Source organism: Dendropsophus ebraccatus, chromosome 7, assembly GCF_027789765.1.
Source record: "Dendropsophus ebraccatus isolate aDenEbr1 chromosome 7, aDenEbr1.pat, whole genome shotgun sequence".
Lineage (NCBI taxonomy): Eukaryota > Metazoa > Chordata > Amphibia > Anura > Hylidae > Dendropsophus > Dendropsophus ebraccatus.
The window spans coordinates 90,713,343-90,985,150 of NC_091460.1; the positions used below are offsets into that span (position 1 = coordinate 90,713,343).

Sequence of the window (271,808 nt, forward strand, 5' to 3'; positions counted from 1 at the left end):
TTAATCTAATTTTATCCACTTTAAGAAAATTTACTATGTGCCTGAGCTAATTACTTTCTTCCTGGCGACTAATTCATCGTCAGTGACCTGTCTAGTATCTTCCAGCTCTAGTACTAATCTATTGGTGTGTTCAGCTGTGTAGTAACTTGGTCCTGTTTGCTGTTGTGATGCAGTTACTATGTGTATATGTGCGTGAGTGTATGTATATAATATATATATATATATATATATATATATATATATATATATATATACTGCTTATATTCTCATTGAATACTTTTTTTTGTTCAAAGTTGAATGTGCTGACAACAAAATCCTGGATTTGGAGTAACACACAAAAATAAAGTGGAAAAACACACTACAGGCTGGTCCAACTTTGATGTAATGTCCTTAAAACAAGTCAAGGAACCCAGGGCCAACCGCACCAGCATATGGTCTCACATGGGGTCTGAGAATCTCATCTCGGTACCTAATGGCAGTCAGTCTACCGCTGGTGAGCAGATGGAGGGCTGTGCAGCCCTCCAAAGAAAGGCCACCCCACCCCATTACTGAAGGATGTTGCAGGCAGCAGATCGCTCTCCACGTCTTTCACATGTGCTCAGTGTGAACCTGCCTTCTTCTGTGACAGCACAGGACGCCAGTGGCGAATTTGCCAATCCTGGTGTTTTCTGGCAAATGCCAATTGTCCTGCATGGTGTTGGGCTTTGAGCACAACCCCCATCTGTGGATGTCGGACCCTCATACCATCCACATGGAGTTGATTTCTCACCGTTTGTGCAGACACATGCACATTTGTGGCCTGCTGGAGGTCATTTTGCAGGGCTCTGGCAGTGCTCCTCCTGTTCCTCCTTAACAAAGGTGGAGGTAGCGGTCCTGCTGCTGGGTTGTTTCCCTCTTACGGCCTTCTCCACATCTCCTGGTGTACTGGCCTATCTCCTGGTAGCGCCTCAAGCCTTTGGACACTACACTAACAGACACAGCAAACCTTCTTGCCACAGCTCGCATTGATGTGCCATCCTGGAGGAGCTGCACTACCTGTGCCACTTGTGTGGGTTGTAGACACCACTTCATGCTACCTCTAGGCATGAGAGCAATCACAAAATTCAAAAGTGACCAAAAAAACTGCCAGAAAGTATGAGAACGGAAAAAAAATGGTCTGTGGCCACCACCTGCAGGACCATTCATTTATACCAGGGCGTGTCTTGCTTATTTGCCCAATATTTCTACCTGTTGTCTGTTCCATTTGCACAGTAGGAGAAATTGATTCACAATCAGTGTTGCTTCAACTGGGCAGATTGAGTTTGCAGAAGTGTGATTGACTTGGGGTTACAGTGTGTTGTTCCATAAATTTTTTTGAGTAGTATATATATATATATATATATATATATATATATATATATATGTCTTCAGTCTAACAGTGCTCTCTGCTGACACTTTTGTCCATGTCAGGAACTGTCCAGAGCAGTCGCAAATCCCCAAAGAAAACCTCCCCTGCTTTGTACAGTTCTGGACAGAGGTGGCAGCCGAGAACACTGTGTCAGACTGGAAAGAATACACCACTTCCTGCAGGATATACATCAGCTAATAAGTACTGGAAGACTGGGGATTTTCAAATAAATTACAAATCTGTATAACTTTCTGCCTAGCTGTGCAGCAAAGGATGGAGTCAGCAGATGAGCTGTTGTCTCAATTGCGGATGGCTGCAGAGGTCAGGGGCTCTCAGTGGCTGCTGAAGCAGATGTCAGGTCTGCTACAGGGGCGAGGAAACCTGCTGTTGATGCCCCCCCCCCAGTGTACCCCGGCCACAAAGTACTAGGCCTGCGGCACGCTTAAGCCCTTAAGAGACCCCATGGCCAGATGCCAGATTGGGAGCCCCTCTAGGGACCCTCCAGGCGCGACCGAGAGGGGATCCACTGCCACTCACAAGTCACTGCCTGAAGAGAATGACGCACACTAGAGTGGCCTGCTCAGGGGGGGAGGTTTCACTTCCTGTCTCTCCAGTGCAGACAGCAGTGGTGTCTGGACCTGGTTCTGCTAGGTTCTGCCAGGGTTTCAGAGTGGGTTTCCTGGGTTCTCATGGGGTTGAAGGATTTAGTTAGTAATTTGGAGTCCTCATGGGGGTTGTCTTGTCCAGTGGAGGTGTCGCGAGGGAGTAGGGGTGGAGTAGCTTGGGTGCCGCAGGGGACTGACAGGGGTCCTGTGGTTTCAGGGGGTTTGGTGGGAGGTGAATGGGGGTACAGATGGGGCTGTTGAAGTGGCTTAAGGGGTGGCTGTGCAGTCTTCCTCAGTGTCGGTCTAAATGCAGGTGGAGCCAGCTGGGGGGCCGTGTAGTTACTCGGTTTGATGATGCTGCTAAAGCTTAGGTGTATGTGTGTTTCGAGGGCCCCTTGGGGGCACATTTAAAGCAGAAGGTGAGGGATCAGATTTGGAGGGGGGAATATGTTCAAATCTTCTCATTGCTGCCACTGAAAAATGTAATCAGTGCAAAAGTAGATGAGAAAACTGAGAAAGAGGATCAGAGGCATTATAAATTAATTCCACACCATTTTCCAATTGGCTTCAGGCATTCGCCATTCTAGCCACAGTAATTGGGGAGACAATTGCCGGACAATTTTTTGGCCCTTTTCGTCTATTTAGATGCAATTGGGGAGGCATACGAAGTTTATGGTGGCCAGGCATGGCTGAGATACGAAAAACAATTTTGTCAAAGGAAAGAGGTGCGTCCTAGCATACACTGGGACCATAAGGATATTGGTCTTTGGTTGCGGGTGATGGCACCTGTGTGGGTGGGTATGGAGCAGTGGTTTCATTTGAATGCCTGTGGTAAGTCACAGCCGAGGCATGCAGCGGCAATTCAGCAGGGGCTGTGCTTTATGTTCAATGTTGGATCGTGCCAGTTGTGAGTTTAAGTGTGAATGCTCGGTGTGTGGGGGAGAGTCCCACTGGGCTTTTAGATGTTTTAAAGGGGGTAAGGTTAGAGAAAGGGGAGATTCAGCTGCAAAAGGGGGTGACGTCGGTTCAGCTGGACATTATGGGGCCATTTCTAAATATGGAAATAGGTACTTCGCACTGAGTTGCAATTAAAGTAATTTTTATTTGCATATTTGGTAAAGTAGATATGAAATAACGTTTCCGTCTATACGACCTTCATCAGACTTATCATGAAATGGCTATAAACGGTGAGGAGTCCTGGTAGAATAGCTTGTGAAACAGCTTCAGTACTGATACCAGGACTAATCAGTCTGTGCTTATACCAAGACTTCCACTCCCAGCACTGAAGCTGTTTCACAAGCTATTCTACCAGGACTGCTCATCGTTTATAGCCAATTCATGATGAGTCTGATGAAGGTCATATAGACCGAAACGTTATTACCAACTATGCAAATAAAAATTACTTTAATTGCAACTCAGTGCGGAGTACCTATTTCCATGTTTATCTGGGCTTGACCCTTCTCCGGCACCACTGCTACTAGTACGTGTATCCATGACACAGAGGGGTTTGGCGGCATCCAGGACGGGCAGTGAACTGTGAATGGGTATGTTCTGCACTTTGCTTTATGTATTACAGCACTTAGTCACCTTACCATAGATCAGTGATTTTCAACCTTTTTTGAGCCGCGGCACACTTTTTATACTTAAAAAATCCCAGGGCACACCACCAACCAAAATGGCACAAAATGACACTAAAACTACATATTATACATATAGTTAATAATATAGATTCTAAATGTATTTATACTCACTCAGTGTGAAACCTGGGCCTGTTTTCTTCTCCTTCCTGTGCTTCTCTCCACCATACTTCTCCCCCCTACTTCTCTCCTGTGCTTTTCTCCACCATACTTCTCCCCCCTACTTCTCTCCTGTGCTTCTCTCCACCATACTTCTCCCCCCTACTTCTCTCCTGTGCTTCTCTCCACCATACTTCTCCCCCTACTTCTCTCCTGTGCTTCTCTCCACCAAACTTCTCCCCCTGTGCTTCTCTCCTGTGCTTCTCTCTACCATACTTCCCCCCCCTTCTTCTCTCCTGTGCTTCTCTCCACCATACTTCTCCCCCCTGCTTCTCTCCTGTGCTTCTCTCCCCTGTGCTTCTCTCCTGTGCTTCTCTCCACCATACTTCTCTCCCCCTTCTTCTCTCCACCAAACTTCTCTCCCCCCTGCTTCTCTCCGCTGTTTCTCTCCCCAATCCCCATGTTTCTCTCCCCCCTGCTCCTCTCCCCTGTTTCTCCCCCATCCCCAGGTTTCTCACCCCCATTGTTTTCTCCTGTTTCACAGGGGCACCATAGTTTGGGGAACTTTCCCCGCGGCACACCCGACCATGTGTCGCGGCACACTAGTGTGCCACGGCACACTGGTTGAAAATCACTGCCATAGATGGTTTATTTAGGTCACTATCTGGGCTTTAGAGCCATATACCTTGTTACATATGCCATTAGTGCATGGTTTTGACTATCTCTTAGTAGTTTACAGCGTGGTGCAGCCTTTATCATTAGGTTACCCTGACCTGCCCGTACCTGTGGTGCTGTTTTCCATGTGTGGTTTTCTGAACTTTTTTACTGCTACTCTGTTGTTAGATTTTTAATCAATAAAGTTTTGGATTCTAATATTTAGTTTATGTTGACTCCAGTAAATTATTACACGTAAGGTCTTTTATCTTTCATAGGATTAATACTAAATAGATATCATGATAGAGAAGTGGTGCATTTGTTGGACCCGGGGGTTTGGGGATGGTTTTGTGATACAGAGTGTTGGGACAGCTGGAGAATTTGCGGTCTGCTTATTTGCATCCGGACATTGTCTTAGAGAAATTGGAGAAGGAAGTAGCTTTGGGCAGGAATGCGGGCCTTTTTTGTCCCCTTCATTACCTGGTTAGCGGGTGTCACCGCTAGGGGTGGCCAAAAGAAAGAGCCAAATAAATTTTGTCTCATCATTTATGCTTTTCACACAGCTGCACTACATAGCCCCACCAATCACTCGGAGACGTAGTGGCACCTATAAAGGGAGGTTAGTTTCTGGTGGGTGTTTTAGTTTCAGTCACTAGAGAGAGCAACACGCAGACACAGTTACTGTTGCAGCTTGGGCCAGGACCCTTGTCATTGATTTTTGCAGAAATCAATAGTACAGGCTATTTTAAGAAACTTTGTCATTGGGTTTATTAGCCGAAAAAAATGCACTTTTTATCATGAAAAAGCAGTTTGAAGCTCTCCCCCTGTCTTCATGGTTCTCTTGTGGAGAGCGGAGGGTTGAGGGAGGCACTAAAGCAGGTGTAACGCCCGGAGTAGTGGATCCACTGGACCGGCACCAGCGATGGCACAAACCTCACCAGGGAGCGGAGTCTAAGGGGCCGCTGGTTTTCACCAGAGCCCGCCGCAAGGCGGGAAGGACTTGCTGCGGCAGGCGACCCCCAGGTCGCTACCCCTGGCTTGGTTGCTGGTGACGGCAGGCGAGGCGTGACAGGAGCAGGTACTGACAGTGGCGTGTAAGCGTACCGCAGGTGACAGGCTAAACACAGGAACAGCAGAAAGACGGGAAGCAGGAACCAGGGACTAGGAGTAGGGACTGGGTAGCGGACAGGAATCAGGAACAAGGACTAGGGACCAGGTAGCGGACAGGTATCAGGAACAACAGGGAGCTGGGCCAAACGCTATGGGAAGCATGTAGAGGCTCCAACACAGGGGACAGGGCATGCTGGGATTTATAGGGAGTGATTGGGTGCAACTACCAATTAGGGGCGGACTGGCCCTTTAAATCTGAGACAGCCGGCGCGCGCGCGCCCTAGGAGGCGGGGACGCGCGCGCCGGCTGGCACAGACGGAAGGAGGAGCGGGACGAGGTGAGGCGCCCCCCGGGGCTGAACAGACAGCAGCGCCGGGTCCCTGCACCAGGACCCCGGCGGCTGCCTGAGCTGGATGGCGGTTGCGGCGGCGTCCCGGAGCACGGGCCGCCGCCGCGGCCATGACAGCAGGACAACAAAGAGTTACTTTACAGCTACATCAGCGGGCTATCTCCTCTGACGTCAGCCATGACCTCTCTGACCTCTGAATACCGCTTTCACACAGGTCTCTCTGCTCTCTGCTGGCAACTAATCTCCCTCCTCCCCCCTCCCCTCTCCATAGGTTCCACAGGGGATGACTGATGTAAAAGTGTCGAGATTTTGTGATAATGAGCAGTGAATGAGAGAGGGGTGGAGGGAGGGAGGAAGGGGTGGGCAGGAGGAAGGGGTGGGGACCTGGGGAAAGTCTTTTTGAATGCAGATAATGGCATATTTTCCAGGGAAATACATAGTGCTTGACAAGAGCAGCCCTTTAACAGTGACTTCCTTTTAAGAAAAACTTTAACCCGTCCCTTTAGGAGCGACATGGGCCCATCCCTTTAGGGGTGACATGGGCCCCGTCCATTTAAGAGCTACTTGGGTCCATTTTAAGAGCGACTTGGGTCCCTTTAAGAGCGACTTGAGAGCTTTTGGACCTTGGTCCTTATCTACGGTCCTTCCAGCTAGGTTGATGTCATACTCATTACTGGCCTGATTGGACTCTACTTAGCTTCAGTACATTGCCTGGTCAACGGAGACTTAATAGCTGACCTCAACGGAAGAGCCTGTCTTCATCTTTCGTCGTTATGTCTCCACTGGACTGTCTAACCATATGGTCTCATTCGCGACCCTCCAAACTCCATTCTTTTTTCCTGACACCAACCTGCTATTTGCTTCTGCTTGCTTGCTCGTTATTGTATGTTGTCTATGTTCACTTTATCTGTGACAACTGTGTGATAACTGTTAAATAACTAGAAAAATTTCAAAAGAGCGACTTGAGTCCCTTTTAAGAGCCACTTTGGTCCCGTCCCTTTAAGAGCGACTTGGGTCCCATCCCTTTAAGAGCAACATGGGTCCTGCCCCTTTAAGAGCTACTTGGGTCCCTTCCCATTAAGAGTTACTTAGGACCCTTTAAGAGCTACTTGGGTCCCTCTAAGAGCGCGTTGGGTCCCTTTAGGAGCGACTTGGGTCCCGTCACATTAAGAGCGAAATGGGTCCCGTCCCTTTAAGAACGACTTGGGTCCCGTCCCTTTAAGAGCGACTTGGGTCCCTCTAAGAGTGACTTAGGCCCCTTTAAGAGCGACTTGGGTCCCTTTAAGAGCAACAGGGGTCCCTTTAACCCCTTGCTTCTTTAGCCTGTTTTGGCCTTAATGCCCGGGGCCTATTTTTCAAATCTGAGCTGTCTCTTATTATGTAGTGATAACTCTGCGGTGCTTTTAACTATCGTGGTTATTCTGACATTGTTTTTTTGTTATGTTTGTGGTATACTTTGATTGATACACTCAGTAGTTTTTTGGAAAAATCACATTTGCGCAAAATTAGAAAAATTTACATTTCTTTATATTCAAAACTCTCTTTTCCTAAGAAAGATAGTCATGCCACATGAACTAATTATTACTGCAACATCTACAACATGTCTACTTTATGCTGACGTCATTTGGTGAACCACAAAAATAGTCCAACAGCACCTTGGAGATTCTCCGATAATGCCCAGCAGTAGAATAAAGGATGCACGCAGGTATGCTCACAATCCTAGGTATGAGCACAACGAACTCCAAAAGAAAAGGTTTCCCACAGCATCCAGGATGAAAATAGTGTGTTTATTCACACATCATGGTACACAAAAAAATGCAACATTTCGGCCTGCTGGCCTTTGTCAAGCAAGTCATTTGGTGAACGTCCTTTTACTTATTATGATGTTAGAGGGCTTCGAAATTTTGCAGCGATTTTTCAAATTTAATGGAAATTTCAGCTCTGATTTTATTAGGGGCCAGTTCAGTTCTGAAGTGGATTTGTGGGGCCTGTATGTTAGTTGTCCCATAAATCCCTCCACTGAAAAAACTGCACCCCTTAACCCCTTAAGGAAGGAGCCACTTTTTGTTTTTGCGTTTTAGTTTTTTCCTCCTTGTGTTTAAAAGGCCATAGCACTTGCATTTTTCCACCTAGAGACCCACATGAGTCCTTATTTTTTGCGTCACTAATTGTACTTTGCAATGACAGGCTGAATTTTTGCATAAAGTACACTGCAAAACCAGGAAAAAATTCAATGTGTGGTGAAATTGAACAAAAAAAACGCATTTCTTTTATTTGGGGGGTATTTGTTATTACGCCATTCGCCCTGGGGTAAAAATGACTTTTTATGCATGTTCCTCAAGTCGTTACGATTAAAACGATATATAACATGTACAGTGGGGAAAAAAAGTATTTAGTCAGTCACCAATAGCACAAGTTCCACCACTTAAATTGACACCATATGTAGACCTCAACTATGGGAGACAAAATGAGAAAAGAAATCCAGAAAATCACATTGTCTTATTTTGTAAGAATTTATTTGCAAATTATGGTGGAAAATAAGTATTTGGTCAGTAACAAAATTTCATCTCAATACTTTGTTATATATCCTTTGTTGGCAATGACAGAGGTCAAAAGTTTTCTGTAAGTTCTCACAAGGTTGGCACACACTGTTGTTGGTGTGTTAGTCCCTTCCTCCATGCAGATCTCCTCTAGAGCAATGATGTTTTGGGGCTGTCGCTTGGCAACACAGACTTTCAACTCCCTCCAAAGTTTTTGTATAGGGTTGAGATCTGGAGACTGGCTAGGCCACTCCAGGACCTTGAAATGCTTCTTACGAAGCCACTCCTTCGTTGCCCTGGCGGTGTGCTTTGGATCATTGTCATGTTGAAAGACCCAGCCATGTTTCATCTTCAATGTCCTTGCTAATGGAAGGAGGTTTGCACTCAAAATCTCACGATACATGGCCCCATTCATTCTTTCATGTACCCGGATCAGTCGTCCTGGCCCCTTTGCATAGAAACAGCCCCAAAGCATGATGTTTCCACCCCCATGCTTTACAGTAGGTATGGTGTTTGATGGATGCAACTCAGTATTCTTTTTCCTCCAAACATGACAAGTTGTGTTTCTACCAAACAGTTCCACTTTGGTTTCATCAGACCATAGGACATTCTCCCAATACTCTTCTGGATCATCCAAATGCTCTCTAGCAAACTTCAGACGGGCCTGGACATGCAGGGCCGCCATCAGGGCAGTATTGGCGGTACAGCTGTCAGGGGCCCGAGGCAAAACTGGAATCAGGGGGGCCCGGCCATCCAGCCTCCCTGCATAGAGACTCCTGCCAGCTGTACCGCACACTGCAGCTCCCTGTCAGCCTGCTCACTGTCTCTATACAGTAATTGTACTATAAAGAGACAGGAAAGAAGGGTGACAGGGAGGTGTAGACACAAGCAGGGCCCCCTCCCCACTCCCCCGGGCCCCTCCCCCACTCACTATTTTCTCTACTAGCTTCCTGCTCTCTATGATGCCGGGACAGAAGAGGGGGAGGGGCCCGGAGCGGCTGTGAGGAGAAGAGCTGAAGCTGAGACCCACGCGGACCCCTGTAGCTTCCCTGCTGAGTAAGTATAGTGTGTGTGTGTGTGTGTGTGTGTGTGTGTGTGTGTGTATGTGTATGTGTATGTCAGTAGTATGGATCATGGATGTAAATATGTATTGTGCATAAGTGCATAAATCTGTGTTAAGTGTGACTGTAGTGTATACAGCATGTGTTGGGTGTGTATGATGGGTGTATGATATACATGTGTATGTGTGTGTATGATGGATGGATGATATACATGTGTATGTGTTGTGTGTGTATGATGGATGGATGATATACATGTGTATGTGTGTGTATGATGGATGAATGATATACATGTGTATGTGTGTGTATGATGGATGGATGATATACATGTGCATGTGTGTGTATGATGTATGTATGATATACATGTGTATGTGTGTGTATGATGGATGGATGATATACATGTGTATGTGTGTGTATGATGGATGGATGATATACATGTGTATGTGTGTGTATGATGGATGGATGATATACATGTGCATGTGTGTGTATGATGGATGGATGATATACATGTGCATGTGTGTGTATGATGTATGTATGATATACATGTGTATGTGTGTGTATGATGGATGGATGATATACATGTGTATGTGTGTGTATGATGGATGGATGATATACATGTGTATGTGTGTGTATGATGGATGGATGATATACATGTGTATGTGTGTTGTGTGTGGATGATGGATGGATGATATACATGTGTATGTGTGTTGTATGTGGATGATGGATGGATGGATGATATACATGTGTATACACAAGCAGGAGCAAAGTGCAAAGAATGCATATTCAAGCAAATTCAGCAAAAACATGTATAGCTTTATTATACATACAGAAAACTCACTATAAGTCTGATACTTGGTTCCATAACATACAAAAGAACCCAATGACCAAAGTCCGCATCCAGGATCCTTTTACAGTGTGCATGCCGCTATCACAAGTGACAGCGGCATCTAACCGCACCTGAGCAGCTTCATATGTAGCAAGGGTCTGCTGCATATGAAGCACCCACCACTGCTGATGACTGTGGCCCACGATCATTTAACCATTGCGGTCCCGTCCCCTATCATCTCCCTCTTGGATCTGCCGCTGCAGCCAGCGATCGCTCGCACCCCAGGTCCACTCCCATCCTCCCCTGGAACCGTCACAGTAGCCAGCTGTCCCTCGCACCCCCAGGAGGTATGCTTAGAGTTTTTGTGCACAAGGAGGTATGCTTTATTAAGTATTGAATTGGTATCAAGTAAGGATGGTCCGAACCTGCCAAGGTTCGAGATCATACAAACCTGAACTCGGCTTCTGATTCCCGCTGTCTGGCTGCTCCGTGTAGAGGGCGGATACAGCAGGAGGAGCACCTGGAAAACTGGGATACAGCCTATAGCTATGGCTGTATCCCAGTTTTCCAGGGGGTCCTCCGGCTGTATCCACCCGCTGCACGGAGCAGCCAGACAGCGGGAATCAGAAGCTGATAGTTCAGGTTTGTACGATCCCGAACCTCGGCAGGTTCGGACCATCCCTAGTATCAAGCATCGAAATATAAAAGATGGTGTCGGTATGAAACGCAAAATTCTGGTGATATCCCTACCTGCTACATATAATTGTGCCATGAATGGTTTATTCACTATATGTTATGTTCTCCTATGCACCATATTCTGGTCTAATATATCATTATTATTGCCCTTGGACATGCTCTGAGTCTGATACATGCATATACAGTTTAAAGAGCAACATCTTTTTTGGGGGCATTGACCAATTCCCCGATATTGGGGGAATATACGGATGACACGTTTAGAAGCATTGGGGGAGATTTATCAAACATGGTGTAAAAGTGAAACTGGCTCAGTTGCCCCTAGCAACCAATCAGATTCCACCTTTCATTTTCCAAAGAGTCTGTGAGGAATGAAAGGTGGAATCTGATTGGTTGCTAGGGGCAGCTGAGCCAGTCTCACTTTACACCATGTTTGATAAATCTCCCCCATGGTGCTTGTACACTGACCGCACACATGTTTGTAGAATCATTGTAAATTATTATTGCGGTACTGTGTAAATAATGGACTCAATTTAGTTTATGACTTAGTGAGACGATACGTGTGGAGTCTCATCCACTCATGGCAATGTAACTCCATTTACTTGTCCTGCAGATGCATGAGTCACATGGTAACTGGCAGTCTCTGATATCTGGTCAGTGTAGGGACCTTTATCATTGTTTGTGACAGTGTCAGGTGGGTCTGTGGTACTGTGCCCACCCTGCTCTTCAACTATGGCTAGACCAGTGGTCCAGGAGCTGGGCGGGTGTGAACAGTGTCATAGATCCGCCTCATTCCTAGTCACCTAGAAAATGCAATGCAGGTAACTGGAAACTGGCAGCTCTAATATGTGCATATCCGTACTTATATAATAGGGCTTGTGCATGGAAATTGGCTGGTGTGAGACATATCCGAAAAAAAACAATCCTCCAGTGGCATCTGCCTCTGCACACCGCTCCGGAGACGTCAGTCAAAGATACGTCTCAGATTCTTTTGTTAATGGGGGGCCCAGACACTTCAGCTGTATGGGGCCCTGAAATTCCTGATGGCTGCCCTGTGGACATGTACTGGCTTAAGCAGTGGGACATGTCTGGCACTGCAGGGTCTGAGTCCCTGGCGGCATAGTGTGTTACTGATGGTAGGCTTTGTTACATTGGTCCCAGCTCTCTGCAGTTCATTCACTAGGTCCCCCCGTGTGGTTCTGGGATTTTTGTTCCCCGTTCTTGTGATCATTTTGACCACACGGGGTGAGATTTTGCGTGGAGCCCCAGATCGAGGGAGATTATCAGTGTATGTCTTCCATTTTCTAATTATTGCTCCCACCGTTGATTTCATCACTCCAAGCTGGTTGCCTGCTGCAGATTCAGTCTTCCCAGCCTGGTGCAGGGCTAAAATTTTGTTTCTGGTGTCCTTTGACAGCTCTTTGGTCTTCACCATAGTGGAGTTTGGAGTCTGACTGTTTGAGGGTGTGCACAGGTGTCTTTTTATACTGATAACAAGTTTAAACAGGTGCCATTACTACAGGTAATGAGTGGAGGAAAGAGGAGACTCTTAAAGAAGAAGTTACAGGTCTGTGAGAGCCAGAAATCTTGATTGTTTGTAGGTGACCAAATACTTATTTTCCACCATAATTTGCAAATAAATTCTTACAAAATCAGACAATGTTATTTTCGGGATTTGTTTTCTCATTTTGTCTCTCATAGTTGAGGTCTACCTATGATGTAAATTACAGATGCCTCTCATCTTTTTTAGTGGGAGAACTATTGTTGACTGACTGAATTAATACTTTTTTCCCCACTATAACTTTTATTGTATCTGATGGCCTGTAAAAAATTCAAACCATTGTTAACAAATATATCTTCCTTAAAATCCCAGGCTTATAGCGCTTTTATACCTTGGTCTATGGGTCTGTGTGAGGTGTCATTTTTTGCGCCATGATGTGTTCTTTCTATCGGTACCTTGATTCTAGTATAAGTGCATTGATCTCTCATTGAGATCTTTGCTGTATAGTTATACAGCAAAGATCAATGAGATCGGCACTCGGATGCTTTCGGCTGCTGGAGCCGAAAGCATCCGAGTGCCGAGCCGGGGGCAGCGCCATTTTGGCCGAGATCCTGGACAACGTCCCAGAGGAGCGATCTCCGCCACTAGACACCAGGGAAGTGCTGCGTCCAGTAATCGGATGCAGCTGTCATCTTTGACAGCTGCATCTGAATACTGTATTAGCGGGCACGTCGATCGCGGCTACAAGCGGCACCCGGGACCGCGGCAGTTCAGAGCCGGGTCGCCGCGTGGCCCCGCTCTGAACACCGCTCGGGGACATATGACGTATGGGTACGTCATATGTCCCTAAGAGGTTAAAGTATTCAAAGTAATATTTCATAAGTTTATTAACCCTTTAGGTGTTTCGCAAAAATTTAAGCAAGTTGGAGGAGAAATTAAAAATTTTCATTATTTTGGCAGATATTCTATTTTAATTATTATTTTTTTCTTACACAGCAAATACTAACTGAGAAATACCACTCACTATTTATTCTCCTTATTCCAATGTTTCTAGAAATCCCCCATATGTGGCCGCAGTGCGTCACCTGACTCCCACAGACCACAGATATGACCTGGCGAATTTTTGGGGCCTTTTTTCTTTCAAATTTTTTTTTTAGCCATTATACCATGTCACAGAGGCCTTGGGATGCCAAAATATTTGTGTAAGACAAGTTGACGTTTCCATCGGTACCATTCGGGGGGACATGTGACACCCTAATAATTTTTTATAACATTTTTTATGAGGTGGTATGAATAAAAAACACAATTTAGCAGCAGTTTTTGACCATTTTTTTGTACGCCGTTTACTATACGTTATATATGAAATGTTATCTTTATTTAACAGGTATTGTAAGACCAGCAATATTTAAATTTTTTTGTCAATGAAGTTATGTGAGGGCTTTTTTTTGTGCGGCATAAGATGACGTTTTAGTGGTACACCTTTTCGGTACATGTGATGTTTTGATAGCTTTTATCTATATTTTTTAGGGGGTGGGATTAACAAATTTTTTTAATTTTGATTAGTTTTTAATAGTTTTTTGCGGCGTTAATTGGGCTGTCAGAATCTGACAGCTCATTCATTGCCTCAGTGCAGGGGCCTGATCGGTCTCATCCATAGCAGCCCAGACTCAGGAAGCAGCATCTGGGTTGCTATGGTAACCCCCCCGGAGCCGAGCGAACACTCGCGTGGCTCTGGGGGAGGGTGAAGGAGGGGTCGGAGGGAGCGGATCTCCCTCCGGCTGCTCCATAGACACAGCGGTCGGCCTGACCGCGGTGTCTATGGGGTTAACTGCCTGGGGGGAGCACGGCTCCCCTCCGGGCAGAGGTAGCGGGAGGAGGCTGTGTGACACAGCCTCCTCCCGCTGCCCGATCGCAGTTAGGGACAGAGGGGGGAGGCAGGTATAGCATGACATTCCCTGAACGTCATGTTGTGGCAAGGGGTTAAGAGGGACTTGGGTCCCTTTAAGAACGACTTGGGTCCCTTTAAGAGCGACTTGGGTCCTTTTAAGAGCGACTTGGGTCCCGTACCTTTAAGAGTGACTTGAATCCTGTCACTTTAAATGCGACTTGGGTCCCTGTAAGAGCGACTTGGGTCCCTTTAACCCCTTAGCGACCCATGACGTATCTGATACGTCATGGTGCCGCTCGGGGTGTTCAGAGCGGGGTCCCGCCGGGACCGCGCTCTGAACGGCGCTGATCCCGGCTGACACGTGCAGCCGGGCAGTGCCTCTATTAGCCGGCGCGGGTCCCGTTGCCGCGCCGGCTAATTAAGCCTCTAAGTGCAGCTGTCAAACCTGACAGCTGCACTTAGAGGCACTGCGCCGCACGTCCCTGGTGTCTAGTGGGACGGATCTCCCCCCTGCGATGCGATCGCGGGGGGGAGATCCGTTCTTCTGCCCGTGCCGGGCCTCAGCGTCGGAATGACGCTGATCCAGGCTCGGCAATAGATTGCTATGGCCTGCAGCAGGCCATAGTAATCTATGACCGATCTAATCGATCTTTGCTGTGTATATACACAGCATTGATCTCTATGAGAGATCAGTGCTGTCTATATACAAGTCCCCCAGGGGGGCTTCTAGTTACAGTAAAAAAAAAAGTAAAAAAGTGTTTTTATTAATAAAAAATCCCCTCCCCTAATAAAAGTCCAAATCACCCCCCTTTTCCCATTTTATAAATATAAATTAATAAATAAATAAATAAACATATTTAGTATCGCCGCGCGCGTTATCGCCCGAACTATTAATTAATCACATTCCTGATCTCGCACGGTAAACGGCGTCAGCGCAAAAAAATTCCAAAGTGCAAAATTGCGCATTTTTGGTCGCATCAAATCCAGAAAAAATGTAATAAAAAACGATCAAAAAGTCGTATATGCGCAATCAAGGTATCGATAGAAAGAACACATCATGGCGCAAAAACTGACACCTCACACAGCCCCATAGACCAAAGGATAAAAGCGCTATAAGCCTGGGAATGGAGCGATTTTAAGGAACGTATATTTGTTAACAATGGTTTGAATTTTTTACAGGCCATCCGATACAATATAAGTTATACATGTTATATATCATAGTAATCGTAACGACTTGAGGAACATGCATAACAAGTCAGTTTTACCATAGGACGGACGGCATAAATGCAAAACTCCCCGAAATCAAAACAAATTCGTTTTTTTTTCAATTTGACAGCGCAAATGATTTTTTTCCGGTTTCGCAGCATATGTTATGGAAAAATAATGCCTGTCATTGCAAAGTACAATTGGTTTCGCAAAAAATAAGCGCTCATATACGTCTCTAGGTGAAAAAATGCAAGCGCTATGGACTTTTAAACTTAAAATGGAATAAGCAAAAGCGCAAAAACGAAAATAGGCTTTGACCTTAAGGGGTTAAAAGCGACTTGGATCCCTCTAAGAGTGACTTGGGTCCCGTCCCTTTAAGAGTGACTTGGGTTCCTTTAAGATTTACTTGGGTCCCTTTAAGAGCGACTTGGGTCCCGTCCCTTTAGGAGCAACATAGGTCCTGTCCCTTTAAGAGCGACTTGGGTCCCTTTAAGAGCGTCTTGGGTCCCTTTAAGAGCGAATTGGGTGTGTTTAATAGCGACTTGTGTCCCTTTAATAGCAACATGGGTCCCATCCCTTTAAGAGCGACTTGGGTCCTGTCCCTTTAAAAGCGACTTGGGTCCCGTCCCTTTAAGAGCGACTTGGGTCCCGTCCCTTTAAGAGCGACTTGGGTCCCGTCCCTTTAAGAGCGACTTGGGTCCCGTCAACAGCGTCTTGGGTCCCGTCACTTTAGGAGTGACTTGGGTCCCGTCACTTTAAGAGCAACTTGGGTCCCGTCACTTTAAGAGCGACTTGGGTCCTGTCCCTTTAAGAGCGACTTGGGTCCCGTAAAGAGCGTCTTGGGTCCTGTCACTTTAAGAACGACTTGGGTCCTGTCACTATAAGAGCGATACAGATCCATACATGCTGCCCCTGCTGTTTCCTGTCCATTTCCATGGTGTTCCGTGGTGTCAGGCTAAGTATTTGGGTTGTTTATATGCTACCTCTTTTTTAATGGTTCCCTTTGTTCTTACTGCCATGCTGTGTCAGGCTAAATTTTGGGTTGGTTCATATGCTACCTCTGTTTTAATGGTTCCCTCTGTCCTCACTGCCATACTGAGTCAGGCTAAATTTTGGGGTGGTTAATATGCTACCTCTGTTTTAATGGTTCACTGTGTGATCACTGCCATGCTGTTGCCCAGAATTTGGCGTAATGGTGTGATTAGGCAACCTCAGAGGCATCCATGCATGCTGTCCCTGCTGTTTCTTGTCCATTTCTGTGGTGTTTCCATCATTTTCTGAGGTTGACAGGTTTTCACACAACCTTCCCTGTGCTGAGCTTGGGTCCCCTGAAAAAATGCTAGAGTTTCACATTGACTTCAATGGGGTTCGTTACGCGAAACGAGCACCTGAGTATCAGGAAATATTTGTCTCGAGTAACGAGCACCCGAGCATTTAAGTACTGGCTCATCACTAGTATTAAGACCAACAAAACTACTAGTAATGCCCTAGTCTTGTAAACTAAATGAGTATATAGAAATAAATAAATAAATAAATAAATAAAAACTATTGTGTATTCTTTGCCTATAGGTTTTGTGGTGCTTTATTGCATTTTGCCTGTGTAAACAGTCCCAGGTCTTATGTGTATAATGTGCTTTAGGTGAACTCTACTTAAAATAATGTTGACAGTGATTAAATGACAGAAACAAGAGCTGGTCAGTGAGGTGTAACCTGCCAGCACATTGCTATTCAATACATGCATAGAACCTTAGTAGAAACACAATAGTATTCTGCTTTACGTTATCACTCATTTAAATTCCTAGGAATGACCAGAAGACTCTGAGGTAACTTATTTGAAGTTCTGTTGCCCGTAGGCCTAAAACATTCATCTGTGTTCAGCCCATGAAACATGGTCTGTGTCCTTCCACATCTGTCACTTGAGTCAGGTATTAGGCTACATTCACATGTTCTGTAGTTTTGTGGATCCACAATTACAGACAAATTTCGGGCCCATTGATTCCAGTTGAGCTGTTCACACTGTCCATATATTTATAGAACTGTAATCTGCAAAAATTACTGTTAACTGAGTAATTATTTCAAACCATTGCAACTTATTCAACTATCACCTTAAAGGCACTGTAGTGACACAGCTGTGCGGTGAACATTTAAACACTGTCCCTGCTCCCGGTGAAAGAGTCCACTGCGCGGCTTCCCCCTCCATAGCTTCTATAAAATACGGTACACGGGGATAAGCCCTATCTTATGGGACATGGCTATGTTCTCCCTTTTTTTCCGTATTGCAAAAAAATTCACAGACCTTGCACAAAATGCATCTTTAGGCGCAAAGGCCCTGATAAATATTGCACATTTTTTTGTGTGGATGAGTAATTTGGCTAAAACTTGGCTAAAAACTATGCCAGAGTAGGAGTGGAGAACTGCTGTGTAATTTGTTCCGCAAGAACTATAGAATTGTACATGATAAATCTGGTTAAAAAGCTAGCTAACATGAAACCATACCATGAAAAAAGGCACAGCTGGTATAAACTGCTCAAAAATAGCACATTGATAAATGTTGGTAAAATTTCATGCTGTGCACAAAAACACCAAATTAGCCAAAATAATAGTGCAAAGAGAATAATAAATAAGCCCCAATACTTAATTGGATTGTAATGTCAGAGGTACTAGATATTGTTGTGCTGTCAGTAACCCTGAAATATTACATTTTTGTCTGATTGATTAACAAACACATTTGTTCTTTTTATTCTGCTTTATGTTACAACAAATTCCAGTTCCTTGGAATGACCAGAAAACTCCTAGGTAAGCACTTTGAAGTTCTGTTGCTCTTAGGCCTAAAACACACATGCGTGTTCAGCCCATGAAACGCGGCCCGTGTGCTGCCACAGCTGTGTCACGTCAGTCAGGTATTAGTCCAACCATTGAGGAACTCCATGCATCATAACTCATTATAATGCTACAGTTCCTGTTTACAGGTAAGAGTTCAGTCCGTGACACACCGGCCATGCTTCACAGACTAATCACACATGTGAGTATTAGGACTCGTGGAAAAGTTCCATCTGGCTGTCATGTGTTTAGCCAAAGGAATTGGTATATGTGCCTGCATGTGTAAAAGCAATCTCTGAGAATCCATCTAGATCAGTCATATCAAACTCTGGCCCGCATTGCCATTATTTTTGTCCCGCTGAGCTTTTTTATTGCTATATTAAATCTGGCCCGCCTGACGCTGCAGCAGATTATAATATGGGTGGTCCAGACAGCCGCTCAAACTGGCTACTATATAAGAGACTATTTAGAGGGCTGGCTACTATATGAGAGACTATTTGGAGCGCTGGCTACTATATAAGACACTTTCGGGAGGGCTGGCTACTATGTAAGACACTATTGGGAGGGCTGGCTACTATATAAGACACTATTGGAGAGGGCTGGCTTCTACATAAGAGACTATTTGGAGGGCTGGCTACTTTCTAAGACTATTTGAAAGAGTTGGCTATTATATAAAACTATGGGGGAGGGGTGGTATTGTATAAGAGACTATTTTAGGCAATGGCTACTATATAAGACACTATTGGGAGGGCTGGCTACTATGTGGGTCTCTAATAGTAGGCCTGGCTAGTATGTGGGGCACAATCGGGGGGGGGGGGGGGGCTACTACATAGGGCACAATTATGGGATTACTTCATGCTTGAGGGATATAATAGGTAACTACCATGTGGTGACATTTACTTTAGGATAGGCAGTGCCAGGAACGCTGCATGCACGCTTCATTAAATATTAAGGTTGGCCTGTGACTTTCTCCAATTTTTTAATTTTGGCCCACTGTGTATTTAAGTTTGACACCCTTGATCTAAATAATAAAAGTACTTTTATTTTATCAAACAAATCACAAAAATACAAGATTGTCCTCAGTTTTTGACTTGAATTAATCTGTTCATGTATCTACATAAGGTGCACACTGTGCATAATCTATCTACACAAGCTGCACACTATGCATAATCTATCTAAACAAGATACACACTACACATAATCTATCTACACAAGCTACACACCTGCATACTTTACACATATTGCACACTGTGCATAATCTATCTACACAAGCTGCAGACTGTGCATAATCTATCTACACACTATGCATAATCTATCTACACAAGCTGTACACTATGCATATGCATCTACATACGCTGCAGACTGTGCATAATCTATCTACACAAGTTGCAAACTATGCATAATCTATCTACACAAGCTGCACACTATGCATAATATACACAAGCTGCACACTATGCATACTGTATCTACACAAGATACACACTATACATAATCTATCTTCACAAGCTGCACACTATACATACTGCATCTATACACGCTACACACTATAGTCTATCTAGACAACCTGCACACTATGCATACTGTATCTACACAAGGTACACACTATACATACTCTATCTACACAAGCTGCACAGTATGCATACTGTATCTACACAAGCTACACACTATGCATAATCTATCTAACATTTTGAACTCTCTTTAATTTGAAATAGAAATATGTATATTACCTTTACTTATGTGCTTTATGGTGGTTGGACAACTGAGCCAGACCATGTGTTCTTGGGTATTACCAGTATGCAGTGGTTAATACCTTAAAAAAGGAGTCCAATGAAGAGCAACGGCTGAATGAGCAACATGATAATGGCCCCCATAACTCAATACAGTCTTTTCTGTTGGGCAGAGTAGACGAGTGCCAAGGGGCCCTTGACTCATAGGGGGCCCCTCTGCACTCTGAACTGACTGTAAAACACTTACAAAGGAGCAATAGGCCGAGTTCACAGCTTCTCCCAGGGGCCTATAATGCTGTTAAGACGGCCCTGAATGCAGTTTGGAGTGGAGGCTAGCCTGCTGCTTCATTCCTGGAACACAAGAATGCTCTACTGTAGAGAAGGCAAAACAGTGAAAACAGTAGGATACCCTGTGCAATGATCTATTGGCAAAACATCAGTCTTGACTGCATGTGTGGGATACTTTGACATGCACCTTGAAACACTGATTCAGACCAAGTACACTGTTATGGCGATTATAATAAATTATAAAACAACTGATGTTAAAAAGCCTTCTAGTATCAGCACACAGTGCTCTCTGCTGCCACTTTTGTCTATGTCAGGACCTGTCCCGAAACGTTGCACCCTCAATACCATTTCTGCAGTGTCATCTGTTTTTCAGCTCAGAATCACAGCTTTGCTGCATTCATTCATACATTTCATTACTGTATTTGATCAGACACCATCTGTAATTTTAGATTTTTAACAGCATCCTCAGTCTAATCTGCTTTCAATCCCATGACGCATCAGCGAGGCAATACATAGGAAGCTAGAGCCAATAGCATTCTTCCCTGCTCGTAGGACAGTATAATCAGTGGTGTAGCTTTAGGGGTCGCAACTGTCGCCATGTCGACCAGGCCCCTAGCTATGGGGGGCCCTCTGGGCTCCCTGCCACTTCCTGCCTCTCCGCAGTTCTCCCGAATTAGCTGTGATAATGGCAGCCAATTCCGGAGAACTGCACTAGCCAGCAGGATGCCTACACTGCATTATGGGGTCCTGCTCCCTCCACATCATATGTTTCCTGCTCTCCTCTGCTGTTGGTGTCAGTCCAGTACCAGGAGGCAGGAGGAGGAGGGAGGCATGTTGCTGCTGACAACCTCCTGGAGTGTCCTCATAATAAGTAAGTGTGTGTGTGTCTGTCTGTGGATGTAAATATGCAGTGTGGAAGTGTATGGCTACATTCACACATTCAGTGTTCCGGACAGAACAGTAAAGGATGTATGGATGCAGGGCCGGCCTTTGGGGTGTGCGACCTGTGCGATTGCACAGGGCGCCTCACTCCCGGCCAGCAGGGGGGCGCTTCAGCAGAGAGATGCACATCTAACTTAGAATCAGAAGTGAGATGTGCTTTCGGTCTGTCTGCTGGAGCGTCTGGCCTCCTCCTCCCATAGTAGTTCATTTGGGGCGCTCCAGCAGATAGACAGAAAGCACATCTAACTTCTATTTCTAAGTTAGATGTGTAGCTGTCTGCCAGAGCGCCCCCCTCCTGCCTCCTGCAGTGGTATAATCCTCCTTTTCACTCTCCGTGCTTGCTGCAAGGCATCTTTGCTGCTGATTGGTGGAACAGTACAATCTCCCCTGCTGTTCCACCAATCAGCTTAGCTGCTCTGTGAAGGGAGACAGGAGGCCACAGCAGAGAGAGAGAGAGGAAGCGCCCCTCCCCCGGCTGACCCGTCCTGACAGAACAGCAGCCGCAGACAGTGTTAGTAATATCCCTGCTTTACCTCCATCTCTGCTCATGCCGTGATCCTGTCAGGTAGCTGGGAGTGGGCTGTGACAGGGACAGCAAAGCTCTACACTGAGGTGGGGGCAGCAGTCCTGTCACAGCCGGGGGAGGGGTGACTCCATTCTCCTGCTGTGTCTCCTTATCTGTAACTTTTGATTTATCAGGGCAGGACAGGTTTAACCCTTACACTGCAGCTAATGACACAGAAATATATGGTGAAAAGCAGTGAAAGAGTTAAACCTTACTTGCTGTAATAAATTAAAGTCACAGCTAAGGAGGCAGGAAAAGCCATAGGTGTGTACACTATGGGGGTCCCTAATACACAGCATACCTGTGAGTGCAGCCAGTGCCGTACATCATCACCATCATCAGCCCACCCAAAAAGACAGATCCCATTCACTTTCATTGCCAGAATGTAGTCAGCCAGTGACTGGTCAGGCCACTTCCCATTGATATACACAAATGTAACGACTGAATAGTGGGATACGCTGCACTATTGTGTCCTGTTACATGTGCGTATACCAGCAGGACGCGATCTGACCATAGTCACCTGCTGAGGTGACCTGAACATGGCCCAATTATGATGGGATGCTGATAGATAGCTATGATGCACTGCATACATGCTGTATATATCATATATATATATATATATATATATATATATATATATATATATATATATATATATATATTCACAATTTTATTTATTTCCAGGTCACGTAGAACCCCAGATAGAAACACAGACTTCTCAATAAAGTATTATAAAATAGCCCTTACATGTTACATAGCATTTATAAGGAAAACTACCCATTTGTTTTCAGTGTTTTTCCCCCTTTTGTGGCCAGCAGGTGGTGTTAGGCTAGGTTCACACTGCGTTTTTGCAATCCGTTTTTGATTTAAAAAAATGGATGCATTTGTGTGCATCTGTTTTGATCCGTTTTTCCATTGACTTCCATTGAAAAAAAAAAAAAACAGATCAAACCGGATCCGTTTTTTTTAATGGACACAAAAGTTGCATCCGTCAAAAAAAAGGATCAGTTTTGATCCGTTTTACTTTACAATGAAAGTCAATGAAAAAACGGTTTACAACGGATGCACACAAATGCATTCGTTTTTTTCATGTTTTTTGCAAAAAAAACTGATGAAAAAATTGGATTACAAAAATGCAGTGTGAACCCAGCCTTAGGCTCTTACCACATTGGTGTCCAAACATAGATGAAACCGCGCTGCCATTTCCTCTCCAATAGCCGTGCAATATTGTGGGGATTATTGGCAATATGGCACGGCTCTTCTTGCACTAGGGACCATGTTTCCCTTGCTCAGGAGGATATCTGTAAGTGTGACTTTACACAGACAGATTTAACTAACAGATTATTGAAGCCAAAGTCAGAAACAGACTATAAACAGAGAACAGGTCATGAAGGAAAGACTGAGATTTCTCCTCATCTCAAATCCATTCCTGGCTTTGTTTTTAAAGTTTGTAGTCGTGTGGGGGATGGGGGGTACTTGTTTGTATGGCTGGGGGGGAGGGGTAGTCTGGTAGTTGTGTGAATGGCTGGGGGGGGGGGGGTAGTTTTGTGCATGGGGGGGGTGTCGGGTAGTTATGTGAATGGCCGGGGGGGGATAGTTGTGTGTATGGCTGGGGGGGGTAGTTGTGTGTATGACTGGGGGGGTACTCGGGTAGTTGTGTAAATGGCTGGGGGGGTAGTTTTGTGCATGGGGGAGGGTAGTTGTGTGAATGGCTGGGGGGTAGTTGTGTGTATGGCGGAGGAGGGGGTTGGGCGATGGGTGTTGCATGTTGTCTGCAGGGGTGGGAGGCTGAAGGAGCTTTATGTTACCTTAAGGGGGGGGGGGGGGGGGGCGCCAAAAAAAGGTTTCGCACAGGGCGATATTTACCCTAAGGCCGGCCCTGTATGGATGCATGTATAGTATAGGTGTATATGATGTATATATATGAGTATGCATGTACAATATGTGTGTATATGATGCATGTACAGTATGTGTGTCTATGATGCATACATATGTGTATGCATGTCAGGGCTCCAGACTAAAAAATTTACCTGGGAGCCATTGGCTCCTAACCTGAAAAATTTAGGCGCCAAATAGAATATTTGGTCGCCAACATTTTAAACCATGTAAAATTAATGTTATGTTAAATGGGACTTACTGTGTGCAGAGGCCACGGCAGCCTCCTCCTCCTTTAGATCCTTTCTTTTCTTAGTTTGAAAACGTTCAACATGGAAACTTGCAACTTGACAACCATATACAGTCTGACTCAGTACTTCAGCTTCACTTGGCTAGCTTTTTAATGAGGCTTACTCTTCTGAACTTGAACTTAAAGGGAACCTGTCACCCCCTGTTCCGGGGTGACAGGCTCCCAACCCCCCGTTAGAGCCCCCTATACTCACCTCATCGCGCCGGGTCCCGCTTCTGAAGATGGCCGGGTCACGGAGATCTCAGCCGCTGCAGCCCGGCGTGCGCTGAGAGATGAGTCCAACGCTCATAGAGAATGAGGGGAGAGTCCAGCGCTCCGTCATTCTCTATGAGCGTTGGACTCATCTCTCAGTGTGTGCGCCGGGCTGCAGCGGCTGAGATCTTCGTGACCCGACCATCTTCAGAAGCGGGACCCGGCGCGATGAGGTGAGTATAGGGGGTTCTCACCGGGGGTAACAGGTTCCCTTTAAAAGCTTGCAACAGTCTATACATACTGAGCTAGACTTATGACTGCAGCCATAGTGACCCCCCACAAGATGTGTATATAGATAGATATATCTCTCACCTAGTGACTAATGCAAGTGACCCCCTACAATACAGACACCTGAGGGGCCCTGATAATAATAATTGTGCATATATCTATCTCCCAGTGTCTGCAGCCAGTTTGCCCTACACTTATAGATGGCCCCCTCCTTTTATAGATGCCCCCTCCTCCCCCCATTATAGATGCCCCCTCCTCCCCCCATTATAGATGCCCCCTCCTCCCCCCCATTATAGATGCCCCCTCCTCCCCCCCATTATAGATGCCCCCCCCATTATAGATGCCCCCCCCCATTATAGATGCCCCCTCTTCTCCCCCCCTTATAGATACCCCCTCCCCTTATAGATGGCCCCCTCTCCCCCCATTATAGATGCCCCGACTTCTCTTCCCCCCATTATACATGCCCCCCCCTTTCCTCTATGCTAAGCAGTATTTAAAAAAAATAAACACACAAACTCACCTGACAACCCGCTCCCCCGGCGATCCTCTTCTTCTTCAGGCGTTGTCCCCGGCTGATGCGCGGCTGCCGGGGGTGTCCTGTCCTATCCCCGGCAGCGCGGCGTGTCAGTGAGCTCCCTGTACGCCGGGGCTGTGACTTCTGACACAGGAAGCGTCTCTGACGTGCGCTTCCTGTGCCGGAAGTCAGGGCCCCAGGCAGCTCACTGATGCGCCGCGCTGCCGGGGATAGGATGGGACACCCCCGGCAGCCGCGCATCAGCCGCGCATCAGCCGGGGATACTTAAAGAGACAGCGCGCCGCCGCCGGGGCCAGTCGCAAATGGCGCCCAGATTAATAAATCTGGGCGCCATTTGCAAAATGTCAGTCGCATTGGCAACCATTTTGGTCGCCATCTGGAGCCCTGCATGTACAGTATGGGTGTATGATACATATATATATATATATATATATATATATATATATATATGTGTTTATGCATATACAGTATATGTGTAGGTGATATATGTGCAGTATGTACATGTGTAGTCTATATAACAGTGTGAACAGGATCCTATGTTGCACCTGGGTGTTGGGTGTGTTTCACTATAGCCGCTCCACAGCTGTCACAATCACGTATAAGTCCATAAAGAAACACATAAAATACTTATTTTCAAACGTTGAAATTTTCATTATTAGCAAATTCTAGCACATACTAATATACATTAGTAAATAACATCCATGTATATCACCCAGTGCATACGGCGTGGCTTCAGAAAACTTCTATTTCTCCAAGTTCGGTCTTTGACATCTCAGGCGCTGTTCAGATAGGAGAGATGAAAGGTTCCATGATACATGTGGAACTTTTCAAGCCTTGACAAAGAGAGTGTTTTTTTTTTACTGGAGACATTGCACATGTATCATGGAACCTTTCATCTCGCCTCTGTGAACAACCCCTGAGTTGTCAAAGACCAAACTTGGAGGAATAGATGTTCTCTGAAGCCGCATCATATGCCCTGGGTGATAGAATTTGCTAATAATAAAGATTTGAGCATTTGAAAAGAAGTACTGTATGTATACTGTATGGGTAAGGACGTTCTGTCCGAAACGCGTCGGTTATTTTTCTTGTGAACATTGAACATTTTTTTTAAGAATATTTTTTAACATGTTCTAAAGACTTTGGACTTTGTTACGGGAATCGGCCCACTTGCCTTTTCTCTGTGCTTAAATATAGGACCCAGTGCACATTGTCCGATTGGTGAGCTTCCCACAATTCATGTTTTACAGCTGCTCTTGCTATATATTTGTATGCATGTTCAGTATGTGTGTAGGTGATATGTATATGGCATATGCATGTACAGTATGTGTGTATATCGTGTATGCCTGCACAGTATATGTGTATAAGATGTATGTATATGGAGAATGTATGTACAATATGTGTGTAAATGTGAGCCCAAAAGAAGAGCAGGAACCTGGACAGGTTATCCCTAGAACTACAATTTCCATCATGCCCTGCTGACAGTTCATGATATGAGCTGTAGTTTTGCCGCATATGGCTCTCCAGGTTGCAGCACTACAATCTCCATCATGTCCTACTGGCAGCGCATGATGGGAGTTGTAGTTTTGCAGTCAGTGTCTCTCCAGGTTGCGGTACTACAACCTCCATCATGTCCTACTGGCAGCTCAAGATCAGCCTTTAGTTACGCCCCTGAGTATAATTATACTTTATATACAGTCAGGGAGGCTAAATGCCCAGTAGCTGTGATGAAAGTTTCTGCCCCCTTCTCATGTGGAGAGCTTGTGTGGCGCAGTCCATGCAGCTTGTATGTAGGATAGCTACAGGCGACAGCAATGTTCAGAGGTGTAAGCTAGGCAAATAATGCATATATGTAATGTTAACATAAGTAAAGCAATTTTCTATGAATGAGATAAGCAAAGTGAATCTGGCGAATTCTGATTCTGTGAAGTGAATTAAGCACAATTTGCGCCAAAATTCACTAAACATGGCATCCATAATCACCTGCAAGCACCTGCAATCCCCACTGTGAGGTCAGCACCTCACCCTCTATATAGGGTTAGCTACTTCCTGGAGGCAGGCAGTCGGCTGTGTGTGTAGTGGAGAGCAGGATGGCAGCAGGCTATTAGTGCACAGCAGGGAGAGAAAAAGAGAGAGATAGGGTTGGCGAAGAGAGGATTAGAGGGTATATTGTGGGTGGCTGTGCATTATACCAAGTCACTGGGTGCTGGCTGGGCATTATACCAAGTCACTGGCTGCTGGCTGGGGATTTTACCAAGTCACTGGCTGCTGGCTGGGGATTTTACCAAGTAGCTGGCTGTCTATTATACCAAGCAGGTTTGCATTATACAAAGAAGTTGGGTGTGGATTATGCCAATTCTTGGGGTTTGCTTTATACCAAGTCACTCGGTGCTGGATGTGCATTATACCAAGTAGCTGGGTAAACGTGATACAAATTCTCTGGGTGTGTATTATACCTAGAGTCACTGGGTGCTGACTGTACATGATACCAAGTTGCTGGCTGTGCATTATACCAATTGTCTGGGTGTGCAAATTACAAAGTCTCTGGGTGCTGGCTGTGCATTATACCAAGCAACCGGGTGTGCATTATACCAAGTCACTGGGTGCTGGCTGTGTATTATACCAAGTCGCTAGGTGTGCATTATACCAAGTCGCTGGGTGTGCATTATACCAAGTTGCTGGGTAAACGTTATACAAATTCTCTGGGTGTGTATTATACCTAGAGTCACTGGGTGCTGACTGTACATGATACCAAGTTGCTGGCTGTGCATTATACCAATTGTCTGGGTGTGCAAATTACAAAGTCTCTGGGTGCTGGCTGTGCATTATACCAAGCAACCGGGTGTGCATTATACCAAGTCACTGGGTGCTGGCTGTGTATTATACCAAGTCGCTGGGTGTGCATTATACCAAGTCGCTGGGTGTGCATTATACCAAGTTGCTGGGTTCTGGTTGTGCATTATACCAAGTCATTGGGTGTTGTGAAAACATTTTCTATTATCAATAAGTGTGTGCTTTGAAAATATTTCCTATTCTTAATCAGTGGATGGTTTGAAAAAAAAATCCTACCAGTCAGTGGGTGTTGTGAAAACAGTTGCCCTTATCAGTCACTGGGTGCTGTGAATTCAGTGTCCATTCAAACCAATTTCTGGGTGCTGTGGTTGAAGATAACCCAGTGTTCCTGCTCAGTGGAGTTCCTGCTCCACCCAAGCCTTTTAGAATTGCCACGATCACAAAACTGTGTTTCATTTTATTCCCATGTGAGTGGTAAAACCCTGCAACATCCAATGTTGAGCAAACTCACCAGCCCCAGAAACTTGACTGGTTGGTCAGCTGAGTGGTTCCTTAACGCCATTAAAGATCATGGCACATTAGTTGAACTGTTACCAGACTGAAGCTTACGCTGGGTCACTCTATGCCTACAGCCTAATTAGGGAAGCTGAGTGAGCCCATGGATGTGCCACCTGCCTGATGTGCCTGGCAGTCTTCTCCTTCCTATGGACTTGAGCTGAGCACTCAATTATATAAGTCTGTCCTCATATCACAAGTAACCATATCTTTTTCTTCCCATATGAGTGGCAAATCCATGAAAATAAAGAGTGAGGACACTGAGAACTCTTCAGATGATTGCTGGCCACGGGACTACTGACTGCCATGGAGCTGGAAATTTGAAGGATTCTTTCGACAGTACCAGCCTGGCTAGTATTGACCTGACCACTGGGTCTTACTGGGAGCTGCAACCTTCATCCATGCCGTGTTTCACCACTTCCACCCCCTTGACTGCTACCTCTCACACTGCCACTGGCCAAACCTTGAAAAGGGCCACACTACTATAGAGGCTTTGACATCCTTGCAGAGGACAATTTATTGCACTCTAAATTAGATTCATAAAAAGCCAAATTAAATAAATAGAAATAGAAATTAAATTGACACTTATACTAGTGCCACGTAAACTAACTAAAGGGTGCCACACAAGGGGAGGTTAAAGGGTACTTGAAGGGGGATTGGAACGTGTTAAATAGTTAAATAGGAAGTTAATATGTTTTAAGCCACTGATCCACCAATGTCCACTGCTGTCCTGGGCGAAAATTAAATTATTGACTTTTATTTAAAATTTAAAATTTTCCAATTTTTGACAATGTGACAACAACAGCTGTTAAACAAAACTTTACTCTGTAATAGTCCCACTATTGAAGCTACTATAGTTTGGCTGTTTTATCAAGATTTTATTGCATTTGATTTGTGAACATCCAATATTCGTCAACTTTGCAAAACGAATATTCGACTGCTTTGCTTATCTGTAATAGTTACCAAATAACACCAGTATATAAGAACCAAATATTATGACCATACTTTTATGGAGCAAGTCCCGTATTCTGAGACTGACAATACCTACAGAAAACATGGCTTATGGCTGTATCCATGTTTTCCAGGCAGCCCCAGGGCTGCATCCATCTTCTCCAGCCACTGGGAGTCAAATGCTGAGCGTTCAGGTTCATGTAAACCTGAACTCACTGTAAGTTCACTCACCTGTAGGTAATATTGGTGCCGGTTTGCCAATCACACCTCAGTCACTAATTGACTGGGTTGGCCTGTAATGTCACCTCCGCAGGACCTGGAAGCAGGTGAACAGGAGGATGGAAGTGTAAGCCCCACCCCATGCCCCACACTGGATTAACTAAGAGGCACATACGTTACAGGCTGATCCAACTTCAGTGGAAATGCCTCAAGACAAGGAAATAAGGCTCATTAGTGTGCGTAGTCTCCATGTACCTGCCTACAACGCCTGGGCATTCTCCTGATGAGGAGGCCAAAGATGTTCTCCTGAGGGATCTCCTCCTAGACCTAGATTAAAGGGGTTATCCAGCGCTACAAAAACATGGCCACTTTTTCCCCTCTCTTGTCTTCAGATTGGGTGGGGTTTAGAACTTAGTTCCATTGAAGTAAACGGAGCTTAATTGCAAACCACACCTGAACTGTAGACAAGAGAGGGGGAAATGTGGCCATGTTTTTGTAGCGCTGGATAACCCCTTTAAAGCTTTAGTCACCTCCTGGCCAGCTTGTAGTGGATGGAAGAAAACATAACATCCCAGATGTGCTTGACTAGAGGTCTGGGGGTGGACAGGTCAGTTAAAAGTATCTATACCTTCATCATGCAGAAACTGCTGACACACTTGAGCCATATGAGGCCTAGCATTGTCATGCATCAGACGAAGCGCCGGGCCCATTGCACCTGCATATGGTCTCGCAATGGGTCTGAGAATTTCATACCAGTACCTAATGGCAGTTAGAATACCTCTGTCTAGCACTAGCCTCTACTTCCCTACTGCCAAACCACTCATGGTGGAGGATGTTGCTGGCGATGTTGCAGGCAGCAGAATATTCTCCATGGCATCTCCAGACTCACATGTCACATGTGCTGTGTGAACCTGCTCTCATCCATGAGGAGAACAGGCTACCAATGCCTACCTTGGTGTTCTCTGGCAGATGCCAATTGCCCTGCACACTGTTGGGCTGTAAGGTCAAACACCCTCATGGAGTTTGTTTCTGACAGTTAGATATAAGTGGCTACTGGAGGGCATTTTGCAGGGCTCTGGCACTGCTCCTCCTGTGGAGGGGGTAGCGTTCCTGCTGCTGGGTTGTTGCCCTCCATGTCTCCTGGTGTACTGGCCTGTCTCCTGGTATCTGCTCCATGCTCTAGACCATGGGTCTCAAAACTGCGGCCCTCCAGCTGTTGCGAAACTACAACTCCTGTCATGCCTGGACAGCTAAAGCTTTGGATTTGGCTGTCCAGGCATGATGGGAAATGTAGTTTTGCAACAGCTGGAGGGCCGCAATTTGGAGACCCATGCTCTAGACACTACGGCCCCCTCTACTTCTCCTGGTGTACTGGCCTGTCTCCTGGTATCTGCTCCATGCTTAGGACACTATGACCTACTCCATGTATTCTGGTGTACTGGCCTGTCTCCTAGTATCTGCTCCATGCTATGGACACCATGGCCCCCTCTACTTCTCCTGGTGTCCTGGCCTTTCTCCTCGTATCTGCTTCATGCTCTGGACACTGTGCCAGGGCCGTAGCTGGGGGGGGGGGGGCAGGGGGGGCAGCTGCCCCGGGCGCAGAGACCAGGGGTGGCACCACCACAGGGAGCAGAGAGAGGATGACAGTGGATGAGGCAGCCTGGAAGCCTCCTGCCCTCTGTCATTGTGAGGAGGCAGGGGACGATTTTTACTTCATCAAAAGAGGTATTTTCCATACTGTACTGTCTCCTGGCTGCTGTTTAGCTATAATTTCTCAGTAAATCTCAGTGAAGAGATGGTGAAGGACCTTGACATGTGACTATGATGTCACCGCAGGTCCTGTATGTACACTGCACTATGGAGGAGGAGGAAGAAAGGAGATACAGGTGTGTGGGAAGGGAAGGGCAATCAGGGGTGCACAGTCTGGGGAGGAGGACAAGGGGGTACAGGGTGACACTTGTCTGGGATGGGGGGGGAGACACACAAGAGAGTTGGGTCCAGTGTCTACTTAGGGGCCCCTTCATAACTGCCCTATCCAAATATATATATCACATTTATATAAACCTTACCTACTATCTGCAGGGGTAGGGAAGCTTAGCTCTCCAGCTGTTCAAAAACTACAACTCCCATCATGTCTGGACAGCCAAAGTTTTTGCAACAGCTTGAGAGCCAAGGTTCCCTACGCCAATCTATAAAGCACCTGTATCGTCATTTTTCTAACTTATTTCTATTTTGAATTTGGTGACAGAATACCTTACTGGAGGTATTACTGCTGTTGTCTCCCCTGCTGAGTGGAGTTGATGGAACCTCGGGAAATCCTGGGTTCTATAGAACTCGAACATTCACGAACCTGCCGCATTAGATTGCTGATGCCTTCCCGCTCCGTGGGGAAGGAGGAGACATCCCGGGTACCAACTGGAATTCCTATTACCTAGGCTGAATCCCGGAATTCCAGTTAGTACCCGGGCAGTCTCCTCTTTCCCCACGGACCGGGAAGGCATCAGCAATCTAATGCGGCAGGTTTGTGAATGTTCGAGTTCAATTGAACCTAGGATTTCCCGAAGTTTGATCAACTCTACTGCTGTGCATTTGGAGACAGCACCACAGAATCACATTACACTGGGTGTCACACTGGAGATAGATTAGGAAGCTTTGCCTCCTAATTCACAGGTACAGACAGCATGGAGCGGAGACAACGGCACCTCCTCAGGTACAGACAGCAGGGAGCGGAGACAACGGCGCCTCCTCAGGTACAGACAGCAGGGAGCGGAGACAACGGCCCCTCCTAAAGTAAAGACAGCAGGGAGCGGAGGCAACGGCGCCTCCGTTAAGGTACTTAGGGACCAAATTTTAAATGGAAACATTCCAGGTACACAGTAAGTATGACATTATGTATCCCATATTGTGAACACCACACTAGTGATGCTAGTAGAGATGACTGAATCGCTCATCTAAACAATCGCTCATCTACACTTCATAAAGGCTACAAACACACTTGGTGTATCCGCAGCGAGAATCGCTGCGTATCCCGGCCCTATACTTTCAATGGCAGACAAACACGCAGCAGGGATGTACATCCCTGCTGTGAGTTTGTCCACAGCCCACCCCTTTAACCCGCCGGATGCCGGAGACTATACATTACCGGGTCCCCACTCCTGCTTGCTTCGGCTGTTCCTGGCATGTCCAGCTCGGCCAATCAGTGCACTGCGGCGGGGCAGCGCACTGATTGGCCGAGCTGGACATGCCAGGAACAGCCGAAGCAAGCAGGAGTGGGGATGCGAGTTTGTCTGACATTGAGTAAACAGGGATGGGATCAGCAGCGAGTTTTGCTGTGTATTAGCAGTGAGAAACTCACTGCGGATATGCCAAGTGTGTTTGTACCCTTAAAAAAAAAAAAAATAATAAAATATATATATATATATATATATATATATATATATATATACATACATGGCCCCCCCCCTGTGCTTACTGCACATATGGGGGGGGGGGGGTTCAAATTGAATCCTTGCCCCGGGTGCAGGAGAGCCTAGCTACACCTCTGCACTGTGCTGAAATGCGCAGCTAACCTTGCCACATTTCACATTGATACAGTGCCATATTGGATGAAATGCAATACCTGAGCACCTAATGTGGGTTGTAGACATTGCCTCATGCTATGTTTATCAATGAGAGTAATGACAACATGCAAAAGTGACCAAAACAGCAGATCAAATGAATGAGAACAAAGAAATGGTGTGTGGTCACCACCTGCAAAACCACTAAGGCTGGTTTCTTACAGCCTTGGGCTATGTTCACACTGCGTATGAATCCGTCAGTAGATCGTACGCCACCGTACATGTGCGGCTGAAACTACGGGCATGGGAAAAAACGACATGCGCCGGATGCGTACGCACCGCGAACATACGCCCGTAGTACAGTTATGCTTCCCTAGCTTGTTTCGAAGCGATCTGAAACAGGTCATTTACTTGGAAATCTTCGCCCAGCCCCGTAAACCACACAGAACCTTTTGGATCGAAAAATCAAGTTGAATCCGGCCATAAGCTCATACGTAGTGTGCACTGTGTGGCCGTATATCGTATACTTTCAAGCGAACGCATCAACCTCAAAACTATGTGCGAATATTCGCGGTTCGCACTACGGCCGGATACATACGTAGTGTGAACATAGCCTTAAACTGTCACAAAAAGCCACCATTGTGTTTTAAAAACACCCATGGCCAAACGTTAGCTGTAAGACAATGGCATTTTATGAACTGCCTTACATACTTGGTACTTTTTTGTCTGTGGTGTTTTTCTTTCCTTTCTGGTGTATTTTGGCTTTGTGGCAGTTTTTTTGAAAACACAGCGTGGTGAAGGTTTAGAGTTTTCTGCAAACTGTGGCGTTTCTTTCCCATAGAGTTCAATGGAATTTCTTCAGTTCGTCTCAATAACTCCATAGCTTATGTGTATGGCATTTTTTCATGGCCCTGTTTGCTTCTTTTGCCTGGCAACTATGTCATGTCATTCCTAAGGCAGTTCAACCATCTTGCTGATTTAAAGGGAATCTGTCTGCGGTATCCTACCACAGGTGTTGCTATTGGTTACACCCCTCGTAAAAGCCTGTACTCATTGTTATTCAGTAGTGTTAAGTTTCGCCACTAGATGTCACTGTATTAGGTATGTGTACTCAGATGCTGCATGGCTGAAGTATGTAAAGGGTTATTATTTATTTGGGTGTCACATGGATCTGTGGACCTATGGAAATCTTTTCTTCTTCTATCCTATCATCTCATCTTCTACTGCACTCTTCACCCACCTTAGATACGCTGAGGAAGGATTTACAAGGGTGACAGGAAGTGTAGGTCAGTCTTAGTCAGATCCCTGTATGGGTAGGAAGCAAGACAAGACACAGCTCACAGTTTCTTCTCAGTCTATTCTACACGACACTCTGGAGTGTTAAACTCCTAACAGGAGAGGACAAGTCAGAGACAACCCCAACCCACGCCATGGACTAGGAGAGTCACAGTGCCGGACAGTATCCAAAAACAGCAGTAAGCTAGGAACTGATTCAGATAAAGCAAAGTTGCCAAGGCCTATGAACTCTATCTCGCAACACAGTTGTCAGCAGGAAATCCTCAGCATTCAGCTCATCCCAGGTAACAAGGTCTGGGGCCTTGTGTCACAGTATTAAGATGGTTCAGCCGACACTGGTTGGCATTAGATGGTGCGAAGACCCAAGGGTCAAAACACAGGCACAAGGTATTCTCTTCTTCTAGTATTCTTCTACCTCATCTTCCAACATCCCGGCAGAGCACAGTAATACTTGGGTTGGGACTCTCAGGACATTCTCCCCTCTGCTACTCTGCTTCTCTGTATCTCCTGACACGGTACTCAGTCAGCACGACTGTACTCTTCACTGTATTCCTATGACAGATCTGGTTGTTGTATTATCAAGTGACTTATCAATTACTTTATCAAGGGAACTATCAAGTGTACCGTACCCCGTCAAAGCAAAGCTGTATAACTTGTTTTAACTTTCTCAAGTAAAAAACTGATTATTTATGATAAACAGACTCTGTGACTCTTCTCCTCACACTGACACAGTGTACACTACAGCCTTGGGACATTTCCCCTTCTTTGTCGGTGGCAGTACCGATAGTCCGGGAGGGTCACTACACCACTCCGGCCAACCGTGATAATATCCCAAGGGACCCCGTTGCGACCAGACAGGACACTGACCACAGGGGAACAAGGTACAACCAGCCTTCTAAACTAAAAGCAGCCACCACACCTGTGTGCCCAACCGACACTGGCGTCACATAACATCTCAAGGCCCGGCTGTATCTCGGCCAAACACTACCGAAGTGGCGTCACACTTCACCACCTAGCAAGTGACCAACTGATCCTCCGACATAGCACCTCAGGGGCTCACCACATGTCAGCTCCCGGGCCCTACCTAAGGTGCTGACAGTGTGCTGTAGCTGGCAGTCCCCCAGTGAGCATGGTGACTTTTGTTAATCTCACGTCTCTTTTGGTAATCTCACACTCTGGCACACCTCTCCACTCCTTCCTCCTCCCTCTTCTTCATGAATTATCAATGCTTCCCGGCCTCCTGCTCGCTCGCTGTCAGCCAGTGTCTCTGATTGCAGGTCTAGGGGTAACTCACCTGTCTAGGGACCTGCCAGCAATTTGGTCTCTATTTCATGTCCATTAGGGGATTTGAACCAGAGGTCTTTGTTTTTTTTTCTCATTATTGTATCATTAAGGCTATGTTCACATACTTTATTTTTACTCAGTATTTTTGTCAGTATTTTGCAACCAAAACCACGAGTGGATTGAAAACACAGAAAGGTTATGTTCAAACACTGTTCAAATTGAATGGATGGCAGCCACTTAATGGCAAATAATTACTGTTATTCTAAAACAACAGACGATATTTGCCATTAAATAATGGCCATCCACTCAATTTTAACAGTGTTTCTATAGCCTTTCTATGTTTTCAATTTACTCCTGGTTTTGGTTGCAAAATACTGAGCAAAAATACAGTGTGTGTGAACATAGCCTTAAAGGTGTTCTCCAGTGCTACAAAAACATGCCCACTTTCTTTCAGAGACAACACGACTCTTGTCTTCAGTTCAGGTGCGGTTTGCAATTAAGCTCCATTCACTTCAATGAAACTGAGCAGCAAAACCCCGCCCAAGCTGGAGACAAGAGTGGGGCTGTCTCTGCAAGAAAGTGGCCATATTTTTGTAGTGCTGGATAACCCCTTTAAAAATGATACAATAGTGAGAATAAAAATAAAATAAAGACCACTACATTTCCATCAGGGGATTTGAACCAGAGACCAAACTGCTGGCAGGTCTCTAGACAGGTGAGTTAACCCTAGGCCACAGCTCCAACACAACTGGGCTAAGAAATTCAACTATATCTGAGTTATTCATAAACTGCCTACAGAGGACTGATCTGTAATCAGAGACACTGGCTGACAGCTGAGCGAGCAGGAGGCCGGGCAGCATTGATTATTCATGAAGAAGAGGGAGGAGGAAGGAGTGGAGAGGTGTGCCAGAGTGTGGCACAAACAACTTCTCTTCAGTTCAGACGTGGGATTGTACATAATCCACTGCATGGAAAATTACCAAAAGTCACCATGCTTACTAGGGGACTGCCAGCTACAGCACACTGTCACCACCTTAGGTAGGGCCCGGGAACTGACAGATTCCCTTTAACCCTTAGGCGACCCCATCTCCATGTGTTTAGAGTGGGGCCGCGCGGCGGCCGCGCTCTGAACTGCCACGGTCCCAGGTGCCGCTTGTAGCCCAGGACCGCGGCTATTAGCGGCCACGGTCCGATCACCGTGCCCGCTAATAAAGTAATCGGATGCAGCTGTCAAAGTTGACAGCTGCATCCGATTACTTGAATGCAGCCATGCCTGGTGTCTAGTGGGGTGGATCGATTCTCTGGGACGTTGTCCTGGAGGAGCAATCCATACATTTTACTGCGTCCGGGGTCAGCTGATCCCGGCTCGGCACTCGATTGCTTCCGGCTCCAGCAGCCGGAAGCAATCAATGTGCCTATCTCATCGATCTATTCTGCATATCTATGCAGCATAGATCTCAATGAGAGATCAGTGTACTTATATGAGAAGTCCCCCATGGGGGCTTCTAGTATAAGTGTAAAAAAAAAAAAAAAAAAAGTGTTATTATCAATAAAAAGCCCCCTCCCCTAATAAAAGTCAGAATCACCCCCCTTTTCCCATGTTATAAATAAAAATAAATAAATAAACATGTTTGATATCGCCACGTGCGTAATCGCCCATACTATTAATTTATCAAAGTGCAAAATTGCGCATTTTTGGTCGCATCAAATCGAGAAAAAATTTAATAAAAAGCGATCAAAAAGTCGCATATGCGCAAGCAAAGTAAAAATAGAAAGAACACATCATGGCGCAAAAAATGACACCTCACACAGCCCCATAGACCAAAGGATAAAAGTACTATAAGCCTGGTAATAGAGCGATTTTAAGGAACATATATTTGTTAACAATGGTTTGAATTTTGTACAGGCCATCAGATACAATGAAAGTTATACATGTTACATATCGTTGTAATAGTAACAACTTGAGGAACATATATAACAAGTCAGTTTTACACCAGGGCGAACGGCGTAAAAGCGAAAAAAAACCAAATAAAAGAAATGTGTTTTTTTTTCTCAATTTCACCACACATTGAATTTTTTTCTGGTTTTGCTGTGTACTTTATGAACAAATTCAGCCTGTCATTGCAAAGTACAATTAGTGGCGCAAAAAATAAGGGCTCATGTGGGTTTCCAGGTGAAAAAAATTCAAGTGCTATGGCCTTTTAAGCACAAGAAGTTAAAAAAGGAAACGCAACAATTGAAATTGGCCCGGTCCTCTAAGGGTTAAAGATATATGTAAGAGTGAGCGAAGTTCCCCTGGGGACTCAAGCTCCCTTTCAGTGCTGGTGCTGTTAGTCCACCATGCCTGCTAGAGTTGTAGTAGATGTGCCAGTATGTAAGTGTGCCTTATTTTATATTTCTAAGTAAGTAAACTCATAGGTAAGTCTTTGTTGGAATAGTTGGAAAAGCCCCACAGTAGATGTGAAATAAAACAAGTTTGCAATTTAGATAAATTATTTTTGTTTTGTTATCATGCTTTAAAACAAAGCTATACTTACCAGAAATCCATGAAGTCTGGCCTGTACAGAGTATCACGGCTCAATGTGTCCTTCAATTAAATAAATGCCTTCTGAGTGCACAGATGACATGGGAAACACAGGACTTCCTGTGTTTAGACTTTAAAAAGAGTCTAAACACAGGAAGTGCTGTGTTTTACATGATAACTAAAAGAAAAAGGCAAAAATGTAAATTGCAAACTTGACAGGTAATATTTGGCAGTTTTTCTGGCTTTTTTTTTTTTTTTTTTAAGACCAGAAAAATGCCACATAAAAGCTGTTTGTGAAGCCTCCCTTATAGGAGTGTCTTGCTTATTGCCATCATTTCGACCTGTTCAGTTTGCACAACAGCAGGAGAAATGAATTCACAATCAGTTACTTTTTAAATGGACGGGATGATTTTACACAAGTGTCAGTGACTGGCTATGTTCACTTGAGATGAGCGGACCGTCGGACTTTTGGTCTGACGGCATCAGCGCTTTCTCATCATGCCTTTGATCCCGGACGCATACTTGCGCTCCCGCGAATATGCGGCCGGGATATTCCAGGGAATTCAACAGGGATTCCCTGGAATATCCTGGCCGCATATTCTCGTTAGCGCAAGTATGCGGCCGGGATCAAAGGCATGATGAGAAAGCGAACTGCTTTCAAAAGTCTGAGCAGTTCGCTCATCTCTAATGTTCACATTTTTTTAGTTCTGTTTAAAATAACGTCTGTCATTTTGAGTCTAAAATAACGAACATCATTTAGCTGTCTGGCCTCCCCTGTTGGTACATTATTTGGGTGCGGCTTAATTGAAAAGTCCATTGAATTTAACAGTAAAAACGGAGAAAGAACGGTGACAAAAGAAAAACTGTGTAAACAACTAATAAAAAAGTCCACTGTTTGCAAAAGATGTCCAAAAATAATTATTAAGATCATTATTTTGACGTCCGAGGTGATAACGTCAGTTATTCAATACAGTGTGTGCATTGGACATCCGTATTCCCATTGACTTCAATGCATTTATAGCAGTCAGTTAAATCACAGCAATAACAGACGTTTTTTAAAATTGCTAAATCTGCGTTTTTTTGCCGTTGTGTGAACATAGCCACTTTTTTTTTTTTTTTTTGGAGCAGTGTATTTCCCCTGCCCTCACCAGAATTATATTGTAATGAGTTGTAATGCATTCAGGGGAAGAACAGCTTCTAAATGGAGCACATTCTAACACATTCTTAATAAAATGATATAAACGTCTGATATAAATGCCCACATCATACAGTCTTAGGAGCTGATATTTTGTTTAATATTGAGTAATCGACTTGATATCCTCCAGGCAATAGTGTCTTCCCAGGATTTCCTGAGATGGGTTCAAAGAAAAACAAGAAGCAGTGTGAAATGAAAGAGGTAACAACTCTGTGCCCTGCAGGTTGAAAAGGGCAAGTCCCATCAGGTGGGTGAGAACAAGGCCTGACCTATCTGAGAACTGGCACACAAATACCAAGAGAAACTGGTCTACTGCCAACGCCTTCACCCCAAGCTTTAACCATTGTGGCAGAAGTTAACTCCTAAGCAAGGCATACATCTACTGTATTGCCTCAATCAGTTTATCTTTACATTATTACTATAAATAATTGATGTAATATTTGTAAATATCAATATATACAGGGTGAGCACGAAATGTATGGTGTATAGATTACAGCAATGTCCTATCTTTTAATATACTATGGGGAAGATTGTGGAAGTAGCAGATAAACCATTCTTATAACTCCTGCCATTGGTGATTGTGACAGTTCTGATATCAATGCAATTATTATGATACTTTATACCTGGTTGCTATAATGAAAACACTAATAAAGCACATGATTAGCAGATTAATGATCATCTTTCTTTTACTGAGCAAAGTAATTCTGTTAGGAGAGGATTTCCGCTGTAACATCTAGTGGATCAGCTAAGGTATCAATAAGCAATAGCTTTAGGCATGGATTCCTCTTACATCTGCTGGTGACATCGATGCTCCAGAAGTGCAATTAGCCATAATGACTCAATTCTGCAATCCATTAGGCATGTCAATGTCAATATCATTCTCTGATCCGGCAAAGACTGTCTTGATAAACTTCAGCTATTTATGGCCAGATTTCATGTGCGGCAGTGCTCAGTGTGTTACAGTGGTTCAGGGGTTAAATGTCATATTTTCTGTAACCTGATATTGGCCAGCAGGAGGAGTTAGTGAGAAAAGAAAGATTAAAGTTGAAAAAAAAAAAAAAAGTCAGAACCTTACACATCTACACACTTCTATAGACACACTCACCCTCCCACCTTAAGCCCTTCCTTCAAAAGAAACTCATTTTCTCCTTCAAGCAATGTTCTGGGTGGCTGAGAGAAGAAGGAAGATTAAACATTAGACTACTGCTAAAAATAATTAATCCTACAGCGCAAGAATCCCACAATCCTAAGGAAGAGTTTCCTTAGCTCGATTCCAATAAAGCAAAATTACACTGAAAAGGAAATCTATCAGGACTCATCAGAAGAACGTTGCCTTTATATTAGTGACTGTGCCAAATCTATGGGAGATTTCCAGAGCCTCCATTCTAATTCACAGGACTCAGGCTAATTCACAGGCTGAAGTGGAAGAAGTGTTGACTAATGTGTGAGACGCATGACATGCCTTAATGTGTGAGACGCATGCCGTGCCTTCAGAGAGACGTATGTTAATCAGCCGCACTTATATAATGGAGCAGCTATAACTTCTGACAGACTGGAGAGATATATTATAACAACCCCATTCACTGGATTTTACAAGGAATTACCAGAAGATTTAACACAGGTTTTTTTTTTTCTTTTGTGTGGTTTTTTTTTTTCTCTCTTTTTCCCCCCGCTGTATACCATAATTTTAAAAAAGCTATTTAGAGGACTTGAAATCTTCTAGCGTGTACCCAGCATGGGACATGATGACCACTCAAGGCTGTCATGATGTTGGGCAGTTCCTTCCAGATGTTACAGCCTCTCTAGCAGTGTCCAAGTAACCTTTGCAATATCCTATTGACTGCTCAAATGGAAGACACAGACATATACAAGGGAAACCAATCTTTATGGCTTTGTGCTTATAACTGTGGATCTGATATAATTACTGGAGACCCCGATACTCACTAGCTGTCTGGATGGTCCAGGCTAAAGGTAAGGTGAATTGAGGGAACCTATAAATGTTCTCAAAAGTTTTAACAGTGCCTCTTATAGCAGCCTTATAATTGAAAATGCATGTAAATGTAATGTGTACACTGCCTTATAGTGGTCCAAATAGAAGAAAAAGATACTATAAAGTGAAAGACTTTAGAAATTCTGGAAAAAAAAAATTATGTTAATTTACATCCTTTCGAGGTTAATTGTCAAACTTGGTACCAGGGTTATGATGAATGTGTCAGAGCATCTGCAGCATGAGGTATAGGATCCTGCTGAACATTGCTCTCATCTGAATGTAGGTTTGGCATATTTGGTTGTCAGTTACAATTTGTGATCTATTAGTTTCTTTTTTTTAAACTTGTGATTGTGTCCCACTGAGTGTTGTAATGTGATCCCCTCAGTATAACAGTATCACCGTGCCATCTAACAGTATCACCGCACTGTTTTATGCCTTTTATATTACAGCGTCAGACAATAATCCTGATTTTTAATGCAGCATTTACAGATCAAACTGGTCAGACCCAGAATGTAACTACAAGAATATCCATTAAAAATTCATCAATAAACTTGAACTCCCAAATGATATTGTAATTTATGCTGGATTTTTTTAAATCTCTATACAGCATAACATTCTATAGAGATTTATAAATTGATTTCCCATAGGCATAAACAGAGAATATTCGTTAAAAAATATAAATTTTGACAAAAATTTAGGTTAGTTGCTTTTAAGATGGTTTTGTTTTCAATAAATTAAAAAAGCAATGCAGCTATAGGCTATGTTCACACAATATCTAACTGTTTTTATTGGATGTCCATCATTTAATGGCAAGTAACAGCTATTATTTCAAAACAATGGTCATTGAATAGATTGGGCGTGAACATAGCCATAGGTTACAACCACATGACGTCTTTTTTTTGGCTGTTTGACTTACCTTTTTTTTTTGGCAGCCATCATCTCATGGCCAAATAACGCCCGTTGTTTTAACCTAATGGCTGTTGTTTGACCGAAAAATGGCGGCTACCGGAAAAAAACAGCTGTCAAAAGGCCAAGGTGTGGTTGTGCCCATAAAGGATCGCAGTAAAGGGGATTATTAAACTTAGTTCTATCATCCCCTGTATACGCCATGCAGTGGAAATGAAAGAGTTAAAGACAGAAAAGAATCTGCATAGACAGTAGATGCTCTGCTCATGGCTCACACATGCTAGGGTATGTAGGATATAACACACTAGAAATTATTTATGGAATGCAAAAATCAGGTAAAATAAATTGCCTTAAAATATCTTCGAATGTAAAGATCGAGAAATAAATAAAAAGATTATATATATATATATATATATATATATATATATATATATATATATATATATCCCTATTAGAGATATAAATAAACTACTGACAGGGAGGAACCTTCTCTAATATCAAAATAGAAAGTCAGTATTAACAGCGCAAAAATGACAATGTCTAGTGAGTTCACACACGTGAGGCACTGGGCTACATTTACTTGTCATGCTTCCGATAAGGGCCAAGCCCCAAGATCAGTGAGTGGTGTGATTGTGATAGTGTGCAGCCTGTGCATTACATTAGATAGGAGGCCAGCACACATCCATTCTGATAACCTGGAGTATGGAGGAGGGCACATGCAATGGAAAATCAGCGCACGCTTTCTCTAGATAATCTGCGGTCATACTGTCACAGCTCATTAGATAGGACGCCATGTGCTGCTTCTGCAGGATATACTGCATTGGTAGAGAATTAATGCAACCTCTTAGGCTGGGTTCACGTGTTATATTCTGGTCAGTATTTTTACCACAGCCAAGACTGGAACCAACTTGCACAGTTTTTGTGTTATGGACACATCCCTGGTTCTTCTTACACATGTCTGGAAACTGCATTAGAAAGCACTGGATGTTTCCTGCCCTGATCTATAGTCCCTCTTCATGTAAAAGTAAAAATAAGCGGCACCTGTTTTGGTGATCTGCTGGAGGCTCCATCTGGATGAAGAGTGTGTAAAAGTCATTGAGTAGATGACAAATTTACCAGGAAACATGTCTGTTTTTCAGGCCCTAATCTTTAACCTTAATCCACATAAGTAATTTAGAGAAGGCATCCATGTGTGTAGCATCCTAATCTGTCACTAAGGAAGATGGTAATGGTGACAGAGCGTCCTCCTGGACTGTGACTGACACTGATCACAGCCATGTGACATGTCATGACATATATGTGCAATTATTAACTATTAATAATAAGGATACGATAACATATCCAACATTGAGTCATTATCCCCGCCGGCCTCTTACACAGCACACAGGGCATATGTCATGCCACACTGGCTATATATACATATCAAGGACTGGACCTGCAATAGACTGAACTGATTGTAAACGTTTGATGTCTATGAACCTGGATGATTTAAAGTACAAAGTTATAACAGTCTATACAACAGTCTATAAGGCTATGTTCACGGCTGCTGTTTTAACTGAAAATTGCATCAAAGTCTATGGACAATGGGCGAAAATAAATGACATGATCATTATTACATATATACATACAGGTAGGAAGGGCACCACCCAATAATTAGTATTCAAGGAAAAGGTGCTGCAGTAGTAATGATATAACCATGAAAAAAGAAAAGAAATAGCACTATGGAAGCAGCACTCCATGTAGTGATAGAAAAAATACTTTATTATAACACAAAAATAGATAAAAACAATTAAAAACAAACACAAAGCACCACTATAATAAGGTGTGCTTATATCTCTCCCCCATCGGCTGATACCAGGGGGATAAATACAAATACAGTACGAGTCAGTACGACAATACATATATCCAGTAGAATATGACAATATACAAATAAACTGGTGTCCATTGGTGTGGATCAATGTAATATGTTGATTACTGCAATGATTTGATGCAGTCACATTTCATTTTTAATTGCTGATGGGGCATTCTGTCATAATATATTCTGTGTGTGTTCACACATTCAGGTTTTTAAAGGAGAAGTCCTGTCAGACCCATTTTTTAACTGCTGGGAAGAGGGAGGATAAAAGAAATAACATGTCCAGCCTGGTGGCGACATACCGCTGCTCCTGTCCTCGGGTTTTGACGTGTGAGGTCCGCTTGGCCAGTCAGCGGCCGAGGCGGGACCCCACTAAGGCCGCTGACTGGCTGAGCGGACATCTTACGCCATGACCCGGGTCCCTGCTCAGACCAGGAAGAGGACGGGGTCCGGAGCGGCGGCATGTGGCCACCAGTGCTGGAGCTGGGGCGGTAAAAGCACTTTTTTCTTTTATCCTCCCCTTTTATCCCAGCACTTGTGGAAAAAAATGGGTCTGACTGGACTTCTCCTTTCAGTGCGACTACAAAGCCAGGAATGCATTTTAAAAAAGGAGATGTCTCAGCCCTTCCTTTACACATTTCCCCATCTATGATCCACTCCTGGCTTTGTATGAGTTAATGTGTGAACGTTCCTTCAGATGAAGTTGAGGCAATGAAGTGTGCTTACTTTCCAAATTTGCATGTTAATTCTCAACGTAAGAAGACCATTTCTCTACATGACATAGTGATATACAGAACATTTCCAGAAATAGAGAAAACATGTGCTGGCTTCAGAATTGTTTGACTTTATTTCCTATTCGGGGCATTAATCAGGGATTTAGTGCAGCCCAGAGAAGTATAAGATAATTGGATGAGAATTTCAGTAATTATTTTTCTGCTGACCACCCAGAGCGCACAACTCATCGGCTCACGCTACAGTCAGACAACGTTTATATAATGTTTTGTGATTGTCTCTTTCTTAGAACTTAAAAGTCTGGAGATCAGCCAGACCGGGGAATGTCGCTATATGCATCAGTTGTACAGAAATAGTAACACAGAAACTTACAGGTGGTGAACATGGTCAACCCAGAGTTGGGCTCGCTACATGTCTGGTTTAGGTTAAAAGCTTTTGAGTGCACCAATCCTATGAATACATCCATTCTTGCCTCACGCAGCTGTAGATGTCTACTTTGCATCATACATGCAAAAATCTGTGGTTTTATCCATATTTCAGATGTATGCCTCAGCAGGAGTGCTCAGGGCATTTACAGGTACCTAGGGTGTAAATAGCAAACTGAGCAATCCACTAAGTCCAACCATATTGCCATATGCATCGCCATGTTTGATATGTAAGTGTGTAGAATATTAGGACGAATGGCGGTGCTATGACCATGCTTCAAGGTATACCTGCAAAGATATTATATTATTAGTGTGACAGGACAGAGGACGCCATAAAATGGGGCTGTAAAAGACCATTACCATATTTTCTGGCCCCTCTGACATCAGAAGTAGTGTGGTTGGTAAAGGGGCTTACAACTCTTCTTAAGACGAGACAAGATCTATGGAAAGCTTTGGGGGTGGTGGTGGTGGGGTTATTCTTTTGCAGATCCCAAGCTGGATGGATTGGCCTGTTTCTGCTTCCCCAGGCAAACTGGACTCAAACGTCTCATAACATACTAGGTTCATTTTTCTTTTTTAAACTGTTATGTCATTTTATCTGTATATGTATGTGTAGTTTTATTGTATTTTTCTTTGATAATCTTATTTTTTGTTTTCTTTAATTATATTAAAAATTCACTTTATTAAAAGCCCTCTAGTGTTCTAACATACCCATGACATTAGAAGAAGCATTACCTGTAGAGACGTATTAACATATGAATATGATTTGGAGGACATGACAAGTGTGACCCTGCAAGCTTCCATCCAGAATCTGAAGGCCCTATTACATAGAGCGATAATCTGTCCAATCAGGCTTATTTGGCAGATTATCCCTCCATGTAATAAAGACCACAATCAGCTGAAGAAGTGATCATCTCTTGATCGTTGTCTTTCAACATATTGAAAAATCATTGTCCGCTGACCACACATCACTACGTGTAATAATGATACATCGCCCTGTGTAATAGTGCTACTGCTGCTTCTGTACTATAGAGATACTGGCGAGCCGAATCCCACCTTTTCTGTGTGCAATGTATGGAAGACTTATGGAAGGGTAGCTCAGGAAAAACTGAAAATCAGAAAGCTTTTAGAGAAAGCCAAACGTGTGTTATGCAATGTCCAGCAATACAGCTGCTCATCATGTATACATCAAAACTGATCCGGAAAAATGACCTGAAATAGCAGTTAGGGTCCGTTTACACAGAGAGATTTATCTGACAGATCTTTGATGCCAAAGCCAGGAACCGACTATAAACAGGGAACAGGTCATTAAGGAAAGACTGAGATTTCTCCTCTTTTCAAATCCACTCCTGGCTATGACTTCAAAAATCTGATAAATCTCTCTGTGTAAACGCACCATAATGCTTTAAATTCACTGAGAGGGGAAGTGACGGCACAGCTGAATGGTTGGATACAGAAGAAGAAAAAAGAACAGGCGGTTCTGAAGTGTAAAGAGGAAACTACAAGCAGCTGGGGACGTTAAGGTTTTTAGGTTATTGCACTCTCAGACAACTACAATTTTTTTGCATGAAACCAGATTTTTGTGTCTTTCTGGTTCTGGTTTTATGAAAATATGTGCATTTAGACATACTGTATGGGACATGTATAAACTGGATATATGTTGTACTTTTATATTTAGGGGAAATGGCGCATATAACTTTCTGCTTGACTCACACTTTTAGCCATAGTGTGCACTGACATTGTTTTCTGTGGCCGCTATTCAATGAATAGTGGCCGCAGAAAACTGACATGTCAGTTGTTTGCGGCGCCGCAAGAGATCCCGGCCGGAGCGTATACTATGTGTATACACTCCGGCCGGGATTCCTAGACAGCAATGGACGTATACTTCCGTTTAAATCTCGTCCATTGTACAACTGCCGTGGTTTTACAAAAATATACTGTGTGTGAACATAGCCTCATAATGTACAAGGTGTCTACTTTTAGAAAATATATGGGTGTGAGGTGTTAGTGTGATTCTCTTATGTTGTAATGTAAGAAGTATGAAAATTTCTGGCAGCAAAAGGGTTAAACCATTTAACTTTACACAATTAGAAGCCATTTTAATTTCCATTGTTTTAAATGACATGTTTCATACTTCAGTTGAGAGATTTAGGTAACACTTCTTCACACATCTTCACTTGTCTAAAAAATTTCAATATACTGATATGTTCTCAATAATGCAATCTCAAGCAGGATTAATGAAACCCCTTTGTGCATTTGGATGTTCTTGTGTACCAGGGATAAGGGGATTAAATAGATATCAGTGCACCCATGGGTCTTGCTGCTATGGCTGACAGCGTTAGGTAATTACTGGAACAGGAAACACCAGATTCTGGCTAACTACCAGGGGGATTACCTACAGGGAGATAGCTTCATGGGGGTCCTTACTAATGGTGGTTTTACACGGAACGATGTATCGTTCGAATTTGCACGATAACGGTCGAATTCGAACGATAATCGTACATGTAAACGCAGCGAACGATCAAGCGACGAGCGAGAAATCGTTCATTTTGATCTTTTTTAACAAGTTCTCAAATAGTCGTTGATCGTTCGCAAAAAAATCGCAGATCGTTCCGTGTAAACATTCTTTCAACGATTTCACCTATGTGTGAGATCGCATAACGATTTTTCCGTACGATGTATCGTTCCATCTAAACGCTGATCGTTATAAAAAAAAACATTGTTCATTCAAAATCGTTAATCGCGCGATTGGGCAAATTATCGCTCCGTGTAAAACCACCATTAGGCACAGAGGGGCCTAACTACTATATGGGACACAGAGGGGGCCTAGATGCACAGACAGGGTCTATCTTTTATGTAAAAGCACAACAGGGACTTAACGACTATATGAGGGCACAGATAGGGCCTTTCAACTATGTGAGGGCATAGCCCTATTCAAGAGGCACAAACTGGACACTGTTACTGTGCGAAGAAATACAGATGGGAAGTTTGTATAGAGGTGAGGATGGGGATGGAGTGAAAACCCCCAAATCTTTGTCCAGCAAATGCTGTGGAGAAAGGAGATTGACAGGAGAAGTTAAAAATTTGTTTTGCAGGGTTCACAAATTTTGATTTGATAATATTCCCAAATCGAATGCAAACGAATCTCATTAAAACTGCCAAACTATAGTAGCTGCAGTCGTGGGACTGCGCATACAGAGTAGCGCATTTTTCAACAGATGTTGTTGTTACAGTGTCTAAAATCAGAAAATGACAATTAAAAAAATGTTACTCAGCCAGTCAGTCATTAAATTTCCTCCATGGGCAGCAGTGGACCTTGGGGGATCAGCGGCAGAAAATAATAATAAAACATTTCACACCTTCCAATCCCCCTTCAAGTACCCTTTCCCCTCCCCTTGTGGGGCAACCTTTGTCTCCCCAGTAAGTTTAAGTCCATCAATTTAAGTGTATGTAAATTGCACAGAAAAAGCTAATCTGGAGCGGAACTGTTCTCCCAGTACACATCTCAGAAGTCAGCAATCACAACTTACACTTGGTGAGTGGTGAAAATGTTCAACACTCACTAGATGTATACGCCCAAAACAGTTTTCACATGCAGATCCCCTGCAATCCTCCTGGACAAGCTCAAGGTCCCCCGGTATTGGTGATACAGTGGTACCTTGGTTTCAAAGTAACTTGGTTTTGGTTTAAAGGGGTTGTCCGGCGATAAAAAATTATTCACAGAATAACACACATTACAAAGTTATACAACTTTGTAATGTATGTTATGTCTGTGAATGGCCCCCTTCCCCGTGTTTCCCCCCACCCACGCTAGACCCGGAAGTGTGGTGCATTATACTCACCGCATCTCGTGTCGTCCACGGTCTCCGATCGTCAGCAATGACGTCTTCTTCGGGAGGCCGGCGGATCTTCCCGAGTGCCGGCCACTCTCTGCAGCGTCATCCGAAGCTCAGCCGCGATTGGCTGAGCATAACTGTGCTCAGCCAATCGCGGCTGAGCGGCTGATGACGCGGCCACGTCATCAGCAGCTCAGCCGCGATTGGCTGAGCACAGTTATGCTCAGCCAATCGCGGCTGAGCTTCGGATGACGCTGCAGAGGGCGGCTGGCACTCGGGAAGATCCGCTGGGCTCCCGAAGAAGACGTCACTGCTGAGGATCGGAGACCGTGGTCGGCACGTGACAGGTAATGTATAGCGCACCACACTTCCGGGTACACGGGTGGGGGTGGTGGGACACGGGGAAGGGGGCCATTCACAGACATAACATACATTACAAAGTTGTATAACTTTGTAATGTGTGTTATTCTGTGAATAATTTTTTATCGCCGGACAACCCCTTTAAGAGCTCACAGTTTTTCAAAGTTATGACTTGGTTTAAGAGCATTGCTTTGGTTTAAGAGCTCCCTGTACTGGGTGGAAGCGAGTGGGGGAGGGGCAGGGCCTGCATAGCGGGGTCTACAGCACTGTATTCTGACCCAGGAAGTCTCCTTCACCTTCCAAATCATAGCAGATACACTTCAGGCTGGGGCTTGCATCAGGGGACAGGACTGTGGAGGTAATTTCTGCATAGCTGTAACCCCTCTCTCCCCGGACAGAGAGTGCTGCATGTATGTGCCCACATCTGCCCTGCTCATTTCTTCATGCTCCCTGCAGTCTCTGTCAGCCCTTGTGTTTCCCATCCTCTCCATTACTGTACAGTAACTTATAATATCACATATTCTGCTGTTTCTGAATGTTTGTTTCATTTTTTTTACATGTTATTCAGAATAATAAATCATTATTTTTGGGGTGTGGAACCAATTGTCTGTATTTCTATGATTTCTTATGGGAAAATTTGCTTTGATTTAGGAGTGGATTTGGATTACAAGCACAGTCCCGAACGAACTATGCTCGTAATCCAAGGCACCACTGTATTTGCATAAAAAAAAGAAGAAAATGGAGAGTAGGTAGATACTAGTGTCATACATAACAATCATTGACCTAAACTTCTCTGATATATGAGTTTACTTACTGTTCAGAGGGGAGTAGTGGCCAGGATTTTTGGTAGTTTCAAAACTGGGATAGAAAGGTAAGTAATGTGTTATGCTCTACAGAAGTTTCATTTTTTTAACCTCTACCTGGAGTTCCGCTTTAAATATTAGGAATGAGTCTGTCTAACACAGTACCTAATTCCTGCAAAACTTTGGGATGGATGGCTTCTGTGCCCGGGGATTTTAATGTTTTTAAGGCACTGCCTCACTTCTTGTTGTGTTAGGCAGGTGAGATTTATGGGAGAACTTACATGACCCCTAGTAATGTAACCTAGGATTCTTCTCTGTGAATACAGTAGAGAATGTATTTAGTGGATTGGCCTTTTCCTCACCCCCTCCACCATTACACCCAGATTATTTTTGAGGGGACCAACATTTTCAGTTTTAAAGAGAACCAATCATCGATCATTTTTTTCCCCTAATTAGATGTATTTACTTATTTTATTAATATTTGTAAATATAATTGATTACTTTTTTGGCTGTGTTTTTAAAATATTTACTTTTTACTTTCCTATCTCTATTTTGAAAAGAGCCGGCGCGAGACAGGAAGCTCCCGTCATGCAAAGCGGCAAGGCCGGGCACCGCCATCTTGATGACGTCACTTGCGTTCCACCGCTGGAACGCAAAAGACTAAATCAAGATGGCGGCGCCGGCCTTGCTGTAGCGGTCCAGAGGATCAGGTAAAGTATAAGATACAGACTGCAAAGGCAGTCTGTATCTTCATTTTGTCTATTTATTAAGATACAGACTGCCTTTGCAGTCTGTATCTTATACTTTACCTGATCCTCTTGTTCGGTGCAGGAAGGCCGCGCGCCGCCATCTTGAATACTTCACTTGCGTTCCAGCGGTGGAACGCAAGTAGCGTAATCAAGATGGCGGCGCCGGCCTTGCTGTAGCGGACCAGAGGATCAGGTAAAGTATAAGATACAGACTGTAAAGGCAGTCTGTATCTTTCCGAAGTCTATTTATGAAGATACAGACTGCATTTGCAGTCTGTATCTTATACTTTACCTGCTCCTTTGTTCCGGTGCAGTAATGCCGGCCGCCGCCATCTTGATGACGTCACTCTGGAACGCACCGCTGGAACGCACGTGACGTCATCAAGATGGCGGCGGCCGGCATTACTGCACCGGAACAAAGGAGCAGGTAAAGTATAAGATACAGACTGCAAATGTAGTCTGTATCTTCATAAATAGACTTCATAAAGATACAGACTGCATTTGCAATCTGTATCTTATACTTTACCTGCTCCTTTGTTCCGGTGCATTAATGCCGGCCCCCGCCATCTTGATGACGTCACGTGCGTTCCAGCAGTGCGTTCCAGCGTGACGTCATCAAGATGGCGGCGCCCAGCATTACTGCACAGAGGAAGAGAAATTAGGTAAAGAATAAGATACAGACTGCAAAGGCAGTCTGTATCTTCATAGATAGACTTAGGGAGAGAGAATCTTTGATAATAGGGATAGTAAATTTTAGGTGATGCATAGAAGTGGTGCCTGGGTTTGAACCCAAACCCTGACAACTTTGTAGTTCCAGATATTACAGATGGCAGAATGTTTTTTTTCCTGCCACGGCAGCACTGATTGGCTGAGTGGGACCGGAGCCGGGAGCTTCACATGCAGCCGCCTTGCAGAGCAGGCAAGTATGCTCTCGGCGGTGGGCCGCGGGCAGCGGGGGGTTAACTTACATAATCACAGCGGGATGTCAATCTCGCTGCGAGTATGTAGTCTCATAGGGATGAATGGCACTGGATCCGCAGCGTGTAGTTGTACCACTTGTACCTTTGGATAGCTGCTTTTATTTCAAGATCTGTCCTGTTGTCCGTTCGGCAGGTGATGCAGTTATTGTCCTTAAAAACAACTTTTAAACTTGCAGCCCTGTGGCGTGGCCTAGAGTGTCTGTGCATTAGACTGGCACAACCTCTCTGTCCTTCCTCCCTGCTCTCTTCATCATTAGGAATGTTCTAGGCAGATTTTCTACTATTCATCACCTGTGTGAGCATGACACATGGGCTGGATCGTTAAGGCACCTGTGCAGTGTTCAGACAGGTGAGGAATAGGGGAATACCTGTCTGGAGCATTCCTAATGATGAAGAGGGCAGGGAGGAGGGACAGAGAGGTTGCGTCAGCCTAATGCACAAACACTCTAGGCCATGCCAGTTTGACACAGGGCTGCAATAACTGCATCACCTGCTGAACGGACCGCAGGACTAAAATCAAGATCATGGATTAAAAGCCACTATCCGAAGGTACAAGCTGTTTGGGGAGGGCAGATTGTGGGTACAGAGTCGCTTTAAGAACGCCCACTCACTGACGATAGCAACTGTTTTCACAGCACCCACTAAGTTATTAAGGCGGACGCTTTCTTCACAGATCCCACTGAATAGGTATAACACATTATGGGGGAGATTTATGAAAGGGTATAAATATACACCTGGTGTAAACTGCCCACAGCAACCAATCACAGCTCCTCTTATATTTTACCAGATCTGAAAGCTGAACTGTGATTGGTTGCTATGGGCACCAGGGGGGACATGTATCAAAAGGCGAAAATGCCGCATTTGACACTGAAACCTACGCCAGCTCTGAGCTGACATAAGTTTTACAATTTTCAGAGGGAGAGGCTCCGTGAGATCGGGATTTATGTAGAGGCAATGGCCTCTACATAAATCCCCTTAGTTCCAGAGCTGCGAGAACATTTGTAAGCCCGGCGTAAAAAATGCCAGACTTCATAAATGTCCCCCCAGGTTTATATTTACACCCATTCATAAATCTCCCCCTATAAGTTTACAGCACCCACTAAGTTCTTAAGCTCCACCTTTATCCATTTATACACATTCATAATAGGATGGACAGTAGAAAAAACATGCTTTCCATTAGCCTGGGGGCTACACTGTGACCCGATTTTAATCAAGCCACAGCTGTACTCCACAGCAATAAATTGAGTTGTATGTGATCCTGTGGACAGATTTTACTCAATAGTTAAAATCAATCTCTAGCACCACCAAAAGTTACAGTGTCGCTTAAACAATAGATGACTATAGCCTATTCATTCCTTTTGAACATGGTGCTATTAGATTGTATTTATTTTTACAAAGGGAAAGATGGTTATTTGGCATCTACCCAATAGAAATACATTTCATTAGTTAAGGTTCTACCAGGGCGAACAGAGTGTTTTCCATCTGCTCCATTTCTTTATACAACATATTTAGTATTTACATAGCCCTTGCCGCTTTGGTATGAAAAATTAGTGTATCATGCTGATGTTCTCAGCTCTCCAGACCACAGTGTATTTTCCTCCTCAGATGTTATTATGACAAAAGTCAGTGTAGAAGTGCTGAAGTTTATACCGCCTATTCTTCTCTTGTTTATAGAGTAACATTATATCAGTAGCAGCTTGTGTTCGCAGCGGTTTACAGAAGTGGTTGTACTGATTGTGGTTGAATGAAGGTTGCACGCTGTACATGTGGAGAACAATTTATTTGGCATTGAGAAAAGTGAAATAGGGTTTGCTAATGGCTTAGATAGAAGTAGAAATGAGCAAACTTTTCAAAAATTCTGTTCGGCAGGTTTGCAAAGTTTTGGCGTGAAATTTGGATTCGCCCAAACCAAACCTTAAACAAACCACTAAAACAAGTATTTAGCTGCTTTGGTGCGGTTCAACTGTTTGCTCATCTCTACTTACCAGTCCTCAAACTGCTACCCCACCCACACTAGTGTCCTCTTTTATGTCTCCGTTATCCCCCACAGCCGAAATCCCGCTCAGCTAATCGCTGACTGAGCGGCAGCACCACAGCCAGTGATTGGCTGAGCGGACTGGAAGCGTCTGGAGATTCAAAAAACACAGCAGAGGACATGGAGGAGGGGGTGTCAGCCAGGTGTGCATACCTGTTTTTTGTTTTTCAGATGTGTGGCCGCCATGTTTAACCAACTTTGAACCAAGTTTGCAAAAATTTTCTTCATACACAAAGCAAATTTTTGCAAACTTCCTTTCAATTTCAGCTTGGCTGAATTCGCTTTGCTAATCCCTAGGTAGAAGTTTTCAGTGAAAGTAATTCCTGAATACAATATAAGAAGACCGTTCAATTAACAAACTATACAGAAAGGACATGATATCAGCTGATGGGGGTACAATGCTGAGAAGATAACTCAGGACTGCGGGAATGGGAATTCATTGCCAACTGCTATTTATAGAAACTATTCACCCGACTGCAGAGCCGCCAAGGTTTGATGCTTAAAAAGGTTTTGTAATAACAATGGAACAAAATAATTACAGGGCAACATAAAAATCCTGCAGGATATCCTTTACTTGGAAACCTAGTACCTTATACGATACAGATTGACAGAAGAGCCGGGACATATTTTTGTAACTAATAATTGATGAGGTTAATACATTAAACCTTAAAGGGAAACAATTAGCAAGTTAGAACAGTCCAGGCTGCTGATATGTCCCTAGAGTGCACAGGGTGCTGAGGAAGAAGCATGTAACCTGCTGATATGTTCATATAGAGCACATCTGGCTGAGGATGAAGTATCTTACTTGCCGACATGTCCCTATAGTGAACAGGGTGCTGAGGATGAAGCATCTTACTTGCTGATATGTCTCTATAGTGCACAGTTACTGAGGAAAAAGTATGAAACCCGCTAATTTGTTCCTATAGTGCACAGCGGGCTGAGGATAAAGCATGTAACCTGCTGATATGTCCCTTTAGAGCACAGGGTGCTGAGGATGAAGCAACTTACTTGCCAATATGTCCCTATAGTACACAGGGTGCTAAGGATGAAGCATGTAAACTGCTGATATGTCTCTATAGAGCATGGGGAGCTGAGGATGATGGTAAGATGCAGCTATCTGCTGATATGTCCCTATAGTGTACGGAGCACTGAGGATGACGGTAAGAGGCATCTAAACTGTTCATATGTCCCCATATTGCACAGTGCACTGAAAATGAACAGAAGTTTCTTACCGGGATCCTTGGCGATGTTTTTAGTAATGTTGCAGTTTAATTTATATACTAGTGAGGGTGCTTGTTGTACTGGGGGCGGGACTACTGCCCTCGGTGCACGGATCTGCCACAACCACATCTCCACTTCTAATAAATATTTATCCAGCTCTTTGCAGTGACGCCGGAGTGATGTCACTGCACAGCACTGCCTGAATATTCATTATAAGTGGTGGTGCGGCTGGGGTAGATCGGTGCACCGAGGGCAGTAGTCCCGCCCCCAGTGCACAAAGCCCCCTCACTAGTATCTGAATTGTATTGATAACTGCAAAGTTACCGAAACCAGGTAAGAAACTTGCCTTTACCTCAGGGCCCATTACACTGTATATGGCTTAGCATAAGAATTATAGATCAGAGATAGCAGTTAAAATAGTTCAAGGATATATCTATATATTCAATCATGCAATGAACAGATTGAGGGTATGTTAAAGGGGTAGTGCAGCGATAAAAAATTATTCACAGAATAACACACATTACAAAGTTATACAACTTTGTAATGTATGTTATGTCAGTGAACGGCCCCCTTCCCCGTGTCCCACCACCCCCACCCATGTACCCGGAAGTGTAGTGCATTATACATACCTGATCCGTGCTGACACGCGTCCGCCATCTTGTGCCAAACGTCATCTTCGGCCGGCCGGCCCGAACACCTCCGATCTTCCCGAGTGCCGGCTGCCTTCCGCCGCGTCATCAGCTGCTCAGCCGCGATTGGCTGAGCAGTGGGCATATGACCTACAGGGGTTGCATGCAAATAATATTGCTACCCTGACCCAAAAATAATAATAACAAATGATAATGAATCAATTCCCCAGGCACAGCGTGCAGCAAACTCAAGCACCTAATAACACCAATATCGTGCAGTGAAAAAAACGCACCAAAAATGAGTCAGAAAAATATATTCAAATCATAATAATTACAAACCCAAAGGTACATAAAGCATGTAAATCCATATGTCAAATAATCAAGAAAAGAGAAAACAAACTGCACAGAAAAAATCTATATCAATCATATCACCCGATCATAAAGTGAATAGCGGTGCCTGGGTATGGAAAAGGTCATGGAGCGAACACCCTTGGAAGAAAAACTCCACGCGTATAGTCACCTTCCGGTGACTTCGTAATGATGTAACATCCGGTGACTTCATAATGATGTAACATAAAAGGGTGGGGCAATCAAAGGTTTGCTATGGGGCCCAGCCATTTCTAGTTACACCCCTGCTTACCTGCTTTACAGCAAGACTCATAGAGATAGTCGACAAAGGAGAGACTCTGTCACCTTGAGATGAATTTGAAACATTACTGAGTCTTGCTTTGTGAAGCTTCCATAGGGAGGAGCTATTGTCTCCTCTATCTACTGGTGTCACCTGACGCTACAATGCTGTACAGATCACTTTACTGCAGCCTCCTCTTATCACCACAGACATGAAAACTCTTAGTTTTACACCTAGGAGATTTATCAAAGGGTGTAAAATTTAGACTGGTGCAAACTGCCCACAGCAACCAATCACAGCTCAGCTTTCCTTTCAGCACTGCCTAAAGCTGAGCTGTGATTGGTTACTGTGGGTAGTTTGCACCAGTCTAAATTTTACAACCTTTGATAAATCTCCCCCCTAGTGTTGATAATGAAAATGGAAAATTAAACAAAATATCATATAAGATTCTAAAATCTCGGGAAATGATGGAATGGCCGAGCCCTTTCAGGGAAATGATGGAATGGATTTTTATAATTTCCCCTGCAACATACCTCCTGCTCCCCGCTTGCTGTGTGATCCTGCTGATTCTGCCCCCTGCTCCCGGCTCTGCTCCCCTGTCCATCTCCAGTCCCATGTGCTGTGTCATGCTGTCTCCTTCTCCTGGCTCTGCTCCCCTGTCCGCCTCCGGTCCCGTGTGCTGTGCGATGATGCCTCCTGCTCCCGGCTCTGCTCCCCTGTCCATCTCCAGTCCCGTGTGCTGTGTCATGCGGTCTCCTTCTCCTGGCTCTGCTCCCCTGTCCGCCTCCGGTCCCGTGTGCTGTGCGATGATGCCTCCTGCTCCCAGCTCTGCTCCCCTTTCCGCCTCCTGTCCCGTGTGCTGTGCGATGATGCCTCCTGCTCCCCTTTCTGCCTCCGGTCCCGTGTGCTGTGCGATGATGCCTCCTGCTCCCAGCTCTGCTCCCCTTTCCGCCTCCTGTCCCGTGTGCTGTGCGATGATGCCTCCTGCTCCCCTTTCTGCCTCCGGTCCCGTGTGCTGTGTGATGATGCCTCCTGCTCCCTGCTCTTCTCCCCTGTCCGCCTCCATTCCCGTGTGCTGTGTAATGATGACTCCTGCTCCCTAAAAATTACCAGCTTAGCTTCCTGTGTCAGCTACCTGTTTCCTTTGTTGATTAGTATTGAATAAATAATTTTTATTTCAATGACTATTGTCATGTTACTTAATAAATATAGAGCTAGGTGACTCCTGACTCGTTTATTCCATGATTTCCCTGAAAGAGGTTAGTGATTTGATGAAGTCATTAACTTTCTTCAGGGAAATGCTATCATTTCACTGCAATATATATATATATATATATATATATATATATATATATATATATATATATATAAACATGCTGCAGGAGCTGGTGGGTGGATTTGTGCACTGACAGCTATACCCCCCTCCCCCCAGTAAGATCATTAATGGCACACTGGACCCTCTAAGTAAAGGGATTCCTGCACCCTCGGTCAATATGAATCCATCTATTGGATCTGTCTAACCTGTTGCTACTAGATTACACATGACGGTAATGATGGTAAGGTGCTAGATTAAGGAAAACATGTATCAGGATCAGCTGGTATGACACTTAAAGGGTTAATAAGGCATCATACAATCCTGGCTTTCCCTGGCATACTGTGTCTGTTGATTTAAAAGATGTTCAAGCCAGTTCACACAATAAATGAGCGGCACATGTTTGTATTGCTGAGAGACCAGGGCATCATCGGACAGATGGCTCAGCTTAGCCGGGAAAAGCCGTCAAATCCAAACCACATTGACAGAGTGGCTGAGAGGGGGCTGAGAGTACACAAGCTCCTCTGCTGCCCTCCAGATGGCTGCACAGGGCAGGATGTGAGGTGGCAGGAGGCAAAGGCCAATCACACACAATGCTAAAAAAAATACCTCAATACAAAGTGAGTCTGAAGGGTGCTCCAGAGATCCCTCTCCTACAAAGGGCAGAGGATATGGGAAGATATAGGGAGAGTTGTGTTCTGACTATATATATATATATATATATATATATATATATATATATATATATATATATATATATCACAGATTGAGGGTATGTTTACAAACTTTGGAATTTCGTTGCATTAACAAAATGAAGGACTGTTGGACAGCAATGAAATGATAAATTCCTGCAAAGGAATTATACATTCACATTGCATTTCATTGCATTACTGTGTGTGTGAACACAGCCTCAAGGATTTTAAAGGCCGTTTTTACTAATACAGTGATAAAGACAAACAAACATATTCAGGCTATGTTCACACAATTGTATTTCTGTCAGTCTTTTTTTTTTTTAAGCCAAAATCAGGAGTGAAACTGACAGGGCAAAGTTCAAATGGAAAGATCTGCCCTGTTGTGTTTTCAACCCACTCCTGGTTTTGGTTGAATAAAGACTGATCAAAAAACTGATTAAAGTACTATGTGTGAACATAGCCATACAATGATAATGACAAATATATTCAGGCTATGTTCACGCATCGATTAATAAAACAAACTGCCTTAAAGGTCATTATTTGATAACGATGACCATAAATCATGATAATTTTTCACGGCCATTATTATCAAAAAACAGACGTGTTCACGGTGTGAACATAGACTTAACATGTTGTGTGTTTTGACTTTATTCCCCTTTTCGGTCTATAGCCAAGGAAGCCATTGACTTATAATCTCTACAGAAAGGCGCTCGCTTGAGTCATTTCAGAATGATAGGTTTACAACGCACATGGGGGACAGTTACCGAGGGCTTTGCACCTATTTTTGTGTCCATTTTTTAGTTTAAGTGGTATTCATGAACCAGTATTTGATGTGCCAATAATTATTAGATGCAATTTTTTAATAATCTGTCAGTTCTATGTATTCACCTAAATATTCACATAATTCAGGATTTGCACCTTATTTATCATGTGTGCAAAGATTAAAAATTTGCATCTACTGGCGCAGGCTACATCTGGTCCTTCCCAGGTGAAGACATTTCACTTGTCTGTTAAACAAAAAATGCAGTGCACAATTTTTGATAATTTCAAAATCGCAGCTAGGAGACTCAACGATAAATCATCTCTGCGTGCTCCCCGTCATTCTCTAGTCCTCATCATCCTGCTCTCACCAATATATTATGCTGCATCATACCTCCTTTATTTTGAGCCTTTTTTTTCTTTGCATAGCGACAACATTACACCTGGACTAACATGGTGGGAACTTCCTGGTATAGTGGCTATGATGTCATACACCGTGCTTTACCCTCATCTAGGATAATCATTCCACTCCACAGGAATTTGGTTGGTTTGCATTTTAGGAGCAAGGTGACTTGTTGTCCTTTTATTTTGGAATATAATTTTATTGAATGCTTTGTTACATAATATGGAGACTTAACGGGGCATGGACCTTATGTGCTATGGGTGATGATCTGCTAACAGGGTGTATGTCATCTATAGTATGTAGAGACCTGAATCAGGCATGTACAGACATGCATTTTGAGAACAAAAAGTCACTAAAAAAAGTCTCCTTTACAAACAGATGTTGTTTTTGGCTAGAGTTTTCAACCCTTTGAGGACTGGACTGATTATGGTATTCGAGGACTGAGGTCTTACATTTGTCGTCTCATGTGGTAATAACTTCAGGATGGTTTTAATCATCCAAGTGATTCGCAACATGTTATACCTTATGTTAGTGGTTAATTTAGCTTGATATGTTTTTGTTTTTTTTCTGATAAATGGAAAATTTTTCTAAATGAGAAATACTCAGCTTGCAAGAAAGCCCTAACAAATACATTAGTTATACTATATTTCTATATTATGCTGAAATCATATGATAAATGAGAAGGCTTATAACTTTAGCTGGAGTTTTCAGAATTTTCAAAAAAGAGTTATTTTAGGGATCAATTCAGTTCTGAAGTGGATTCAGGGTACAAACACACACAGCGTATATGCAGCAGATACGCAGCAGATACGCAGCAGATTTGATGCTGTGTTCAGTTATTTAGATCTAATCTGCTGCGAAACTGCTGCGTATCGCAGCAGTAAATACGCAGCGTATACGATGTGTGTGTTTGTACCCTCAAGGTGCAACTCAAAATGTATTCCCCTGATTCTCAAATAATAACATATGTTGATCCCATACAGTGGCTTGTAAAAGAATCCACCCCCTTGGCTTTATATATATTTTGTTACATTACAACCTATGTTTAAATGCTTTTTTTTGCATTATGTGTGACGCATCTGCACAAACTTGGTTAAGTAAAAAGAGAAGAATATATTAAAAAAACAAAAAGAAACATTCCCCCTCCCTTTTTCCCTTCACATTTCACTTCTCTTCTTCACCTTTTTCCCTCTCTCTTACTTCCTGTCTCCTTTCTCCCTCCTCTTTTTTCCCCCGTTTCTGTCTCAGAGAATAATTGTGACACACAGACTTTTTTCTGATTGCCATATTGGTAGTTAAAAATGAATACTCTGATAAGGTGCTCCTTCACACTTTAGTTGTCTGTACATTTTGCACTGTATATTTATTCTTTACTGTATGCTCAGGTGGTTGGTTATTTTTTCTCTTATATAAAAACATAGATTATACATAAAAAAGAAATGTTTGGAAAAAAAAAAAAGATAATTGTCCTGTGCATATGTATTCACCCGCTTTAGTATAAAGATCCTAAAAGTCACATGCTTAGTGGCATTAAGTCCACCTGTGTGCAATTTAAATGTCCCACACGATCTGTCAGTATATACTATATCCCTTTTCTGAAAGACCCCAGAGACTGCAACAACATTAAAGAAGACGGTTCAGGGAAGAAAAAGAGTGCTGCACCTCACACCTATGGCTGATACTAGTGCCCCTAGGCTAAATAAAAAACACATCAGAATTTTGTGTATGAATTGATCAAGCCATACTGCCCCATGTACCTCGTGCCGGTATCTGATACACATGGGTCCCTACACTAAGTCCACACCGTGCCAGTCAGTGGCCACCGACCCCGCAGGCACGCACAGTCAGGGAACGGGGGCCATGGGACGGCCCTGCGACCCCCATGTCACAGGACCAGACCCAAAAACACCACACCAGAACCCGGCCAGCACCGCCGGCGGAGAAGGTCGCCCCCAAACAGCACAAGTCTGGATGAGGTGTTGCACTCACCATAGCTGCGGCAAACAGTATGGGAAAAAAACAGGAGGTATTAAAACCATGTGCACTCAGGTGTCTCCTGCTAATTGCGGTCATGTGGGTCTCACCAGGAGGAGTGCAATACACGGAGAAAAGAGAGAAACAAAATGCGGTTCAGGGAAGAAAAAGAGTGCTGCACCTCACACCTATGGCTGATACTAGTGCCCCTAGGCTAAATAAAAAACACATCAGAATTTTGTGTATGAATTGATCAAGCCATACTGCCCCATGTACCTCGTGCCGGTATCTGATACACATGGGTCCCTACACTAAGTCCACACCGTGCCAGTCAGTGGCCACCGACCCCGCAGGCACGCACAGTCAGGGAACGGGGGCCATGGGACGGCCCTGCGACCCCCATGTCACAGGAACCAGACCCAAAAACACCACACCAGAACCCGGCCAGCACCGCCGGCGGAGACGGTCGCCCCCAAACAGCACAAGTCTGGATGAGGTGTTGCACTCACCATAGCTGCGGCAAACAGAATGGGGAAAAAACAGGAGGGATTAAAACCATGTGCACTCAGGTGTCTCCTGCTAATTGCGGTCATGTGGGTCTCACCAGGAGGAGTGCAATACACGGAGAAAAGAGAGAAACAAAATGCGGTTCAGGGAAGAAAAAGAGTGCTGCACCTCACACCTATGGCTGATACTAGTGCCCCTAGGCTAAATAAAAAACACATCAGAATTTTGTGTATGAATTGATCAAGCCATACTGCCCCATGTACCTCGTGCCGGTATCTGATACACATGGGTCCCTACACTAAGTCCACACCGTGCCAGTCAGTGGCCACCGACCCCGCAGGCACGCTCAGTCAGGGAATGGGGGCCATGGGACGGCCCTGCGACCCCCATGTCACAGGACCAGACCCAAAAACACCACACCAGAACCCGGCCAGCACCGCCGGCGGAGAAGGTCGCCCCCAAACAGCACCAGTGGACCAGAGGACCTGCGCGGTGGTACACGGGGCAATATGGCTTGATCAATTCATATACAGACACTCTGGTGTTGATTTTTAATATAGGCCTAGCGGCATTAGTATCAGCCATAGATGGGATGTGCAGCCGTTCCATTCTCTCCAGTTCGTGTTTTGCAGTTCTCCCTCTCTGAACAGCTAGCACTCCTTTATAAGACCCACATGACCAAAATTAGCAGGATATGCCTGTGCTCACATGTCTGGACCCTATGTCTTCCCCATTCTGTGAGAGCAGCAATGGTAAGTGTAACACCATATCCATACTTGTGTCGTTTGGGGGCAGCCTTCCCCGCCGGTGGTGCTGGCCAGGTTTTGGTGGGGCTTTTTGGGTCTGGTCCTGTGACATTGGGGTTGCAGGGCCATTCCATGGCCTCCCTTCCCTGCACGTGCACGCTTTGCGGGGTTGGCGGTCGCTGACCGACACGGTGTGGAGTTAGCGTAGGGACCCGTGTGGACCAGAGGACCTGCGCGGTGGTACACGGGGCAATATGGCTTGATCAATTCATATACAGACACTCTGGTGTTGATTTTTAATATAGGCCTAGCGGCATTAGTATCAGCCATAGATGGGATGTGCAGCCGTTTCATTCTCTCCAGTTCGAACATTAAAAAAGAGGCACCACTAACCAAACACCATAGAGCCCAAGGAGATCTCCAAAAAGTCAGAGACAAAATTGTTCAGAAGCACAAGGGTTGGTTTATAAAAAAAAAAAAAACTCTCTCATGATCCCCCGGAGCACTATTCCATCCATTATCATCCAATGGAAACAACAACCCTGCCTAGAGAAGGTGCACACTAAAACTCTCAGACCGGCCAAGATTGGCATTAATCAGAGAGGCAGCACATAGACCATAGGTAACCCTGAAGGAGCTGCAGAGTTCCCAGGCAGAGACTGGAGGATCTGTCCATACTACCACAATAGCTGTACACTCCATATAGCACAGACCGGAGGATCTCCATATACCACCACAATACCTGTACACTCCATAGAGCAGAGACTGCATGATCTGGCCATATCACCAAAATTACTGTACACTCCATAGAACAGAGACTGGAGGATCTGTATATATCACTCACCACAATAACTGTACACTCCCTAGAGCAGTGACTGGAGGATCTGTCCATACCACCACAATAACATATACTCCATAGACTGGAAGATCTGTCCATACAACAACAACACCCGAACACTCCATAGAGACTGAAGGATCTGTCCATACCACCACAATAACTGTACACTCCATAGACTGGAGGATCTGTCCATGCTACCACAATAACCTTTACACTCTATAGAGCAGAGACTGGATGATCTGTCCATACCACCACAATAACTGTATACTCCATAGTGGTGAGCCTGGAGGATCTGTCCATACCACCACAATAACTGTACACTCCATAGACTGGAGGATCTGTCCATACCACCACAATAACTGTACACTCTATAGAGCAGAGACTGGAGGATCTGTCCATACCACCACAATAACCATACACTCCATAAAGTAGAGAATGGAGGATCTGTCTATACCACCAGAATAACTGTATACTCCATAGTGGTGAGCCTGGAAGATTTGTCCATACAACCACAATTTCTCTCTCTTCTACCATCATATCCAGAGTTTAGAGACTGGGCTGAAATCTCCCACTAGTAATTCCCAGTCCCTGTCCTAGATTGTGGGGTTTGGGGCCTTCTTTATATTATTGTGTTTCTCAGGCACCATATAGAGTTTCATTGGACTTGAGGAGCCAAACATAAAAAACCCCTAGAGGAATTTATCTAGGCTTGTAAAACTTCTGTTATTGCTTCACAGAAGGATAGAAACACAAAAACAAAAAACAACACAGCAAACTAGGCCCATGGTCGTTTCAACTCACATGGATGCTTTGTCTTGGAAAACATTTCTGCTGCACTTAAAGCACCCAAGAGTGCACTGGCCTCCATAATTATTAAATTAAAGAAGTTTGAAACAACTAGTACCTCTAAAGCTGACTGGCCCACCAAACTAAGCAATCTAAGGAGAAGGGCCTTGGTTGAGTCCAAAAACCCAACAGCCAATCTGGCCGGGCTCTAAAAATCCTGTGTGCAGATAGGAGGAACGACAAGAAGATCATCCTTTACTACAGTACTGCATCACTGCTGCAAAAAAAGATAGCACTGTGGCCAAAAAGATAAGATCATGCAGCACTGCAGCACTGTGGCCAAAAATATAAAAAGACCATTCAGCACTGCGGCCAAAAATATAAAATGGCCATCAAGCACAACAGCATAGTGGCCAAAAAGATAAGGAGGTCATCCAGCACTGCAGCACTGTGACCAAATATAAGAAGACCATCCAGCACTGCATCATTGCAGCCAAAAAGGAGATTCTGCTGCCAGGCAAGATTGCACTTTTTTATTTAATGACTAGAACAAAGAATAACAAAATGTGCAGAAAGTGAAAGAGTCTGAAGACTTTCTGAATGAACTAAAAGCCTCTCTTGAAAATGTACCAGAGATCCCTTTATGGAAATGCAGTTTTTGGGTTTGTATGGTGGACAAACTTAGGGCTCATTTACATGCTCTGTTGTCTACAGACCTTATGGAATGTGAAGCTGCACAGTGGACATGTAGACCTCCCGGTTTCATGTATCAGTACAGTCCCGCAAAGATTTATACACTTTTGGCTCTTCCAGCATTATATTGATACATAATACCAGGAGGGCTGTGAGTCCTATGCGCAACCCTCTCGCTCCTAGGGTCTGTGGATTATGGAGTGAGTGAATGACTGCTAAATGCTAAAATCGTCACTGGATTCTGCTAAAAAAAAAAAGTTTCACCCTGTTTTCTTACAACCAAAGCTTTTTACCTTTTTCCATCAATCCTAGAGATGAGCGAATTTTTTAAAAGTTCGGTCCGACCGGACTTTCGGATTTTTTCGGAAAGTTTGGTTCCACTGAAGTTTGGATTTCTTTGGATTTCATAGTTTAAAGCATCTATATGATACGGGGGTAGTGTATTTGGTTGAATTTAGGGCTCTACATGTCAGTAATATTGTTATCTTTTCGATATCTCAAAGTCATTTTTTTTTTTTTTAGACTTCAATATTCATCCATACAGGGTCTATGCAGAAAATTCACCATTACAGGGTCTATGCAGGAAAAAGGTCACAAATGCAGTGAAGGAGCAGCAGTAGTCATTGGAGGCCAGTGGAGGTCCAGCAATAGTCATTTGATACCAGTACATGAGCAGCAGTAGTCAACATGGAGGCCAGGCAGGAGCAGCAGTAGCCAACATGGAGGACAGGCAGGAGCAGCAGTAGCCAACATGGAGGCCAGGCAGGAGCAGCAGTAGCCAACATGGAGGCCAGGCAGGAGCAGCAGTAGCAAACATGGAGGCCAGGCAGTAGCAACAGTAGCCAACATGAAGGGCAGGCAGGATCAGCAGTAGCCAACATGGAGGGCAGGCAGGAGCAGCAGTAGCCAACATGGAGGCCAGGCAGGAGCAACAGTAGCCAACATGGAGGGCAGGCAAGAGCAACAGTAGTCAACATGGAGGGCAGGCAGGATCAGCAGTAGCCAACATGGAGGCAAGGCAGGAGCAACAGTAGTCATTTGGAGGGCAGGCAGGATCAGCAGTAGCCTACATGGAGGCCAGGCAGGAGCAGCAGTAGCCAAAATGGAGGCCAGGCAGGAGCAGCAGTAGCCAACATGGAGGCCAGGCAGGAGCAGCAGTAGGCAACATGGAGGCCAGGCAGGAGCAACAGTAGCCAACATGGAGGGCAGGCAGGAGCAACAGTAGTCAACATGGAGGGCAGGCAGGATCAGCAGTAGCCAACAAGGAGGCCAGGCAGGAGCAACAGTAGTCAACATGGAGGGCAGGCAGGATCAGCAGTAGCCAACATGGAGGCCAGGCAGGAGCAGCAGTAGCCAACATGGAGGCCAAGCAGGAGCAGCAGTAGCCAACATGGAGGCAAGGCAGGAGCAGCAATAGTCAACATGGATGCCAGTTAAGTCCCAGCAGTAGTGAACATGGAGGCCAATTAAGGCCCAGCAGTAGCCAACAAGGAGGCAAGGGTAGGCACACTAGTAGTCAACCTAGATGCCAGTTAAGGCCCAGAAGTAGCCAACATGGAGGCAAGGGCAGGCACACCAGTAGTCAACATGGAGGCCAGTTAAGGCCCAGCAGTAGCAAACAAGGAGGCAAGGGCAGGCACACCAGTAGTCAACCTAGATGCCAGTTAAGGCCCAGCAGTAGCCAACAAGGAGGCAAAGGCAGGCACACCAGTAGTCAACCTAGATGCCAGTTAAGGCCCAGCAGTAGTCAACATGAAGCCAAGGGCAAGCACAGCAGTAGTCAACATAGAGGCAAGGGCAGGAACAGCAGTAGCCAACATGGAGGCCAGTACAGGAGCAGCAGTAGTCAACCTGGATGCCAGTTAAGGCCCAGAAGTAGCTAACATGGAGGCAAGGGCAGGCACACCAGTAGTCAACATGGAGGCCAATTAAGGCCCAGCAGTAGCCAACAAGGGGGCAAGGGCAGATACACCAGTAGTCAACCTAGATGCCAGTTAAGGCCCAGCAGTAGCCAACATGGAGGCAATGGCATGCACACCAGTAGTCAACCCAGATGCCAGTTAAGGCCCAGCAGTAGCCAACATGGAGGCAAGGGCAGGCACACCAGTAGTCAACCTGGATGCCAGTTAAGGCCCAGCAGTAGCCAACATGAAGGCAAGGGCAGGCACAGCAGTAGTCAACAAAGAGGCAAGGGCAGGAACAGCAGTAGCCAACATGGACACCAGTACAGGAGCAGCAGTAGTCAACATGGAGGCAAGGGCAGACACAGCAGTAGTCAACATGGATGCCAGTTAAGGCCCAGAAGTAGCCAATTTGGAGGCCAGTGAAGGCACAGCAGTAGTCAACATGGATGCCAGGTAAGGCACTGCAGCAGCCAACATGGAGGCAAGGGCAGGTACAGCAGTAGTCAAGATGGAGGCCAGTGAAGGCCCAGCAGTAGCCAATATGGAGGCCAGTAAAGGCCCAGCAGTAGCCAATATGGAGGCCAGTGAAGACCCAGAAGTAGCCAATATGGAGGCCAGTGAAGGCCCAGTAGTAACCAAGATGGAGGCCAGGGCAGTAGTAGCAGCAGAAGCAGAATAATGAGGTCCATTGACAGGCGAGAGGTAGCAGGGCAGCAGGAATGGTGGAATAACCAGTAAGGTTTAGTTCACATATAGGCCATGACTAGGGTAGTTGCCAAGGCCCCCCCTTTTTTTTTACCACTCTGACCCCCTCCCTTCCCAATAACCACAGACACCGTTCTGGAATTAAATGGCCACAGCAGCCGTTTATTACACCAAGTATAAACATCTCAAAACTGTAACATATTTATTTTGACGGGGCGGTCCTCGGAGCCCCAAAAATCCCCTCAGGCGGCTTATTTAAACTTGACCCCAACAGCACGCAGGATTTGCCTCTGGCCGACGGGCCACATAACCCAGAGGCACCAACTAAGCACCTGTGTGCGTATAACTGTACCCCTTTTAATGGTGGCTAACTACAGCCGCCCAGCCCAATAATTGTATTTCCTTTTTCCCGGGAGTCCGGAACCACTCCGAGGTCCCCTCCCACCACGACCAAGTCCACACCAACCCCGAGGACCCCCACCGCCACACAGCTGCCATGACGACTGCCACAACCAAACCCACCACCGCTGCTGCACCACCCAAACCCCAGAACTCCAAACCAAAAAAAAAAACGCAACAAAAGGGAGGGTGGGTGGGCGATCTCTGCCTGCTAAACCACAATGGGTGACCCCCCCCCCCTTAAGGCTAACTTTTATACCCCGGCCCCTTCAGCTACTCCCCCCTCTACCTTCTGACCAACCACCTCTTCTGTTTACTACTCCACGCTCACTTGTTCTCCTCCCCCCCTTGTACACGTGCTCCCCACCTGCTCACCCTGAGCCTGTTGCCCTCTATCTGACCTGCTACTGGCCTGTCAATCCCTGTCATGAGGGACTCCCTTTATGCTGCCCATTAGTCCGTCCCCACTTAATAGATGCAGAAAAAGTCCTACATCTTGGTGACAACAGGACCAAATCCTACTCTGTGGTATCAGGAGCAGGTGTCACAAAGCCTTATCTATCCATGTGGCGTTCATTTTGATGAAAGTCAGACGTTCCACACTATCACAGGACAATCTGGCTCGGATGACACACTTGCTCGGATGACACACTGCTGGCCGGACAGGAGAGTTCAGCGAGTTGTGGCCAGACATCTAATTTTCCCACCCAGTAGTCCAGGGGTTCCGGCACGTTAGGTGGCAACGTAGAGGTCCAAAAACACCTGGACTTGCTGTTTGAGGTGTGCCGCCATGTCCTGCTGCTGTGCAGGTGCTCCTGTTACTAGAGATGAGTCGGATATCTGGTTCGTATGAATCAGAAATCTCGGCGGCTGACTCCCGCTGTCTGTTCCCTGCGTGCAGCGGGTGGATACATCGTAAGGAACGCCTGGAAAACTGGGATACAGCCATTGGCATTAGCTGTATCCCAGTTTTCCAGGCGTTCCTTACGATGTATCCACCCGCTACATGGAGGGAACAGACAGCGGGAGTCAGCCACCGAGATTTCTTATTCATACGAACCAGAAATCCAGCTGGTTCGCTCATCTCTACCTGTTACCCCGGCCTGTGGCTGCATGAAAGCGTGCATCATGGACATCAGGCTCAGACTGGTGCCGCTGCTCATGCCATCCAAGTTGCTAAAGGAGGATGTGGAGAAGGCAGCGCTGCTGGTGTGGCCCTGGTGGGAATGGCGTGAATGAGAGCGCTGTGTTCCAAAGGCTGCCACTAACTGTGCACCCAGCTCCTCTCTATAATAATTCATTTTTTCCTCCCGTTGGGAAGGGTGAATGAATTCACACAGCTTGTTGCGATACCGTGGGTCCAGTAGTGTGGCCAGCCAGAACTCGTCCCGTTGACGAATTCCTTTGCAAGCGTGGGTCAGCCCGAAAGCATATCAACATGCGCTTAGCCATTACCCCCAGGGAGTGGGAAGGAGTCCCCGCCTCCGTCTCCACAGCATACTGCTAATGGGTACTGCCTCCATCCTCCTCATCCTCCTCATAGCCCTGCATATCCTCCTCTGACCCCCCTCTGGTCTGGCAGGAAGGCTCATCTCCTTCTCCTCCACCTGTCTTCCCTAAGGGTTCCTGTGCGTTCAGGTCCTCCTCCTCCTCAACTTCCTCTCCCTCCTCTTCCGCGAAGCCTTCCTTTAAACAGCAGAGCCTGGAGCACCTGCTGCGGGATTGCTGGGTGCATATGTCTGTCTCCGGTATAGGGACTCCATGATTCCAGGCTGCCTACTGCTAGCAACACAGGGGCCACCAGCCGAAGAAGTGAGTGAAGCCACACTCCCTTCCACAGAGGAGGTCTGACTCTGTGAAAGGCCCCCCTGACTGCTGCTGTTGCTGCTGTTGACCACGGGTCTGCCTGGGCCTGCTGTGACCCACTATCACCCCGTTTCTCCCAGGAAGAAAGGTGGTGGCGCTTCATATGGGCAGCCATGGCGCTGGTGCCAGGATGGCAACTCTTGCCTCTTTTAATGCGCCTGGCACACAGGCGACAGATGACCACATAGGTATCCTCCGGGCACTTTTTAAAAAACTGCCACACAGGCGAGGTGTAGAGTCTAGTACCGACAGGCTGCGAGGATGGGCGGGTGCTGCCGATACTAGGACCTGCAGTGGAGGAGGTTTCCCCAGTGGTCATCTGCTTGTTCCGGCTACGCTTCCGACTTGTTAGTTGACTACTGCTGCCTGTCTGCTTTTTAGTTGTGGCGGGCCTGCTGGTGGACGGATTCCCGGTTGACAAATCCGTCTAAAAAGCCAAATCCTGCCGTGGATCCCATGTAACATCCGATGTAGCATCATCCTGTTCCAGAATGATGCTATTATCCTCATCAGGCTCCTGCCCAGCGCTCTCTCGTCTACTGCCTACTGCTCTCCTGCCAGGCCTAACATGGGCCTGCTCTGATATAGCCTCCGACACAGATATGCCCTGCACTTGATTGTCCCCCCGTCTCTTCCCCCACATGCTCATCATCATCAAAGAGCAGTTGGCTGCTTATAGACTCCAACAGTTCCCTTGCAGGCGGCGGGTCAAAAGTTAGCGGGAGGTTGCTGAGGATGTCAGATGGAGGACGTGGGGGAATTGTTGCGTGCCCGTGCCTACTCAGGGTCCTGTCCGAGGTACCCACAGATACCTGGATGGCTGTCTCACTACTCATCCTTGTGGATGTCGAAGTGTGAGCCAGCCACTCCAGGACTGTGGAATTAGACGTGTGGACACGACCCTGGTGTGACAAAGGAAGCTCAGGCCTGCCACTGGACCCTCTTCCTGCGCTACTTCCTCTTGTGCCCCTTGAGCCAGACTCTCTGCCCTGCCCTCTGCCTGAAACGCTTTGTGAGGTTTCCTGCTGCCGCTATGCCATGAGTTTATATTCAAATTCTGATTGCTACACTTGGTAGATGAGAACAGTATTTTCTGTAATATATAGGACATATATATATATATATATATATCTTGTAATATATAGTACAAGTATAGAAATTGTCTATATATATATATATATATATATATATATATATATATATATATATATCTATATTCTAGAAGTGTCACTGGGAAAGTGTTCGAGGGGAGGTACATCTCACCCAGGCTACTGCATATGGTGAGGTGGTAAATCCGGGAGAGATCTGTTACTCAGCAGTATTATGCTGCTGAGTTGTTCTTTACATTTTCCGGGCCGGATTTACTGGAATGGTGGGTAGGTTGGTAGTGGGACCTGCCATTCCCTTCCCCCCGATCCAGTTCGGTTGTTGCAGTCAGGTGTGCCCTGATGAGCCTGCAACAAGTTAAAAGCTCCACAGAGCTACAGGGGATTGCTCTCAGCCAGGAGTGAACAGCCTGCATGCTGTGTTTCCTGGGAGCAAAAGAATACTGCCACTGTTGGGGCTGATTTATACCGTGCAATACTGCTGGTCGAAGTGTCAGATAGGTAACCTGTTGGTTAGTAAGCGCCCAGACGGGCAAGACCTTTTTGTTTTGTTTTTAAAAGCATGCTGTTGCTGTATTTCTGTTTACTGGACTGTTTATGCTGCAAATAAACGCCAAGCTGTTATTTTACAAGTCCAAGTCTGCTGTGAACTGTGTCCAAACACACCATCCCCCGGGAAGATCCCTACAATTGGTGCTGCGGAGCGGGCAAAACGGTTGCTAGGGGCAATGGTGTGCATCAACTTGGCTACAGCTGCTTATGTCCTGGGTGAAGGCTTCTGCTTCACTCCAAAAACAGACAAGCAACATGGAGGAGATGATGAAGCAGCTAATGCAAGTGAGTCTGCAACAGCAGCAGGCTCTGACAGACGCTAACCTGCGCCATGAACAGGCATTGGCCGCACACCAGCAGGCTAATAGGCAACAACAACAGGCTCAGGCAGATGCTAATCTGCGCCATGAACAAGCGATGGCTCAACAACAGAGACTTATTGAGCACCTGATAGCAAAGCAAGAGGCGTCTGCAGGTGCTAATCCCCAGCTGGTGGTGGCAGCAGCCGCGCCAGAGACTTTGTCTGTGAGAAGAGCTGTGCAGCATGCGCTGCAAAAGATGACTGCTGATGACGATGTTGAGGCCTACTTAACTGTCTTTGAGCGTGTGGCTGAGCGAGAAAAGTTACCCTCCACTGAGTGGGCAGAAGTCATTGCTCCCTATTTAACAGGCGAACCTCAAAAGGCCTACTATGACCTCAGTGAGCAAGAGGTCAAGGACTATCCTCAGCTAAGAGCAGAGATACTCGCCCGACTAGGAGTTACTGCTGCTGTCCGTGCCCGGAGGGTCCGCAACTGGAGGTACAGTCCCAGATGTACGACCTGATCCATTTGGCAAGAAAGTGGTTGGAGCCAGACACTTCTACTCCTGCCCAGATCCTAGAGAGGGTCGTGATGGAACGCTACCTACGAGCATTCCCTGCTGATCTGCAACGCTGGGTGGGACAAGGTGACCCTAGGAGTGCGGACGAACTTGTCAACCTTGTCGAGAGGTTCCAGGCGACCGAGGACTACCTCCGTGATGTTCCTGCAGCACCGTCACCTCCCCGGAGTGCCAGATCTGTGCCATCAGCTGGTAAGAGACTTCCATCTATTGGGGGAGTGTGGAGGGGTGCTGATAGAGGGAAGAGCGCTCAGGAGGTGTCTCAGGGGCAAAAGACTGGTGATGGTCCCCGGTGGCTAAGTGGCCCTAAAAAGGACTCCCTGCCAAGGAGACCAGGCCCTATCCAGTGCTGGAGATGCCATGAGACGGGACATGTGTCTGCCCATTGCCCTCTTACCCATGAGCCCATGGAGTGTGACGCTAGCCGGCGTCAGTCGCTATTTGCGGAGCCGTCTTTTGTTGCAGTCACTGGACTAGAGACTGAACCGCAAGTCTGCAACATTACGGTCAATGACTTCCCTGTTAAGGCGTTGCTGGACTTAGGAAGCCTTGTCACCTTGGTGCATGCCAGCTTGGTGACTGGGGACTTTGTGCCAAAAAGACATATGAGTGTGGTGTGCATACATGGTGATACAAAGGTTTACCCTATAGTACTGGCTAATGTCGGGACTGAACTAGGCGCTGTACAATATGAAGTGGGTGTGGTTAAAAACCTCATGCATAATGTGATATTGGAGCGTGATTTTCCATTGTTCTGGGCTCTATGTGGAAAACAACAATCCCCTGAAAAGAGTGAGGATACCTCTAAGTCTATTGAGTTACCCACTGTAAATGATAAAAATGTACAGGATGAAAATGATGCTTTTCCTTTGCAGGTCCTGGCTGGTGAGGAAGAGGCTCCTCCTACTGAGCAGAATGTTCCAGACTTAGAGGTGTCTAGGGATAATTTTGGTACTGCACAATTACAGGACCCCACTCTCAAAAATGCGAGAGAGCAGGTCACTGTTATGAATAGGGTACCTCAGGAACCAGAAGCTGAGAAAAAGTTTCCACATTTTTCTATGACTAATGATCTCTACTATAGAGTCACTAAGATTAATGACGAGGTGGTGGAACAGCTTCTGGTGCCTAAGTCGTACCGGCGTCAGGTACTCGACATGGCCCATAATCATGTCCTTGGGGGCCACTTGGGGACGGATAAAACGCAGGAGAGAGTCCTCCAGAGATTTTATTGGCCTGCGATTTATGCTGACATAAAAAAATACTGTGAGTCGTGCCCCACATGTCAGCTTAGCGCCCCAGTGTCGCATTTCCGCAGTCCTTTGGTTTCGCTCCCCATCATAGAGGTACCTTTTGACCGCATTGCAATGGACTTGGTGGGTCCCATTGTAAAGTCGGCAAGGGGACACCAGTACACTTTGGTGGTCTTAGACTATGCAACCTGCTATCCTGAGGCTGTCCCCTTAAGAAACACTGCATCTAAAACAATTGCCCGTGAGTTGTTTTATATGTTTTCCAGGGTGGGGATCCCCAAAGAAATCTTGACCGACCAAGGTACCCCGTTTATGTCAAAGGTGATGAAGGAGCTATGCAAACTGTTTAAAATCTCACACCTACGTACCTCTGTATATCATCCCCAGACAGATGGATTAGTGGAGAGGTTTAGTAAAACCCTGAAACATATGTTAAAGAAAGTGGTGGAAAAAGATGGTCGGGATTGGGATCACTTACTACCTTACCTGATGTTTGCTATTAGGGAAGTGCCCCAAGCCTCCACAGGGTTCTCTCCCTTCGAGTTGGTCTATGGTCGTCACCCTAGGGGTTTATTGGATATAGCGAAAGAGACATGGGAAAGTGAGTCCACCCCATATAAGAGTGTTATTGAGCATGTAGCACAAATGCAGGACCGTATAGCCACTGTAATGCCCCTAGTAAGGGAACACCTCCAGAGGGCACAAGAGGGCCAAAGCAGAATTTACAATCGTTCTGCAATTAGGACATTTAGCCCAGGTGACCGGGTCCCCATACTTGTTCCCACGGTAGAAAGCAAATTTTTAGCAAAGTGGCAGGGTCCCTATGAAATTGTAGAGAAGGTCAGTGAGGTGAACTACAAGGTACACCAACCAGGTAGAAGGAAGCCTTTTCAAGTTTATCACATAAACTTGATCAAACCCTGGAAAGACAGGGAATCCTTGGTGGCGACAAACTCTGTTAATATTTTGTCACAACCAATCCCTCCGGTCAAGATTGGTGATACTCTATCAGTGTCACAGAAGCAGGAGACTAAAGAGTTTTTGCAGAAAAATAAAGACAAGTTTTCTGACATCACATTGAAACTGAGCCTAGAAGCAGAGTAAACCTTAAGCCCTATAGGATACCAGAAGCACGGAGGGAGGCGGTGTCAGCCGAGGTAAAACGTATGCTTGACCTAGGAGTCATTGAGTTGTCCCAGAGCGTGTGGTCCAGCCCGATTGTGTTAATCCCAAAGCCCAATGGAACTTGGAGGTTTTGTAATGATTTTAGAAAGTTAAATGAGATCTCCAAGTTCGATGCCTACCCCATGCCCAGGGTAGATGAGTTGATTGAAAGAATGGGTAATGCCAGGTACATAACCACCCTCGATCTCACAAAAGGCTACTGGCAGATCCCCCTCACTCCTGAGGCTAAAGAGAAGACTGCATTCTCCACCCCTGATGGGCTCTTCCAATATGTAGTGATGCCATTCGGGTTACATGGAGCCCCTGCCACTTTTCAGAGGTTGATGGACTTGATTCTGCGACCACATCGTGATTACTCTGCTGCCTACCTCGATGATGTGGTCATCTTTAGCCCTGATTGGGAAAGTCACCTCTGTAAGGTCCAAGCAGTGTTAGATGCCATAAGCGATGCAGGGTTAACCATCACTGCAAAGAAGTGTGCATTAGCCTTAGAGGAGGCCAAATACTTGGGCTACATTTTTGGGAGGGGGTTAATCAAACCACAGCTAAAGAAAATCGAGGCAATACAAAATTGGCCTAAACCCCTCACAAAGAAACAGGTCAGAGCTTTCCTGGGTATTACGGGCTATTACCGTAGGTTTGTGCCAAACGTTGCCACAGTTGCAGCCCCGCTAACTGACCTGACAAAGGGAGGTAAGTCAGCAATGGTGACATGGACTCCAGAGGCCGAGAAGGCTTTTCAAAGCCTTAAATCTGCATTGTGTCAACAACCTGTGCTAGTTACCCCTAACTTTAGGCAAGAATTTCTGGTCCAGACAGATGCCTCCAACACAGGGTTAGGTGCCGTCCTCTCACAGGTCGTGAATGGCGAGGAGCACCCAGTGATGTACTTAAGCAGGAAGCTATCGCCGGCCGAGAAAAACTATCCCATAGTTGAGCGTGAATATCTGGCAGTGAAGTGGGCCCTAGAGGCCCTGAGGTACTACTTGCTAGGCAGAAAATTCAAGTTAGTGACCGACCATGCCCCCCTAACATGGATGAAGCTTAACAAGGAGAAAAATGCGAGGGTGACTAGATGGTTTCTGTCCCTCCAAAACTTTAATTTTACGGTGGAACACAGGCCAGGAAAGTTACAGGCAAATGCTGATGCCCTATCAAGGGTACACTGTCTGTGGGGACAAAATGCTCAGCCCTCCGGTCTGAAAAAGAGGGGGGGGATATGTAGTGTCAGTGTCACTGGGAAAGTGTTCGAGGGGAAGTACATCTCACCCAGGCTACTGCATATGGTGAGGTGGTAAATCCGGGAGAGATCTGTTACTCAGCAGTATTATGCTGCTGAGTTGTTCTTTACATTTTCCGGGCCGGATTTACTGGAATGGTGGGTAGGTTGGTAGTGGGACCTGCCATTCCCTTCCCCCCGATCCAGTTCGGTTGTTGCAGTCAGGTGTGCCCTGATGAGCCTGCAACAAGTTAAAAGCTCCACAGAGCTACAGGGGATTGCTCTCAGCCAGAAGTGAACAGCCTGCATGCTGTGTTTCCTGGGAGCAAAAGAATACTGCCACTGTTGGGGCTGATTTATACCGTGCGATACTGCTGGTCGAAGTGTCAGATAGGTAACCTGTTGGTTAGTAAGCGCCCAGACGGGCAAGACCTTTTTGTTTTGTTTTTAAAAGCATGCTGTTGCTGTATTTCTGTTTACTGGACTGTTTATGCTGCAAATAAACGCCAAGCTATTATTTTCAAAGCCACGTCTGCTGTGAACTGTGTCAAACCACACCATCCCCCGGGAAGATCCCTACAATAGATATATATATATATAGCCCTTTTTTAAAGATATTCTGCTATGCACCTGCACCAGGTATTTTTGTCTCTCAGGTTAAGACAGATGTGATATACACACTATCAGAAGGGTCCAAGTATAAAAATTGTCATATATATAGAGAGAGAGAGAGCGAGAGAGCACTTTTTTTTAAAGATATTCTGCTATACACCTGCACCAGGTATTTTTTTTCTCTCAGGATAAGACGGATGTGATATTCACATTATCAGAAGTATAGGACTTGTATATCTGTACAGCACGTTTTTTTTTCCGTGCACCCTTTGCTGTCCTATGCCTAATCTATCTATCTTTCGCCCTCTCTATATTTTTCTCTCAATCACTAGATGTTTCTCCTCTCCGCTTTCCTAATCTTTCCTTTCCTACAATATCTTCTTAGTAGTCTGTAGTACACAACAGCAGCAGCAGCACCAGCAGCTTTTTGTCAATTACGAGCTCTGTGCACTGCTAACAGTATGCTTCCTCTCTCTCTCTCTCTCTCTCTCTCTCTCTCTCTCTCTCTCTCTCTCTCTCTCTCTCTCTCTTTCTACACACTGCTTGGTGCGTTCATGTGACCGCTCCTCTTAAAGCAATACCGACGTCACACAGGGGGTGGGCTAGTGCAAGATCCCTGCTGATTGCATGTGTTCCGGGCATCTAGGGAAAGCGCTTTTCCCGCCCAAAATGGTGGCTGGCCATTTAGAAAGCAAGAGAAAAAAAAAATCAGAGTGGATTTCCAAAAATCTGAATCCGATCAGACTCGGATTTTTGGAAAAATCCGAACCAGATCCCATACCGGCCGAACCGGTTCGCTCATCTCTAATCAATACACCTGAGGGAGGGCTTGTTTTCCAGGATTAGAAATACATAGACACTTTCTCCCAGCACTTCTCCAGTCCTCAGTTTGGGTTTGATTTTTGCAGCTCAGTTTTTTTATTTAAAGGAGAAGTCCAGCAAAACATTTTATTAAAGTATTGTATTGCCCCCCAAAAGTTATACAAATTACCAATATACACTATTCCCTACATTACGAGAAATGCTTATAATGTGCTTTTTTCCCTGCACTTACTACTGCATCAAGGCTTCACTTTCTGGATAAAATGGTGATGTCACAACCTGACTCCCAGAGCTGTGCAGGCTGTGGCTGCTGGAGAGAATGATGGCAGGGGGACACTGAGGGACACAGGGCACTGGTTTACAACTTATCACCTACCCATAGGCTGCTGAAATCCCACCGACTACAAGAAAAGGAGTCCCCAGTGGCCCTATTTAGATAAAGTTGCAGTTTTGTATAAGCACTCACGCTCACATCACTCACTCACATCACTTACACCACTCACATAACTCACACACTCAAAGGAGTCCCATAGTGTGTGACTGGAGCAGCAATATGCTTATGGTCAGCACCCAGGACCCTATTCCTCTCACCATGGTGGGAGCTACAGTTTTTATCAGTATGATTTTGGGGAACATATTTCATTTGATCAGTTTTTATTACATTTTGAAAAGAAGAGATGTAATAAATAGTAATTCCAGTAATTGTTTTTTGTATACTTCTATAGTGTTTGCTGTACAGTTTGATATCTTTATCATTGGGGTTGGTATGATTATGGTGATATGTAACCATGTGTTTAAGTAAGGTTGAGAAAGATTTGTCTGACCGTTATTAAAAATGTATGACAGCCTTTGGCTGGGTCCATAACATGGAAAGAATATGGTGAGAAAAATCTTATTAGTTATGTTGTTCGCTTTGGTGTATAAACACAACGTTCATTCACTGGGATCAGCAGGAGTGCAGACGATAATTGCAATCGTAACTAACAACTATCGATCTGTGTATTGTGGTACTGGCAAACATTTTCAGGATGTTCGCAAAAATGCTTGCTTGCGATCAATTATTCCTAATAGGAGAAAATGAAAAATTGCTTTCTCTAATAAGGACCCAGGATTCCAGACATGGCAGGCCAGAGGCCATGATTTGTTATTGGCAACCATCAAGAATGCAATCATATCAGGGTGGGATGACTAAAGGGGAACTCCCCATATAGGCATGAGTGAACCTTTCAAAGGTTCGATTTGGCAGGTTTGCAAGACTTTAAAAGGAACCTGTCACCAAGAAAATGCTTTCTAATCTATCGCCATCATGTTATAGAGTAGGAAGAACTGATCAAATTGATATATATGGTTGTAGGAAAAGATTCAGTGTAACTTGTAACAGTAACTTGTTGAATTAAATCCCTGCTCATTCTGTGTTAAGGAGTCCAGTGAACAATGTAACTCAATGGACTGGACTCTTTAGCATGGAAACATCAGAGAATTCAATCAATAAATTATAAGTTATACTAAATCTTATCCCATAAAGATATGTATCAATCTGCTCAGCTCCTTCTGCTCTCCAACATGAAGCCGATAGCTTAGGTAGCATTTTCATGGTGACGGGATCCCTTTAATGTTAAGTTCCCCTGTGTCCTCCTTCTCCAGTGTATTCAGCCACCTCCAGTTCCTCCAGTTCATTCAGCCAATCACTGACTGAGACAGGACAGCACCACGGCCAGTGATTGGCTGAACAGGCTGGTGGCGGCTGGAGACCTTGAGGAGGACACTGAGGGAGTGTGGACTGGTAAGAAACCCTTTTTCTTTTTGTTTTTTAGATGGGGCCGCCATCTTTCCACACTTGTTCAGTACCTAACTGAAGTTTTTGCAAAGTTCGGAACAAATCTTAGTTCAGGAAGTTCCCTTATCTCTATTAACATGCTTTTAAAATAAATTGATTTATACAAGGATGCAGTTTTATAATGGTGGTCTATTAAATTCTTGTCACTTTTGTAGCTTCAGGCTATGTTCACATGGCGTAAACACCAGCCGTTCTGTGACCAAGCCGGGTCACAGAACGGCCGGTGTTTGTAAAGATCATCTCGGCCGGTACTGCAGTAGTGGCCTGATGATCTTCCTCTTTGCTAAATTGGGATTGGAATTGGAAACTGTCTAGAGCAGCAGCAAATCCCCATAGAAAACCTCTTCTACTCAGGACAGTTACTGACATGGACAGAGGTGGCAGCAGAGAGCACTGTGTCAGACAGGAAAGAATATACCACTTCCTGCAGGACATACAACAGCTGATACGTACTGGAAGACTGGAGATTTTTAAATAGAAGTAAATTACAAATCTGTAACTTTCTGATACCAACTGATTTAAAAAGAAAAAAAAATCTCTGGAGTTCCCCTTTGATATTAATATACACCCATACGCATGTGACAATGCACTGCCTGCCTTCTCTTTCAAAGTCTATAGATCTAGATACACACAATAGATCTGTTTGTCTACATCTACTTAAGTGGAACCAGAGTGAAGAAATGTTGCATATCTTGACACAATATACTTAAGCAAGCTTTTATCTCTGGGATTGCCATCTGTTATACTTTATTAACTACAACCCAGACAGGCCCTTTAAGGTCTCTAGCCATAGACTCCCATTTCCTATGTGTATAATTTATAAGTTGGTTATACAGTATATTAGCAGTGTTGTAATACTTGTCTCAGTGTCACTGTGCAGTCTCAATATCAGCAAGTTAAGGATAACATGGCGGCTCCCCGCTAACGCAATAATAACACTAGCGGCAAGTTCCCCAATATGCTTCATTATAAGATGTTATTTTATGAACCAGTGATGTAACATTACATCAATACCAATCATTAAAAACCAACACAACTTCACTAGTCCCAGATTATCACAGCTTTAGGTTCCTTAATGATAAAATTTATGGAGCTGTAAAATTTGATACGATGCAGGTTGCGACCATTTTCCCTTAATACGAGAAAAGTTACAACTTCATCTTTTTCCACTGCTGAAATAAGTCTGAGCTAACTAAGTGTATGAAGCAGATTCCAGACCCCTCTGAATGTTATTGTTGAATGCTGAACCCATTTGGCGTGTTGAAAACTCATGGGTAATATTTATGTGTTTTTGGGAATGACCCTCGACCTCAGGTCATAAAACTCCCTGACTTGTTTTATTTGGGAGTTTCTTCGATTACAGGTGGCAGACACCTGCGATTTGTAGCTGACATTAGAAAAGTTCCGAACCATTGGCTACTTTTAAGAGTAAATTGTTCTCTTTTTGATGTTACACAATTATAACATGACAGGGTGTGGTGTCCTACCACAGGTATTTCTGTTTGGAACACTCCTTGTAAAAGCCTGGTACTTCAAAAGCAAAGTGGCGATGAAGTGTTGTATAACTTTGCCACTAGATGTCAGTATTATGTATATTCATGTAAATATGTTGTATGGCTGTAGTCATGGGTTACTGTATGGTATGATTCTGTACACCAATGAGAGTTACTTTTTCCTTTTACCTATCTCTATCCCCCTTTCTTCTGGTACTCTTTTCCACCACTCACAGTAGCTGTTACATACACCCTGTCGACACATGAGGAGAGGAAGTGTAGACCCACACTTAGTCAGTCCTTTTCTGTTTCTCTGAGGAGCAAGACACACAGATCAGCAATCCCTGCTGAGTTAGTGAGGAGCCTGGCTAAACACCTACAGAGAGGACAAGTCAGAGATCACCCCAACCCACACAGTAAACATCTCTAAAAGTACAGGACAGTATCCTAAAGCAGAGCAACTGATCCACAGTAAAGCAGTTAAGAGCCTACATACTCTATCTCGCAAAGCAGTTGACACCGGGACACCCTTGGACACTTCTCTCAACTCAGGAAACTAGGACTGGGGCTTGTGTCATCCTGAAAGGACGGGTAACTTAACACTGCAGGGCAAAAGGTGGTATGGCAACAAAGGTCGAAACACAGCCAAAAGTATTATTCTTCTTTCAAATATTCTTCTCAAGTAATGTTCTTCTTTTAATGTCCCGGCAGAGCACAGTACTACATTGGGTTGGGACTCTCAAGACAACCTCCTCTCCATTCCTCTGAACTTTCTTTCTACTCTTCTCGGCATGCAACCAAGTCAGCACTGTTATTCCACCCTCTACATCAACAGCTCTCAGTACAAATCCAGTGAAAGCAAGTCTGTATCAGTCACATACTGTCCTATTCATCTGTATCACAGAAGACTTGTCAGTAAAAAGAAAAGTTTATTCTATTGGGGCTCAGTGATCGTTTCTCCAGCACCTAGACACAAGCTAGATCGTCCTTGGGTCATTTCCCCTTTCTGTGGGCTGCGGTACCGACAGTCCGGGTGGGTCATAACTCCACTCCGGATCACCGTGATAAGCGCCCAAGGGACCTATCACGACCCAACCATTGGGGAAAAGTATAACCAGCCACACATTAAAAGCCGATGTGCCTCATTATCTGTGTGCTGAGTAAGCACTGGCTTCACAACAACCTACCCTCTGGCTGAGCTATACTCCACCGACCAACCACCATAGTACTGGAGTCACACAGTACCAACTAGCAAGTGACCGGTCGCAGCTGCTCAGCACAGCCCTGCAGAGGCACCACAAGGGAATCTGTCAGCTCCATACAAGATCCAAAATTAGTGCTGATCAGTGGGATCTACTGGGGGTCTGATATATGTGTATATAGAGGTCTGGGATATGTATATATTATAGTCTGGGATGTCCTGTCACTTTCCAGATCACACAGCAGTATATACTAAGTGCGCTGCTGCTGTGATCGGGAATCCTGTTCCTCTGGCTCTCCTGTTTAGCCTCTGCTAAAGAACAGCATGCCAGATCACAAGCACTGCGGATGGTAAGTATGTACTGCTGTGTGATCTGAAAACTGACCGTATAGATGTATACACATCCCAGACCCCTATATATACATATTTATGCTGTAAGTCTCCCTTTTCATTTTTATCAAACACATATAACTCTGATCACACAGGAAGATGTGCGGCCAATAACGATAAACTTTGAAGCCTGCTTTAACCCCTTAGTGACCGGCGATACTGCTTTTTACGGCGGTCACTAAGGGTCCTTATTCTGCTGCCATCAGCTTTTTACGGCGATGGCAGAGAATAAGGCTGCGGGGCCGGCGATCGCCGCTATTAACGTTATAGCGGCGGCCGTCGGTAAAGGAGATTACCGGTGCTGCCGCTGCCTTTCATCTCCCCCCCCGCCGTGAATCTACGGTGGGGGGAGATGAAATAAGTGTCCCCCAGACCTCAGATCAGCCCCCCCTAGTAGGGCGATCACTAACCCCCCTCCCCCGGAATGTCTGTTCACAGCGATGGAAAAGTTAAAATGAATGAAAGCCCCATGCTCTCCGCCACCGGAGGTAGCGGAGAGCATGGGGCAGTCATCGGGGACCCTCGACGTCCTGGCTGGTTATGAAGTGCGCATGCGCTTCACAACCAGCCAACTCTAAAAATTTAAAGTGACAGAGACCAATTTGGTCTCTGTCACAGAACTATGATTACTGAGATAGAAAATATCACAGTAATCATAGTAATACAGTGAAAATGAATATGTAAAGTACAAAAAGTGACAAACATACAAAAAAAACACACACTTTTATTATAGTAATAATTGCAGTTTACTCCCAAATTACCCCTAACCCCTCCCCAGATTACCCGTAACCACCGCACGTTGCCCGTAACCACCGCACGTTGCCCGTAACCACCGCACGTTGCCCGTAACCACCCCAAATTGCCAGTGACCCCCTCCAGATTGCCCGTAACCACCCCAAATTACATGTACCCACCCCAGATTAAGAACTATAAGAACTTCAGTTTATCAGTAACAATCCCAGATTGTCTGTAACCCTTCCAGGTTGCACATAACCCCCCCCAGGTTCCCCGTAATCATGCCAGATTACATGTAACCCCCCCAGATTGTACGTAACCACCGCGCGTTGCCTCTGACCACGCCACGATGCCTCTGACCACGCCACGATGCCTCTGACCACGCCACGATGCCTCTGACCACGCCACGATGCCTCTGACCACCACACGTCGCCTCTGACCACCACACGTCGCCTCTGACCACACCACGGCGCCTCTGACCACCCCAAATTGCCAATGACCCCCTCCAGATTGCGGTGCCCATGTCAGATTACAGGTACCCACCCCAGATTGCCTATAAGAACTTCAGTTTATCCGTAACCACCCCACATTGCCCGTAACAACCCCAGATTGTCTGTAAGCACTGCAGGTTGCCCGTAACCACCCCACGTTGCCCGTATCCACCCCAGATTGTCTGTAAGCACTGCAGGTTGCCCGTAACCACCCCACGTTGCCCGTATCCACCCCAAATTGTCTGTAAGCACTGCAGGTTGCCCGTAACCACCCCACGTTGCCCGTAACCACCCCAGATTGTCTGTAAGCACTGCAGGTTGCCTGTAACCACCCCACATTGCCCGTATCCACCCCAGATTGTCTGTAAGCACTGCAGGTTGCCCGTAACCAGCCCACGTTGCCCGTAACCAGCCCACGTTGCCCGTAACCACCCCACGTTGCCCGTAACCACCCCACGTTGCCCGTAACCACAGCAGGTTGCCCGTGACCACCCCATGTTGTCCGTAACTACCCCAGATTAGCTGTAACCACCTCTAGATTACCCGTAACCACCCCAGGCTGTCCATAACCACCCCACATTACCTGTAATCTCATTTTTATTATTTTATTTTAGTAACTGCGCTATTCTAATAACCATTACAAGCTGGGGTTTTGCTCCTGTAAATTGGCGCTCCTTCCATTCTGAGCCCTGCTGTGTGCACATACAGTGGTTTATGCCCACATATGGGGTACCGCTGTACTCAGAACAACCTGCGTTAGAGATTTTGGGGTACGTTTTCTCTCCTGTTCCTCGTCAAATTGAGAAATTTCAAACTAAACCAACATATTATTGGAAAAATTCGAGTTTTTCATTTTTACTGTCTACTTTTGAATACTTTCCTCTAATACCTGTGGGGTCAAAATGGTCACCACACACCAAGATGAATACTTTGAGGGGTGCACTTTCCAAAATGGGGTGACTTATGGCAAGATTTTACTCTGATGGCACTACAGGGGCACTGCAAACGCACCTATCGCTCGGAAACTTCTGCAGCAAAATCTTCATTGAAAAAGCTAATTGGCGCTCCTTCCCTTCTGAGCCCTCCTGTGTGCCCATACAGTGGTTTACATATAGAGCCTATATAGAGCCCTAAACATATAAAGCCATGTGTATATACAGCCTGGTACATATAGATCCCTATACATCATATACAGGGGTGATTCTAGCCTCTCTGCTGCCCGAGGCGAACTATAGAATGACGCCCCCCCCCGGTCAATCCGCCCACATTATAATCCACTACTGCCCCCCCCCCCACTGCTGTCCCCAATAAACATAATGTTTGGTCCCTTTCTGCACAGAGGATGTCAGGAGATGAGGGGGCTTATCCTATAGGAGAGGTCCCAGCAGCACAGAGGATGTCAGGAGAGGAGGGAGCTAATCCTATAGGAGAGGTCCCAGCAGCACAGAGGATGTCAGGAGAGGAGGGGGCTAATCCTATAGGAGAGGTCCCAGCAGCACAGAGGATGTCAGGAGATGAGGGGGCTAATCCTATAGGAGAGGTCCCAGCAGCACAGAGGATGTCAGGAGAGGAGGGTGCTGATCTTTTAGGAGAGGTCACAGCAGCACAGAGGATGTCAGGAGAGGAGGGTGCTGATCTTTTAGGAGATGGTCCCCCTCTTCCCCCCCTTATAGATGGTCCCCCCTCCCTTATAGATGGTCCCCCTCTCCCCCCTCCCTTATAGATGGTCCCCCTCTCCCCCCCCCCCTTATAGATGGTCCCCCTCTTCCCTCTCTCCCCCCCTTATAGATGGTCCCCCTCTCCCCCCCCTTATAGATGGTCCCCCTCTTCCCTCTCTCCCCCCCTTATAGATGGTCCCCCTCTTCCCTCTCTCCCCCCCTTATAGATGGTCCCCCTCTCCCCCCCTTATAGATGGTCCCCCTCTTCCCCCCCCTTATAGATGGTCCCCCTCTCCCCCCCCCCCTTATAGATGGTCCCCCTCTTCCCCCCCCTTATAGATGGTCCCCTCTCCCTTATAGATGGTCCCCCTCTCCCCCTCCCTTATAGATGGTCCCCTCTCCCTTATAGATAGTCCCCCTCCCCCCCTTATACATGGTCCCCCTCTCCCCCCTCCCTTATAGATGCCCCCTTATAGATGGTCCCCCTCTTTCCCCCTCCCTTATAGATGGTCCCCCTCTTCCCCCCCCCCTTATAGACAGTCCCCCTCCCGCCGCTCCCTTATAGATGGTCCCCCCCTTATAGATGGTCCCCCTCTTTCCCCCCTCCCTTATAGATGGTCCCCTCCCCCCCCCCTATAGATGGTCCCCCTCTTCCCTCTCCCCCTCCCTTATAGATCGTCCCCCTCTTCCCCCCCTACCTTATAGATCGTCCCCCTCTCTCCCCCCTCCCTTATAGATGGTCCCCTTCCCCCCCTACCTTATAGATGGTCCCCCCCCCCCCCCTCCCCCCCCCCCCTGCACAGCAGATAAAACAAAAAACAGCACACAACTCACCTGCCATCCGTTCCCCCGTCGAGCCTCTCTGGTCTGGTCCCGGCTGATGTGCGGCTGCCCGGGGTGTCCTGTCCTGTCCCCGGCAGCGCGCGCATCAGAGAGCTCCCCGTGTGCCTGTGCCTGTGACTTCCGGCGCACGGGGATCTCTCTGATGCGCGCGCTGCCGGAGACAGGACAGGACACCCCCGGCAGCCGCACATCAGCCGGGGGACTAAGGCTGCATTCCCACGTTCCGTGATCCGGACGTGGAATGCATTTACCGGAGTCCCCCCGCGCCCGGACAGCATCTGTAATGAGATGCTGTGAGAGGGGGAGACTGTATTCATAAGCGCCGCGCTGTAGTAACAGCACCGCGCGGCTGATTCATTACAGCGCGGCGCTTATGAATACAGTCTCCCCCTCTCACAGCATCTCATTACAGATGCTGTCCGGGCGCGGGGGGACTCCGGTACATGGTACAGTCAGTGGCGGATTATAATGTGGGCGGCCGCCCGAACCGCTCATATTATAATCTGCCACTGTATGCCGCCCCCATGAAGACAGCTGGTGGCGCCGCCTGAGGCAGACGACTCAGGTCGCCTCATGATTGCGGCGCCCCTGATCATATAGGGGAAAAGGAGGATGTGGAGGAGGAGGGGAAAGCCTCTGCATCACCCCTCTGACTCTAGCTGTACAAGGAAATCGCAGGTTTGTATCTTTATAAATCACAGTAAAGAAAGATACAATTTTCTTTTAATGTGACCTAATATATGTGACCTCATACGGCGCTGGTTTATTCCTATTAACTTTACTGTTAGTGCTCATTTAAACAAGTTCTGAGTTCCACAGAGCTATAAATGGGAACCCTTATGCTCCCAATTTCATATAGAGGCATATAGGGAGATCCATAATATTCTTCCCATAAACCATTGCTTTTAGGGGGATTATCTCCTCAGTGAAGAGCTGTATACGGATTGCCTAAGGCTCCATAATCCAGGACTACAAGCCTCTGTTTGGTATCCCACATGTGTTTTGCTCACTGCTATGCCATATACACAAGACTTAAAGGGGTTTTCCACCCAAGAGCTTAAAAATGTATTGATCACGAAACCATTTGTACCAGTAACCCTTCACAATGGCCTTCCTTTTTTTTTGTGTGTTATATAAAATTGTGAAAAATCAAATATATATATATATTAAAAAAAATGACTCTTAGAAGGCGAGGAGGAACATTGCATTAATTTGACCCGGACATCAAAGGGCTCTGCCTTGAAGGGGTTAAAGATCCCCATAAAGCATATTTTTGCCACATTACCAGTTCAGACAATTAAATGTAGTAGTACTCGGCCAGCAGGGCCGGCGTTAGGGGGGGGGGGGGGCAAGCAGGGCAAATGCCCAGGGCCCCCATCCCCCAGGGGCCCCCTACCGCAGTTCCAGTAGGAGAGGAGAGCACAGGCAGCGTCCTGCAGCGTCTGGGAATGATCCCCGGCTGCTGCTATCAGGGGTCACGCAGAGGCTGCAGGACGTTGGGCTCGGTGTCTGCTCCGTGTGTGTAGCTCCCCTTCCCTCCAGCTCCTCTCTGCACGTGACTTCCTCCTCTGGTGTGGAGCTGTCGGGACGATGGAGGAGAGGGCTGCTGGGTGAGGATGACAGCCTGCTGCTGCAAGGTACATGAGGGAGATTCACCACTACACCCAGCATGCTAGAGGGGGTAAGTATACTGTACATGTAGTGTGTAATGTGTATGAATGTAAGTGTGTGTTACATGTCCTGTGTATAGTGTATGGACTGGATGGTTTGAATCTGTATAATGTGTTTTCATGGATTGTGTGTGTGTGTGTGTGTGTATATATATATATATATATATATATATATATATATATATATATATAATGGTGTGTGTGTGTATAAGCACTGCTGACTCCAAGTGTTGAGGTGAATAGACTGTATATAGGAGCTGCAGCCATTCTCTGGCCTCATCAGTCCTATGTAATTGCTGCAGGTGACCACTGAGGCCGCTGATTGGCTGCAGCTCCTATGTATATAAGGCAATACGGTGAGAAAAAAAAATAAGGTGGTATTCAGTCCTTAGGTGGTGGTCACTGTATGGCGGTAATATTGGTCTGTATATAGAGTCATTATGCAGTGGTCACTCTTTGGCATTAATATTGCTCTGTATATAGTGTATATATAGTCATTACTGCCATAGATTGACTACCACATAATGACACTATATACAGACCAATATTACCGCCATACAGTGACCACCACATAATGACTATATACACTATATACAGACCAATAGTACAGCCATAGAGTGATCGCCACATAATATTGGTCTGGATACAGAGTCATTATACAGTGGTCAATCTATGGCGGTAATATTGGTCTGTATATAGTGTGTATATAGAGTTATGTGGCGGTCACTCTATGGCGGTAATATTGGTCTGTATATAGTGTGTATATAGAGTTATGTGGTGGTCACTGTATGGCAGTAATATTGGTCTGTATATAGAGCCATTATGCAGTGGTCACTCTTTGGCAATAATATTGGTCTGTATAAAGTGTCATTATGCGGTGGTCACTCTTTGGCAATAATATTGGTCTGTATAAAGTGTCATTATGCAGTGGTCACTCTTTGGCATTAATATTGGTCTGTATAAAGTGTCATTATGCCGTGGTCACTCTTTGGCATTAATATTGGTCGGTATATAGTGTATATATAGTCATTACTGCCATAGATTGACTACCACATAATGATACTATATACAGACCAATATTGCCGCCATACAGTGACCACCACATAATGACTCTATATATAAACTATATACAGACCAAAAGTACAGCCATAGAGTTACAGACACATAATATTGGTCTGTATACAGTGTATATAGAGTCATTCATTATACAGTGGTCAGTCTATAGCGGTAATATTGGTCTGTATATAGTGTATAAAGAGTCATGCGGTGGTCACTCTATGGCGGTAATATTGGTCTGTATATAGTGTATATTAAGTCCTTATGGGGCGGTCACTTTATGGTGGTAATATTGGCCTATATATAGTGTGTTTTCTTCAATAACGGTATGGAGGTAATATTTGGTCCTGATTATAGTGATTTTTTTATTTTATTTTTTTAATGCAATTCATATAAATAGTTCTTGTGTTTACACCTCTAGCGGCAGTCCTGGCATGTAGTAGCAGTCCCATAATGTAGCGGCAGTCCTGGCATGTAGGGGCAGTCCCATAATGTAGCGGCAGTCCCATAATGTAGCGGCAGTCCTGGCATGTAGGGGCAGTCCCAGAATGTAGCGGCAGTCCTGGCATGTAGGGGCAGTCCTGACATGTAGGGGCAGTCCTGACATGTAGCGGCAGTCCTGACATGTAGCGGCAGTCCTGACATGTAGCGGCAGTCCTGACATGTAGTGGCAGACCCATAATGTAGCTGCAGTCCTGGCATATAGCGGCAGTCCCGGCATGTAACCTTCTGAACTGAGTAAGGGCCCTAATACATGGAGCGAAAATTGTCCGAATCAGGACGCTATCGCTCTGAGAGGACATCGGGGAACATGATGAGGTAGTATATATCTTTATTGTTTACTATATTGTTTACTATATACAGCAAGGATTGCACACACATAATGATATACTGTATATATACACATAGGGGGAGATTTATCAAACATGGTGTAAAGTGAAACTGGCTCAGTTGCCCCTAGCAACCAATCAGATTCCACCTTTCATTACTCACATTCTAAGTAGGTGGAATCTGATTGGTTGCTAGGGGCAACTGAGCCAATTCTTCTTTACACCAGTTTGAGAAATCTCCTCCATAGCTTTTGCTGCATCATAAAAGAGCCATGTAGTAGGCTCTCTAAGCGAGCTCCATTCTACCAGATTGGCGCTCGCTTCTGCGGAATATCAGGCCGTGTAATACGGCCTTAAAAGTGGCCGTACACTTCCAATAACTGCTGGCTGAACAATCCTTCAGCTGACAATTATCTCTCCCATCTGGTCCCGTCCTCCCCATACACAGAAATTTGGCACATCTGAGTGTTCCTGTGTTCTCTATGAGAGGGGAAAGCCAGACAGATCTGATGCCGGCTTATCTCTCTGAGAACAAAGAGGTTGGGCATTGATTTTTCCATCAAGCTTGATCCCCTATGTCCACTGATATCATCTGTCAGAGGACTGTCCAGAGAGCCCCATACACCTTACACTGATGGCCGAACCTACCAGGAGCAACAGGTACCACCAACAAAAGAGTCAAATGTATAGGGACCTTAAATTGTTGCTAAAATATTTCAGTATTTGGGGCCCCACCTTCAACTTTGCCCAGGGCCACATCTAGTCTAAAACCGGCCCTGTCGGCCAGTGATGGTGATTGTCGTGATGCCAAGGCATAATATGGTGAGGACTTCTCTTTCTTTATTGATACATTTATTGCATATTGTGCGGAGCACCACTTACACCGAGAGACTGTTGGGGGATTATTGGACAAGCCTGCTGTGCCCGTGTTTTATTACTACTATGTTATATAACTTTGTAATGTGTGTTAGTGAGCTGTCTGGCCCCGTTTCCCCTCCCCCCCCCCCCCACCGGAAGTTAAATAGAGTATATATACCAAATCACTGTCAACCCCGTCCCCTTCTCCTGGGCGCCATCTTGGGTCGATTTCCTCACAGCTGGTCTCCTTCCTCCTTCCTCCAGCCTTTTCTCTCCCATTCACTGCACCCGGACCCAGAAGTGAGGATAGCGGCGGAAGATGGCGGGGAAATTTGAACGGCGATCATCATCGGAGGGATGGTAAGTATATATTTTGTGTGTGTCTGTGGTTTTTTTTGGGGGGGGGGGCAGAGTACTCCTTTAACTTAGAGTGAAACTTTGCAAAAGGTGACTAGATGATAATGGAAAGTAAAATAAAGGATGGAGTATATGAGTACACAATTCTATGTGCACGGTTTGGTTATATACAGTAATTACATAGTTAATAAGTTTAAAAAAAGACACAAGTCCATCAAGGTCAACCTACAGAAACTGTGTTGATCCAGAGAAAAGCAAAAACCCTCATGAGGCCAGTACCAATTGCCCCATTACAGGGGCTAAAAAATTCTTCCCAACTCCCGACTTTCCCCACTCCCCCAGTGTCGTCCATGTCATCTTCTGGTCCCTGCTCCACTTCTGTGACAGACCCATCTTGGCAGTGACAGCCGGCTCAGCCAATCACTGACAGAGATGGGAAAACGCTGCGGCCAGTGATTGACTGTGCAGGCTGTCACTACGCTGTCTTGGAAGTGGAGCTGGGAGGACACTGGTAAGAATAGACTGTTTGTTACGTTCTTTTCAAAGGCAGCATCATATTAAAGGTTTAATGTGAGCGGAATACCCCTTTAATGGCCAGCATAAAAGATCTACAATATTTTACTATCTATTAACCTAAAGCTGGGTTCACACACTGTATACTTCAGGCAGTATTTGGTCCTCAAGTCAGGTCCTCATAGCAACCAAAACCAAGAGTGGATTGAAAACACAGAAAGGCTCTGTTCACACAATGTTGAAATTGAGTGGATGGCCGTCATATAACGGTAAATAACTGCCATTATTTCAATATAACAGCCGTTGTTTTAAAATAACAGCAAAAATTTGCCATTAAATGACGGCCATCCACTCAATTACAACATTATGTGAACATAGCCTTTCTGTGTTTTCAATCCACTCCTGGTTTTGGTTGCTATACAGCCTCACAAATACAGCCTCAAATATACATAGTGTGAACCCAGCCTAAGTTAGGGTGCGGAGTCATGTGAACACAGAAACGCTGCGGAACCTGTTGGCGCTATACAAATAAATATTATTAATAATATTATTATTAACACAGAGATTTCCAAGAATGGCAGTAAAAGAAAAGCAATATACCACAGTAAAATAAAATAGGTATAAAACAGCTGTATTTTGAATCTAATAATGTGTTACATTAAAGTTTGTAGAGGAATATCAGTCTGTGCAAGAATAGTTTTTTACAATGTGTGCACAGACTGACATTTTTCCATAGACTTTAGCTGGTGTGCACTTGTATGCACTGTTCTGTAGATATATGCAAAATATCTTCATGCTAATGAGGCAATGTGGTGCCCTGGGGGTGGAGCCGTGCACTATACCTCTTCTGAATAGGTAGTGATGCTGATTTCCTTTACACAGTAGAGGGTTACATTGAACTTGGACTCTGAACTACCACAAAAGTGCTTCAACCCACAAATTAGGTTTATTCGCAAAATTTACAACAGTTCAGCTGTTTACAGCAAACCAACAAGAACAGTTGAAATAGGTCAACACAATATAACAAGTAGTTTTTCCATTTCAACACAAAGGAGTAGATTTAACAAAGGGGGTAAAATATAGACTGATGTAAGCTGCCCACAGCAACCAATCACAGCTTAGCTGCCAACTCTGGTAAAAAAGAAAACCTAACTGTGATTGATTGATGTGAAATGTTTACACCGGATCACTGCAGTAGTGGCTGGATGATCTTCATTTGTGGTGAATTCGGATTCGGGCAAATTTGTGTGCGTCCGCATCCCAATTCACCACAGCACACAATGGAGTGTGAGGCCGGAGCCGCATGTTACATTGTGTGAACTGAGATGTCTGTGCGGCGACTATTCAATGAATAGCAACCACAGAAAACTGTGTGTATACGCTCCAGACGGGCTTCCATTCATTCAAATACAATGTATGTTTAGCATAATCACGGCCATTGATGCAAAATGCAACAACGGCCATGATTTATACTAAACATATGTTGTGTGAACATGGCCTTAGAATGCAAAACCTCAGTGCAAAGCCTCAATGCCTGCGGTCATACTCATGCTTTTTGCAGTTGATGCCATCCCCTCGCTTTTTCCAGTTGCTGCCATCCTTTTGCTTTTTGTAGTTGCTGCCATCCTCTCGCTCTTAGCAGTTGCTGACACCCTCTCACTTTCTGCAGTTGTGGCCATGCTCACACTTTTTGCAGTTGCTGCCATCCTCTGGCTTTTTGTAGTTGCTGCCATCCTCTCGCTTTTTGCAGTTGCTGCCATCCTCTGGCATTTTGCATTTGCAGCTGTCATCTTGCTTTTTGTAGTTTCTGCCATCATGTTACTTTTGCAGTTGCTGCAATCCTCTGGCATTTTGCAGTTGCGGCCATGCTCTGGCTTTTTGCAGTTGCAGCCATCATCTTGCTTTTTACAGTTGCTTCCATCCTCTTTTTTTTTTTTTCAGTTGCTGCCATCATCTCGCATTTTGCAGTTGCTGCCATCCTCTCACTTTTTGCAGTTGCTGCCATCCTCTCACTTTTTGCAGTTGCTGCCATCCTCTCACTTTTTGCAGTTGCTGCCATCCTCTCACTTTTTGCAGTTGCTGCCATCATCTTGCTTTTTGCAGTTGTTGCCCTCATCTTGCTTTTTGAAGTTGCTGCCATCTTCTCACTTTTTGCAGTCACTTGAGGGTTTTTAACAATATTTTTCCACAGAAATCTGTCGCCAGCTGGTGATAGCTTCCATGTAATATAGACAGTGTTCCTTTAAAGGAGAAGTCCAGCGAACATTTTTATTAAGTATTGTATAACCCCCCAAAAGATATACAAATCACCAATATACATTTATTACGGGAAATGCTTATAAGGTGCTTTTTTCCCTGCACTTACTACTGCATCAAAGCTTCACTTCCTGGATAACATGGTGATGTCACGACCCGACTACCAGAGCTGTGCGGGCTGTGGCTGCTGGAGAGGATGATGGTTGGGATCACTGAGGGACACAGGGCACTAGAGGGACACTAAGCATCCCTCTGCCATCATTCTCTCCAGCAGCCACAGCCCGCACAGCTCTGGGAGTCGGGTTGTGACATCACCATTTTATCCAGGAAGTGACATCACCATGTTATCCAGGAAGTGAAGCCTTGATGCAGTAGTAAGTGCAGGGAAAAAAGCACTTTATTAGCATTTCCCATAATAAGTGTATATTGGTGATTTGTATAACTTTTGGGGGGCAATACAATACTTTAATAAAAAATTTCACTGGACTTCTCCTTTAAAGTGTACCAGTCCCAGAGTCTGCGGAATCTGTTGGCGCTATACCAATAAATATTATTATACGCCTGTGAGCAGACACTGCTGCAGTTGGAACTTTGGGTTGCTGTTAAAAACATTGTAAGCACCTAAGAGTGGAGTACAAGAGACTTAAAAAGAATTATGCACAGAACTAACAAATGCTTAGGATGTTTCCACAGCAGCCCAAACACATTAATTCTGAATCTGCAAAGTGTACCTCTAAGGATATTCTGTAACATTTTGCAAGGTAATTATCTATTCTCGTAACTTTTTGGGCTACTCTTACGTCTTACATATTTCTAACTTGTCATCTAACGTCATGGTGAAGTAAACCAGTCCAGGAATCTGATGTATTTTACCTTAAACGTATCTGATGCAACTAATGAGGCCTTGCTGGTTGAGACAAGACCTGGTTCAAACACATGACTGCTTTTATAAGGAATCCTATTTAGGCATTTTGTAGTATATTTGGAGAAATTGCTTGTTGTATTAGTTGTGCTGTTATATATAAATTGTAAAGTGTGGAGATGTGTAAAGGAACCCTTACATGCATTAGAACTGAATACAATATGCAGCGGACAATAGTGTAGCTGTATGAAGACTTTCCGCAAATGCATTCTAAAAGAAAGAGACGGTTGTTAAAATCCATAGCTATATAAGAATCCCCATCTTAAAAGACATTAAAGTACAGGATGTCGGCATTAATATTTTATGTAGATGCTATAAAATACACTACAATATAGCCGGATGAAGGGGGAGGAATTACCATTAAAGGGGATTTTCTAGCAAAACAATTGTTAGTTCATGGGGAGCTTCAAAGCTTCTATTAGAAGAGAGGCCTTTTAATAGACATATACAAATATAAAATTACTAAAAAAAAACTTCAGTTCAATAATATAAAGTGGTGTTTGATATTGATGATTTTCCAGTTGTTGCAGTGACCATGTGTGATACAGTGAGGTGAACATGTGCAGGTGTGTAAGCAACCCTATAAATATTCTATGTAATCCACCAAGTTATTCTACACGTAGTGGTGAGAAAGTATGAGAAGGTGTCAGGATCCCCTGCTTAGGCTAGGTTCACACTGCGTTTTCAGCATCCGTTTAACGGATCAGTTTTTTTTAACGTCCAGAAAAATAGGGTCAGCAACGTTTTTTTGTCCGTTTTGGTCCGTCAAAAAAAACGGATCCGTTTTTTTTTACAATGGAAGTCAATGGAAAAACGGATGCACACAAATGAATCCGTTTTTTGCAATCCGTTTTTCATGCGTTTTTTGCAAAAAACGGATGCGTTAAACGGATGCTGAAAACGCAGTGTGAACCTAGCCTTACTGGCAGCGTTCAGTTACAGATGTGCTCAATCCTCGGGGAATGGAAGCAGTAGCTGTTTAATGTTGTATTTTATGATATGTGATAATTCCCCAGTGCAGGAGTAATATATACGTCTGGTTACAAGTATTGTCCACTGGAATATAAATAAGCCATAAACACAAGTCTGTAGCCAACTGCACTTTCAGCTTCCTAGTGTTAACAAACACCCATAGAAGCTATAAATAACTTAAAGGGGTCATGTATGTGACTCTTGGATGGTGTCTAAGAACTACATATAAACATACTCCAGACCTCACCATGTTCCATCGTGAAGGAGCAATACACTGTAACTTACCATGCTGCCTAGCGTTAAATTCAGAGGTGTAAAAAAGCATTTCTGAACCTGATGAAACATTAAGAAATAGTTCTGACCCTTGAGCTAAGGGGGTGGCGAATAGCAAAGTAGGCCCTGTGTAATATGATGCCAGTTTTGCCATAAAAATTGTGAAGACATGAAAGATGTTGTGATGTCTAACAGGAGGCCTGGATGCCTGGAAATATAATATTACACATTTTGGGCACCAGATTTCTGTTGTAAGAATGTTGATCCAGGGATTTATTCTGATTACTATTGTGGTAGGCTACTTTTCTGGGTACCAGGTTATATAGAGGTACTGGTGTTTATAAGCTCAGCCGGAGGTGATAGTGTTGTGACGCCAGTGCTATTCCTGCACAAAGGTGTGATGTTGATACCTGTTTGTTGTATGGCTGGCTGTGTTCCCCAAATGGTCGATAACCTGCTAGGTTGTTGGGGGTCTCTAGGGCTCTTGTCACGGCAGTCCTGAGTGGCAACTTACCCACCCTGACTGTCGGTACCGCCACCCACAGAAGGGGGAAAAATAACCCAAGGTGTGCAGTTGTGTGTATAGGTGCCAGTGACGATAAAAGATGACAGTAGTATAAAAATAGAACACCTTTACTGTAAGACTTCTCAGTATAGCAGTACATGTTTCACAGAATAGATAAACTTTGACACACTGGAGTGCTTGACCTTTGTGCTTGGAGGAGGTGCTTTAAAAGAAGTAAGAAAGGTAGTTGTAGCGGTGCTTTTAGAGTAGAATGTAGAGTAGAGGAGAGCAGTTTGAAGGAGAAACCCTAACCCAGTGTAGCTATGTACTCTGCCGGACCCTAGAGATATCTTCAATAGTGAATTGTTATTTGGACTTATGTATAGACTGTCTTACCACCTCCTGCCCCCTAGTACAAGCCACAGCTGTGGTTTTCTTGGTGCAGCTAGGTGTCCGAGGTGTCCCATTTACCTGCACTGCGCAATAGGATATGTAGGCCTTCTGTAATGGCTGCTTTGTCCGATGGTTCCTCTCTTGTCAGGATATTGCCCTGCTCTTGGCCTGGCGTGGGTCAGGGTATTCCTTAATGACTACTCTCTCTGTTGTGTGCTTAGCACTGCATAGTAGATATAGCGGTAGTAGTAAAAGAACTGTTGGTCTCTAACTGCATCTATTTACTTCCGCGACTAGACTCAACTGAACTCCTGTCCAACAGGGGTCCTGACATCAGCCAGGCCCTGGCTTAACTTCTGTAGGGACTTTTGTGTCATTCCTCTCTGAGAATACGGATAAGCCTAGAACAACTCTGCACTTCCTCCACCAGTGTATACTCCTCCTACAGGGGCTTTTAGTGTGCCTAACTGTCAGTGGTGGGAACGAGTGGGTGCAGGAGAAAGAAGATAGATAATAGGTTGAGAAAGAGCAAAGAGCATCTCCTATTGCACCTCCTAAAACATTTAACCCATGACTACTGTAGGGATCTTCCCGGGGGATGGTGTGTTTGGACACAGTTCACAGCAGACTTGGACTTGTAAAATAACAGCTTGGCGTTTATTTGCAGCATAAACAGTCCATCAAACAAAACACAGCAGCACCGTGCTTTAAGAATAAAACAAACCAAAAAGGTCTTGCCCGTCTAGGCACTTAATAAAAGGTTTCTTCACCTATCTAACACTTGAAAACAGGACGTCTTTCACCTGAATACCGCAAGGTGTGTATTAGCTCCAGCAGAGGCTATGTTCACAGGTTGCTCCCAAACAGACACCCAGGCTGATCACTCCTGGCTGAGAGCAAACACTGGATCCTCTGCAGGGCTTTTACCTTGTCAGGCTGATTAGAGTCAGAAACACCTGACCCCAAAACCTGACCTGGATCGGGGGGAAGGGAATGGCAAGTCCCACTACCAAAACCTACCTGCCATTCCATGTAAGTCCAGGCCCGGCAATAATAAATAATAGCTCAGCAGCATAACACTGCTGAGCACAGATGCCTCCTGGACTCACCATCTCACGCTATGTATTAACCTGGGTGAGATGTACATCCCCTCGAGCACTTTACCAGTGACATGTCCACATATCCCCCCCCTCTTCTTCAGACCGGAGGGCTGAGCGTTTTGTCCCCACAGGCAGTGTACTCTTGATAGGGCGTCAGCATTTGCCTGTAATTTCCCTGGCCTGTGTTCCACCATGAAATTAAAGTTTTGGAGGGATAGAAACCACCTAGTCACCCTCGCATTTTTCTCCTTGTTTAATTTCATCCATGTTAGGGGGGCATGGTCTGTCACTAACTTGAATCTCCTGCCTAGTAAGTAGTACCTCAGGGATTCTAGGGCCCACTTCACTGCCAGACATTCTCGCTCCACAATGGCGTAGTTTTTCCCGGCCGGGGATAGCTTCCTACTCAAGTACTTCACCGGATGCTCCTCGCCATTCACGACCTGTGAGAGGACGGCACCTAACCCTGTATTAGAGGCATCTGTCTGTACTAGAAACTCTCGCCTAAAGTCAGGGGTAACTAGCACAGGTTGTTGGCACAGGGCAGACTTAAGGCTTTGAAAAGCCTTCTCAGCCTCTGGAGTCCATGTCACCATTGCGGACTTTGTACCCTTTGTCAGGTCAGTTAGTGGGGCTGCAACTGAAGCAAAATTTGGCACAAACCTTCGGTAATAGCCCGTAATACCCAGAAAAGCTCTGACCTGTTTCTTTGTGAGGGGTTGAGGCCAATTCTGTATTGCCTCAATTTTATTTAGTTGTGGTTTCACTAACCCCCTTCCAATAATGTAGCCCAAGTATTTGGCCTCCTCTAAGGCTAGTGCACACTTCTCTGCATTGATGGTTAACCCCGCATCACTTATGGCATCTAAGACCGCCTGGACCTTACAGAGGTGACTTTCCCAATCAGGGCTAAAAATGACCACATCATCGAGGTAGGCAGCGGAGTAATCACGATGTGGTCGCAGAATCAAGTCCATCAACCTCTGAAAAGTGGCAGGGGCTCCATGTAACCCGAATGGCATCACTATGTATTGGAAGAGCCCATCAGGGGTGGAGAATGCAGTCTTCTCTCTAGCCTTAGGAGTGAGTGGGATCTGCCAGTAGCCCTTAGTGAGATCGAGGGTAGTTATGTACCTGGCATTACCCATCCTTTCTATCAACTCATCTACCCTGGGCATGGGGTAGGCATCGAACTTGGAGATCTCATTTAACTTTCTAAAATCATTACAGAACCTCCCAAGTTCCATTGGGCTTTGGGATTAACACAATCGGGCTGGACCACTCGCTCTGGGACACCTCAATGACTCCTAGGTCAAGCATACGTTTTACCTCGGATGATACCGCCTCCCTCCGTGCTTCTGGTATCCTATAGGGCTTAAGGTTTACTCTGCTTCTAGGCTCAGTTTCAATATGATGACTAATGAGATGCGTACGCCCTGGTAGGTCAGAAAACTTGTCTTTATTTCTCTGCAGGAACTCCTTAGCTTCCTGCTTCTGGGACACTGATAGGGTGTCATCAATCCTGACCGGAGGGATTGGTGGTGACAGATGACCAACAGGCTTTGTCGCCACCAAGGATTCCCTGTCTTTCCAGGGCTTGATCAAGTTTATGTGATAAACTTGGAAAGGCTTCCTTCTACCGGGTTGGTGCACCTTGTAGTTGACCTCACTGATCTTCTCTACAATTTCATAGGGACCTTGCCACTTTGCTAAGAATTTACTTTCTACAGTGGGTACTAGTATGAGTACCCGGTCACCTGGGCTAAATGTCCTGATTCTTGCAGAACGATTGTAAATTCTGCTTTGGCCCTCTTGCGCCCTCTGGAGGTGTTCCCTTACTAGGGGCATTACAGTGGCTATACGGTCCTGCATTTGTGCTACATGCTCTATAACACTCTTGTATGGGGTGGACTCACTTATCCATGTCTCTTTCGCTATATCCAACAAACCCCTAGGGTGACGACCATAGACTAATTCGAAGGGAGAGAACCCTGTGGACGCTTGGGGTACTTCCCTAATAGAAAACATCAGGTAAGGTAGTAAGTGATCCCAATCACGACCATCCTTTTCCACCACTTTTTTTAACATATGTTTCAGGGTTTTATTAAACCTCTCCACTAACCCGTCTGTCTGTGGGTGATATACAGAGGTACGTAGGTGTGAGATTTTAAACAGTTTGCATAGCTCTTTCATCACCTTTGACACAAATGGGGTACCTTGGTCAGTCAAGATTTCCTTGGGGATCCCCACTCTGGAAAACATATAAAACAATTCCCGTGCAATTGTTTTAGAGGCAGTGTTTCTTAGGGGTACAGCCTCAGGATAGCGGGTCGCGTAGTCTAACACAACTAGAATGTACTGGTGTCCCCTAGCCGACTTTACAATGGGACCCACCAAGTCCATTGCGATCCGGTCAAAAGGTACCTCTATGATGGGGAGTGGGACCAAAGGACTGCGAAAATGCGACACTGGAGCGCTAAGCTGACATGTGGGGCACGACTCACAGTATTTTTTTTATGTCAGCATAAATCGCAGGCCAATACAACCTCTGGAGGACTCTCTCCTGCGTTTTATCTGTCCTCAAGTGGCCCCCAAGGACATGATTATGGGCCATGTCGAGTACCTGACGCCAGTACGACTTAGGCACCAGAAGCTGTTCCACAACCTCATCATTAATCTTAGTGACTCTATAGAAGAGATCATTAGTCATAGAAAAATGTGGAAACTTTTTCTCAGCTTCTGGTTCCTGAGGTAACCCATTCATAACAGTGACCTGCTCTCTCGCATTTTTGAGAGTGGGGTCCTGTAATTGTGCAGTACCAAAATTATCCCTAGACACCTCTAAGTCTGGAACATTCTGCTCAGTAGGAGGAGCCTCTTCCTCACCAGCCAGGACCTGCAAAGGAAAAGCATCATTTTCATCCTGTACATTTTTATCATTTACCGTGGGTAATGCAATAGACTTAGGGGTCTCCTCACTCCTTTCAGGGGATTGTTGTTTTCCCCATAGAGCCCAGAACAAAGGAAAATCACGCCCCAATATCACATTATGCATAAGGTTTTTAACCACACCCACTTCATATTGTACAGTGCCTAGTTCAGTCCCGACATTAGCCAGTACTATAGGGTAAACCTTTGTATCACCATGTATGCACACGACGCTCATATGTCTTTTTGGCACAAAGTCCCCAGTCACCAGGCTGGCATGCACCAAGGTGACAAGGCTTCCTGAGTCCAGCAACGCCTTAACAGGGAAGTTATTGACAGTAATGTGGCAGACTTGCGGTTCAGTCTCTAGTCCAGTGACCGCAACAAAAGACTGTTCCACAAATAGCGACTGACGCTGGCTAGCGTCACACTCCATGGGCTCAGTGGTAAGAGGGCAATGGGCAGACACATGTCCCGTCTCATGGCATCTCCAGCACTGGATAGGGCCTGGTCTCCTTGGCAGGGAGTCCTTTTTAGGGCCACTTAGCCACTGGGGACCACCACCAGTCTTTTGCCCCTGAGACGCCTCCTGAGCGCTCTTCCCTCTATCAGCACCCCTCCACACTCCCCCAATAGATGGAAGTCTCTTACCAGCTGAAGGCACAGGTCTGGCACTCCGGGGAGGTGAAGGTGCTGCAGGAACATCACGGAGGTAGTCCTCAGTCGCCTGGAACCTCTCCACAAGGTTGACAAGTTCGTCGGCACTCTTAGGGTCGCCTTGTCCCCCCAAGCGTTGCAGATCGGCAGGAAGTGCGCGGAGGTAGCGGTCCATCACGACCCTCTCTAGGATGTGTGCAGGAGTAGAAGTGTCTGGCTCCAACTATTTTCTTGCCAGATGGATCAGGTCATACATCTGGGACCTCGCTGATTTGTCCAGACTGTAGCTCCAGTTGCGGACCCTCCGGGCACGGACAGCAGCAGTAACTCCTAGTCGGGCGAGTATCTCTGCTCTTAGCCGAGGATAGTCCTTGACCTCTTGCTCACTGAGGTCATAGTAGGCCTTTTGAGGTTCGCCTGTTAAATAGGGAGCAATGACCTCTGCCCACTCAGTGGAGGGTAGCTTTTCTCGCTCAGCCACACGCTCAAAGACAGTTAAGTAGGCCTCAATATCGTCATCAGCAGTCATCTTTTGTAGTGTTCGCTGCACAGCTCTTCTCACAGACAAAGTCTCTGGCGCGGCTGCTGCCACCAGCTGGGGATTAGCACCTGCAGACGCCTCTTGCTTTGCTATCAGGTGCTCAATAAGTCTCTGTTGTTGAGCCATCGCTTGTTCATGGCGCAGATTAGCGTCTCTCAGAGCCTGTTCTTGCTGCCTATTAGCATGCTGGTGTGCGGCCAATGCCTGTTCATGGCGCAGGTTAGCCTCTGCCAGAGCCTGTTGCTGTTGCATATTAGCCTGCTGCTGTTGCAGACTCACTTGCATTAACTGCTTCATCATCTCCTCCATGTTGCTTGACTGTTTTTGGAGTGAAGCAGAAGCCTTCACCCAGGACATAAGCAGCTGTAGCCAAGTTGATGCACACCGTTGCCCCTAGCAACCGTTTTGCCCGCTCCGCAGCACCAATTGTAGGGATCTTCCCGGGGGATGGTGTGTTTGGACACAGTTCACAGCAGACTTGGACTTGTAAAATAACAGCTTGGCGTTTATTTGCAGCATAAACAGTCCATCAAACAAAACACAGCAGCACCGTGCTTTAAGAATAAAACAAACCAAAAAGGTCTTGCCCGTCTAGGCACTTAATAAAAGGTTTCTTCACCTATCTAACACTTGAAAACAGGACGTCTTTCACCTGAATACCGCAAGGTGTGTATTAGCTCCAGCAGAGGCTATGTTCACAGGTTGCTCCCAAACAGACACCCAGGCTGATCACTCCTGGCTGAGAGCAAACACTGGAGCAAACATCCTCTGCAGGGCTTTTACCTTGTCAGGCTGATTAGGGTCAGAAACACCTGACCCCAAAACCTGACCTGGATCGGGGGGAAGGGAATGGCAAGTCCCACTACCAAAACCTACCTGCCATTCCATGTAAGTCCAGGCCCGGCAATAATAAATAATAGCTCAGCAGCATAACACTGCTGAGCACAGATGCCTCCTGGACTCACCATCTCACGCTATGTATTAACCTGGGTGAGATGTACATCCCCTCGAGCACTTTACCAGTGACATGTCCACACTACCTTAAGCTGTGCAACACATTTAAAGGGAACCAATCACCCCGAAAATCAATGTAAAGACAAGGATATGTGCTGATAGATCACCCAGCACACTTCCCAAATATGCCCCTGTAACCTCTGTGCCCCCCTCAATGAGACAGTAATCTTACTTTGTTCTTGTCACGCGCTGTATGTAAATTTTTGCTAACTAGTCCGGGTGGGCGTATGTAGTCCTGGTGGGCGTATGTAGTCACGGTCCGTGGGCGTATCTACTCACGGTCCGGGGGCGTATGTAGTCGCGGTCTTCGGCTGTAATCACGCCCAGAGGGGTGTGATTCGGCGGCTTGCGGTCCAGTGACGTCATCCGGCGGCTTGCGTTCCGCGTCGCGGCCGCGCCGACGTGTTCGGGAACCCGCGCATGCGCAGTACGGCGGGAAACGACGCTGAGAGAAAAAGAGAGAAAAACACCAGTGGTGGGACAACCACATGATTAGAGACCAGCAATCCGGACTGCTAAACCCAAGTTCAACATGAACTTTCAAGTTGTACTCTGACAGAACCGAAACTTAAAATACAGCAAAATGGCAGAAATGTCAAGCTAATCGTGCGGCCTGGTGCTCCTACAGAAAATATGGAAGGAGATTTAAACAGGCATTTTCAGTCAGCTGTGATAACATGTAGCTTCCCAATCTGCTTTATATGTGTAGCAGACCTGATTTTGTACTGCACTCCTGTCTGTATATGTGACCTTGGCTTGTCTCCTGATTCTGTACTGTTCTCTGTCTGTGCGTGTGACCTTGCCCTGTCTCCTGATTCTGTACTGCTCTCTGTCTGTGCATGTGACCTCGGCTTGTCTCCTGATTCTGTACTGGTACGGGCGATCCTGTTGGTACGGGCGGTCCACTAAGCTTTGTACCACTTAAGGTCAGGACATGTGGCAGGACGTGGGGGCCATGGACCAGTATGCCTGCTGTGCCGGCTGTCAAGGTACACAAGGGGATTAGCTGAGTCATATATGACTGTATATGTACTGAGGGAGCAGCAAGAGCTGTGACTGAGAAAAGGCCAGAACCAGACTTAACCACAGCTGTATGCACAGCTCAAGGAAAAGGGTTAACTGCTGTTTATTTCGTTCACTGTTTGACCAATCCCTGGTGGAGGTACCACACATACAACCCACTAGTGGATGGTGGAGAGAACAGATACAGTTTTCCCCATAAAGACTTACAAACAAACATGCACTGCTAAGTCCAACCCTGGGGTCACCTTCACCAGGGTCAACTTTGCCTACGCCAGGGATCCTTCTAATAAGTCAGGACAGTCAAGGGATTGGTCCTCAGTAGGACAAAGGATCTAAGCTGAAATATCCTACTAGTAACTGCTCGACTTCCTTGGGTAATCTTAAGGAGTTATCTTCGCCCAGTTATTCAAGCCTTAGACTCTTGCTATTAAGCCTGAAAGTCTCTGGGCTGGTTTGGCAAAAGGCGGTCTTCTTTCTCTACTTCATTCTCTTTTAACCGTGAGTACGAAGATTCTCTACAGTAACACTAAGTTATGCTCTATACTATCCTGGCAGAGTTCTACCTAGGCAACATCCTCAAGACATTCCCTATACCTCTCCAGAGTCAAACTACACTTCCTCTCCTATTACTTGCTTATCTAAGTCACTACCTCAAGAACCACTATTACTGATACCTGCACCTAGAAAGCTGTTTACTACCTTAGGCTATGTTCACACTACATAAGCTATGTAATAATCATGGCAGTTGTTGCCAATTTACAACAACGGCCGTGATTACTACGTAGCTTGCGTAGTGAGGCCTTCAATGGAATCGTCCAAGTATTGTATCAAGAACACACTCCAGAAATGTTTTTCACTGCTTAGTACTTTATTTCTTTTTCAACAAACATATATTAATGTTTATAATTGTAGAAATTGAAAATATATCACCCAGTGGATTGTAGTAGCAGAGTCTTTAGAATACGTCCTAGTTAGTGATGAGCGAACGTGCTCGTCCGAGCTTGGTACTCGATCGAGTATTAGGGTATTCGATGGTACTCGTTACTCGGACGAGCATCTCGCGATACTCGAAAAAATCTCTTCATCCATTTCCTGTAAGTTTGGGCGCTATTTCTCAGCCAATAATAGACTGTTTGGTACATCCTGCGATGACGTGGGACCCATACATGTCGATAGCAGTGATTGGTTGGCCAGATCAGATGACCCTGCCATATAAAACTCGGCTCCGTCAGTGCTCGCTTCAGATGCATGCTGTGAGAGATCAGGGACAGAGCTGCTGCTACTCAGGGAGAGTGTCAGTGTAGGATTTAGCGTTCCAGTAGGCAGGGAATACTAGCAATACAAACAAACAACCCTTTTCAGGGCTTAAAAGTTTTTTCTAATACTATTACTACAGACTGCTGGCTGGGACTTGCAGTGCTGCTACCGCGATTTAACCAGCACACTGTGGGGCTGCTGGCAGAAAGGGGGCATTAGGTGTTGCACACAGACCCCTAAGAAGTGCAGCACTGCTCAGTGTACTCTTTTTTGATTTTAGGGCTGGTGGTGCAGCTATATTACATGGTATTGCTGGGATTTATAGTACATCCTGCATACAACTACTTCACTGCTGATTTTGAAGGGGGTGTCATAGTGTGTATAGTTCACGTCAATAACAGATTTAACCATCCAGCCCCCCTAAACTTGTGGTCACTACACGGTATTGCTGGGATTTATAGTACATCCTGCATACAACTACTTCAATGCTGATGTTGAAGGGGGTGTCATAGTGTGTATAGTTTACGTCAATAACAGATTTAACCGTCCAGCCCCCCTAAACTTGTGGGCACTACACTGCATTGCTTCTGTATCACTTCTAATGGTTCTGTGTCCTCACTGCCATGACGCCACACTACGGAGGAGCGGGACTGGTTGCCAGGGGCCCGCTGATCGCGCCCCCACCAACCGGTCAGCTGTTTTATTTTATTTTTTTGGTCTAGCCGTGGCCGGGGCCTCACCACCCCTGGTCGAGAGGCATCAAGTGTACTCTTGATGGTGAGTGAGAGCAGGCCTATCCAGTTAGCTGTCAGCACCCGGGTTCATGTCCACTACATATCCCAGCCCCTGGACTCACTCCAATTTTTGGGTGGGCTCACTTGATTCCTCACTCACTTGTAAAGGCTCTCGGTGTGCTGAATGCCATGCAGTGTCTGGCCTACTTTTTGGAAGGCTCACTAGCTTCCTCACTCACTTGTAATGGTTATCTATGTGTTCAAGGCCCTGCACTGTCTGACCTAGTTTTGGGGAGCCTCACTAGGTGTGCCTGCCCTTGCCTCCGTTTTGCTGGGCCTTAACTGGCATCCATGTTGACTACTGCTGGGCCTTTACTGGCATCCATGTTGACTACTGCTGGGCATTTACTGGCATCTATGTTGACTACTGCTGTGCCTGCCCTTTTTTTTTTTTTTTTTTTTTAAATTTATTATTTGTATAGCACACGCAGATTCGCAGCGCTTCACCTATCTGTATGTTTTTGGGTGTGGGAGGAAACCGGAGTACCCGGAGGAAACCCACGCAAACACGGAGAGAACATACAAATTTTTGCAGATGTTGTCCTTGGTCGTATTTGAACCCAGGACTCCAGCGCTGCAAGGCTACAGTGCTAACCACTGAGCCACCATGCTGCCCTTGCCTCCATGTTGGCTACTGCTGGGCCTTTACTGGCATCCATGTTGACTACTGTTGTGCCTGCCCTTGCCTCCATGTTGGCTACTCCTGGACCTTAACTGGCATCCATGTTGACTACTGCTGGGCCTTAACTGGCATCCATGTTGACTACTGCTGGGCCTTAACTGGCATCCATATTGACTACTGCTGACTACTGGTGTGCCTGCCCTTGCCTCCATGTTGGCTACTGCTGGGCCTTAACTGGCATCCATGTTGACTACTGCTGACTACTGGTGTGCCTGCCTTTGCCTCCATGTTGGCTACTGCTGATCCTGCCTGGCTTCCATGTTAACTACTGTTACTCCTGCCTGGCCTCCATGTTGGTTACTGTTGCTCCTGCCTGGCCTCCATGTTAGATACTGTTGCTCCTGCCTGGCCTTCATGTTGGATACTGCTGATCCCGGCAGTTCTCTGTGTGCTCAATGCCATGCAGTGTTTGGCCTAATTTGGGGGAGGCTAACTTTCTTCCTCACTCATTTTTAATGGTTCTCTGGGAGCTCACTGCCATGCTAGGTCTGGTATAATTTTTGGAAGGCTGACTGGCTACCGCTTCTACCTTGTTCACTCTGTCCTCACCGCTATGCTGTGTCAGGCTGAATTTTTGGGTGGTTCATGGTAAGCTACCTCTGTTTTAATTGTTCCCTGTGTTCTCACTGCCATGCTGTGTCAGGCTGAGTTTTTGGGTGGTCCCTATGCCTACCTCTGTTTTAACCAGGCTGTTGCACAGAATTAGGCATAATGGTGCCATTAGGTAGCTTCAGAGGCATGCATACATGCTGCCCCTGCTGTTTCCTGTCCATTTCCGTTGTGTTTCCATCAATTTCTGAGGTTGACAGGTTTTCACAAGACTTTCCCTCTACCGAACCTGAGTTCCCTCAAAGAATGCTCGAGTCTCCCATTGACTTCAATGGGGTTTGTTACTCGCAACGAGCACTCGAGTATTGGGAGATATTCGGTTCGAGTAACGAGCACCCGAGCATTTTAGTACTCGCTCATCACTATTTCTTATCCATTTTGCAAAAAACTAATGGGAAAAAAATGGACTGCCATAACACAGTGTGAACCCAGTCTAAAATAGCTTGGCTACAAAGCTACGGTAGGGTAGGATTTCGCGCAAAGAAATGAAAATTTGCACTTCACAAATCTAATGAAAACAAGTTAATAGAACAACCCCCCTCCCCCTTTGCATACATTGAAAAAGGTGCAGACATTGAAAACTGATGGAAAATAGCGCAAAATCCTTAATAAGTCTTGGACAGTTATTTATGAAGTGCCCAAAATCTCCTTATTAGCCCCCAAAAAAACCATAATGATTAATGTCCCCTATGGCCCCGTTCACACTGAGCAAGAATGCTTAGTGCTAAGAATTCTTAGTGTGCTGCTTTGAGTGAAGGAGAGGGCGCGCGCTTCTCCGCTGCGCGCCCTCTCTTTCACTTACAGTGAGACACTGAACATGGCGGCATTCCGCGGCGGAGTGAATTCCGACATTCTCGCTCAGTGTGAACAGGGCCTATGGGGGAGGCAACCAATCAGATTCCACCTTTAATTCCTCACAGACTCTTTGGAAAATGAAAGGTGAACTGGTTGCTAGGGACAACTGAGCCAGTTTCACTTAACACCATGGGGGAGATTTATTAAATGTGGTATAAAGTGAAACTGTCTCAGTTGCCCACAGAAACCAATCAGATTCCACCTTTCATTTTCCAAAGAGTCTATGAGGAATGAAAGGTGGAATCTGATTGGTTACTAGGGGCAACTGAGCCAGTTTAACTTTACACCATGTTTGATAAATCTCCTCCTATGTGTTTAGATTTTTAAGATTTCCATCAGTAGCTTCTCACTTAACTAAGCAGACAAAGCCGAATCCCCAATAAAATGTTAAAAAACTAAGTATTTCTTGTGTCTATCACTCAATGCTACTGATTTCATGGGGGTATAAAATGGCATGAGGGGTATGAATTGGCCTAGGCTGAAATATACCCCGGTGTATAATCTAGCCTAGGCCATTTTAACACCGGGTATAGTCTGGACTGGGGGGTATACTCTGGCCTGTCACACCGGGATCAGGGCTCCCTGTAACTCCCTGAAGTCACAGCCTGTATGGCTGGGTGAAGTGGGCCCCATAAGGTCTTTTTAAGGTGCCGGACTCCACTAGGTTATATGGCAGTGATTGAACAACCAATAACTTAGCCAGGCTTTAGGTTAGCCACATATCATTACAGGGTACCTACACTAGCTGTTTCACCAGCGATTCAGTTATAGATGACCGCCAGGACAGAGGAGGAGGAGCAGCAGAACTTGATGACAGCACTGACAATACACTGCCAGTCAATGAGCCCTGGATGCAATGAAATATTCCAAGCAAGAATTGGCCACCGCAAAATATACTATCACCACCATCACTACCCGAGCTTGCACCTCTGTCAGCAGGCCTTCGTCTTCATTGTATTGGGTGTCAAACTACGGTAAAAAGGGGAAATGACTCATGCTATCTGCTTCACATAGATTTGACAACTTCTTACAGTCTACAAACTTTTGTTCTTGACTAACATGTTCGGAGAGTGCTACTGCTCCTTACGTTGACATCTAAAATTGGCTATCCATGGCCCTTTTGGGTCAAACAGACTGCTTCTGCTGCTGCTTCCAATGATAAGTGTTCAAGCAGCTGGGATAAGGGGGCAAAGTCCTTTTGTGATTTGATCTTTTAGACGAGGGGGCATTTGCTTTTGTTTTAGCAGCATATACCCTTTGCTCTATACCATAATAATACAACTAGCACAGTGCTGCAGACTGTGTAAGGCTACAGGAGCTAGGAGTTATAGTTGCAGCTAGGTAAAGTAGTGAGGGCTGTACGTTGGGTGCAGGTGTCGTGCGGGAGGAAGGCAGAGTCTCTGATGAAACCTAACCAGGAACAATTTACTGAATTAGCTGAATATCACAGTCTTTGAATACAACAGACAATATATATATATATATATATATATATATATATATATATATATATATTCCACAAAGAAGGCACAGCGGGTATGCTGGCAGATAAAACAAATACTTTTCATAAGATCTCAAATACTTTTCATAAGATGTTTGACCTTGTCTCCTTCATAGTATATGGGGGTGAGTGAGGGCACGCTGTGCTATATCATAGCTGTTTGTGACACGATTATATATATTTTTAGGTGTTTTTAGAATTTTTGAAGGTGTTTGTACACATAATTTGTTAATAAAGAGAGATTTGTTTTCTGACTTAGGTTGTGCAGTCCTTTTATACTTTCTTTCCTGTTATCAATACCTGATGCACTAGTGACATCAATCTCAGAGTTTATACATATACATAGTACCGACCAATACTTGTTAGAAAGAAATGGTGGACCGCGCTCTGGGACACTGCACAAGTAGGATTAGTAAGAAGATTTCTTTCAAACAATACATTTTCAGAAACACATACTGTATATTGGAAATGTGTTTGCCTTCAGATAATGCAGCAATTTAGACAACCATTTACCAATGTGGGACATCCCCTTTAACTCCTTAGTGACAGGGATATTTTAGGCCTAAGTTACCAAGCAATATTTTTACAGGTGACAGAGGCCTGATTCTAGCTAAAATTGATATCCCTTTTAATATCAGAGAGTTCTCCTAAGATATATTAAGATATATATATATATATATATATATATATATATATATAATATTGTAAGGCAGCGGCTGGAAAAGTCTGCAATGGTATATATATCCCGGCCAGGTTCTTGGCATATACCTGGAGAGACGCAGGCACATGTTACCAAGGTATGGAGCCTTGGTAAAATAAAAGCCTTTAGATGGTGTCAGCGTTGTAAGGCAGCTGATACGTGTAGTGTTAGTTTGACTGTTTCAGTCAGTTCCGGGCCGGCTCTTATTGGGAGCAGGCAAAGTGTTGGGTGGGTGCCTGCTCCCCATGTTCCAGGCCGGGACTTGTTGGGTATATCTAAGTCAGCAAGTCCGCTGACTAGGTGTGGCTACTACCCTGGACTAACTGTTTTGGCCCTGGGAGAAGGAAGACTGGAGCAAGCCAGTATCTGCCAAACTTGGTTCTGTTTGGTTTTCTACAAGGTATAGAGAGGGAACTTACCTGTATAGTAAGTGCTCAGACGAGCAGGTTTTTCTTTATGTTCTGCATGTGTTACTGCTGTATACATCTTATGCTGTAATAAACCCATAATACGGGAAAACCCCGCATTTGCAAGAAAGACTGCTCCTGTCTCTGTGCCATAACAAGGACTATGCTACGATCCCAGAGCTGTAAAGCTCACAATATATATAGCAGTCCCTCAACATATGATAGTAATTGGTTCTGGGACGAATGTCTGGGATTTGGAAACCATTGTATGCTGGGTCCATAACTCTATGAAAAACATGTAATTTGTTCCACTGTTCCCAAAATGTCATCACAAAGTAACAAACATAAAAGATTAAAGAAAATAGGCACAAAATAGTAAGCCTGTGATCACAGTGCCGCCCCCTCCCGCACTCACCCATCTATCAATTATCTATCTATCTACTGTATCTATCTTCTATCTATCTATCTTCTATCTATCTATCTATCTATCTATCTATCTATCTATCTATCTATCTATCTATCGATTATCTCCTATCTATAAGATAGATAGAAGGATAGATAATAGAATAAAAGAGGAGATAGATAGACAGATAGATAGATAGATAGAAAGAGGAGACAGAGATATTATTAAGACAGACAGAGAGCACAAGTAATATTACTCAAAAACCAGGAGCACAGGTAGGCAAGGAGGGAGGGAGACAGAAGATCCTAGACACTGCACAGGGAGGGTGAAGAGGAGGCTGTGCAGAGATCACAGGTCACCACACCACAGGGAAGCACAGCCTGTGAAGTTAACCCTGCAGCTGCCTCACACATACAGACTACACAGCACAGAGTTTAGCAGGCCGAGTGGGCAGCTGCATTGTTACCTCATCTGCCTTCTCCTCCACCAGGCCTGACAGGAGTGACAGGAGGAGAAAGCGACTCCCTCCTCCCCTCACTCACACAACGCGACTCTGCAGTCCACAGCTCCCTTCCCCTGCACTCTAAGCCGGCACTCACAGGGTTAAGGCTCCTCTCCCAGGCCGAGTCATAACAACCATACAGCAAAGAGGTAAAGATCAGAGACCCAGGGGCTTGATTTGGGCTGGGGGAGGGGCCTCAATCCTGCAAGTGCCGAATACTGTACAGGGGAAAGGAGCAGTGGACTGAAGCGGTCGGGTCCTGTGTGAGGGGCCATACACTGCCTGTGCCGCTGTGGCAATGTCTGGAGCAGGGGGCCCTGGCACATTCTATCATCTGACTGGGTGAAAGACTAACTGATAACCCTGTCTTATTTCTCAGGAGGATTATTATCTGATAGGGGGCTCCTTTTTTTCTTTCTTTGTTGTGGGGCTGTATTCTTTTATAAAATATTTATTAAAAGTCAAGTTTTAGAGTGTAGTATATACCCCTTCTGTGATTTTTTTGTTAGACAGACAGACACACACACGGACTGATAAGTCTAAATTTAGATGTTGACCCATCTATATGGAGAAAAGTCGAATACCCAGGATGGATAGTTTTTAAATATATCTAGAGCTGTAACCTGCAGTATTACCAACTCGTCACTTATAAATCAAAGACACAGATAAGACAATGTATCATGATTATAAGCCTGGATAAAATGGCCCAAGTTTTATTATGGTAATCATATTTTATAGACAGAATAAGGGGCGGTACTACACATGCGTAGTGTATTCATATGAAATGTAAACATTTACTACAGGCAGGGTTCCAAGTCACAAGACACATACATGTCACACTCTGATAGGCCAGTCCATATATGGTAGCAGTTTCCTGTACGGTGCAGTCAGGCTAGCACAATTAGTTATCTGATCATCTCCAGTTTCTTCAGAGGGCAGTATATATAGGTGTAGTCATATAGGTACGGTGCAAGTAGGTAAAATCACATCACCTGGCCTTATCAGGACAGATACACAGATAGACAGAAACTCCGTAGTGATTTATTGCCATAAAGTAGGGAGTCTCTTCATCTTCTCCTGCAGCTCCCCTGCCTTCTTATTCTGTAAAGTTACTAGCAGCTCCCAGAAGATCTGCTAAAATGTTGCCTCACCATGTGACCTGTGTCTTCTGGAGAAGCTTTAGCTGCTCAAACAAAGTCTTTTATTTCAAAACCGAGACATACAGAGAGCCAGGATCTAGTCACCTGGGCCATGTCTAGTCACGGCACTCTGCAGGATAATTGACAGGAAAAGAGGCTTCTAACTGGCTAGTCACGGCCCAGGTGACTAGTTCCCGGTTTTCTACATAGTTCACGTGTCTGAATAAAAGACTTTAGTAACATAGTAACATAGTAAATAAGGTTGAAAGAAGACAAAAGTCCATCAGGTTCAACCTAGGGAAACCCTACTGTGTTGATCCAGGGGAAGGCAAAAACCCTTATGTTGCCCCATAACAGGGAGAAAATTCCCCCTCGACTCCAATGGCGATCAGAATAATCCCTGGATCAACGTATTACCGGAAATCTAATGCCCATAACTTGTAATATTATATTTTTCCAGAAAAGCATCCAGGCCTCCCTTGAACTTATTTAATGAATCGGCCATGACAACCTCATGTGGCAGAGATTTCCACAGTCTTACTACTCGTACAGTAAAGAACCCGCGTCGATGCTGATGGTGAAATCTTCTTTCCTATAGACGTAAAAGATGCCCCCTTGTCATGGTTACAGACCTAGGAGTAAAAAGACCCCTACAAAGATCTCTGTACTGTCTATTTATATATTTGTACATTGTGATCAGATCGCCCCTAAGACGTCTTTTTTCTAGTGTAAATAACCCCAAGCTTGATAACCTGTTTTGGTGGTGTAACCCACCCATTCCCTTAATGACCTTTGTTGCCCTCCTCTGCACCCGCTCCAGTTCAGCTGTGTCCTTCTTATATACCGGTGCCCAAAACTGTACACAGTATTCCATATGTGGTCTGACCAGTGATTTATAAAGAGGTAAAATTATGTTCTCATCCTTAGCACCTATACCTCTTTTGATGCATCCCATGATGTTATTAGCCTTGGCAGCTGCTGCCTTGCACTGATCACTAAAGTTGAGTTTACTGTCCACCAATACCCCCAGGAAGTAGTTTTACCCAGTGTTTTATTATTTAGCACATAACTGTACTTATTATTTCTATGGCCCAAGTGCATAACCTTACATTTATCCACATTAAACTTAATTTGCCATTTCACCACCCAAGCCTCTAGATTCTCCAAATCCCTCTGTAATATGATATTATCCTCCTCTGTACTGATTACTTTACCCAGTTTAGTATCATCTGCAAAAATGGAGATTCTACTCTGTAGCCCCTCTACAAGATCATTAATAAAAATATTAAAAAGAAGTGGACCCAACACTGACCCCTGTGGTACCCCACTAGTAACTAAAACCCAATCGGAATATGTTTCATCAATGACCACCTTCTTTTTTCTATCACACAACCAGTTACTTACTAGAAGCCGATCAGATTAGTCTGGCAGGATCGATCCCTCATAAATCAATGCTGATGCTACGTCATAAGATTATTTTCATTAAGATACTCCAGTATAGCATCTCTTACAAACCCCTCAAATACTTTACCTACTATACATGTTAGACTTACGGGCCTGTAGTTTCTAGGATGACTCTTTGACCCCTTCTCGAATATTGGTACCACATTAGCTATGCGCCAGTCCTGTGGAACAATCCCTGTCATTATAGAATCTTTAAATATTAGGACTAACGATCTGTCTAACACAGTACTCAATTCTTGCAAAACTCTAGGATGGATACCTTCTGGGCCTGGTGACTTATGGATTTTAATGTTTTTAAGGCGCCTCCCCAATTCCACACAACCATCAATAGCAAGAATAATTCCAGCACCCAGTCGTCCAATACCAATTCCTTTATTGTAGCATGCTATGACTAAGGTCTGAATAGACCGAAAAATGACAGCGATTGTCAGGATTTTACTGTTTGTTGGGTTTTTTGCTATGCTCCAATAAAGGAATTGGAATTGGACAACTGGGTTCTGTAATTATCCTTGATGCTGGTCCCTTTCGTGATTGCTCGCACCTCTGTGCACCAGCAGGAGGGGATATACGTGCAGGTGTGGTCGGCTGATCATCCTTCCTCCTTGTACAACCATCAATAATTGCAGTACAGCCATCAATAATTGGAGTACGGCCACTAATAATCGAAGTACAGCTGCCATTAATTAGAGTACAGCCATCAATAATTGGAGTACAGCTGTCATTAATTAGAGTACAGCCATCAATAATTGGAGTAAAGCCATTAATAATTAGAGTACAGCCATCATTAAAGTACAGTCATCACATCAATAATTTGAGTATAGCCCTCATTAATTGGAGTACAGCCATCATGGAGTGTAGTACAGCTGTTATTATTCCGAGTACAGCTGTCAATAATCAGAGTACAGCCATCATACAATCGTCCTATTGTTTTTCCTAAAATCATACCATACACTGTTTCCATCTGCAAAATATGTTAAACTGAGACAGATACTTTTCATTGATTCAAAGACATGTAATGTGCATACACAGTATATATAACCATTGGATGCTTTATCTAGATATTTTGGACCTTTAGCACTTAAAGTGGAATTGCAGCATTTTTTTTTCTTTCAAGTAACCTGGCTTTATAAAGTTTTATAGATTTGGCGCTCTCTAAAGGTGTTCCCCTTTAAACTACACAAGGCCCTATTCAGCCTTCAGAAATCAAAATTTCAATAGCTGCTAGATCTGATGTCTAACCAAAAGCTTCTATGAAATGAATCTTAGGGGCAATGAATAAAACATACTTTTGACATAATAAAGTAGATTTTTATATATAAAATGACACTATATTTAGCAGATTTGTTTGACATCGGGGTGGTTTATGGGCTATTCACAGAGCAATGCACTAGTTTCCTTGTATGCCATGGTTTATTTTTCTTAGTCTCGTTCTCATGCCTCTCATGTCATTGTTATTGTGAATGCTGTATGGACTGATTACTATGCGGCACACATTGTGGTATAAATATTTCTTTGCAGATCTTTCAGTTTAAGACAAACTCATGTACCATAAAACATTCAAAATGAAGTTTGGAGAATTGAAAAAGTCAACCATAGTGAACTGGATTTTATAAAAGACAGTGGGGGACATTCATTAAGTCTGGCATTTTTTGCGCCAGTGTGTCATGGAACGGCCGGTCTCATACAGCGTCTGAACATAGCCTAAGGCTAGGTTCAGACTATGTAACTGTGCGGCTGTATTTGCGGCTGTAATTGTGCGGCGGTATTTTTGGTGGTTCATGCGTACGCTGGAAAGTATAGGATATACGGCTGCACAGTGCACTCTATGTATGAATCTACGGCCCTATCGTAAACGGACCCGTAAAAAATGAACAAGACCATTGTTTGTGGCTGAAAATGTGGCCGTGGATTGACAGAGTACTTCAAAATTGATTGACGGAGTACTTCAAAAATAGCCGGCAATGATGCCGAATGCCGATGCCTCTAATAGTTAATATATTAAATTAATAAAACACATTTTCTTTGTAATAAAGTTATAAAAATAGGGGGGACCCTATGCGGTTTTTTTAATTTATTTATTTAAAAAAAAAAACCTGCATAGGGTCCCCCCTATTTTTATAACCAGCCTGGTAACACCAGGGTGGGAAGAGCCATTGGTTTAGGCCCTCCCCAGCCTAAATCTTACCAGCCTGCTGCCGCCCGGTCCAGGAGCACCAATTTTGATGCTCCGGGACCACTGGCACCCGGCTCTTCCCAGAACCCCTGGTGGCATTGGGTACTGGGGTAATAATGGGGGGTTAGTGTTAGCCATTTTATACCGGCTAACACTAGGCCCCAACTTAGTAATGGATTCCGTCTATTAGACGGCTTCCACTACTAAGTCTATAAAGTAAAGAAATAAAGACAAGACACAAGTTAAAAAAAATTTTTATTCAAATAAAAACACCCCCACACCCCTCATTGACCATTTTATTAAAAAAAAAACAACAAACAACCGCTGGTCATCGACGTAGTCCACGGAATCCGACGTAATCCCCAGGATACCGATATCTGAAAAACAAAAAGGGAGAAACACACAAAAAACACACAAACAAGAGCACAACACCCATCATTGTGAGCGGTGTTGTGCTCCTTACAGTATGCAGCATCTTTACAGATCGCTGCTTACAGTCTAGCCCCCAAGGGGTTAAGGTAGGATGTATTGCATCCCCCTTAACCCCTTGGGGATCAGACTGATGTCAGACTGCACCCATCCCAGCAAGGAAGGGGTTTAGTGACCCCCCTTCCTTGCTGGGAGGGGTGCAGTGCTGGGGAGGGGGTGGGGAGAGCTCTATACTCACCCCGATGTGTCCTCTTCGCTGGTCCGCAGCACAATGAAGTCACTGTGCTGCGGACCCGCTAATTATATGTGCGCTCAGCCGATCAGCCGATCAGCTGAGTGCACATATAATTCTAAATGTTTCTTCTAATATTGCTATTGTGATAACATAATTAGAAGAAACATTTGATGTTTTCATTAAAGTAAAGTGATGATTAGTACAGAAAGCTCTATTGCCGGCAATATGAATTAACGGCTTATGGAGCTTCCTGTACTAATTAATATTTAATAAATAAAACACATTTTCGTTGAAATAAAATCAGTTTCGTTGTTCAATAATTTAATTTAAACGAATCCATCATTTTGCAATTAAATATACTGTCAAAAAATAAATATATATATAAATATACATTTATTTATATATATATATATTTTTTTTTTAACTGTATATTTAATAGCAAAATGATGGAATCGTTTAAATGTAATTATTGAACAATGAAAGGGACTTTATTACAACGAAAATGTGTTTTATTAATTCAATATATTAACCATGAGAGGCATCGGCATCGGCATACTGCAGAGGATCGCAAACCCCGGTAATAGCGATTCCTGTAAACTGTTTCCCTGCTTTCCCAGATGCATCCAGAGGTGTTTGCATCACTTTCTTAAGATTTTATTTGTTATTTTTAGTTGAACCAGATTTCCAAGTAAATGACCGTATGTTTTCAGCCGCATGTCTATTTTTTCCCACGGCCGTAGTTTCATCCGCACATTTACAGCTGTATAAAAAATACAGCCGCACACATACATAGTGTGAACATAGCCTAATAAAGTGTAAACCAGGGATGGGGAACCTTCGGCCCTCCAGCTGTTGCCAAAAAAACCAATTCCCATTGTGCCTAGACAGCCAAAGCTACAGCAGAATTGTAGTTTTGCAACACGTGGAGGGCCGAAGGTTCCCATCCCTGGTCTAAAGACATAGGGGGCATTTGTTATTGCGTTTGCACTATTTTCTTCTTCTTTTTTGGGGGCTAATACGGACCTTTTTTCAGTGTCTGCGCTGGGAGGATGCGTGGTTTTCTATTAACTACTTTGTTTATTAGATTTATCATGTATGAATTTTCAGTATTTGCGCATAATCCTACCCTAGTGTAGCTTTTAAGCAAAGCTGTTTTAGGCTGGGTTCACACTGCTAGCTGTTTTAGGCCGTTTTATTGCAGTCTCTTACCAGGTCCCTTCCATAGGCACTATTTTCTTGCTCTATCTTCCCACAGTTTGAGTATTTTTTTAACCTCTGCCACCATCCATAACAGTTTTTTGAGTATCTTACAGGGATGACACCTTGTAGGTATTCATAGAATGTATGCTCTTAGTAATGTATATACCTTTGATGACATACTGCAGTTATTTCTATGTACAATACATGGACTACAACTCGTATACATACAAAAGGAAGAATGTATAAATAGATTATATGTGTAATTATGAATTAATGGTACTACTTTATTAAGGATGCACTTTAATAAGGGTGCACTTTCATTGTTTACAGATACCTGCTTGACCAACAAAACACAGTTATCACCAAACTCAAGGAGAACAGTGTACAAAATTCCAATGAAGTACTCAGTCAAGAGTCTCCACTGATGCCCCCAAAAACCTAAATATGTAAAACAGGAGTCCGTGGAGCCGCTGTTGCAAGTATCAAAACACGGGATAGCCAGATATCTCCAGCCCGTTGCCACGGGGTGCCTCCATGAGAGGGAGAGCACCACACCACCCTGATAGATAGCCCCTTAAGTCCCACTCGGTTGCGAGTATTGGAACATAAATAGGGAAACACAGGGTGGCCCCTTTTTGTCAATGTCTAACTCAAGGTGCGAGTATTGTGATCATGACAAGGGCTTGCCAAGGCAGGCTCCCATCCACAGACAGCCGTTTCGGGGGTTTTGCCCCTCGTCAGTGTGGAGTAGGATTCTGGCTAGTTGGGGCAATAGCAAATTGACCAACAAAACACAGTTATCACCGAACTCAAGGAGAACAGTGTAAAAAATTCCAATGAAGTACTCAATCAAGAGTCTCCACTGATGCCCCCAAAAACCTAAATATGCAAAACAGGAGTCCGTGGAGCTTCGGTTGCGAGTCTCAAAACGCGGGATAGCCAGATATCTCCAGCCCGTTGCCACGGGGTGCCTACATGATAGGGAGAGCACCACACCACCCTGATAGATAGCCCCTTAAGTCCCACTCGGTTGCGTGGCAACGGGCTGGAGATATCTGGCTATCTCGCGTTTTGAGACTCGCAATAGCAATTTGCTATTGCCCCAACTAGCCAGAATCCTACTCCACACTGACGAGGGGCAAAAACCCAGAAACGGCTGTCTGTGGATGGAAACCTGCCTTGGCAAGCCCTTGTCATGATCGCAATACTCGCACCTTGAGTTAGACATTGACAAAAAGGGGCCACCCTGGTGTTTCCCTATTTATGTTCCAATACCCGCAACCGAGTGGGACTTAAGGGGCTATCTATCAGGGTGGTGTGGTGCTCTCCCTATCATGGAGGCACCCCGTGGCAATGGGCTGGAGATATCTGGCTATCCTGTGCTTTCAGACTCGCAACCGAGGCTCCACGGACTCCTGTTTTGCAGATACCTGCTTGACAGAGGTCCTCTGTGACCGGAACGTCCCAGTGATTGGGTATACTGGTATTGTAGAATTGTAATATACAGTAATGATTGAACAAAGATGTGCCTAAAATCCTACTGTATCCATTTTTTCCTCCAAGTTTATACTAGACAGGGGAGTACCTCCAGGTGTATACTGTACAAGAGTGTGGACTACACAGGGGAGTTCCTCCTAGAGTAGACAAGACAGGAGAGTACCTCCAGGTGTAGACTATATGGGGTGTACCTCCAGTTGTAGACTAGACAGGAGAATGTCCAGGTGTAGACTAGAAAGGGGAGTACCTCAAGGTGAAGACTAGGCAGATGAGTACCTCCTAGTGTAGACTAGAAAAGGGGAGTACACATTGGACTAGACAGAGGAGTACTTCCAGGTGTAGACTAGACAGGGGAGTATCTCCTAATGTAGACTAGACAGGGGAATACCTCCTAGTGTAGACTAGACAGGGAGGTACCTCTAGGTGTAAAGTAGACAGGGGAGTACCTCCAGGGGTAGACTAGACAGGGGAGTATGTCCTAGCATAGACTAGACAGTGGAGTATCTCCTATTGTAGATTAAACAGGGGAATACCTCCAGGTGTAGACTAGACAGGAGAGTTTCTCCAGGAGTAGACTAGACAGGGGGTACCTCTAGATGTATACCAGACAGGGGAGTACCTCTTAGTGTAGACTAGACCGGGGAGTACCTCCTAGCGTAGATTACACAGGGGAGTACCTCCAATTGTAGACTAAACAGTGAAGTACCCCTAGATGTAGTTTAGACAGGGGAGTACCTCCAGGTGTAGAATAGACAGGGGAGTAGCTCCAGGTGTTGACTAGACAGGAGAGTACCTCCAGGTGTAGAATAGACAGGGGAGTACATCCAGTTGTAGAACAGACAGGGGAGTTCCTCCAGGTGTTGACTAGATAGGAGAGTACCTCTTGGTGTAGACTGGACAGGGGAGTACCTCTTGGTGAAGCCTAGACAGGGAAGTGCCTCCAGGTGTAGACTAAACAGGGAAGTACCTCCAGGTGTATACTAGACAGGGGGTACTTCCAGGTGTAGACTAGACAGGGGAGTACAAATACAACCACATAATACTGTGTTTCAGTAGCTAGTAAATCTTTATTATAAAGCATTAACAATACCATATATTAAAAATAGGGAAAACTATGCATTAAAAAGATAGCGGCAATCCCAGAGGGTACATACAAGGACAAAATACTATATTATTGCTATCTACCCTCCTCACAAAAGCTACATAAATTAGGGCATCATATCACACATATCATTACAGGGTCCATATCAAAATAGAATAAAGTGCAAGTGCAAAACAATACATAAGCTACCTTGGAATCTCAATATATAAAGTGCTATAAGCAAATAATTACATACTTCACATCTCTCCCCACTGGAATAGCTGGACCACATTTCGCCCTTCAATCTCTAATACCCTGCAAAGGTTTGGGACAGAATAGACAGGGAAATACCTCTTAGTGTAGGCTAGTCTTATCATCAAAACAGGAATAAAAATACCGCAGCAGGTTTGCACTAACCTTATGTAATTGTACAAGAATAGGCCCAACCCTATCATGTGCTCAAATTGTAACATCCACTGATTTACCCAGCAAAAAGAAGTGTCTGTCTCATGATGGGTTTGAGTATCTTCTCAACAAATTTTGCCAATAGTGATAGGATGGAATCGGTGGAGGGGACAATGGGGCGACCAGGTAGTTTCTGGAGATTTCTGTGGATTTGGGGTAGTGTATAAAAAACAGGAGTGACCGGATTATGGTTAATGAGGAAATCATATAGGTTGGAATTTATGGTGTTGTTCTGAAGGTAGTTTTCTGGTAGGCTTATTATATCATGATTCATGACTGATCTGGGGGGTGGGATCTCTGTCGATGGACATGTATGTGTTGGTGTCCCTGAGCTGTGATTGGGTCTTGACCGCATAATAAGAGCGGCCCATGATGACAATGGCACTGCCTTTGTCAGCCAGTTTGATGATTAGGTCCTTGTCTTTGGCAAGTGTGTCAAGTGCTAGCCGTTCAGTGTGTGGGACATGGTTCTGAATGTGATAGCCCCCTTTCTTGATTTTCTCTATGATGTTGATTTCTCTATGGACCAGTGTGATGTGTTTCAATGGGATGTTGATGTTGTTTGGGATTGTTAGAACTAGGGTTTCGTAGACCAACACCCTCTCTCTTGCATTGCTGTCATACCATTTTGATGTATATATACCATTATGCATTTGATATGATCCTATGGAGATTGTCCCCAGCACCCCTGCTCTATAGCTTAACTTTGTTTTTTTGTTCTCTATGCAATAACACTTGATTCTGCCTACCGATACTCACCTATGTCCTTTCATGTTCATAGACTCCCAGATAAAGGTGTCACCACGAAAAGTCGGATACTTTGCTTCTATGTACTAGCAGGATTATATATTAGAGCAAACAGTTGTATAAGTAATAGTTGGATCAATATAGTAAGTGTGCATGCCATATAAAAGGATTATAAAAGAATGATTTGACCTAAATTGGCATATTACTTACTATAGTAGAAGAATTAGAAGAGTCATAGTGCACCATGTCACATCTTGCCTTTCACTCTTTGCTTTCCATAAGCTGATAAACAGTTCTCAGCATAAGTATATGCATAATGCTGTGATTAGGAGCCATAATTACTGGGTTGGACCCCTAAATGCAAAGATCTGCAGCGCTTTTCGGCAGCTTTAAAGAAAGCATGTTTGGTAGGAACAAGATCACAGCGGCAGCTGTAAAACTTTTCCAGGGAATCTTAGGAAAATAAGAAGACTCAGTCCTCTGCCTGCGGTGAATTAATTGTAAGAATATCAAGAATGCTGTTAATTAGTGGTGGCTGTCTGAGCCTGTCCTGACCATCTGCAGTCATGAGGTCACCTGTCAAGACACTGAAACCCAACACTGCTTGACCTTATAGTCAAAGAGAAACATTCAGTCTTTACTTGTCAGAATGTGACCCCCACCCCCTGTGGATTATCCCTCATCCTCTGTGGCTTATCCCTCATCCCCTGTGGGTTATCCCTCATCCCCTAGGGGTTATCCCTCATCCCCTGTGGGTTATCCCTTATCCTCTGTGGGTTATCCCTCATCCCCTGTGGGTTATCCCTTATCCCCTGAGGGTTATCCTTCATCCCCGTGGGTTACCCCTCATTCCATGTGGGTTAGCCCTTATCCTCTGTGGGTTATCCCTCATCCCCTGTGGGTTATCCCTTATCCCCTGAGGGTTATCCTTCATCCCCGTGGGTTATCCCTCATTCCATGTGGGTTAGCCCTTATCCTCTGTGGGTTAGCCCTCATCCCGAGTGGGTTATCCTTCATCTTCCATAGGATATCCCTCATCCTCTGTGGGTTATCATAATCCCCTATTGGTTATTCCTCATCCATGTGGGTTATCCTCATCCCCCGTGGGTTATATCTCATCCCCCATGGGTTAACCCTCATCCCCTGTGTTGAATTTTTACTTTCAACCATTACATGGTGGAAAATACAGAAAATAAAAGTCTCTAATCAGAATTCATACAATGGAGGAGATTTATCAAAGGGGTGAAAACTGGCTCAGTTGCCCCTAGTAACCAATCAGATTCCACTTTTCATTCTTCACAGATTCCTGGGAAATGAAAGGTTGAATCTGATTGGTTTCTAGGGGCAACTGAGCCAATTCTACTTTACACCAGTTTAATAAATCTGCCCCATAGCGTATTCCACGACCAATAACAACTTATGTGCAATAACTTTCTTATACAAGTAAAAGACCTGGTCCTGGTCGGATTGTTTTAAGATAGGAAAAAAAAGACGGAGTAAGATTGAAAAATAAATTGTCTCTTTACTTTTGTAAACACTTTAATGAATCATGTAGGAAACTAACTAAAAACCCTGCTAAACTTTATCTACAGGTTATTATACTGTATATTCTATATATTTTCCCCTAGAATGTTTTTGTCTTCTATGACCCAATCGCTGACATAAAATCTTTCTGAGGAAGAGAGTTGTGTAAAGTTATTGAACCTAATTATGGATAGAACTAAGGAAGAAGGTAAAAAGGGAGTTTAGAGGGAGAGAGAGAGAGAGAGAGAGAGAGAGAGAGAAGGGGGTGCAGAGAGAGGGGAGACGCTGAGAGAGGGAGAGAGGAGGGGGCAGAGAGAGGGAGATAAAGAGAGAGAGAGAGAGAGAGAGGAAGGGAGGGGGAAACAGAAAGAGCAAAGAGGGGGAGAGACAGTGACAGAAAGAATGAGAGAAAGGAGGAGGAGAAAACGCGAGGGAGAGAGAGGGAGAGGGAGAGAGAGAATAGAGATAGAAAGAGTGAGAGAAATGAAGAAGAGATAGAGGAAGAAAAAAAGAGACAGAGAGAGAGAAAAAGAGGGGGAGACAGAGAGAAGGGGCGAAGAGAGAGTGGGGATGCTGAGAGAGGAAGAGAGGAGGGGGCAGAGAGAGGGAGAGAGAGGGAGAGAGAGTGACAGAAAGAAGGAGAGAAAGAGGGAGGAGAAAAAGCGGGGGAGAAAGAGAATAGAGATAGAAAGGGTGAGAGAGATGAAGAAGAGATAGAGAGAGGGAGAAAAAAGAGAGACAGAGAGAGAGAAAAAGAGGGAGACAGAGAGAGAGAAGGGAGCGGAGATAGAGGAGGGACCCTGAGAAAGATAGGGAGAGAGAGGAGAGGGTGGAGAGAGGGAGAAAAAGAGACAGAGACAGAGAGAGAGCGAGAGGAAGGGAGAGAGAGACAGCGAGAAGGAGAGAGGCAGAGAGAGGGGAGAGAAAAGAGAGAGCAACAGAGAAAGAGGGGAAAGAGGGAGAGAGTGAGAGAGAAAGAGACAGAGAATAAAAAAACAGAGATAAAGTGAGAGAGATGAAGGAGAGATAGAGAGAGGGAGAAAAAAGAGAGACAGGGAAAGAGGGGGAGAGAGAGAAAGAGAGAGGAAATTAGAGAGAAAGAAAGAGAGGGGGAGAGGGAGACAGAGAGAGAGCAAGAAGGAGAGAGAGGGAGCGAGAGATTGACAGAAAGAAGGAGAGAAAGAGGGAGGAGAAAAAGTGAGGGAGAAAGAGAATAGAGATAGAAAGGGTGAGAGAGATGAAGAAGAGATAGGGAGAGGGAGAAAAAAGACAGACAGAGAGAGAGAGAGAAAAAGAGGGGGAGAGAGAGAAGGGGGCGGAGAGAGAGGAGAGACCCTGAGAAAGATAGGGAGAGAGAGGAGGGGGTGGAGAGAGGGAGAAAAAGAGACAGAGACAGAGAGAGCGAGAGGAAGGGAGAGAGAGACAGCGAGAAGGAGAGAGGTAGAGAGAGGGGAGAGAAAAGAGAGAGCAACAGAGAAAGAGGGGAAAGAGGGAGAGAGTCAGAGAGAGACAGAGAATAGAAAAACAGAGATAAAGTGAGAGAGATGAAGGAGAGACAGAGAAAGAGGGGAGAAAGAGAGAGAGGAAATGAGAGAGGGGGAGAGAGGAAGGGAAGGAGAGAAAGAGGAGAGTGAGAGAGAGAGGGGGATAAGGAGGGGAGGAGAGAGAGGGAGAAAAGGAGGGAGAGAGAGGGGATGCGGAGAGAGAAGGAGAGATAGGGGGCAGAGAGAGAGGGCAAAAAGGAAGAGAGGGAGAAATAAAAAAAAGAAAGCGAAAGGGAGAGAAAAAGGGTGAGAGAAGAGGGAGAAAGATAGAGGAAGGGGCGAGAAGGAAAAAAAGAGAGACAGAGAGAGAAAGAGAGAGGAAGAGAGAGAGGAATATGGAGAGAGAGAGAGAAAGAAATTGTGGTAGTTGAGATCAATTCTGTGCTGTACTGCTAGTGGTGTAGAGAGTATTTGTCATGACGCCAGTGCTAGTCCAGCACACAGGTATGATGTTGGTACCTGTTTAGTGTATATGGCCAGTTTATATCCCCGGTCAGTAACCTTCCGGTTCTGTTGTGGGTCCCTTAGGCTCCTGTCACAGCAACCTGGAATGGCAACTGACATACCTGGGATGTCGGTACCGCCACCCACAGAGAATAACCTAAAGTGTGCGGTTGTGTGTATATAGGTGCAGGTGCAGACAGAGGTAGACAGAGTCCCGTGTGTTTCATACAAAAGTATAACAATTTACTGAAGAGCTTTGAAAATACAGCACTACATGTTTTGCAGACAGTAGTAATCTCGACACAGACTTGAGTGTTTGACTTAGTGCTTGAGGTAGGTGCTTGGAAAGAGTACTTCCGGCGCAGGGTGCATCGATAATAAGCGCCCCCCCGTGCCGGAAGTAACATCCCCGGCACACACAGAGCTCACTGATGTATGTGCTGCCAGGGATGGGAGCGAACAGAGTCGGGAGCCGCGCGTCAGATGACAGCCAGACCGAGCCTGCAGGAGGAGAGAGACACGGCGGGGGAGCGAGTTGTCAGGTGAGTTGTTGTTTTTTTTTTTTTTTTCACAGACATGGGGGACCATGGGGGATACATGGGGGGGACCATCTATAAGGGGGATACAGGGGGGCTCATCTATAAGGGGGATACATGGGGGGACCATCTATAAGGGGGATAGAGGGGGGACCATCTATAAGGGGGATACAGGGGGAGAGATCATCTATAAGGGGGATACATGGGGGGACCATGTATAAGGGGGAAAGAGAAAGAGAAATAGGGAGACAGAGAGAGGGACGGGGGAGAAGGAGAGAGACAGAAGGGACGTAGAGAAAGAAAGAGAGAGGGAGAGAGAGAGGGGGAGAGAGAGAGGGGAAAAAGAGAGAGAATGAGAGCGGGGAGAGGGAGAGAAACAGAAGGAGAGAGAGGGGGGAGAGAGGGAGACAGAGAAAGTAAGGGTGAGAGAGAGCAGTGGGAGGGAGAGAGACACAGAGGGGAAGGAGGGAGAAAGGGAAGGAGGGAGAAAGGGAAGGGAAGGGAAGGGAAGGGAAGGGAAGGGAAGGGAAGGGAAGGGAAGGGAAGGGAAGGGAAGGGAAGGGAAGGGAAGGGAAGGGAAGGGAAGGGAAGGGAAGGGAAGGGAAGGGAAGGGAAGGGAAGGGAAGGGAAGGGAAGGGAAGGGAAGGGAAGGGAAGGGAAGGGAAGGGAAGGGAAGGGAAGGGAAGGGAAGGGAAGGGAAGGGAAGGGAAGGGAAGGGAAGGGAAGGGAAGGGAAGGGAAGGGAAGGGAAGGGAAGGGAAGGGAAGGGAAGGGAAGGGAAGGGAAGGGAAGGGAAGGGAAGGGAAGGGAAGGGAAGGGAAGGGAAGGGAAGGGAAGGGAAGGGAAGGGAAGGGAAGGGAAGGGAAGGGAAGGGAAGGGAAGGATTTCCCCACTAGGTGTCAGTTAATGGGTCAGACAAATGAGTTAATGTTTGTTTGTGTACAGTGTGTTTTGTGCTGCTAACTAGGAGGTGCTCTTTTCTTCGGTCCTATTATCTGTCCTTATCCCCACCACTCACAGGGAGGCACACAAAAGTCCCCTGTAGGAGGAGTCACTGGTGGAAGAAGTGCAGTCAGTTCTACCTAGATTCTTGTTGAGAGAGAACACAAAAGCAAACTGTTCCTGCAGAAGCCAAGCCAGGGTCTGGCTTATGCCAGGACCCTTGTCAGAGATGGTGGGTTGAGTCTAACTATCAGAATGAGCAGATGTAGCTAAAGTAAAAGGTTTTTTTCTACAAACACTACCACTTTCACTATGTTGTCCTAAGCACCAACAAGGGAGTGTAGTCACCAAGGAACACCCTAGCCCATGCCAGGAACACATCTGAAAAGTGCAGGGCAGTATCCTGAAGAAGGAGGAACTGACCCCAGTAGGACAAAGCAACCAGTATATAAAGGTCTACATATCCTACTGCGCAGTGGACTAGCACTGGCATCGCCACAATTACCATCACTGGCTGAGCTCACATCTACCACCAACAAAGCCCTACCACACACCACACAACGTCTAAACTATGTTGTCACCAGTAGCCGTTGTCATGCCACTTTCTGAACAAGTTATTATCTCTTTCCTAGGGGAAGTCTGGGTAAAGCTATAAAGCCAAATGTCTCAAGATATTGTAGGGCGTAACCTTCCTTGCCTCCTTCCGTGTGATCACATTGGCTTTTTTCTACGATGGGGCAGTTGAGCGAACTTGCAGTAATGCATTAAGATTCCTTTATAAGGTTACTCTCTAGTAAGTGGTGACTGGTCTGGAGTGTCTGACTGGTGAGTAGTGACTGGTTTAGAGTGTTAGATTGGTTAATGTTAAGAGCCAGCCTTTGTTGTGTGTGACCAGTGTGGTCACACAGGGCATCAGGCGCCACACCATCAGGGCAGGTGCCGGCCGCCAGACCATCAGAGGGAGCACCATTGGGTTGGGTAAATAATTAATATACTTTACTATCAATGCCAACCTCCACAGGGCCCCCACTGTTGCACCCTGCACTATGCAGTAACACGGACAGAGTGGGAACCATTGGCTCCCTTCCTGTCAACCTGTTTTGTGACCACAGGCAGTGTTTTGTTTGTAGTCACAAGAGGCCACTCTCTTCCTGGTGTCTCGACGCTCGAGTGACGCCACTCGCACCACGTGCACAGAAGAGGAAACACGCTGAAAAAAGGTTAGTATAAATGTTGTTTTTGTTGTTATGGATGATACCTACCAGGGGGATATGAGAGAGGGGCTAATACCAGGGCTGTGGAGTCGGAGTTGTGGAGTCGGAACTAGTTTTGGCTGGAGTCGGAGTCGGAAAAAATGTACCGATTCCGACTCCAGCTTTAAAAAAAATCTGAGAACAATTTAAAATTGAGTTTTGATATGAATTTTATAAGTTTTGCTCATCAATATATATCATGGGCAACATTCTAATAGGACACTGGCCCTATTACATAAGGGTGGCCGAGGAAAAGTTGTCGGTCACTATTTGGCAGTTTGTTTCTGAGCTGGAAGAGTCCATTGTGTGGAGGGGAAAGATCTATGCTGTTCACTTTCTGGATGCTGGATGATTGTATATGAGCAGCAGTGTAATATAAATATATCCTGTGTAATATAGAGGAGGAGAAGACATAAGTAGTGTAGCAGTAACCTCTGTCCTTAATGTGGTATTTTTCTTTAGTGTTCTATGGCTGCAGCTGTGTGTGTATGTGTGTGCTATGGCTGCAGCAGGCTGTGTGTGTGCCCCAACACCCACACTGACCCCTCTATATCACTATGGCTGACATCTATATTACAGGTATTTGGCATTTTTAGCAGTGTTTCTGTGTGTATGGTGGATATTTATTTAGAAACATAAAAGCTTGTCAGCAGGAAAAGACCACCTCCTCCTTCTAGTCTAGTTGTGAGTAGTTCAGGACATGGAGGCTGGAGACTGGTTGCATCCACTGCACACACAGGAGAAGCTGCTTTATATCTTTCCTCATTCCCTCAGAAGTCGCCCCAGGATCATGTAGGACATTAGGGAGAAGCTGCTGAGCCAGTGTGATAAATAACTCCCCTGGTTTATGACTGGTCATTTATGAAGGAGCAGGAGTCGGAGTCGGTCCTGATAAAATTCTGAGGCTTACCGACTCCACAGTCCTGGCTAATACACAAGGGGTATATAATACTGGGGGCAGCACACAAGGGGTATATACTACTAGGAGCAGCAACAAGGAATATATACTACTGTGGGCAGCATACAAGGGGTATAAATTACTGGGGGAGCACACAAGGGATATATACTACTGTGGGCAGCATACAAGGGGTATATACTACTGGGAGCAGCACACAAGAGGTTTATATTACTGGGTGCAGCACATAAGGGCTATATACTGCTGGGGGCAACACACAAGGGGTCTTTACTACTGGGGCAGAACACAAGGGGTAAACACTACTGGGGGCAGCGCACAGTGCTCCTGGGGAAGCGCACAGTGTTCTATACTATATTGGGACTGTACATAGTGGCCTGATACTTTATGAGGCCTGGACAGGGGGGCTGATACAATATAGAGACTGCACAGAGGGGCCTGTACTATGTGGGAACTGCACAGAGGTGTCTATGTTATATAAGTAGCTTACTACTATACTGGGGCACAGGGCATACCTAATAGTTATATGGGAACAAAGGGGCACCTTGAAGTTATGGGGGCACAGGGGACCTAACTACTGTATGTGCTGTAGCAAGGATCCTAAAATGTTTCTGTGAAATATTCTGAGGAGAGTATCAATAGGCTGGGAAGACTTTAAGGTGGTCCTGGCGGGATTAAGAGAAAAGAAAAAGAAAAAGACTCTAGTCAAAGATGTAACTGCACTCTCTTATAGGGTCTGTAGTGGTAGTGATGTGGCATTATTATTTAGGTATTATATAATTCTATTGGTAATATCTTTCTGTGTTATTTAGAGCTGTTTGGAGGTAATATCTAATTACTGTATAGTGGTACGGGTGTTATAAGATAACTTCTGTATGTATTGAGCTCTTAATAGTGTGTGGGGGAACAAGTGGTGACTCTTCCCCTCCAAATACATTTTAAGTAGGGGGAATTTAGCTGGTTTATGTCTGCATGCCTTAATAGGAGAGGGATAAAGGAGGTGAGAAAAGCTGAGCATACTTATTAAGTGTCAGAGCACCGCAAAAGAGAATGGAAGGTTGTGCAGTATTTGGAGGTCTGTAATGATATTTGGTGATCAGTGGTGGATTATTCAGAGTCTTTAACCCCTTCAAGACCAAGCCTATTTGCACCTAAAAGACCAGGCTCATTTTTCAAAATCTGACCTGTCTCACTTTATGCGCTTATAGCTCAGTGATGCTTTAACGTATGCTAGCGATTCTGAGATTGTTTTTTTCTAACATATGGCACTTTATATTAGTGGCAAAATTTGGTCACTACTTTGTGTGTTTTTTGTGAAAAACATCAAAATATCATGAAAAATTTAAAAAATTAGCATTTTATGAACTTTGAAATTCCCTGTTTCTAAAAAAAAGAAAGTCGTATCACATAAATTAGTTATTAAGTCACATTACCGATATGTCCTCTTTATTCTGGCTTCATTTTATAAACATATTTTACTTTTTTAGGGTGTTACGGGGCTTAGAAATTTATCAGCAAATTACCACATTTTCGTGAAAGTTTCCAAAACTGATATTTTTAGGGACCAGTTCTTTTTTTAAGTTGATTTAGGAGGTTTGTATACTGGAAACCCCCATAAGTGACATTTTGGAAACTACAAACCTTAAAGAATTAATCTAGGGGTATAATGAGCATTTTAACCCTACAGGGGCTGGAGGAAAGTATTCACCATTAGGCCGTAAAAAAATGAAAAATTAAAATTTTCCAATAATATATAAGTTTAGATTAAAGTTTTTCATTTTTAAAAGGAACATGAGAGAAAAAGCACCACAAAATTTGTAATGCAGGTTCTCTTGAGTACTACGGTACCCCATATGTGGGTGTAAACCACTGTATGGGCACACAGCCGGGCTCAGAAGGAAGGGAGCGCCAATTAGCTTTTCCATTGCATATTTTGCTGAAGAAGTTTCCAAGCGCCAGGTGCATTTGCAGAGCCCCTGTAGTGTCAGCAGAGAGGGAAACCCCCATAAGTCACCCCATTTTGGAAAGTGCACCCCTCAAAGAATTCATCTTGGGGTAGGATAAGCAATTTGGCCCCACAGGTGTTAGAGGAAAGTATTCAAAATTAGACCGTAAAAATGAAAAACTCTAATTTTTTCAAATAATATGTTGGTTTAGTTTAAAATTTCTAAATTTCACAAGGAACAAAAGAAAAAAAGTACCCCAAAATTTGTAAAGCAGGTTCTCCTGAGTAAAAAGGTACCTCATATGTGGGCATAAACCACTGCATAGGCACACAGCGGGGCTCAGAAGGGAAGGATCGCCAATTAGCTTTTTCAATGCAGATTTTGCTGAAGAAGTTTCTGAGCACCAGGTGCGTTTGCAGTGCCCCTGTAATGTCTACAGAATAGAACCCCCCCAAAAGTCATCCTATTTTGGAAAGTACACCCCTCAAAGAATTCATCTTGGGGTAGGATGAGCATTTTGGCCCCACAGGTATTAGAGGAAAGTATTCAAAATTGGCCAGTAAAAATGAAAAACTTGAATTTTTCCAATAATATGTTGGTTTAGTTTGAAATTTCTAAATTTCACAAGGAACAGGAGAAAAAATGTACCCCAAAATCTGTAACGCAGGTTCTCCTGAGTACAATGGTACCCCATATGTGGGCATAAACCACTGTATGGGCACACAGCAGGGCTCAGAAGGGAAGGAGCGCCAATTTGCTGGAGCAAAACCGCAGCTAGTAATAGTTATTAGAATAGCGCAGTTACTAAAATGAAATAAAAAAATTAGATTACAGGTAATGCGGGGTGGTTACGGACAGTCTGGGGTGGTTCCGGGTAATCTGGAGGTGGTTACGGGCAACCTGGGATGGTTACGGGTAATCCGGGGTGGATACGGTCAACCTGGGGTGGTTACAGGCAACCTGGGGTGGTTACAGGCAACCTGGGGTGGTTACGGGCAACGTGGGATAGATACGGACAACCTGCTGTGGTTACAGACAATCTAGGGTGGTTACAGGCAACCTGCTGTGGTTACGGGCAATGTGGGGTGGTTACAGACAATCTGGGGTGGTTACGGATAAACTGAAGTGCTTATAGGTAATCTGCGGTGGGTACCTGTAATCTGGCATGGTTACGGGCAATCTGGAGGGAGTCACTGGCAATTTGGGGTGGTTAGAGGGAAGGTGCAGTGGTCAGAGGCAAGGTGCGGTGGTCAGAGGCAAGGTGCGGTGGTCAGTGGCAAGGTGCGGTGGTCAGAGGCAAGGTGCGGTGGTCAGAGGCAAGGTGCGGTGGTCAGTGGCAAGGTGCGGTGGTCAGTGGCAAGGTGCGGTGGTCAGAGGCAAGGCGCGGGGGTCAGAGGCAAGGTGCGGGGGTCAGAGGCAAGGTGCGGTGGTCAGAGGCAACCTGCGGTGGTTGCGTGCAATCTGGGGGGTTACATGTAATCTGGCATGATTACGGGCAACCTGGGGTGGTTACGGCAACCTGCGGTGGTTACTTGGGGGGTGGGGGCACATCACTTTTTATCCCCTGTCACCAATCATTCATGGTGACAGGGGATAAAAAGTGCCGGGTTCCACATGGTACAAGCGATATATAGTATATATAGTATATACCGCTGATCGCTTGTACCGGGACCCCACAGGGGGGTCCCCGATCAATGCCCCATGCTCTCCGCTACCTCCGGTGGCGGAGAGCATGGGGCTTTCATTAATTTTTACTTAAGATCACTGTGAACAGACATTAGTCTGTTCACAGTGATGGCAGCGGCCATCTTGGATCTGATGGCTAGGGGGGCTGATCTGGGGTCTAATTTTACTTATTTCATCTCCCCGGTGGAGGGAGATGAATCCACGGTGGGGGGAGATGAAATGCAGCGGCGGCACCGGCCCGTTAGTGACCGCCGTATCGGCGGTGACTAAGGGGTTAATGAGGTCAGCTGCGATCCTCATTATCTCCGATGCTTCACTCAGATGAGAGCGGGATCGCTATCCCTGCAGCGATCCCATTCTCATCACAAAGCCCCGTCAGAGCAGGAACGTATATATACATTCCTACTGCAAGGGGCATGTGCAATAGGAACTTATATATACAGATTGCTGACGTGAAGGGGTTAGGGAAGATAGGTGTATGTTCCAGGCAGATGCTAAATAGGTTTTTTGGGTGCCTCTGTACCTAGATCAATTTTCTCTCAGTTTACCTTGGAACTGTCAGGGAAATGTATCAGATAGTGTCTCTTTGGTTACACTGGTCAACAAATTTTCAAAAGTTGTTTGGTTCCGAAATAAAATTTGCCATTTCATAATGATTTTTATGTGCTGAATTCAAATATCACAAGGAAAAATGTTAATTGGCTCTAGTTTCTATGATATGGAAGAGTTCTCATGGTAATGTTTTGTGAATTGTATAGAATACAGTATAATAGCCTACATATTTATTACTTCTTCAATCATAGGGAAGCAAGTTTACTTTGAAATATATTCATAGTAAACTTAGTTCTATCTGAAATCAACTACAATATACAGGCATATCCAAGAATTTTTACAAATTAATTATATTTATTGAACTCTGGAATGTAGGTCCTTATTCAATGGCTACTCGGTGCATTTACACGTCTTTTGTATTCATACATGGAATTGTCTCTGATAACTGTCCAACAATAATCTGCAAGCATTGATGGGTTCCATTTACCCTGATACCTTAGGCTAGGTTCACATTGCGTTTTTGCAATCCGTTTTTTTTCACTCATTTTTTGTAAAAGACTGATGCATTTGTGTGCATCCGTTTTGATCCGTTTTTCCATTGACTTCCATTATAAAAAAAAACGGATCTAAAAGGTTCCGTTTTTTTAACGGACACAAAAGTAGTGTTGACACTACTTTTGTGTCCGATAAAAAAAACGGATTCGTTTTTATTTTTTATATAATGGAAGTCAATGGAAAAGCAGATCAAAACGGATGCACACAAATGCATCAGTCTTTTACAAAAAATGAGTGAAAAAAAACGGATTGCAAAAACGCAATGTGAACCTAGCCTAAGGTATCAGGGTAAATGGAACCCATCAATGCTTGCAGATTATTGTTGGACAGTTATCAGAGACAATTCCATGTATGAATACAAAAGACGTGTAAATGCACCGAGTAGCCATTGAATAAGGACCTACATTCCAGAGTTCAATAAATATAATTAATTTGTAAAAATTCTTGGATATGCCTGTATATTGTAGTTGATTTCAGATAGAACTAAGTTTACTATGAATATATTTCAAAGTAAACTTGCTTCCCTATGATTGCAGAAGTAATAAATATGTAGGCTATTATACGGATAGAAAAAACGCAGTGTGAACCTAGCCTTATACCATAACTATTGGTCATTGTAAGATGATGCAATATACCAGTTGATGCAATACTGATGATGCAAACTTTTCCTAGTATTGTATCACAGTGAGAAGTATAGAAAGTACGTCTACATCTTGAAAATTATAGCAAATTTCAAAATTTGAACATAATTTTTGATCTCAGCACCCCAAAATTAGTTAAGTTTAACTGTTTTCATGTCGGAATCTTTTTGGCCTTTGACCAGTGGTTATTATAGAAGTCCCTTAATCAGCAGCACCATGGGTGCTTTTCTCCTCTTGGGCGATTGAGATGAGCTGTTGTCTGTCTCAGATAAGAGGTCCTCCACTTTGGTAGGAGTGGAGTAGATTATTGATAAACCATCACCGTGATAACCAGATCCAGCAGCCATCACTACTTGTTGGCTCCCCTTCTAGCCCCCTCCATAGGTAAATGGTATCCATCTGTAGGTAATGCCTTCCCCCAGCAGTTAACCCCACCCCACCCCCAAGTAGGTGGTACTCCCATCTTCCTCTCTCTGTAATCTATTCAGTGGGGTATGGAGTGTTCACTGTATATTTGGCACCCCACTTATTAATGACTAGCTTATTAGTGTGTTTTGCCTGAACAATCCCTTTAACCAATAAGGCTCTTGTTTAGGGTCAGGAAAAAGCGCAAGCAAGTGCTGTCAGTAAGGACACCCGGAATTGTATATTGTTATCCTTAATCGGTATCTGTTTCTGGTGAAGCAGTTGAAAGGGACTAGCCATTAGCATCATCCTATTTCCTATTCTTCATCACAACAAGATTTAGTATAAATTGCAGATGAAGGGACTAATGGAAAGCAGACTGAGTAACATGCCCACTCCAATATTCATTCTATGAAGGGAACTGAAAAAATGTGCACGCTTTCCCGCTATTATGGACAGTAGGAGATTTGTGTCTTGTTAAACCATTGCTCATCATTGAAACAAACACTCTTACTACTATAATACGGAGCATGATGAAACGATAATCTACAAAAGTCTGAGGTTCTGATCACATCTTGATTACAATCTCTAATAGAGCTAAAAATGTTAGAATAAGCCTGTTCTCATATTGAGTCAGCAACTAGAGACAGATGGATGGGTTCCAGGGGGGTTAAGGGGTGCGCGTTACTGATGGCATGAATAGTACTGAATACAGCAGATGAACCTTGAAGGAAAAAAAAAAAAACACCATCAGAGCTTAATGTGGACAAATATTTATCATAAAATTTCCAACCCAAAGGCAGATGCCTCAGAAGTAGGGGTTGAAGCTGTTCTCTCTCAAGGTCCTAAGACTCTTACCAATTTAAAACCTTTCTTTTCAAGCAAGTTCCCCACTGAACCGCTTTGATTTTTACTTGTTTTGATTTTGTGGTGACGTATTGCCCTGGTACTAGAAAGGCATGGGTGGATTGGCTTTCTCACAGTTTTAGTGCTATAGATGCCCCCAAGAAAAGCTCTGAAAAAATCCATCCAGATCTTGCTGCCACAGTTGCTAATTTACAGGATCTTGCCCCCTGAAATACACCTGATGGTAAGATATTTTGTAGTGTCCCAGTACAGGTGTGCCACTAAGTTTCTATGCACCTGGACAAAGTAACTCACTCAGGTTCTCACAAGTGGATGAAGGAAAAGTGTATTCTTTGTTTTTCCCCACTAGATGTCGCTGTTGTATTTCTTGTATGTATTGTATTGAGCACAGCTGGAGGAACCATTGGGTTAACGGTTTTATGTCACATGTTGTGTTTTCTCCTGTCACAGGTGCTGGTGCTGTTTTTCTGTATATCACCTATGTTCTCTCTTTTACACACACAGCCCCACCAATCCTACACTAGCTAAGGTTAACCCTATTAAAAAAGAGCTAGTTCCTGGTAGGAGGGTCTTTTGTTGATCTTCTTTAGTCAGGAGTGTTGGAGAGAGCAAGACAACGCTGCAGTTCAGCCTACGTATCCTACTGTAACACACGGCTATTCTGGAAAGTCTTGGAAAGTATGCTCACCCCAGCGCAGGGACCTGGGACCTTGTACTACCCTAGCAAGATGGGTAACCCGACTCTATAGGGAATAAGGCGGTCAAATCAAGGGTATCTATATGTAAGTATGAGTATCTTCTTCTGTACTTCAACCTTCTACCACGCTATATCGGCAGAGTACACTGCTACATTGGACAGAGTTTTCCTATAAAGACCACTCACAGCCAGTCCAAGGCTGTAGAACGCAAACAAATCATATAAACCAGACTAAATTTAATCAGAATAGTAACCTTAATTAATTATATATAATAAAAAACATATGATCAGGAGTTAAAAATCTGTAGCCATGCACACAGGAGTACCAACTTTCAGGATGAATATATTATGGTATAACATTCAGCAATGGTAATTACATAGGTAAAACAGAAGTCTGTAAACACTACACACCATTGCCAACTCTCCCCAGGTAATAAATAGAGTACCTACATGTATTGCACAAATGCCCAGTAAACACAGTTGAGACCCACAGAGAGATAAAGTACTAAGGAGATATAATACCTGAAGTGTGGATGAGTGCCAGCTCCCCTCCAACGCATGTTTTGCGTTCGCTTTTGCAATGTGTAGTGTTTACAGACTCTAGTGTTACCTATGTAATTACCATTGCTGTATGTTATACCATACTGTATTTATCCTGAGTGTTGGTACTCCTGTGTGCATGGCTACAGATTTTTAACTCCTGATGATTGTGTTTTTTATGACAAAATAAAGGATGCGATTCTGATTAAATTTATTCTGGTTTATAGGATTTGTTTACATTGGACAGGGCCCTCAAGACGTTCCTCTGCTGTACTTTGCTGTCAAAACTTCTCTTACTACCTCCTGCCTGCACCAGCAGTTACCAAAAGTGTATTATCTAGTATTGCACTGAAGGTCTTACAAGTAAACCAAGTTATCCTGGTTAAGCTATTGGACTCTGGTCTATCATTTTGCACCTGCACCTATACACCTATACACACTTGTGTTATCCAAACCTCAAGCGCAGCGCCCATTTACCTGTCGGTGGGTTCCAACAACACTCCTGGCCACCGTGACAAGTGCCCAATTGACCCTACATCGACACAGCAGCCACAACACCGCACAAGCTACCTTCGGCTCACGGCAATTTCTGTCCTAATCTTCAGAGTCTTGGAGGAGATTTATTGCTTTGTATTACCTGGGTATCCTGGCATCTCTAGGACAAAGAATCTGCTGTCCCCCTCTGCGTGCTGCTGCACCCCTCGTTACACCTCCTCCCTGCCCCTCTGGTGTGAGTGGCGCAAACATTTGCGAATAGACTTATGCACAAGTAGGCAACCCACGCCAGAAAATGGCCAGTGTGCCCCATAATAAATGTAAATTGTGTCTAATAAAGGGGTAGAATTCATTTCGGAGAGAGTTCTTTGCCTGATTAGGAGTAACTCTGTTATTTTCCTCTGCTCTCCAATTACAAACCATTGGTCAAACAGAGAGAGTCAATTAGTCTCTAGAACAATTTTTACGATGTTATGTTTCTAGCGCTCAAAATAAGTGGAAAGTGTTCCTACCTCTTGCGGAATTTGCACTGAATAAAAGAGAAAATTCTGCTACTAAAATATCTCCATTCCTTTCCAAAAATAGGTTTTACACAAGGTGCCCAGTGCTCAGGGGCTTAACTAGAAATAGCTGGGCCCCATAGCAAACTTTTGATTAAGCCCCCCTGCCAGTGCTAAATTTGTAAATCTCTCCGCCAAAGCTATATAAAGGACTGTGCACAGTCTGGGTCCAAGCTTTCAGCTTGGTGAAAGCCAAGGAAACATCTAAATGATAAACTGATAAAAGACTAATATCTGGCCATGAGTAAAATGTGGGGGTAAATGTCTGGCTCTCGACTAGCTTTGGGGAAATTTGTAGCTTAATATATTGGTCCCACATCATCACTGAGATGATTAACCTCGTCTTCTACAGATTGCAGCTATCAAACTTGATGTGTATTCATAATGACTTGCACAAAGCCTTGTTAAAAAGATACCTAACCCCTGTCATGGCATCTATTCCACCTGCGCCTGTTGTTATCCAATGTGATCTACGAGGTGGAGAAGATATTGGATTCCCAATATGTACAGAATTATCTCCAATATCTGTTTTGGTACTTTGCTGCTTTTTTGGTTGGACCCGGCCTGTTGACTTATTTGTACGTTTGTCTTGTTGTTTTCTGTTTATCACTGTATCTCCTAGGGCCTAGGGGCCACTCCGCAGTAAAGATGGTGCTAACAGGTAGGAACCGGGGCAGCTGTAGGGTATAGTGTTGTCACGGTGTAGGCACGAGGGTGATACAGCTGGAAACCGGGCTCCTGACCATGCGGGAATACTGGGCATGCGATTCCTCATTGTCCTTAGTCCAATGCCAAGGTTCAGAAACAACGTTAGCTGTATATTTATTGTAACGGTGGTAACTAGTAGCAACAGTTTCTCCGGATGCAACCAGGAATATGGCAATCTTGAATAAAGCAGAGTAATGGGTGATGCTGCAATAGGCTGTGAGAGTAGCGTGCTGAATGATGGGAGTAGTAGTGAAACTGAAGTTGAGATGCTGGGTGGAATGAGACTTGAATGAAATACTTGCTCTTGATGATTAGAGAAGATGATGAGAGGAACGACTCAGGGCAGTTTCTAGGTAATTTTGACTACAGGGCGAATCTTCATAAAAGCGCCCCCCCCAAGTGATTTATTTGGGTTGTTGCTAGAAAAAGCAGTGCGTGTTTTATGTCATAGTTACCCAACCTTTCTAAAGTCATACAGTAACTCACAGGTGACGTCTTCTTTGACCTGAGGCGTCACTTTCCTTTTTCTCTCCGTCCAGCCCAGACCTCCATGATGATTTCTTGAAGCTACAATTCGTCTCTTCTGGACCTGCCAGACAAACATCTTAGGCTCCGCACTTTTACAACTTCCACTTTTTTGTGTCATGTGCAGTAAGCCGTAGCTATGTGGGTTGTCCCCTGTATATAGGACCCCTGCTGTGCCTTCCAAATAGTAATAATGTCCTCTGCTGTGCCCCCATATAGTAATAATGCCCTCAGTGTGCCTTCCAAATAGTAATAATTCCTCCTCTGCTGTGCTTCCTATATAGAAATAATGCCTCCTGCTGGACCCACCATAGTAATAAAGTTCCCCTCCTGCCTGCAATTAACCTGACCGCCATCCCCAAATACACTACCCCACTTGACCCCCTCCACACACACACACTACCCCATCTGTACCCCATCCCCCCCACACACTATCCCCCCTGACCCCCCCTCCTCCACACACTATCCCCCCTGATCCCCCCTCCTCCTCTACACACTATCCCCCCTGATCCCCCTCCTCCTCCACACACTATCCCCCCTCCTCCACACATTATCCCCCCTGACCCCCTCCTCCATACATTATCCCCCCCTGACCCCCTCCTCCTCCTCCATACATTATCCCCCCTGACCCCCTCCTCCTCCTCCATACATTATCCCCCCCTGACCCCCTCCTCCTCCTCCATACATTATCCCCCCCTGACCCCCCCCTCCTCCTCCATACATTATCCCCCCCTGACCCCCCTCCTCCTCCTCCTCCATACATTATCCCCCCCTGACCCCCCTCCTCCTCCTCCATACATTATCCCCCTTGACCCCCCCTCCTCCATACATTATCCCCCCCTGACCCCCCCTCATCCAAACATTATCACCCCCTCCTCCTTCATACATTATCCCCCCTGACCCCCCCCTCCTCCTTCATACATTATCCCCCCCTGACCCCCCCCCCTCCTCCTCCATACATTATCCTCCCCTGACCCCCCCTCCTCCTCCTCCTCCATACATTATCCCCCCCTGACCCCCTCCTCCTCCTCCATACATTATCCCCCCTGCCCCCCCTCCTCCATACATTATCCCCCCTGACCCCCCCTCCTCCATACATTATCCCCTCTGACCCCCCTCCTCGATACATTATCCCCCCTGACCCCCCCTCCTCCATACATTATCCCCCCTGACCCCCCCCTCCTCCATACATTATCCCCCCTCCTCCATACATTATCCCCCCTAACCCCCCTCCTCCTCCATACATTATCCCCCCTAACCCCCCTCCTCCTCCATACATTATCCCCCCCTTGCCCCCCCTCTTCCTCCATACATTATCCCCCCCTGACCCCTTCCTCCATACATTATCCCCCCCTGACCCCCTCCTCCATACATTATCCCCCCTGACCCCCTCCTCCTCCTCCATACATTATCCCCCCCTGAGCCCCCCTCCTCCTCCATACATTATCCCCCCCTAACCCCCCCTCCTCCTCCTCCATACATTATCCCCCCCGACCCCTCCCTCCTCCTCCTCCATACATTATCCCCCCCCCTGACCCCCCCTCCTCCATACATTATCCCCCCTGACCCCCCCTCCTCCATACATTATCCCCCCGACCCCCCCCCTCCTCCATACATTATCCCCCCGACCCCCCCCTCCTCCATACATAATCCCCCCCTGACCCCCCTATGTACATTATCCCCCCTGACCCCCCCTCCATACATTATCCCCCCTGACCCCCCCCCCTCCATACATTATCCCCCCCTGACCCCCCCTCCATACATTATCCCCCCCTGACCCCCCCCCCTCCTCCTCCATACATTATCCCCCCCTGACCCCCTCCTCCTCCATACATTATCCCCCCCCCCCCCCAACACACACACACACTTCCCCACTGGCTGCCTTCTCACCTCTCACCTGCGTCTGCGAGGTGAGTACTGCAGTGATAGTAGTGGCGCATCACCTACTGCCCGTCCGACATATTGACGTGTTCCTCCAATCAGAGCAGGGCAGGTGCGTGGAGCCGCTGCGGTGCACGCAGCCAATCAACGCGTGCACCACAGCCGGCCGCATCGGCCCCACGCTCCCGCTCTGCACTGCGCTGATTGGATGAACACGTGCAGGCAGGAGGTGATGCGGAGAGGCGGCCGGGGCAAGTCTTGAGCGCTCATATGAGCGTGGCAGCGGCAGACTGGGGTGGGGGGGCTGCCGGGCGCCCCCGGGTGACGGTCTGGGTGTGGGGGCGCTGGTGCGCTATCCAACCAAGGCTGTGTGAGGTCCCGGGGGTGCCACCAGCGCCCGGTGCAAGAAACGGCCCTGGAACGACTGAAGAATCGACACCCAGATGAGAATCTTGAGACTTGAGACAGGAACACAGCCAGTGGACTGGAGCAGCAGAGCACACGCAGGCCTCTCTCTTAGCAGGGAGAGAGGACAGACAGATCCTATCCCCTCTGTGGTAGGGAATGGACATAGAACTTGTCTCCTGAAGGTGGAGGAAAAGACTGAGGTAGAACAGGAAGTCACATGGTAACCCCAGCCAAAGCTCGATGACCATTGGAGTTACCATGGAAGCACAGTCACGTGACATCCAGCCATTGCATCATCACACCATTAGGCATATACAGAGAAATATACATGAGAAGTACCAAACTTGAACACTGGGGGGCGACATAATACCATTAGGCACTGATGACTGAATAGATATACAATAAATGAATGGAATAGCAGACCTGAATACTGAGAAGGGTAACACAATACACGCAGTTTGCAGTGGGCCATAGCTTTCCAGAACAGAACTGGTTATAATACAAGAGCGAGCATGAGAAGGGCTGTTCTGGGACACTGCATTAGGGTCTGTCGCCCAGTTGCCCGCAGTCATTTAGGGATGTCTGACGCAAGTAGGCAGGGACAAGTTTAGGGTTCACTATCTGTGTCCACCTTGTTCTTTCCCAAACCGTGCTCTACCTGCGGTATTGTGAAATTCATATTGCAGAAGTTCCATAGGCTCTCATTATAACGTACACCCTCTGTGTTAGCAGTTTATAGCAGAAAAGAAGCGCATCTGCCCCATCCTTCTAGCAATCATCAGGGATCTCAGCACCAGGACCCCCACAGATACAATCTTCTGACATATGGCTATGACATGTCAGTAGTTTTTTTAAATGATAGTTACACTTTAAGACAAAACTTATCTGGAGCAATTTGCCCTGTTGTGATATTGTAGTGTAGGCAGATCCTATTTGTTTGATGGCAGAATATACATAGAGCAGCTTTCCCTGTTCTGATATTATATTGTGTTTATCTTTCTTAATGATTCCCCCAGAACACTGACCCTTCTGACACATCCTTGTCTGGATTTTACATCCCACCTCCCGAGATCCTTCCTCCATACATCTGGCAAGACATCTAGAAGTAACCCACGCATTGCCTTTCCAAGCGGAACATTGATTAAATTTTATTTTTTAGTTGTTGTAATAGTCTTCCATTTGCAGTGGGTGTATACAATGCTCATGTTTCCAGTGTATACATAAACTGTATAGGTGTCCAATGTATACAGTATTCATGTGTCCAGTGTATACAGTATATGTGTCCAGTGTATACAGTATTCATGTGTCCAGTGTATACAGTATTCATGTGTCCTGTGTTTGCAGTACTCATGTGTCCAGTTTATAAAGTATATGTGTCCAGTGTATATAGTACGTCCAGTGTATACAGTATCCATGTGTCCAGTGTATACAGTATCCATGTGTCCAGTGTATACAGTGCTCATGTGTCCAGTGTATACAGTATCCATGTGTCCAGTGTATATTGTATATATATATATATATATATATATATATATATATGTGTGTGTGTGTGTGTGTCCAGTGCATACAGTATATATGTGTCCAGTGTATACAGTATCCATGTGTCTATCTTTTACTTGATGTCAAGCTTTGGGAATCTACTTTCTTTGATGCCTTCCATGTAAAGAAAACCCCCAAACACATAATAAAGAGACCTAGGTTGTCACTGTATGAACGCTTTTACCAACAGTGTAATCTTTGGCTGGTCTCCCTGAGATCAGTGATCATTTTACTGTGGTGGTCTACTAGGCATTACTACCACCTAGCCAGAATCCTGCTCCACACTGATGAGGGGCAACACCCCGAAACAGCTGTCTGTGGATGTATACCTGGCTTTGGTATTTCCCTCGTCATATCACCAGCCTCGTAATTGAGTTAGATAATGACTGAAGGGACCACTTAATATAGTTGTTTTGGTGGTCTTTTTCTAGGAGCTATCCCCCTGCTAGGTCCTTCCCAGAAGGGATATCTGGCTAGTCCTGTGTTTTAAGACTCATAACTGAGGCTTCACATACTAATACTCTGGTACATCTAGATTATTTGTTCTTGTGCTATTTATTGCAATGAAAACAAAATATCTTTTTCATGCAGGTATAGTCACTGTGTTATTCATTCTATTAAAAGGTAATTTTTTTTCTTCTAAATCAGTTGGTGTCAGAAAGTTATATAGATGTGTTATTTACTTCTATCTAAAAATGTCCAGTCTTCCAGTACTTATCAGCTGCTGTATGTCATGCAGGAACTGGTGTAGTCTCTCCAGTCTGACATAGTGCTCTCTGCTAGCACCTCTGTCCATGACAGGAACTGTCCAGAGCAGCAGCAAATCCCCATAGAAAACCTCTCCTCCTCTGGACTGTTCCTGACATGGCCAGTGGTTGCAGCAGAGAGCAGTGTGTCAGACTAGAGAGAATACACCACTTACTGCAGGGCATACATTAGCTGATAAGTACGGGAAGACTGGATGTTTTAAATAGAAGTAGATTACAAATCACCAGTTGATTTGAACGGAAAAAAAATATTGCCCCTTAAAGCCCAGCTTGATAAGTTTTAGGCTATGTTCACACTACGTATATGTCCGGCCGCATATTTTCGCGGCCGGACATATGCGTGTTAAACTCCGGCCGGGAATTTACACAAGTTGCGGCCGGCTACGTATGGACCGCGAACTTACGCCCTTAGTCTATTTACCCTTCCCGAGCGCCCTACGTAGCAATCTGACAGCGGTCTTTTACTTGGAAATCTTCGCCTAGCCCCGGACACCCCACAGAACCTTTTCGATCGGCAAAGAAAAGTGGAAAAATTAAGAAATCGCCACTACGTACGGCACCGCATGTTACGCTACGGGCGTAAGTTATGGCATTTTCGTCCTCAAACAATGGTCTGGTTCATTTTTTTTGGTGCCACGTTTGATCCGTAGTTCTTACGTAGTGTGAACTGTGCAGCCGTACATCGTATACTTTCCATTGTACGCAAACTACGTAAATCTCCGGCCACTTATTCACAGAACGCGCTACGTCCGGAGACTTACGTAGTGTGAACATAGCCTTAATCTGTATATTTAGGAGCAGGATTTTTAATGCAGAAAAAATGTACAAAGCAAAGAAGCGTTTATCACAATGTAATTTAATACATGGAATACACAGGGTTAAAAAGTTGCCATGTACCATCACATGGAAATTACAATATCATCTCATCTAGTCCTTGATTGTGAATGTCATTCTGTGTCCTTGTTGAGTGCTTATATTTATCTGACTTTATGTGGCTGAAGTATTGAAGCAAAGTAAAAGATTTCCTATCTATACCTATCTGTACAATTTAAAGGAACGCTAAGGCTATGTTCCCAGAATGTCAAAAATAAGGACAAATAACGGGCATTATGATTCTGAACACAGCCTTAGGGTAGCTTCACACGTACCGTATTGCAGCAGATTTTCTGCTGTGGATCCGCAGCAGATTTGACTAAATAAATGAACACAGCATCAAATCTGCACCAACAAATCTGCTGTGGATACGCAGCAGATTTGACAGTGCGAATTTAATGCTGTGTTAATTCATTTAGTCAAATCAGCAGAAAATCTGCTGCGATACGGTACACGTGAAGCTACCCTTAGTGTAGAAAATATTCATTACAAAGCAAATGTGCAATGCCAACCTGTATGGATACTGTATCACTGCTGGTATGTTTTATTTCTAAAATAGGAAGGGGGGGGGGGTCAACTTGTATTGGGGGAAGGGTTTTGTAGTATTTTTTAGGGAACCAGCAATGTGCCTGAGGCAGACCCTAGGTGCAGATTACCAATTAGACCCCACAGAGGTCAGTATTACACCTCCAGCAGTCAGGGAAACCTATGGGGGTTCCAATCAGACAGTTACCAGAGCCACTGAAAATTACACACATCGATAGGAGATGGTCCTCACCCTCTATGAAGTGAGCTTTGTGGAACTACAACCCATAGTGCAGTGATCCACCCGCCTGCCTGCACTGCACAGTCTCTGCCCGCCCTGATCACCTTCCCCGCTCTCCAGTAGACACAGTATCTCTGGCCACTGTCCACCTCCTCTGGAATGATTGACAGCCAGAGGAGGCAGGTAGAGAGCAGGGCTGGCAGAGACTGTGCGAGGTGGGCAATGTTAGACTTGCCATTGTGAGACTGTTAGCATTGGGATTAAAAAGTTTTTTTAAAAAGAGGGCAGATCACATAGCAACACAGATGGTGCTATATTTATATCCTATGGGGGAAAGTTATCAAGGTTTCAAAATTTTCGCATGGAGAGGCTCCTTGAAATCGGGATTTATGTAGAGGCAATGCGCCTCTACATAAATCCCCTGAGCTCCAGAGCTGCGGGGACATTTTTACGCCAGACGTAAAAAACGCCGGACCTAATAAATGTCCCCCTATATGCACAGTATATCCTCTATGTATACCCTATGGGGGAAAGTTATCAAGCAAAAAAGTTGTATTTATTGGTGTAACACGGCCAAATGCGACTTAATTTATTCGCAAATGGCGGTTTTGCGAATAAAATATTTGCATCTGGCCATTTTACGCCACCTTCGCTAGTGGGGCGGGGAGGGGGCGTGGAAGGGACGGGGGACGCGGACTCTAGGCCCACTGCATTTATCGAGAAGAAAAATTATACTGAAACCTATGTCAGCTCTGAGCTGGCGTAGGTTTCAAAATTTTCGCATGGAGAGGCTCCGTGAACTTGGGATTTATGTAGCGGCAATGCACCTCTACAAAAATCCCCTGAGCTCCGGAGCTGTGGGGACATTTTTACGCCCAGCGTAAAAAACACCAGACTTAATAAATGTCCCCCTATATGTACAGTATATCCTATATGCATATCCTATAGGTACAGTATATCCATTATGCAGTAAGCTACCTATAGCGGACACAGAATATCACCATTAACCTCCCTGTAAATAATTCCTACTGTGATTTCTGAATACTCGCGCTCCTCCTCCAGTGCCCCCTGACAGGGTTTGTATACAGTCTGATTTTATGCAAACATATGTAGACCCCCAAACCATCTGTTAGTTCCACCGATACCTAACATTTTAAGTTGCTTCAAACAGAGGTCATGTGCATCTTCATAGTGAATGCAAAATGCATGCTCATTTGTTTAGTCAGAGGAGAGAACAGTTCGGAAATAGATATTCTTCCCTGGAGGACCTGGGCTGTCTATTCTTCTCTGAATGACCTGGCCTGTCTATTCCTTTCTGGAAGTCTGGCCTGTCTGTTCTTTTCTGGAGGACCTGGCCTGTCTATTCTTTTCTGGAGGACCTGGCCTGTCTATTCTTTTCTGGAGGACCTGGCCTGTCTATTCTTTTCTGGAGGACCTGGCCTGTCTATTCTTCTCTGCAGGACCTGGCCTGTCCGTGTATTTATTCCATGTATTTTAGTTGGCATTGTGTAATGCTTGCTCCATACAGTAGATATAAAAACGACGTTCCGTGATCAGACTGTTTTTAGGGGATTGACTTCCCCTGATATTCACTGTCTCCTTAACATTTAAATTAAATAATTTGTGAGAGTTGTTACCATATAGAATGTTAGGTCAGTATTCTTCTAATATTCCCAAATAAAGTGCAATAAATATAAATATCACAAGAAACAGAAACATAAGATATAAAGAAGGATGGGCTTCTGACAAATGGGAAACACTCAGGTTCTTGATAAATCACTTGTAAACAGCATTTATACACAGTGCCCATTAGGCTCCATTCACATGTAGCAAAAGTGGCGGAATGTGTTCATTCTTCAGCGCGGAGAGAGGAGCCGCGCAAGCCTCCCATAGACTGTCATGACAGGGAGGCTGGCGGCATTCTGTGGCAGAGAATTCTGCCACAAAATTCTGCCACTTCATCAGTATCAGTATCCTGTAAACCAGAGTCTGATGAGTGTCGTAGTGGTGCTGAGATAACATAAGAATTCTGCCACTGTAAAGGTACGTTCACACAACATACTTTTTTTTTTAAAAGAACGGATGCTGTTTTCAATGAAAACATTGGGGGAGATTTATCAAAGGGTGTAAAATTTAGACTGGTGCAAACTGCTCACAGCAACCAATCACAGCTCAGCTTCCAGCTCTGGTGAAAGAAAAGAGGAGCTGTGATTGGTTGCTGTGGCCAGTTTGCACCAGTCTAAATTTTACACCCTTTGATAAATCTCCCCCATTGTCTATTCTTTTCAGCCTGGGCAGCATTGCATTGAAATCAGTGCAATGCCGCCTGTTTCATTCTAACACCATACCGAACAAGGGGCGTTGTTCGGTACAGTCATGAGAATAATTGTCATGTCAGTTAAAGTTTCCATGCACTCACTGACTGCCTTTTCCAGCAGTCCGTGCATCCATGCTGTGCATGGAAATCAATGTTAAAGGGGAACTGCAGATAAGGAAAACTTTTTTCCATTCAAAGTACATTAAAAGTTATATAGATATATCTATACAATGTATTACCTGTACGGTTCTGCCACACTGGTAGGTGATTGTCATCCAGGAAGTTAAAAAAAAATTGGCCTCTGTGGCAATCCACATTGTCTTCTGCTCCCACTGCTATCCCCCCTTAGGAGACAAATCTTCCCTGCCTCTGTATCACATTGTGTGTGTTTGCTAGGAACAGGCTGATGATGCAGACCGGGGGCAGGATGTGATGTCACAGAAGGCTTAGCCGAATCCCCCAATCCCCTGAGTGATTCACCATCTCTGACCAGCCAGAAGCAGGTGCTGCAACTTCGCTAATTGTTCAAAAATAGGACTATGTTCACACATGCTGGAGTTTCATTGCAGTACTGCAGCATCTTCACAAAAATGATACAGTAACACAATTAAATGATGCTAAACGGCAGAGAAGATGAGAGCCGGCACTGCCAATCCCACCTGGACAAAAAACAAGGCATAAACAGTATATCCCATATAAAATAATATTGGACTTTTCCTTATTGTGGGGCTCAACTTCAAAGATAAAAAATGCTCGATCATAATATATGCGTGGAGATGAAGAGAAAAAAAATTAATTCAAAAAGTTCTTTACTTTATTCCAATATCTGTGTTACATGAAGAGAATACAGTGTGCTGTATGGTGTTACAGGTAGAGAATACAGTGTGCTGTGTGGTATTACAGGTAGAGAATACAGCATGCTGTGTGGTGTTACAGGTGGAGAATACAGCATGCTGTGTGGTATTACAGGTAGAGAATACAGCGTGCTGTGTGGTGTTACAGGTAGAGAATACAGCGTGCTGTGTGGTGTTACAGGTAGAGAATACAGCGTGCTGTGTGGGTAGGACCACAATGAAATTATAAAGTACTGCAAATAATTCAGTAACACAATGAGGCTGGGTTCACACTACTTATATTTCAGTCAGTATATGTATATTTCAGTCAGTATTGTGGTCCTCATATTGCAACCAAAGCCAGAAGTGGATAAAACACAGAAAGGATCTGTTCACACAATGTTGAAATTGAGTGGATGGCCGCCATTTAATGGCAAATATTTGCTGTTATTTTAAAACAACGGCTGTTATATTGAAATAATGGCAGTTATTTACTGTTATATGGCGGCCATCCACTCAATTTCAACATTGTGTGAATAGATCCTTTCTGTGTTTTTAATCCACTCCTGGTTTTGGTTGCAATATGAGGACCACAATACTGACTGAAATATACGCAGTGTGAACCCAGCCTGAAACTGCAATGCGTGAACACAGCCTAAATGTTCTGCAACAGCTTTGGGCAGGGAATGGGCAGGGTGGGGGACTGTGATGAACAGCTGAGGGAAAGCATTGCATTCTAATATCTGTAGTACTGTATACAACTGCTCAACCAGGAAATACAACTACACAATGCAGAACAAACCCCCCAAATCAAATGGATATTTGGTTGTTTCAAAACTGGGATAGATAGGTAGGTAATGCTTTTTGCTTCTGCAGAAGTTTCATTTTTTTACCCTCTACCTGGAGTTCCCCTTTAATTGATTTCCATACACATCCTTAATGGTCTGCATGGAAAACAATGTTCCTGCTGCCATCAGGGCTCTAACAGCTGCACACGCATGCCAAACACCGGCTGGTGCTCGCCCAGTATAACATCGGCCATTGTTGTACATTGTATGAATATTGGCTAAATCTGTATAGTGTCCTCTAAATATAAAGTCGCTTTTTGCAGTTAGAGGTCCTGTAGCACAGGGTTATTTTAAATTATAGTAAAGTGAAAAATATGTTTAACATAAAAACTTGATGTAAACTATTGGCCATTTTGTGAGGATACATTCCCTAATGTTCAGATTACTACTTTCAGGATTCTGGGAAGAGGATAGAAATTAACAAAGCATCTTTGTTCCAAGACTCGTCCTAAATGATTGTTTGTGTATTTAGCGTTTACAGAAATTTGGATCATAATGTGACTAAAACTAAATGTAACAAACAGAGAAGAAAGAAATGAACCATTCATTAAAGTATTTACAAGAAAAAATCATTTGTAAAATATCCTTAAGTGACCTGTAGTCTACAGATCTTATGTAACGGGAATCCGGCATCCAGGTCTACAAAGGCCTCTCGGAAATAACGCCACCCCTATATGTCCAACGAACAAACTGATGAATAGTTCCATTAACTGAAGGAAGCCGATGGGAAGTAGAGAGACATTGACTGATAACTTCACTTCTCACTTTTTTGTTTGTTGCTATTTTTGATTGTTTTCGTTGTGCGTGCCCAGGATCCAGGGATATCTCCCTATTCATCCACCTTCATCTCATTACACAGGATCTGATGTGAATTAGGCTGTGGAATTTGTGTCTGGACGGCGCCTCCTCTCTGGGAGTAATTAGGTTGGGGATGTTTTGAGCGGCTCAGAATCATTATTAGGCTTCTTTGGTGAAGAAGTGAATAGAGATGTTCACAATGTTCCAGTTTGTCATTTCTCTTTAGGAACAGCCCCAAGTAAAACCACCATCGTGACCTAAAACAAACATCATAAGGCTTAGGAAAAAAATACAAGAATGGACCTAGTAATGCATGGAATGTTAAAGGGGTTCTCCTATTACAACAAGTTATTCACAAGATAGAAAATAACCAGGGGTGATCTTATCACTGGAACCCCCAACAAGCCTGAGGTTAGAGACAACTTTCTCCTTGTTTTTAGGATTGGTGGTGATACCAACAGTCAGACCCCCAACAGGTTTTTACCCCTATCCAGTAGATAATGGGTAACTTAGGGGCATTCACACGATTGCCACATTCTGTCCTTAACACGAACGGTGTCCTGCAGAGTGGACCTCGGAACTCACAGCATCATGATTTATTATGATGTCGGGAGCTCTGATACTATTTGAAAGATTGGGCTTGTGTACTGACACATTGATGTAGCAAATATTTTAATTATTGTCTTTGTATGGTGCGGTTCACACTACATCTCTGATGTCCGTTTACCGTAAAAGAAGATTAAAAACAAAAGCAAAGACAGATGGTAAAAATGGATGCTGCTGTACGCCATAGTGCAGAATCAGTTTTCCATTGACTTACATTATAAAAAAAAATTGATAGATTCGGATAAGGTTTTTACTTTTTTTTCACATACACAAAAATATGTTTTTTATGTAAGTTAAAATTAAAGGGGAACTCTTGTGATTTTCTATTTCTTTCAAATCCACTTGTGATAGAAAGTTATACAAATTTGTAATTTACTTCTATTTAAAAATATCTAGTCCAGTAGTTATCAGCTGCTGTATGTCCTGCAGAAAGTGGTGTATTCTTTCCAGTCTGACACAGTGCTCTCTGCTGCCACCTCTGTCAATGTCTGGAACAGTCCAAAGTAGGAGATGTTTTCTATGGGGATTTGCTCCTGCTCTGGACAGTTCCTGATATGGAGAGATATGACAGCAGAGAGCACTGTGTCTGGAAAGAATACACCACTTTCTGTAGGACATACAGCAGCTGATAATTACTGGAAGACTAGACATTTTTAAATTACAAATTTATATAACTTTCTGGCACCAGTTAATTTGAAAGAAAAAAAATATCGCCGGAGTACTCCTTTTTAACCCCTAGACGACCCTGGACGTACAGTTACGTCATGGAAGTCTGTCACCAGACGACTCTGGACGTAACTGTATGTCCTGGGTGTTTCTCCTGCTATGAAGCGCCCTCCGGAGCTGAGCGCGCTACATAGCAGGTGAGGGCCGGCTGCAGCGTGTCTTTAACTCCTTATACGCCATGGCCACAGTGTATAAGTGTAAGTGACAGGGGGAGTCCCGCTGTATCGGACCGCCAGAGGTCTCTTACCTTCCTCCGTGCGGTCCGATTGTCGATCTGCTCACTGAGCCTGCACAGGCAGGCTCAATGAGCAGATCGCCTATCACACTGATCAATGCTATGCCTATGGCCTAGCAGTGATCAGTGTGAATAATCACACTAATGTATGTAAAAGTCCCCCAAAGGGACTTCAAATGTGTGTAAAAAAAAAGTTAAAAAAACAAATACACTACCCCCTTTCCCATTACACAAATAAAACATTTAAAAATAAATAAATAAACATATTATATACCGTAGCCTGCGTAATTGTCCGATCTATTAAAATATAACAAGCGGCATTGCGAACGGAGAACGGCGTACACGAAAAGAGGGAAAAAAGTGCACGGATCAATTTGATGTTACATTATATATAAAAAAAATAATAAAAATTGATCAAAACATCTGATCTTCACAAATATTTTTTTTTTTTGTCTGATCACTGTAAACAATGTTTATTTCCTATAGATAATATTTATGTTGCACTGAAAAATTAGGAAATTACTGTAAAATATAACTTTTATTCTTCTTATTTAAAAATTCACAAGAATCACCAGGCAAAAAAACCTATTATCTATTTACACAGCCACCACCAATAATTTAGCTTGTACAAAAAATGCTAAGCTAAAAACTTTATCTCACAAAAAAACACATATAGGGCTATAGGGTTAAACTCACGTTTCCTGGGACGTTTTCATGTTCCTCTGTACAGCTCTGGTGATGGCCGTGAGTAAACGTGAGTTTAACCCTATAGCCCCTGAAGATGTGTGGTAACAGGAAACGCGTTGGGATGAAAAATATGTGATGTGAAGAGAACCCAAATAAAAGAAAAAGGGAAGTAACCTCTTTTTTGTGAAAAATAATGTTTATGAAAATAGACGCAAGAGTCTGAATACTCACATATAAAATCAAAAACAAAGATACTGATAAGAAAATTAAGGGACACGAGAAGATACAAATAATAAACATTGTACACAAAAATACATGGACGAATAAGAAGAAAAAGGTGTATTGACACATGTGTTTTTTGTGAAATAAAGATTTTTAGCTTAGCATTTTTTGTACAAGCTAAATTATTGGTGGTGGCTGTGTAAATAGATAATAGGTTTTTTTGCCTGGTGATTCTTGTGAATTTTTAAATAAGAAGAATAAAAGTTATATTTTACAGTATATATATATATATATATATATATATATATATATATATATATTACATTAGAAAATCTGTGCAAATCTGCATATGGTTGTGTTCAGGCTGACCTATAGAATAATGGTATCATGTCGCTTTTACCATATAGTTCATTACGTAGACACAGGAACCCCCCAAACGTTACCATATTGCATTATTTTTTACGATATCACCTATTTATATCTTCATAAATAATAATTTTGGAATTCCGTCATACATGTTATGGTAAAATGAAAGGCGCCATTACAAAGTACAACTATTACTGTAAAAAACAAGCACTTTTATGGCCCTGTAGATAGAAAACTGAAAGTGCTGGAGCTCTTAGAAAGGGAGGAGGGAAAAACAAAAACACTAGGATCAAAATTTGCGCGGTCCACTGAGTCATTTTGGGCCTGGTCCTCAAAGGGTTAAACATACTGAAACAGAAACAATGAAACAGATTGAAAAACACAGTGTGAACCTGGCCTTGCTGTTTCTTTTAATTTCCACCATCAGCCTCTGCTTTCCATTTTATATAGAAAAAACAGTCGCACAATCTGCCTTAAGGCAACCACTGTCGGATCTCCACAGATCCCTTTAAAGTCCAATGAAACAACAAAATAGTGAGAGTAGATAGGTGTTAAACCACCCTGTACCTGCATATCCCAAGGTTGTAGTCCTCTTTTTATTCCGGCATAAAAAGAGGACTACAACCTTGGGATAGGCAGGTACAGGGTGGTTTAACACCTATCTACTCTCACTATTTTGTTGTTTCATTTTATATACCTTTAGAAGAAGCCATATTTACCAGCTAAAGAGTTAAGTATGTTGTATATGGCAATATATGGAGAGAATTACTGCAGATATCATTCAGCAACACATGGAAATTAAATCCAGGAAGAGAATGTAGGCAGAGCTCCTGCTGGGTTTACAAATTTGTTTTTCATCCTTGTTACTGCGAGGTTTGTTCACTGCCTCTATTTCAGGATCAAAGGATTTAATAAGAGAAGGGCTTCATTTTTTCCCATAGTTAAATGGCCATTTCTGTACTGAGGTTACTTGGTTTAATGTGGTTTCCAGTAGGCCCAGGGCCCTTCTAGGAAGGCAATCTGTAAAGCTGGGCCACGTTTTCATTATAAACAGTCCACAGCTTCCCCGTACAGATGTCGACCACCGTATGAGAGAAGCGTGTGCTGTGGAGAGATGTGATGAGTCAGGCTGATAGGCTTTGGGGAGTTTTCCCATAATGTGATTGAATAAGGTTTATTGGCAACATTTTCCAAAAGACACATAATTAACCGAAACAATAGAATGTTTTGTATCATTATATGCAAGTAAAACATCAAAAACAAATCATCATATAACAGCGGTATAAATGCTACATCTAGCTCTTTACTATGTGTACTAAGTGTCAGGGGTCATTCACACGTTCTGTAGTTACGGACAATGTGTTGCGGACAGGACCATCATTCATTCTGATGTTGTTTAAATCTTCACACTACTGTACTGGCACAGCATGTCAGTACGCCGGATGTCAGTACACAGAGTGTCAATATGCAGAGTGTCAGCACGCACAGTATCAGCACACAGCATGTCAGTACAGTAGCGCAAATATTTAACCAGTTTCAGAGCTCCCAGAAACATCATCCATTACAAATGATGATGCCAGGAGTTCTGAAATCCATTCCACAGTATATTGTCTGTAACCATAGAATGTCCACAGAACGTGAGAATGACCTCTAATCATGACAAACTACGTTGTATAACTGAGTAGAAGTGAAAATCAGAAAACCAGCAATATTTCTTATTAGAGATGAAATGCTTCCTTCTCCTCTTACCAGGATACTTCCTTCCTTCCCGATCTTTATGTATGTTTACTAAGGAGAATCCATACAGGCAAGAGTATAAAGAAGGTCTGGTTACACAGGCCACTGCCGCCTATGGAGAGGAAATAAGAAAAGAGGAGAAAGGAAGTGCAGTAAAAGAGATATAGACAGTGACTCTGCTGGCTGCCGTCCTCACCCCAGTGGTGCATTCACAGCATACACTTCTCAGTACCACATTATAACATCCTACATGCTGCTGCAACTTCTGGGGGTTTGCTACAGAGTGGTAGGGAAGAAGAATCTCCAGAAACCCCCGGAGCCCTAAACAAAGGGGGGCAGGACTTTGAGAGGGGGAAACTTTAGCCCCAGCAGTCTTGTCTGTATAATGCTATATATTTAAGCACAGGTGGTTCTGCTTTAAGAGGGAGGAGTTTATGCCTAGTGTATTGGTATGAGCAGGGTGGGATTAAGGAATAGATATAACTTCCTGTCTTGTCTCTCCCTTTCTCTCTTTCACAAGAAGATCTGGAGGAAAACTTTTCCCTCCCACACTCCCTTTTTTCATCTTTACTTTAAAATTAATTTTCTTTTGTAAGTGTCATAATGCATGTATTGTAAATATTATGTTTGTGTATGGTACCATATGCAATGACAATATATATTTTATTTTCATTTTATTAGTTACAGTTTGGCATTAAGCCTCTAAGCCCAAGGGAAGGGCAATCCTTCAGCCATGGTTCCCTAGAGGTTTCCTCCACAGTGGTTTTTTCTCATCTACGCATGGTAGTTTATTGTGGAAAGTAACCTTCAGGAGTATAGTGGATCCTCTAAGCCACATTTGGATTTGTACATTGAAACAGCAGAGGGAAATGGCCAAATCCATTTCCAGGAATATGAAAAGCTGAAGGCTGGAACTAGCTGCTATAATATAGCAAACAAAGTGGACAGAATCTGACCAAGACTCATGATGTATAAAAGATATATTGATCCAGATGTAGTATAGTGATCCACACCACCGCCAATCTAAACGGCTTAGAGCTGGATGGTGCAGCCACTCAGAGCTAGATGGTGCAGAAGGATGAGTGCTGATGGGACCAGTACATCGCTGCTCAAAGACTCAGAAAGGAAGAGCTGTGCATGAGACATCCCTACAAGGGTGCAAGAACAGCTTTCCTTCTATCTGCCTTTCTGTGTCTATAGAAATGGAGGAGTGTGGAAGGAGAGTGAACCTTCCTCCACCATGTGCCGTAGACTCAGAGAAGTTGAAGGCAGTGGTTACTGTGGCTGCTGTCACCAAGTAATGGCTCCAAATGGGAGATAAAGAACATGGTGGAAGAGGAAAGCTTTGGGAGCAAAAGCCAGCAAGCTGAGCACACACAAGGAGAGGAGGTCTCCTTCTCCACAAGAAAGAAAGAAGATAGGAGGACCTCTATGTAACCGGGTACAGACCAGGGAGGCAGGTCTGTGCTTAGTCACTTACATGTGATGGAAACTCATATGGGGCTACATGAAAGGGGATCTTCTCAGTGCTCCCACTCACCACAGCATATCCACAGCATACTTGTGGAAGAAACTGCTTAGATAGACCACACCCTGACAGACACGCTAATGTGGGACATACTGTACTAATGTATAACTGGGATAATGTGTCTGTATATTGACAAGCTTTTGTATTCCCTCATTTTAGATGTTTTTGGTTTAACTGCAAGCTTTTTGTTTGTCCTGTAATATCTCTATATAGCTATGTAGTTGCACTAACGATATTATTAATTTAGAAACACCTACATTTCCTCACTTTTTTCAAATGACTGGAAGAGGCAGTTTGTGCCAAAAAAGTGAGTGGCACGGAGCATGAGTTGCATGGATTGTGAGTGGCATAGAGTATGAGTGGCAGGGAGTATGAGTGACATGCAGTATGAATGCCATGGATTATAAGTGGTATAGAAATGTCTAATCCATGAGGCAACCTCAGGTGTAGCAGGCACAGATTATCTGCAAGGTGCATAATCATAATAAATATTTCTTAAAACATGAATAAAATAAAAAAAAGGCTACTGCACATTGAGTTTCAAGGCTTGACCAGCCCCTTCCTCATGTGTAATATCAATATGGAGGTTTTATCAAGTCACTATGTCACTATATGGGGGTAATGGCAGTGTTCATGGTGTGGCAGAATTATTTGTCCCTTGTATAGTGTTGGTAATGGTGATATGGTTCTATGTACAGTATAGTAACAGTACCATGGTATTATTGAGTCTTTGCAGCAGTAATATGTGATGCCAATGTGGAGGTGTTATTTCCTGTTTTTAAATCCCAAACCTTTTAAAAAAAAGCTTGTGGATGTCTTGGGTGAAAAGAGACACAGATGCTTTATGCTTTGTTACTCCCTTACAATCACGGGCTGGATGCCGCTGTGGTATGGCTGCAGTAATAAACAGTGTATATGAGCCTTGGTGAGGGTGTGGACGGTCAGCTTTCCTCTAGATGGGACATCAATAGTTTTAGGCCAGTAAGACCCTAAGAGATCAACAGAAATCACAATTTCGTCTAATGCACTGATTTATTACATTTATCTAGCAAGAAATGATTGCAAATTATAGTAAAGTCAAATGGAAAGAAATATATTTACAAAACAAAACTTCCCGGAATGTTCTGATGAATACCGCTCATAGCTGGAAATACGTGTTTTACTAAACATACCATAACCTACTTAATGGAATGACATGTCAATGTATCTATTGTATACAGTACTTTACCGCTGTATAGAAGGGGATTTAGAGGAAGTTTCTGTATTCCGCATGCCTACCCTGAGGGGCATTTCAGCACCATGGACAGCAGCCAGCTCTGGGCTTAGTCTGGTTGCCAAAGGTCAAAGACACCCTGTGGATCAATGGGGTTCTTGTCATATTTCGTGTGACACATGGCCTATTCACTGTAAGACATCTCTCTTGTTTATCACCCAATGCTGAGGATGTTCAGTCATAGAATGTGACGGCTTGGCACTACACATAAAAGGGATTGAGAATGGGGCGGCAGCAGCAGCATCATCCACTCCCCGGCCGGCTTATAATGTAACCCCATAGACTTCCATTGCCGTAACTGCCGTGCTCTCTCCCCGACTATACTGATCAAAGTGAGTGTCAGCAGTGAGATATGCTTTGATCAGTAACTTGACATGCCTGATAATATGACGTTTGGTGACTTGTTAATAGTTAATAGTTATTTTTAGTGACAGGTATGTCACAGTCTACAGGTACATTTTAAAGTGTCACAAAGTAAAGCCCATATGACATGGGGCGATTCTGAGGAGCACCATCCTGTCAGGTCAGCGATTGCTTGCTCTTCGTTCCCCGCTCACTGCCTGCGTTATTCCACGCGTCAGCAGCAAGTGGGTAAGAGCAGGGGGTGCCGCGGTAAGCTGCTGCGGGGCTGCCCAGGTGAATGTTAGATTGTCTGGGCAGCCTATAGAAGATAGCGGCGGTCTGCTGCCGCTGCTCCTATTCCACGTGTTGAAAGGCAAGGATCAGCTGACATTGTGCTAGTCTGCTGATTATTGTCTTCTATTACACTAAGAGATTAGCGGCCGTAATGGCCAATATCAGCCGAATACAGCCAATAATCGCTTTGTGAAATAGGGCCTCAAAATAAGAAACCCAAAACACATAAACCAATTCCCCTACAACAATCTTCCTTCCACCTGTGCCATCCACCTCTCACACTTTGCCAATTAAGCGCAGTTCCCGAGACCTTAAGATGCTTCCACAGTTTCCTGGAGGAACTGGCGTAAGTGGACACTATTTTTTTTGCCCACATGCTTTGGAGGGCAGGATTACTATCACATATCTACACGGTATAGAAGCAAAGAAAGGTATGTCATATATGTCTAATAGACATATCCTGGAACCTCTGGTTCTAGGATTTATCCCAAGTTCAAGGTCCCCTTGGCCTACTCGGTTGCATGTTCGAGGGTGGTCAGGATTGTCTTCATGCATATGGCTTTCATTGACGCTAATGAGTAATGTGTAACAGCATATTACTGCAAGCTACACTACTTTTGTTTTTTTTTCCTCAACTTTTAGTGGTCAAGAGGATCTAAAGAAGGCAGTGCTGTAGCTCAAACTTCCTGCTGTAGCTCAGACCTCTTGCTGTAGCCCAGCTTCATAACTTCCTAGGCACCAGTTTAAAGAGACAAACATTTAGCCATTTGAGTGTGCTTTAACCTGTTTTGCAGTATCACCACTTCCTCCATTAGGATAGCTTGGGCGTAGGATGGCTTTTGAGTAGGATGGCTCTGAAGTAGAATGGCTTGGGCATGGGATGGCTCGGGGGCAGGAGGCGTAAAATGGCTTGGGGGTTGGATGGTTCGAGCATTGGATGGCTTGGGGGTAGCATAGCTCGGGCATAGTAGGTGTAGGAGGCTATGGGTAGCATAGCTCAGGCGTAGGATGGCTCAGGGTAGGTTGGGTGTAAGATGGGTCAGCGCAGAAGGATGGGGTGGGCACATCCATTTGTGGGAATGTGGGGTAAAAATGGTGATAATGCGGGAAGAAGTTAAAGATAGGTCACCAAAGTCATTAATTTAAAAAAAAAGAGGTACAAGGATAGAAAATAAGGAACAATCCACAAGTTTAAACCAGAAACAGGACCAGTGACCATCACCTGTTATTGATCCTAATCTCTGAGCATGCTTCCATGCTAGACACCGTGTAATCATTACCCCATATAATGTCATGGAAAACCATTCACCACTGGATCCTTTGGCTTTACTGATGCTATTTTTTACTTGTGAACAACTGTCTTATTATCTGCAGAAGATGCTGTTTTTATCTTCATATCATTCCTTCTTTTACACGTGCTCCTTATAACATTTGGTTTTGATGTATAATTGCAGCAACTTCCTGTCTTCTCACTGGAAATGCAGACGAGACATTAGAAGCCCTGTAGTTGTATCATATTCCAGAGAAGATAAGACATTGTGAGCCCTGCAGTTGTGTAGTATTACTGAGAAGATGAGACAATGTAAGCTTTGCAGTTATATAGTTTTCTGGAGAAGATGAGATATTGTAAGCCTTGCAGTTGTATAGTATTCCGAAGAAGACGAAACATTGTAAACCTTGCAGTTGTATCATATTCTAGAGAAGACGAAACATTGTAAGCTCTGCAGTTTTATCATATTCTAGAGAAGATGAGACACTGTGAGCCCTGCACTTGTATAATATTCTAGAAAAGACGAGACATTGTAAGCTCTGCAGTTGAATAGTATTCCAGAGAAGACAAGACATTGTAAGCCATGAAGTTGTATCATATTCCAGAGAAGACCAGACATTGTAAGCTCTGCAGTTGTATGATATTCAGGAGAAGGCACTGCTTATGGGAGGGCGCTGCTTATTGGAAGACATTGCTTACAGGAAGGCACTGTTTATGGGAGGGCATTTCTTATAGGAGGGCACTGCTTATGGGAGGACACTGCTTATGTGAAGGCACTGCTCATGAGCGGGTTCAGACTACGGAATTCTCGCAGAGCCTTTCCGCAGGCTCCATAGACACCATTCTATGGGCCGGCTGATTACGCATTCCGCCGAAAGGGCAGGTTCAGGCTACGGAATTCTCGAGGATAAATTACGTGGAATTCCGTTGCCTGTACGCGCTCACGGCTGCGCGCCTTTCCGCTGGCTCCATAGACACCATTCTTTGGCCCGGCTGATTCCGCATTCCGCCAAAACAATTGACCTGACAATTATTTTGGCGGAATGTGGAATCAGCCGGCCCATAGAATGTTGTCTATGGAGCTGGCGGAAAGGCGCGTGGCTGTGAGCGCGTACAGTTGACGGAATTCCGCAGAAACTACTTATGGGAGGGCACTGCTTATTGGAAAAAACTGTTTATGGGAGGGCAATGTAATATTTTATGTTCCGGAACAGCAGTAATAAAAATTACCCTTAGAAATTACTGAAAACCTTTCATGCCATATAAATCTGCATGTTTTGTTACACTATAGGTTATATAATCATACATTTCTATTGTCTATCCCATGCTGCATGGTGTGTGTGCTTCTGGGGCGTTTTTATCGTTTTAACGTTTTCTTGGCTTTATTCCTCTTGATTATATTGACTTTATTTATACTACTCACATTGAGATGGCAGAGTGTTTATATCCTGTTTCTGTTGATTTGTGAATAAACCCTCTGACTTATCGAAGTATATACTCCTACAGATCTCTCTGGGGTTCACTTACTTTTTCCGGCTTACTGTGTGCTCTGTAATATTATACCACAAAATTCATTATATATTTAAAACTCTTTATAATGTCCCAAAATCCTAGGAAAACATGCCAACTGCGAGGTACGGAACACATGAGGGGGGATGGATGAAGTCCCAGAAACCTTTTAGCGCTGTTGGAAAGTGATCTCTGAGCTGTAAATAGACAGCAGGGAGCTCTACAGAATGGCGGCTCTCAGGAATCAACATTGCACGTTTTAGTATAACAAATTGCTTTGGTATAAATGTCTTTCAAGGTCAGATAGAGAGGAAGCCATTGAGTAACTTAGTGGTGCTTACATCGCTATATTTTATTTAAGCTCAACTGGGGGAAGGAAACTGACTAAATAATAAATATGGAATGAACTGTAAGTCTCACCATGGGCAGCAACATATGAAAAGTTATGTTGGAGCAGAATACCCCTTTAACCCCTTAACGACACAGGGCGTACATTTACGCCCTCACTGCCTGGAACTTAACGCAAGAGGCGCGGTCCCGGGCTATGGAGCGAGCTCACAAGCTGAGCCCGCCCCATAGCGGGTGAGGACCGGCTGCTATCTGCAGCCAGGCCCTCACTCTAAATGGCGGGCCACCGCGATCCCGCGGCCGCCTGCCATTTACCTCTTAAACGCTGCGTTTAAGTATAAGTGCCCGGGGCTGAATCAGAAGAGTACAGATAACACTGATCCCTGCAATGCTATGGCATAGCAGGGATCAGTGTTACTGATCTAATGTACGTAAGTGATAGTTCCCTAAGGGAACTATAAAAGTGAAAATAAATTAATAAATAAAAGTTTTAAAAAGTGCCCCAAAGCCCCTCCCCCAATAAAAGTGTAAATCACCCCCCCTTCCCATTTCATACATAAAACACATAGAAAGTAATAAAGTTAATTAACCTATAATATACCGTAGCGTGCGTAATCACCCAATCTATTAAAATAAAACAATACTAATACCGCTCGGTGAACAGCGTGAAAAAAAGCTGTAAAAATACGCAGAGATTGCTTTTTTTTAATGCCATTTTTTGTATAAAAAAAAAAAATAAAAAGCGATCAATAAGTTTGATCTAGAAAAACATGTTACTAATAAAAACTAGAGATCATGGCGCAAAAAATGACACCCCATACGACCCCGTAGGTGAAAAAATAAAACCGCTATAAGAGTCACAATAGGGCCATTTTAAATATGCCTATTTGCAAAAAAAAAATTTTACTGCTAATAAAAATAGTTAAAAAAAACGGAAAAAAATAGGAAAAAATGAAAACACAAAAGTGACAATTGGCCCTGTCCTTAAGGCCATTTCAGGCTCTGTCCTTAAGGGGTTAAAGCATGGCATGCTGGGATGGCTGGAGCGGTTCAGCCGGCCTCCCGAAGATGTCGTCATTGTCACAAGTGCATATAAACAAGAGAAAGTGTATGTCATAAATCACCAGGCACACAACTATATGTTCAAAAATGTATAAACATCATCTTTATTAATATATTAATACATACAGAAAACAACTCTACCCAAACCCAAAAACATTAAAAACGCTTAAAATACCCAAAGAAATATCCAGGAGGGACCTTGAACCAATACATGGGGTCCCTACCTCCCCACACTCAGTTCCAATATACAGTATATGAACACACACTCCACAAGTAAATAACAAATGATACAAAAATCAAAAAAGACGAAGTTCCGGGTTCGGGACGTAACGCGTAGGGTGCTTTGGACCCTACTGGTTTGGAGCTATTGGTTTCTTTCTTTTTTGATTTTTGTATCATTTGTTATTTACTTGTGGAGTGTGTGTTCATATATATGGGAACTGAGTGTGGGGAGGTAGGGACCCCATGTATTAGTTCAGGGTCCCTCCTGGATATTTCTTTGGGTATTTTAAGTGTTTTTAATGTTTTTGGGGTTGGGTAGAGTTGTTTTCTGTATGTATTAATATATTAATAAAGATGATGTTTATACATTTTTGAACATATAGTTGTGTGCCTGGTGATTTATGACATACACTTTCTCTTGTTTATATGCAATTGTGGCTTGTTTGGTATGTCACACCATGAGCACCAGTGATTTGGCTGTGCATGACCCTATCTCTGTGATATATGTCATTGTCACAAGATGGCGACTGGGGGTCGACAAGAATGAGGTGAGTATAATGCAACACATTTCCGGGGGGGGGGGGGGCGGACGAGGGTAACAAGGGGAAGGGGGGCATTTACATACATAACACACATTACAAAGTTGTATAACTTTGTAATGTGTGTTATTTTGTGAATAAATGTTTAGCGCCCCACTACCCCTTTAAGGGCCTTATCCAGAACCTTAGATACTCAGCTGTGGGGGCTTAAAGAGACAGTGCCTAAGCCCACCAGCCCACGTAGTGGGTAGAGCTAACTGTTGGTGTGACCTCTAAGGAAACCTAGCGAATTGCGCTTACCTAGCCACTGACTGATTTCTGGAATTAACTATCCTTGCATGACTAGGAGAGAGACTTGTAGAAGAAATAAAGCATAAAGTCCCTCACATATTCCCAAAGATGTGTCCCGGCCTCCTGTCCAGGCCCTGGAAAAATCTCCTCAGTAGGTTATTTCTCTGTACACTTTCTCTCTGAAACACTGTTAGAAGAACGACTAGAACAAGCCGCAACCAACGTTCCCTTTAAACTGCTGACAGGGAGGCCCCGATCACTGCCTCCAGCCGCTCACTCAGCCCGAGATCCCTGGGCACAGATACAGATCTTCTGGACACAGATACAGATAGAATGGCGGTGCTGGCACTGCTTGTACCGCCCCGCCATTCCTTCTCATAGACTGCAGGAACCTTTGTCCTGCAGCCTATCAGACAGTGGTGTCACTAGACATGATCATTCGGGGCCCAAGCCCCGAATAAATTCTGCCTAGCCCCGAAAGTTTTTTGGTCCCAACTCACGCCACCTGCCAGCGCCGATGAACAGAAGCTGCGGCCTCTGATCCCTGGCCACTGATGAACTGTCTGAGATGTATGTAAGGGCGGGCAAGGTGCGAGTCAGCACTCACGTACTGCTCAGACAGTGCATCAGTGACGTCACCCGTCACTCGTGCAATGGACGCGCGCGCTGCAGACAGCCGCAGCGGCGTCACGCTCCTGTCCAGCCTCTCTCCTGCCGCCGAAGAAGTCACCTGGCGGTTCTACAAGTGGCGAACTCCTGCCCTGCCGCACTTCTTCGCCTCACCATGACTTGGATGACCTGGAAGTTGATGACTATTGTAAACGGGAGGGAGAAGCTCAAATGAGGTGGTGTGTGTGTTGGGGCTCAGGTGGGGTAATGTGTGTGTTTGTGTGTGTGTGTGTGTGTAGGGGAATGGGTCTAGTGGTGTAGTATGTGTGTGTGGAGGGGGTCAGGTGAGGTTATGTGTGTATGTGTGTGTGTTGGGGGGGTTAAGATGGGGCCAAGCCAGGGTAGTGTTTGTGTGTGTGTGTGGGGGGGGGTTGTGTGTGTATGTGTGTGGAGTAGTGTGTGAAGTAATCAGGTGGGGTAGTGTGTGTGTGTGGGGGGGGGGGATCAGGTGGGGTAGTGTGTGTGTGGGGGGATCAGGTGGGGTAGTGTGTGTGTGGGGATGGCGTTCAGGTTAATTGCAGGCAGGTGGGGAACTTTATTACTATGGTGGGTACTGCAGGCACATTATTACTACATAGGGGGCACAGCAGAAGGTACATTATTACTATATAGGGGGCACAGCAGAAGGTGCATTATTACTATACAGGGGGCACAGAAGGAGACAATATAACTATATGATGGGGGTACAGCTTGCGCATCATTGCTATATTGGGGGCACAGCAGAGGGGGCATTAATACTATGTGGGGGCACTAAATTTAATTTGCTCTGCTACATTCACTTTTAAACTAAGTTACCGATGTTCCTGTGTCAAGTTTTTGAGTTGCCCAACTTTGCCTGACCATTGCTCAGCTCTTTTGTCATTCCGCTCAGCTGTGGCTGAAGCTTAGGGGAAACATTGGCCCCAACCAGCTCCAAACCCGCTATATATAAATAAATATGTGTGTGTGTATATATATATATATATATATATATATATGGGCATTCTGTGAATAAAAAGCATTGTTGAAAACCAAGGGAGATATACAGGTACAGCGCCATCTAGCAACCATTTTTGTCCTAAAATGTTTTATATAATAAATGATGACGACATGATTGAAGTGCCCCTTGGTGACTTGTATGTAATAACTATATATAATATATATATATATATATATATATATATATATATATATATATATGCATGTAGAAAGCCAGATCTTGTTTATTTTTAAAACACATTATTCTGGAAATAAATTCCTTTCAAACCCATAGACAGAAAAGGTTACAAATATAGTGATAGACCAGGAGAAGCATTCCTTACTGTAGTATGGAACACAGAGAAGCCAAGAGCCCTGCCATTTGTGACCTATTTCATAATGTTATGTCTGTATATATAGTCTACTGAAACTAGTCTACCTATTGCCACATTGACTGCTCTATCCATATTAACACAATTGTAACAGATGTTTTTCCAACACAAAGAATGTTCTAGGTCTCTGAAACAGGATGGGAGGGGGGAAGGGATGATATAAGCATGATACCGATTTGAATTAACCCCCCCCCCCCACACCCCCCGTCGAGGATGTTTTATGATTTGCACTATTTTTTGTGTCTTTTTTTTTTACGTGGCGGACAAAAACACTCAGACACATTTTTTTTATTAGGAGTGAATTTTGAGGAATCTTACAATTTTTATCATTCTGGGCTAAAAACTATGCTAGGATTAGGAGTAGAGAACTGCTGTACAATTTTTTGCACAAAAACTGAAAAATTGCACATGATAAATTTTACTATAGTGATATAACACTGTAACATAAAACCACGCCCCCTTCGAGAAAAAATTGCAAATGGCACCAGCGAAAACTGCTCAAAAGTAGTGCAAATGCCTTTAGAAATCATGCGGAAATTTTTACACCTTGCGCAAAAACCAAAAACTCATTATAAGCCAAAATAATAGCACAAATCCAATGATAGATGTAATCTTAAATCTATCATGTGTGAGAGAGATAGAGATCAGAAATACAATGACAAAGCCGGTGGGCAAATGTCTACTTTTGTTTTTCACATTTGTGTTTTGTTTTGTTTTTTCAACCTGTACTGAACTAAAAAACTTAAAAGAAAATATTTACAAAAAAATAAAAAAAGGAATAGAATGATTTTCAAAAAGGAATCCTTCTCCATATATTACCTCCTGACATACAGCCGTTCTGCTTTCTATATGACCCCAGGCATGAGGAGAAGCAGAGGAGGACTTGCTACAGAATGTTCTTGGGGCAGCTAAAACAACAAGCTGATGGCAAAAAAACAAATCACAAGAATCACAAGTCATAAAGGGGTATTTAAACTTCAGCTGCTTATCCCCTATCTATAGAATAGGGTATGACAAGCTGATTTGTAATGGGTCCAACCACTGGAACACCAGTTGATCTGATTTTTTTTGCTAGAGTTGCCCTTTAAGTTTGAGGTTGTGGTGGTCTGTAACTGACAATTATAATCCATGCAAATTGCCCTTCAAATATCCAGCCAGCACAAGAGGGAACTGGTTTATGATAGTAAAAAGAGATCAGCATTGTATGTGTAATAGACAGGGTTTAAAAGTTCCAAAACAAGTGTAATATGACTGGTTGTAGCTCTGTACTTGTGTCACAGTCCTCGGGGTATTCCCATCTCTGTATCGTCTATGAGTGATACAGTACCTGCTATTTGAATTGGATGACTCCAAACTGGGAATTGAATCAGACGCTTCTAACATTGTGTTCTCTGGTCAGGGATAGGGAACTATGTGTACTGTATACGCCAAAGCCAAAATCTGTATATATTCCCTGCAACTATTAAGTATTATACTATTACTATTCTGTTATCCTATTGCGTTTAACCTACTAAAGACTGCAGAACGCTGAAACACATTGTGTGGTCCCGGACTGTAAACACATGCCATAGTAAATGTGTGACACAGCTTTATGTTGGGTTCTGGATGTTAAACATGTGCTAAACATTTACATGGTGGCTGCCCCCATTACAGAAGACAGGAGCAGTTCTCACTGTACTACACTATCTACTCTAAAGCACACGTTATGCTGATCCCCAGAATACTAGTATAAGGAGCACAGTTCTGGTATTGGCTATTATCAGCTTTAGGGCCGAGTATCAGTGGAAACGTGCGGTATAGTGCAGAAAAAAATCACCATGTAACACCCAAAAGTATTGTGAGAGACAAAAAGAGGGAGTAAAATCGACAAAGGAGAATTATTTCATCGGACAATGAGTTTACTGCCAAATGATTTATATTTGGCTCCCAATATTAGAATCAGAGTAAATCCTCAGATACCTTATGCTATTATATTTCTTGATTTTTATTTGCCTTAGTTGCGGCTGCCTGGCAGCATCAACATTTGAAATCCCTTTTTGTGGCAGTTTTACCCTCTTAAAGGGATTATCCATCAAAAATGTTTTCTTTCAAATCAACTGGTGTCAGAAAGTTACACATATTTGTAATTTACTTCCAGTACTTATCAGCTGCTATATGTCCGGCAGGAACTGGTGTATTATCTCTAGTCTGACACAGTGCTCTCTGCTGCCACCTCTGTCCAAGTCAGGAACTGTCCAGGGCAGGAGAAATTTTCTATGTGGATTTGCTACTGATCTGGACAGTTTATGACATGGACAGAGGTGGCAGCAGAGAGCACTGTGTCAAACTGGAAACAATACTTCCTTCAGGACATGCAGCAGCTGAAAAGTACTGGAGATTATGTTTTTTAAAAAAATAGAAATAAATTACAAATCTATATAACTTTCTGACACCAGCTGATTTAATAGATTTTTTTTGGTCGGAGTTCCCTTTAATAAAAAACTGTAAGATTATTATTTTTTTATCCCAAGTTCATAACCTTATTTGTACTGTATCTACATTCATCTTCCTGCACTCAAAAGCCTTCAGCTTCAGCAAATTCCTTCTGTAATTCTATATTATCCTTTTCTGTATTGGTTACTTTTCAAAGTTTAATATCATCTGCAAAGACTGATCCATCTGAAGATTTATAAATACACAGCTCTGACGCCCTGATTCCCCACTATACCCCCTGACTATAACTTGAGGTATATTACATACTGGATGGTTTTGTGCTTAAGCCACTTGCTAAAAATACTCCAAATCTGTAACTGGAATCAATGAATCTCAGCAATCTTATAGAGGTGAGGTGGCAGCCATCAACTATTATAACATATAACAATGTATGTGTCTATGATATATAGCCAACCAGCCCTTGTGACCTATAAACAGTGTTTTATCCTACTGTGTTTCCTGCACCAGAGATACGACATTGAAATGCTGATGTATGGAAACTATATATGATAAATGATCCTGGAAATGAAGCCAGCAATACTTGTGATTCCCTTTGGTGACTGTAGTGTGCGGTGTGTTGCCCGGCAGCCTCTGCTTCTCCTAACATCTGATGGATCACAGTAATGATCAGAACAAACATCTTAACAACATGTAAAGGCCTGGATGTGGAAAATGTTCACCATGAGTCTAAAACAACAAGCAACTAGAGAACAGAAAGACCCTAGCACATGGAACCCTGAGGATGAAGATTGTTTTCTTACTGCCATTCTCGGCGACATTTTCAGTAAATCTTCACTTTACACAGTATGTAAATGAGGCGGTTCAGTGTACTCATAATCGTAGAGACAGTGCTATGCAGTGATGTCACTTAACGTACAATGCACGGTTGAGAAGAAGTTGGCCAGTGGGGCAGATCGGTGCACTAAATTCCCACCCTCACTGCACAAACCTGCCTGATCTGCATATTAAATGAGGTAAAAATTTTGCAAAAGTTCTGCTGAGGATGAGGGTAAGAAAAAGACCTTTATTTTCAGTGCTTTCAGTGCTATGGAAACATAAACGCAGCTCACAGTCTTCTTACCTGCTGTTAGTTTCCTCCTAATGATGTATTAATTAGATTGATCATTGAGCATTCGGGAGGACATCATCAGGAGTACGTCATCAGGAGTACAGCATGAAGAGGACAGCATCAGGAGGATATCATCAGGAGTACAGCATGAAGAGGACAGCATCAGGAGGGTGTCAACAGGAGGACAGCATCAGGAGGACAGCATGAGAAGGACAGCATAAGGAGGACAGCATCAGGAGGACAGCATCAAGAAGACATCTTTATGAGGATGTAATCAGGACAGCGCTATACGAAACAGAATTCCCCACATAGCACATCAGGGTCAGAAGTTCTCCATTTCTCCTTACATACCATTGTTTAGGATAAAGTAAGCTCCTTCTATATTTACAGATAATTGATTCACCATACACAGAGCAAGTTATCAGCCCACTAAAAAAAATCAACTACTAGTAATTCTACTATATATCATGATATGGGGGCTATGCAGAGTCACATCTGCCCAACCGCACATGACACTATATTCCTAGTGTGGTGTTCCAATAAGGGTCTTACTGCTGTGCACACCCTTCACAAAAGTGTACTTTTTGTGGTCTTATTGCAGCCAGAGTAGTATTTAATGATGACCACTAGATGTCGCTGTACTATATGTTGAAGTGTGGAAGCTGCACAGCTGAAGTGTCTCAAAGGGTTATTGTGTTTGTGTGTACCAGATTCTGTGAACCAGAAGGATCTTTACTTTTTTCTGTCCTATCACCTCTTCCCTTTCTGCTCTTCTGTTGCAATCTTTCCACCCAACCACATCGCACCTTACACGCTGGACAAGAAGAGGAGGAGTTTAAGTCTTAGTCTTAGTCAGTATCATGCATGGGTAGGACGCAGGACAGAGCCCTCTTACAAACTTTTTTCTTTAAGTGCCTATACTCTGCATGATGCAGTGCTAAATCTTTCAGGAGAGGACTAGCCAACAGATTATCTCAACCCACGCCAAGGACTAGGAGTTACAACAGTGCAGGACATTATCCATTACAAAGCCAAAGAGCTAGGAACTCATCCGGGTGGAGCAAAGTTACTGAAAAGTCTTTGAACTCCATCTTGCAGCGTGAGTGTCAGCCAGGAAACGCTCAGCACTCTGCTCATCCCAGGTCACAAGGTCTGGGGCCTGTGTCACCCATTAGTACGGTTCAGCCAAAGCTAGTGGGCATAAGGTGGTGTGAAGACTATAGAAAGGTCAATACATGGGCACAGGTTGTCTTCTTCTTCTACAAGTATTCTTCTATACACTCCAACATCCTGCCAGAGCACATTACTACATGGGTTGAGACTCTCACGGCACCCTCCTCTCTACTACACTACCTCAGTACAACTCTCTCAACTTTACTACATCAGTACTACTACTCAGCACTTATCAGACAGATCTGGTGGTTTTACGTCTCAGTATTTATTGGAACTTTGTCAAGTGTATATCCAAGCACCCCTATATTACCTGTTGCACACTTGCCAATAGTAAAACAAGTCAACGTTACCTATGGAATCTGTGAATATTCACTACCACTTGCACAGCATTTGCACCACAACCTTGGGACATCTCCCCTTTCTGTGGGTGGCGGGTCCTACTACTATCCTGGAGGGTCACTACACTGCTCTGGCCACTTGTGACTAGAGCTGGGCAATATGGCCAAAAAATAAAATTTAAATCTTTATTTTCTTTTCTTTTTGCTAAACAAACAGAATTTTTTTCTCGCTGCAGCGTCAAGTATTTTAATGACGTTTGAGAAAACAACTGTATAGCTTCCCAGTGTAACAGTGCTCACCCGGTGCCCCCATGCAGTAGACAAGCCCTCTCTGTGCCCCATATAAGTAGTTTTTCCAAATATGTGCTATTTTGTGCCCCCATATAGTATAGGAGATCTTCTTTTTGCCTCCATCTAGGTAGGGTATAGTAGTGGAGGAGTATAGTGGATAAGGGGTGTAGTAGTACAGATAAAGATAAGGGGTGTAGTAGTAGTAGTACAGGTAAAGATGAGGGGTGTAGTAAAACAGGTAAAGGTGAGGGGTGTAGTAGTAGTAGTAGTAGTACAGGAATAGATGAGGGGTGACTGGGGCAGACAGGGGGGCAGACAGGGGGTTAACTGAGTGAGACTGGGGCAGCTGAGTGGGACTGGGGCAGCTGAATGGGACTGGGGGTGACTGAGGGGGACTGGGGAAGCTGAGTGGGACTGGGGGTGACTGAGGCAGCTGAGTGGGACTGGGGGTGACTAAGGGGGACTGGGGCAGCTGAGTGGGACTGGGGGTGACTGAGGGGGACTGGGGCAGCTGAGTGGGTCTGGAGGTGACTGAGGCAGCTGAGTGGGACTGGGGGTGACTGAGGGGGACTGGGGCAGACTTGGGGTCACTGAGTGTGACTGGGGGTGACTGGGGCAAATGCCAAATGCTCTGTAATCTCTCCACTTGTCTGACAGCAGAACCTAATAACCGATCCTGCCATAGCAGGTGTGCACTGAGCCTGCACAGTGGTCGGCACAGCTCCTTCATAGGGTGGAGATATAGGTATATATTATGCCTACAGTAGCAGAGAATGAGGAGACAGAATACTTGCATAAATTTATGTATGAGCTCCAGCATCTCCGCCACCCGACTCCACCCCGGGTTCTCACCTCTCCACCTCTCTTCAGCTCGCTCACCGCCAGCTTTACCAGACCTGGTCCCCTGCCCATCTCCCCGCACACCATCAAACAGGAGCAGCACAGATGCCCAGATAAGAAGATAGCGTCGCTGCGGGTCCTGGAGCTGTACAGCGGTATCGGGGGGTGCAGTATACCCCCATCCCGCTGTACAGCTCCAGGTCCAGCAGCGATGCTATCACTTTATTCTACCGTCCCTGCGGCCTCCTCCAGAGACCTGGGACATTGATGTCTGCTGGGAGGTGAGCGGGACAGCATGTGTTAGGGGCGGGGCGCAGGTCAGCAAGCTGTGTCAAGCGGCTGGAGGCCGCCGGCGTGCATGTCTCCGGACCGGCCGCCCGCCTTGCAGCTCACCGCTCCACCCGCTCGTCATTGTACCGCCCGCCCTGCATCTCACAGTAATGATTTTTGGTGAAAATCAAATTTACAATTTTCACAAAAAATCTAATCGAACATTCCGGGCGAATTAATCGAATTAATTCGATTAATCGCCCAGCCCTACTTGTCACTATATCATCCATGACTACACTATCTTAAGGGATCTAGCAGCAACCTGACAAGACACAGGGGGAAAGGGTACAACCCCCCCTTACACCTTAAAAGCAGGCGTGCTATCACACCTGTGTGCCCTCCAGGCATTGGCGTCACATGACAAAACCCTAAGGTCTGGCTGTATCTCGGCCATCCACCATAAGAAGTGGCGTCACACTTCCATCTTGCAAGTGACCGGCCGTCCCACCGCTATAACACCATCCGGGGGCTCACCACACTATCAGTGTAAGAATATTCACATCAAGAGAAACAGATTCAAAATGAATATCAGTGATATCAAAAGGTAACATAGTCACTAAAAATAAGAGAACTTTTAAAAAGGTTTACTGAACTTTGACTTAAAAATGACCCCACACTTAAACCACTACACCATTGCAGGTGTTTAGCTGTTTTAGTTTTATTCAAAAACTGTCCTGGCTCCCCCGGTGTCCTCCGCCAGGTCTCAGGTGTCCCCTGCTGATTGTAGCCACCAAATTCCTGCTTAGCCAATCACTGACTAAGATGGGACAGGGCCATGGCCAGTGATTAACTGAGCAGACTGGAGGTGGCGTCAACAGGAGACACCTGAAACCCGAAGGAGGACACTGGGGGAGCACAGACAGGTGAGCATACATACATACATACTAGTTCCGAACTTTGCAAAAAGTTCGGATCGATACCAACCTTTTTGCAAGGAGTGGAAAGAATCTCGATTTGGAAGATTCGGTCACTCATCCCTAAAGCGAATGTACCATGACTTTTTTTTTCTTACATTACCCGGTTGGCACAGGTTTGGTGATCCCAGTGGCATGGTTCTTTCTTCAAAATCCTGCCCAGTTCCTGCACTTTGTGCAGTGCTCTTCTCATGTACCTGCCCAGTTTTATGCACTGGAGGTGGGCCTGGCGCCCCCTAGTGTGACAATACCCCCTCCCATCTGTGATGTGCCTCTATTAGAACAAATGGAGCAGTAATGTCAAGAAAAAAATCATTGTTGTAAATATCTGTATTGCTATGAGAGCTTGTCCACATGACTGGATAACAGAACAGTGAGGCTCGCCTCTACCTTTGTATTGTTTCTATATCATAAGGATTCTCTGTAAACGCTACATTACAGATGTATTGTAAGGCAGAGATATAGTTCTGTATGGAAACACAATCCTGCAACCCAAGGATCACCTTTATATCCTACATACCTTGTACTTACCTTGCCCCTGATAATCTTCACATGGATTGGTTAGGGGTCATCCACACATCTGCAATATATGGTCCGTGCACTGTCTGTATACTGCAGGACAGACCCCGGAAACTCCAGAGACCATCATTCATTATGATGCTGGGAAATCTGAAACTGTTTAAATATTCGCACTACTATATTGTCATTCTGTGTACTTACATGCTGCGTACTGACCATATATTGCAGGCGTGTGAATGGCCCCTAAGGCCTTATGCACACACCCATAGCCCTCCTCATACAGGCTACAGATGGCCATCAAACCGTCCGCATTTGCGCTGACCCCTTCAGCACAATGGCTTGCTGGATAGAATGAATGGATGCAGGGCTACATTTACCACTAAGCACCCGTGGTCTGGTGCCTGGTCTGGCAGTACCTTGCAGGGGGAAGGAAACAACTTTTTTTTTTCTAGTCTCCCACCTCCCATTCAGACTTGCCAGTAAATCTGGCGTATTTCAAGGGGGGTATGGTGGTATTGGTCTGGTCTGGTGTGAAAGTGTTATCCAGTCACAGAATGGTGGTATTGGTCAGATCTGGTATGGCGGTGTTATCCAGTCACAGTATGGTGGTATTGGTCAGATCTGTTGTGGCAGTGTTATCCAGTCACAGAATGGTGGTATTGGTCAGGTCTGGTATGGCGGTGTTATGCAGTCGCAGTATGGTGGTATTGGTCAGATCTGGTGTGGCAGTGTTATCCAGTCACAGTATGGTGGTATTGGTCAGGTCTGGTATGGCGGTGTTATCCAGTCACAGTGTGGCGGTATTGGTCAGGTCTGATGTGGCTGAGTTATTCAGTCACAGTGTGGCGGTATTGATCAGGTCTGATGTGGTTGTGTTATCCAGTCACAGTATGTGGTATTGGTCAGGTCTGGTATGGCGGTGTTATCCAGTCACAGTGTGGCAGTATTGGTCAGGTCTTGTATGGTGCTGGTATTGTTCATGTCTAGTTTAGCGGTGTTAAATGTGGCACCTGGAGCTATTACCTACCAATCCTGATGCTAATTGGTGAGTGAAGATAGGGCGTCTTCAGGTTAGGTGCATAGGGCAGCAGCAGCTGTTAATACAGCCCTGAATGAATGTGTGAAAGGGCCTTTAGGTCGAGAATTTTCTCCATGTACTTGGTGTCTGCAGTGTATTACAGCCACTTGCTGCAGGAAAAGTCCACACCAAATCTGAATCAAGGATAAAAGCAAAATAATTTCAAACATTAAGGCTATGTTCCCACACAGTATTTTTTCTCAGTATTTTGCAACCAAAACCAGGGGTGGATTGAAAACACAGAAAGTCTATGCTCGCATACTGTTGAAATTTTGTGTATGGCCACCATTAAATGGCAAAAAATTGCTGTTGTTTTGTAATAACACTGTTATTTGCCATTAAATGGCGGCCAGCCACTCAATTTTAACAGTGTGTGAACGTAGACTGTGTGTGCCATCCACTCCTTGTTTTGGTTGAAAAATAATGACCAAAATACTGAGCAAAAATACTGTGTGGGAACATAGCCTAAAGAAGTAAATGGTTAAATGACACAGAAAATTGTAAACTGACCTTATTGTTGAAAATTTCCACAAATTAAGCAAAAATCTTATCAAAGCTTTATAAAATGTTATAAAGTCACAACATATTAAAAATCCTTATAGTAAGCTTTGTGTTTCTGTAAATTCTGATTTGTATTGTCAGGCCGGGTTATTATCATGTCTATGTGGTTTTTCCTCCACTATTTCATGCACTTCCTTCTTGTGTTGTTTTGCAGCGTCTCAATGCCTTGATCATCCTTAAGATGAAGGTATGGAAGAGGACAGCTCCCGCTTTGATACTCCTCTGTGCAGCGTTGTCCGTACTCGTTTTTACAGAAGTCTTCTTCCAGAGCTGGAAAACCAGCACCCCCCCCTCCCGATCACTCATGGGTTCAACACCAAAGAGATCACAGAGATTTCCACGAGCTTCCGAACGCAAGCCACCAATGATTTCACAATGTAAGAGCAGAATTCTATAGTTACCTATAAGTGTGTTGATCTTTCATGTTTATACCTGCATTAAACCAGATTTTTATGAATATTTAGTACAGAGCGGCGGCTGGACCATCAGTTCTCCTGGAAAGCATTCTGCAGTACTTTAGTAATGAACATAGCATAGTCTAAAGTGGAAAGTTCAAAAGAAGTGCAAAAAGAGGGTAGTGTGAGTTCTACTGCCCTTACCTTGGCAAGGTTAACCTTAGTATCCTATACCCCAAATGTGTAATGAGAAAAGTAAAAAGAGTTAAGGTCCTCTAGTCAATTTAGGAATTAGATATAATTTGATAGGTGAGTATGATAAAAATGAGGTCAAGTTTATTGGAGACACATACACAGAATGATAACAATGATAGAAACAGAATCTATTCTGGAAAGTGTTAATTGGTACCAGAAAAAAGGTGTGTGATATGAAAAAATACAAATGAAGGTAGAAAAAAAAAAAAAATGAAAAATGAAGAAAATAAAAATAAAAGTGGAAATGATAAATGACGTCTTGAAATGGGTTCAATGTATGGACACAAAAGGAAAATAAAAAATAAAACTCAGATGAATAGATGTTAACATATAAATACATAAAAACATAAAATTATAAAAATTCTGAGAAGAGGGTGGATACAGCCTGACGACTGCCTGGAAAACTGGGATATAGCCATAGGCTGTATCCAAGTTTTCTAGGCAGTCCTCTGGCTGTATCCACCCTCTCCACGGAGCGGGCAGACAGCGGGAATCAGAAGCCGATAGTTCAGGTTCATTCGAACCCGAACCTCAGCCGGTTCGCTAATCCCTACTATTCACCACTGACAAGAAATGGAAAATAGAAGGACTATAAAACTTGTATTGACCCCAGCTTCTCTCCCCCATGTCAATGTATCATCTTCTGATGTCACAGGAGGCTGGTCTAGATCTCCCACCCACAGGCGTAGCCACCATAGAGGCAGGGTAGGCAGCTGTTATGGGGCCCCTGCAGGAGGGGGGCCCGGGGATGCACAGGAAAAAAAAAAGAGCTAACCTGTGGCCTTCTGCTTAACCCCTTATGTACTGCTGTGTGTACATGACCCAAAGTTCATTTACACGCTGCAACATAATAATGGGTTAATAAGAAGAAGACAAGGCAATCTGCTTCACTGTTCTGATAATCTGTTCTCCTGAGCCATGCAGAGGTCAGGGGTTATCAGTGCACTAGCCATCTCCTTCTCTTCTGCTTTTAACCCTTTTTTGGGCTGCAGCATGTAGGTGAGGTTTATGTCACTTACACACTTCAGTACATAAAGGGTTAAGCAAAAGGTAGTTTGCTCCTGCACCTTGGTATTTAACCTTAATGGCTCTTAATGGGCCCTTATAGTTAAATGTAGTGGACTGACAGAGCAAGCAGCGATTGTTTCCTTCGCTCTGCCACAAGAGATTTTGTGTGTGTGTGTGTGCAGTGTCCCAGAACAGCCCTTCTTATGGTCACACTTTTATTATAACCAGTTCTGTTCTGGAAAGCTATGGTCCACTGCAAACTGCGTGTATTGTGTTACCCTTCTCAGTATTCAGGTCTGCTATTCCATTCATTTATTGCATGTATATTCAGGTATCAGTGTCTAATGGGATTATGTCGCCCCCCAGTGTTCTAGTATGGTACTTCTCAGGTATATTTCTCTGTATATGCCTAATGGTGTGATAATGCAATGGCTGAATGTCACGTGACTGTGCCCTGCTTCCATGGTAACTCCAATGGTCATCGAGCTTTTGGCTGGGGTTACCATGTGACTTCCTGTTCTACCTCAGTCTATCTCCTGCCCCATAGGGGATAGGTTGTGTGTTCATCCTCTCTCCCTGCTAAGAGAGAGACCTGCGTGTGCTCTGCTTCTCCAGTCCACTGGCTGTGTTCCTGTCTCAAGTTTCAAGATTCTCATCTGGGTGTCGATTCTTCAGTTCCTCTCATCATCATCTTCTCTAATCATCAACAGCAAGTATTTCATTCAAGTCTCATTCCACCCAGCATCTCAGCTTCAGTTTCACTACTACTCCCATCATTCAGCATGCTACTCTCACAGCCTATTGCAGCATCACCCATTACTCTGCGTTATTCAAGTTTGCCTTATTCCCAGTTGCATCCGGAGAGACTGTTGCTACTAGTTACCACCGTTACAATAAATATACAACTACCGTTGTTTCTGAACCTTGGCATTGGTGTGATAATTGGTGCCCTGACTAAGGACAACGAAGAATCGCATGCCAGTATTCCCGCATGGTCAGGAGCCCGGTTTCCAGCTGTATCATCCTCGTGCCTACACCGTGACCACATTATCCTACAGCTGCCCCGGTTCCTGCCTGTTAGCACCATCTATACTGCGGAGTGGCCCCTAGGGGCCAGGGCATCGCATGTGTGTGTGTTTATATACAGTGTGCTTTTTGTTGTGCAGGTGGGGGGCCTGTACAGTTTTTTTGCTATAAGGCCCCATGAATCCTAGCTACGCCCCTGCTCCCACCCCCCTGCTGCAACTTCACCCATTGTGCAAAAGTCTGCAGTGAAATTAGGGCTATGTTCACACATGTTGGAGTTTTATTGCAGTACTGCAGAATCTTTAATGCAAAAATGATGAACTTCTGCAATAAAATGATGCTAAACGGTACAGAGGATCAGAGATGGCACTACCAATCCCACCTTGACAAAAAATGAGGCATAAACAGTATATAAACAGTATATCCCATGAAAGATAACATTCGACAAAGTCCTTATTGTGGGGCTCAACTTCAAAGACAAATGATGCTTGATCATAATATGTGTGAGAGAAGAAAATTAAATTTAAAAAGATCTTTTGGGAACACAGCATGCTGTGTGGTGTTACAGGTAAAGAATACAGCGTGTTGTGTGGTGTTACAGGTAGAGAATACAGTGTGCTGTGTGGTGTTACAGGCAGAGAATACAGTGTGCTGTGTGGTGTTACAGGTAGAGAGTACAGTGTGCTGTGTGGTGTTACAGGTAGAGAATACAGTGTGCTGTGTGGTGTTACAGGCAGAGAATACAGTGTGCTTTGTACTGTTACAGGTAGAGAATACAATGTGCTGTGTGGTGTTACAGGTAGAGAATACAGTGTGCTGTGTGGTGTTACAGATAGAGAATACAGTGTGCTGTGTGGTGTTACAGGTAGAGAATACAGTCTGCTGTTTGGTGTTACAGGCAGAGAATACAGTGTGCTGTGTGGTGTTACAGGTAGAGAATACAGTGTGCTGTGTGGTGTTACAGGTAGAGAATACAGCGTGCTGTGTGCTGTTACAGGTAGAGAATACAGTGTGCTGTGTGGTGTTACAGGTAGAGAATACAATGTGCTGTGTGGTGTTACAGGTAGAGAATACAGTGTGCTGTGTGGTGTTACCGGTAGAGAATACAGTGTACTGTGTGGTGTTACCGGTAGAGAATACAGCGTGCTGTGTGGTGTTACAAGTAGAGAATACAGTCTGCTGTTTGGTGTTACAGGCAGAGAATACAGTGTGCTGTGTGGTGTTACAGGTAGAGAATACAGTGTGCTGTGTGGTGTTACAGGTAGAGAATACAGCGTGCTGTGTGCTGTTACAGGTAGAGAATACAGCGTGCTGTGTGGTATTACAGGTAGAGAATACAGCGTGCTGTGTGGTGTTACAGGTAGAGAATACAGAGTGCTGTGTGGTGTTACAGGGAGAGAATACAGTGCTGTGTGGTGTTACAGGTAGAGAATACAGTCTGCTGTTTGGTGTTACAGGCAGAGAATACAGTGTGTTGTGTGGTGTTACAGGTAGAGAATACAGTGCACTGTGTGGTGTTACAGGTAGAGAATACAGCATGATGTGTGGTGTTACAGGTAGAGAATACAGCATGCTGTGTGGGGTTACAGGTAGAGGATATAGTGCGCTGTGTGGTGTTACAGGTAGAGAATACAGAGTGCTGTGTGGTGTTACAGGTAGAGAATACAGCATGCTGTGTGGGGTTACAGGTAGAGTATATAGTGCGCTGTATGGTGTTACAGGTAGAGAATACAGCATGCTGTGTGGGGTTACAGGTAGAGGATATAGTGCGCTGTGTGGTGTTACAGGTAGAGAATACAGAGTGCTGTGTGGTGTTACAGGGAGAGAATACAGTGCTGTGTGGTGTTACAGGTAGAGAATACAGCGCTGAAACTGCAATATGTGAACACAGCCTAGATGTTCTGCAACAACCTAGGGCGGGGAAGCAGGGTGGAAGACTGTGATGAACAGCTGAGGGAAAGCAATGAATTATGAAACTTGTAGTACTGAGCAATTGCTCCAGTACAGACAGAATCTACAGAACTAAGGCCCTAAAAACAAATCGATTTTTGGTAGTTTCAGAACTTGGTGAGACAGGTAAGAAATGCTATTTGCTTCTACGGCTGTTTTTTTTTTTTCTTTAGCTGGAGTACCCCTTAAATGAAGGTGCTCAGAGAGCGGCTATTTAAAGGGGTTGTCTAGCGAAAATCTTTTTCTTTCAAATCAACTGGTGTCAGAAAGTTATATAGATTTGTAATTTACTTCTATTAAAAAATCTCTAGTCTTCCCATACTTATTAGCTACTGTATGTCATGCAGGAAATGCTGTTTTATTTTGTCTGACACAGTGCTCTCTGCTGATATCTCTGGCCAAGACAGGAACTCTGCTCCGGCTCCAGCCGTGACTGTTACATCTGAAACACATGGCATTCTTTGCTTTCTACCACCCACCAATGTATACCAGTTGAAAAAGGTTGTGCTAGACCGAAACGTCCGCTATGGTATACGATTTATGGATAAATTGTGATACAAAGAATGCATGTGCCTAATTGTGGAGCCATTTTTTATTTATACATATTGGAATAAAATAAGAACATAAAGAAAATAGCAAGATAATTGTTTCATGGTGTGCAATTAATATTATAACCTGGAAGACAGGAACTCTGTCTCGGTTTTCTATGAATCCCCACAGAAAACCTTTCCTGCTCTGGACAGTTCCTGTCTCGGCCAGAGATGTCAGCAGAGAGCACTGTGTCAGATTGAAAATAAAGCAACATTTCCTGCAGGATAAATAGTACCTAATAAGTACGAGAAGACTTGACATTTTTAAATAGTATTAAATTACAAATGTATATAACTTTCTGACCCCAGTTAATTTGAAAGAAAAATATTTTCACTGGACAACCCCTTTAAGGGAAGCAAGGAGGGCAGATAGATCTCTCTGGCTGGGGACACAGAAAGCCTGTCTGTGTGAGAGATTGGTATGAGTAATGCTGCGTTTACACGGAACGATTACCGCTCGAATTTTCGCATAAACTATCACATTTGAGTGATAATCATACCGTGTAAACACAGCAAACGATCAACTGACGAGCGAGAAATCGTTCATTTTGATCTATCAACATGTTCTTAAATCGTTGTTCATCGTTCGCTGAAAATTCGCAGATCGCTTCGTGTAAACTGTCTTTCACCGATTTACCCTATGTAAAAGATGGGCTTAAGCGATCTTAAAAACTATCGCAATAACGATTTTTCTTACGAATTTTCAAACGATTTTTCTAACGATTTATTCGTCTAAGCACTGATCGTTATAAAAACCAAATTGTTGCTTCAAAATCGTTAAATGATCGATTGGGCGAATTATCGCTCCGTGTAAACGCAGCATATCAAAGGTTGCTTAAGTGTTTTGTCAGCTGGCAGGGAGATGCTCTCTAGCTGCACTATGAATGTATAGTAAGTCCCAGGCAGGCAAGGATTTTCTTTTGTTGCTGTTGTTTTGTTTTATTTTCTGCTTGCAACCTTCTCAATAAACCTGACTATATGTCAGATTGCACCTATTTATGCTGTTTGCCTGATTTGGATGAACCAGTGTCCTTTGACCCCAGCAAAGGCGATCCCAATGACTTATATCACAATTGATGGAGGATGTGAGGGCAACAAGTTAAAGTATCTGTGAAAATCGAGGAAGTGATGCAGACCTTGTTGCAAAGTACTGCGGCCCAGCAGGAGGCAACAAGTGAACAACAGTGTGCAAATGCTGACCAACAATAAGCAAACTGCTTGCTGCCGGCACAGCTGACAACATTAATAGAGGCCTCAAATAAAGACCGCCAGATGCTGAGGTGGCACAGTATGTGGCAAGCCTGCCTGTGGTACCACCAGAGGCAGAGCAAATAACATTTCATGCGATCCAATTTTTGCAAAAGCTGACACCAGAGGATGACTTGGAGGAATCCCTTACTGCATTTGAAAGGACTGCGCTGCGAGAAGCATGGCCCACGGTACGTTGGGCTGGCCTGCTCTCCCTATTTTTGTCAGGAAAGGCGCAATAAGCCTATTTCGATCTGGAAGTCCAGGACTTAAAGTAGAGATCCTGGCTAGGTTGGATGTAACCATAGCTGTCAGAGCCCAGTGAATACACCAGTCTGCTTACAGAGCGGATAAACCTCCACATTCTCAGATGTATGACCTCATGAGTAGAAAATGGCTACAACCAGAGTTTTTTTCAGTACTTGAGGTGGTTCAATGGATTGTCATGGACCAGTACCTACGGGCACTATCCCCAGCCCTGAGGAAGTGGGTAAGCCATGGTGACCCTAAAACAGCCGATGACCTGTTGAATCTTGTGGAACAATATTCTGCATCAGCAGAGCTGCTAAGTGACACCCAGCATCAACCTTCATCCAGGGGCGTAGCTAATGTCTCCTGGGCCCTGGTGCGAGAGGCCAACTTGGGCCCCCCCCCCCTCCTTTCACGACCAAGTGATGCTATTGTTGTGTGTGTGTGTGTGTGTGTGTATATATATATATATATATATATATATATATATATATATATACACACAGTGGTGCCTTGGATTATGAGCATAATTCGTTCCAGGACCGTGCTTGTAATCCAAATCCACTCTTAAACCAAAGCAAATTTTCCTATAAGAAATCATGCAGACAATTTGTTCCACACCCCAAATATATTTATTATTCTGTACTGTACAGTAATGGAGAGGTTGGGAAACACAAGGGCTGACAGAGACTGCAGGGAGCATGAAGGATTGAGCAGGGCAGATGTGGGCACATACATGCAGCACTCTCTGTCTGGGGAGAGAGGGGTTACAGCTATGGAGAGATTACCTCCACAGTCCTGTCCCCTGATGTAAGCCCCAGCCTGAAGGGGATCTGCTATGATTTGGAAGGTGTTTAGAGTACAGTGCTGTAGACCCCGCTATGCAGGCCATGCCCCTTCTCCACTCGCGCTCCCACCCAATACAGGAAGTTCTTAAACCAAAGCAATGCTCTTAAACCAAGTCACAATTTTGAAAAACTGTGAGCTCTTAAACCAAAACGGTCTTAAACGAAGTTACTCTTAAACCAAGGTACCACTGTATGTATATATATATATAGCTCAGGGAAGAAACAGAGTGCTGCACATCACACCTATGGCTGATACTAGTGCCGCTTGGCTAAATAAAAAACACATCAGAATTTTGTGTATGAATTGATCAAGCCATACTGCCCCATGTACCTCGTGCCGGTATCTGATACACATGGGTCCCTACACTAAGTCCACACCGTGCCAGTCAGTGGCCACCAACCCCGCAGGCGTGCACAGCCAGGGAACGGGGGCCATGGGACGGCCCTGCGACCCCCATGCCACAGGACCAGACCCAAAAACACCACACCAGAACCCGGCCAGCACCGCCGGCGGAGAAGGTCGCCCCCAAGCAGCACAAGTCTGGATAAGGTATTGCGCTCACCAATATTCTCTCCAGTTCGTATATATATATATATATATATATATATATATATATATATATATACACACACACACACACACACACACACACCAAGACAGATATTATCTTTTACCGCCATACTGTTACCGACCAAATCCTGTATACTGAGACCAATATTACCAGTAATACCAGTATATAGGGAGGAAACATTACTGCCACACCACAACCACTACAATCACCACCATATTGTTACTGACCAAATCCAGTACACTAAATCACCTCATCCAGTCATATAGAGGTGGCCCCAGCTCTACACAGGCTCTATACACCATATACATTACAGTGCAGTTATATCAGGTGACTCACAGGAGACGTCTTTTCTGATCGGAGTTCTTTCCTTTTCATCATCTTCTCCATCCGTCCTGGGCCGTTATGAGAACTTCTCCGAGCCACGAATCCACAGAATCTGCCAGACAGACATATTAGGCTCCACACTCTGACACCATCTCCATCTCTCTACACACTGCACATCTGTACTGTCCCCTTTACACCCTCATTTACTGGATAGCCCTGACTCTATGTGACCTCATTATAATATATGCCCCCCTCTGTGTATTCCCTCTCCCCCTATGTTGCCCCCCCAAATAGATGGCCCCCTCTACCCCCTCCCTTATAGATGGCCCCCTCTACCCCCTCCCTTATAGATGGCCCCCTCTCTCCTCACCCTCCCTTATAGATGGCCCCCTCTCCCCCCACCGTCCCTTATAGATGGTCCCCTCCCCCCCCCTCCCTTATAGATGGTCCCCTTCCCCCCCTCCCTTATAGATGGTCCCCTTTCCCCCCCTCCCTTATAGATGGTCCCCTTTCCCCCCTCCCTTATAGATGGCCCCCTCTACCCCCTCCCTTATAGATGGCCCCCTCTCTCCTCACCCTCCCTTATAGATGGTCCCCTTCCCCCCCCCTCCCTTATAGATGGTCCCCTTCCCCCCCTCCCTTATAGATGGTCCCCTTCCCCCCCTCCCTTATAGATGGTCCCCTTTCCCCCCCTCCCTTATAGATGGTCCCCTTTCCCCCCCTCCCTTATAGATGGTCCCCTTTCCCCCCCTTTATAGATGGTCCCCTTCCTCCCTCTCTTATAGATGGTCCCCTTCCCCCCCCCCACCCTCATAGATGGCCCCCCTCTTTCCCCCCACCCTCATAGATGGCCCCTCTTTCCCCCCACCCTCATAGATGGCCCCTCTTTCCCCCCACCCTCATAGATGGCTCCTCTTTCCCCCCACCCTCATAGATGGCCCCCTCCTTCCTCCCACCCTCATAGATGGCCCCCTCTTTCCCCCCACCCTCATAAATGCCCCCCTCTTCCCCCCACCCTCATAGATGCCCCCCTCCTTCCCCCCCACCCTCATAGATGCCCCCCTCCTTTCCCCCCACCCTCATAGATGCCCCCCTCTTTCCCCCCACCCTCATAGATGGCCCCCTCTTTCCCCCCACCCTCATAGATGGCCCCCTCTTTCCCCCCACCCTCATAGATGGCCCCCTCCTTCCCCCCACCCTCATAGATGGCCCCCTCTTTCCCCCCACCCTCATAGATGCCCCCCTCCTTTCCCCCCACCCTCATAGATGCCCCCCTCCTTTCCCCCCACCCTCATAGATGCCCCCCTCCTTTCCCCCCACCCGTACAGGCTGATAAAAAAACAAAACTTAACTCACCTGACATCGCGCTCCCACGTTGATCCTCACTCCTTCGATCTGTCCCCGGCTGCTGCGCGGCTGCCGGGGGTGTCGCGTCTTATCCCCGGCAGCGCGCGCATCCCAGAACTCCCTGCGCGCCGGAAACCGGAAGTCAGGGCCCAAGGCGCGTAGGGAGTTCTGGGATGCGCGCGCTGCCGGGGGTAAGACGCGACACCCCCGGCAGCCGTGCAGCAGCCGTGGGAAAGACGGAGCCAGACTCTTGTGACCGCAAGCAAAACAATGCGGGGGGCGCGGACTTAAAGATACGCCGAAAACCTACTCCAGCCCTCAGCTGGCGTAGGTTTTCGGCTGTGCGCACCAGAGCGCACGGGATTTATGTACGTATGTCGGACTTAATAAATGTCCCCCCTTGAGTGTGGATGATAGGACTGTTGGCTCAGGAAAGCCTAAAATGCACAATTATGGACTTAGTTAAGGTCCCATATGATGTTTCCATTGCCACGAGTTAGGTCATATTGCTATGAACTGTCCTGTGACTACTGAACCTATGCAATGTGATGTTGCCTTTTTGAAAATAAACATCTGTGTGAATTGACAGTGGATGTTAAAAATGTTATTGCATTGCTGGACTAAGGGAGTGTAGTAACTTTGGTAAAGGCCAACCTTATCAGTCCCCCAGTCAGTCAGACACTTTCACAGTAACTAGTGTACATGGGGATACATGTGAATATCAAACTACAATTGATTGTGTTACAACTACCCATGGGTCAGTGTATCATAAGGTTGGGCTAGTCCCAGCTTTAATGCAAGATGTTATTCTGGGAAGAGATTTTCCATACTTTTGAAAATGATGAGAAAACAATTTGGTGACCATTTGAGGTTTACCCACAAGCAGATTCCCATGTCAGTCTAGTGTGTATAGGGTCATCTAGATGATGTCGATGGTGATAGGGTTCCTATCACGACCTGCCCTTTTCTTTAGAGAGAGATAAGCTTCAGCAAGAGTTGTTTACTCCTCCCCATAGAGAACACAGGAACGATCAGCCGTGACGAACAAAAGTGCAGTTTGTGTATAACAGATTATTTATGTCACTTGCATTTATTAAGTGCTTCACATTCACATAGGCAAAGCAGGCTGTAACTTCATGTAAAGGGCCAGTCGTCCTTTCCTTACGAGTATAAGATGAAAGGCAGTGAAGTATTGTTGGTATGTACTCTCTAAAGAAACGCCTGTAATGATTTAGTGATTGTGCAACAGGAGTGATTGGACTTTGTTGTCGCTGGTTTAAATTTTCTTGTTATTTTATGAACTTTCACTATAGTAGAGACATATGTAGCTGAATGCAGAGATGACGCTGATAGGTTACTGGATGTTTTCTCTTTGTATATTTTTATTATTTGCCTATGCACTTGGGCAGACAGATTTGTATGTACTGCAACCTCTTTCTGGCCCCTTTATTTTCTATAACTCTTTTATATATCACTTTTATTATTATTTTACTCTTTTATACATGAAAGGCAGATTTTCTGAAATACAAATATTTGTTCCTTGAACAAAAGGTTAATGTGCTGCAAAAATCACAAAGCAATAATGTTACTAAAAGCTGCAGGGGATGAACTTTTAAAGGTGGACTATATGTTAGCCGTTCTTTTTCATTGCTAGAACAACAGCACAATGAGCGTTACTATAGTATACAGTGTATATTCTATGATGGGAATAAGCAGCTCCTGGGGAGTGCAGCCTTTTGTGTAGGGTTTTAGAGCTCAATTCTAGGATTCTTTTAAGTTACTGAAGAGTTTATTTTTGGCCTTTTTGGTCTTTGTTTTTGCAAAACAGTAAATGTGAAACAGAACTGAAATCTAAAACATGAGGGAGGGATCGGGAAGTCCTCTAATCCTCCAATACAGAGGAGACTTTTCTTGGATAAGATAATGGAGCTCCGGACACTGACTGCTTAAAAAGAATAAGTACAATATAAGCTGTTATATGGGATACCTGACCTCTGCTTTAAATTATATGAAAAATTCAAGCAAACTGAGTTTCATAATCATATAATAATATTACTGTCATTATAATCTAGTAATCAGTACTTGTATACAGAGCATTTACAAGACTGGATGGATTGTGCAGAATTATGGGTTGTACATCACATTTACACAGGCCGATAACAATGATTTTATTGGCTGCACAAAAGATCCAATCAGACAATGAAGATCCATCTCCTGATCAATGAGCCTTTTACACAGGACAATTATTGGGAACAAGCATTTATACGAACACTCATTCACCCAATAAGCAGCCTATGTAAGAGGGTCTTTAAAGGGACTCTGTACCCACAATCTGCCCACCCCAAACCGCTTGTACCTTCGTATAGCTGCTTTTAATCCAAGATCTGTCCTGGGGTCGGTTCGGCAGGTGATGCAGTTATTGTCCTAAAAAAATAACTTTTAAACTTGCAGCCTTGTGCCAAACTGCCATGGCCTAGAGTGTCTGTGCCGTAACTTTGCACCACCCCTCAGTTCCTCCTCCCCACCCTCTTCATCATTAAAGGGGTTATCCAGCGCTACAAAAACATGGCCCATTTTCCCCTACTCTTTGGCTGGGGCTTTGAAACTCAGTTCCATTGAAGTAAATGGAGCTTAATTGCATACCGCACCTGAACTGGAGACAACAGTAGGGGGAAAAGTGGCCATGTTTTTGTAGCGCTGGATAACCCCTTTAAGAATGCCACTGGGAGGATTTTTGCTTCTCCTCTGCAGTGAACACTGCACAGGTACCTTAACGATCCAGCCCATGTGCCGTCTTCTCACAGCAGATGAATAGGAGAATACCTGCCTAGGGCATTCCTGATGATAAAGAGGGCGGGGAGGAGGGACAGAGAGGTTGTGCCAGCGTAATGCACATACACTCTAGGCCACGCCAGTTTGGCACAGGGCTGCAAGTTTAAAAGTAGTTTTTTAGGACAATAACTGCATCACCTGCGGAACAGACCCCAGGTTTAAAAGCAGCTATCTGAAGGTACAAGTGCTTTGGGGAGGACAGATTGTGGGTACAGAGTCACTTTAAAGTGTACCTGCGCTTATAACTTTCAAAGTATAAATCAACAGTATATGTGATATAAAGCAAGTTTGCAATATACATACTGTACATTTTTTTTGTTATATGCTGTAAAAGAAAGCTATACTTACCAGAAATCCAGGTCCTCACTCATAAAGGCAGCTCTTAGTCTTGTGCTGGTGAAAAATAAAAAAAGAGACTAAACACATGAAGTCCCGGACAGTAAAAAGAAACTATCAGCAGGTTAGATGAATGTAACCTGCTAATAGCTTCCTATTGAGCAGGAGGTGCCGAGGATGAAGATATTATTCTTCTGCCCCATAATTGTGCAGTGAGTCGCTTACTCCTTGAGGGCCCTTGCACACTGAGCAATTCTCGAGGAATTGTAGCTGAAAAATTTCTGCTTGAAATTCCTCGCCTATTCTGCTCTGGCGGAATTCGAGGGGAATTTGAGCGGAATTCGAGCGGAATCCGCGCGGAAATCAAGTGGAATGCAAGCGGAATTACCAGCAGAATTCAAACCCCATTGACTTCTATAAGATTCCTCTAGCGGAATCCACCCAAAGAATTGACATGTACATTCTTTGGGCGGAATGCGGATTCTGCGCGGAATTCCGGACGGAAATTTACTCTGTGTGCACGGGCAGTCGGAAATCCCATTGTTCTCTATGGAAAGAGCAATGTTGCATTTACACGGGCGGAATTCCACGCGGATTCCGCCCGCTTTTTATGGCGGAATTCGGGCAGAATTCCGCTAGAATTGCTCAGTGTGCACATACCCTTATCTAGTAAGACTGTTAGGAGCACTGCCCCATCCCCATGGCGCTCTGCTGGCCCACTCTATTGATTATCATTAGAGGGGGCCAGCCAGCGAGGCACAGATAGGCGAGGAGTTAAAAACTAACTGCACGGGAACGTCACCAAGGATGACGGTAAGAGACATACCTTTATCCTCAGCACTCCATGTGCAATAGGGACATAAAAGCAGGTTACATTTGTTTAACCTGCTGATAGTTCCTCTTTTAAGAGGGGTACTCTGGTACTTCGTTATAAAAATTTCTAGTCATCCAGTAGTTATCAGCTGCTGTATGTCCTGTAGGAAGTGGTGTTTTCTTTCCAGTCTGACACACTGCTTTCTGCTTCCACCTCTGTCCATGGCAGGAACTGTCCAGAGCAGGAGAGGTTTTCTATGGAGATTTGCTGCTGCTTTAGACAGTTCCTAACATGCAGTAGCAGTCTTTGGCACCAAGCACCTTAAGCAATCGCTTGGGGCCCCCAACATCCAGGGGGGACCCCATGCCCCGCTCTTCTTTTGTGCTCAAGACTGCTAGACAGGGCCGCTGCTGCTGTGATCTGAACTGTAACTATGAGCACTCGTAATGAGCGCTCACAGTTACATGCAGCAGCACTGACAGGGCGGGAGCCATTGGCTCCCTTCCTGTCAGTCACTCTTGTGGCCGCAGGAAGTGTTTTCCCTGCGGTCACAAGTGGCCGCTCTGTCCTTGTGGTGCCGGTGCTCCAGTGACATCACTGGAGCATCCATGCCAGGACAAGGGGAGCGCGGCCTCTTATGACCGCAGGGAAAACCCTTGCGGCCACAAAAGTGAAGAGAAGAGGAGACACCCGGACCCAGGTGAGTATAAGTGTTTGCTTTATTGTGTTATATACTATATGGGAGGGGGAGCACACAGGGGCCTGTGTAACTGGGGGAGCGCACAGCAGGGGTCCATATAAATGGGGGGAGCACACAGTGGGGCTATATAACGGGGAAGACACAGGGGGGGCTATATATAACTGGGGGAGCACACAGGGGGGCTATAGACTACTGGGGCTTCAAAGAGGGGTCTATATACTACTTGGGTCAGCACACAGGGGGTCTATATACTACTTGGGGCAGCAGAATGGGGTCTATATACTACTTGGGGCAGCAGAATGGGGTCTATATACAACTGGGGGAGCACACAAGAGGTCTATATCCAAGTGGGGGAGCACACAAGGGGTCTATATACTACTGGGGTAGCACACAGGGGGTTTATATACTACTGGGGTAGCACACAGGGGTCTATATACTACTGGTGGGGCACACAGGGGGTCTATATACTACTGGGGGAACACACAGGGGTCTATATACTACTGGTGGGGCACACAGGGGGTCTATATACTACTGGGGGAACACACAGGAGTCTATACTACTGGTGGGGTACACAGGGGTTTATATACTGCTGAGGCAGCACACAGGGGGTCTATATATAACTGGGGGGCACACAGGGGTTTATATACTACTGGGGCAGCACACAGGGGGTCTATACTACTGGAGGAGCACACAGAGGTCTATATACTACTGGCGGGGCACACAGGGGGTCTATATACTACTGGCGGGACACACGGGGGTCTATATACTACTGGGGGAACACACAGAGGGTCTATATACTACTGGTAGGGCACACAGGGGGTCTATTTACTACTGGGGGCAGCACACAGGGGGTCTATATATAACTGGGGGAGCACACAAGGGGTCTTTATGCAGTGTCCCAGAACAGACTCTCTATTCCTGTTCTGGAAAGCATATCCACTGCAACTGTTTGCCATGTCTCCCCCTGCCACTCTCAGGTTCTATGGTTATACTCAGGTTTCCTGTATATTGCTTTGTGCACATATTTTTGTATAGTGGTTATGCAAAGGCTGGTGATCACGTGACCGTGCCCTGTTACCATGGTAACCCCAATGGCCGTTGAGCTTTGGCCAGGGGTTGCCATGTGACTTCCTCTAGCCCTCAGTTCCTGTTCCCTACCTCAGAGGGAATAGGTGTGTTCCCTGCAGTCTCTCTCCCCTGTTAGGAGAGTGGTCTGTGCTCTGATGCTCCAGTTACTGGCTCTCCGCCTACTTCAAGTGCCAAGAGTATCCTCTTATCTGGGTGTCGTTCCAGTCCTCAACTTCCTCATCAACTCAAGTTATTTACCGCAAGTACCCAGCATCTCTACTCTATTGTCACCACTACTCTTATCATCCGGCACGCTTCACCAACAGCCTATTGCAGCACCACCCTTACTCTGCTCGTACAAGGTTATTATATTCCCGGTTGCATCCAGAAGAGACTGTTGCTATTGGTTACTACCGTTACAATAAAATTGTAACCACCGTTGTTACTGAACCCTGGCATTGGTGTGTTAATCGGTGCCCCGACTAAGTGCAGCGAAGAATCGCATACCCAGTATCCCCGCATGGTCAGGAGCCCGTTTTCCAGCTGTATCACCCTCGTGCCTACACCGTGACAGCGCTATGCCCTACAGCTGCCCCGGCTCCTGCCTCTTAGTACCATCTACACTGCGGAGTGGCCCCAGGGGCCAGGGTCATTGCATATATACTGCTGTAGGAGCACACAGTGGTCTATATACTACTGGGGGAGCACACAGGGATCTATATAATACTGGTGGAGCACACAGGGGGGCTATATACTACTAGGGGAACCACACAGGGGGTTTATATACTACTGGAGGAGCACACAGGGGTCTATATCCAAGTGGGGGAGCACACAGGAGGGTATATCCAAGTGGGGGAGCGCACAGGGGGCTATATACCACTGAGGAAGCACACAGGGGAGCTATATACAAGTGGGGGAGCACACAGGGGGTCTATATACTAGTGGGGGAGCACACAGGGGGTATATGCAACTGGGGGCAGCACACGGGGTATATACGACTGGTGGCAGCACACAGGGGGTTTATATACAACTGGGACAGCACACAGGGGGTCTATATACTTTTGGGGGAGCACAGGGGGGGCTATATATAATTAGGGGAACACGCAGGCATCTATACACTACTGGGGGAAGCACACAAGGGGTATATACTACTGAGGGGAAGCACACAAGGGGTATATACTAGTGGCGGCTGCGCACAAGGGGTATATACTACTGGGGGCAGCACACCCCGGTCTATTGTTGTGGAGTGCGTGTCGAGGGGGGGCCCCAGACATAACTTCGCTTGGGGCCCCAGAAATGCCAAGACCGCTCCTGCTAACATGGACAGAGGTGGCAGCAGACAGCACTGTGTCACACTGAAGAGAATACACCACTTCCTGCAGTACATACAGCAGCTAAGTACTTTAAGACTGGATATTTTTATAAAGAAGTAATTTACAAATCTATATAACTATTATTGACAAATAAAAATCTACGTAAGCATGTAATTGGCTGGGCAGAGAGCAAGAGTTATTAGAACCAGGCAGAAGGAGAAGTCATTTCTCACATGTAAAATGGGCATTTACGATGGCAAAAATACACTGTGAACATGGCTTCAGCATAACTACAAGTCCCAGCAGGTCTAGAAGATCCAACATGCTGGGACTTGTAGTTGGGAACAGGAGAAAAAGGGGTTGCTTTTACCATACAGAAACTTTTTTTAGACACAGACAAACATAGACAGATCCACAGACACACACACACAGACAGACAGACAGACACTCCCTAGTGATACATTACCATGAAGAAGAAAGTCTCCCGTCCAGCTGCCTCCTTCTTCTGTAAGGGTATGTTCCCACTGCAAATTTTGCACAGAAATTTCAAGCAGAGGACGCATGGCGGACTCCACTTGAAGTTCCACCTGTCCCATTGACTCAATGGTAGTCTCAAGCTTAATCCGCCATCCACCCAAAGAATTTACAGGACGATTCTTTTGCCGGACAGCGGATTGAGAATATCACTGAGTCAATGGAACAGGCGGAACTTCAAGTGGAGTCTGCCACACAGCCTCCGCTTGAAATTTCTGTGCATATTCCGTAGTGGGAACATGCCCTTACTCTTCACAATAGCCTTAAAGAGGACCTGTCACCCCCGGTGACGGGGTGACAGGCTCCTGACCCCCCCCCCCCCCCCCCCAGTTAGACCCCCCTATACTCACGTGATCCCGCCGGGTCCCGCTTCTGGAGATGGTCGGGTCACGGAGATATCGGCGCCCGAAGCCCGGCGCGCACGCTCCTCAGATGAGTCCAACACTCATAGAGAATGACAGGAGAGTCCAGAGCTCCGTCATTCTCTATGAGCATTGGACTCATCTGAGGAACGCGCGCGCCGGGCTGCAGCGGCTGATGTCTCCGTGACCCGACCATCTCCAGAAGTGGGACCCGGCGGGATCGCGTGAGTATAGGGGGCTCTAACGGAGGGGTCGGGAGCCTGTCATCCCCCGTGCCTTTAAGGGAATGTGTCATCAAAAAATTACTTTTTGTTTAACTCCTTAAGGACAGAGCCTGAAATGGCCATAAAGTGTCACTGTGGTTTAAATTTTTTTTGCAGAAATCAATAGTACAGTCGATTTTAAGATACTTTGTAATTGGGTTTATTAGCCGAAAAATAAATTTTTATCACGAAAAAGCAGTTTGAAGCTCTCCCTTTTGTCTTCATCATTGTGTATGGAGAGGGGAGGGGTGGAGGCAGATGAGGCACCAAAACAGGACAACAAAGAGTTAATTAACAGCTACATTACTGGCTATCTCCTCTGACAGTCAGCACTGACCTCTGAATACGGCTTTCATGGAGCTCCCGGCTGTTTAACACCTAAGGACCGGGATAATTTTCGTTTTTTCCTCCTTGTGTATATAAGGCCATAGCAGTAGCATTTTTACACCTACAGACCCACATGAGCCCTTATTTTTTTGCGTCACTAATTGTACTTTGCAATGACAGGCTGAATTTTTGCATAAAATATGCTGCGAAAACCAGAAAAAAATTATATGCGCAGTGAAATAAAAAAAAAACCACGCAATACTTTTTCTTTGGGGGGGCTTTGTTTTTACGCCGTGTGTCCTATGGAAAAACTGACATGGTATATATGTTCCTCAAGTTGGTACGATTAAAACGATATGTAATATGTATAACTTTTATATAAATTGATGGCTCGTAAAAAAATAAAACCTTTTACAGAAAATAAACGTTCCTTAAAATCGCTCTATTCCCATGCCTATAGCACTTTTATCCTTTGGTCTATGGGGCTGTGTGAGGTGTCATTTTTTGCGCCATGATCTGTACTTTCTATCTGTATCTTGATTGCGCATATGTGACTTTTTGATCGCTTTTGATTACAATTTCTGGATTTGATGCGACCAAAAATGCGCAATTTTGCAGGTTGGAATTTTTTTGCGCCTGCGCCGTTTATCGTGAGGGACCATGTATTAAATAAATTAATATTTTGGGTGATTACGTAAACATTTTCATTTATTTATTTATATTTATAAAATGGGAAAAGGGGGTGATTTGGACTTTTATTAGGGGAGGGGGTTATTTATTAATGAAAACACTTTATTTTGTTTTCACATACAGTAATTAGAATCCCCCTAGGGGACTTCTATATACACAGCACTAATCTCCCATTGAGATCAATCCTGTGTATAAAACAGAGCACCGATCCATCAGATCGGTGCTCTATTATAATGGTCTGCTGCAGACCACAAACATGGATTGCCAAGCCGGGATCAGGGTCATTCCGACGCTGAGCCCCGGCCGGCTCATTACAACGGATCTCCCCTCCGCAATCGCATCTAGACACCAGGGACAGGGGCACAGTCACTATTCAAATGCAGCTGTCATCTTTGACAGCTGCATTTGAATAGTTAATTAGCCGGCCACGGCGATCGGCCGCGGCGGCTAAGACCTGCAGTCCCTGGCTGCACATAGCAGCCGGGGACCGCGGGCTGCAGAGAGGGCTTATGTCGGGAGCCCTCTCTGATCCCCCTTAACGGCCGCATGACGGGTATACCCCTCTCCCTCCTCCCCCCTCCCCTGTCTATAGAATAGGCAGGGTTGTGTCTGATGCAATAAGTCACAATTTCCTGATATTTTGCAGTAAATGGAAAATAGGAGGGGGGGGAAGGGACCTGGGAAAAGTCTTTTTGAATGCAGATGGCATATTCGCCTAATAAACCCAATTACAATTTTCTTAAAATCACCTGGACTATTGATTTCAGCAAAAAAAAATATGACAGTGGCTCTTTAAGGACCGGGTCAATTGTCACTTTTGAGTTTTCGTTTTTTCTTTCTCACCTATAACTCTTATATTTTTCTACCTACAGGTCTTGTTTGTTTTCAGGAACAGGTGCACTTTGTAATGGCATCTTTCAATCTGCCATAAAATTGATACCGCAAATTTTGGGGGGGTTCCATGTTTACGTAATGCACTTTACGGTAAAACTGGCATTTTTTCGTTTTTCTGTAGGTCGGTCTGAACACCATAAGGTATTGATAGACAGTAAAGATCATAGCACATAGTCCCAAAGACAAAAAAAATAAGCGTTATAGGTATCAGAAAATAGCATTAATAGCATTATTATTAAAAAAAAAAATCGGCCATGATTGGTTCTCTTTTAACTAAAGTTAGACTTCCTGATGTGTCTGTGGTGATAAGAGGAGTCTGCTTTAAACTCCCTATTACATGGGCCAATCAAAAGAACAAGCGAGCACACTGCCGTCACTTCCTTTACACGGAGAGGCGGCATGTTGAAAAACAACGATCGGCCGACATCATGCATGCTGACTGATCGTTGTCTTTTAACATTACATTACACAAATCAATTATCCGCTGTAATCGTTTTTTGTAACAGGATCTTAAATTGATCTGTACAGCATTTCAGCGACATGTGACACAAGGAGATAGATGAGACAATAGCAGATCCCTGTGGAATGACCTCTTCAAAGGTCACATAGGGCGCTCAGTAATGTTTCATCTCAAGGGGACAGAGTCTGTCTATTGTGGTCTATATCACTAACTGCTGTTAAGAACAGCACAGGCAATATGGCAGCCCCTATAACAATGTACAAGAAGTGAAATAAAAAATTACAGTAAGAAAATAAAAAACAGATTAGAGTAAAATAATAACTTTTAATATCTGGCTCTAATCAGTATATAAAATTTAGGTGACACGGGCCTGGTAGATCATGTTCTGTACTTTCTGGGGTTTAAAGAAGTTTGATGATGTCACTGAAGGTCCTTAAACTCCAGGAAGTACGGAGCCCATATTGATAATGCAGAGCTGCTATTATCAGTGTAGTCTCTGGTTGGAGTCCCTGCTGTGTGTGCTGATGTCTGTAAAGAAGGGACCAGTAATGCCAATATACTGATGTGAGCAGCATTTTAAGTTGATGCTGTATTCACTAACCATGACCATCATTAGTTGAACCCATCATATGTCAGGGGATTCGTATGTCGGGGGACCCCTGTATGGGCATCTTTGTTGATTTATGACATGGGAAGGCAAAGTGTTATATTTCCCCAGAAAATTCCTTTAAACGTACAGACCCATTGTTTCTAGGAAGATATTTAACCATTTAGAGTCCTAGCGCTACACATGCCCAAGGAGGATGGGCAATAGTGATATCCTCTGTACTCCGACCTGTGAATTCCTCAAACTAGGGAAGCAGTGGAAAAAGCAATAGTATCCCTCAGAGGTTTATGGGGTTTTGTATATGAGGGAGCAAGTAGGTTATTAAATAGTAGAATAATATAGCTATTACAGGAGGTCTTTAATAAATATGACTAGGTAGATGGGTGGTCTGCAAAGCTGTTGATGGTGTTAGACAAATATGTTTAAGGTGTAACAAATAAGTTTGATGGAATTGGACCCCTGAAGTTGTAAACCCCATGAAATTACTCTGCAACCTCCTAGACGCAACCTCCTGATCTCCATGTATCTGGTCCCCCGGCCTTACCTGGTGTTTTTATTTAAAGGACTTGGGAATGTTCTCCTGCATTGCAGGAAACAGTCTTCCTTTGATCAGGATCTCATACCCTTCTTATTGACATGCAGACCTTTAACTCCTTCTTACTTATCCGTGCCCACAGAGAATTACTTTTAAAATGTTTCCTCTTATTTATTTAAAGAGATCGGCAGGCAAAGAGTTAACCACTTCACACAGCTCCTCTATTCCCAGATGTCATTTTACAGTGCAATTTTATGTTACACCTGGGAATAATAAATGAAAGCTAATAATTTTTATGCACTGGATCTGCATATTTCCTGCATAATAAATTCTACTTTTTTATTGCACTTGCATAAAGTATTTGTAAGATCTTCATATTGAGGTGTAAAGTTGACACCAGGAGATGAAGGGGCTGGTAAATAGAGCAATAACAGGAATTACAAGGCTCCATTACGCTACATGAAAAGTTACAATAAGAAGTTATTGGGTGTCATAATGTGCTTAATAGAAAGAGCCTCTATGAAACACCTATTGGGAGGAATATATGAGAGGACAGCCAGAGAGGGCATATATATATATATACACAGGTGGTGAATGCTGAGAGAGAGAGAGAGAGAGAGAATAAACCAAAAGGAAGGTGGACATTGAAAAAGCTGGACATTAAATGCAAATGAATGACAGTAAAATCTCATACCCCTGGGGTATGTTTTATCCATGCATTGTTAAAGGGGGAAAGATTAAGCAGCTCGCGACAATATCAGCTCTATATACTCTGATATCTGAAAAATATTAGAATATAACCGTAGATATATATGATGGACAATCTCTATATACTCTCTTATATATTGAATATGTACAATTTAATAATCATTACAAAATACATTGTGGGAACATCGCCCAAGGCCATGACCGCATAACCTCTTTTTTTGGCCGCTAGACAGCCAGTCATTTTTTTTACAGCTGTCATTTTGCGCCTAAATAACAGCCATTATTTAGGTGCAAAATGACAGCTGTGCAAAAATTGAATTAGTATTGAATAGTCATTCATGTGTGTCTGTATGGCACTTGCTTGGTGCTGAGATGTCAGGCCACGTCTGTGTGTGGCACTGGCTACATCTTTATATAGGAAAAAGGTCAGAAAAAGCCATTGATTAATAACCCTAAATCTAATGGAGTGATTTAGGGCCTTGGAATGGCTTTAGAGCAGTTTTGCCTGGAACAATAGGCAAAAAGAAAAAAAAACTGAAACTAAATCCATTTTAATATCAGGAGTAATGCATTTGAAAAAAATATCTTTATAAGACAAAATAGTAAAAGAAAGGGAAACATGTTTGAATTTCTTCAAGATATTTATTCCAAATGTGACATTACGCAGGCGATAAAGTACATTTCCGAATAGTACAGACTATGGGAATTTCTTAAAGTGACACTGTCGTGAATTTTTTTTTGCAGAAATCAATAGTCCAGGCGATTTTAAGAAACTTTGTAATTGGGTTTATTATCCGAAAAATGCATTTTTATCATGAAAAAGCAGTTTGAAGCTCTCCCCCCTGTCTTCATTGTTCTCCTATGGAGAGAGCTAAAGAAAAGACCAAAACAGGACAACAAAGAGTTAATCTACAAATCCCTCACGGGATATCTCCTGTGACAGTCACCAGTGACCTGTCTGAGCTCAGATTACAGCTGTCACCCAGCTCCGTGCCTGTAATCCTCTGTTATCTGCTTTCTGCTGCTGGCTAAGGGCCCTATTCCACCGGACGATTATCGTTAGCATAATCGTTAACGATTAACAATCTCAAACGACCGCTATTGCGAAAGACCTGAAAACGTTCACTCATTTCCATGGAACGATAATCGTTACTTATGATCGTAATTGCGATCGTTTCTTCTTCCGTATTTCTTCGCTATTGCGTTCGTATCTATTGCGAACGACCGAACGATGTCTTATTCAATGCGAACGATTTGCGAACGTTTTGCGAACGAGCAACGATAAAAATAGGTCCAGGTCTTATAAAGCGATCAACGATTTCTCGTTCGGTCGTTAATCGTTACTGCATTTCAACCGAACGATTATCGTTTAGATTCGAACGATTTAACGATAATCTGAACGATAATCGTCCGGTGGAATAGGGCCCTTACTCCCTCCTTCCTCCTCCCCCCTCCCCTCTCCCCTCTCCCTAGAGCAGACAGGGTACGACTCCTGCAACAAGTCACAATTTTCATATTTTTCAGAGTGGATGAAAAAGAGGAAGGAGGGGGGGACCTGGGAAAAGGCTTTTTACATGCAGATAATGGCAGATTTGGCTAATAAACCCAATTACAAAGTTTCTTAAAATCGCCTGGACTATTGATTTCTGCAAAAAAAAAATACGACAGTGACTCTTTAAGTTCTCTAGTCTTCACCATGCCATGTTCAGTCCTGGGGTCAGCCTTCCACCTGGGGTTGGTATTATATAGCGGCGGTTTGGGGCGAGTGGCGCCGGTACAGATTCACTTTAACTTCCAATTGTTTTCATTTCTCTATTTGATAGGTTTTATGGTCATAAATTGACTCACTGATTTCTGTCTTTTCCCTCAGACACTGCCCTTTTCGAAAGCTATACTCAAGGGGAGATACGAGAACTCGTTTCTACTCTTGTAGAGCGGTACAGCCAATCCATCCACTCTGGGGACGACCCAAGAAATGTAGCCAGAATGAAGAGAGCTCGTGCCCGGAAACAGCCCTGTACTATAAAAGAGCTGGAAGTGAGAGTCAGCGAGCTCGGCCTGGGCTACTTATCTGACGAAACAGTCCTGTTCCGCTATTGCAGCGGTACCTGTGAAGCTGCTGTCCGGAACTATGACCTCTCTCTGCAGAGTATTAGAGGCAAGAAGAAGCTAAAGAAAGAGAAAGTAAGAGCCAAACCTTGCTGCAGGCCTCTAACCTACGATGATGATATTTCTTTCTTGGACGCGAAAAATCACTATCACACCATTAAAGAGGTATCGGCCAAGGACTGTGGCTGTGTGTGATCGGTATTAAAAGGTTTTACTGGACAGAATATACAGACTCCACTATAGGGCGTCATGCAGACACAAGATGCATCTTTTATTTCTACCTCACTGAATCGCAAACAATAATATAATAAAACTCTGCTGGATAAAAAGGCAGCATGTGACTAAAAGAACCTGATGGTAACAAGAAGGTCATAATACAGGTCTGTGCATAGGAAACATGGACAGAAATCTGAGGGCACAAGCTTGTATGGTATTCGTATCGCATGTAAACTGATTATATTTATTGGCTCTTTTCTGCTTCCAGCAACCAGATGATCTATACGTTTTAGTCTAACCAAAAATATTATTATCCCATGAATTACAAGCAGTGGATTGTGGATCCATTCATGGGTAGCTGGAGTATAAAGCCATCACATCATATTGGTGCCAAAGTCTGAGCCTTTACATCTGCAGCTTATGACAATGACTTTAGAGCGGATATCTTCTCTTACCATGTAACCTGAAGGCACTAGGTATCAGCATTACTCTAAGGGGGATTCTGGCCAGAGAAAAAATATCTATACATTTCTTTTTTAATAAAATGATGTAACATTGTAATATAAATTTATTTAAAAATGTATTTTTTACATTGAGTGGCAGTAATAAGTAGAGACCCGCCCCATTAGGGCCATATAACATGGCCTGATGACTTAATGTAAGCGAGCACCGATCTGCTAGATCAGCAGCAAGGTCTGTATATATATATATATATATATATATATATATATAGTTAGCGATGTCCGTGTAGCCCTTGTAAAATAATAAACTATGCATACTCTCAACGCTCCCAGATGTCCTGCTAGCTTCGGCCCTTCTCTCAGTGCCACGGCCAGTGATTAGCAGTGATTAGCGGACCGTCTGACTTTTGGTCTATTGTCATGCCTGTGATTCTGGCCGCATAGTTGCGATCCCACAAATATGCGGCCAGGATATTCCAGGGAATTCCAGATCGATTCCCTGGAATATCCTGGCCGCATATTCCCGGGAGCGGAACTATGCGGCCGGGATCACAGGCATGCCGATAGAGCAAACTGCTTTGGGACCAAAAGTCCGAAAGATTCGCTCATCTCTAGTGATTAGCTGAGCAGTCTGTCACTTCAAACACTGCGGGGAGTGGACTGAAGCTGGCAGGACATCAGGGAGCATGATGTTGTATAGCTTATTATTTTCTTTTTACACATTCATCGGCTGTCGGCCGCACATCACTATTAACGTAGCTACTACACATAACAACGCATGGTTGGCGGCTGATGATTTAAGGTCAGGACCAAAAGACAAGATCAGTGACGATCTCCAATTTTCATTCCATATAATAGGGCCCTTTGTGTCGGGAACTGCAGGACTGCTCAATTATCCCCGACCACTCTGCAATACAGTGCTGGGCTACTGACCCACAAAGTTTCACCAAGGGTAATGTGGTGCTCTAAAATAGAAATCAGGGGAGGCTCATCCAGGTGGCAGCAGAGGGGCAGTGTTGCCCCATATATACGTAAAGAAATGTATTTTTATTTTTCCACCAGAAAACCCCTTTAATTCTATCCATGTACATTTTGTCTGTAAATGTCCTTGAATGTTGAATATATGAGTTGATGTAATTTCTGTATTGGTAATATTTATAAGTATTATATATAGTCCAGGATCTGGTTATGAAACAGCAGAATAAAATATTGACACTTTCATTTATATTTATTTTGAGTAATGAATTAAAGAATCCTATAATAAAGCCACATACCACAGTGTCAATGGATGGAGGATGATAAGAGGTTCGTCATCATGATATTAGCATTTGTTAATAAAGCTATGTTTTTAATAATGGGCGCTGCATCTGGACAATGTTCACACATGGCGTTTTTGATGCATTTTTCAGATTTACTGCTGAGACTTCCAGCTGACAGTAAATAAGGGCTGGACAGGGCAACTAGAAGAAAATAAAAGCATTTTTACTATGTTCTGAAATTCCAATCTAAGGCTGGGTCCAAGCTATGTTCACACAATGATTTTCAACTGCTGTTATTTAACATACTTTGGCGCCTATCATTCCAATGACGGCCATTGGTACATTATTTAAGTTTAGGTTGAATGATGGCCACATTCAACTCCCTTTTGGCTGCAGCTATTATTAAAGATCCATTGAATTTTGTTAAAAAGACAATGAAAGGACGACCAAAAAAAAAAAATCTGTGTGTGAACAGCTTAAAATAAGGGCCATTGTTTCTATAGACTTCAACGTAAATCAATAAAGACTGCAAATAATGGCTGTGAACATGGCCTCACACTGCATTTTTGCTTTCCATTTAATGGATCCATTTTTAGATGGCTAGTTTTAATGTACAGAAAACCATGTTTTTGTGTACACAAAAAAAAGTATCGGTTTTGATCCGTTTGTTGTTTTATTTTTTTTATAATGGAAGTTAATGGAAAACAGATTCTAATGGATGACACACAGCTGCATCTGTTTTCCCCCATACAGATACAGATACGTTAAACGTGCAGTAGAAACACAGTGTGAACCCAGCCTAATAAACATAAGATATCATGTATCTCACAGTAAAATAAATGCAAAAAGCAGTCATAAAATAAGGAAAAAAATATGTCCGTCTTTCATCTCTAATATTCTGCTACATTAAAGCGACTCTGTACCCACGATCGGTCCCCCCCAAACCGCTTGTACCTGTGGATAGCTGCTTGTAATCCAAGATCTGTCCTGGGGTCCATTCGGCAGGTCATGCAGTTATTGTCCTTAAAAACAACTTTTAAACTTGCAGCCCCGTGCCATATGGGCGTGGCTTTTCTGTATGCTGAACATTGCACAGGTGCCTTAACGATCCAGCGCATGTGCCGGGCTGACACAGCTGATGAATAGGAGACAATCTGCCTGGAGCATGATGATGCTGAGGGTAGGGAGGAGGGACAGAGAGGTTGTGCCAGCCTAATGCATACACAATCTAGGCCACTCCCGTAGGGCACGGGGCTGTCAGTTTAAAAGTTGTTTTTTAGGACAATAACTGCATCCCCTGCCGAATAGACCCCAGGAAAGATCTTGGATTAAAAGCAGCTATCCGAAGGTACAAGTGCTTTGGGGGGTCAGATTGTGGGTCTCATTGAAAAACAGCTGTAAGAGACTGGATCCAGTTTTTCCAGGCAGTTTTTCTGGAGCAGTGCGGCATGGAGTTCAAAGACCGGCGGCTGGTAATCTTAGCAAAGCACTTCCCTACTGCTGTGGAATGGTAGAATAAAAGACGCCATTACAAAGCACAACTACTCCTGTAAAAAAAAGCCCTTACATAGCCTTGCAGATAGAAAACTGAAAGAAGGAGAGGAGGGAAAAACAAAAACACAAAGATCAAAATTTGAGCGGTCCATTGGGTCATTTTGGGCCTGGTCCTCAAAGGGTTAAGAATTGCTTATCTCTAGTCAAAAGTTTTTATTTTTATAGTTTTACGCAGTGTGAACATAGCCAAAAAGAGGAGTGACCACACCCATTTGTGAATATATTTCTGCAGGTCAGGGCACCCGCTGCTGGGTCACCCGCCTGCCCCGGAGACCAGAACCGCCACGCGCCCCCATCACCTCATCAAAGAGTGTTCCCCCCTGGAACACTACAACTCCCAGCATGCACTGACAGCTAACCTGTGACAACACTACAACCCCCAGCATGTACTGACAGCCTGTGACAACACTACAACTCCCAGCATGTACTGACAGCCTGTGACAACACCTTCCAACATGCACTGACAGCCTATGACAACACTACAACTCCCAGCATGCACTGACAACTAGCCTGTGACAACACTACAACGCCCAGCATGTACTGACAGCTAGCCTGTGACAACACTACAACTCCCAGCACTACAACTCCCAGCATGTGCCCCCATGTGTCCCGCTGTCCCCCACCCCGACCCCGGCGTTCACACTGGCAGCTGCTGAGTGCAGACTGCGGCCCTTACACTGTGAGCGCTCCTAATGAGCGCTCACAGCTACACCTACTGGCCACGCGTACGCCGTTCCCGACACTGAGGAAGGAGGTGATGCACAGGCTTCTAATGCAGGCTTCCTCCTCCAGCCCCGCGGCGCCCGCACTCCCCTCCTGCCTGGCACAGATGATGTGAGAGGAGTGCAGGCGCCGTGGAGCTGGAAAAGGAAGCCCATAGTTGCCAACATGTATGACCCGGTAAGCCCCCCCCCCCCGCGCCCACCGCGGGGCTAACTAACCAGCAGAGTACACAGCGCCAGAGGAGGAGAGACGCCATGGACAACAGGAAATATGGTAAGAATAATGGGTCAGTCTCTTACCATATTTCTAGTTGTCCATGGCGTCTCTCCTTCTCTGGCCCTGTATACTATGCTGGCTAGTTAGCCCACGGAGTGCATCGGGGGCGGGGCTTACCGCGATGGGGGCGGGGTATACTGTTTGCAACTATGGAAGCCTGCACCAGAAGCTTCACGAGATTGAGTACTAAGGGGCATACTAAGAAGGTACTAAAAGGTATACTAAGGGGGTACTAAGGGGGTACTAAGGGGCATACTAAGAGGTATACTAAGGGGGTACTAAGGGACATACTAAGAAGGTACTAAGGGGCATACTAAGGGGGTACTAAGGGACATACGAAGAAGGTACTAAGGGGCATACTAAGGGGGTACTAAGGGGCATACTAAGGGGGTACTAGGGGGCATACTAAGGGGGTACTAAAGGGCATACTAAGGGGGTACTAAGGGGCATACTAAGGGGGTAGTAAGGGGCATAATAAGGGGAAAACTAAGGGGGTACTAAAGGGCATACTAAGGGGGTACTAAGGGGGTAGTAAGGGGCATACTAAGGGGGTACTAAGGGGCATACTAAGGGGCATACAAAGCGGTACTAAGGGGCATACTAAGGGGCATACTAAGGGGCATACTAAGGGGCGTACTAAGGGGCGTACTAAGGGGGTACTAAGGAGCGTACTAAGGGGCATACTAAGGGGGTACTAAGAAGGTACTAAGGGGCATACTAAGCGGTACTAAGGGGCATACTAAGGGGCATACTAAGGGGGTACAAAGAAGGTACTAAGGAGCGTACTAAGGGGCATACTAAGGGGGTACTAAGAAGGTACTAAGAGGCATACTAAGGGGGTACTAGGGGGCATACTCAGGGCCGCTTTAACCAGAGAGCACATGGTGCACGTGCACCGGGCCCACTGGTTAAAAGGGCCCCCCCCGAGCAGGCCGGCCGTTGCTATGTGCGACCAGTGCGGTCGCACAGGGCTGCGGCCACCAGCCTGTCAGGGGGGAGCGCCATGGATGGGTAATCTACTTACCGCTCCATGGCGTCCCCTGCAGGGCCCCCCCGTCCGCCGCTGCCCCCGCCTGCTGCCGCTGCGGCGCTTCAGTGGCAGCGTTACTGACAGAGAGAGAGCCATTGGCTCCCTCCCTGTCAGTCCCTCTTGTGGCCGCACTTCCTGCGGTCACAAGAGGCCGCACTCTCCCTCTAGCGCCCAACGTCACTGGAGCGTCGGCGCGAGGGTAAGGGGAGTGCAGCCTCTTGTGACCGCAGGAAGTGCGGCCACAAGAGGGAAGAGAAGAGGAACGCGTGGACCTAGGTGAGTAACAGTGTTTGTTTTTTTCAATGTTATATGGGAGGGGGAGCACATATACTATGGGGGAGCACAGGGGGCTATATACTATGGGGGAGCACAGGGGAGCTATATACTATGGAGGAGCACAGGGGGCTATATACTATGGGGGAGCACAGGGGGCTATATACTATGGGGGAGCACAGGGGGCTATATACTATGGGGGAGCACACGGGAGCTATATACTATGGGGGAGCACAGGGGGCTATATACTATGGGGGAGCACAGGGGGCTATATACTATGGGGGAGCACAGGGGGCTATATACTATGGGGGAGCACAGGGGGCTATATACTATGGGGGAGCACAGGGGGCTATATACTATGGGGGAGCACAGGGGAGCTATATACTATGGGGGAGCACAGGGGAGCTATATACTATGGGGGAGCACAGGGGGCTATATACTATGAGGGAGCACAGGGGGCTATATACTATGGGGGAGCACAGGGGAGCTATATACTATGGGGGAGCACAGGGGAGCTATATACTACTGGGGAGCTATATACTATGGGGGAGCAGAGGGGGCTATATTCTACTGGGGAGCACAGGGGGCTATATACTATGGGGGAGCACAGGGGGCTATATACTATGGGGGAGCACAGGGGAGCTATATACTATGGGGGAGCACAGGGGGCTATATACTATGGGGGAGCACAGGGGAGCTATATACTATGGGGGAGCACAGGGGGCTATATACTATGGGGGAGTACAGGGGGCTATATACTCTGGGGGAGCACAGGGGGCTATATACTATGGGGGAGCACAGGGAAGCTATATACTATGGGGGAGCACAGGGGGCTATATATTATGGGGGAGCACAGGGGAGCTATATACTATGGGGGAGCACAGGGGGCTATATACTATGGGTGAGCACAGGGGGCTATATACTATGGGGGAGCACAGGGGAGCTATATACTATAGGGGAGCACAGGGGGCTATATACTATGGGGGAGCACAGGGGAGCTATATACTATGGGGGAGCACAGGGGAGCTATATACTATGGGGGAGCACAGGGGAGCTATATACTATGGGGGAGCACAGGGGGCTATATACTAAGGGGGAGCACAGGGGAGCTATATACTATGGGGGAGCACAGGGGAGCTATATACTACTGGGGAGCACAGGGGAGCTTTATACTATGGGGGAGCACAGGGGGCTATATTCTACTGGGGAGCACAGGGGGCTATATACTATGGGGGAGCACGGGGGGCTATATACTATGGGGGAGCACAGGGGAGCTATATACTATGGGGGAGCACAGGGAAGCTATATACTATGGGGGAGCACAGGGGGCTATATACTATGGGGGAGCACAGGGGAGCTATATACTATGGGGGAGCACAGGGGGCTATATACTATGGGGGAGCACAGGGGAGCTATATACTATGGGGGAGCACAGGGGGCTATATTCTACTGGGGAGCACAGGGGGCTATATACTATGGGGGAGCACAGGGGGCTATATACTATGGGGGAGCACAGGGGAGCTATATACTATGGGGGAGCACAGGGGGCTATATACTATGGGGGAGCACAGGGGAGCTATATACTATGGGGGAGCACAGGGGGCTATATACTATGGGGGAGCACAGGGGAGCTATATACTATGGGGGAGCACAGGGGAGCTATATACTACTGGGGAGCACAGGGGAGCTATATACTATGGGGGAGCACAGGGGGCTATATTCTACTGGGGAGCACAGGGGGCTATATACTATGGGGGAGCTATATACTATGGGGGAGCACAGGGGGCTATATACTATGGGGGAGCACAGGGGGCTATATACTATGGGGGAGTACAGGGGGCTATATACTATTGGGGGGAGAGCACAGGGGGGCTATATATTGGGGGGGAGAGCACAGGAGGGCTATATACTATTGGGGGAGAACAGGGGGCTATATACTATGGGGGAGCACAGGGGAGCTATATACTATGGGGGAGCACAGGGGGCTATATACTATGGGGGAGCACAGGGGAGCTATATACTATGGGGAAGCACAGGGGGCTATATACTATGGGGGAGCACAGGGGAGCTATATACTATGGGGGAGCACAGGGGGCTATATACTATGGGGGAGCACAGGGGAGCTATATACTATGGGGGAGCACAGGGGAGCTATATACTACTGGGGAGCACAGGGGAGCTATATACTATAGGGGAGCACAGGGGGCTATATTCTACTGGGGAGCACAGGGGGCTATATACTATGGGGGAGCTATATACTATGGGGGAGCACAGGGGGCTATATACTATGGGGGAGCACAGGGGGCTATATACTATGGGGGAGCACAGGGGGCTATATACTATGGGGGAGAACAGGGGGCTATATACTATTGGGGGGAGAGCACAGGGGGGCTATATATTGGGGGGAGAGCACAGGAGGGCTATATACTATTGGGGGGAGAGCACAGGGGGCTATATACTATTGTGGGAGAGCATGGGTGGCTATATACTATTGGAGAGCACAGGAGGGCTATATACTAATGGGAGAGCGCACAGGGGGGCTATATACTATTGGGAAGCACAGGGGTCTATATACTATGGGGGAGAGCACAGGGGGGCTATATATTGGGGAGAGCACAGGGGGGCTATATACTATTGGGGAGAGCACAGGGGGGCTATATACTATTGGGAGGAGAGCACAGGGGGGCTATATACTTTTGTGGGAGAGCACAGGGGGGCTATATACTATTGGGGGAGAGCACAGGGGGGCTATATACTATGGGGGAGCACAGTAGGCTATATACTATGGGGGAGCACAGGGGGCTATATACTATGGGGGAGCACAGGGGGCTATATACTATGGGGGAGCACAGGGGAGCTATATACTATGGGGGAGCACAGGGGGCTATATACTATGGGGGAGCACAGGGGGCTATATACTATGGGGGAGCACAGGGGACTATATACTATGGGGAAGCACAGGGGGCTATATACTATGGGGGAGCACAGGGGGCTATATACTATTGGGGAGCACAGGGGGCTATATACCATGGGGGAGCACAGGGGGCTATATACTATTGGGGAGCACAGGGGGCTATATACTATGGGGGAGCACAGGGGAGCTATATACTATGGGGGAGCACAGGGGGCTATATACTATGGGGAAGCACAGGGGGCTATATACTATGGGGGAGCACAGGGGAGCTATATACTATGGGGGAGCACAGGGGGCTATATACTATGGGAGAGCACAGGGGAGCTATATACTATGGGGGAGCACAGGGGGCTATATACTATGGGGGAGCACAGGGGAGCTATATACCATGGGGGAGCACAGGGGAGCCTTATACTACTGGGGAGCACAGGGGAGCTATATACTATGGGGGAGCACAGGCTGCTATATTCTACTGGGGAGCACAGGGGGCTATATACTATGGGGAAGCTATATACTATGGGGGAGCACAGGGGGCTATATACTCTGGGGGAGCACAGGGGGCTATATACTCTGGGGGAGCACAGGGGGCTATATACTATGTGGGAGCACAGGGGGCTATATACTATGGGGGAGCACAGGGGGCTATATACTATGGGGGAGCACAGGGGGCTATATACTATGGGGAGCACAGGGGGCTATATACTATGGGGGAGCACAGGGGGCTATATACTATTGGGGGGAGAGCACAGGGGGGCTATATACTATTGGGGGGAGAGCACAGGGGGGGCTATATAATATTGGGGGGATAGCACAGGGGGGCTATATACTATTGGGGGGAGAGCACAGGGGGGCTATATACTATTGTGGGAAAGCACGGGGGGCTATATACTATTGGAGAGCACAGGAGGGCTATATACTAATGGGAGAGCGCACAGGGGGGCTATATACTATTGGGGAGCACAGGGGTCTATATACTATGGGGGAGAGCACAGGGGGGCTATATATTGGGGAGAGCACAGGGGGGCTATATACTATTGGGGAGAGCACAGGGGGGCTATATACTATTGGGGGAGAGCACAGGGGGGCTATATACTATTGGGGGAGAGCACAGGGGGGCTATATACTATTGTGGGAGAGCACAGGGGGGCTATATACTATTGTGGGAGAGCACAGGGGGGCTATATACTACTGGGGAGAGTGCACAGGGGGGCTATATACTAATGGGGAGCACACAGGAGGGCTGTATATAACTGGAGGAGCACATGAGGGTCTATATACTACAGGGACACCTTAAAACTATGGAGGCACAGAGGGGTGTAACTACTGTATAGGGGTACAAGGGACCTAACTACTGTATGTGTTGGAGCCTTAAATATTTGTCTGGCGGATTCTGGAGAGAAGATTCACAGCCAGGAGAAGACTTCAAGGTGGCCCAGGCTGGATGGAGAGAAAAAGAAAAGGTGACAGACTCTGATCGGAGAAGACGCCCCCGGTGAGTCACTGGATGTAACTGCACTCTGTTATAGGGTTGTAGTGTTAGGGGTCATGATGTGGCGGTATTATGTAATGGTATCATTGATGATAGCTTTCTGTTTTGTTTAGTGCAGTTTTTATGTAATATGTAATCACTGTATGGTGGAAATAGTGTTATAAGGTAACTACTGTATGTATTAGGGCTCTTGATACAGTGTGGGGGCAAATTCAGTACATTATACAATGTGCCAAAAGGAAAGGGGGGGGGGCCACTCTTGAGGGCTGTGCACTGGGCCCACCAATGTATTAAAACGGCCCTGGGCATACTAAAGGGAAAGTAAGGGGCATACTAAGAGGAATACTAAGGGGGTACTAAAGGGCATACTAAGGGGCATACTAAGGGGGTACTAAGGGGGTAGTAAGGGGCATACTAAGGGGTACTAAGGGGCATACTAAGGGGCGTACTAAGGGGCAAACTAAGGGGGTACTAAGAAGGTACTAAGAAGGTACTAAGGGGCATATTAAGGGGGTACTATGGGGCATACTAAAGGTACTAAAGGGCATACTAAGGGGGTACTAAGAAGGTAAAAAGGGGGGTACTAAAGGGCATACTGAGGGGGTACTAAGAGGATACTAAGAGGGTACTAAGGGCGTACTAAGGAGCATACTAAAGTGATACTAAGAGGCATAGAACATAGGGGCATGCTATATACCATGTGGGGGCTAAAAAGGAGGGGTTATATTATGTGGGGGCTATACTATCTGCTTTTTGGGGGCTCCTGCACAGGAATGGGTCCTATACTATATAGGGGCTGCTACGGGGGAGGGCTATACTCTATGGGGACTGCAGCACAGGGGTAGGGGAAAGATGGCAAGAAACACAAAATTGAAGCAGAGAAGACATCCCCTGTGAGTCACTGAATACCGGCAATACAATCACCTATAAGCCTGCAGGTGTACAGCCAGGGGCTGGCTGGCAAATTTTAGCCTGGGGGGCAAGCACACAGCACTGGCCCATGAGTAGCCGGATAGCGGCCCATCCTTCAAGGACCACTCTGGCCCTATTATTACGCTCCCCACATCAGTGCAGGGAAGGTAGATGCCACCCGGACCTCTACTTCCTCCAGCGGCAATGCTCTGACACTTCGGATAACACATCCGACCCTTCCAGTCATTTGTAAACAAGGAATTCCTACTGCTCGCTGTGAAGGGGTCGGAGATCTCCTTCCTGTATAAGTATATGGGGCGGCCAGGGCCGGATTAAGGCTGGTGGAGGCCCTGGGCAAAAATTTTGTTGGGGGCCCCCCCCATTTTTTTTCCCCAAATATATCCCATACAGCGATCTATACAGGTGGCTACTTACTGTAGCAGACTTAGCACCTACCCCTCCTCACTCCTGGCTGTGTGGCTCAGCATCCTCCTCTGTTTTGCATGTGATGGTCACTACAGGCTGCAGTCCAGAGGAAGATGCCAGGCCCTAGAGACAGGATGGGGAGGGGTGTATTCCCACTCGGGGTGTATTCCCACTTTGTGTTTATGTTAATAATGCATAATGCGAGAACACAGCCCTTCAGTACTTTCTGTGCTTTCCTGCCCCCTGTGTTAGCCACCACAGCAGCATATGCAGATGTGAATCGCTGAAGGAACCTGGACTTGCAAGTCTAAGTCCCATCTGCAGTTCCCAACCATGTACACTAGCTGAAGCAGTAAGGAGCAACCAGAAAGTACTTAAAGGCTGTGTAGAATATATAGCGGATATGGTACATGGGAACGTACCCAAAGGATTAAAATACACAGCTGTGTGCAGCCCATGATATGGCATATATAGCCTGTGTGCAGCATATGACATACATAGGATATACACCATATGCTGCACACAGGCTATATACCATACACTGCTCTCAGGCTATATATCATATGCTGCACACAGGCTATATATCATCCACTGCTCTCAGGCTATACTGTATATCATATGCTGCACACAGACTATATACAGTATATACCATATGCTGCACACAGACTATATACAGTATATACCATATGCTGCACACAGACTATATACAGTATATACCATATGCTGCACACAGACTATATACAGTATATACCATATGCTGCACACAGGCTATATCTCATACACTGCTCTCAGGCTATATATCATATGCTGCACACAGACTATATATCATCCACTGCTGTCAGGCTATATATCATACACTGCACACAGACTATATACAGTATATACCATACGCTGCACACAGGCTATATACAGTATATACCATATGCTGCACACAGGCTATATGCAGTATATACCATATGCTGCACACAGGCTATATACAGTATATACCATATGCTGCACACAGGCTATATACAGTATATACCATATGCTGCACACAGGCTATATACAGTATATACCATATGCTGCACACAGGCTATATACAGTATATACCATATGCTGCACACAGGCTATATACAGTATATACCATATGCTGCACACAGACTATATACAGTATATACCATATGCGGCACACAGACTATATACAGTATATACCATATGCTGCACACAGGCTATATACAGTATATACCATATGCTGCACACAGACTATATACAGTATATACCATATGCGGCACACAGACTATATACAGTATATACCATATGCTGCACACAGGCTATATACAGTATATACCATATGCTGCACACAGACTATATACAGTATATACCATATGCTGCACACAGGCTATATACAGTATATACCATATGCTGCACCCAGAGTATATACAGTATATACCATATGCTGCACACAGACTATATACAGTATATACTATATGCTGCACACAGACTATATACAGTATATACCACATGCTGCACACAGACTGTATACATTATATACCATATGCTGCACACAGACTACAGAATTATTATCTCATGCAGTTTTGCCACAATTTCAGCTGATACAGTAAAACTCTGCTATTAAAAAGCAGCGTGTGTATTATGGCAAAGAGCAATATTTCCCTTTTCACTTCAGGGCCCCCTACCAAATAGTTTTCTACAAAAAAACAAAGAAAAAACATGTAATTTAGTGACTCACAGGTGACGTCTTCTTTAATCTCAGTTGTCACTTTCCTTTTCCTCCAGGATGATTTCTTGCAGCTACAATTCTTCTCTTTACAACCTGCAAGACAAACATCTCAGGCTCCGCACATTTCCTTCAATTTCCTTCCCTTTTTTCTTAATGAGTGTGTGGGTTGTCCCCTGTATGTAGCATCCTCTGCTGTGCTCCCATATAGTAATAATGTCCCCTGTGCCCACATATAGTAATAATATCTCCTGTTGTGCCTCCGTATAGTAATAAAGTCCTCATGTTGTGCCCACCTATAGTAATATTGCCCCCTGCTGTGCCATCATATAGTAATAATGTCCAGCCCTGCTGTGCCCCCTGCTGTAATGTGCCCCCATAGTATATACCCCCTGCTCTAATGTGCCTCCATAGTATATGGCCCATGCTCTGATATGTGTCCCCATACATAGTATATACCCCTGTTCTGATATGCGTCTCCATCAGAATGTGCTCTGATGTGCCCCCATAGTATATGCCCCCTTACATAGTATATGCCCCCTGCTCTGATATGTGTCCCCATACATAGTATATACCCCCTGCTCTAATGTGCCCCCATAGTATATACCACCTTCTCGAATGTGCCCCCATAGTATATGCCCCCTGCTCTGATATGTGACCCCATACATAGTACAGTATATGCTGTAATGTCCCCATACATAGTATATACCCCCTGCTCTGATATGTGTCCCCATACATAGTATATACCCCATGCTGTAATGTCCTCCATAGTATATATACCCCTGCTGTAATGTCCTCCATAGTATATACCCCTGCTGTAATGTCCCCCATGGTATATATACCCCTGCTGTAATGTCCCCCATGGTATATATACCCCTGTTGTAATGTCCTCCATAGTATATACCCCTGCTGTAATGTCCTCCATAGTAAATATACCCCATTCACTCATACTCACCTGATCTGGGCGGGGGATGGGTCTTCTCTCTTCTCTCCTGGTTCCTTCAGCATGGCAGCCGCTGTGACAGATCGTCCAGCTAAAGAAATCAGGTTTCCTATCACTTGAGGTCCCGTCGGCGCGCTGTCCTCTCCTCAGTGAGGTCAGAGGGGAGGAGGGGGGTGGGGGGGGTCGCAGCAGGAGAGTGTTGTTAGGGATCCTCCAGGAAGCCTCTATCAGGGGGAAGTCTGAGGAGCCTGCCGGGCGGGAGATGTGTCAACACACAGTTAACCCTACACCCAGGCCTGTATTTAGAGTTCATGCTGCCCTAGGCACTTTGCATGCTGAGGCCCCCTCCCCCCCCCCTTCCCCTCGGCACTGACAGGTTACCTGCATGGTGCATACTGGGAGCTGGGTGCTGGAGGCCGGCACTCCAGCACCCAGTACTACCTAGCGGCACCCCCTGGCTGGCAGTAGTACTAGGTACTGGGGTGCCGCTTTGCTTGATGCCCGCTCTTCTCATCAAACAGACGTGATGGAGGAAGGAAGGAGGCCGGGGACTTAATTTGGGGACCGCTTCTGTCCAGTGTCGGACTGGAGCACCTGGGGCCCACCAGTATAGAACCAGTGAAATGTGACATGCTGACCCGCTCCTTTCCTGGATTCATCTGTATATGTGACAAATCCCTTGTGGCAGATCAGAATACATAGATCTGTGGGGGCTCAGTGCAGGGAAGTGACCCCAGAACATCACTAATAGGGGACAGAACAAAAACATCTCCCCCTATCCCCTATTAGTGATGTTCTGGGGTCACTTCCCTGCACTGAGCCCCCACAGATCTATGTATTCTGATCTCCCAAAAAGAATCCAGTGTATAATGCACCCAGGGCCCAACTACAACAGCTGCAGGCACTACAACGCCCAGCATTTACTGACAGTCTGCAGCCCTCAGCATACGCTGGGAGTTGTAGTGCCTGCAGCTCTTGTAGTTGGGTCCTAGTTTAAAAATTTGCGCTAGTGTACTGTAGTGACCCCGGGGCTGTGTCAGTACACTACCGCAAACGATACACTGACCCATTAAGACCCCAATGGTGCACAGGCTCTGCACACTATAGAAGTGATTATAGTGCAGTTACTAATGACTCACAGGTAACGTCTTCTCCTATTGCCGTCGCTCACACTTCGCTTTCTTCTCCATCTGGAGCAGCCATCATGAAGACTTCTCCGACCACAACTCATCTGCAGGCGGGCAGCTGGGGGTGACTGGGGAAGGAAGGCAGCTGGGGGTGACTGGGGAAGGGAGGCAGCTGGGGGTGACTGGGGAAGGGAGGCAGGGATAGCAGCTGGGGCAACAGGGGGAGGGGAAGAAGCTGGGGGGCAGGGAGAGCAGCTGGGGCGACCGGGGAGGGGGAGAATCTGGGGAACAGTGGGAGCAGCTGGGGCGACCGGGGAGGGGGAGAATCTGGGGAACAGTGGGAGCAGCTGGGGCGACCGGGGTAGGGGGAGAACCTGGGGAACAGGAGGAGCAGCTGGGGTGACAGGGGGAGAAGATGGGAGGGCATCTGGGGTGGCAGGGGGAGGGGGAGAAGCTGGGGTGACAGGGGGAGAAGATGGGAGGGCAGCTGGGGTGGCAGGGGGAGAAGCTGGGGGGCAGGGAGAGCAGCTGGGGCGACTGGGGGAGAACTTGGGGAACAGGGGGGGCAGCTGGGGCAACAGGGGGAGAAGATGGGCGGGCAGCTGGGGTGGCAGGGGGAGAAGATGGGAGGGCGGCTGGGGTTGCAGGGGGAGAAGATGGGAGGGCGGCTGGGGTTGCAGGGGGAGAAGATGGGGGCGGCTCGGGTTGCAGGGGGAGAAGATGGGGGGCGGCTGGGGTTGCAGGGGGAGAAGATGGGGGGCGGCTGGGGTTGCAGGGGGAGAAGATGGGGGGCGGCTGGGGTTGCAGGGGGAGAAGATGGGGGGCGGCTGGGGTTGCAGGGGGAGAAGACGGGGGGCGGCTGGGGTTGCAGGGGGAGAAGATGGGGGCGGCTCGGGTTGCAGGGGGAGAAGACGGGGGGCGGCTGGGGTTGCAGGGGGAGAAGATGGGAGGGCAGCTGGGGTGGCAGGGGGAGGGGGAGAAGCTGGGGTGACAGGGGGAGAAGATGGGAGGGCAGCTGGGGTGGCAGGGGGAGAAGCTGGGGGCAGGGAGAGCAGCTGGGGCGACTGGGGGAGGGGGAGAACCTGGGGAACAGGGGGGGCAGCTGGGGCAACAGGGGGAGAAGATGTGCGGGCAGCTGGGGCGGCAGGGGGAGAAGATGGGAGGGCGGCTGGGGTTGCAGGGGGAGAAGATGGGGGGGCTGCTGGGGTTGCAGGGGGAGAAGATGGGGGGCTGCTGGGGTTGCAGGGGGAGAAGATGGGGGGGCGGCTGGGGTTGCAGGGGGAGAAGATGGGGGGCGGCTGGGGTTGCAGGGGGAGAAGATGGGGGGGGCGGCTGGGGTTGCAGGGGGAGAAGATGGGGGGCGGCTGGGGTGGCAGGGGGAGAAGATGGGAGGGCGGCTGGGGTTGCAGGGGGAGAAGATGGGGGGCGGCTGGGGTTGCAGGGGGAGAAGATGGGGGGGCGGCTGGGGTTGCAGGGGGAGAAGATGGGGGGGCGGCTGGGGTTGCAGGGGGAGAAGATGGGGGGGGGCGGCTGGGGTTGCAGGGGGAGAAGATGGGAGGGCGGCTGGGGTTGCAGGGGGAGAAGATGGGGGGCGGCTGGGGTTGCAGGGGGAGAAGATGGGGGGCGGCTGGGGTTGCAGGGGGAGAAGATGGGGGGCGGCTGGGGTTGCAGGGGGAGAAGATGGGGGGCGGCTGGGGTTGCAGGGGCAGAAGATGGGAGGGCGGCTGGGGTTGCAGGGGCAGAAGATCGGGGGGCTGGGGGAGAAGATCGGGGTAAGCTGGGGTGGCAGGGGGTGAGGATGGGTGGGGGCAGCTGAGGTGACAAGCAGGGAGGGAAGAGTGAGCGGTGGGGGGGCTGAGGGATCAGCTGGGTGGCAGGGGGACCAGCCGGGGGTCCGGGGAATTAGCCGGCTGGCAGGGAGACCAGCCGGAGGATCAGCAGGGCGGGCGGTACAGGCTGAAAAAGTCTCCCCCATGAAGGGACGGCGTGAGCTTTACGGTACAGACAGGCCGGAAGCTCACAGTGCAGCCCCGCGATGCCCGAACTTCTTCCCCGCTCAGCAGCGTGCGTGTGACGTCATCACGCTGCTGCCAAACAGGAGAGAGGTTCGGGCATCTCGGGGCTGCACTGTGAGCTTCCGGCCTGTCTGTACCGGAAGCTCACGCCGGCCCTGCATGGGGGAGACTTTTTCAGCCTGCCTCTGTACCTGCCTGATCCCCCGGCCGACCCATCACTCCCCTGAGCCCCCCCCCTCCCCCCAAAACCGCCCGGGCGCGGATGTTAGCGCCGGGGCGGCGGAGGGGTTTAACAAAAAAAAAATATATTGCTCCAGAACTCCCCTTCCGGGTTCCAGCTGGTGGGGGCCCCCAAGTGGTGGAGGCCCAGGGGCACGTGCCCCTTGTGCCCCCTCTTTAATCCGGCCATGGGGGCGGCTCATGGCTGACACAGAACCATCCCATAGACTTACATTGACAAAGTGACTTCTGGCCCCTTCACACAGAGCAGTAGGAATTCGCTGGTCACAAATTACCAGAAGGACTGGAGACGTTACCCGAACTGTTGGAACATCGCCGCTGGCGGAAGTACAGGCCCGGGGTGCCATCTACCGTCCCTGCACTGATGTGAGGAGGGTAGTAAGGGCTGGAGTGCTCCTTTATAGGGAACCAATTACCACAGTTGTGATGATATGGTTTTCAGCTGCACAGTATAGATCTACTATCCAGCTCCCCGAGGCTATCAACCACTGAGTATAAGATGGTGGGAAAGCTGGACAACCTCCATCATACAGAGTATAACATGCTGGGAAAGCTGGGTGACCATATTATACTGAGTACAAGATGGTGGGAAAGCTGGGTGACCTCCATCATTCTGAGCACAATATGCTGGGAAAGCTGGTCGACCTCCATCATACTGAGTATAAGATGGTGGGAAAGCCGGGTGACCACATCATACTGAGTATAAGATAGGTAGAAAGTTGGGTGACCTCCATCATTCTGAGCACAAGATGATGGGAAAGCTGGGTGACCTCTATCATTCTAAGATGCTGGGAAAGCTGGGTGACCGCAATCATTTTGAGTATAAGATGATGGGAAAGCTGGGTGACCTCCATCATACTGAGTATAAGATGGTGGGAAAGCTGGGTGACCACATCATACTGAGTATAAGATGGTGGGAAAGCTGGACGACCTCCATAATACTGAGTATAAGATGGTGGGAAAGCTGGGTGACCACATCATACTGAGTATAAGATGGTGGGAAAGCTTGGTGACCTCCATTATACTAAGTATAAGATACTGGGAATGCTGGGTGACCTCCATCATACTGAGTATAAGATACTGGGAAAGCTGGGTGACCTCCATCATACTGACAAGATGCTGGTAAAGCTGGGTGACCACATAATACTGAGTATAAGATGCGTAGAAAGCTGGGTGACCTCCATCATACTGAGTATAAGATTGGGGGAAAGCTGGGTGACCTCAATTATACTAAGTATAAGATGGGTAGAAAGCTTGGTGACCTCCATTATACTAAGTATAAGATACTGGGAATACTGGGTGACCGCCATCATACTGAGTATAAGTTGCTGGGAAAGCTGGGTGACCGCCATCATACTGACTACAATACAATATGCTGGGAAACTGGGGTTTCTGTATTTTAACTATAGTTGTTATCGCTTTTGCTGGAAGTCTAAAATTATATTATCACTGGAGTTCTCATTTAAATGGTCATTGTCACCAGAAAAAAATGTTTCATATGTCATAAAAACATATTAAAAAATTGTATTGGTCAGAGTGTGAATGTTCAGACAGCAACCAATCAGAACAAACTGGGAGAGGTCCATGCTCCGTATGTTCCCTCAGCTCTGTGCCACATGACTGTGACAGTCACATATTGAAAGTCTTTGGGGACATCTTGCTAAAATGAACGAGTGGGGAGTGAGGCTTTGGCAGTTCGTGTCCAAAATACCCAAAATTACTATTGTTATTTGTTCAAATGACACCATGCCAGAAACCAGATGTGCCTAATTAATATCAATAATTAATATCCTATAGTTCTGCATGAGTGCATATTGTTCTGTATGGTTCTGTATGGCTGCATATTGTTCGGTATGGCTGCATATTGTTCGGTATGGTTCTGTATGAGTGTGTATTGTTCTGTATGGTTGTATATTGTTCTGTATGGATGCATATTGTACTGTATGGGTGTATATTGCACTGTATGGATGCATATTGTTCTGTATGGTTCTGTATGGGTGTATATTGTTCTGTATGGTTCTGTATGGGTGCATATTGTTCTGTATGGTTCTGTATGGGTGTATATTGTACTGTATGGGTGTATATTGCACTGTATGGATGCATATTGTTCTGTATGGTTCTGTATGGGTGCATATTGTTCTGTATGGTTCTGTATGGGTGTATATTGCACTGTATGGGTGTATATTGTACTGTATGGATGCATATTGTTCTGTATGATTCTGTTTGGGTGTATATTGTACTGTATGGTTCTGTATGGGTGCATATTGTTTTGTATGGTTCTGTATGGGTGCATATTGTTCTGTATCGTTCTGTATGGGTGTATATTGTTCTGTATGGTTCTGTATGGGTGCATATTGTTCTGTATAGTTCTGTATGGGTGTATATTGCACTGTATGGGTGTATATTGTACTGTATGGATGCATATTGTTCAGTATGGTTCTGTTTGGGTGTATATTGTACTGTATGGTTCTGTATGAGTACATATTGTTCCGTATAGGTGTGCATTGTTCCGTATGGTTCTTTATGAGTGCATATTGTTCTGTATGAGTGTATATTGCACTGTATGGTTCTGTATGAGTGCATATTGTTCTGTATGGGTGCATATTGCACTGTATGGTTCTGTATGGGTGTATATTGCACTGTATGGTTCTGAATGGGTGCATATTATTCTATCGGGAGCAGTTTTGCAGCATCTGCATTTTTTTTTCATTCTTCTCCTTCAATGATCAGGAGCAGGAAAAAAAAAACATAAGTGTGTGTGTGTGTGGATATTATTCACATAGGCCAGGTTCACTCTATGTAAAGACAACAGCCATATTTTATAACAATGGCCGTAGTTGGGCTAAAAAAAATGCATAGTGTGAACCTGGCCATACATTGCAAATACACATACATAGTTCAGTCATACATACAGTCACACTTACTTTTGTGCAGTATAACTGGACGTCTTCTAGTACAATTAGGAATCCTAATGCTATGGGGAACAGCAGCCAGAAGTGTGTGGGGGCCTAGCAGCCTGAAGGGGGGAGAACACAGTAGTGTGTGTGGGGGGGGGGGCACACTTCAGCCTTAGGAGGTACATAGCAGGTACAGGGGGAGAGGGGCTAAGCCTATGGGAGAGGGTGCAGCTATAGGCAGGGCTCCAGATGGCGACCAAAATGGTCGCCAATGCGACTGATATTTTGCAAATGGCGCCCAGATTTATTAATCTGGGCGCCATTTGCGACTGGCCCCGGCGGCGGCGTGCTGTCTCTTTAAGTTCGGTCCCCGGCTGATGCGCGGCTGCCAGGGGTGTCCCATCCTATCCCCAGCAGCGCGGCGCATCAGTGAGCTGCCTGGGGCCCTAACTTCCGGCACTGGAAGCGCGCGTCAGAGACGCTTCCTGTGTCAGAAGTCACAGCCCCGGCGTACAGAGAGCTCACTGATGCACCGCGCTGCCGGGGATAGGACGGGACACCCCCGGCAGCCGCGCATCAGCCGGGGACAGCGTCCGAAGAAGAAGAGGATCGCCGGGGGAGCGGGTTGTCAGGTGAGTTTGTGTGTTTGTTTTTTTTAAATACTGCTTAGCATAGAGGAAAGGGGGGGCATCTATAATGGGGGGAGAAGAGGGTGCCATCTATAATGGGGGGAAGAGAAGGGGGGGCATCTATAATGGGGGGAGAAGAGGGGCCATCTTCAAGGGGGGGAGAGGGGGCTAGCTATAAGGGGAGGGGGTATCTATAAGGGGGGGAGAAGAGGGGGCATCTATAATGGGGAGGAGGAGGGGGCATCTATAATGGGGGGGGGAGGGGGCATCTATAATGGGGGGGAGGAGGGGGCTTCTATAATGGGGGTAGAGGGGGTCATCTATAAGGGGAGGGGGTATCTATAAGGGGGGGGAGAAGAGGGGGCATCTATAATGGGGGGGAGAGGGGGCATCTTTAATGGGGGGAGGAGGGGGCATCTATAATGGGGGTAGAGGGGGTCATCTATAAAAGGAGGGGGTCATCTATAAGGGGAGGGGGCCATCTATAAGTGTAGGGCAAACTGGCTGCAGACACTGGGAGATAGATATATGCACAATTATTATTATCAGGGCCCCTCAGGTGTCTGTATTGTAGGGGGTCACTTGCATTAGTCACTAGGTGAGAGATATATCTATCTATATACACATCTTTTGGGGGGGGGGTTACTATGGCTGCAGTCATAAGTCTAGCTCAGTATGTATAGACTGTTGCAAGCTTTTAAAGGGAACCTGTCACCCCCGGTGACGGGGTGACAGGCTCCCAACCCCCCGTTAGAACCCCCTATACTTACCTCATCGCGCCGGGTCCCGCTTCTGGAGGTGGTCAGGTCACGGAGATCTAAGCCGCTGCAGCCCGGCGCGCACACTGAGAGATGAGTCCAATGCTCATAGAGAATGAGGGAGTGCTGGACTCTCCCGTCATTCTGTATGAGCGTTGGACTCATCTCTCAGCGCACGCCGGGCTGCAGTGGCTGAGATCTCCGTGACCCGACCATCTTCAGAAGCGGGACCTGGCGCGATGAGGTGAGTATAGGGGGTTCTAACGGGGGGTTGGGAGCCTGTCACCCCGTCACCGGGGGTGACAGGTTCCCTTTAAGTTCAAGTTCAGAAGAGTAAGCCTCATTAAAAGGCTAGCCAAGTGACGCTGAAGTACTGAGTCAGACTGTATATGGTTGTCAAGTTGCAAGTTTCCATGTTGAACATTTTCAAACTAAGAAAAGAAAGGATCTAAAGGAGGAGGATGCTGCCGTGGCCTCTGCACACAGTAAGTCCCATGTAACATAACATTAATTTTACATGGTTTAAAATGTTGGCGACCAAATATTCTATTTGGCGCCTAAATTTGTCAGGTTAGGAGCCAATGGCTCCCAGGTAAATTTTTTAGTCTGGAGCCCTGATAGGGGGAACAGAGCAGCAGCTAAAAGGGGTTGGGGGGACAAGTGCTAATGTGTTTGCTTCTCTCAGCCCAGCTCAGCAGACTCCCCCCTCTTCTCTGTCCCGACCTCCCTCCTATGTACAGCCCGAAGTACCTGACATATACAGCAGCTGAGCCCAGAGCAGGACAGGAGGGGGGATGGGCAGGAAGCAGGATCCTGTAGCTGGGGGACGCTGTGTGGCTGGAGGTTAGCAGCCTGTAGCCTCCTCCTCACCACACATACAGGGAGTTGGGCAGTCTGCACAATAGTTGTATCTGCAAACAGCTGATCTCCGCTCTGGCAGCACAGGCAGCTGCTGTGAGGACACACACAGGACCTGCTGGGGGCAGCTGGAGCGTTAGGCACCTATGCTACACTCACAGCCAACAGTCAGTGAGTGTAACTGAATGTGTATAATAAGTTGTGCTGCCTGCACTGTCGGCCCTGCTGTCCTCTCCCCCTTCAGTAGCGGCAGGAAGCCCGGGACCAGGAGGAACATGGGACTAGGAGGCGGGGCTTAACGAGGGAAGGGAGCAGCTTCAGCCCATCGCATCACAGAACGGCCCTGCAGCAGCGCAGCTTCTTTGTGTGGCAGAGAGGAGAGCGCTGGGGCGGTAAGCAGCGCTCTAATGTACTGGGGAAGACCGGCCCGGGGGGCAGATGCCACCCTGCCCCCCGGCCCAGCCCGCCCCTGTGTACAGCCTCATCTACCGCTATATGGTCACTGCTGAGGGAGAGTACTGCTCTGTGTATAGTGGATGTTATGTAGTAATGGTATAAGGGGGATAAGTCACTATGCGGTGAAGATCTGATGGTAATATTTGTTTATTATGTAATGGTAACAGGTGATGCTGTTATGAGGGGGCGTGGCTACGGGGGGCGTGGCACATTGCCGTAACTGTCCCTCTTTCCTCGCTCAAAAGTTGGGAGGTATGCATACACACATACACACATTCATCCACTCTTTCTCTCACACACATACACACACTTACATTTCATGAGGGATCTCCTTACATCTTCCCAGCACCTGCAGCTCCTCTGTCCTCCTCCTTCTCAACGGCACCATGCTCCCGCCCCTCCCTCTCCTCACGGACAGGAGAATGAAAGCCATGAAGTAGTAATGTATGTACAAGTCCCCCAAAGGGATTTAAAATGTGTAAAAAAAAAAGTTAAAATCACTAATACACTACCTTAAACCCCCCCCCCTAATTAAAGTTGAAATCACCCCCCTTTCCCATTATATAAATAAAACATATAAAAATAAATAAACATATAATATACCGTAGCGTGTGTAATTGTCCGATCTATTAAAACATAACAAGCGCCATTGCGAACAGTGAATGGTGTAGATGGAAAGAAGGAAAAAAGTGAGCGGATTACCGATTTTATGTTACATTATATATATAAAAAATGTAATAAAAAGTTATCAAAACGTCCGATCTTCACAAATATAGTATTAATGAAAACTAAAGATCATGGCGGAAAAAATTACACCCCATACATCCCTGTAGGTGAAAAAAAATAACTTTTATAAGTGTAACAATAAGCCCATTTTATTAATAATTAATTGCCAAAGAAAAGGATTTCATAAAAAAAAATATATAACATTAGAGAATCTGTGTAACCTGCATATGGTTGTGTTCGGACTGACCTATAGAATAATGGTATCATGTCGCTTTTACCATATAGTGCATTACGTAGACACAGGAACCCCCCAAACATTACCATATTGCATTCTTTTTTACGATTTCACCTATTTATATCTTTATAAATAATAACTTTGGGATTCCGTCATACATGTTATGGTAAAATGAAAGACGCCATTACAAAGTACAACTATTCCTGTAACAAACAAGCCCTTACATGGCCTGTAGATAGAAAACTGAAAGTGCTAGAGCTCTTAGAAGGGGAGGAGGGAAAAGCTAAAGCGTAAAAGATCAAAATTTGCGCGGTCCACTGGGTCATTTTGGGCCTGGTCCTCAAAGGGTTAATGTCACATATATGGAATATATATTGCTTTGATACCAAGACTACATTGCACACTTCTATAGTGTGGATGTGGAAACTGGACCCATAGAACTCGATATCAGTTTTTACTACATTCTAAAATCTTGGACGTTTTCTTTGAAACCCTTTAACTCTTTATACTGTTCGGCTACATCTCAAACCTATCAGGGGCACTGCAGAACCTCTCTAATAAGGCCACTGCATTGACTGTTTTTACAGGCTTAAGGTTATAAAAGTAACGACCTTATACGTAAACATACAAGTTCTGACAACACCACAAGGCGAGGCCGTTCTAATGGAGCATAGTTGCCTCTATTTATCCTATCACTCTCTTACAACTATTAGACTCCTGTTCACATTCAATAAACATACTGCACCATGGAAAATATGTGAATCCTGGCAAATATTGCCACATGATTGATAAGGCAATGCTTCAATATTCATTAGAATCAGAATATCACAGAAATAGATATATTGTATGTACACACCAACCAGAGATAACAGTAGTCAGTGAGGATCATCATTAATAACTAGATCTTTAGGTATAAGCAATAAATATATGACACCTCCAACCCTGGTCCCATTCCGTTGAGAGATCAGCAGTGAAGTATTTATAGCAGAGTATGGAACCTATGGCTTGCGAGCCAAATGTGGCCCTTTTGATGGCCGCATCTGGCTCGCAGCCTGCCCGCTGGTGCCGCAACGATAGTAGCAGCATCTTCACCTACTGCCCACCCACGTAGCGCGTAGTGTGGTACTAGTGTTCTCCTATGCACCTGTCCTAAAGTTCGTACTCAGGTTAAGTGGTGGATTAAGTATGCATGTTTCATCACTAGGTGTCACTATTCTTAATATGTATTTTTCTTGCACAGCTGAAGGAAGGAAATGGGCTAAGTATTTTGTACCATGTGTTATATCCTGACCACTCACAGGTGCTCTTTCCTGCTATCCTATCCTCTCTAGCCTCTTTTTTACGTACACTCAGCCCCACCACTCACAGGAGGGTTTAGATTTAGCCCCTGTAGGAGGAGTTACACTGGTGGAGGAAGCGAAGTTAGTCTTACTTAGTTTTCTAGTGAGAGAAAACACAAAATCTACCTCCTGCTGTAGTTAAGCCAGGACCTGGCTTTTGCCAGGACCCCTGACAGAAACCAAGCACAGATGCCGCAAAAAACTTTCTTCAGACAAGCAATTACGTATACTATGCAGTGCTAAGCCAACAGTTGGGGAGAGCAGCCACCAAGGACCACCCTAGGTCATGCCAGAAACTCCTCAAAAAAGTGCAGGACAGACTCCTGAAACAATAGGAGCTGATCCTAGAAGGAAAAAGCTACCGTATAAAGAAGGTCTACATATCCATCTGCACAGTGCAGGTTGACTTGGAAAACTCAGGCACCTTGCTACACTCAGATAACCGACGATTGGGGCTTGTGACACCCACCTGGGATGGGTTCTATGATACCAGGGGGCAGAAGGCGCTCAGACTTAGTCTAAATGTGAGTACGAGTCTCACTTCATTACTTAGTTATCTCCACTATAGTTCCGGCAGAGAACAAGGTCTTCATTGGGTAAGGGCTCTTCTGGAAAACTCCTCTTCAATGCACTACTACTACTTCTACTCAAGCCTCTACTCTTTCCAAGCACCTACTTCAAGCTGACTTCAAGTCAGCATTCCAGTCTGTGTCAAGATTATTACTGTCTACAGAGCGTGTACTGTTATCTTGCCAAAGTTCTACAGTAAATTGCTATATTTTTATATCAAACACGCGGGACTCTGTCTACCTCTGTTCGCACCTATACACACACTATGGTGTATGGAAGTTAGATAGATGGTTGCCACTGTTTGGTGGATGTTATTAGTGGTATTATACAGCTCAGCCAGAGATGGTGTTGTCGTGACGCCAGTGCTAGTCCAGCACATAGGCGTGATGTTGGTGCCTGCATTGTATAGTGGCTGGCTGTGTTCCCCAGAAATGGTCAGTTACCTGCCGGGTTGTGATGGGTCCCTTGGGCCCTTCTCACGGTAGTCCTGAGGGGCAATTGACCCACCCAGACTATTGGTACCGCCACCCACAGAAAGGGGAAAAATGACCCAACATGTGCGGCTAGTGTGTATAGGTGCTAGTGCTGAGGAAAGGATGACTGAGCCCCAGTGATGTAAGAATATAACAGCTTTACTGTATAGTTTCTGGATAGTACAAAACACTTTTGCAGCAAATAGATAAATCTTTACACAAACTGTAGTGCTTAAACTCGTTTGTGCTGAGGCGATGCTTGAAGAAGTAGACTAGAGTAGAGGTAGTGGTAGTGGTGCTGGAAGAGTTGAAAGTAGGGTAGAGCAGCGTAGCGGAGGGGAATTTGTCAAGGGAGTCCCGACCCAATGTAGAACTGTGCTCTGCCGGGACTTGAGAGAATACTTGAGAGTGAGAGGTACTTGTACCCGTGTATAGACTATAGTCTGACCACCCTCTGCCCTACAGTGTTGAGCGACTCGTCCTAATAGGGTGATACAAGCCACAGCCATGGTTATCTGGGTGAAGCTAAGCTTCCAAGCCTACCTGGTTACCTACACTGCGAGATAGGATACGTAGACCCTCTGGTAGCTTTGTCCTATCCAGGCTAGTTCCTCTTTTATATCAGGATACTGCCTTGCATCTTTTAGAGTGGTTCACGGCATGGGCTAGGATGATCCCCAACTCTTCACCCTTTGTAGTGTCTAGCACTGCATAGTAGATATAGTAGAAATACTGAAAGAACTGAGTGTCTCTAGCTCCATCTGCATACACGTGTGTCTTAGACTCAGACTACAATATAAACAAAAAAGAAAAAGAAAGCACTATATACAAGATAACACCTTTAATGTATAAAGAAATTATATTTTATTGAAGCACAGAAAATTGTTTAAAAACACTTAAAACATTACAACATATAGCACACACAAGATTATGGTGTACTATCAACCCAGTCCGCAAACAGTAAATATCACCTGCTTATATTCTCTAATAGGGGAAAACTATATATATGCAGATAGATGTATAGGTGCAGATAAATACATAATATAGGTATGCATGATGCATTAACACTGCCACCTCATTCTATATGCATTGACATCCCATGCATAGTACTACAAGTGCCTGCATGACAAAATATACAACCTGAACCATGGGACATCAAAAGCGGACCGAGAGGAGAACCAGACCAACGCATTGCGTCGCGCTATGTGACTTCGTCAGGGACAAAGTACTGTGCTCTATGCAGTCTATTTATATGTTTGTAATCACTTACAGTAAGGGCCGCCTGTGTACCGCTATGCCGCCACATCCGCGTATTCCGGAAGCAATCTCCCACCGGATGTGATGTGTGGGGGATCCAGTGGGGTAGTGTGTGTGTGTAGGAGGTCAGGTGGGGTAGTGTGTATGTGTGGGGGATCAGGTGCGGTAGTGGGGGGGAGTCAAGTGGGGTAGTGTGTGTGTGTAGGGTTCAGGTGGGGCTGTGTGTGGGGGGGGCAGGGGGGCAGGTGGCGTAGTGTGTGGGGGACTACAAAGCTATTAGCAAAACCATGCAGCACCAGAAGTCACATTAATGGGAAGAATTGCTTTAGCAGCAGGATAACAATGTTGTTAAAAAGAATTCAGATACTTATTGTACTTTAAAAGTTATATTAGTTATATTGAGAATGTGTGGCTCTCGCAGAATTTCATTTTTAAAAATTTGGCATTCTTGGCTCTCTCAGCCAACAAGGTTCCCTACCCCTGCTTTATAGTATAGTGACTGTATTGATCACCCTCTAGTGGATTTTAAGATGAACTGTTCCAAGGTGGATCACATCTCATTCTTTTATTTCTTCAATTTAAATGCTTATTATAGAACATTCTAAAAAAATCAATGTATTGCAGACTGGCAGAGACCTCACGCACACAAGTGTAATTAGTGTAAACCGCAATATAGTGCAAATCAGAATCCGATTACACCATGGAGACTTCTGAAATCAATGATTCTTTGGAAGAACTTGTGTGAAATCTGAAGTACAGTATTCATCATAATTGATGGTATGCATTGCCCCACTGAAATACTTTAAAACTATCAACTGGATCTGTATGATATCAGTGGCAAAGTGCATGACACCTTATACTTCAATACACTGGGGTTACATTGGATTTAGGCCATGTTCACACAATTTTTTTCAACGTTGTTTAGCATAGTTTGCCGTCATCATTTTAATAACAGCTGTTCGTTCATTATGCAGGTTTTTAGATGGCCACTTTTAACACTGTGTGAAGATGCCCCTTATTCTATACACTGTGTGATCAGATGCCAGTTATGCTATACATCAGGGGTGTCAAACTCAAATACACAGTGGGCCAAAATTAAAAAGTTGGACAAAGTCGCGGGCCAACCTTGATATTTAATGAAAAGTGCATGTGGCGTTTCTGGCCCCGCCTATCCTAAATTGTCCCCACATGGTAGTTACCCATTGTATGCCTCAAGCAGTAGGTGGTCCTATAATTGTGCCCCCTGTAGTAGCCCCCTCCTAATAGTGCCCCACACACTAGCCAGGCCTACTATTAGAGCCCCACATAGTAGCCAGCCCTCCCAATAGTGACCCATATAGTAGCCTGCAGACCTAATAATGCCCAATATAGTAGCCAGCTCCCCCCCCCCCGATAGTGTCTTATATAGTAGCCAGTCCCCAATAGTGTCTTATATAGTAGCCAGCCCTCCCAATAGTGTCTTACATAGTAGCCAGCCCTTCTAATAGTGTCTTATATAGTAGCCAGCCCCCAATAGTGTCTTATATACTAGCCAGCCCTCCCAACAGTGTCTTATATAGTGGCCAGCCCTCTCCCAAAGTCTCTTATATAGTAGCCAGCCCTCTCCCATAGTCTCTTATATAGTAGCCAGCCCTCCCAATAGTCTCTTATGTGGAAGCCAGTTCCTAAAATAGTCTCTTATAGAGTAGCCAGCCCTCCCCAATAGTTTTATATAGTAGCCAGCCTTCCTAATAGTGTCTTATATAGAAGCCAGCCCTCCCCAATAGTGTCTTATATAGTAGCCAGCCCTCCCCATAGTCTCTTATATAGTAGTCTACAGCCTACGAGATTATAATATGGGCAGTCTGAGCGGCCCACCCATATTATAATCTGCTCTGAGGTCAGGAGGGCCAGATTTAACACAGCAATGGAAAAGCGCAGCAGGACAAAAATAATGGCCCCGCGGGTCAGAGTTTGATATGACTGCTATACAGTGTGTGATCAGACGCCCCTTATTGTATACACTGTGTGATCAGATGCACCTTATTCCATACACTGTGTGATCAGACTCCCCTTATTCTATACTTTGGATGATCAGGCGCCCGTTATTCTATACATTGTGCGAACAGACGCCCGTTATTCTACGAATTCTGTGATCACAGGCCCATTATTCTATACACTGTGTGATCAGACACCCAGTATTATACACTGTGTGATCAGACGCAGACACCCAGTATTCTATACACTGTGTGATGTCCGTTATTCTATTCACTGTGTACAGGCCCCCATTATTCTATACATTGTGTGAACAGGCATCCATTATTCTAAACACAAAAACACAGCAAACTGCAACAGCCCACCGCAATGGCAAGATGTAGACCCACTACAGACTTGAAAATAGTTAAAAGCAGCCCCCCCAACTGCTAAAAAAAAATTCCCACAAAAGTAATGAGGTTTTTGGTTACCATTTGCAAACAGTGTAAACCACCCATCCCACCCAGGTGGTGCAATTATTTTTGCAGGTATAAGACGGATCTTGCATGCCCAGAGCATAAGCGTATTGTACGCCATAGAGAGGCCATAGTACAGTGTAGGGTCCGCCCCGAGCATGAGGCTACCTTATCGTGGTGGGGTGGTTTACACTGTTTGCAAATGGTGACCAAAAGCCTCATTATTTTTGTGGGAATTTTTTTAGCAGTTGGGGGGGCTGCTTTTAACTATTTTCATGTCTGTAGTGGGTCTACATCTTGCCATTGCGGTGAGCTGTTGCATTTTGCTGTGTTTTTGTGTTTACAATTTCAGCCATAGCAACGCGCTCCTGCCTAGTGTGAATGGTGTTCTAGGAGAGCTGACCAAATTTGCCTTTTTTTCTGTGATCCATTTTTCTATACATTGTGTAAACAGGCACCCGTTATTCTATACACTCTGTGATCAGACGCCTGTTATTCTATACATTGTGTGATCAGATGCCCGTTATTCTATACACTGTGTGATCAGACGCCTGTTATTCTATACACTGTGAGATCAGATGGCCATTATTCTATACATTGTGGGATCAGACGCCCATTACTCTATTTCGGGAAAGAGAATCGGTAATCCAGCACTTGAAGCAGAGAGATTCGTTTATTTTTTCAATGCCAAATATGCAGACAACACCTAAGTGCAGTGACCCCACAGGACGCGTTTCAAGCGCATGCGCGCTCTTGATCACCCAAGTTTCCCTTGTGAACAACTTCCTTAAATCATCCCCTCTACAGGTGTACATGAACAGGTGCACAAGTTAACTCTTTAAAGGAACAACATTTTTGCTGCGGTAACATATAAAAAAGACATAGTAATCATGAAATGAACATCAAATGAACATATAATAAACATAAGATGAAATAAGATAAAATAGAATAAGATGACAAAAAATTTTTGTTGTAGAAAAAGAGATCACATGACCCACTTGATTCAAATGGCAGCATATATGTGTATGTAATACATGACACATTTATGTTCTTATTAAATTATTAAATTATGCATTGTAAATAATTAGTTGTACTACTAACAAAGATGCTGCTGAATTGCTGTATGAATGCCATTTAGCTATTAGAAAATCAATCAGCAATTCAGCAGCATCTTTGTTAGTAGTACAACTAATTATTTACAATGCATAATTTAATAAGAACATAAATGTGTCATGTATTACATACACATATATGCTGCCATTTGAATCAAGTAGGTCATGTGATCTCTTTTTCTACCCCAAAAATTTTTTTTGTCATCTTATTCTATTTTATCTTATTTCATTTTATGTTTATTATATGTTCATTTGATGTTCATTTCATGATTACTGTATGTCTTTTTTATATGTTAACGCAGTAAAAATGTTGTTCCTTTAAAGAGTTAACTTGTGCACCTGTTCATGTACACCTGTAGAGGGGATGATTTAAGGAAGTTGTTCACAAGGGAAACTTGGGTGATCAAGAGCGCGCATGCGCTTGAAACGCGTCCTGTGGGGTCACTGCACTTAGGTGTTGTCTGCATATTTGGCATTGAAAAAATAAACGAATCTCTCTGCTTCAAGTGCTGGATTATCGACTCTCTTTCCTGAACTGCAGTATCACGCATTTGCCAGATGTGAATCCGGGGCACCGGAGAGTTCGTGGTCGGTGAGCTGACAAACATACACTATTTGTCTGCAAAGTTTGGCTCCAGTCGGGCTCTAGACCTCCAAGCATATGCCATTTAAATCACACCAATTATAGTGCATACCCTTTTAGAACTTTTCTTGTTGCGGTTAAATTTATATCATGGCAGAGGGGGGCATGGATCGTGAGGAGAAAGCTGCATTGTTATTCTCCAGTGCCAGACCTCCTGCTTCTAACCTGGTGGAGTTTAACCCCTTGCCTCCGCAGCCTGTTTTGGCCTTAATGACCAGGCTCATTTTTCAAAATCTGACCTGTCTCATTTTATGCGCTTATAGCTCAGTGATGCTTTAACGTATGCTAGCGATTCTGAGATTGTTTTTTCGTCACATATGACACTTTATATTAGTAGCAAAATTTGGTCACTACTGTGTGTATTTTTTGTGAAAAACATCAAAATATCATGAAAAATGTGAAAATTTTGCATTTTATGAACTTCTGAAATTCCCTGCTTCAAAAAAAGGAAGTCATAGCACATAAATTAGTTGCTAAATCACATTACCAATATGTCCTCTTTATTCTGGCATAATTTGGGAAACATATTTTACTTTTTTAGGGTGTTATGGGGCTTAGAAATTTATTAGCAAATTATCACATTTTGTGAAAATTTCCAAAACTGATTTTTTTTAGGGACCAGTTCTTTTTTTAAATGGATTTAGAAGGCTTGTATACTGAAAACCCCCATAAGTGACCCCATTTTGGAAACTAGACACCTTAAAGGATTAATCTAGGGGTATAATGAGCATTTTAACCCTACAGGGGCTGGAGGAAAGTATTCACAATTAGGCCGTAAAAAAATCAAAAATTTAAATTTTCAAATAATATATAGGTTTAGATTAAAGTTTCTCATTTTCAAAAGGAACATGAGAAAAAAAGCATGCCAAAATTTGTAACGCAGGTTCTCCTGAGTAAAAAGGTACCTCATATGTCGGTATAAACCACTGTATGGGCACACAGCAGGGCTCAGAAGGAAAGGAGCGCCAATTAGCTTTTTCAATGCAGATTTTGCTGAAGAAGTTTCTGAGCGCCAGGTGCGTTTGCAGTGCCCCTGTAGTGCCAGCGGAGTAAAATCTCGCCATAAGTCACCCCATTTTGGAAAGTGCACCCCTCAAAGAATTCATCTTGGTGTGTGGTGAGCATTTTGACCCCACAGGTATTAGAGGAACGTATTCAAAAGTAGACAGTAAAAATGAAAAACTCAAATTTTTCCAATAATATGTTGCTTTAGTTTGAAATTTCTCAATTTCACGAGGAACAAGAGAAAAAAGTACCCCAAAATTTGTTAACACAGGTTCTCCTGAGTACAACGGTACTGCATATGTGGGCATAAACCATTGTATGGGCACACAGCCGGGCTCAGAAAGGAAGGAGCGTCAATTAGCATTTTCGGTGTAGATTTTTCTGAAGAAGTTTCTGAGTGCCAGGTGCGTTTGCAGAGCCCCTGTAGTGTCAGCAGAATAGATTCCTCCCAAAAGTCACCCCATTTCGGAAAGTACACCCCTCAAAGAATTCGTCTTGGGGTAGGATGAGCATTTTGGCCGCACAGGTATTAGAGGAAAGTATTCAAAATTGGCCAGTAAAAATGGAAAAACTTGAATTTTTCCAATAATATGTTGGTTTAGTTTGAAATTTCTAAATTTCACAAGGAACAGGAGAAAAAATGTTCCCCAAAATCTGTAACGCAGGTTCTCCTGAGTACAACGGTACCCCATATGTGGGCATAAACCACTGTATGGGCACACAACAGGGCTCAGAAGGGAAGGAGTGCCAATTTGCTGGAGCAAAACCGCAGCTAGTAATAGTTATTAGAATAGCGCAGTTACTAAAATAAAATAAAAAAATTAGATTACAGGTAATGTGGGGTGGTTACGGACAGTCTGGGGTGGTTCTGGGTAATCTGGAGGTGGTTCCGGACAGTCTGAGGTGGTTACAGGTAATCTGGGGTGGTTACGGGTAATCTGGGGTGGTTACGGGTATTCTGGGGTGGTTACGGGTAATCTGGGGTGGTTACGGTCAACATGGGGTGGTTACGGGCAACCTGCTGTGGTTAAGGCAACCTGTGGTGGTTAGAGGCAACCTGGGGTGGATACGGACAACCTGCTGTGGTTACAGACAATCTGGGGTGGTTACGGACAATCTGGGGTGGTTACGGACAATCTGGGGTGGTTACGGACAATCTGGGGTGGTTACGGACAATCTGGGGTGGTTACAGACAATCTGGGGTGGTTACAGACAATCTGGGGTGGTTACAGACAAACTGAAGTGCCTATAGGTAATCTGAGGTGGGTACCTGTAATCTGGCGTGGTTACGGGCAATCTGGAGGGGGTCATTGGCAATTTGGGGTGGTTAGAGGCAAGGTGCAGTGGTCAGAGGCAAGGTGCGGTGGTCAGAGGCAAGGTGCGGTGGTCTGTGGCGACGTGTGGTGGTCAGAGGCGAGGTGCGGTGGTCAGAGCCGACGTGCGGTGGTCAGAGGCGATGTGCGGTGGTCAGAGGCGACGTGCGGTGGTCAGAGGCAACCTGCGGTGGTTGCGTGCAATCTGGGGGGTTACATGTAATCTGGCATGATTACAGGCAACCTGGGGTGGGGGGGGGGACACTATCACTTTTTATCCCCTGTCACCAATCATTCATGGTGACAGGGGATAAAAAGTGCCTGGAGCACATGGTACAAGCGATCACTGCCCCATGCTCTCCGCTACCTCCGGTGGCGGAGAGCATGGGGCTTTCATTAATTTTTACTTTAGATCACTGTGAACAGACATTAGTCTGTTCACAGTGATGGCGGCGGCCATCTTGGATCTGATGGGCGCTGCGGGGAGGGGGTTTAGTGATCGGGGCACTAGGGGGGCTGATCTGGGGTCTGATTTTACTTATTTCATCTCCCCCCACCATGGATTCACAGTGGGGGGAGATGAAATGCAGCGTCGGCACCGGCCCGTTAGTGACCGCCGTTTCGGCGGTCACTAAAGGGTTAATGGGGGTCAGCTGCGGGATCGCAGCTGATTCTCATTATCTCCGGTGCTTCACTCAGATGAGAGCGGGATCGCTATACCTGCAGCGATCCCGTTCTCATCACAAAGCCCCGTCAGTAACAGGAACGTATATATACATTCCTACTGCACAGGGCATGTGCAATAGGAACGTATATATACAGATTGCTGACGTGAAGGGGTTAATGGCGTTCATCGGGTGGTATATTTAATGTACAGGTTAATAGACAGGGTCATTACGGACGCGGCGATACCAAGTATGTGTATCTTATTTATAGGGGGTCGTTTATAAAGGTAGGGTTGGTGAATGTGTATATTTATTTATTTATTTTAACTATTTATGTATTTATTTTATTAATTTATAATTAATTGATTAATTAATTAATGTATTTGTGTGTGTTTTCTTCTTCTTCTACTTTTGCAGATATATATATATATATATATATATATCATGAATTACAGCACATGATGTGTGCTGTAATGCATGATATAGTGAATGAGCTGTCAGCTTTACAGCTGACAGCTCATTCAAAGCTGAGTGCCGGGAGGGAGCCAGAGCCGGATCCGGGCAGGGGTGAGCCAGGGGAGGGAGAGGGAGCTGGGGGGGACGGGGAACGGGAGAGCCGGAGCAGGAGCGAGGGGGGGGGAGCACATGTGGATGAATGGGAAGCCGGATCGGGGGAGATGGGGGCACAAGCGCACGGGGAGGGGGGCCGGATCGCATGGATGGGGAGGGGGGGAGGCTGATCTCATGGATGGAGAGGGGAGGGGGCCGGATCGCATGGGGAGGAGGGGGCCGGATCGCATGGGGGGGGGGGGGGGGGGGGGCCGGATCGCATGGGGAGGGGGGGGGGGGCGGATCGCATGGGAAGGGGGGGCGGATCGCAAGGGGAGGGAGCAGGATCGAGGCGGAGAGGAAGCTGGAGTGGGGCGGGGGGAGCAGCACGGGGTCAGAAAGGGAAGGATAGAGGCTGGGGGAGGACATCAGCAGAGGTGGCAGGAGGAGGCAATGTCCGTAGCCTCCTCATGCCGCCCTGATCAGCCGGAGGCATCAGATCTCCCCATAGACGCAGCGGTCGCAACGACCACGGCCTCTATGGGGTTAACTGCCCGGGGGGAGCACAGCTCCCCTCCGGGCAGTGGCAGCGGGAGGAAGCTGTGTTACACAGCCTCCTCCCGCTGCCCAATCTCAGATAGGGAGAGCGGGGGGAGGCAGAAAAGGCATGACGTCCAGGGACGTCATGATGCGTTCTGGCACTGCTTTTCATGACGTCCCTGGACGTCATATTGGGGGAAGGGGTTAAAGTCTTAATCCATAATTTGGAAAAAAGATTGAACCAAGAAACAAGGATGTGGTGGGATCACACTACTCTAAATAATTATGTGAGCAACGAGATGATACCACGAGGACTACGAATAAAAAAGGTACCAACAAAAGTTTTTTGTGATGAGTTCACCACAGAATGGAATGATGCATTAAGTGACTTCTGTATACGACTAATGAAAACTATAACCAAATATGAAGCCATTGAATTGTCAAAATACAAGGAGGAAATTGCTCATATGAAAGAGACATTACAAAATTATAAAGAGCTACCAGACTATGAAAGTTTTACAAAAAACATGAATGACCGTATTACTAACTTGGAGGAACAAATCATGGAAATGAAAAAGATCAAATTCCAAAGGGACTCTCATGACTATACAACGAAGCAAGTATATGAGTGGGGCCGGTGGGAAAGAGAAAATAATACACCGAGATCCATACTCAAAAAAATGTAGAAAAAAATAAAAAATCTTGGAAAGCAAAAGTCACATTCAGCTCATCAGAAATGGACACTGATTGCCCGGACAGTTCTGCTCAAGAAGTCAAAAAACAAACAAGGCCCTGGAGGAGGGGTGGCAGGAAGCACAACAAGCATGGATCCACGCGAGTTGAGGAGCAAAGCAAAGAAGGGACTGTAATGAATCTTTCATCTAGAGTCCTAACTCAGGATCAAATCCATGTTTTAGAACAGGGACTGAACTTTGCTCCTACAAACACACCGGACGCATTTTCCATCATATGCGATGTGAACAGATTCATTCGTGGCCTCACGGTACGTAGACATTTTTTTGATCAGTCTGATTCTGATTGTGCCATTTATACTGCCAGTGAGGCCACGAATGAATTTGTGGGCAAAATGTTTAATGAACAAATTGCATTGTAAGCCTTACAAGATTTACATAGTGACCAAAATGTGACGCATTCTGAAAAAGTAAATACTAATGTTTCTTTTACAACTAGCAATCCAGAATTTTATCCGTTGCATTCAAGGGCGGAATGCATGGATAGATTCCAGCATGCTGTGGAGAGAGACCTGACAGTCTTGTTACATGGTGCCACTGAGGGACTGCAAATGCATCACAATCTTACTTACAAAGAGCGTATTGCTCTCAAAGAATTGCAGTCCTACAGTGACATTGTCATCAAGATGTCAGATAAAGGTGGGCTTGTCACAGTTATGGATAAAACTAAGTATATACAACAAATTGATAATTTACTGAATGACACAACCACTTACATGCCTCTGACCTACAATCCCGCCAAACAGTTCTGTGAAGAACTACAAAAAATTGTGACCCATGGTCTTGCGCAGGGCATACTTTGTAAAAGAGAATCGGAATATCTTATAATAGACCATCCTATTACTCCTATTCTGCATGCGCTGCCAAAGACACATAAGGGTGTCACACCACCTCCTATGCGTCCCATTGTATCTAGTACCGGCTCCTTATTAGAGCGACTTTCTGAATGGTTGGATGATCTCTTACAGCCACTAGTCAAGCGAGTTCCTGGTTATCTACAGGACTCCAGAGATGTTCTGACGAGTTTGAGTGATGTCACGTGGCAGCCGGAGTGGCACTGGCTGACATGTAACGTCACCTCACTCTATACTAGCATACCATGGCAAGTTGCCTTACAAGCATTAGAATGGCAATTATACAAGTGAATTGAACAATTATATTTTGGAAATTACATCTTTTTTGTTGAGCCACAATTTTTTCATGTTCGATCGTAAATTTTTCCTACAAAAGAGTGGTGTTTCTATGGGAGCAAGACACTCCCCCTCGTTAGAAAATTTAACCATGTCGTTTTGGGAGGAACAGTTAATTTTTTCAGACACTAATCCTTTTTGTTTGCATTTGCAATGGTACGGAAGATTCATCGATGATGTCATCATCATTTGGAATGGAGATGCATCTCCCGTACCATTATTTATGGAGTATTTAAATTCCAATAATTATAATTTAAAATTCACTTATAATTTACAGGAGGTGACAATCACATTTTTGAACTTACAATTACAGGGCATACCATCGTCTAAGATTAATTTCTCTATATATCGAAAACCCATTTCTGGGAACACCATTTTGAGGGCTGACAGTAATCATCCTCAACATACGATCCGTGCCATTCCTGTTGGAGAACTCACACGTCTCAAGAGGAATTGTACGGACAGTAATACCTTTAAACAAGAATCTGAGGCACTGGCACATAGAATGAAAATAAGAGGCTATGCCAATTATCATATCAAGAGGGCCAAACATATTGTCTCTAAAAAAAAGTCGTGACATTCTTATCAAACCTAAACAAAAAAATACTACAAACAAAACTTAGACTAAACCGGTATTATCTATGGTTTATACTCCTCTGTTTAATCAGATTAAATAAATTATTAAAAATCCTGTACATATCTTAATGGAGGATGACAAATTGTCAGAAATTTTAGCGCAAGGATTTGCCATAGTCCCCAAGCGAGCAAAAACCTTGGGAGATATTCTCTCCCCCAGTCTGATCACTACTGATAAACGAACTCCTACATGGTTACAACGACATGGTTTCTTCAAATGTGGTGGTTATCCCTGCCGTACTTGTACGTTTGCTAAACCGTGTACCACTTTCTCTAATAACTCAAACACTATAAATTTGAACATTAAACAAAGGATAGACTGTAATTCCACTAATGTAGTATATGTCATTGAGTGCTCACAGTGCAATATTAAATAAATATGTTGTACGACCAGGAAAATGAAAATACGTGCACTGGAACACTTGAATGATATTACTGGTAATCCCTTTCGACACAAGTCGGGAGCATCAGCACATTTCATTGGCCAACATAATAAAAAGTGTGATAATTTTAAAATTTATGGTATAGAAAAAATCTATACAAAAGTTAGAGGGGGAGATACAGAAAAATATTAAAAAAATCGTGAGGCCTATTGGCAGTTCATCCTTGGCACGAGAGCCCCTGATGGTATGAACATATGCCGAGAGCTCATGTACCATTATTAATAACAATACTTTTTAATATCACTGCAATAAAGAATGTCATCTTCTCTCCCTTTCTCGCCTATGGTGAATTTACTATCCTCGATCACACTTACATATCAGAGCATGTTCACATTACATCATAATAGTAGCAGTCATTTGCGCACTTGCGCTTTTTCGCAATGTGGTATCCTTTTAGGAAATAAATTAATCTTTCCTAAGCTTTCTCACATGTCGGCAATATTACTGCTTTCTCACATGTTGGTAAATATTAGTGATTTATCCTGTCTACTGAGCATTATCATACCAGGATGGTTTATCATTTAACACTATTTACCATGCCTGGCATTTTCTTCCATAGTAATATGTATTGTGTGAAATGGTTTCCATTCACTATGTAAATTTGATCATACTTTACGTATGGGATTTGCCTCATGTTCCCCTCTCCATACATAACCCACTTGATTTTCCAATAGCTAAATGGCATTCATACAGCAATTCAGCATCTTTGTTAGTACAACTAATTATTTACAATGCATAATTTAATAATTTAATAAGAACATAAATGTGTCATGTATTACATACACATATATGCTGCTATTTGAATCAAGTGGGTCATGTGATCTCTTTTTCTACAACAAAAATTTTTTGTCATCTTATTCTATTTTATCTTATTTCATCTTATGTTTATTATATGTTCATTTGATGTTCATTTCATGATTACTTTATGTCTTTTTTATATGTTACCGCAGAAAAAATGTTGTTCCTTTAAAGAGTTAACTTGTGCACCTGTTCATGTACACCTGTAGAGGGGATGATTTAAAGAAGTTGTTCACAAGGGAAACTTGGGTGATCAAGAGCGCGCATGCGCTTGAAACGCGTCCTGTGGGGTCACTGCACTTAGGTGTTGTCTGCATATTTGGCATTGAAAAAATAAACAAATCTCTCTGCTTCAAGTGCTGGATTACCGACTCTCTTTCCTGAACTGCAGTATCACGCATTTGCCAGATGTGAATCCGGGGCACCGGAGAGTTCGTGGTCGGTGAGCTGACAAACATACACTATTTGCCCATTACTCTATACACTGTGTGATCAGATGCCCGATACTATATACACTGTGTGAACAGGCAACTGTTATTCTAAACATTGTGTGAACAGATGCCCGTTATTTTAGAAAATTTTTGCGGCCGTTATTTTGCAAAAAAAAAAAAAAGCCAGTGTGAACATAGCTTGAAAGGGGCCTTAAAGGGGTACTCTGACCTGTCAAAGTTTTTATATGTTGCCGACTTTGCATAAAAGATAACAAAGGTGCCCCCCCTCTGCTTCCTCCTGAGGCGTGTTCAGATCCCCTGCTGAACACTCCCCCTCTTTTTTCCGCACTGTGAACATTATCTGTGCAGGAATTTTCTGCAGTGTATGAATGGAGGTTATATGAGATGTCATGAGATTTACAGCAGAACGAGTGTCAGATTCAGCACGTGGAAACGCACAATGGAATAGCATAGACATATACAAAGCTATGTATAAAGAGCCTGTATATTTCAGTGTGCATTGCTCCTGTCGGCTGCTGTACGGGCTAGAAACAATGAGGATTCCCATAGTAGAGGCCCCATTACCTTGTGAGCTCCTCTACAATGGAAACTTTCCTCCATGGACCTTGAATGTGGAGCTGTGAATCTCTCTGTGTACATATTGATGACCTGCTTTGCTTCACATTCTGCGGACTTCACCCTTGTTACATTGAAAATGCTAAAATTCACTGTGAGAATCAAAGTCCGTGACAAATCTGTTACATCCGGATCTCAGCAGCGGATGAGGGGGATGTTGATTTAGGGGTGGCATTGCTGCAGCAGGACACTGCCTCTGAAAACCAGGGGGTGTCTGCTCCGGTAAGGTGGGGAATAGGAGTGCAGGCCAGGCCTGACATGTACTGGTAATGCGGGACTCAATTTTTAGATGGACAGACAGGGCAATCTATTACAAACACCGGGATCGTCAGTGTGTTGCTTACCTGGCGCTCAAGTTCGCCACATTGCAGATGGGGCTGACAGATTACTGGGAGGGGGAAAAAAACAAACAAACAGACACATGACCCACAGCAGTGGTTTGTTAGAAAAATATGACAAAGTTTATTGAAAACAAAATATATTAGTATAAATGCATATATTCAATAAAATATGGAGGCAGGACAAAACACACAAGGGAAGAGGAACTGCACGGCATCAGAGTAAAAAAACTATTTCATCCACACTTTAGCCAGTGAGATTTATATGAGCAGAGTGAATAAGCCTTGTGTGTAGAGTGTGTAAAACATATCCCACATGGTCCAGCACAGATCATATAGCTAGTGTTAAGGTAAAATTTTGATGTTGACCTAATTTTTTGGAGACAAGTCCCTACCCAGGCATAGGACGATTTCAGATTTAGAGTTAGCAGCTGCAGTTCTGCTTACAACCTAAAATCACAGACACAGACAACTCATGTACGTATCAGTAACATAAGTTTGGGAAGCGCCCCCTTTATTAATTTGTGTTAACTTTTATAGACAGAATATGGGGCGGTAATACTCATGCGCAGTGTATTCACATGAAATGTATAAACATTCAATACAGGAGGGGTCTCAAGTCACAAGACATATACATGTCACACTCTGATCAATCCATAGATGGTCAGCAGTTTCCTGTCCTGTGCAGCCAGGCTGATACAATGTGTTGTTTACCATATATATAGGTCAAAAGGTTAGAAAAATACAATCTTTGCAAAGAGACTTTCTCATAACATATGACACCAGAAAGTTAGTTTGGTCTGAGAAAGACCTTCAACAGTGATAAGGAGAGAACAGTTACTGACTTCAAGGTAAGAAATATCACTGAGGCTTCGGGGGGGCCCATACCGCCCGCCAGTGGCGTCGCTAGGCCCGAATATTCGGGGCAAACCCCGAAAGTTTCTTCTCTCCCCCCCCCCCCCGCCAGCGCTCAAAAAACAGCAGCCGCGGCCTCTAATAGTGATCCGCGGCCTGCTCGCATTGCCAGCCCCCAGGTACCGCCGCGGTGCACGCATCCAAGTGTGGGATGACGTCATTGCATGCGTACGCAGCGGCCGGCCGCAGCGGCGCCCAGCTCCCGCCCAGCCTCTCTCCTGCCTCTGGAGTCCGGACGATCATCTTCAGCTGAGGGCGCAGCTTCGGGGCCGGCGTGAGCTTCCAGCAGAGAGAGCCTGTATCCCAGGCCGGAAGCTCACAGCTGCAGCCCCGTGATGCCCGAACTCTCGTGCCGCCGAGAGAAGTTCGGGACCGCGGGCCTGCAGCTGTGAGCTTCCGGTCTGGGATACAGGCTCTCTCTGCTAGAAGCTCACGCCGGCCCCTAAGCTGCGCCCCAGCGGGCCTGCCCAGCCTGCCTCTGCTCCCCCTGCCCAGCCTGCCTCTGCTCCCCCTGCCCTCCGGCTGCCCTCGTCCGCTCCGTCTCCCCCACTGCCCCCCAGCCTCTCCCCGTTTCTCCCATGCCCCCAAGCTTCTCCCCTCCTGCTCCCCCTGACCCCCAGTCTCTCCCCCTGCACCCCCAGCTTCTCCCCTGCTCCCCCTGACCCCCAGCTTCTCCACCTGCCACCCTACTCCCCCTGCCCTCCAGCGTCTCCGCCTGCACCCCCAGCTTCTCCCCTGCTGCTCCCCCTGCCCCCCAGCCTCTCCCCCTGCCACCCTACTTCCCCTGCCCCCCAGCATCTCCCCCTGCACCCCCAGCTTTTCCCCTGATGCTCCCCCTGCCCCCAGCCTCTCCCCCTGCACCCCCAGCTTCTCCCCTGCCCCCCAACTTCTCCCCCTGCACCCCCAGCTTCTCCCCCTGCCCCCCAGCCTCTCCCCCTGCACCCCCAGCTTCTCCCTGCCCCCCAACTTCTCCCCCTGCCCCCCAGCCTCTCCCCCTGCACCCCCAGCTTCTCCCTGCCCCCCAGACTCTCCCCCTGCACCCCAGCTTCTCCCCCTGCCACCCTACTTCCCCTGCCCCCCAGAATCTCCCCCTGCACCGCCAGCTTCTCCCCTGATGCTCCCCCTGCCCCCCAGCTTCTCCCCCTGCCCCCAGCGTCACCCCCTGCACCCCCAGCTGCTCCCCCTGCCCCCCCAGCTTCTCCCCCTGCCACCCTACTTCCCCTGCCCCCCAGCTTCTCCCCTGCCCCCCCAGCTTCTCCCCCTGCCACCCTACTTCCCCTGCCCCCCAGCTTCTCCCCTGACCCCCTGCTGCTCCCCTTGCTACCCTACTTCCCCTGCCCCCTAGCATCTCCCCTGCCCCCCAGCCTCTTCCCCCTGCCCCCCTACTTTTTTTTCTAGTTGGGGTCGGTTGTGTACGAAGCGGAAGGAGGGGGGCCCAGGTAGGGCGGACAGCCCGGGGCCCAGGGTACATTTAATCCGCCACTGGAGGGGTGGTTAAATCCTAATAAAACACTGTTAAAAACACTGTTAAAAATGATTTATTTAAAGTAAATAAAACCAAAAACTGTTAAAAAATAAACCTCTAATAGATATATCCCCCACAAAAATACTGTATATCTCGAACTAAAGCCTAAGCCAGAGATCTACACGAGAAAGGTAGAAAGATATCAAAAGATAACTTAAGTAGCTGTACGTAGGTGGTCAGTATCACAAGAAACAGCCATTCATTTGGGCCTTGAGGGATCCAAGTGTTCAAAATTGATCCAGCGCATCTCTTTTTGGGCTAGCATTCTCCCTCTGTCTCCACCTCGAATTGAAGGATAGACCCGATCAATCCCTCTTACCTTCAAGTAAGTTGGGTCACAGTTATGGTACTGTTTGAAGTGTCTGGCAAGGGGGCGTAGAGAAAGTAGGTCTTCACGCTTTTTAGCAGTCAATATGTCTCGGACATGTTCTCGCACCCTAATTTTTAAGGGTCTTGATGTAAAGCCAATATAGATCTTCTGGCATGGGCAGACTGAAAAGTAAATAGCATGGTCTGTATCACATTGTATACTGTGGGTAATCTGAAACCTCTTAGAATCATCCCAGTTGAAAAATATATGTCTCTTTAATGTTACAGCATGCCACACACCTGCCGCATCGTTTTGTACCCCATTTTGGCTTGCTGTTTGAGAACGGATTGGGGGTTTGTTGCCCACATAGTGGCATCTGACCAGCGTATACCGCAATTTTTTTGATCTTCTGAACGTCAAAGTAGGTCTATCTTGTAAATTGTTGGCCAATGTTGGATCGGTTAGTAAAATCGGCTTAAACTTGTTCCGAATGTCCCTAACTTCATGGGTCCTAGAGTTGAAAGAACAGATAAATCTGGTAGCAACATCTTTTTCCCTTCTTTTTCCTACGATAGCTAGGTTGTAACAACTTTTTTCTTTCACAAGTTCTTGCTCGTCTGTATGCCTTTATACTTATAACTTTTTTACCATTTACTCTTTCTTTAAATCTCTCAGAGAGTTCTATGGCTTGTTTCTCAAAATCCGATATATCTAAGCAGATCCTCCTAGTTCGTAAGAACTGACCCATTGGGATGTTATTCAAAAGGTGTTTGGGGTGAGATGAGGAGACATGTAACAAAGTATTTGCTGCAGTCGGTTTTCTGTATACACATGTGCTGATCTTACCTGTTGGTGCCACCTGGATCCTGAAAACCAGGAAGTCCAAAGTTTTCTTGCTACTTTGATGCGTCAATTTGATGTTCCTGGTGTTGTTGTTCAATTCACACATAAACTTCTCGAGGTCCCCAACCGTGCCCTGCCAAATAAATACAATGTCGTCAATGAATCGTTGCCAAAAATGGACTTTCTCAATTTGAGGAATCAGAGAGATGGCAAAGATGGCCCTCTCCCACAACCCCAGGAAAAGGTTGGCATATGAGGGCGCACAAGACGCCCCCATCGCCGTTTCCTGGAGCTGTAGGTAAAAGGCATCCCTAAACACAAAGAAGTTGTGTGTCAAAGCAAATGCAAGTAAATCAATGATGAACTTACCTAGTCCAGGATCTATCTGGCACATCGAGAGAAAATATTCAACTGCATTCAGGCCATCATCATGTTTAATTGATGTATACAGCAATGTCAGAGAATCATGTTGTCTTCCAGTTTCTTCAACAAGTCCGTAGTGTCCTTCAAATACGAGGGCAAGAGCTCAATCATGGGTAACAAATAACAGTCCACAAATTTACAACATTGATCTGTCAGACTGTTGACCCCTACCACAATAGGCCTTCCTGATGGATTTTTGGCATTTTCGTGTATTTTGGGGTGAAGGTATAAAGTCACTATAATCAGTTCCTGAAATAAGCCTTCTTCTACTTACTGGGAGATTACTGGGAGAGGCTGGTGATGACCCAGCAGTCATGGTGCACATTGGCACCAATGATAGTTAGAGTTAGGGGCCTATTCCACGGAGCGATAATCGGACAAATTGGCCCGACTCGGCCGATTATCGCTCGGTAGAATAGAGAAAACGATTAGCCGATTATCATGTCATCGGCTGATCGTTTATTTAAGCCCAAGCCTAAAATCGGTCACCCACTGCGCATCGCTGCGTAGAATAGTGGTGTGCGGCGGGCGACCGACGATTCAAGCAGCATACATTACCTAGCAGGTCTTCTCCTCCGCTTCATCTTCACCCCGGTCCCACGCGCAGCAGCTTCGGTGCCGCCTGACTGAGCTGTCTGGCCGCTCAGCCAATCACAGGCCTAGACCGCCGTGGCCAGTGATTGGCTGAGCTGTCTGACAGCTCAGTCAGGCGGTACTGCTGTGCGTAGGACCGGGATGAAGACAGAGCGGAGGAGAAGCCCTGCTAGGTAATGTATGCTGCAAGGGCTGCAAGGACATCGGTAATGATGTCCCTGCAGCCCTCGCTATAGATCATCAGGCTGTGAAATAGGCCCAGTTTACATTATTGATCGGCCCGTAGAATAGGCCCCTTAGAGTTAGAGGTAGTTAGTTCATGGAGAACTGGGACAACTTCTCTGTAGGTTACCGTAGCGACGGGCTGCCTCTCAATGGGGAGATTACAGCTGTGCTGGGGGAGAAGATGGCTAAGAGGTTGGAGGTGTGTTTAAACTAGGGTCGGGGGGGGGGAGAGGGCAACTACGACATAGAAGGTGAAGACTGGGGATAGATTATGGAACTGGGGGTAGAGCGGTGGAAGGGGACAGAACAGTCACTAGTGATAAGAGGAAAAGAAATATGGACAAACATTAAATGTATGTATATGAATGCTAGAAGCCTCACTAATAAAGCTGAGAAATTAGAACTAATAATGGTGGAATAGGAATATGATAAAGTGGGCATATGCGAGACATGGCTGGATGAAAGCTATGACTGGGCAGTTAATTTGCAGGGCTATAGCCAGTTCAGAAATTATCGTAAAAACACGAAAGGTGGAGTTATAAATCTCCAAGTATAGTGGAAGAAGCAGAAAATCTCCTAATTAGACAAAATAGATGAGGCAGCAAAGCAGAATAAAGTCATTATTATGGGGGACTTTAACTACACCAATATACTGTAAACTGGAAAGCAGAAACCTACAGCTCCAGCAAAGTAAGCGGGTTTTTGGAAATAGTAAAAGACAATTACTTTTCTCAACTATTACAGGAACCAAGAAAGGGGGTCACTTCTGTACTTAACTTTAACCATTAGGCCAGACAGAATATCAATAATAGAGGGGGGGTCACCTAAATAATAGTGATCACAACATAATAAGTTTTCTTTCTTTAATAAAATTCTTAGTGGGGGGTCTACAAAAATATTAAACTTCAGGAAGGCTAATTTCCAGAAACTAAGAGAGAAACTTGGGGGACATAGACTGGGGACAATTCCCTAAGAAGTAAAAGTACACAAGAGAAATGGGACATTTTAAAAGCATCCTAGGTAGATCTTCTAAACAACACATACCCTATGGGAATAAACGTAGTATAGATAGGAGAAAACCAAACCCTTATACATTCTATACTAACAGGGATTGTAACAGGAACAGGGGTATAGCTAATGTGGTATCCATATTCAAGAACGGGTCAAAAAGTGATCCTGGGTTTGGGTTTATGAGGAATCAGTCCTGCCAGACTAATCTGATCAGCTTCTATGAGGAGGTCAGTTATAGACTGGACCTGGGGGAGGCTGTGGATGTTGTGTATCTAGATTTTTCAAAGGCATTTGTGCCACATTACACATTAACATTATTAAAAACAATTACACAGGTACGTTAGCCATTGCTCCACTACTACTCCAATCCTAACAAACTTTGCCATTTGTATCTGCTTTGCGTTTTGTTACGTCAGCCATTGCTCCACTACTACTCCCATCCTAACAGACTTTGCCATTTGTATCTGCTTTTTGTTTTGGCACGTCAGCCATTGCTCCGCTACTACTCCCATCCTAACAGACTTTGCCATTTGTATCTGCTTTGTGTTTTGGTACGTTAGCCATTGCTCCACTACTTCTCCCATCCAAACAGACTTTGCCATTCGTTTCTGCTTTGTGTTTTGGCATGTCAGCCATTGCTCCACTACTACTCCTATCCTAACAGACTTTGCCATTTGTTTCTGCTTTGTGTTTTGGCACGTCAGCCATTGCTCCACTACTACTCCTATCCTAACAGACTTTGCCATTTGTATCTGCTTTGTGTTTTGGAATGTCAGCCATTGCTCTACTATCACCCTCATCATAATCTGCTTTTCTGTTTTGTATCTAGTATGTCATCACTGGTTTTTATCACCCCTCATTTGGCCTTGTTTGTAACATCCCACTAGCTCTGTGGCCTCACTCCTACCCCTAATCATCCCTCCCAAATTGACACCTGGAGCCTGACTTTTTGGAGTCAGTTAATCAAAGCCATAGACCTATAATAGTAGGCACACAGGTCTTTTGACCACTGGTATTTTGGCTATTCCATATCAAGCTCCATCGCAAGTGACCACTTTAGAATTAGACAAGAAAGAAACATCTGGGGAACAGCCTGTGAGAACTGCACATGCATTACATAAACCCACTAACCACTTTTAATGTCTGCATCATGCTCTACATCTCTTTATACATGCTAATATTCTGTCTACATATCTACCCCCCAACCATGCTTCCTGTTCACCGCCTTTCTCCTTCACCCCTGTACTGTTCACATTCACTCTTCACCTTCTCTAACCCACATCAACTTTCCCTCTGCAAAGTGCAGTGCAGAAACTGCTCTCATAAGTCGCTAAATCACTTGCTATTTCTTACGATTCTCCTTCTTGCAGCGGGAGACATTTCTCCTAACTCTGGACCTCCCTCTTTTACCAACAGCTACTTTTTATCTACTTCCTATAGAAAGCCTCATAACCTGGTTAGGGTTCCCTGCATGCCAGATCCTATCCCCATTAACTGAGCTTTGTGGAATTCCCGCTGTCTCTAACAAACTTACTGAAAATCATGATGTGTTCATTACTAAATCACTCAACCTGTTGGCTCTCACAGAAACATGGCTACAAGAGTCGGACACAGCCCCACCCCTCTGACCTATGGTGGCTTACACTTTTCCAATACCCCTAGAACTGAAAAAGAGCATAGTGGTGGAGTGGGTGTACTTCTCTCCCCAGACTGCTCTTTTCAGGTCATTCCCCCTGTACTCTCACTCTCATTTTCCTATTTTGAGGTTCACACAATACTATGACTCTTTCAGCCATTTACCCAGCCAGTCGCAGTAATCTATCGCCCCCCTGGCTCACCTCGTAAGCTTCTTGATCACTTCTCTACCTGGCTTCCTTATTTTCTATCTTCAGACATTCCTGCTCTAATCATGGTCAATTTTAACATCCCCATTAACAACCCAATCTCCCCATCAGCCACTCAGTTTCTTTCCTTAACCTCCTTCCTTGGCCTCTCTCAGCATTCTAATTTCCCAACTCATAACGGTGGGAATACCTTGAATCTGGTCTTCTCCAAACTTTGCCCAGTTTCCTACTTTACTAACACTTCCACTAAGCTCTCAGACCACAACCTTCTCTTTTTCTTGATCATATATTCTCGTCCTCCTCTGGAAACCACAAACTCACTCACATACAGGAACCTACGTGCCTTCGACACCCAACAATTCTTACACACTATACAGTCATCACTGCCCCTCAACTCTTCCCTCTCCTATCCTAATCTGACTGCCAAACAATACCCCAACACCCTCAAAACCACCCTGGACAAACTTGCACCCTTCATATCTCAAAGAGCCAGACACAGACGGCCACAACCCTGGCACACATCTAGAACTTGTTTTCTTAGATGGTGCTCTAGATGTGCTGAACACCTGTGGAGGAAATCCAAGACGACTGCAGACCTTCTACATTAAAAGTTTATGCTTAGAAGCTACTACTCTTCCCTCTGCTAAGCAATTCTACTTTACCACTCTCATCTCTTCTCTTTCCCATAAGCTAAAACACCTCTTTAAAACCCTCAACTCTCTCCTTTAACCCAAAGTTTAGACACCCATCCCTAACCTCTAAAGACCTAATCTTAAACCTCAAGAACAAAATAGACACCATCCGTCAGGAGATAATCTCCCAGCCCTCAGGAAGAGTTGATCCTACTTCTTCTTAATCCCTCTCATCCTTTGAACTAGCAACAGAGGAGGAAGTCTCCAGACTCCTCTCCTCCTATCACCCCACCATCTGTCCTAGTGACCATGTTCCCTCACACCTTGTCCAGTCTCTCTCTCCTGCTCCCACTACTTATCTAATTGAAATCTTCAACCTCTCCCTTTCCTCTGGCATCTTCACCTCAACTTTCAAACACTCTGTCATCACTCCATTACTGAAAAACCCTCTCTAGACCCACCCTGTACAGCTATCAACCTGTCTCTAATCTCCCTTTTATCCCTAAACTTTAAGAAAGTCTGGTCTATTCCCGCCTGACCCGCCACCTCTCTGAAAACTCTCTTCTTGACCCTTTTCAGTCTGGTTTCTGTCCTGTCCATTCTACAGAAACTACTCTTAAGGCCCTATACCACGGAACAATTATCGTTCATAAACTCGGTCCAACGACCGCTCTTTAACGATAATCGCTTCGTGGAATTGGTGTAAACGAGCGAACGACAAAGGCGAAATCGTTATACAGTCGTTCAAAATTGTTTTTCAGCATGTCGAAAAAAGTCGTTGGTCTTTGAAAGATAATTCGCTAATCGGTTCGTAAAATTAGAAATCTTTCAGTCGTTCGTAAAAAGGTTTAAAAAAAGTAGGTGTGTCGTATGGTCATGATCACCCCGGCGAACGTTTTAAACGACCATGTAACGACCGCAAAATAATCGTTACACTACATATATTGTTCACGTTATGTGTTATCGTTAGCTAAAAAAAATCGTTTAGTGATTGTTAACGAGCGGTTGTTGGAGCGAGTTTATGAACGATAATCGTTCCGTGGAATAGGGGTATTACTAAAGTCTCTAATGATCTCTTCACTGCCAAATCTAAAGGTGACTACTCTCTGCTCATTCTCCTGGATATGTCTGCAGCTTTTGACAATGTAGACCACCAGCTGCTCCTCTCCATGCTCCACTCTATCGGCCTCAAGGACTCTGCTCTTTCTTGTTTTTTCCTGGCTCCTTTAGTGTATCATTTGCTGGCTCTACCTCATCTTCCCTCCCCCTTACAGTAGGGGTGCCAGTGCTGGGCCCTCTCCTTTTCTTACTTTACACTCTACCTCTTGGAAAAATCATCAGCAAATTTTGTTTTCAGTACCATCTCTATGCTGATGATATCCAGCTATATACCTCCTCCCGTGATATCACCCCCGTACTTCTACAGAACACCAGTAACTATCTATCTGCCGTCTCCAACATGTCCTCCCTATTCCTAAAACGCAATCTTGCTAAACCTGAACTGCTTGTATTTCCTCCCTCTGCTAACCACCCTCCACCTCACATCTCCATCTCTGGTGCAACCATAACCCCTACACAGCAAGCCAGCTGCCTTGGAGTTATGTTTGACTCTGATCTCCTTCACTCCCCATATTCAATCTCTTTCATGTTCTTGTCACCTACATCTAAAAAAAACATCTCTAAAATCCGTCATCCCTCCGCAGTGTCATTGCGGGGGTCCCAATCGCTTTCCCAAGACCACCGGAGGTCTCTTACCTGCCTCCATGCGGTCCGGACGGCGTTCTGCTCATAGAGTCTGCAACAGGCGCTGATAGCACTGATCAATGCTATGCCTATAGCATAGCATTGAACAGTGTATGCAATCTATTGATTGCATGTAAAAGTTTCCAAGGGGGACTTAAAAAGTGTTTAAAAAAAAAAGTGATAAAAATGTCCAATCTACACAAATATGGTATAAATAAAAGCTAGAGATCATGGAGCAAAAAATTACATTCAATACAGGCCCATAGGTGAAAACCTAAAACTGTTGTAAGAGTCACAATAGTGCAATTTTGCTAATAGTTAATTGTAAAAAAAAAAATGATTTTATAAAAATTAATAAATTAAACATTAGAAAATCTGTGAAAACGTGCATATCGATGTGTTCGGACTGACCTATAGAATAACAGTATTATGTCACTTTTACCATATAGTGCATTATGTAGTCATGGGAACCCCCCAAAAGGTACAATATTGCATTTTTTTTCTAACAGTTAGACAATTATGAGTCCTTTATGCACAAGTGGCATTTATGGGTCAAGTATTGTGACATGTCTCCTCCTGACTCACATACTTAGTTTTCATTCATGTGCATATTGTAGTGAAACTGTGTGTTCTCCTTATTCTTTTTCCCTATTATACGTATAATCCTCTATACGTTTGGTACGTTTGTTACTTGTTATCTGGTGTGTTGTTCACACTACTGTGATGTTTTCTCTTGTAAAACTAAAATAAAGTGTTATTTAAAAAAAAACATACAGGTATTAAATAGTACCACCATACAAGAAACAAATATCACCAACAAAACCACAGAGGCACACGGAGAGCCCCCAACTTTGTAATGGTGCTCCCTGCCTGACAAATGTGTGTCTCACTGCACATAAATTCCTGTACTTGATTGGGCACAGCAGCGGGAGACAGGTGGCAGGGACTAGTGACAGAGAGAGAGGAGGGCACGTTAGGAGGCGTCCACCATGCTGCAGGAACACATTGCTTTGGTTGACAGCTGGGCTCTGTCATTTTAGGCATGTCAAACTGACGTACTAAAATGACATGGCCGAAGTTGTCGCCCCCTCAGGGCCCGCCTGAGGCGGAATATTCATTCCGCCTTATGGAAGAAGCAGCCCTGTTTATACGTGTGAGATGTTTGAGCCGTCCATATGGCATTGCTTCCTTCACTGTAAGTGGTGGGAACTTAAAGCGTAACTGTCATATTTTTTTTTATTGCAGAAATCAGTAGTATAAGCGATTGTAAGAAACTCTGTAATAGGTTTTATGAGCCAAAAAAGCCTCCTTCTGTACTCAAGAAGCAATCTCCCAGCCTCCCCCCCCCCCCCTGACTTCTTATCTGTGCATTATCAGGCAAACACGTCTTCATTACAGAGAAGCCAGTGAAGACGAGTTCTGCTCTTTCCATTGTAAGCCTATGAAGGGGGGAGGGGCTGAGGGAGATGAGAGAGCAGGAAGAGGTGACATGAAGGTCAGCTGTTTGTAGACGGTCTGGGCACCTAAACCGCAGGATTCTGGGGTCAGAAAGGTCAGTGCTTATCTCTGAACTTACTGAGAGAAGATTGCAGGGTGTTGTGCTTTGCAAGACTGCTCCGTGCTCAGTCACTTATAACAGCCCCTCCCCTCTCCATAGCCACATAATGGAGACAGAAATCCTGCTTCTTTTGAAGGGAGGGGGGAGGCTGGGAGATTGCTTTTTCAATCCAGAAGGAAACTCTTTTGGTTTATAAATCCTATTACAGAATTTCTTAAAATCACTTGAACTGTTGATATTTAATGTTTTTTTTAAAAATGGCCCTGAAATGACAGTTATGCTTTAATATGATGTGATAGGACATTATAATTGTGTGGGGTAGTACTGAGCAGGAATTCCTGGGTTTCATGATGTTTTGGATTATTGAGGCAGCCAATGAACACATTCTTTACGGGCCCAATTTGGTAAAGATCACCTAAAACTTTTTGATGTTATGGTTACAGTTATACAGCACACTCCACATGGCAGCTATAGGTAGACCTCCACTAACGATCACCTATAGGAAGCCGACCTCTCCTAACGATCAGCTATAAGAAGCAGACCACCACTAACGATCACCTATAGAAAGCCGACCTCCACTAATGATCACCTATAGGAAGCCAACCTCCAGTAACATCCTGTCACATTATAAAGTTCCCGCCACTTAGGGTATGTGCACACTATGAAATCACTGCATAGAACTTCAAGTGGATTCCGCCATTTGCCCCCGCTTGAAGTTCTGTCCGTTCACATAAAGTTGGGCTTACCCTATAAATGAGGGTGTAAAGTGGCCATAACAGATGTGCAGTTTGTAAAGAGATGAGGATGGTGCCAGAGTGAGGAGCCTAATATGTCTGTCTGGCAGATTCTGTGGATTCGTAGCTTGGAGAACTTCTCATAATGGCCCAGGGCGGATGAAGAAGAGAATGAAAAGGGATCAGAGAAGACGTCCCCTGTGAGTCACTTTATATAACTGCACTGTAATGTATATGGTGTACAGAACCTGTGTAGATTTGGGTCTACCTCTATATGACTGTATGAGGTGATAGTGATCTTTGTACAGTGGATTTTATTTAGTAGCAGCAGTGGAGTTAGTATGTGGTGGTATTATTTGTTACTTGCAATTTAGTACTGTGTTTTATTGGATTTAGTATGCTGGATTTGTTCAGTAACAATATGGTGGTGATGGTAGTGGTTGTGGTGTGGTGGTAATATTTCCCCCTTGTATACTGGCATTATTGGTAATATTGGTCTCAGTATACAGTATCTGGTCAGTAACAGTATGGCGGTAATATGTATGGTGATAAATAATATTACCTTCCTATATATTGGTATTATTGGTATATACAGTGAAAGAGCTGACCACCCAATTTCTTTTATGGGGGTGGTCTTGTCAAAGAACGAAGTATAGAAAATGCAGAATTAAGTGTATAATTGAAGCAGGAATGTGTACAGCATACATTTACACATAAATAATGTAAGTAAACTTTTTTATACATCCTAGATATGGGAAGTATTGCCCAACCCTAAAACTATTCATGGAACTGACTACAGAATAACATCAGTACAGTATAACACCAGTACAGTATAACATCGGCACAGTATAACACCAGTACAGTATACCATCGGTACACTGCAAACCAAAAAGCATAAAAGAATGCAGAAAGTTCTACAACTGAAATACAATACAGTGCTATATCTTATCGCTAGGGGCCCCCAGCAATCAGGAGATACAGTACTGTACTGTGGTACCATGTTCTCTTCTAAAATGGAGGAGCAGTTGGGCATGTATGATTTTGCATAGAGATGAGCGAATCTACAGTAGGAAAGAAGCAAAACACTTAGGGGGACATTTATTAAGTCCAGCGTTTTCTGCGCCGGACTTAAAAATGTCCCAGCAGCTCCGGCACTATGGAGATTTATGTCGAGGCGGACTGCCTCTACATAAATCCTGTGCGCGCCGGTGCACACAGCAGGAAACCTACGCCAGCTGAGAGCTGGAGTAGGTTTCCTGATTATTTTTTTGTGAATCTAAAGATGAATAGCACGGACTCTGAGTCCGCGCCCCCCCCCCTGTTACGACCACTCCACACCCCTTCCCCGCCCCCCTGGTGTATTGGGCAGAAAGTGCCCATTTGCAAATATTTTATTCACTAAAAGGCCATTTTGTAATAAAAATTTTCGCAAATGGGCACTTTCCGACAAAAAATATGATTTCGCCACTTGATACATGTCCCCCTCAGTTCCTAGCAGCATTCTGCTCATGAGGCTGTGGGGCTTCTAAGTCTGCTCCACTCCATCCGCTCCTCCCCGGGTGCTGGGAAAAAGCTGGATCCAGTCCTAGGAAACTTCTCCCAGTTTCTCAGGACTGGATCTAGCTTTTCCCAGCATCCAGGGAAGAGTGGCATGGAGTAGAGCAGACTTCGAAGCCCCACATCCTCATGAGCAGAATGCTGCTAGGAACTAAGTGTTTTGCGTCACTCTTTCCTACTGTAGATTCGCTCATCTCTACTCTTGCTCATACAACAGAGATTAAAAAAAAACATTGGAACAAACAGGAACATGTAATGCTTTAGGTCATAAGGAGTTACAACTGGCCATACCTTTGTTTGTTAAGTTATAAAGTCATCATTTTCCTTTGCAGCAGCCCAGATACAACCTCCCCTCCCACCTTACTGGAATGACATAGAGAACAGCTCTACAGCTGCAAAAGAAAATGACAATTTTAGAACTTTACAAACAGCCATCAGAACAAACCTGTGATCTAGAACTGTATGTGACTGAAACATACAGTAAGTCTTCAACTGAGTACTGTAAGATGTTAAAGTGTCACTGTCACTTGGGAAAACTTTTGAGATGTCACACACATGTCAAAAGTTTGTATTGGTCCAGGACTGAGTGTTCACACCCGTACTGATCGTGAGAATGAGTGGGGAGAGCACCACGCTACAGAGCATCTTCTCCCTGCTCTGTGTAAGAAAAAAACAGTAGGGCTCCATAGAACCCAGTAGCGGTCTTGGGCACCAAGCATCCCACGCAATTGCGTGGGGCCCCTGACATCTAGGGGGGCCCCGCTCTGGTGCCCAAGACCGCTGCCCCGCTGCTGTGATCTTAACTGTAACTATGTGCGCTCGTAACGAGCACACATAGTTACAGGCAGCAGTGGCACTGGCAGGGTGAGAGCCATTGGCTCCCTCCCTGTCAGCCACTCCTGTGGCCGCAGGAAGTGTTTTCCTCTGTGTCCCTGGTGCCGGGGCTCTACAGGAGTCACTGCAACGCCGGTGCCATGACAATGGGAGAGCGGCCTCTTGTGACCGCAGGGGAAAACACTTCCTGCGGCCACAAGAGTGAAGAGAAGAGGAGACGCCCAGAACCCAGGTGAGTATAAGTGTTTTATTTTTTGTGTTATATACTATATGGGAGGGGGAGCACATAGCGGGGGTCTATATAAACGTGGGGAACACACAGTGGGGTTCTATATAAACGGGGGAAGGGGGGAGCGCACAGGGGGGCTATAAAAATGGGGGGACCTCACAGGGAGTCTATATACTTATGGGAGAGCACAGGGGATCTATATAAATGGGGGAGCACACAGGGGGGCTGTATAACAGAGGGAGCATACAGGGGGTCTATATAAATGGGGAGCACACGGGGGGCTATATAACGGGGGAGCACACAGGGGGGCTATATAAAGGGGTGAGCACATAGGGGGTCTATATAAACGGGGGGAACACACAGGGGGGCTATAGACTACTGGGGGAGCGCACAGGGGGGCTATATACAAGTCAGGGAGCACACAGGGGGGCTAAATACTAGTGGGGGTGCACACAGGGGGTATATACAACTGGGGGAGCACACAGGGGGTATATACAATTGGGGCAGCACACAGGGGGTCTATATAGTATACTGGGGGAGCACAAAAGGGGCTATGTATAACTGGGGCAGCACACAGGGGGTCTATATATAACTGGGGGAGCACACAGGGGGTCAATATACTACTGGGGGCAGCACATAAGGGGTATATACTACTGGGGGCAGCACACAGGGGTCTATATATAACTGGGGGAGCACTAAGGAGTCTATATACTACTAGCAGCACACAAGGTGTATATAATACTGGGAGGTGCACACAAGCAGTATATACTACTGGCGGCAGCGCACAAGGGGTATATACCACTCAGGGCAGCACACAGCGGTCTATATTACATTGGGACTGCACAGAGGTGCCTATATACCTTACTACTATACTGGGGCACAGAACATACCTAAATATTAAGTAGGGGCACAGGGACACCTTAAATCTGTGGGGGCACAGAGTGGTGTAACTACTATAGAGGGGTACAGGGGACCTAACTACTGTATGTGTTGGAGCCTGACAGATTCTGGAGAGAGGATTCACAGCCAGGAGAAGGCTTCAAGGTGGCCCAGGCTGGATGGAGAGAGAAAAAAAGAAGTAAAAGACGCTGATCAGAAAAGACGCCCCCTGTGAGTGACTGGATGTATCTGCACTCTGTTATAGGCTTGTAGTGATAGGGGTCATGGTGTGGCAGTATTATGTTATGGCATCATTGGTGATATCTTTCTGTTTTGTTCAGAGCAGTTTTGAGGCAATATGCAATCACTGTATGGTGGTAGGAGGGTTATAAGAGGACTACGGGGGTTGGGGGAGCGCATGTCGAGAGGGGGGAGCCCCCGGACATGACTTCGCTTGGGGCCCCAGAAATGCCAAGACTGGCCCAGATAGAGCGCAAATCTCTTTTTTTTTTTTTTTAACACAGAGCAAGAGTGGACCGTGCTGTAGCGTGGTGCTCTCCCCACTCGTTCCCACGATTAGTACGGATGTGAACACTCCCGGACAAATCAATACTTTTGACATGTCTCTATGACATCGGAAAAGCCAAATGAAAGGAACACTTTAAAAAGAATCCTACAGTCCTGTACTGCAGTGCTCTTCTACCTGGGGCTCCCTAGTACAGTATACTGTGAGTGACTAGGAGTGAACTGGGGAGTCACAGGTAAAATTGCACTATAGTACTGTACAGTATAGTGGAGAACATGTTTTAATTGGTTCTGCCCAAAAAAGTGACATTTTCATACTCTCTTTCAACTTAAAGCAGTGAATCAATCAGTAACTGATTGCCCAGTTCAGCAGCAAGCAATTTATGCCGTCTGACACTTAGAAGAGCACCGTTCAATGGTATTGGTTGCTCTAGAGCAGTGCTTCTCAGACTGTGAGGCGGGCCTCACCAGTGAGGCGCCCCCTAGTTGTTGGTGAGGCCCAGATGGGAAGCCAGATTTCACAAAAGTAACTATGAGCTGCACCGTCCTTTTGCTGCTTGCAAAAATCTAAATTTTAGCAACATTATTTTATTTTGTACTTGCTATATTAGTATATAGATCTTGGGAGACAGGTGAAAGGTAGCCCTAGCATTATTTTTAGCTTTTAAATGGACTTTCACCACAGATGGTGAGGCCCAGGCACCCTCTTGGTCAGTCTGGTGAGGCCCGGGCATTGCCTTGGTCTATTGGGTGAGGCTCCAGTAGAAAAAGTTTGAGAAGCACTGTTCTAGAGAAACAGAGGGCCCCGGCCAGTGGCGGATTAAATGTACCCTGGGCCCGGGGCTGTCCACCCAACCTGGGCCCCCCCCCATAAATATCTTGCCACCTCAATAGCACTTCAATAAGTCGATAAAGATGAGGCACTCACCCTTCTTGTCTTCTTAAAAGCAGATGAAGTTTTATTTTACATAACTGCAGGTACAGACACAGACATGTGGACAGGCGACAGCCTAAGCAACTTGGTATTTCTACCCCCTCCCTCCGGAGGGTTCCTCACCTGTAACAATCCCATAAAAAATAAATTAGATATATCTCCATTATGTACAGTACGCATATGTGATATTACTTTAGGACATCCTTTGCCTGTCCGTATTGAACGCAAGTGTTCCGCAAACCTTACATGCAGGGGTCGAATAGTTTTTCCTATATAGTAAAAACCGCAACTACACATCAGAGCGTATACTACATAGTCTGTACGGCATGTAATGAAATCGTGTATTTCCCACGTTAGACTACCTAACCGCACAGACTTTGTTTCTTTTAGATACTTGCAATGGCTACAATGGCCACACTTATAATTACCAGATATTTTACTTTTATCTAGCCAAGTATTTCTCTTCTCCTGTTGTGGGCAATAGCTTCCCCTAACTAGCATGTCACGTATATTTTTACATCTCTTGAATGCCAGCAATGGTCTCTGCTTGCTAATATCCCTAAAGGCTTCCTCACCTTCAAGTATGTTCCAATGTTTGAGGATCACAGAACGGATCATGTGATCCATTGGGCCATGCCTGAATGTGAACACAAATCTCTCCTGTTTCTTCTTCCTATTATTCTTTTTAACCAGTAGTTGTGATCGCTCCATATTACTTGCTCTCTCTTTCGCCTTTTCTATTACTTCTTTCGGGTATCCCCTATCCAACAGTCTCTTACTTAATTCATTCGCCTGCTCTTCAAACGATTGAAACGTACTGTTGATACGTCTCAATCGTATAAACTGTCCATATGGGACAGCCTGCTTCACATGATGGGGATGATAGCTCCTGTAATTAAGCAGCATGTTCGTAGCAGTAGCTTTTCTGTAACCACTAGTAACTACTTTACCCTTTTCAATCTGTAAGTGGACATCAAGGAAGTCTAAACGGTCTCCGCCAAACTGTGATGTGAAGGACATGTTGAATGGATTGTTATTCATGTATGTTATGAACTGGTTGAATTCTTCCTCTGACCCTGGCCATACTATTAGCACATCGTCGATGTACCTTAAATATAGTGCAATTTTTGACACAAAAATATTCCGGATATTAAAAACCATGTGGTCCTCCAATTCCGCCAAATACAAATTGGCGAAAGTTGGTGCCACCGGCGTACCCATCGCAGTTCCAGCCCGCTGGCCATACCACTGGCCAGCGAACTGGAACGCATTGTGCCCAAGTACAAATTGTAGCAATTAAGTCAAAAAATCTACCAGGTTCTCCCCACATTGACCCCCATTGAGCAATCGACTTCTAATAGCCATGATGGGGACCAGGGATGTCAGGGGGTGCCATGATGGGGACCAGGGATGTCAGGGGGTGCCATGTAGGAGCCAGGAATGAGACAATACTGTATACTGTACTCCATCATGACAGGTCCCCCCTTGTACAAGAGAGCTTCCTGTGCTGCCCATGAACTTACTGTACCAGCTGGGAATCTGCTGAATTGTCTCATTGGAAATCAATACTGTCCTACTGTATACAGTATTACTGGATAACAACTGCATGGTAAGCATCATGGGATATCAGTCAGTGTGATGCTAGGACTTTAAGTACTGTGCTGCTAAAGCTATTGCTTTTCTGTGTCAACAGTTTACCAGTTTACCAGAGAACCTGCTGCAATGTCTGAGAATCAAGAAGATAGCACCCGGTAAGCATCATGGTGTACTGAACGGTGCGATGCCAGGGTCTATTCCAGATGCATCTAACAAAAGGGCTTTGGATACATGTGTAATAGAGAAGGGGGGGACAAACAAACCCAACAATTAGGTTTTTTTTCCCTTTAAGGTCTATACAAAAACAGACAAGAACATCAGCAATGGAGAGTTCAAGCAGCAAAAGAAAACTGTCCATTCTAACCCTGTGTAACAGAATTGCCATGATGAAGAAGAGTGAAGAAGGAAAGTCACAAGGGAAACTAGCTGATGTAAAGGCTGACACTATCACTAAGCAGTGTCGGACTAGCCCACCAGAGAGACAGAGGATCCTCCGGTGGGCCCCCAGCTTTAGAACCTGCACAAACACTGAACCTCACTGATCCTTCATTGGTGGGCCCCCAGAATCATTTCCTCTGGTTGGCCCCAAATACCCCAGTCCGACACTGCCACTAAATGTTTTCTGAAGAGTGGCTTTGAGTTAGCAGCTCACGTGGATGACTTCCTCTTTGATGTTGATGAGACTGGTGAATCTCCTAACCATCTCGCTCACATTGCTCAGGCTGGTAATGTGATCAGTGACATGGAACACATTAATGAAGATGTTGAATGCTTCCACACTGGTGATAACTTAGATTCTCTGGTAGTGATTGGTGACAGTAATTCTGATCCTGAGGATCCTAAGCTGAGTGATGGGGGGCCCCAATGGCGGATTATAATGTGGGAGGTTTGGGCGGCCGCCCGAAGCTCCGGGGGGGCCCATGCCGCGCCGCCCACATTACAGAGCAGCAGCACATCACTTTCGGGGCCCATTGGGCCCCTGAGTAATGTTCTGCAGTGGCGCTCTGTCCCTGGAGTCCCGGCCCACAACGCTCAACACCCCTGTCTGATGTGCGGCTGCCGGGGGTGTCACGTCCTATCCCCGGCAGCGCGCGCATCATAGAGCTCCCGGTGGCCGTGACTTCCGGTACAGAGAGCGTCCCTGTGCCGGAAGTCCCATCCCCGGCGTACAGGGAGCTCTATGATGCGCGCACATCAGATGGGGACAGACGGAGGCTGGAGAAGAAGAGACGATCGGGGGAGCTGGTTGTTAGGTAATTTTTTTTTTTATCTGACTTGCAGGGGGGGGGGGGAGAATAAGAGAGAGGGGACTATCTATAAGGGAGGGGGGATAAGAGAGAGGGGACCATCTAGAAAGGGGGGACCATCTATAAAGGGGGGGAGAGAGGGGACTATCTATAAGGGAGGAGGGGGAGAAGGGGCCATCTATAAGGGGGAGGGGAACAACATAGGGAGAGAGGGGGCCATCTATAAGGGGGGCTACATAGAGGAAAGCATATACTATAAGGGGGATCACATAGAGTCAGCCTACCTACTAAACGAGGGTGTAAAGGAGCCAATACAGATGTGCAGTTTGTAGAGAGATGAGGATGGTGTCAGAGTGAGGAGCCTAATATGTCTGTCTGGCAGATTCTGTGGATTCGTGGCTCGGAGAAGTTCTCATGATGGTCCAGAGCAGATGAAGACGAAGATGAAAAGGGAAGAACTCCGATCAGAGAAGACGTCCCCTGTGAGTCACCTGATATAACAGCACTGTAATGTATATGGTGTAGAGCTGGGTACCTCTATATGACTGTATGAGGTGATAGTGATCTGTGTACAATGGATGTTATTCAGTAGCAGTGTCTGTATTAGTCACTATTAGTGGTGACATTAGTCAGTATGCGGTGGTATTAGTCAGTATGCAATGACATTAGTCAGTATGTGGTGGTTTTAGTCAGTATGCGGTGGTGTTAGTTAGCATGCGGGGGTATTAGTCAGTATGCAGTGGTATTAGTCAGTAGGTGGTGGAATTAGTCAGTATGTAGTGACATTAGTCAGTATGTAGTGGTATTAGTATGCGGTGGTATTAGTCAGTATGCAGTGACATTAGTCAGTATGCGGTGGTATTAGTCAGTAGGGGGTGGAATTAGTCAGTATGCGGTGGTATTAGTCAGTATGTGGTGGTATTAGTCAGTATGTGGTGGTGGTGTTAAACTCAGCACGGTGACCAGGGCCAGAAGCAGTCTGTCTCTGTACACTGTGTATTGGTGACGACCTGTAACTGCAGCACCGCAACATAGTACAGAGATAGAAGCTTCTGACCCCATTTACTGTGTTATTATCTGTAATTCCAGTCATGGCCGTGATGATACAACATGTAGCCGTGCTGCACTCACAACATCCTCTTATAACTTATCGGTGAGTGGGCCTGTGTGCTCTGGAATGCCAGGGCTGATTTTCAGTCCCAGTCCGGCCCTGCTTACATGTAAGCAGTGTGTGTTGGCACTGGGGGTGCTAGGACCGGAACATGGACCGTTGGGGACTTGGGGGAGGCTGCCTGGCAGTGGGACCGGACAATGATTATTGGGGCAGGCGGCATAGGGGGGCTAGATGGCCATATGTTAAGGGCAACAACAGAAAACCAGATGGCAAGATGTTTATTGGTGTGGGGGGGGGGCAGAGCAAAGGACCAGATGAGGTGGCAAGATTAGTCACCACAAAGAAAATATCTCGGCACTACCGCAGGTGAACCGGACCATGTGAACACTTCTCTAAAAAGACCTTACGTGACAATGGGTGGTGCTCAATCATCCATAAGAGTCCATATGAATAGCACTTCAATAAGTCGATAAAGATGAGGCACTCACCCTTCTTGTCTTCTTAAAAGCAGATGAAGTTTTATTTTACATAACTGCAGGTACAGACACAGACATGTGGACGGGCGACAGCCTGTTTCGCGTGCGTTACTCCACGCTTCCTCTCGGCCCTACGTCACCACGTTCCCATACTCCTTTTCAAGACTTAATTATTCAGAAACCAATTAAAAACATATATTTATGTAGACGTATAAGAATATGATCTTTTATGCAGCATTGATACATAAAGGCACTTGCTTAATAATATCCATGTAACAAAACACAGTAATCACTGAACTCAAGGAGAACAGCGAAAAAAATTCCAATGAAGTACTCAATCAAGAGTCTCCACTGATGCCCCCAAAAATTTCAATATGCAAAACAAGAGTCCGTTGAGCCTCAGTTACGAGTCTCAAAACACGGGATAGCCAGATATCTCTAGCCTGTTGCCAACGGGGTGCCTCCATGATGGGGAGAGCACCACACCACCCTGATAAATAACCCCTTAAGTCCCACTCGGTTGTGAGTATTGGAACATAGACAGGGAAACAACAGGGTGGCCCCTTTTGTCAATGTCTAACTCAAGGTGCGAGTATTGCGATCATGACAAGGGCTTGCAAAGGCAGGCTTCCACCCACAGACAGCCGTTTCGGGGTTTTTGCCCCTCGTCAGTGTGGGGTAGGATTCTGGCTAGTTGGGGCAATGAAAAATCAACCAACAAAACACAGTAATCACTGAACTCAAGGAGAACAGCGAAAAAAATTCCAATGAAGTACTCAATCAAGAGTCTCCACTGATGCCCCCATCAGGGTGGTGTGGTGCTCTCCCCATCATGGAGGCACCCCGTTGGCAACAGGCTAGAGATATCTGGCTATCCCGTGTTTTGAGACTCGTAACTGAGGCTCCACGGACTCTTGTTTTGCATATTTAAATTTTTGGGGGCATTAGTGGAGACTCTTGATTGAGTACTTCATTGGAATTTTTTTCGCTGTTCTCCTTGAGTTCAGTGATTACTGTGTTTTGTTGGTTGATTTTTCATTGCCCCAACTAGCCAGAATCCTACCCCACACTGACGAGGGGCAAAAACCCCGAAACGGCTGTCTGTGGGTGGAAGCCTGCCTTTGCAAGCCCTTGTCATGATCGCAATACTCGCACCTTGAGTTAGACAGGGAAACAACAGGGTGGCCCCTTTTGTCAATGTCTATGTTCCAATACTCGCAACCGAGTGGGACTTAAGGGGTTATTTATCAGGGTGGTGTGGTGCTCTCCCCATCATGGAGGCACCCCGTTGGCAACAGGCTAGAGATATCTGGCTATCCCGTGTTTTGAGACTCGTAACTGAGGCTCCACGGACTCTTGTTTTGCATATTTAAATTTTTGGGGGCATCAGTGGAGACTCTTGATTGAGTACTTCATTGGAATTTTTTTCGCTGTTCTCCTTGAGTTCAGTGATTACTGTGTTTTGTTGGTTGATTTTTCATTGCCCCAACTAGCCAGAATCCTACCCCACACTGACGAGGGGCAAAAACCCCGCAAACGGCTGTCTGTGGGTGGAAGCCTGCCTTTGCAAGCCCTTGTCATGATCGCAATACTCGCACCTTAAGTTAGACATTGACAAAAGGGGCCACCCTGTTGTTTCCCTGTCTATGTTCCAATACTCGCAACCGAGTGGGACTTAAGGGGTTATTTATCAGGGTGGTGTGGTGCTCTCCCCATCATGGAGGCACCCCGTTGGCAACAGGCTAGAGATATCTGGCTATCCCGTGTTTTGAGACTCGTAACTGAGGCTCCACGGACTCTTGTTTTTAATATCCATGTAAGTCAGATCTATCATTCACTCCTAATGATCCAAGGGCATCTGTTTTCATAATTAGTTCTGTTTCCCTTCTAAGCAACTTGGTATTTCTACCCCCTCCCTCCGGAGGGTTCCTCACCTGTAACAATCCCATAAAAAATAAATTAGATATATCTCCATTATGTACAGTACGCATATGTGATATTACTTTAGGACATCCTTTGCCTGTCCGTATTGAACGCAAGTGTTCCGCAAACCTTACATGCAGGGGACGAATAGTTTTTCCTATATAGTAAAAACCGCAACTACACATCAGAGCGTATACTACATAGTCTGTACGGCATGTAATGAAATCGTGTATTTCCCACGTTAGACTACCTAACCGCACAGACTTTGTTTCTTTTAGATACTTGCAATGGCTACAATGGCCACACTTATAATTACCAGATATTTTACTTTTATCTAGCCAAGTATTTCTCTTCTCCTGTTGTGGGCAATAGCTTCCCCTAACTAGCATGTCACGTATATTTTTACATCTCTTGAATGCCAGCAATGGTCTCTGCTTGCTAATATCCCTAAAGGCTTCCTCACCTTCAAGCATGTTCCAATGTTTGAGGATCACAGAACGGATCATGTGATCCATTGGGCCATGCCTGAATGTGAAAACAAATCTCTCCTGTTTCTTCTTCCTATTATTCTTTTTAACCAGTAGTTGTGATCGCTCCATATTACTTGCTCTCTCTTTCGCCTTTTCTATTACTTCTTTCGGGTATCCCCTATCCAACAGTCTCTTACTTAATTCATTCGCCTGCTCTTCAAACGATTGAAACGTACTGTTGATACGTCTCAATCGTATAAACTGTCCATATGGGACAGCCTGCTTCACATGATGGGGATGATAGCTCCTGTAATTAAGCAGCATGTTCGTAGCAGTAGCTTTTCTCTAACCACTAGTAACTACTTCACCCTTTTCAATCTGTAAGTGGACATCAAGGAAGTCTAAACGGTCTCCGCCAAACTGTGATGTGAAGGACATGTTGAATGGATTGTTATTCATGTATGTTATGAACTGGTTGAATTCTTCCTCTGACCCTGACCATACTATTAGCACATCGTCGATGTACCTTAAATATAGTGCAATTTTTGACACAAAAATATTCCGGATATTAAAAACCATGTGGTCCTCCAATTCCGCCAAATACAAATTGGCGAAAGTTGGTGCCACCGGCGTACCCATCGCAGTTCCAGCCCGCTGGCCATACCACTGGCCAGCGAACTGGAACGCATTGTGCCCAAGTACAAATTGTAGCAATTCAGCCAAAAAATCTACCAGGTTCTCCCCACATTGACCCCCATTGAGCAATCGACTTCTAATAGCCTGCACACCCGCATCCTGAGGGATGCGAGTGTACAGGCTCTCGACGTCGATGCTCGCTAATTTGTAATCCTCCGACCACTGAAAATCCTCCATAATCACCAAAAGTTCTCTTGTATTACCAAGGTATAATGGAATATCTCCACAGGTAACAACAAAGGGAATGAGGGGGCTGTTATAAATTTAACTAATGTTACATTGAGTAGCGAGTGTATGTCAGCTCTGACAAAAGGATTGAATTTCTGTATTGGTTCTAATTTCGATTATACATCATTTGAGCTAGATCTAAATAATGAAATAAGGAAATTGAACCTTAAAAATTCTTTCATAGTAGACCTACATTGCCACAAAGCACTACATTAGCAGCAGAAAAACCTATAGCCGTGAGTACACTAGGTTTTAGTATGAGTCCCCACTTTGACCAGGAAGATCGTGTGATATTGCAAACTTTAATGGAATTACAGGGTGTACCTCAGAGAGACATATCACAGGACTCTGAGGTGTTTGTGAGTCCGGTGAAGTCTGACTTTAACCCCCCCCTTGTGTGCTGGTTCGCTTCTAGAGGTATTTGATCGTAATGTTAAACAGGATGTCAGGGCTCTGATATATCCCGACGCGGAGCAAAATTTATCGGCGGCCAAGTTGGCTGGCTTAAAATGGTTGCAATCTAAGAAAGATATAATAGTGAAGCCAGCAGACAAGGGGGGCAATATAGTCTTACTTACCGAGCAGTATTATGTGGAGGAAGCTATGCGATTACTAAGTGATCAGACCACATACATTAAACTAAACAAAGACCCTACATTTGAATACAAAAATAAGTTAACCTCTTTGTTGAGACAGGGGGTGGAGCATGGTTTTATGAATAAGAGATTTGCGGAGAAGTTACTGGTGGAATTTCCGAGTAAGCCTTATTGGTACTGGATCCCCAAGATCCACAAATCGATTGAGCGCCCTCCGGGGCGCCCGATCGTAGCGGGTCGGGGGTCGGTCACCGATCCGGTATCTAAGTATTTGGACTGGGTTCTCCGCCCACTTCTGAAAAATGTTCCATCATACCTTGGTGATACAAGAGAACTTTTGGTGATTATGGAGGATTTTCAGTGGTCGGAGGATTACAAATTAGCGAGCATCGACGTCGAGAGCCTGTACACTCGCATCCCTCAGGATGCGGGTGTGCAGGCTATTAGAAGTCGATTGCTCAATGGGGGTCAATGTGGGGAGAACCTGGTAGATTTTTTGGCTGAATTGCTACAATTTGTACTTGGGCACAATGCGTTCCAGTTCGCTGGCCAGTGGTATGGCCAGCGGGCTGGAACTGCGATGGGTACGCCGGTGGCACCAACTTTCGCCAATTTGTATTTGGCGGAATTGGAGGACCACATGGTTTTTAATATCCGGAATATTTTTGTGTCAAAAATTGCACTATATTTAAGGTACATCGACGATGTGCTAATAGTATGGTCAGGGTCAGAGGAAGAATTCAACCAGTTCATAACATACATGAATAACAATCCATTCAACATGTCCTTCACATCACAGTTTGGCGGAGACCGTTTAGACTTCCTTGATGTCCACTTACAGATTGAAAAGGGTGAAGTAGTTACTAGTGGTTAGAGAAAAGCTACTGCTACGAATATGCTGCTTAATTACAGGAGCTATCATCCCCATCATGTGAAGCAGGCTGTCCCATATGGACAGTTTATACGATTGAGACGTATCAACAGTACGTTTCAATCGTTTGAAGAGCAGGCGAATGAATTGAGTAAGAGACTGTTGGATAGGGGATACCCGAAAGAAGTAATAGAAAAGGCGAAAGAGAGAGCAAGTAATATGGAGCGATCACAACTACTGGTTAAAAAGAATAATAGGAAGAAGAAACAGGAGAGATTTGTGTTCACATTCAGGCATGGCCCAATGGATCACATGATCCGTTCTGTGATCCTCAAACATTGGAACATGCTTGAAGGTGAGGAAGCCTTTAGGGATATTAGCAAGCAGAGACCATTGCTGGCATTCAAGAGATGTAAAAATATACGTGACATGCTAGTTAGGGGAAGCTATTGCCCACAACAGGAGAAGAGAAATACTTGGCTAGATAAAAGTAAAATATCTGGTAATTATAAGTGTGGCCATTGTAGCCATTGCAAGTATCTAAAAGAAACAAAGTCTGTGCGGTTAGGTAGTCTAACGTGGGAAATACACAATTTCATTACATGCCGTACAGACTATGTAGTATACGCTCTGATGTGTAGTTGCGGTTTTTACTATATAGGAAAAACTATTCGTCCCCTGCATGTAAGGTTTGCGGAACACTTGCGTTCAATACGGACAGGCAAAGGATGTCCTAAAGTAATATCACATATGCGTACTGTACATAATGGAGATATATCTAATTTATTTTTTTATGGGATTGTTACAGGTGAGGAACCCTCCGGAGGGAGGGGGTAGAAATACCAAGTTACTTAGAAGGGAAACAGAACTAATTATGAAAACAGATGCCCTTGGACCATTAGGATTGAAAGATAGATCTGACTTACATGGATATTATTAAGCAAGTGCCTTTATGTATCAATGCTGCATAAAAGATCATATTCTTATACGTCTACATAAATATATGTTTTTAATTGGTTTCTGAATAATTAAGTCTTGAAAAGGAGTATGGGAACGTGGTGACGTAGGGCCGAGAGGAAGCGTGGAGTAACGCACGCGAAACAGGCTGTCGCCCGTCCACATGTCTGTGTCTGTACCTGCAGTTATGTAAAATAAAACTTCATCTGCTTTTAAGAAGACAAGAAGGGTGAGTGCCTCATCTTTATCGACTTATTGAAGTGCTATTCATATGGACTCTTATGGATGATTGAGCACCACCCATTGTCACGTAAGGTCTTTTTAGAGAAGTGTTCACATGGTCCGGTTCACCTGCGGTAGTGCCGAGATATTTTCTTTGTGGTGACTAATCTTGCCACCTCATCTGGTCCTTTGCTCTGCCCCCCCCCCCCCACACACACACACCAATAAACATCTTGCCATCTGGTTTTCTGTTGTTGCCCTTAACATATGGCCATCTAGCCCCCCCTATGCCGCCTGCCCCAATAATCATTGTCCGGTCCCACTGCCAGGCAGCCTCCCCCAAGTCCCCAACGGTCCATGTTCCGGTCCTAGCACCCCCAGTGCCAACACACACTGCTTACATGTTAGCAGGGCCGGACTGGGACTGAAAATCAGCCCTGGCATTCCAGAGCACACAGGCCCACTCACCGATAAGTTATAAGAGGATGTTGTGAGTGCAGCACGGCTACATGTTGTATCATCACGGCCATGACTGGAATTACAGATAATAACACAGTAAATGGGGTCAGAAGCTTCTATCTCTGTACTATGTTGCGGTGCTGCAGTTACAGGTCGTCACCACTACACAGTGTACAGAGACAGACTGCTTCTGGCCCTGGTCACCGTGCTGAGTTTAACACCACCACCACATACTGACTAATACCACCACATACTGACTAATACCACCGCATACTGACTAATTCCACCCCCTACTGACTAATACCACCGCATACTGACTAATGTCACTGCATACTGACTAATACCACCGCATACTAATACCACTACATACTGACTAATGTCACTACATACTGACAAATTCCACCACCTACTGACTAATACCACCGCATACTGACTAATACCCCCGCATGCTAACTAACACCACCGCATACTGACTAATACCACCACATACTGACTAATGTCATCGCATACTGACTAATACCACCGCATACTGACTAATGTCACCACTAATAGTGACTAATACAGACACTGCTACTGAATAACATCCATTGTACACAGATCACTATCACCTCATACAGTCATATAGAGGTACCCAGCTCTACACCATATACATTACAGTGCTGTTATATCAGGTGACTCACAGGGGACGTCTTCTCTGATCGGAGTTCTTCCCTTTTCATCTTCGTCTTCATCTGCTCTGGACCATCATGAGAACTTCTCCGAGCCACGAATCCACAGAATCTGCCAGACAGACATATTAGGCTCCTCACTCTGACACCATCCTCATCTCTCTACAAACTGCACATCTGTATTGGCCCCTTTACACCCTCGTTTAGTAGGTAGGCTGACTCTATGTGATCCCCCTTATAGTATATGCTTTCCTCTATGTAGCCCCCCTCTCTCCCTATGTTGTTCCCCTCCCCCTTATAGATGGCCCCTTCTCCCCCTCCTCCCTTATAGATAGTCCCCTCTTTTCCCCCCTTTCTAGATGGTCCCCTCTCTCTTATCCCCCCTCCCTTATAGATAGTCCCCTCTCTCACCCCCTTTATAGATGGTCCCCTCTCTCTTATCCCCCCTCCCTTATAGATAGTCCCCTCTCTCTTATCCTCCCCCCCCCCCTGCAAGTCAGATAAAAAAAAAAAATTACCTAACAACCAGCTCCCCCGATCGTCTCTTCTTCTCCAGCCTCCGTCTGTCCCCATCTGATGTGCGCGCATCATAGAGCTCCCTGTACGCCGGGGATGGGACTTCCGGCACAGGGACGCTCTCTGTACCGGAAGTCACGGCCACCGGGAGCTCTATGATGCGCGCGCTGCCGGGGATAGGACGTGACACCCCCGGCAGCCGCACATCAGACAGGGGTGTTGAGCGTTGTGAGCCGGGACTCCAGGGACAGAGCGCCACTGCAGAACATTACTCAGGGGCCCAATGGGCCCCGAAAGTGATGTGCTGCTGCTCTGTAATGTGGGCGGCGCGGCATGGGCCCCCCCGGAGCTTCGGGCGGCCGCCCAAACCTCCCACATTATAATCCGCCATTGGGGCCCCCCATCACTCAGCTTAGGATCCTCAGGATCAGAATCACTGTCACCAATCACTACCAGAGAATCTAAGTTATCACCAGTGTGGAAGCATTCAACATCTTCATTAATGTGTTCCACGTCACTGATCACATTACCAGCCTGAGCAATGTGAGCGAGATGGTTAGGAGATTCACCAGTCTCATCAACATCAAAGAGGAAGTCATCCACGTGAGCTGCTAACTCAAAGCCACTCTTCAGAAAACATTTAGTGGCAGTGTCGGACTGGGGTATTTGGGGCCCACCAGAGGAAATGATTCTGGGGGCCCACCAATGAAGGATCAGTGAGGTTCAGTGTTTGTGCAGGTTCTAAAGCTGGGGGCCCACCGGAGGATCCTCTGTCTCTCTGGTGGGCTAGTCCGACACTGCTGAGTGATAGTGTCAGCCTTTACATCAGCTAGTTTCCCTTGTGACTTTCATTCTTCACTCTTCTTCATCATGGCAATTCTGTTACACAGGGTTAGAATGGACAGTTTTCTTTTGCTGCTTGAACTCTCCATAGCTGATGTTCTTGTCTGTTTTTGTATAGACCTTAAAGGGAAAAAAAAACCTAATTGTTGGGTTTGTTTGTCCCCCCCTTCTCTATTACACATGTATCCAAAGCCCTTTTGTTAGATGCATCTGGAATAGACCCTGGCATCGCACCGTTCAGTACACCATGATGCTTACCGGGTGCTATCTTCTTGATTCTCAGAC

At 45.2% G+C, this 271,808-nt stretch overlaps 1 protein-coding gene across 2 annotated transcripts; it reads left to right on the forward strand.

The window, feature by feature from the left end:
• The first annotated feature begins 40,573 nt into the window (after nt 1-40,573).
• NRTN (neurturin) lies at nt 40,574-201,968 on the forward strand. 2 transcript variants are annotated; one of them, XM_069976634.1, is made up of 4 exons: nt 90,619-90,856; nt 91,157-91,252; nt 175,863-176,085; nt 199,834-201,968. In XM_069976634.1, exons 2-4 carry the CDS (start codon nt 91,250-91,252, stop codon nt 200,265-200,267), a joined length of 660 nt encoding a protein of 219 aa, XP_069832735.1. In that variant the 5' UTR covers nt 90,619-90,856; nt 91,157-91,249; the 3' UTR covers nt 200,268-201,968. The 2 variants fall into 2 exon arrangements, with proteins under 2 accessions (XP_069832737.1, XP_069832735.1); XM_069976636.1 differs by lacking the exons at nt 90,619-90,856; nt 91,157-91,252 and adding an exon at nt 40,574-41,437.
• Nucleotides 201,969-271,808: the final 69,840 nt, after the last annotated feature.

Bases quoted from the DNA above. Each gene is read 5' to 3' on its own strand.
- NRTN (XM_069976634.1), top strand. The intron at 176,086-199,833 runs GTAAGAGCAGAA...CTTTTCCCTCAG, and splicing joins GCCACCAATGATTTCACAAT to ACACTGCCCTTTTCGAAAGC.